The sequence below is a fragment of the Schistocerca serialis genome, chromosome 2, assembly GCF_023864345.2.
Source record: "Schistocerca serialis cubense isolate TAMUIC-IGC-003099 chromosome 2, iqSchSeri2.2, whole genome shotgun sequence".
NCBI lineage: Eukaryota > Metazoa > Arthropoda > Insecta > Orthoptera > Acrididae > Schistocerca > Schistocerca serialis.
The window spans coordinates 962,034,390-962,278,182 of NC_064639.1; the positions used below are offsets into that span (position 1 = coordinate 962,034,390).

At 41.3% G+C, this 243,793-nt stretch overlaps 1 protein-coding gene across 1 annotated transcript; it reads right to left on the bottom strand.

Annotated features, from left to right (window-relative positions):
* Positions 1–78,168: 78,168 nt before the first annotated feature.
* On the bottom strand, positions 78,169–236,736 carry LOC126456572 (sialin-like). Its single transcript, XM_050092317.1, has 10 exons — positions 236,715–236,736; positions 207,902–208,131; positions 175,922–176,152; positions 172,652–172,736; positions 163,456–163,676; positions 110,898–111,044; positions 109,259–109,391; positions 95,198–95,353; positions 88,500–88,585; positions 78,169–78,443 (listed from the first exon to the last, which is right to left on the bottom strand). The coding sequence occupies exons 1-10, from the start codon at positions 236,734–236,736 to the stop codon at positions 78,210–78,212; spliced, it is 1,545 nt and encodes a 514-aa protein (XP_049948274.1). The 3' UTR covers positions 78,169–78,209.
* Positions 236,737–243,793: the final 7,057 nt, after the last annotated feature.

Consider the following 243,793-nt stretch of genomic DNA (forward strand, 5'->3'; position numbering starts at 1 on the left):
TTGGAGCTTTGTTTATTTTAACATTGTGATATGGTGCACTGTTAGATTTTAAATTGTGAATCAGCTTTTCTGTCAAGCACTTCTCATAATTTTGTTGGTTCATTTGGTTGTGGTAATCCCCCGTTGCTTGATTTGACTTCCACATAACAAGCACATTAGGAATAAAGCCATTTTCGCCGTTTGCATGAGTTGTTATTAGGCGTCGCCCCTTTGATACCGGTTTGATGAGACCATGAGCAGTATTATCTCTCCATGATTTCCCAGTTACATGTGACGATAAAATAAAAGTTTCATCAACGTAAACATTGTCTCTGTTTTCTTCCCTATTTTTTTATTTGTTTCAAATACGATATTCTTTTTTCTTTAATATCGCTTCTATCCAACAGTATCAGCCTACCTGATTTTTTTTTCTCCCAGCGGAAACCGAAGTTCTTTAGTAGCCGCCTTACACAAGTGTTGCTACCTTGAAAGTCTACTGCTTCTTTCAACTTCTGTTTAATTCCTTCCACTGTAGGCACACATTTTCAGACAGATAATAGCTGTAAACAATTCTCCTAACAATGGCCTCATCAAAACTGTCAATATCTATAACTCTTTTGCGTTTACGTTTTTTATCTGGAGTTTCAGATTTCCTTTTCCCGCGATATTCCGATAGCTTGCCTTCCCTTTTAATTTTCTGGATAGTACTACACGAAACGCCTGTGGCCTTTTCAGCTCTCAGCTGAGCTTGCTCCACCGGAATTTTCATCCCCTGAGAGGTCTCAGCCTCCATAAACATTATAACGTTATGTATAATCTCCCGTGATTGACTACTCAGTTTTCTGCCTTTTAGTTTTGAAGTACTAATAGACGTCACACTCAGTATGAAGTCACTGCGCACTAGTAATACAAATACCGAAAAAGAACACAAAGGTGGAACTTGTACTGTACTCACAACGGACACACGTGGCACACTGGGGACAGCCGAATGTATTTGGGCAGAGCTGCACACTTCTGTACATGCGCAGTGGCTATCCGTCTGTTTCAGAGTAACGGTCACGAAGCTCTCAGATTCCTAGCGCGGACTGTACTTCTTGTTGACAATATAGAGTTATTTTCTGAGGATTTTATTTTGTATCGTACATACGAAGCTTATGTGAGGTCCGAAAAATGCGGACACCTTACACGTGAGGACAACGTACTGGTTTCTACGACTTAAGAAGTCTTCGAGCCACTCACATATCTGTGAACTGATTCCATATGGCCGGCCGGTGTGACCGAGCGGTTCTAGGCGCTTCAGTCTGGAACCGCGCGACCGCTACGGTCGCAGGTTCGAATCCTGCCTCGGGAATGGATGTGTGTGATGTCCTTAGGTTAGTTAGGTTTAAGTAGTTCTAAGTCCCATAATGCTCAGAGCCATTTGAACCATTTTTTTATTCCATATGCTCGTACCTTCGTTAACAGCCTGCAGTGGAGCACTGTGTCAAATGCTTTCCAGAAATTTAGAAATGTGGAAACAACCTGTAGCCCTTCATGCATAGTTCGCAGTGTACCATGTGAGAAAAGAGCAAGCTGAATTTCTCACCAGCGATGCTTTCTAAAGTCCTCTGATTCGTGGACAGAAGCTTCTCAGTCTCAAGAAAGTTTGTTATATTCTAGGCGAGAATATGTTCAAGGATTCTGCAGCAAACCGAAGTTAGGAATATCGGTCTGTAATTTTATGAGTTCGTTCTTTTACCCATTTACATCTAGGAATCACCTGCGCTTTTTTCCAGTTGCTTGGGACTTTGTGCTGGAATAGAGATTCACGATGAATGCAAGCCAGGTAAGGGGCCAATGCCGTAGAGTACTCTTTGTAAAACCGAACTGGGATTCCATCCGGACCTGGAGCTTAATTTACTTTCAAATTTTTCAACTGTTTCTCTACGCCAAGGATGCTTATTAGTTTTTGTATGTCCATCATTTTGACAGGAGGTCTTTGGGACGACGTCCGTTTACTATTGCGAGAAAATGAAACGCCTACAGCCGTCCTTATGATTTTATTTATTTTGTTGCAGACAGGTCTGTATGCATACAACAGTAATGACAGCATTATCAACTTATCAATCAAGCAACATAAAAACAGAACGAGAAACAAGGACAAGACCCTGCAAGTGAATTTACAGCAAACATTTGATAGAACGAACATATAAACCCATTGTCACACACCTGAACGAATTTCCACTCAATACATCGTGCAATTTTTTATTAATAACTTCTTTAAATAACTATTCCTTGACTTTTATTGCCACTCAGACATACATTACCTGCACAATCCTGAAATAACCTACTGAAAGACAAAATAACCGTAGAAGGTGACAAATGTATGAAGGAGACAATATCTCATAAACAGGTAAAGAAAAGGAACATGGCCTAAGTGTCGTGTCAAAGTATAAAATGTTGAGCTGTACACAGTTGTGGGGCATACTTATATCAGATACATAAAGTGAATGTCCTAGACGTGCCAGAAGACCGAACGTAAGACCCACCTCAGATGATAACATAAGCAGAACACACGAAATACACCCACAAGAACCTCTTCATGATGAAAAACATTTATGTGCGAACGCATCTATATATCACGTACTGCCATGAAACAATCACTCACAGGGACGCTAAATAGCCCGCGAGATTATTTATAAAGGATGACCCAACATTATATACACATGAAATATCAGCAAACTTTTCTATCACATCGCTCAAAAAGTACTCAATGTGTTACACATAAGTGATCGCAAAGAAATAAATGAGATCTAAAATAACATGTAGTTACGCATAAATACACTCCTGGAAATGGAAAAAAGAACACATTGACACCCGTGTGTCAGACCCACCATACTTGCTCCGGACACTGCGAGAGGGCTGTACAAGCAATGATCACACGCACGGCACAGCGGACACACCAGGAACTGCGGTGTTGGCCGTCGAATGGCGCTAGCTGCGCAGCATTTGTGCACCGCCGCCGTCAGTGTCAGCCAGTTTGCCGTGGCATACGGAGCTCCATTGCAGTCTTTAACACTGGTAGCATGCCGCGACAGCGTGGACGTGAACCGTATGTGCAGTTGACGGACTTTGAGCGAGGGCGTGTAGTGGGCATGCGGGAGGCCGGGTGGACGTACCGCCGAATTGCTCAACACGTGGTGCGTGAGGTCTCCACAGTACATCGATGTTGTCGCCAGTGGTCGGCGGAAGGTGCACGTGCCCGTCGACCTGGGACCGGACCGCAGCGACGCACGGATGCACGCCAAGACCGTAGGATCCTACGCAGTGCCGTAGGGGACCGCACCGCCACTTCCCAGCAAATTAGGGACACTGTTGCTCCTGGGGTATCGGCGAGGACCATTCGCAACCGTCTCCATGAAGCTGGGCTACGGTCCCGCACACCGTTAGGCCGTCTTCCGCTCACGCCCCAACATCGTGCAGCCCGCCTCCAGTGGTGTCGCGACAGGCGTGAATGGAGGGACGAATGAGACGTGTCGTCTTCAGCGATGAGAGTCGCTTCTGACTTGGTGCCAATGATGGTCGTATGCGTGTTTGGCGCCGTGCAGGTGAGCGCCACAATCAGGACTGCATACGACCGAGGCACACAGGGCCAACACCCGGCATCATGGTGTGGGGAGCGATCTCCTACACTGGCCGTACACCACTGGTGATCGTCGAGGGGACACTGAATAGTGCTCGGTACATCCAAACCGTCATCGAACCCATCGTTCTACCATTCCTAGACCGGCAAGGGAACTTGCTGTTCCAACAGGACAATGCACGTCCGCATGTATCCCGTGCCACCCAACGTGCTCTAGAAGGTGTAAGTCAACTACCCTGGCCAGCAGGATTTCCGGATCTGTCCCCCATTGAGCATGTTTGGGACTGGATGAAGCGTCGTCTCACGCGGTCTGCACGTCCAGCACGAACGCTGGTCCAACTGAGGCGCCAGGTGGAAATGGCATGGCAAGCCGTTCCACAGGCCTACATCCAGCATCTCTACGATCGTCTCCATGGGAGAATAGCAGCCTGCATTGCTGCGAAAGGTGGATATACACTGTACTAGTGCTGACATTGTGCATGCTCTGTTGCCTGTGTCTATGTGCCTGTGGTTCTGTCAGTGTGATCATGTGATGTATCTGACCCCAGGAATGTGTCAATAAAGTTTCCCCTTCCTGGGACAATGAATTCACGGTGTTCTTATTTCAATTTCCAGGAGTGTATATTGTAACACGTGCACAGCTGGGGCTTTAGATGACATTAAAACATTACATTCATGCAATTAAAATTTCAAACGAAAATACTAGTCATGCAAATCGTGTAAAAGTCAAGCCACATTATTAACTGACCATTGAGGAGGCCACACAACATACCAGTAATTAAATCATAAGTAATTTCAATACGTCAAATGCAAAACCGTGAACACGTGACAGCAACCTATAAGTAGGCAATACATACACTATTACAACAAAAACAGTGACAATGCCACGAGTCGTGTCTAGCGGAACTAAGTTAGGGTAATGTAAATCCACGTAAAATTGAAGACGGGTACTTAATAGTATGTCGCCCATTCTGGAGTCTGTCCGATAGTCAAATGACGGTATGCTTGTACGATTCTCCTGCCTGAACGATTTCTTGCGCGTGAAATTTAAAAATTCTGCTTTTGTTTTCCTGTCTTCAACTGCCACACCAGACTGGTCAACAAGGGACTGAATGGAAGCCTTAGACCCGCCCAGCGACTTTACATACGACCAGAATTTTCTCTGCCAGAACTTTCGCTAAGGTATGACGGTGGCAGTTGTTGTATACATCGCGCGTAGATCTTTTCACAGATGTTAGAAGTTCCACTAACCTTTGATTATCTTTACTTGTACGCTTGCTTTTGAACTGTTGAACAGGCATCCTCAGCATCTTGCGAATTGTTGTATTAAACCGTGTTGAGTCTTTTTCATAAGGCACATAATTCTCCAAACGACGATTTACACTTTTACCACTATCGCTTCGGTTGTGGTGGCCCGGTCTTCAAGCACCACGGCTTCCATTTATCTTGCAACTCCAGACTCTTCACATAATGGTCTGCCACTTCGTTCCTCGCTGTTTTATTTGTATGACCACATCAGAAACGTAAACCGATACCCATGGTCTAGGGATGGCGTCTTTGATTAGTAATCAAATCGTCCTTAGTCCTCGGTTCGAATCCTGCCATCATTTAAATTATGACTAATAATCAGCATTGGCTGCCGAAGACTTCTGGCGTAAAAAGTCGCCCTTATTCTGCCAATCCGTTGTCAAAGGGGAGGGAGGAGTGGACGGAGGTTCAGGGCACTGTTGCCCTTGGAGTGGATGTAACGTAATGATCAGCGGCATGAGGATGCAGAAAGCAATGGAAACCACTGCATTAAATACACACGATGTGTTTCCACAGGAAGTGTGGCAAGTAGCTGAAAAAGTGTCATGATGATCTCTCCACTGGCAATAGATTCTGGTATACTCCCCCATTCGGATCTCCGGGAGAGGAGGGCGAAGGGGAGATGACCATGAGAAAAAGATTGAATAACCAACGGTACGACGGTAAAGTTCTACGACTCGGGGGGCGGGGGGGGGGGGGGGGGAGGCTCGAATTCAGAGGCTGGGACGTGATAGGAAAGCTAGAAAATCTGAAAAGGGAAATGCAAAGGCTCAATCTAGATACAGTAGGGGTCAATGAAGTGAAATGAAAGAAGGAAAGGATATTGGTCAGATGAGTGTAGGACAATACTAACAGCAGCACAAAATGGTATAACGCGAATAGGATTCGCTATGAATATGAGAGTAGGGTAGAGAGTGAGCTACTGTAAACAATTCAGTGATGGGCTTGTTTTCATCAGAATCGACAGTAAAACAGCACCGACAACGGTGGTACATGTTTACACGATGAAGAGCTAGAAAAAGTATACGAGGATATTAAATAGGTAATGAAGGACGTAAAGGGAGATGAAAATCTAATACTCATGAGAGACTAGAATGTAGTTTGTAACAAAACCAACGCTAGACTATAGTACATATAATAATTTTTTCTTCGGATTTTCGATAAATTAGTGTAATCGATGTTCTGATTTCATTTCTTTTTCTTTTCTTGTCATTGTGTTACAGAAACTATAAACAACTTTCGATGTGAATATTAATGTTTATGCCAAATTTCAAGCAATATTATAACAGAATTGAAATGTAAGAAACGTTGAAACTATTGTAAGATGTTAAAGTTGTAATTGTGCGCCTGGTCCATACGTAGGTAATGTATTAGGATATGTAGAATGCAAAACCTCGGGTGAATACCCTGTCTATAGGGGAGCGGTAAAAGGTGGATGGCAGGCGAGCGCGGGAAAATGCACACGGACGCGGCATGGCATAACGGGCTCAGCAGTGGTAGTCGGGCATCGGTCTGAGAAACACGTTCTGGATCGAGGAGGCTCTCCTGGAAAACGCGATTTCGTTGAGCCTCGGATGTGCCGTTTCCGACGCCTATACAGCATGGCAATATTCCATAGGCACTAAACGGAAAAGTATTGCGACGCTAAGAAGAAGCAAAGTGCCGATACATTAAGAGCCATTGGTGTGATTGTATGTGTGCTCTGCGCCTCGCCATCTCGCCGCCCGCCAACCGCCACATCGATACAAACAGGTTAAAACTTTTAGTACTGTATTCGTGTGGACCAGTGTTACTTTTGCTCCATACTGTTCAATAACAACTTAAATTTTACCAGAACTGTCCTATCAGTTAATTATCCTCACAACTAACCTAGACAGGGTCCTTTCCACATGTTGTGCAATCCGAGTGTCCCGAAATGAAGATTTAAAGTTTATGTTAATAATAATTACCTGCAGACCTATCTATGTTAGAATGATGTTTAAAGAACTTTGTTGTTAATGAATATATAGGTAAATAACAAAGGTCTGACAAAGTTGGAAGATAATTTTGAAATTGAATTAGTAATGAAGTTTAATTATTTTGAGGCAGAAATAATGGTAGTTAAATGAGCAGGAAGTAAGACAAAAAGAGTAGTAACTCATATATTGGAAATCTTGAGTGCTTAATGATTTCAATAATCAAAATTTTCAATACAGTGGTCATAACTGTTTCAGGGTCCCCCCCCCCCCCCCCCTTTTCAATTCATTTGAATTCTGAAGTGTTCTGAACTGATTTGACCAGCAAAATTAAAGTCAATATAAAACCAAAATTTATCAGTGTTTTACCTTTTTCAAAATTGACATTGTATGTGTGTTTCGAAAGTGCTATTTCTAGGGTAACCTATGCCCGATTTTAATCAGATCAATAGACAGTACGAAGTTTGTAGTAAACATTATAGTGTAATGTTGTGTATTTATGGCTTGTCCATATTAGTACAGAAAGTGAAATCATTAGTTCAGTAGATTTTCTGGTTCTAAAATTTACCATATTATGCAGTGTTATTACGTGTTGTTTTGTATGAACGTACATCAACTTGTACAGGGAAGAAACTCAGTTAATGCCTAATTAGGCTGGCGACCATGTTATTAACAATTTGGTAGCATCTGCTGTATTGTTTCTTGTTTGTCCTAACGTGTGGTTGCACTCCGGAATTGCTTGACGTATCATTGTTATTACTGAGTGGGTGTAAGTCTGATTTTGCCTCCATTCAGGTACACGCGGTCAAAATCTATACAAAAATCCTTTCTCTTAATGTGAAGCCCGTCAACTTACCATAGTACAGGCTTTAAAGAGTATCGTGTTCGTTAGCGCAGTGTTACAAGTGGCTCCCGGTGGCAGGACATCCAGTCGTTGTAGGACACAAATTAATGTGAATACCGAACAGTGGATGTTCAGTGGCACGAATTGTAATAATATTCAGTAAAGTAAATAGCAGTGAACGTCAAGTACGGCGGAGAGGTGTAATTTGCATTCAGTATGGACAGGAACGTAGACACGGTAGACGTGCCGAGTGTAATGGAAAATGCGGCTGGGAATGTCAGGTGTGTACGCGGCCAGATTGAAATGTCGAGATCGTCTCGAACACAGCAAAGAATAAAACAGGAAGTAGAGGATGTCTTTGTAGACGATAGTGGGTACGTGAAAGAATCCACTGACATGCTTGATTCTCCACAGATAAAGAAAGAACCGAAAGAAACTTTTGAAGTAGGATCGGAACACACCGATTCCGTAGCACAAAACAGTGTGAAAATTTTAAGCATGAACGATTTATTTGAACAATTAACCAAACAAATTGCAGGACAGAGTGGGCAACTCAGAACACAGAATAATCAGCTTAAAACACACGTTGCCAAGCAGCTCAAAACTCAGAATGATCAGCTTCAGAAACAAGTCAGTAGTCAGGTTAGTCAGCTTAAAACACACGTTGACGAGCAGCTTAAAACACAAGTTGGTCAGGTTAAAGCACAGGTCGAGGAGCAAGGAATTAAAATTAGTAAACAAGTAGAACAGGTAGAACAAAAAGTGGGTAGTTTAAGCTCTATAGTAAACACTATGAAGTTTGAAATTGACACAATTAATAAAAATATGAATACTATGCAGGGGGAAATTGACAACATTAACAGTAGGTTTGATGTTGAAATTCTCAACATCCAAGAGAAAGTAGAGCCTCTAGTTGAAACAAAAGTAGACGAAAAAGTTTTCGGTCTTAAAACTGAGATCGTAAACGAACGTCAACACGGAATCTCACAGTTGAAAAAGACAGTTTCAGACACTGAAAGAGATGTAGGCGAAAAAGTTACCGGATGTGTACAAAAATGTGAGCAAAATACTTCGAAAATTCAAGGCAAAATTTTCGATCTTGAGAGTAAAATTAAAGATAGGCCTGGTGTTGTCTATAATGGCACACCACTTACGAAGCTGTTAGAAGGTGAGGAACGCTTCGAACCCGCCAAGAAACATAACGGATGGCATCCGTTAGATTCCATCAAAAATTGCGAGAGAATGTTTCCTGAACACTTTTCTGGTCAGGAAAAGACAAACGTAGTAATTAGCGCCTTAGCAGGTGACGCTAAGCGCTGGGGAATTAATTTAAATACCGAAAAAATGACGTTCGAAGAATTTAAACAAAAATTTACCGAAGAATTTTGGTCCGAACAAAAACAGGATGATTTGTGGCGCGAGTTTATCATGGCCAAGCTTCTTGATAACAGGGGCAGGAATTCTTTGAAAGATTTCTGCGAATATTGGTACTGGAAGTTGACGCATTTAAGAGGAAGAAGATCCGATTCAGAAATCATCTGGGAGCTATATAAAAAGCTTCCAGAAGATTCAAAGAGATACGTGGGAAGCAATCATCGCAGCTTCCAAGCTTTTCTCGAAAGGGTCGAAGACCACTGGCGCGAAAGTCGTGCCAATTATCAAAATTTTGGTAACAGAAATAATCGTAAGAATGACGAGAGAAATGACGGCGATGAGTTTCGCGTCAATATGATACAGAGAGGTAGAGGCAGAGGAAGAGGAAGAGGGAGTTATCCAGGTTGCGGTAGAGGGTACACCGCGCAAAATAATAACGATGCGGGAAACTGATTTCCGCGAACGTTGCGGGCCAAACGGAAGCGGACAGTACATACCGGCCCCGATTTAAGAAATGTTACCGGACTGACAGTAAAATTATGAGACAGGTTAGAGACAGGCGTGGAACGACGCAACGTGTCGTTGCGGAACAAGTGTCAGGTGCGCACACAGATGACTCATCTTTGCTGCGCAGAGTGCTATATGTTAACAGGCGAGTGGAGCATCAGAGGGCAACGGCCTAGCCTAGCAGAACAGCTGTTCAGAGAGAAGCCGCTAGCAATGCGGCAGCATTAGGTACGAACATTGCCGTAAGAACTGGTGAATACATTACGAGTGATAATTCCGTGGCGAAGGAAATAGTAGATGAAACAGTGGATACACAGAGAGGTGCGGTTAGCAGTGTTAGCAATAAAGTAAAAGGCGAGAATGAACTTGCAGAAGTAACTGATTGGCGTGTGCAGATCGACGATCTGTACAAAGGCCTTAAGCAATGTGAGTGGGAGGATTTTAAGAAGGAGTGTGAGGCAAGGAGGTTAATTAGTGGAAAAGGAAATAGTAGGGACGTCGATAAGGTGACGTGGCCCAAATTTGAAGAGGAGAGAGTAAATAGCGCCGCGCAAAGTACGCGTGCTGCCGATAGGACAATGGTTAAAGATAGGAAGGAATTGGAGGATGAAATCCTAAGCATTGACGAGGAAGTAACTTCTGTTAATGATCCGCCAACAGTACAAGCTGCTACCGAAAGGCGCCGTGGGGAAGGGGCAGGTAATTACCTAAAAGTAATTGAAGTCCACGAGGATTACACTAAATATGAAGTAACAGTGGATGTGAGTAAAGCTGATAATGAGGCCGTTTTGCCAAAAGAAGATACTGAGTTAAAATCAAAGCCTGATGAAAATGCAGAGGAAGAACTTAGTGCCTGTCTCAGAAAAGCTTTTATGTTATAACCTGAAAGCGATCCAGAATGGTCGCATTCGGACGATAGTTCAGATGACGAATATTTCGGTACTAGTGAAAATAATGGGGATACAGCTAATTGCGATATTGTACCTAAGGATGACGAAGTTTCAAAACAAAATCCAGATGTTGAGACTGAACAAAGAAAGAAAGAGCCACCTGACGACTCAGGGTCTATTTCACAAAGAGTTCAAGTAATTAATGACTTTGAACTCCCGGAACCAAAGAAACCGCCAGATATAGGTGATGTGAATATTAAAAGCATATCTTGGGACGATGTTATCGTCGATCCGGATTTGCTTAGGGAAGACCACAACAATAAAAAGCATTCGACGGTTAAACAAACTGTAATACCAGTTGAAATTTATAATGTGAAATTGCAAGTACTTCTTGATACTGGATCTCAGATAAGCGCAATGTCCCAGTCGTTTTTCGAACACATTTGTGATAAGCCTGGACTAGTAATTACGTCAGTGACAGGTGTAAAAATTGTTGGTGCTACGGGCAAGACTAGCAAGCCGGTAAAGAACCAGATTTTGGTTGAATTTAGTATAAAAGGACAAAAATTTGAACACGATTTTTTGGTTGTGCCAGACTTGAGTACTGAAATGATTCTGGGAATAGATTGGTTAGATAAAGAAAAGGTGATTATTGATTGTAGCCAGGAAGTGATTAAAATTAATAATGCATCTATGAATTTGGAATTAAAATTTGAGGAAAATGGGAAGGTGTTCGATTCAGAAACTGATTCTTTATTGTTGGAGATCGACCAAGGGAATGATGGTTTGACAAACATGTATGAGGTGTACCATGTCCAGAGGTTAATAGATGAGAGTGACGAGCAGGGGCATAATTTTAAAGAAATTGTGGAAAATTTGAAGGAGATATCTCCTGATCAGAAAACAGAATTGCTTGATATTTTAGAAAGTAATAGCACCGTATTTTCGGACAAACCTGGCCTAGTTAAGAACTTCGAATACCAGATTGAGACAATAGAGCATAAACCTTTCTTTGTAAGACCGTTTTCGGCACCCATATCAAAGAGGCAGGCTGTGCAAGTGGAAATAGATAAAATGATAGAACGGGGTGTAATCGAACGGAGTAGCAGTGAATATAATAGTCCCCCTATCATCGTGAATAAAAGGGATGGGGGAGTGAGAGTAGTTATTGACGCCAGGACTTTGAACAAAATTGTAAAGAAGGAAATAGACAGACCTGAAAATCTGGACTAAATGCTTCAAAAGTTTTATAACGTGAAGTATTTAACCAGTATGGACATGACCGCCGGATACTGGCAAATCCCATTGAGCAAAGAATCCCGTAAATATACCGCTTTTCTATTCGCTGGGAAATGTTATCAGTATGAAGTAGTGCCATTTGGGCTTAGCACTTCTGTGGCAGTATTTATTAGGGCACTGGACTTTGTATTAGGGAGGGAATTGAGTTCCTGGCTAACCATTTATGTAGATGATTTACTGATTGCTACAGAAGAATGGCAAGAGCATTGTGAATTATTGCAGAAAGTTTTTGTTGCGCTACGAGCAGGGGGCATGACACTTAAGTGGAAGAAATGTGAATTTGTGAAGTCGGAAATAAAGTTTCTGGGGCACATTATTACTACGACCGGTATTGGCAAGGACCCGGAAAAGTTAAGTGCAATAGCAGGGTGTCCAGTTCCTAGAAATAGAAAACAGTTGAAAGCCTTTTTAGGTTTATGTGGGTTCTATAGAAAATTCGTCAAGGGGAAAGTTTTTAATAGTCCTCATTTGAATAATCTACTTAAGAAAAATAGTGATTTTGTGTGGACTGAAGGGTGCATGAGAGATTTTGAAAATTTAAAAAGTGAACTTTTGAAAATGGCTCTGAGCACTATGGGACTCAACTGCTGAGGTCATTAGTCCCCTAGAACTTAGAACTAGTTAAACCTAACTAACCTAAGGACATCACAAACGTCCATGCCCGAGACAAGATTCGAACCTGCGACCGTAGCGGTCTTGCGGTTCCAAACTGCAGCGCCTTTAACAGCACGGCCACTTCGGCCGGCTGAACTTTTGAATGACAATATTTTGCATCACCCCATACTGTCAAAACCTTTTGCACATGAGTACTGACAGCAATGCCTATGGAATAGGAATAGAAGTTTTCCAAGAAATCTGTGATGGCAAAGAAATCGAACACAGGACTATCGCGTGTGCAAGTGGAATTCTAACAAAATACGACAGAAACTACACTATATCGGAAAAGGAAGCTTTTGCCGCTATATGGGGGTTAAAGAAATTCAGAAATTATCTGTGGGGCCATAAGCTCATCATACATACTAATCACAAAGCTTTAACTTTTCTTAAAGATTGTCGTTTACTTAACGGCAGGCTAACTCGTTGGGCTTTGTACCTTCAAAAATTTGATTACGAGATTTGCTATGTTGCTATGTTAAGGGTACTGAGAATTATGTGGCGGATGCTTTATCTCGATTGCCTAATGGTATGATTGAAGTGCCCAATGAAAATGGTGAAGAGGGTACTTTTCAGATAAGGTATATGAAAGAGGTTTCAGGAAAAAGGATAATTGAGCAAATATGTAAAAATATGAGATACCATCAGAATGAGGATCCGACGTGGAAATCTGTGAAGGTAAATTTTGACAGTGTGCAGTATCCTCAAATTAAGAAATATTATAAAATCTTTAAAGGCATTTTATATAGGAGGAAAGATTTAGTCACTGAGGAATGGAGAGTATGTTGGCCACACCAGTTTGATACTGATGTCATAGACTATTTTCATTTAGCATTGGGGCATAGTGGGCCGAAGAAATGTTTGGATAAATTGAATATTGGAGTAGTGATTGCTGGTAGTGTCAGTAAGAAGGTAAAGGAACGAATTAAGTCATGTGATGTCTGTCAAAGGGCCAAAGTACCGAACAGAACTAGTAGAGGTCCAACGCAAAGTACATTACCTGAGGACATCCTAGAATTATTATCAGTAGATTTATATGGTCCTCTCCCAAAGACTTCGGGAAATTGTGCATATATTTTAGTAATTTTGGAAGTATTCTCAAAGTTTGTGAAATTATATCCCTTGAAAAAAGCAACAGCAAAAGCTGAATTTAGTAGGATGGTCGAATACTTCAGAACCATCGGGAAACCCAAGGCAGTACTATCTGACAATGGACCCCAGTTTATATCCAAAATTTGGAAAGAAGGAATGGAGCAAAATGGTGTGGAGGTTAAATATATCTCAGCCTACCACCCAGGTTGAAGGATACATGCGAGAAATCAGGAGATTGTGTAGAAAGTATTGCAGTCATAACCATAGAGCCTGGGGTAGATTCATATCGGATTTTGAGAATGTCATGAACACCTTACATCATGAAACTACTGGGTTCCCCCTGGAAGAAATTTTGTTAGGCAGCAGAAGTAAAAGTTTAATTGAGGAAAAACTGGAGTTTCCACCTTGTACAAGCTTGGGGTTGAGTCAAAAGAAAGAATTAGTCAGAAAAAGGGCAAAGCAAAAAGCTGAATCTAGATCTAAAAGACATGATAAAAATCTGAAAGTTTCAAAATTTAAAATTGGGGATTACGTTCTTTTAAAAACCCACGAAAAGTCTAGTGAACTGAACCATGAAATTTCCAAATTTAAATATATTTGTAATGGACTGTATGCAATACAGGACATTCCACACGATAATGCTTACTACCTGATCTACCCAAAATCCAAAAGACCTTTAGGTGTAAGAAATGTTGTGGACCTGAAACTGTATGTTCCTAGAAGTGAGTGACCTAAGTGCAATCAGAAAGCAATTTGCAGTAAATATGCTGTAACTTATACTGAAACTATTTTATTCTAAATGTAACAAATCTTTGTAAATGTATGTATACAAATGTCAGTGTGCTAATGTAGTTATGTGGGTTTCAGATTACCAAATGTCCTATAAATGTAAAGATGTATGGAGAAAAGGGTTGAAAAGAAATAGCAAATGCTGCAAGCCAAATAAAAGATGGGACTGCCGAAAACCAAAGTGGGCAGTATATGAGCCATAATATAAAGGACTGCCAAAAATCAAAGAGGGCAGATAAATAGTCAAAGGAGAATTGTAAGTATGGTACAGGAGATGTGATAAAATGATGTGAAATGGACTGCCCAAATCTGAATAATAGGCAGCAAAAATATGTAGTGATTTTTCTAAATATTATTGTGTGTGTTTTTTAGTGAGTAAGGAAATGGACTGCCATTCAATGCAAGCAGCAACAAATTGTCTTATAGTGTATATAGATATTTGTATTTGCTTTTGTAGTTAAGTGTTTGTGTTCCAGATTTTGAAATTATTTCTTTGAGAAATTTAATGAAAATGAGTAATTTGCTATTTAAATCATGTTGTGATAGGAGGTTGGACTGTGCCAAAGGCACTTAAGCTAACGATAGGTAAATGTTCTTGATATATTAAAAAATTATAGACCTATATAATGTGAGTGAAAGGAAGTTTGTGGTACAAATTTTTTTGATGGGACAAAGATTCAGAACCACTGGATAAATATAAAAATTAGTGTTCCCATCAAATTTGCACTTAGTGAAATTTACTGGAAACAGGGGCATGTGTAACAACACCAACGCTATACTATAGTACATATAGTAATTTTTTCTTCGGATTTTCGATAAATTAGTGTAATCGATGTTCTGACTTCATTTCTTTTTCTTTTCTTGCCATTGTGTTAAAGAAACTATAAACAACTTTCGATGTTTATGCCAAATTTCAAGCAATATTATAACAGAATTGAAATGTAAGAAACGTTGAAACTATTGTAAGATGTTAAAGTTGTAATTGTGCGCCTGGTCTGTACGTAGGTAATGTATTAGGATATGTAGAATGCAAAACCTCGGGTGAATACCCTGTCTGTAGGGGAGCGGTAAAAGGTGGATGGCAGGCGAGCGCGGGAAAATACACACGGACGCGGCATGGCATAACGGGCTCAGCAGTGGTAGTCGGGCATCGGTCTGAGAAACACGTTCTGGATCGAGGAGGCTCTCCTGGAAAACGCGATTTCGTTGAGCCTCGGATGTGCCGTTTCCGACGCCTATACAGCATGGCAATATTCCATAGGCACTAAACGGAAAAGTATTGCGACGCTAAGAAGAAGCAAAGTGCCGATACATTAAGAGCCATTGGTGTGATTGTATGTGTGCTCTGCGCCTCGCCATCTCGCCGCCCGCCAACCGCCACATCGATACCAACAGGTTGAAACTTTTAGTACTGTATTCGTGTGGACCAGTGTTACTCTTGCTCCATACTGTTCAATAACAACTTAAATTTTACCAGAACTGTCCTATCAGTTAATTATCCTCACAACTAACCTAGACAGGGTCCTTTCCACATGTTGTGCAATCCGAGTGTCCCAAAATGAAGATTTAAAGTTTATGTTAATAATAATTACCTGCAGACCTATCTATGTTAGAATGATGTTTAAAGAACTTTGTTGTTAATGAATGTATAGGTAAATAACAAAGGTCTGACAAAGTTGGAAGATAATTTTGAAATTGAATTAGTAATGAAGTTTAATTATTTTGAGGCAGAAATAATGGTAGTTAAATGAGCAGGAAGTAAGACAAAAAGAGTAGTAACTCATATATTGGAAATCTTGAGTGCTTAATGATTTCAATAATCAAAATTTTCAATACAGTGGTCATAACTGTTTCAGGGTCCCCCCCCCCTTTTCAATTCATTTGAATTCTGAAGTGTTCTGAACTGATTTGACCAGCAAAATTAAAGTCAATATAAAACCAAAATTTATCAGTGTTTTACCTTTTTCAAAATTGACATTGTATGTGTGTTTCGAAAGTGCTATTTCTAGGGTAACCTATGCCCGATTTTAATCAGATCAATAGACAGTACGAAGTTTGTAGTAAACATTATAGTGTAATGTTGTGTATTTATGGCTTGTCCATATTAGTACAGAAAGTGAAATCATTAGTTCAGTAGATTTTCTGGTTCTAAAATTTACCATATTATGCAGTGTTATTACGTGTTGTTTTGTATGAACGTACATCAACTTGTACAGGGAAGAAACTCAGTTAATGCCTAATTAGGCTGGCGACCGTATTATTATCAATTTGGTAGCATCTGCTGTATTGTTTCTTGTTTGTCCTAACGTGTGGTTGCACTCCGGAATTGCTTGATATATCATTGTTATTACTGAGTGGGTGTAAGTCTGATTTTGCCTCCATTCAGGTACACGCGGTCAAAATCTATACAAAAATCCTTTCTCTTAAGGTGAAGCCCGTCAACTTACCATAGTACAGGCTTTAAAGAGTATCGTGTGCATTAGTGCAGTGTTACAAGTTGTAGGGAAGGGAGTAGAAGAAAGGATTACAGGCGATAATGGGCATGGTACTAGGAATGAGAGAGGAAGAAGATTAATTGAGCTCTGCAATAAATATAGTACAATAATAGTGAATATTCCGTTAAAGAATCACAAAAGGATTTGGTATACTTGGAAAACGCCGGGAGATACGGGAAGATTGCGTTTGGATTGGACCTTGTCAGGCAGACATTCCGAAATCGGACCCTGGATTGTAAGGCGTGCCCAGGAGCAGGTATAGATCCGGTTCACAACGTAGTAGTGACAAAGAGTAGGCTGAAATTTAAGAGATTAATCAGGAAGAATCAATATCCGAAGAAGTGGGATATGGAAGCACTAAGAAATGAACAGATAAGCTTTAAGTTCTGTAAGGTTATAGATACTGCGGTAAGGTATAGCTCAGTAGGCAGTTCAGTTGAAGACGGATGGTCATCTCTAAAAAGGGTAGTTACATAATTTGGAAACAAAAACGTAGGCACAAAAAGGTACATGTGAAGAAACCATAGGTAATAGTAGAAATACCTCAGTTGATCCATGAAAGAAGGAAGTACAAAAATGTTAGGGAAATTCAGGAATACAGAAGTACAAGTTGCTGAGGAATGAAATAAACAGCAAAAGCAAGGAAGCTAAGACGAAATGGATGCGTGAAAAATGTGAAGTAATAGAAAGAGAAATGATTGTCGGAACGACTGACACAGCATTTAGGAAAGTCAAAACAGTCTTCGCTGAAATTAAAAGCAAGGTTGATAACATTAAGAGTGCAACGGGTATTCCACTATTAAATGAGGAAGAGAGAGTGGATAGGTGGTAAGAGCACATAAGCCTCTATGAGGAGGAGATTTGACTTACATGACGCAAGAATAAGCAGGGGTCGATTTGGAAGAAAGAGTCGATCCAGTACTATGTAGAATAAGAATTTAAGAGATATTTGGACCAACGATAAGACAGAAGGAATAGATAACATTCCATCAGAATTTTTAAAATCATTAGATTATGTGGCAACAAAACGACTATTCACGTTGGTGTGTAGAATGTATAAGTCTGGCGATATACCGTCTAATTTCGGAAAAATACCAGCCACACAATTCCAAAGACTCCAAAAGCTGACATGTGCGAGAATTATCGCACAATCAGGTTAACTGCTCATGCATCCAAGTTGCTGACAAGAATAATTTACAGAAGAATGAAAAAGAAAATTGAGGATGTGTTAGATGACATTCAGTTTCACTTTAGGAAAGTTTAAAGCAGCAGAGAGCAATTCTGACGTTACGAATGATAATGAAAGTAAGACTGAAGACAAGTCAAGACACATTCATAGGATTTGTCGACCTGGATAAAGCGTTCGACTATGTCAAATTGTTCAAGATGTTCGAAATTCTGAGGAATTTTGGGCTAAACTAGAGGGAGAGAAGTGTAATATACAACATGAACAAGAGCCAAGAGGAAATAATAAGAGTGGAAGACCGAGGACGAAATGCTAGGATGAAAAACGGTGTAAGACAGAGATGTAGTCTTTTGCCCCTACTGTTCAATCATACATCGAAGAAGCATTGAGGAAAATAAAAAAAATGTTCAGGAATTGAATTAAAATTCAAGGTGAAAGGATATCAATGACACGATTCGCTGATGGCATTGCTATCCTCAGTGAGAGTGAAGAAGAATTAATGATCTGCTGAATGAAATGAATAATCGTATGAGTATAGAATACGGATTAAGAGTATACTGCATTAAGACAAATGTGATGAGAAGTAGCATAAATGAGTACAGCGAGAAACTTACTATCAGGATTGATGGTCTCGAAGTAAATGAACTGAAGGAATTCGTCTTCCTTGGCAGTAAAATAATCAATGACGAACGGAGCAAAGAGGACATCAAAAGCTGACTAGTACTGGCAAAATGGAATTACCTGACCAGAAGAAGTCCACTAGAATCAAACATAGGCCTTAGTTTGGGAAATAATTTCTGAGAATTTACGTTTGGAGCACAGAACTGTATGGTAGTGAATCACGGACTATGGGAAAATCGGAGCAAAAGAGAATCCAAGTATTTGAGATGTGGTACTACAGACGAATGTTGAAAATGCGGTGGTCTGATAAGGTAAGGAATGAGGTGGTTCTGTGCTGAGTCAGAAAGGAAAATTCACGTGGAAAACACTGACAAGAAGAAGGGACAGGATGATAGGACATCTATAAAGACACCAGAGAGAGCTATAGAGGATAAAAACTATAGGCGAAGAAAGAGTGAAATACATGCAGCAAATAATTGAGGACGTAAGTTGCAAGTGGTTCTTTGAGATTAAGTGGTTGGCACAAGAGGACTCGTGTCGGGCTGCATCAAACCAGTCAGAAGACGGATGACTCAAAAAAACTAAAAAAAAAATGAAAAAATCAGAAGCGTCTGCGCTGAATAACCAACTAAATTGCCCGTAACGTGAGCCCATGCTGTTACAAGTCCGTAAAATTCAAGGGGCAGTATTGTCCGTCCAGAACCGGTCTAATGTTGTAAGACGTGTATATTTCTATTGTCTATTGTCAAACCCCAATTTATGAAAGATGTTTATATTTTATTAATAGGATTAACTAGGAATAATTAATATTTGCCATGTTGGAAATAATTGTGGTAGCAGGGAATGTCTGGACCAAAGTATTGTTGACAAGAGAGACCGCACATTGATATAATTTTAAAAAGGGCGAGAGAGGCAGCGTATGGTTACATTTTAAGAAAAGAGCGGGAAAGACCACGCATTGATACATTTTGTAATGGTAGCAGGGATTGTCCGCACCAGAAAGCATGGTTGGCAGGAGAGACCGCACTTTAGCGTTCGTAGGAAGTCAGTAGTAAGCGAGATGTGAAGCGAGCCGGTAGCAGGTCTGAAGCGAGAGGTTGAGAGGAGCGGTGTGCCTGCCAGCCACTAGCTACGATTTACAAGAGATTATAAACGGATGTACAGAGACATCAGCTAACTATTATTATAAGAGGAACTAATATTATTGAATAAATTTTTTGAGAAACTCAATACTACTGATGGTGTGTTTGCGCATTGCTAGTTGTAAGATTACTGTAAAAAGTAAATCCCATTTGAACGTTTGTAAAATCATTTCTTTCAGAATATAATAAATTTTTGCCAGCAATATTGCATTACTGATTATAATCCATCTCAAAAACCATCAACGTAAAACATCGCAAAATTTTATTATTATCTAGAAAAAGTTTAACTATGAATTATGCAACTTCAGTCAAATTAATTAAAGAATAACGTCAGCTTTGCTGTTAAAGAATAACGTCAGCTTTGGCAATAAATACAGCCACTTATTATGACAGCCCACCAGTAGCTAATAGAGTATAGTAAAACAGAGTAAGTATATTCATGTCGCAGTTCGATGTAGCAGTCAGATGGCGAGTCAGATGGCGATCCAGTAACAGTAAAAAAGGTAAGGAACAGTTTTGGGTTATTCCAGGAAACGACTGAGGGCCACGACGACGACACATTCTATGTTTCGTCGAGATAATCAGAAAATCACTTTTAATAAGCAGCATTTAAATTTGTATGCGAAGATTGAGAAAGAGAATTAATTTCAAAGGACAGATTTCATTTGTTATTATTAAACAAGAAATAGAAATCCCAAGGGAAGGTTTCATAGGTTTTTGTAGAAGGGAAGGTTATCATTAACAAAGGAGATATAGAGGAGACGGGAAGGTTTCAATATATGTATCAAGTGTTCAAGGTAAACAATTTGAGCGCTTTATGTGGCATAATAAGCACACGTACCGTAGCTGAGTTACGTTTATTTACATTTGATGCGGACGTTTGCGAGACAGTGATTTGCGGGTCTGTTATCTTGCTGTTCCTTGATCAATTTGCACTCATGTTATGATATCGTTGAAGTACTCTTCGAAGCTCTGTTCCACTGCAAATGAACAAAAGATGTTGTTCCATTTAAAAAAAATCAAAGCCAGTGTCTTAATTTTGGCGCCTATGAACGTTAAGAATTGCTTCCCTGCGTGAGAGAAAATTCTATGCCTTGTCTCTATAGCCGAGTGATATGTGTACGTCGATATATTTAATCGTTCTGGAAATTATATGAGTGGGTGATGTCTGTTCTTTCGGATATGTCCGAAAGGACAGTCACCACATATTCATGTAATTGATTCGCCTCTTGGGCTATAAATGGACCACCTTCAGTGGAGAATGTACAATCAAGTTCGACCTCTTTTGAGAATCTCAAAGTAGCGAGAATGAAGCACATGTACAGGACTGCGGACAGTTGGCGCTAGGTGGAAATGTGTATCGCCGATGAGCACTCCGAAATAATTCACGCAATTGCGATAAACACTGTGTCCCTGCCCCTCCCCCCCCCCGCCCACCCCCTCCTCCAACTTTAGTCTACACAATACCTCTCATAAGTGCTTTCTCTCTCCCTGCATATTACATATGCAAAACTTAAGAAACTTTTCGCATGATGTTCCACTGCCAAGTAACACAAATCCATGGAACTTGGACCATACATAGAAAGAATGGAGCAGGGAACAGTCTTGATAGGGACGGGGAATATCATATAGGTGGTGACCTTGTAAAGATAGCTACTCAAAGTGGTGACACTAATGTTCATTTCGTGCAACGGTTTCAGCGTCATGGTCGGCCTCATCTTAATGCAGCTGTTAGGTGCGTTAACATGGTGCTGGGGAGGACGCTGATGGCAGAGGGCATGGGTCACATCTCAGTGGTGCCAGTTGGGCTGTGAGTACATCGGGGATTCATTAGGCATGGTCTGCACCTCAATAGGTATGGGAAGGGGAGACTGGCAAAGTTTATACGTGACAGTGTAGTGGGTCGCGGTGGTGGGATCACTAATGGAAAAATTCCTGTAGTAGCTGATGTTATAGCTGCACCTTTTCTACACTGAAGTCAGCTGATAGGTATACCTGCTTAAAGGTAGTCCCTCTAACTCAAGGCTCACCTTCAGAGTATGTAATGTTTCCAAGTTGAGAAGGAATTAGCATATTTCATCAAAATATGAGAAATATTAGAGACAAAGTTAGTCAGCTGCTTATAGATGTTGACTCTGCAATTATTGGTTTATCACAGCACCACTTAAATAATTTGACAATTCAGAGGCTTCCTTTACCAGGATTCAGAGTAGCTGGCTGTTTTTCAAGGAGTTCCTGGCGGGGTGGGGGAGTGGCTATGTACGTAAAAAGCAGTATTCCATTTGAGCCCATAGACGTATCACGGCACTGCACTGAATAGATATTTGAACGTTGTGCAGGGGCAGTTGATTTTAGAGAAACTAAACTTCTAATTGTTGTTGTTTATAGTTCCCCTAACTATGACTTCGGAGTATTTCTGCTCAAGCTAGAGAGGTTTCTTGATTCACTTTGTAGGAAGTACCAGAAATTAGTTATATGTGGTGACTTCATTATAAATTTTGTGTGTGATGGTGCAAGAAAAAGCAAGTAGGTAGATCTCCTAGATTCATATGATCTGATGCAGACTGTTTTTCCCAACTAGGGTGCAGGGGAACAGTAGCACAGCCATAGACAATATTTTTATTCATTCTTCATTACTAGATGGCATTCCGTTAGTAAAAGGGCGAATGGCCTCTCAGACCATGGTGCACAAATGTTAACACTAAAAGGCTTTAGTACTCAACATATGTCACATTTAATTACAAACTATGTAGGAAAGTTAATCGAACAGTAATAGGGATTTTTTTAAACCTTGTCAAGGAACTAGAGTGGCAGGATGTTTTTAGTGCCGATAACATAGATGATAAATATAATGCTTTCCTTAACACATTTCCCATGTTTTTGGGAGCTGCTTTCCATTAGAACGTTCTAAATGGGGTACTGGCAGTAGAAGGTAGACCAGGTGGCTGACTAGAGGGATAAGGATATCATGTAGAACGAAGCAGGAATTATATCAAAATGTTAGAAGTAGTCACAATCAAGCTACAATCGTCCATTGCAAACAGTATTGAAATGTGCTTAAAATGTTATTAGGAAGGCAAAGAGTATGTGATATGCAAATAGAATAGCTAATTCACAGGATAAAATTAAAACCATATAGTCAGTTGTGAAGGAAGTGTCTGGTCAGCAGCACAAGGTCGGCGATACAAAGTCAGTTCGCAGTAAAAATATTTCTGTTACTGATAAATCAGATATATGTACAGTATTTAACAATCATTTTCTGAGTATTCCTGGTGAATTAAATAAAAATTTTGTTTCTACAGGGAATCATATAAGTTTCTTGTCAAATGCATTTCGGAGATTGATGTCTGAAATACTTCAAATACGGTTCAAATGGCTCTGAGCACTATGTGACTAAACTTCTTAGGTCATCAGTCCCCTAGAACCTAGAACTACTAAAACCTAACTAACGTAAGGACATCACACAGATTCATGCCCAAGGCAGGATTCGAACCTGCGACTGTAGCGGTCGCGCGGTTCCAGACTGCAGCTCCTAGAACCGCTCGGCGACCCGGCCGGCTCTGAAATACTCCTCTGTGATACAGACAAGAGAGAGACCAACTCAATAACTGTATCACTGAAGACTATGGACTCTCGTGGTTATGATGGAGTGACTAGCAGAATATTAAAGTACTGTGTTGCACATGTTAGCCCTGTATTTAGCCATATTTGTAATTTTTCTCTAGGAATGGTCCATTTTCGGAACAATTAAAGTACTCAGTAGTAAAGCCACTTTATAATAAGGGAAAAAGTGATATTCTAGATACTTTGAGACCTATTTCTGTGCCATCAGTGTTTGCTAAAGTTATTGAAAAGGCTTTGTATGTAAGTATAATTGATCATGTTATATCACACAATTTGCTATCAAATGTACACTTCAGCTTTAGAAGTCGTTTAACAACTGAAAATGCTATATTCTCTTTTCTCTGTGAGGTACTGGATGGATTAAACAAAAGGTTTCGAATTCTAGGCAATTTTTTTTAATTTAACTAAGGTATCTGATTGTGTTGATCACAAAATATTGCTCCAGAAGTTGTACCATTACAGAATACGTGGAGTAGCTCTCAATTGGTTCACTTCTTACTTTAGTCACACACAGCAAACGGTCATTATTAACAATGTTGAGAATGGCTGTGATGTGGGATCTGAGTGGGTTACAGTCAAGTGGGGGCGTCCCAGGGATCAGTGTTGGGGCCACTCCTGTTCGTTATTTATATACATGATATGCCCTTTAGTATTACAGGTACCTCTAAAATATGTCTGTTTGCTGATGAAACTAGCTTGGTAGCAAATGATGTTGTGTGCAATATTGGCTCAGTTTGAAATAGTGAAGTTCATGACCTAAGTTCATGACTTGTAGAAAATAAACTATCGCTAAATCACAGTAAAACTCAGTTTTTAAAGTTCAATTAAACAAAACCTGGCGTTTTAATTTCACAAAATGGTCATTTGATTAGTGAAACTGAACAGTTCAAATTTCTAGGTGTTCAGATAGATAGTAAGCTGTTGTGAAAAACCCACGTTCAGGATATTGTTTAAAGACTTAATGCTGCCATTTTTACAATTCGAACGGTATCTGAAGTGAGTGATCATTCGACACGAAAATTAGTCTACTTTGCTTATTTTCATTCGTTTATGTCGTATGGTATTATATTTTGGGACAACTCTTCCCATTCTAAAAGGATATTTTTGTCTCAGAAACGGGCAGTTCGGGCAATACGTGGTGTAAGTTCAAGAAACCTTTTGTCGACCTCTGGTCATACTGCTGCATCCATTTTCAATAAGCTACCGCTCGAATTCAAAAATCTTAGCAGTAGTCCACGCTCTTTCAAATCGAAACTGAAGAGTTTCCTCATGGGTCACTCCTATTGTGTCGCGGAGTTCCTTGAAAAATTAAGCAGATTCTTGCTGCATTGTCGATTGGGTTTACTTAAACTTATGGACTGGCTTTTTTCTGGCTCATAAACATTTATTTATAGCTGTTATTACTTTTATGTTGTAATTTCATGTGCTGACACGTTCCATGACATTGGAGAATTGCTCCTCAATTTGGTCCTACGGAACTTGAGGTGTAAATAAAATAAATAAGTAGATAAAGTAACTGAAACAAAAATGGCTCTGAGCACGATGGGACTTAACATCTGAGGTCATCAGTCCCCTAGAACTTAGTACTGCTTAAACCTAACTAACCTAAGGACATCACACACATCCATGCCCGACGCAGGATTCGAACCTGCGACCGTAGCAGTCTCGAGGTTCCGGACTGAAGCGCCTAGAACCGCACGGCCACCGCGGCCGGCTAAAGTAACTCAAAGAAATATGCAATGAGATGAATAGAAACGAAACTTTTGTTCAAAGACAGTAACTACACTGAAGTCACCGCGATTTATGGTGATCCGTCGGACATCCGAAAAACGGGAGACATGGTTCTTAACAGTGTTTGTGATCACCACGGATGGCAATACACGCTCTGCAACCTGCTCCCACGGCCAGGTGTAGAAGAGTTCTTGTGATAGGACGTTCCATTCCGCCACCAGCGCTGTTTACAACTGCTGGATAATTCGTTGGTGCTACAGTGCGTCTTCCAAACACGTTCCACGCGTGCTCCATGGGATGTAAGCAGCGGGAACGTACAGGCCAGTCCGTCTGCCGAATAACCTCGTTTCGAGAGCTTCTGCACCTATGCTGTCCGACGCGATGGCACTTGTCATACACAAAAATAAAGTCAGGGCCGAGTGCATTCCTGAAAACACGCACATGGAGAAGGGCTACACTGTCAAAGTAATGCTGATCGGCCAGCGTACATACTATCTCTCCTCATCATGACGATCATGTTCGACGGTTTTCCTGGGTATATTACGTGTTCCCGTCTTTTGCCATATGAGGGTACATCCAGTATCAGTACTCAGACTGAATTTACTCTCACCCGTGAAGAGCACGCAACCCCACTTCTCGTTGGTCCAGCCACCACTCTCTTGGCACCTTCGCAAACGATGCCGCTGATGTGTGGGTGTCAGTGAAACACAAAGTGTGGTAGTCGGGCAAAGAGGTCATGCCCATGCAGTCACCCACCAGGCCACAGTGGAGCTAGAGATTCTGTGTCTCTTAGTGTCCTGTTAGACATGGTTGCAATAGCACCAGCTGTCTGAAGTGGGTCACTTCTTGCTTGTTGCACAATGTAGCGATCATCTGCTGCTGTAGTTGGCCACGGTCGAGCACACCCTTCCCTTTGGCATCGTGACTGTTTTTCGGAACGCTGCTCATGGACGTGAAACAATGCTGTGAGAAATACCAAACTCTCTGCTACACTCGTCACACTCCGATGATTCTCTACCGTGTTGAAGGCATCAAAATGCTGTCTCCAGGCCGTGCTGTAATTTATAACACCCACAGTGCACCGCAATTGCTTGCTGATTCATACACACCGTCTCTCCCCTACTTCCTCAATTGCTTCATGTTCCAGAGTCAGCCCTGTTTGGCACCATATTCACGCTGATCTCACATCGTGTGACGTTCAACTTTCTGTGCACGACTGAGACACGTCTGGCAACATGATTCCAAGCTTGCCTTCATTCCATACAGCAGTTAACAAGTTGTCTTACTTTATCTATATCGGCCGTTAGCTTTGCAGAACCAATGAAAACTGAGGTGACGAAAGTCATGGGATTACGATATGCACAAATACAGATGGTGGTAGTATCGCTTACACGCGGTATGATAGAGTACTGCATTGGGGAAGGTGTTATTTGTACTCAGGTGATTCATGTGAAATGGTTTACGGCGGGATCACGTCTGCACGACGGTAATTATAAGACTTTGAAAGCGGAATGATAAATGGAGCTAGACACATGGGACATCCCATTTCGGAAATCGTCAGGGAATTCAATATTCCGCGATCCAAAGTGTCAAGACCGCGCCGAGAATATCAAAGTTTCAGGCATTACTTCTCATCACAGACGTCGGAGTGGCCTATGGTCTTCACTTAACGACCGAGACCAAAAATGGTTCAAATGGCTCTGAGCACTATGAAACTTAACTTCTGAGGTCATCAGTCCCCTCGAACTTAGAACTACTTAAACCTAACTAACCTAAGGACATCACACACATCCATGCCCGAGGCTGGATTCGAAACTGCGACCGTAGCGGTCGCGCGGTTCCAGACTGTAGCGCCTAGAACCGCTCGGCCACTCCGGCCGGCCGACCGAGATCAATGTCGTTTGCGTAGAGTTGTAAGTGCTCACAGACAAGCAACATTGCTTGAAAGAACAACAGAAATCAACGTCGGACGTACGACGAACGTATTCGTTAGGACAGTGCGACGATATTTGGCATTAATGGGCTACGGCACCAGACGACCGATGCGAGCGCCTTTAGTAAGAGCACGACACCCCCTGCAATGCCTCTGCTGTGTGACCATATCGCTTGGACCCTCGACGACAGGGAAACCGTGGCCTGATCACATGAGTCCTGATGTCATTTGGTAAGAGCTGATGGTAGGGTTCGAGTGTGGTGCAGACCCTGAAAGCCATGGACCCAAGTTCTCAATAAGGCACTGTGCCTGTTGTTGATGGACTGGATTCTCTGGTCTAACTGAAGAGAACATTGACTATAAATGGCTACGTTCGGCTACTTGGATATCTTTTGCAGCCACTTATGGAATTAAGGTTCCCAAACAATGATGAAATTTTTATGGTTAACAGTGCGTTATGTCACCAGGCCACAATTCTTCGCGATTCGTTTGAAGAACATCTTGGATAATTCATGCGAATGTTTGGCCACCCAGATCGGCCAACATGAATCCTACCCAACATTTATGGGACATAACCGAAAGGTCAGTTGGTGCACAAAATCCTGCTCCAGCAAAACTTACTCAGTTACGGACGGCTATAGTAGCAGCATGGCTCATTATTTTTGCAGGGGAAGTCCAATGACTTGTTGGGTCCATGCCACGCCTAGTTGCTGCGCTATGTAGGTCAAAAGAAGGTCCCACACCATATTAGAAGCTATCCCATGACTTTTGTCACATCATTATATTTTGTATTGTATTAGCGGGGCTGCGCTGTGGCAAGAAATACTTCTCTCGCAGGTGTTCCACGAGAACTGATAGCACAAAAATTCAATTAAAGTAGTTTGTTTGTCTTACCAATATCAATAGCTGTCATATATGAAGACGTACTGAGTTGGGGTTTAGCTTATAAACTTTGATAGTAATTGAAGTATTGTGTCATATTCCTTTGATATTTTGAAGTGGTTTTACTGATAATAAATGCAATTATTTTAAGATTCGTTACATACTGTGGTGAAGGATACGTGGACAGTTTTCAAGACACTTTACAGAACCGAATTAACTAAATATTTGGTGGTCTACGTGAAATGGTGCTTGCAGTTACACGGCTGCCCTATTTATTTTAACATGATTCTTTTGAATGGAATCCTGTAGACTCTTGAGCAACTGAAATAGGCATACCTAATTGTTAGAGAAATTAAAACTAAGATAGAAATGACGAAAGACTCGTTTTGTAAGAAAAGAAGAGTTTTCTGCAACAATATGGGCAAAGGTAAGAGGAAAACACTGACAAAGTGTTTTGTTTGTTGTGTCATCCAGTTTCGTGATGAAGCGTGGACAGTGAGGAAGAAAGACGGAGCACGAACGGATGCCAAATGTCCGTTTCTAGACCGGACAGTCCGATTTTTACATATAGTGTCCGGTAGAAGATCCCGATCGGACGTTACAAGTCCGGTTTTCGGGCCCCCTTAAATTAGGCCAAACTCATATTTACTAATTTCATTTTTTAAAACTTTCTTACAAAAGCCCAATAATGAAAATTGAGACAGTTAAGCTTTTCAATTTGATTTTCCTTAGATTTCAATATTTTTTAAGAGGTTGTACACAAGTTGCGAGCACTGTGAATTTGTCGCAACAGTTATAATACATTTTAATATAAATACATTTGTTCCACAAGCCGTGATGAACGAGATCAAAGAGGCGTAGTCCTTTCAGAACACCGCGGTGTCCATTGAAGTCATTTGAAGGCCGCTTCAATAAGAACGAATTAGGAACTATAGGTCATAATGTCTCTTTTTCTTGTGACAGCTGCCTATCATTTCCACGTGGGCAGTAAAGCAGAGTTACAAAATCAGTTTATGTCTATTTGTTCCTCTCCACAGTTATATTGCCCTATTAACGGCAAAAAAGAACAAAGAAAACACCAGTGACAATGTTGCATTTTCATTTTATTATCGGTGGTTGCAGTAAAGACCTATAATTTTAAAAGGAGTTGCGCTGTCGAACAAATGAACGCTCCAAGTATACCCAGTATTGGTCGCGACGATTAATGTAGTGAAGTATTTTGTCGTGGCTGTATCAGGTGACTTCAGCTGTTATATATTTTTTACGAAGACGCTGACGAAACATCAACGTCTATAGCCATGCGTTTCGTTTAAAATCGAAGTGTTTGAGAACGGCATTGTAGTGAATGAGTGATATGTGTACGTATATGACATCGTGTTATAGGAGCTTCTCAAATACAGTAGGGTAAAAATTGGCGCCGTGATTGTCATTTCAATGACAAATGGCTACAAGAAGCAAACTGCTCGGGGTGGTTTTCGAAACAAGATGAATATACTGGGTATTGTAAAACATGCCGTGTAAGTTTTACAGTGAAATACGCCTCAATGAATGCGGTAAAGCATCATGCCAGTACCAAGACTCGTATTGATAAGGTGCGAAATGTGTTAAGAAAATTCACTGTTCAAAGGTATTTCGTGTCATGGGGAGCTAGTAAGGAAGAGGAAGTGTCAGCAGCGGAACTAATATTGACATATGGAGTTAAACATCACAGTTACCTTTTACAAGACTGTAGAAACGCTCCCCTGTCTCACTTTTTGTTTCAAGATTCGAAACTATCATCCAAAATTCACTGTAGACAGGCTAAAAATGGTTCAAATGGCTCTGAGCACTATGGGACTGAACTTCTGAGGTCATCAGTCCCCTAGCACTTAGAACTACTTAAACCTAACTAACCTAAGGACATCACACACAAACATGCCCGAGGCTGGATTCGAACCTGCGACCATAGCGGTCGCGCGGTTCCAGACTGAAGCGCCTAGAACCGCTCGGCCACTTCGGCCGGCAGACAGACTAAAGGTGAGACAGGCGAAATACCCTCAGACTAGAAGAAGAATATAATAATTCCAATCCCAAAGAAAGCAGGTGTTGACATATGTGAAAATTACGGAACTATCAGTTTAATAAGTCACCGTTGCAAAACACCAACGCGAATTCTTTACAGACGAATGGAAAAACTGGTAGTAGCCAACCTCGGCGAAGATCTGTTTGGATTCCGCAGAAATGTTGAAACACGTGAGGCAATAGTGACCCTACGACTTATCTTAGAAAATAGATTAAGGAAAGGCAAACCCACATTTCTAGCATTTGTAGACTTAGAGAAAGCTTTTGACAATGTTGACTGGAATACTCTCTTTCAAATTCTGAAAATGGCAGGGGTAAAATACAGGGAGCGAAAGGCTATTTACAATTTGTACAGAAACCAGATGGCAGTTATAAGAGTCGAGGGGCATGAAAGGGAAGCAGCGGTTGGGAAGGGAGTGAGACAGGGTTGTAGCCTGTCCCCGATGTTATTCAATCTGTATATTGAGCAAGTAGTAAAGGAAACAAAAGAAAAATTCGGAGTAGATATTAAAGTCCATGGAGAAGAAATAAAAAGTTGAGGTTCGCCGATGACATTGTAATTCTGTCAGAGACAGCAAAGGACTTGGAAGAGCAGTTGAACGGAATGGACAGTGTCTTGAAAGGAGGGTATACGATGAACATCAACAAAAGTAAAACGAGTATAATGGAATGTAGTCGAATTAAGTCGGGTGATGCTGAGGGAATTAGATTAGGAAATGAGACACTTAAAGTAGTAAAGGAGGTTTGCTATTTGGGGAGCAAAATAACTGATGATGGTAGAAGTAGAGAGGATATAAAATGTAGACTGGCAATGGCAAGGAAAGCGTTTCTGAAGAAGAGAAATTTGTTAACATCGAGTATAGATTTAAGTGTCAGGAAGTCGTTTCTGAAAGTAAGCCTTGTATGGAAGTGAAACGTGGACAATAAATAGTTTGGACAAGAACAGAATAGCAGCTTTCGAAATGTGGTGCTACAGAAGAATGCTGGAGATTAGATGGGTAGATCACATAACTAATGAGGAGATATTGAATAGAATTGGGGAGAAGAGGAGTTTGTGGCACAACTGGAGAAGAAGAAGGGACCGGTTGGTAGGACATGTTCTGAGGCATCAAGGGATCACAAATTTAGCATTGGAGGGCAGCGTGCAGGGTAAAAATCGTAGAGGGAGACCAAGAGATGAATACACTAAGCAGATTCAGAAGGATGTAGGTTGCAGTAAGTACTGGCAGATGAAGAAGCTTGCACAAGATAGAGTAGCATGGAGAGCTGCATCAAACCAGTCTCAGGACTGAAGACAACAACAACAGTTGCTCAAGATGCGGGCAACTGTTCCGTCAATTACGGGAAACATCAATCTGTGGATCTGAAAAAAATGTTTGAAGCACCACATTGTATTGCAGGACATTGTCACATGCTTATACTGCACAATACTGCGCAATATGAACTAAAACTACTGTCATATGATGTTGAATCGATAGTGATTAAGGTATTTAACGAATAACAAATTTGTTTGAGTGGCCGTCCTCCGCAGCACGGACACTAATACTTGTTTTGGAAAAGGAGTTTTTATTTACAAACCAAATAGTTAATGAGTTTTCTTCAATCGCAAAGAAAGTAAGTGGACTGAGTTCCTGCAGTAAGAGTATCCCCAACCATTCCGGCATGCTCCTACACGCTTTTTGACTCTTTCTTCTGCTGTAGTTAGATTGCTCCAGAAATGAACATTGTCGAAGACCTATTTTTAAACCAAGGGTGAAGACAATACCGCCAAACTTATGAGGACATTCGCAGCCCATGAAGATGACAATGAAGTGAACGATGAAGTAACGCTCCCAGACATTTACATTTACACTGAAGAGCCAAAGAAACTGGTACATCTGACTAATATCGTGTAGTGCCCCTACAAGCACGCAGAAGTACCGCAACACGATGTGGCATGGACTCGAATTATGTATGAAGTAGTGCTGGTAGGAATTGACACCATGAATCCTGCAGGGCTGTCCATAAATCGGTAAGAGTACGAAGGGGTGGAGATTTCTTCTAAACAGCCCGTTCCAAGGCATCCCAGATATGCTCAATAATTTTCATGTCTGGGGAGTTTGGTGGTGAGCGGCAGTGTTTAAAGTCAGATGAGTGTTCCTAGAGCCACTCTGTAACAATTCTGGAAGTGTGTGGTGTTGCGTTGCCCGGCTGGAGTTGCCCAACTCCTTCGGAATGCGCAATGCACATGTATGGATGCAGGTGATCAGGCAGGATGCTTATGTATGTGTTACCTGTCAGAGTCGTATGTAGAGGTATCAGGGGTCTCGTATCACTCCAGCTACACACACCCCACACCATTACACACCCTCCACCAGCTAGAACAGCTCCAGCTGACACGTAGGGTCCATGGCTTCATGAGGTTATCTCCACACACGTCCATCCGCTCGATACAATTTGAAACAACTCTCTTCCATCCTCGCAACGTGCTTCCACTCATCAACACTCCAATGTCGGTGTTGATGGGCTTAGGCGAGGTGTAAAGCTTTGTGTCGTGCAGTCATCAAGGGTTCACGAATGGGGCTTCGGCTTCAAAAGCTCATACCGATGATGTTTCGTTGAACGATTGCACGCTGACACTTGATGATGGCCCAACATTGAAATCTGCAGCAATTTGCGAATGGGTGCACTTCCATGATGTTGAACGATTCTCTTCAGTCGTCGTTGGTCCCTTTCTTACAGGATCTTTTTCCGGCTGCAGCGACGTGGGAGATTTGATGTTTTCCCATATTCCTGATATCCATTGTACATTCGTGAAATGGTCGTACGGGAAAATCCCCACTTCATCGCTACTTAGAAGTTGCTATGTCCCATCGCTCGTGCGCCGACTATAACACCACGTTCAAACTCACTTAAATCTTGATAACCTCCCATTGTAGCGGCAGTAACTTCTCTAACAACTGCGCCAGACACGTGTTGTCTTATATAGGCGTTGACGACCGCGGCGCAGTAATCTGCCTGTTTACTTGTATATGTATTTGAATACACATGTCTATGCTAGTTACTTTGGCACTTCAGTGTATCTTGTCCACAACGTTACGCATTGATTTAGCACAACCATAAAACATTGGAAAATGATTATATACAGATAATTTAAATATATTCTGTATTCCTGAAGTTGCGTACAGAAATTATTAATAGATAAAGAAATAATTTCTTCGGGTTCAAAATATTACGAGAGCTGAAAAAAGATCCGCAATATGAACCAGCAAAATTTGTCAGAGAAGCTCAGCAAGACTGTACTAGGTTTCTGGAATATCTAGGAAAATAGTTTGTCTTCAGTGAAGTTTAGTTTTTCGAGCTTAACTCTCAGTTAAATCTTGAACAGCTTCTCAAGATGGAGAACGTAATGAAACTTACAGATTATTTCAACAAAAGTAATAAACTGTGACGAACTATTTTCTGAGGTATGTGCACGAATGACGCCTTGCCATTCGTTAAGGACTTATCAGACTAAAACATTTCAAACAAATGGATGACGTTTTTTAAGAAACACAAAGCACATAATTTTCTGAAAGTTGTTAAACAAATGCTAATAGTTGCTAAATATGTGGAGTAAAGAAAAAAACAGACTGAAAGTGGAAATGATGAAACACGAACTGTTTCTGAATTTCTTAAATTTTTCAAATCCGGCAACAGGAAAGAACTTGTTAAAGCTGTGAGGTCAGAAAAGAAGAATAACTTCAAAATATAACTGGCAAAGAAATTATAGGCACGCAGAAATGGCTGGATTCGCATATTAACAGTGAGTATTGTGATAAATATATAGATTCTTCTTTGTTATAGCAGCTGTAATATACACTCCTGGAAATGGAAAAAAGAACACATTGACACCGGTGTGTCAGACCCACCATACTTGCTCCGGACACTGCGAGAGGGCTGTACAAGCAATGATCACACGCACGGCACAGCGGACACACCAGGAACCGCGGTGTTGGCCGTCGAATGGCGCTAGCTGCGCAGCATTTGTGCACCGCCGCCGTCAGTGTCAGCCAGTTTGCCGTGGCATACGGAGCTCCATCGCAGTCTTTAACACTGGTAGCATGCCGCGACAGCGTGGACGTGAACCGTATGTGCAGCTGACGAACTTTGAGCGAGGGCGTATAGTGGGCATGCGGGAGGCCGGGTGGACGTACCGCCGAATTGCTCAACACGTGGGGCGTGAGGTCTCCACAGTACATCGATGTTGTCGCCAGTGGTCGGCGGAAGGTGCACGTGCCCGTCGACCTGGGACCGGACCGCAGCGACGCACGGGTGCACGCCAAGACCGTAGGATCCTACGCAGTGCCGCAGGGGACCGCACCGCCACTTCCCAGCAAATTAGGGACACTGTTGCTCCTGGGGTATCGGCGAGGACCATTCGCAACCGTCTCCATGAAGCTGGGCTACGGTCACGCACACCGTTAGGCTGTCTTCCGCTCACGCCCCAACACCGTGCAGCCCGCCTCCAGTGGTGTCGCGACAGGCGTGAATGGAGGGACGAATGGAGACGTGTCGTCTTCAGCGATGAGAGTCGCTTCTGCCTTGGTGCCAATGATGGTCGTATGCGTGTTTGGCGCCGTGCAGGTGAGCGCCACAATCAGGACTGCATACGACCGAGGCACACAGGGCCAACACCCGGCATCATGGTGTGGGGAGCGATCTCCTACACTGGCCGTACACCACTGGTGATCGTCGAGAGGACACTGAATAGTGCACGGTACATCCAAACCGTCATCGAACCCATCGTTCTACCATTCCTAGACCGGCAAGGGAACTTGCTGTTCCAACAGGACAATGCACGTCCGCATGTATCCCGTGCCACCCAACGTGCTCTAGAAGGTGTAAGTCAACTACCCTGGCCAGCAAGATCTCCGGATCTGGCCCCCATTGAGCATGTTTGGGACTGGATGAAGCGTCGTCTCACGCGGTCTGCACGTCCAGCACGAACGCTGGTCCAACTGAGGCGCCAGGTGGAAATGGCATGGCAAGCCGTTCCACAGGACTACATCCAGCATCTCTACGATCGTCTCCATGGGAGAATAGCAGCCTGCATTGCTGCGAAAGGTGGATATACACTGTACTAGTGCCGACATTGTGCATGCTCTGTTGCCTGTGTCTATGTGCCTGTGGTTCTGTCAGTGTGATCATGTGATGTATCTGACCCCAGGAATGTGTCAATAAAGTTTCCCCTTCCTGGGACAATGAGTTCACGGCGTTCTTATTTCAATTTCCAGGAGTGTATGTTTTGTGTAATGTATTGTGAATAATAATAATAACAGTAATATAATAATAATAAATTTTTGTGTTGCCACGTTTTGGTTCTAGTTAAAGTTGGCAACTCTAATTGCACTTTTGTGATGTGGACGTGGCGGAGAACGGAAAAAGTAAATCTACATCTTCACTCCGCACCCCACCTTACGGTGTATGGCGTAGAGTGCTTTGTGTAATAATGGGACTACCCCCGCTCCCCTGTTTCACAAGGGCTCAAATCTCTCTAACGTTGTCTTAATGACCTTTTCGCTAGATAAGAAATTACACTCTTATAAATTTAACAGTAAACCACACCGTGAAGCAGAAGACCTTTCTTGTAGTCACTGGAATTGGCTGATAACGTCCGTGACCCTTCCGTCCTTACAGAATGAATACGTAACGAAACACGCAGCTCTTCTTTGGATGTCTCTATTTCTTCTAGCAATCCCATCTGATGCGGATACCAGCCTGAAGAGAAATATTGCAGTATTGGTGTTTTGTAAGCTATTTCCTTTGTTGACGTACTGTATTTGCTGAGGATTCTTCCAATTAATCTCAGGCTGGGGTCTGCCTTACCCGCGATTAATTTCATGTGGTCGTTTCACTTCAAATCGATCCGTACGCATACTCCCAGATACCTTATGGAAGTAACTGCTTCCAGTGGTTGTTCTGCAACTGTGTGGTTGTACAATAAAGGGTCTTTTTGTCTACGTATTCGGTATTCTCTAGATTTGTTTATGTTGAGGGCCAATTGCCAATCCCTGCGTTGAGGGTCGGTCCTATGCAGCTCTTCCTGCATTTCACTAGAACTTCCTGTCGTTTCGAGTTTTCTGTATGCAACAGCATCATCAACGAAAACTCTCATGGAACTTCCGGTTTTATCTCCTACGTCATTTATATATACTGTGAAAAGTAATGGTACTACAACACTCCCTTAGAGCATAACCGAAGTTACTTTCACTTATGAAGACTTCTCTTCGTAGAGAATGACATGCTACAGTATGTTGTGTTTGCTACAAACTCTTCAGTACAGTCACGTAGTTGATCTGATATTCCGTATGCTCGTATTTTCTTCATTTGGTGGCAGTGTGGAACTGTTTCGAATGGCTTACAGAAGTCAATGAACACGGCATCTATCTGGGCGCCAGAAGGAGTTGATATTCACACGATTGTTGTTTTGGGAACCGGTGTTGATTCCTACAGAGGATATTTTCGGCCTCCAGCAATATCAAAATATGTGAACATAAAACTTGTTCTAAAATCCCACTGGAGACCGACGTCTGAGATACATGACTATAGTTTTGTGCGACCCTTCTTGAAAACGGTAATGACCTGTGCTTTCTTACAATTATCAGGAACACATCTGTCCTCCGGACACCTATGGTACACTCTTGCTAGAAGAGCAGCAAGCTCTTCCGCATACTGTGCAGATTCGTATTGGTATCCCGTTAGATCCAGTGGCCTTCTCTTTGTTGAGCGATTTCAGTTGCTCTTCTGTCCCATGGTCACTTATTTCGAGATTAGGCATTTTGTCGTTAGTGCGACGATGTAAAGGAGATACTACAGTGCGCTCTTCCTGTGTGTAACAGTTTTGCAAAACGACGTTCAGCATTCTATCCGTTCCTCTGTCGTCCTCCATGTCAATGTCGTCGTTGTCACAGAGTGTCTGGACAGATTGATTCGATCCGTCTGCTAAACTGACATGAGATCAAACCTTCTTAGAATTTTCTGTCGGGTATAGTACGAATTTTGCTTTCTTATTTGCTGGACGCATCAAGGATGACTCTACTTACGCTTATTTTGACATCTTTTAATTTTTGCTTGTCCGTGAGGCTCTGGTTACGTTTAAATTTGCACTGAAGCTCTCTTTGCTCTTTACACTCAAAAATTTTACTTTATTCATTTTTTATCTTTGCGTGATACATTACAATTGCGACACTACGACATGGCCTTTTTTTTAACTTGTTGTATACGTCTACACTGTATTTAAACTTTATTGTCATCACAGTGTTATAACTTGTGTTTGTTTCATGAACCAAAAAATTATTGAATTATAAAAAACAAAAAATGATCAGCACACGAGTAACAACAACAGTCAAAGTAATTTGATAACCATTACAATTAAAGAAAAGTTTATCGAAAAGACTTAAATTTTAAAATTAAATTAGTTCGCTGTCTACGTTACGTCATAATACAGAATGTAAAGGCTACATTGTTTATTTTCTTTGCCTGCGCATTGAGTAGATTTGGTGCTTACCTTTACTTAAACATGGCTAAATTCTTTTGGTATTTAAGATCTTAAAATTTTATATGGCCTTACCTCCAACAATAATAAGAGTTTGATTTGTACAAGGTGGCTGACATCACGCCGCAATCGTGCGAAATGATGGAGTGCGTCTTTACTTTTCACCTCATTCATGTTGTATATGGAGAACGTTCATGCTCAGCAATACTGCTGTTAGCGTGCTCATATGAAACTGAACTATGTGATTTCATAAACGTGATTTCAGTCATCTTAAACATTATGGTGAAAATAGGATAAGCCTCAAAAATGGGAACTGAAACGAGCGACGAGATAGGACCCACTGCTGGTGACAGCGAATTTGCTGAAAAATGAAAATGCTGAAACCTCACCTGGCAAAGTTGAATCAGTCGCTCAAAGTGAGGAAATCAGCAACATACAAGATTCAAACACCGCACTGTAATATAGTTTACAAGAATTGATGAGGATAGGTTTTGAACAAAATATCAAATTAATTGCCATATCGATTGTCAACTGAAATACGTAATAAAATGTCAATTAAACATGATGAATTGCGTAATGAAATGTCCGCTAAATATGACGTCATCCAAACAGGATGAGATGGCCTCTAAACTAACAAGCTTAACAATCACTGCATGAAACTGTAGATTGCAACAAAATGATGTGGTAACTGACAAATTTGTGATTACAACAACGTGCATTAACCACAGACATCAAAGATTTAAAAATGCATACCAGGGTATACAAGGTGTGATAAAAAAGTTGTCTGACGATCAAGCACAAAAAACAGAATCTGTTCAAAAGCTAGACGTAAAGGTAAAGAATTTCACCGGTGGGCAAGAGGTTGAGATTAAACGTCAGTTTCACACACAAAGACGGAGCTTTTCCAAAGATTTTTCTGAATGTATTTCAAGTAAAGAAATAAATATAAATGTATGGTTAGATTAGAGGTACCGCGAACTGTTCGGCAGGCAGATACTGAAGTGTTATCACAGGAGGGCACAACAGGAAAAGTAATTAACAAGAAATTGAACCAGATTAAAATGGTGTTAAGCAAAGATTTACTGCAGTGGTGAGATAATCGCACAACACAGATCAGTAATATTTGGGCTGTCGGTGGTTAAACAAAGAGTCAATGACCCACGGACCTCTGTTGATAGGATAGGTAATGAAAATGTAAGTCGTGTGTCATGAGAGGGAAGGTACAGCAATGACGTAAATAACACAGGTATGACACTTAAACGGCCTTGCTGCCGTGGTAACACTGGTGGTCAGATCGCCGAAGATAAGCATTGTCGGGCTTGGCTGGCACTTGGATGGGTGACCATCCGGTCTGCCGAGCGCTTTTGGCAAGCGGGGTGCACTTAGCCCTTATGGGGCAAACTGAAGAGTTACTTGATTTAGAAGTAGCGGCACCGGTGTCGTAGTGACAAAATGGCGAGGAGAGCGGTTTGCTGACCACATGCACCTTCCCATCCGCATCCAGTGACGCCGTTGGCCGAGAATGACACGACGGCCGGTCTGTAGAGTTGGGTCTTTGTGACCTGTTTGGGCGGAGTTTAGTTTTTTATTTTTTACAATTTTGAAAGAACAACTTCAAATATTTATCGAAAATTGTGAAAAAATATAAAATAATATATCTAAAAACAAGAGGATGGGGAAGTGTGGAGGGGGAGGAGTAACAACCTCGTAAAAAAACCAGGGTCCGTCCGGCTCCAGATGGTAGCACCCTGTCATAGGGCCCCTGCCTAGGGTTACTAGGTGAAACCCAGCCAACGGTCTCAATGGCGGAAGAGGAACAATTTCCCAACGGCAGAGAGAGCGGAAGAGCTAACTCCAGGGCTTACTACCTTGGTTTTAATTTCGGATTCGGGGCAACCCGATCCCCCAATTTATTATCCAACAATTACTGCAAAGCATGATGGGAACGTCGTCAAAGATAGACACTACTCCAAGAGGTAGACCGAATGGCAAATCCTCCGTTGTTCGTAGAAACAATGCAAAGGGGTCAAAGGATTTTGGAGGACCCCAACCAACATGTATGCAGCCCTCAACACTGAAATTTAAGAAAGCAACTATGTTTGCAACCCTAAATGTAAGCTCTCTAATTAAAGTAGGAAAATTGAAATTATTGATTGAAAAGCTGAACCAGAAAGAAATTTTAATATGTGCATTACAAGAAACAAGGTTTTTAGATGAAACTGCTTTAGATTTTGAAAACTATCGTTTATTTAAAGGAAAACCAGGTAAAATCTTAATGAAACAAATGCCATACCTGGGAACAGCATTTCTGGTACATCACTCAATTTTAGATTCAGTTACTAACTTCTACTCGAGTTCTGAGAGACTATCCATTCTTGAGATTAAATGTAAAAACAAAGGATACTCTATAATCAACTGCCATGCATCCATAAACCAGGACAACAAAAATAACCTGGAGAAAGTTGAAGAATTTTGGGAGATACTTGAAATGGAACTGGATAGATGCTCAAAGAAGAACATAAAAATGTTAGTAGGCGATTTTAACGCACAAATAGGAAGGGAGAAAAAATACCATGGAACAGTAGGCCTCTTCCCAGGTCACAAAAGAACTTCAAAAAATGGAGAAAGGCTTATAGAGGTATGTAGGCATTTCAACTTGAAAATAATGACAACACATTTCAAAAAGCTGAGCCGAAAAACTAAAACATGGAGATCACCAAATCCACTTCTCGGAGAATTCCAAATTGACCATGTGGCTATCTCACTTCATTGTCAAGAAGAAATTCAAAACACTAAAGTGCTGAAAAGCCTTGATGTTGATTCAGACCACTATTTGACTACGATTAAATTCAGACCACTCCCATTTCGAAAAGAGAAGAAAACCTTTTACAAAATTCCAAAATATAACACAGAAACGTTAAAAAATGAAGAAATTAAACAACGGTTTCAAAGAGCATTGCACAAAGATAGCGATGGCATATCCACAATAAATAAGGAAGCGGGATGGGAGGAGATCAAAAACGAAATAGTTGAAATAGCAAAAGAAAATTGTCTCGTGAAAAGAGTAAGAAGACATCCATGGTGGGACAACGAATGTGATGAGAACCTGGAGAAGAGACAGAAATTGTGGCAGAAATGGAACTCCACAAAAGATCCTCAAGATCTTGACAATTTTAAAATCCAGAGAAGAGAAACAGCTAAGCTTTTCCGTAATAAAAAAAGAAGACAATTTCAGGATAACCTAGAACAGATTGAGGAAGACTTTAAAAGAAATAATTCTAGAGATTTCTACAAAACTTTTAGAAAACAGCTAACCAAATACCAATCCCCAAATTTATGTTTTAAAGATGAAGAGAACAAGCTAGGTTTGACAAACAAGACTAATTGTGAAATATTAGCAAAATATTTCGAGAATCTACTAAATTGTGAACCACCCAAAGATAAAATGAGTTTTGAAAACCACCGAAATACTAATACCGAGTCAAAACCTCCAGACGCTGAAGAAATAAAACACATAATACACAGTCTAAAAAACAATAAAGCCCCAGGTGAAGACTCCATAGTACCAGAAATCCTAAAAATAATGGCTACCAACCTCCCACAAGTTTTGGAACATATGTTTAAGAAGATCTGGGACGAAGAAAGAATTCCTGAAGACTGGCAGTGTGCCCTGATACACCCACTACACAAAAAGGGGGATAAGATGAATGTTAATAATTATAGAGGGATCTCGCTACTACCAGTAGGATACAAAATTTTGTCAAGGAAATTACTTCAAATCGTGGAGCCAGTTCTGGATAAAAAAATAGGTGAATATCAAGCAGGTTTTAGACAAGGTAGATCCTGTGTTGAACAAATATTTAACCTGAAAACACTAATTCGTTACAGAATCTCAAGAGGCCAGAGATTTGCAATAGTATTTGTAGATTTCAAAAAAGCATACGACTCGGTAGATAGAGAAACATTACTGAAAGTATTGGAAGAATTTGGGGTCGATACGAAAACAATTCAAATTATCAAACAGACGCTAACAAACAGTAAGGCCAAAGTTAAATTTATGGGTGAAATTTCAAGGAAGTTCGAAATTAAAACAGGTGTTAGACAAGGTGATGGTTTATCCCCAATCCTCTTCAACGGCGTACTGGAAAAGATATTGAGAATATGGAAAGAAGAACTCAAAGGCACCAAGAATGACATCAGAATTGGAACAAAAAAAGAAAAAATAGAAGTGGACTGTTTAGCTTTTGCAGACGATCTGGCAATAATTACAGAAAACGAAGAAATAGCTCAGAACTACCTGGAGAAACTACAAGAAGTTTCGGCCAGAGCTGGACTGCAGATTTCATTTGAAAAAACCGTGTATATGTCTAATCATAGAAATAACAAGAAAAATCTTATTACTAAATACGGCAATATTAAGAGAGTAGAAAAATTTAAGTATTTAGGTGAAATAATTCAAGTGAATGGTTTAGACAAGAGTGCAAACCAGGTGAGAGCAAGGAAAATGGAATTTGCTTTTCAAAAAACCAAAGACATATATAACAAAAAAAACATTTCGATTCAAGCTAAATTAAGACATTATAAAACTGTCATTAGACCAGAATGCCTGTATGCATCGGAGTGCCTAACTCTTAACAAAAAGGGGGAAATAGAAAACATGGAAAAGAAAGAAAGGAAAATTTTGAGAAAAATATTAGGACCGAGAAAGATTGGAGAAGAGTATAAGCTAAAGAGTAATAAGGAAATATACAAAACTATTGAGAAAATGAGTGAGGCAATGCGTAAACGCAGACTAACGTTTTATGGTCACCTGTCGAGGATGGATGGAAACAGACTAACAAGAAAAGTGTTTGAACATAGTAACAGGAACGAAAAAACCAACAATAAATGGATACAGATGGTGAAAAAGGATTTGGCCTATTTTAATGTCACCCGTGAGTCAATCAGGGACAGGGAAAAGTTTAGACAAATAGTGAACGAAATTAAGTGTTTCCCAGAAGAAACGAAACTAAAGAATAATAACAGGAAATGGTCGGAAGAGCGGAGGAGGAACCACTCGAAAATGATGAGGAAATATTGGGAAGAGAGAAAAAAAGATCAAAAAGCCGGGCAAGTGAATTGTTGAACGTGGTCCAAAGATGGCCGAAATCGAAAGAAGAAGAATATAAAAATATTGCCATTCGTATATCGATATGGTATAGATACCCTGGTATACATCGATGTTTTTCGGATAAAGTATCGATGTATCGATATGTCGATATCTTATCAGCAGTCCTGCTGCACAAGTAACATCCGCCTCAGACTCACTACAACCGACTACACCGGCACCTGTCGTCGCCGTCCAAGTCAGAGGCGGCACTTCGCGGGGAATCACCCTACAACCTCTGGCGCTACTCTCGAAGCGAAACCCACGGCAACGTGTACGAACCCGAACAGCCTCCCGCAAGCTGCACAAGGAACCGTCTGACAAGAAAATTACGAGCGAACAAGCGAATTTAGAAGGTGCAGCAAAACCATCGCAAAAGAATTTGATAAAAGCAAGTCGGACGGTTCAGTTGTGAATAAAGCTTGTGGGATTTTAGTGTTGGGACAATCTTTGACTGTTTAAGAGGGCTGACTGAGTACCTTGTTATTAAATATTTTGACGTTCAGCTGCCGAGTATTCTGCCGGGTTGTATGGTGGTCCATGGAACTTTTCTATCCCTGACGTTTCGTCCAAAGCTACGATGGACATCTTCGCAGGTGCTCCTGGTTGTGCTGAGTCTTGCCGGCTGACGAATCGGATGTCGAAGAACGGCCTAAATACCGTGGAAAGTGGGCGCGGTCTGGATTTCAGGCGATAGCAGAGATAAACCCTGTCAAGGATAAAATATAACTATCTGTCATAGTACGTCAAAGATCAAAACTTCTCAGCGATTCTATAGCGCCACTGTCCATATATCGCCGAGTTTCATAATTTCTTCTTTTCTATTAAAATTTTCCCCATGTTTATATATTTCGATGGCTTCTCTATATAAATACATAAAAATGGGGATAATTTTAACAGAAAAGAGGAAGCTATGAAACTCAGCGATATGTGGACCGTGGCGCTACAGAATCGATGAGAAGTTTTGATCTTTAACATACTATGATCGATAGTTATATTTTATGCTTGACAAGGTTTACCTCTGCTATCACGTGAAATCCAGACCACGCCCAGTTTCCACGGTATTTAGGCCGTTCTTCGACGTCCGACTCGTCAGCCAGCAAGACTCAGCACAACCACGAGCACCTCCGAAGACGTCGAACGTAGCTTTGGACGAAACGTTAGTGATAGAAGAGTTCCATGGATCACGACCATACAACCCGGAAGAATTCTCGGCAACTGAAACATCGGTCGTAAAAGCCTTCATTGTATGCTTTAGAAGTTCGATATCAAAAATTCATTGTGTTGGAGGTAAAAAAGTATTGCTGTTTAAAGCTCCTTCCTAATCAACTGGAAAGGTTGTCTGTTAATTACACTCCTGGAAATGGAAAAAAGAACACATTGACACCGGTGTGTCAGACCCACCATACTTGCTCCGGACACTGCGAGAGGGCTGTACAAGCAATGATCACACGCACGGCACAGCGGACACACCAGGAACCGCGGTGTTGGCCGTCGAATGGCGCGCGCAGCATTTGTGCACCGCCGCCGTCAGTGTCAGCCAGTTTGCCGTGGCATACGGAGCTCTATCGCAGTCTTTAACACTGGTAGCATGCCGCGACAGCGTGGACGTGAACCGTATGTGCAGTTGACGGACTTTGAGCGAGGGCGTATAGTGGGCATGCGGGAGGCCGGGTGGACGTACCGCCGAATTGCTCAACACGTGGGGCGTGAGGTCTCCACAGTACATCGATGTTGTCGCCAGTGGTCGGCGGAAGGTGCACGTGCCCGTCGACCTGGGACCGGACCGCAGCGACGCACGGATGCACGCCAAGACCGTAGGATCCTACGCAGTGCCGTAGGGGACCGCACCGCCACTTCCCAGCAAATTAGGGACACTGTTGCTCCTGGGGTATCGGCGAGGACCATTCGCACCCGTCTCCATGAAGCTGGGCTACGGTCCCGCACACCGTTAGGCCGTCTTCCGCTCACGCCCCAACATCGTGCAGCCCGCCTCCAGTGGTGTCGCGACAGGCGTGAATGGAGGGACGAATGGAGACGTGTCGTCTTCAGCGACGAGAGTCGCTTCTGCCTTGGTGCCAATGATGGTCGTATGCGTGTTTGGCGCCGTGCAGGTGAGCGCCACAATCAGGACTGCATACGACCGAGGCACACAGGGCCAACACCCGGCATCATGGTGTGGGGAGCGATCCCCTACACTGGCCGTACACCACTGGTGATCGTCGAGGGGACACTGCATAGTGCATGGTACATCCAAACCGTCATCGAACCCATCGTTCTACCATTCCTAGACCGGCAAGGGAACTTGCTGTTCCAACAGGACAATGCACGTCCGCATGTATCCCGTGCCACCCAACGTGCTCTAGAAGGTGTAAGTCAACTACCCTGGCCAGCAAGATCTCCGGATCTGGCCCCCATTGAGCATGTTTGGGACTGGATGAAGCGTCGTCTCACGCGGTCTGCACGTCCAGCACGAACGCTGGTCCAACTGAGGCGCCAGGTGGAAATGGCATGGCAAGCCGTTCCACAGGACTACATCCAGCATCTCTACGATCGTCTCCATGGGAGAATAGCAGCCTGCATTGCTGCGAAAGGTGGATATACACTGTACTAGTGCCGACATTGTGCATGCTCTGTTGCCTGTGTCTATGTGCCTGTGGTTCTGTCAGTGTGATCATGTGATGTATCTGACCCCAGGAATGTGTCAATAAATTTTCCCCTTCCTGGGACAATGAATTCACGGTGTTCTTATTTCAATTTCCAGGAGTGTATAATCTGATTTGAAATAAAGTCAGTGTAGTAAATGTGAATGCTGCTACCCTTGCGTGTTTCCTGGTCCAGCCTGCCAGTCCACAGCCATTTGCGCTGCTCCTGGCATCGTTTTATCCCAAAGAGATGCATCAGTCTTATTCATCCGTCAGTCAGTTACAAAATTAAAATGAGTCAATAATTAAATACTTATTAAAAGTGAAACTTTTGCAGCAATGAGGAACAGAGAAGACATATAGTGGTGACCTACACAACAAGTCATGTTCGGCGTGAAAATGTTTCATAACTGGAAGAAAGCCATTTTAAAACGATTTAGAAAACCACCTTTAAGAAACAAAGACTGATAGCGACTATGACCTAGTCTGATACTTCCAAAGCAAACTGTGGAAGTGTTTACGTCTTTCACCTGACATTTTACAGATAAAACAGGGAAAGCTAGTCACGTATGGCGGCGACATGACCAACAACATTTCATACGTGGACTAGTGTTGATATAGGGTGACTTGGGAGATAAAGAAAACTTGTCCTCCACTTGAAAGCTGAAACACAGGTTAAACTTTTCTATTTGTGATGTCACAGGCTGGAAGGCTTACGAGTAAAACAATCCAAAATCCGTACATCTGAAGTCATTGCACATAAGGAAATTCCTGACATAGCCATCTGCCTGCAAATTCCTGCATGCCACTGCAGAACTCTCGCTATTAATTATCTCTCTTCGTCTGATAAGGAGTTCCCGGAGACTACGTCGCTCACTTGCTCTACATTTTTCTGCCTTTTTTTTTACATTATTCGATAGCGTCGTATTTCAAAAGCTTCGACGATCTTCATACTCCCCTTTTCATTTGTCCACATTTAAGTCACATATAATATTGTCGTCAGGCACACGTTTTATGCGATTTCTGCATTCGGTTCTATTTCAGTATTTGACATCAATAGGATCTTTCATTGAAGAACAGTTGCATCACTCGTGCAAATTTACTTTGGATTTCTTCCTTGCAAGAGCCATTTTGTGTAATCTCATTTTCTAATTAGCAGAATTCTCTCTTTTTTTACTGTGTCGTTATCAATGTTGATATTGTTAGCCATTGCTCGTTTTTCTTTTACCAAGCAGCAACTTCGTCTTACGTTTATTTATCCCAGGTGCAAATTGTACTGTCCATTCTAATCAACAGGTTTTCTAACAGAGGAGAGCTCAGACACAGCGATTTCGATGAGTTTTGACGAACTACGTACAGGACGTCATTTCGATGTGAACAGGAAATCAAATGACATACATGTAATTCTGAAAGACATTTAAAAGTTACTTACCATTTTCACGGAAACCTATTTCTATAGAACTATTACTATTTTTCTGTAGTTTTCGCCATGATACATAAACTGTCTCGCACAGTGGTCGTATACAAGGCGGCATGTATGAAAATAACTTGCCCCTATTCCCAAGCGAAATAAATATTAGTAATCCTTCCATGTTACGACTGTACAAAATTACAATCATCAGGCAATAACTGTAGATTCCTTGACTGTTCTGCGAGATGGCTCATTGGACTACAACATATTAAACATTAGTTCACTTTATTACATAACTGATAAAAACATTTACTTTATGTCATACAGGCCTTTACCACAGGAATGTTTGATAATTTACTACTGTCACTGACTATTAAAGCATCATTTAATGCAGTAATTGACGAAATGTGCTCTTGAAGTGCAATGGTCAACATTTAGTCCTACTCGGTGATGCTGACTGCTTCGTCTGAGGTCACAAACTGGAGCAGAGAGGCTCTAAGATCGGGTCTATATTGCTCTCCGTCCGAGGGTGCTGCTGTACTGAGAGAAAGGGCATTTCTTCTTTGCCTTTCCTAGTCGTTGTTGCGGATTGCAGCAAGACATCGCTAATGTCTGTGGCATCGAAGGGCGCTGCCGAATGTCGTGTGGCACCACAATCTTTGGACGATACCACGATCGGGATTAACTTCCAACCCAGTATCAGACTGTGAAAAGACATTCACAACGCCCTACCTACAGTCTGGAACCGCGCGGCCGCTACGGTCGCAGGTTCGAATCCTGCCTCGGGCATGGATGTGTGTGATGTCCTTAGGTTAGTTCGGTTTAGTTAGTTCTAAGTTCTAGGGGACTGATGACCTCAGAAGTTAAGTCCCATAGTGCTCAGAGCCATTTGAACCATTTTGAACAACGCCCTACTTGCAGGGGCCATTGATTTGTATGGATGCTGGGGAAAAGTGGAAGAAATCAGAACACTAATAAATGAAAGCTCTAGACAATATAAAACTTAAATTTGTTTTGAAATCAGAACAGTACTATTTAACCGAAGGCAACTTACACTGACAAACAAAATCACAAGATGACGTGGAGAATGAGCAGTAAATAGACGTAACTGCGAACATATAAGAGAAAGGATGCAAAAGCATGAGAAACAAATTTAGGTAAAAAAAAGGTGCGAGGGAGATTTTGATGACTGATACTGCATGGCAGACGCTGCTGCTGTCCCGTTACATCGCGATCGCCAACCGAGAGAAATGGGTATCGGAATCGAGTGACATTACAGGCCGCTGTTGAAAATAAAGAATAGTTGAACTTTACTACAGCATGGTGGCGAACACCTACAACGAAGACTGGCTACGGACGAGGCCGCTGCTCTAAGAAGATCCCACCGAATGGCTTTTGTCAGCTGGCAGGTACTTCATACTAGCATTCATACCTCTTCAAAAAACACGGCTGGTACCAACCTGCTGGGCGGAACAGTGGCTAGCTCTCAGCTGCTTGGCCACAGAAACTGCCCGCTTCCTTTTGCCTTAGGTGTTCTTTGCCCTGGACCGTAACAACCTCATAATGGCAGGTTTTTCTGTATCCCTGCTCGTCTCACTACCAAGAATACGATCCGTTCAAAACTGAATCTTTTGAACGATTGCCGCCATCTTGAACAGATTATTAATTTCTCTCAGAACTACAGCAGCCGAAATCTGGATACATATTTCGGTTCCCCTGCATTTCTGGAATTATTATTATAAGATTTCTTTCCTCTGTGAAATTACTTCAATGCTTTTATTAGCGGTTGAACTTTTTAGGTTCTTCGGAATAAAATTGCTACGTAACTTACCAATATATCAGTGGTTCGTTCATGATCAAAAGGTATAGTGTCACCTGACTTAATATTTACACTGGTGTTCAAAATTAAAGCAACAAACCGCTATTTCCCCGTCCCGTATCTAATTCACGATACAGTAATACGAATTGTCAATAGATGTCCATGCGATCGTGTTCTGCACGGAAGATGGCATTCCAGTGAACGGAAAAACCAAGCCAACGATGACTTCAGGACACCTATCAAATAGGGTAGCGTTTGCAGGGTAGCTTCACATCTTCAATCGCTGTGTACAAAGTCAAAGACCGTACAGTACGGCACAGAGAAGACCCCTACACGGCTCTCTGCGGGGGAGGGCCACAGGAAGAACGGAAGTGGGACAGTTGCAAACTGATGTTGGCCGATGGCTTAATGTGATTCGTTCTGTTGTTTCGCGGATGTGGCGACGGTTTATGGAGACTGAAACTGTATCCCGAAAACAAGCATAGGGCCGACCACGCGTGACACTAGAGAGGATCCTTATTTGCCGGTAAGGTCACGACGGTACCGCCTTAGTACTGCACGGCAACTGGCATCTGACCTCACAGCATCCATTGGACGTGTTGTATCGAGGAAAACGGTGTCCAGAAAGCTTCGGCGGTGTGGACTTTACTGTCGGAGACCTGCTGTAGGTGTACTTTTGACGCGTCTTCACAGAAGGGAAGATCAGAGCGGAGTTATTAACGTACCACCTAGAGGGTCCAACAGTGGGTCAATGTCCCTATTTGGTCTGAAGAGTGATACTCAACGGATTCGCATCTGGAGGGAACATGGAACACTATTTCGCGACCCAAACATTATGGAAAGACACCGACATCGACGAAGATTCCTAATGGTGTGGACAGGAATTATGTTGACCACTCGAATACTTCTTCATTAAGTTGTACAGGTGAATCGGCAAGGTTTCGATGCTGTCAGGTATTGTGACAAGATCTTGGGACATCATGTGCGGTTGTTGCGAACTGCTGTGGGCCCGGATTTCGTACTGATGGACGATAATGCTGGACCTCGTAGAGCGCAGGTGGTTGATGTTTTCATGGAAACGGAGGATATTGCACGCATGTGGTCTTCTCGCTCTCAACAATTGAATATCATAGAGCATATCTGGAATGTACTAGGAAGCTGGGCTACATGACGTCAGCATGCACCAAGCACTCTCCAAGACCTGCGAGAAGCTCTGCAGAAAGAATGGGCGTTATAGCCTCAATATTCACAGAGTGCCCCGTCGTTATTAGGCCTGTACTGCTGTCAGCCCATACTGAGCACATTAACCAGTTGTAGGAAGGTACGTGGAAATCCGTTAAGTTGGAAAAAACGAAGAACGCTTTTGTCTACCGTTATGCATGTTGCAGTTATTTACGTTCTGTATTCTTTGCATTGTTTCTACTTTACTATCACCTGTTTATATTGTATTGCTGCAAAATAAACGCAACCTTGTACAAATTCCGTTTGTTGCTTTAGTTTTGGACACCAGTGTATATCACTTCTCGACTCATCCTTCCTTTTTCCGGTCACGCGCGGCTACACACGCAATCGTCACGGGACCTGTCGTTCTTAGGAGTAAGACGATGTGTTGAAAGTTCACGTACGAAGGAAAGAAATAGAACAAAGTAATGCATACGTAAAATATCTTAAATAAGCAAAAGAGTGTCATAACTTTGGAAACATCATACTTCTTGTTGAAAATACTGGAAGAGGTGCTAGGTCAACGTCGTCCAGTGTATACAGCTCACTTATACTTCCAAGTATGTGCCACGTGTTCTGAACACGAACCAGGAAGTGTCTCACACGGCCTCTTCTTCCATCATCTGTGTGCAGCTGGCTGTTCTAGCCTTAGGCAGCTAGCGAACGTTACTTTTATGAACAAAAATTTTAATTCTAATTATTAACTCATTGCTGTAGAATTTTTGATCACTTCTGAGCTCAAACGTAATGCGGAACATCGAAGCGAGTGACCTTCCACATGCTAACCAGAATGGATTTAGATAATGTGAAATCCACGTTGCACTTTTTTCTTGTGCCATCATAAAAGCTATGGACTGAAAATGGTTCAAATGGCTCTGAGCACTATGGGACATAACATCTGAGGTCATCAGTCCCCTAGAACTTTGAACTACTTATGTAGTGGCGTAGCAAGACAGCCACGCCACTCGAAAGTAGCCGAAAGGCACGCGTTAAGCTCACGCAGGCTGGCGTGAGGTCTGAAACAGGATACGTAATGAATGCTATAAAGAAAAGTACGTAGCTGCTGGAATACTTAACTTTAATCCACAATTGGTGAACATTGGTCTTGTTACTGTACATGCTTCATTAGATACATAGCAAAGGATAAATGGCGCCTTGGTAGGTCGTAGCAATTGACTTAGCTGAAGGCTATGCTAACTATCGTCTCGGCAATTGAGAGCGTAATTCTCAGTGAACCTTTCCTAGCAACGTCGGCTGTACAACTGGGGCGAGTGCCAGGACGTCTCTCTAGACCTGCCGTGTGGCGGCGCTCGGCCTGCAATCACTGATAGTGGCGACACGCGGGTCCGACGTATACTAGCGGACCGCGACCGATTTAAAAGCTGCCACCTAGCAAGTGTGGTGTCTGGCGGTGACACCACAACTTAAACCTAACTAACCTAAGGGCTTCACACACATTCATGCCCGAGGCAGGATTCGAACCTGCGATCGTAGCGGTCTCGCGGTTCCAGACTGAAGCGCCTAGAACCGCTCTGTCACACCGGCCGGCTATGGACTGAGGAAGTCAGATACGTACATTATTTCTTGTCCTCCACAAAACATTTGCCTCCCATCGAACCTACACTTATTAAATGACAGTATGTTTGTGTGGGGCATTTGACTCAATACCTCACCTACGTTTATTACCGAAACTGCGGTCATACGGGATATGAAGCGTAATACGTGACTGGTATCTGCATTTCCTGGCAGCGAGGATGCAGCATGACATCTTGGATCCAGTCATCGACGGATGTAAAAATAACTTTGGTATGTCCCAGCGTAATGTATTCCGACCCCTGCAGTTCACACTGTATGTTAATCAACTTCCATAGAATGTGAATAGCAATCTCAGACTTTTCGCAACTGATGTGTTTATCTATAATGAAATACTGAGTAAGGTAGCACAAATATTCACTCAGGTCTTGATGAGATTTCAAAGTGGTGCAAAGATTGGCAACTTGCGATAAATGTTCATAAACGTAAAATTTTCTTCAGAAACAGAAAAAAATCTTATGACCACGAAATCAATGAGACACAAGTGACTGGAAGAAAGCGCAAGTGACTCCTGTATATAAGAAGTGCAAAAGAACAGACCCGCAAAAATTCAGGCCAATATCTTTGAATATATTCTCAGAATATCGTAAATTTTCTTCAGACCGAGGAGCTTACGTCCACGAGACCCATGATGTACTTCGAACTACGGATCAAGGACAACAGGCAGATGCCATATTTCTAGATTTCCGGGAAGCATTTGACACGGTATCCCATTGCAGGCTGATAACGAAGATACGAACATATGGAATGGGTTGCCATTTATGTAACTGGCTCGAAGACTTCTTACGTTACGGAACCCATTACGTTGTCCTCAATGGCAAGAGTTTAAAGAAACAAGAGTATCGTCATGAATACGCTAGGGAGGTGTGATAGTGAAACCTCCCGCGTCTTAATCGGCCTATTGGTTTGCAATGTAAATGACCGTGATCACAAATGCCTAATGAAATTTTGCAATGAGTGAAGTTGTTATTACCGAAGGAAAATAATACCGGTTACAAGGAGGAAAGTGTACAACAGACCCTTCTGAAGGAAAAAGCTATTCTAAACCTAATCTAAACATTGATAATAATTTTGAAATGGGTGGAATTTTATGCAGTCGCTCACCAACCACACTGGGGGAAAAGGGTACCACATAATATTTAACACAAAAAACACTGATTAGCAAAAACGGGTAATTGGGCGGTCGCCAGCCCACTAGGGCAATGAATATCTAAAATTTAAAAAAAGGCAATGGCAAAGTAAATTAAGCAAATAATCACTGGCATGGTAACAGAAGATTGTCACACTTTTCAACAACACAACAGTTCACTAGAAAATAATCGAATCAGAATGCACTGAATTTGCAGTTCATTATTCTGAAATACTAAATTCTGAAAGTAAAGTTAAATGAAGTTGCCGGTTAAATAAATGACTGATGATAAATGAATCTTCGTTACATTAAAAGAATGCCTTTCAGTAACCTCAGTATAACGTAATGCAAAATTCGGAAAAAGGCAAGCAGTTTACTTTTAATTATTAAAAGACTGAATTGAGTTCACTTTAGGCAAATGAGCAACTGATATACTTCTAACATGAAAGAACAATAAACTATGTACCAGGCCAGCAGAAACCACTCGCTAAGCTAAACACAGTATAAAAGAAATTGCGCACTCTTAATTCATGCTGTATCTTCAGTTATTAGTTCTGCCAGTGAAATTTTACGTTACTTTAAGTGAGTGAAGTTAATACTAAAAACTGAAAATTGCTTAAGCCTCTGTTTTTTAATACAAGAATAAACAGTTACTGAGGCAGTGAAATGTAAATGAAAATGGTCGTTAGCAAACAAACAAAGCTAGCAGTAACTACTTAATCAATTTTCATATTTTTTTACGGCTCTGGGTGATTGCATGGAAAAGAAAGGGACCCTGCTTGATAATAATGTCTAAGGACATTGACAATACAGGTGCCCTATGAATTTTAACTATTGCAGTTTATTATTCAAGAAAGTCAGTAATTAAAATTTGTTAAATAAATGCCACTAGGAGTGCCTGTACAATATTAGTTATACTGTGTCAGTTAACAGTCTTACGATGTTGTAGCTGTGTAGACGACGAAGAATGTAGCGGACGACAATGCTGAGCTGCTGCTGCTGGTTGAGAACCACGAGTCGTCTCGAGAGCCACGACTAATATGGGACAGGCAGCTTCCTCCGCCTGTCTACTCCGGCCTTTATAATATTACTGATATTAAACAAATATATAATATTATATTTATCACTTTTTACTGGTGGCAATGCTTCCGAAATGCCAAAATGGTGCATAGAAAATTTTTATTTACTCATCATCAGCAGCCTCCATCACACATTCTGCGTGATAGTCTCGAAGATAAGTTACGAGAAATACGGAGGCATACAGAAAAATGTCTTTCCGTCGCTCTATTTACGAGTGGAACAGGAAAGGAAATAACATACAGTAGCTTGCGGAGTATGTGCGTAAAAGTAGGGATCTGTCAAGTAATAAAAATACCACGTTCTAACAATATATTGTGATTTTAAGTGGAAAGAGCACATAAGCTCTGTCGTAGATAAAGCAGGTGGGCGAGTTCGGTTCATTGGTGGAATGCTAGGGAAACTCAGTCAATCTGCAAAGGAGATGCTAACATCACTCTTGTATGGCACATCCTAAAATATTGCTCAAGCATGTGGAATCCATATCACGCAGCATTAACTGAGAAGGGCACCACGATTGGTCACAGGTTAGCTCGAGTCTTGGGAGATCGTCACAAAGTGAACTGGCAGATACATTATGTCGAACATAATCACAGACGATTAAACATGGGTTCATCACCAGAAACAAAACGGCAATCCATGGAGAGGTGCCACACCAACTCTCCTCCGAAGAAAAGCTCGTGGCGGCGGTTTTCTGGGATTCTGAAGGGGTTATTCTGTTTTAGGCCTTCCCTCACGGTACAACGATCAACTCTGTATTGTACTACCCAGAGGAAACTGAAGAACCGAATTCAGCATGTTTATAGTCACAAAAATGCAAACGAACATCTCCTTGACAACGCAAGGCCTCACCCAAGTCTGCACTCCCTCATCCACTCTACAGCCCGGATCTCGCACCTTTCGACTTCCATCTGCTTGTCCCAAAGAAGGATGCGCTGTGCGTGGATGGTGAGGAGGTTACTGATGCAGCAGGACGTTCGCTCCGACGTCGACCAGTCGGATGGTACCATGCGGACATACGGGCCCTTCCAGTTACATGAGGCAAGGCCGTCGCACTGAACGGAGATTATGTTGAAAAATAGGGTTTTTTAGCCAAGAGAGTGGAGAATAACATAGTATACTGGAATCCTGAATAAAACGAACTTGCTTTCAGAAAAAAATGTGTTGCAGTACATATTTAACGTCCCTCATAAATGTAAGACCGTTAGATAAAAAAAGGAAGCGGAATTTTGTCTGTAAATTATTCGAATTTTGTTATGGAGAAATTTTTGGACGCATTGAAAAGTGTACTGGTATCCTATACATTCGCCGGAAACTAGGAAGAGGTCGAGAGTCCGCTTAGGACATTGTTGAATCTTTATAATCTTCCAAATTAAGGAAATTTCATTTATATGTAGCTCACCTACAATCTAATAGTTTTCTAGTGTCATCGTCCTGCTGCAAAAACACTTGAGGTGTAATGCCCTTGCTAATTGTGGCGATGAGCAGATCATATAAGGCCCGCGGTCTCAGTCACTTATTGAGCGGGCAAGTTAGAATCGCATAGCTGCGACTCGTATTTCATTTCTAAAGTACAGTAATCCCATGTGGCTCCACGGTCTATTGGAAGTCCCTTTAGGCACCACTTCGCCGACTTGCGTGTCCCTAACACACCACAGTAATACTACTGGGGGAACGAGACCTACAGTTTAACATAGAATCCGAACGAAATGTTGTCGCTGGCGAATCCTTACATCAGAGAGGCGAACACTAGGTTAAGAGTGTGCTAAAAATTCCTTGATCCTACCAGGGTTCGAGCCCGTGACCTTTGTTTCCAGACACGCACTTTATCCTTCAACCAGAAGCATCGACATTTCTACGGTGAATTAATGGACCAAAGTCTCATCTACAGCAACTGGTTAGTTCCCAAAGTCTACTGGATTTTTTATAAAACAATCCAAATATTGTTAAAGTAATCGTGTTTGCCTTTGCTTATGTTCAGCAATCATCAAATGCCTATTCGCGGATGATTCTTCGTATTAAATGTACAGTGGTTTTTCGTCTCGTATGGCTGTAGTGTCAGCTCCTCCTGAGAGCTTTACTCGCACAATGTTTCTTGCTGCCGATGTTTCCTTCCGTGATTGCAGTTTTATAACGTCCTTCACGTGGACCATCTTCAAGAGAAGTACAGACACGTTTAAACTCAGCTTTCTATGCGTTAACTCGGGCATGGGCAACCTTTGCTGACTTGCAGGCCTGATTCAGATACTCCCTTTAGTTCGTGGATCGCCTCGTCACTTGACGCGACTGTAGCGCTCCTAGCACACAAATTCAAAACTATGATGTCCGTGACATTCATGTTTACGGGGTAATCCACAGATATGAATTTCACCCCTTTCCCGACACGCCACGCCAACAAATTGTGCCTAAAAGCACGCGTTTTTGCGAGTACATTCATATTATGTTCACCAGATCTTCTGATGTTAATTTTCATTTTCGCTTCGTGAACTCTGTTTCTTTAAAGACATTTTACAATACCTGTTTCAAAAAGCTTCCATTGCAAAACTCTGCAATGCCGTTCGTTAAGAAACAATGTTCGCAGTACGTAAATGAATGTAAATATCCGTAAAAAGGATGCCAGGCACCTTGACAGTCACAATGGAAAAATAGTCGATCTACAAGGAACTGGTTGCAGCTAATTCATTATAAATTACCTTTAGGTTCAACGGTAGCTGTGATGCAATACGTCCACAATCCACAATAATTATTCACTAATGATGATGCAAGGAAGAGAAGAACAACAAAATAAGGCAATGAGGTAAGCAGTCCCAGTCGACAAGCAGTTGACCATTGGTAGCTAAATCTAGTGTATTAATATCCACAAATACTATTAGCAAGGATTTTTAAGAAACGGCCGGCCGGTGTGACCGAGCGGTTCAAGGCGGTTCAGTCTGGAACTGCGCGACCGCTACGCTCGCAGGTTCGAATCCTGCCTCGGGATGGACGTGCGTGATGTCCTTAAGTTTAAGTAGTTCTAAGTTCTAGGGGACTGATGACGTCAGATGTTAAGTCCCATAGTGCTCAGAGCCATTTGAACCATTTTTTTTTTTTTAATTTATCCAAAAATATTTCTGATAACATTGCATAGGCATCGGTTGTTTCTGTACTAATATAAATTAAGCCATCATTTCTTTATTCACTTTCAAATGTTTAAAAGTCTAAATCATTTCAACACAGCATATATCGGCTTTCGAATACATAAGGCAAATTTGAAAAACTTCAACGACAGAACGGCTAATTGTCAGACGGATGATAATCAAAATGTTCAAATGCGTGTGAATCTCTAGGGGGCCATCTGCGGATGTCAATGGTCCCTAGACTTACACACTACTTAAACTAACTTATGGTAAGAACACCACACACACCCATGCCCAAGGGAGGACTCGAACCTCCGACTGGAGTGGCCGCGCAGTCAGTGACATGGCGCCTCTAACCGCGCGGCCGATGATAATCGCCCTCACATGTCCAGTGCATACTGGTGATACTAAGAATATTTAGGTTGCCATCCATGCTATTCGTCAGTATTTCTAGTGTTGGAAATATGACAACTCTTGTCCTCAGATGGTACTGATGTAGTGACAATAATATTAAACATGTGTGGTTGGGGGTGTTGCCTACCTGTGCCGTAACTGTTGAACATGAAAAACCGCAGCGATCAGGGGCAAACCTCCCGCTCAGTCATCTTCTGCCATGTGGTATTTTGGCGGGGCATGGGGTAAACACACCTCTGTCTCGGCCGTTGTCGGCTTACCAGGCCTATAGAGCCTGTATAGGGAGAGAGTGGCCAACCGGACGATACGGCGGCCATTTTTCTGCCAAACTGCGGGCGGGACTTTTGAATGGCCAGTAGTGAAGCACACACTCACCGAATCAAAAGCACAAGACAGTATGGCGAAATCATTCGTTAAATGCCTTTCTTTACAGCTGTAATGTACTCATAGTAGCCTGCTACGTACAGCACAGGAAAATTTGATACAGTGGCTGTAAAAATTATTCGTTACTTGCATTTATCTCCTTTAAAGTTCATTTACTAGACATATTGCAATGGAAGTAACGTAAATAAAAAAAATTTGTGCATAGCATTCGTTTTGTATCGGAAGTGCATAACGCTAAAGATTTAACGTAACTGTATTACGCTAGATGAATGACAGTCGTAAGCAGTTGTTTATTTGTAACATGCAAAAAGTATAAGACAATATGGCGAAATCATTCGTTAAATGCCTTTCTTTACAGCTATAATATACTCATAGTAGCCTACTACGTACAGCACAGGAAAATTTGATACAGTGGCTGTAAAAATTATTCGTTACTTGCATTTATCTCCTTTAAAGTTCATTTACTAGACATATTGCAATGGAAGTAACGTAAATAAAAAAAATTTGTGCATAGCATTCGTTTTCTATCGGAAGTGCATAACGCTAAAGATTTAACGTAACTGTATTACGCTAGATGAATGACAGTCGTAAGCAGTTGTTTATTTGTAACATGCAAAAAGTATAAGACAATATGGCGAAATCATTCGTTAAATGCCTTTCTTTACAGCTATAATATACTCATAGTAGCCTACTACGTACAGCACAGGAAAATTTGATACAGTGGCTGTAAAAATTATTCGTTACTTGCATTTATCTCCTTTAAAGTTCATTTACTAGACATATTGCAATGGAAGTAACGTAAATAAAAAAAATTTGTGCATAGCATTCGTTTTCTATCGGAAGTGCATAACGCTAAAGATTTAACGTAACTGTATTACGCTAGATGAATGACAGTCGTAAGCAGTTGTTTATTTGTAACATGCAAAAAGTATAAGACAATATGGCGAAATCATTCGTTAAATGCCTTTCTTTACAGCTATAATATACTCATAGTAGCCTACTACGTACAGCACAGGAAAATTTGATACAGTGGCTGTAAAAATTATTCGTTACTTGCATTTATCTCCTTTAAAGTTCATTTACTAGACATATTGCAATGGAAGTAACGTAAATAAAAAAAATTTGTGCATAGCATTCGTTTTGTATCGGAAGTGCATAACGCTAAAGATTTAACGTAACTGTATTACGCTAGATGAATGACAGTCGTGAACAGTTGTTTATTTGTAACATGCAAAAAGTATAAGACAATATGGCGAAATCATTCGTTAAATGCCTTTCTTTACAGCTATAATATACTCATAGTAGCCTACTACGTACAGCACAGGAAAATTTGATACAGTGGCTGTAAAAATTATTCGTTACTTGCATTTATCTCCTTTAAAGTTCATTTACTAGACATATTGCAATGGAAGTAACGTAAATAAAAAAAATTTGTGCATAGCATTCGTTTTGTATCGGAAGTGCATAACGCTAAAGATTTAACGTAACTGTATTACGCTAGATGAATGACAGTCGTAAACAGTTGTTTATTTGTAACATGCAAAAAGTATAAGACAATATGGCGAAATCATTCGTTAAATGCCTTTCTTTACAGCTATAATATACTCATAGTAGCCTACTACGTACAGCACAGGAAAATTTGATACAGTGGCTGTAAAAATTATTCGTTACTTGCATTTATCTCCTTTAAAGTTCATTTACTAGACATATTGCAATGGAAGTAACGTAAATAAAAAAAATTTGTGCATAGCAATCGTTTTCTATCGGAAGTGCATAACGCTAAAGATTTAACGTAACTGTATTACGCTAGATGAATGACAGTCGTAAGCAGTTGTTTATTTGTAACATGGAAAAACTATAAGACAATATGGCGAAATCATTCGTTAAATGCCTTTCTTTACAGCTATAATATACTCATAGTAGCCTACTACGTACAGCACAGGAAAATTTGATACAGTGGCTGTAAAAATTATTCGTTACTTGCATTTATCTCCTTTAAAGTTCATTTACTAGACATATTGCAATGGAAGTAACGTAAATAAAAAAAATTTGTGCATAGCATTCGTTTTGTATCGGAAGTGCATAACGCTAAAGATTTAACGTAACTGTATTACGCTAGATGAATGACAGTCGTAAGCAGTTGTTTATTTGTAACATGCAAAAAGTATAAGACAATATGGCGAAATCATTCGTTAAATGCCTTTCTTTACAGCTATAATATACTCATAGTAGCCTACTACGTACAGCACAGGAAAATTTGATACAGTGGCTGTAAAAATTATTCGTTACTTGCATTTATCTCCTTTAAAGTTCATTTACTAGACATATTGCAATGGAAGTAACGTAAATAAAAAAAATTTGTGCATAGCATTCGTTTTCTATCGGAAGTGCATAACGCTAAAGATTTAACGTAACTGTATTACGCTAGATGAATTGACAGTCGTAAGCAGTTGTTTATTTGTAACATGCAAAAAGTATAAGACAATATGGCGAAATCATTCGTTAAATGCCTTTCTTTACAGCTATAATATACTCATAGTAGCCTACTACGTACAGCACAGGAAAATTTGATACAGTGGCTGTAAAAATTATTCGTTACTTGCATTTATCTCCTTTAAAGTTCATTTACTAGACATATTGCAATGGAAGTAACGTAAATAAAAAAAATTTGTGCATAGCATTCGTTTTCTATCGGAAGTGCATAACGCTAAAGATTTAACGTAACTGTATTACGCTAGATGAATGACAGTCGTAAGCAGTTGTTTATTTGTAACATGCAAAAAGTATAAGACAATATGGCGAAATCATTCGTTAAATGCCTTTCTTTACAGCTATAATATACTCATAGTAGCCTACTACGTACAGCACAGGAAAATTTGATACAGTGGCTGTAAAAATTATTCGTTACTTGCATTTATCTCCTTTAAAGTTCATTTACTAGACATATTGCAATGGAAGTAACGTAAATAAAAAAAATTTGTGCATAGCATTCGTTTTCTATCGGAAGTGCATAACGCTAAAGATTTAACGTAACTGTATTACGCTAGATGAATGACAGTCGTAAGCAGTTGTTTATTTGTAACATGCAAAAAGTATAAGACAATATGGCGAAATCATTCGTTAAATGCCTTTCTTTACAGCTATAATATACTCATAGTAGCCTACTACGTACAGCACAGGAAAATTTGATACAGTGGCTGTAAAAATTATTCGTTACTTGCATTTATCTCCTTTAAAGTTCATTTACTAGACATATTGCAATGGAAGTAACGTAAATAAAAAAAATTTGTGCATAGCATTCGTTTTGTATCGGAAGTGCATAACGCTAAAGATTTAACGTAACTGTATTACGCTAGATGAATGACAGTCGTGAACAGTTGTTTATTTGTAACATGCAAAAAGTATAAGACAATATGGCGAAATCATTCGTTAAATGCCTTTCTTTACAGCTATAATATACTCATAGTAGCCTACTACGTACAGCACAGGAAAATTTGATACAGTGGCTGTAAAAATTATTCGTTACTTGCATTTATCTCCTTTAAAGTTCATTTACTAGACATATTGCAATGGAAGTAACGTAAATAAAAAAAATTTGTGCATAGCATTCGTTTTGTATCGGAAGTGCATAACGCTAAAGATTTAACGTAACTGTATTACGCTAGATGAATGACAGTCGTAAACAGTTGTTTATTTGTAACATGCAAAAAGTATAAGACAATATGGCGAAATCATTCGTTAAATGCCTTTCTTTACAGCTATAATATACTCATAGTAGCCTACTACGTACAGCACAGGAAAATTTGATACAGTGGCTGTAAAAATTATTCGTTACTTGCATTTATCTCCTTTAAAGTTCATTTACTAGACATATTGCAATGGAAGTAACGTAAATAAAAAAAATTTGTGCATAGCAATCGTTTTCTATCGGAAGTGCATAACGCTAAAGATTTAACGTAACTGTATTACGCTAGATGAATGACAGTCGTAAGCAGTTGTTTATTTGTAACATGGAAAAACTATAAGACAATATGGCGAAATCATTCGTTAAATGCCTTTCTTTACAGCTATAATATACTCATAGTAGCCTACTACGTACAGCACAGGAAAATTTGATACAGTGGCTGTAAAAATTATTCGTTACTTGCATTTATCTCCTTTAAAGTTCATTTACTAGACATATTGCAATGGAAGTAACGTAAATAAAAAAAATTTGTGCATAGCATTCGTTTTGTATCGGAAGTGCATAACGCTAAAGATTTAACGTAACTGTATTACGCTAGATGAATGACAGTCGTAAGCAGTTGTTTATTTGTAACATGCAAAAAGTATAAGACAATATGGCGAAATCATTCGTTAAATGCCTTTCTTTACAGCTATAATATACTCATAGTAGCCTACTACGTACAGCACAGGAAAATTTGATACAGTGGCTGTAAAAATTATTCGTTACTTGCATTTATCTCCTTTAAAGTTCATTTACTAGACATATTGCAATGGAAGTAACGTAAATAAAAAAAATTTGTGCATAGCATTCGTTTTCTATCGGAAGTGCATAACGCTAAAGATTTAACGTAACTGTATTACGCTAGATGAATTGACAGTCGTAAGCAGTTGTTTATTTGTAACATGCAAAAAGTATAAGACAATATGGCGAAATCATTCGTTAAATGCCTTTCTTTACAGCTATAATATACTCATAGTAGCCTACTACGTACAGCACAGGAAAATTTGATACAGTGGCTGTAAAAATTATTCGTTACTTGCATTTATCTCCTTTAAAGTTCATTTACTAGACATATTGCAATGGAAGTAACGTAAATAAAAAAAATTTGTGCATAGCATTCGTTTTCTATCGGAAGTGCATAACGCTAAAGATTTAACGTAACTGTATTACGCTAGATGAATGACAGTCGTAAGCAGTTGTTTATTTGTAACATGCAAAAAGTATAAGACAATATGGCGAAATCATTCGTTAAATGCCTTTCTTTACAGCTATAATATACTCATAGTAGCCTACTACGTACAGCACAGGAAAATTTGATACAGTGGCTGTAAAAATTATTCGTTACTTGCATTTATCTCCTTTAAAGTTCATTTACTAGACATATTGCAATGGAAGTAACGTAAATAAAAAAAATTTGTGCATAGCATTCGTTTTCTATCGGAAGTGCATAACGCTAAAGATTTAACGTAACTGTATTACGCTAGATGAATGACAGTCGTAAGCAGTTGTTTATTTGTAACATGCAAAAAGTATAAGACAATATGGCGAAATCATTCGTTAAATGCCTTTCTTTACAGCTATAATATACTCATAGTAGCCTACTACGTACAGCACAGGAAAATTTGATACAGTGGCTGTAAAAATTATTCGTTACTTGCATTTATCTCCTTTAAAGTTCATTTACTAGACATATTGCAATGGAAGTAACGTAAATAAAAAAAATTTGTGCATAGCATTCGTTTTGTATCGGAAGTGCATAACGCTAAAGATTTAACGTAACTGTATTACGCTAGATGAATGACAGTCGTGAACAGTTGTTTATTTGTAACATGCAAAAAGTATAAGACAATATGGCGAAATCATTCGTTAAATGCCTTTCTTTACAGCTATAATATACTCATAGTAGCCTACTACGTACAGCACAGGAAAATTTGATACAGTGGCTGTAAAAATTATTCGTTACTTGCATTTATCTCCTTTAAAGTTCATTTACTAGACATATTGCAATGGAAGTAACGTAAATAAAAAAAATTTGTGCATAGCATTCGTTTTGTATCGGAAGTGCATAACGCTAAAGATTTAACGTAACTGTATTACGCTAGATGAATGACAGTCGTAAACAGTTGTTTATTTGTAACATGCAAAAAGTATAAGACAATATGGCGAAATCATTCGTTAAATGCCTTTCTTTACAGCTATAATATACTCATAGTAGCCTACTACGTACAGCACAGGAAAATTTGATACAGTGGCTGTAAAAATTATTCGTTACTTGCATTTATCTCCTTTAAAGTTCATTTACTAGACATATTGCAATGGAAGTAACGTAAATAAAAAAAATTTGTGCATAGCAATCGTTTTCTATCGGAAGTGCATAACGCTAAAGATTTAACGTAACTGTATTACGCTAGATGAATGACAGTCGTAAGCAGTTGTTTATTTGTAACATGGAAAAACTATAAGACAATATGGCGAAATCATTCGTTAAATGCCTTTCTTTACAGCTATAATATACTCATAGTAGCCTACTACGTACAGCACAGGAAAATTTGATACAGTGGCTGTAAAAATTATTCGTTACTTGCATTTATCTCCTTTAAAGTTCATTTACTAGACATATTGCAATGGAAGTAACGTAAATAAAAAAAATTTGTGCATAGCATTCGTTTTGTATCGGAAGTGCATAACGCTAAAGATTTAACGTAACTGTATTACGCTAGATGAATGACAGTCGTAAGCAGTTGTTTATTTGTAACATGCAAAAAGTATAAGACAATATGGCGAAATCATTCGTTAAATGCCTTTCTTTACAGCTATAATATACTCATAGTAGCCTACTACGTACAGCACAGGAAAATTTGATACAGTGGCTGTAAAAATTATTCGTTACTTGCATTTATCTCCTTTAAAGTTCATTTACTAGACATATTGCAATGGAAGTAACGTAAATAAAAAAAATTTGTGCATAGCATTCGTTTTCTATCGGAAGTGCATAACGCTAAAGATTTAACGTAACTGTATTACGCTAGATGAATGACAGTCGTAAGCAGTTGTTTATTTGTAACATGCAAAAAGTATAAGACAATATGGCGAAATCATTCGTTAAATGCCTTTCTTTACAGCTATAATATACTCATAGTAGCCTACTACGTACAGCACAGGAAAATTTGATACAGTGGCTGTAAAAATTATTCGTTACTTGCATTTATCTCCTTTAAAGTTCATTTACTAGACATATTGCAATGGAAGTAACGTAAATAAAAAAAATTTGTGCATAGCATTCGTTTTGTATCGGAAGTGCATAACGCTAAAGATTTAACGTAACTGTATTACGCTAGATGAATGACAGTCGTAAACAGTTGTTTATTTGTAACATGCAAAAAGTATAAGACAATATGGCGAAATCATTCGTTAAATGCCTTTCTTTACAGCTATAATATACTCATAGTAGCCTACTACGTACAGCACAGGAAAATTTAATACAGTGGCTGTAAAAATTATTCGTTACTTGCATTTATCTCCTTTAAAGTTCATTTACTAGACATATTGCAATGGAAGTAACGTAAATAAAAAAATTTGTGCATAGCATTCGTTTTGTATCGGAAGTGCATAACGCTAAAGATTTAACGTAACTGTATTACGCTAGATGAATGACAGTCGTAAACAGTTGTTTATTTGTAACATGCAAAAAGTATAAGACAATATGGCGAAATCATTCGTTAAATGCCTTTCTTTACAGCTATAATATACTCATAGTAGCCTACTACGTACAGCACAGGAAAATTTGATACAGTGGCTGTAAAAATTATTCGTTACTTGCATTTATCTCCTTTAAAGTTCATTTACTAGACATATTGCAATGGAAGTAACGTAAATAAAAAAAATTTGTGCATAGCATTCGTTTTGTATCGGAAGTGCATAACGCTAAAGATTTAACGTAACTGTATTACGCTAGATGAATGACAGTCGTAAGCAGTTGTTTATTTGTAACATGCAAAAAGTATAAGACAATATGGCGAAATCATTCGTTAAATGCCTTTCTTTACAGCTATAATATACTCATAGTAGCCTACTACGTACAGCACAGGAAAATTTGATACAGTGGCTGTAAAAATTATTCGTTACTTGCATTTATCTCCTTTAAAGTTCATTTACTAGACATATTGCAATGGAAGTAACGTAAATAAAAAAAAATTGTGCATAGCATTCGTTTTGTATCGGAAGTGCATAACGCTAAAGATTTAACGTAACTGTATTACGCTAGATGAATGACAGTCGTGAACAGTTGTTTATTTGTAACATGCAAAAAGTATAAGACAATATGGCGAAATCATTCGTTAAATGCCTTTCTTTACAGCTATAATATACTCATAGTAGCCTACTACGTACAGCACAGGAAAATTTGATACAGTGGCTGTAAAAATTATTCGTTACTTGCATTTATCTCCTTTAAAGTTCATTTACTAGACATATTGCAATGGAAGTAACGTAAATAAAAAAAATTTGTGCATAGCATTCGTTTTGTATCGGAAGTGCATAACGCTAAAGATTTAACGTAACTGTATTACGCTAGATGAATGACAGTCGTAAGCAGTTGTTTATTTGTAACATGCAAAAAGTATAAGACAATATGGCGAAATCATTCGTTAAATGCCTTTCTTTACAGCTATAATATACTCATAGTAGCCTACTACGTACAGCACAGGAAAATTTGATACAGTGGCTGTAAAAATTATTCGTTACTTGCATTTATCTCCTTTAAAGTTCATTTACTAGACATATTGCAATGGAAGTAACGTAAATAAAAAAAATTTGTGCATAGCATTCGTTTTCTATCGGAAGTGCATAACGCTAAAGATTTAACGTAACTGTATTACGCTAGATGAATGACAGTCGTAAACAGTTGTTTATTTGTAACATGCAAAAAGTATAAGACAATATGGCGAAATCATTCGTTAAATGCCTTTCTTTACAGCTATAATATACTCATAGTAGCCTACTACGTACAGCACAGGAAAATTTGATACAGTGGCTGTAAAAATTATTCGTTACTTGCATTTATCTCCTTTAAAGTTCATTTACTAGACATATTGCAATGGAAGTAACGTAAATAAAAAAAATTTGTGCATAGCATTCGTTTTCTATCGGAAGTGCATAACGCTAAAGATTTAACGTAACTGTATTACGCTAGATGAATGACAGTCGTAAACAGTTGTTTATTTGTAACATGCAAAAAGTATAAGACAATATGGCGAAATCATTCGTTAAATGCCTTTCTTTACAGCTATAATATACTCATAGTAGCCTACTACGTACAGCACAGGAAAATTTGATACAGTGGCTGTAAAAATTATTCGTTACTTGCATTTATCTCCTTTAAAGTTCATTTACTAGACATATTGCAATGGAAGTAACGTAAATAAAAAAAATTTGTGCATAGCAATCGTTTTCTATCGGAAGTGCATAACGCTAAAGATTTAACGTAACTGTATTACGCTAGATGAATGACAGTCGTAAGCAGTTGTTTATTTGTAACATGGAAAAAGTATAAGACAATATGGCGAAATCATTCGTTAAATGCCTTTCTTTACAGCTATAATATACTCATAGTAGCCTACTACGTACAGCACAGGAAAATTTGATACAGTGGCTGTAAAAATTATTCGTTACTTGCATTTATCTCCTTTAAAGTTCATTTACTAGACATATTGCAATGGAAGTAACGTAAATAAAAAAAATTTGTGCATAGCATTCGTTTTGTATCGGAAGTGCATAACGCTAAAGATTTAACGTAACTGTATTACGCTAGATGAATGACAGTCGTAAGCAGTTGTTTATTTGTAACATGCAAAAAGTATAAGACAATATGGCGAAATCATTCGTTAAATGCCTTTCTTTACAGCTATAATATACTCATAGTAGCCTACTACGTACAGCACAGGAAAATTTGATACAGTGGCTGTAAAAATTATTCGTTACTTGCATTTATCTCCTTTAAAGTTCATTTACTAGACATATTGCAATGGAAGTAACGTAAATAAAAAAAATTTGTGCATAGCATTCGTTTTCTATCGGAAGTGCATAACGCTAAAGATTTAACGTAACTGTATTACGCTAGATGAATGACAGTCGTAAGCAGTTGTTTATTTGTAACATGCAAAAAGTATAAGACAATATGGCGAAATCATTCGTTAAATGCCTTTCTTTACAGCTATAATATACTCATAGTAGCCTACTACGTACAGCACAGGAAAATTTGATACAGTGGCTGTAAAAATTATTCGTTACTTGCATTTATCTCCTTTAAAGTTCATTTACTAGACATATTGCAATGGAAGTAACGTAAATAAAAAAAATTTGTGCATAGCATTCGTTTTGTATCGGAAGTGCATAACGCTAAAGATTTAACGTAACTGTATTACGCTAGATGAATGACAGTCGTAAACAGTTGTTTATTTGTAACATGCAAAAAGTATAAGACAATATGGCGAAATCATTCGTTAAATGCCTTTCTTTACAGCTATAATATACTCATAGTAGCCTACTACGTACAGCACAGGAAAATTTGATACAGTGGCTGTAAAAATTATTCGTTACTTGCATTTATCTCCTTTAAAGTTCATTTACTAGACATATTGCAATGGAAGTAACGTAAATAAAAAAAATTTGTGCATAGCATTCGTTTTGTATCGGAAGTGCATAACGCTAAAGATTTAACGTAACTGTATTACGCTAGATGAATGACAGTCGTAAGCAGTTGTTTATTTGTAACATGCAAAAAGTATAAGACAATATGGCGAAATCATTCGTTAAATGCCTTTCTTTACAGCTATAATATACTCATAGTAGCCTACTACGTACAGCACAGGAAAATTTGATACAGTGGCTGTAAAAATTATTCGTTACTTGCATTTATCTCCTTTAAAGTTCATTTACTAGACATATTGCAATGGAAGTAACGTAAATAAAAAAAATTTGTGCATAGCATTCGTTTTCTATCGGAAGTGCATAACGCTAAAGATTTAACGTAACTGTATTACGCTAGATGAATGACAGTCGTAAGCAGTTGTTTATTTGTAACATGCAAAAAGTATAAGACAATATGGCGAAATCATTCGTTAAATGCCTTTCTTTACAGCTATAATATACTCATAGTAGCCTACTACGTACAGCACAGGAAAATTTGATACAGTGGCTGTAAAAATTATTCGTTACTTGCATTTATCTCCTTTAAAGTTCATTTACTAGACATATTGCAATGGAAGTAACGTAAATAAAAAAAATTTGTGCATAGCATTCGTTTTGTATCGGAAGTGCATAACGCTAAAGATTTAACGTAACTGTATTACGCTAGATGAATGACAGTCGTGAACAGTTGTTTATTTGTAACATGCAAAAAGTATAAGACAATATGGCGTAATCATTCGTTAAATGCCTTTCTTTACAGCTATAATATACTCATAGTAGCCTACTACGTACAGCACAGGAAAATTTGATACAGTGGCTGTAAAAATTATTCGTTACTTGCATTTATCTCCTTTAAAGTTCATTTACTAGACATATTGCAATGGAAGTAACGTAAATAAAAAAAATTTGTGCATAGCATTCGTTTTGTATCGGAAGTGCATAACGCTAAAGATTTAACGTAACTGTATTACGCTAGATGAATGACAGTCGTAAGCAGTTGTTTATTTGTAACATGCAAAAAGTATAAGACAATATGGCGAAATCATTCGTTAAATGCCTTTCTTTACAGCTATAATATACTCATAGTAGCCTACTACGTACAGCACAGGAAAATTTGATACAGTGGCTGTAAAAATTATTCGTTACTTGCATTTATCTCCTTTAAAGTTCATTTACTAGACATATTGCAATGGAAGTAACGTAAATAAAAAAAAATTGTGCATAGCATTCGTTTTCTATCGGAAGTGCATAACGCTAAAGATTTAACGTAACTGTATTACGCTAGATGAATGACAGTCGTAAACAGTTGTTTATTTGTAACATGCAAAAAGTATAAGACAATATGGCGAAATCATTCGTTAAATGCCTTTCTTTACAGCTATAATATACTCATAGTAGCCTACTACGTACAGCACAGGAAAATTTGATACAGTGGCTGTAAAAATTATTCGTTACTTGCATTTATCTCCTTTAAAGTTCATTTACTAGACATATTGCAATGGAAGTAACGTAAATAAAAAAAATTTGTGCATAGCATTCGTTTTCTATCGGAAGTGCATAACGCTAAAGATTTAACGTAACTGTATTACACGAGATGAATGACAGTCGTAAACAGTTGTTTATTTGTAACATGCAAAAAGTATAAGACAATATGGCGAAATCATTCGTTAAATGCCTTTCTTTACAGCTATAATATACTCATAGTAGCCTACTACGTACAGCACAGGAAAATTTGATACAGTGGCTGTAAAAATTATTCGTTACTTGCATTTATCTCCTTTAAAGTTCATTTACTAGACATATTGCAATGGAAGTAACGTAAATAAAAAAAATTTGTGCATAGCATTCGTTTTCTATCGGAAGTGCATAACGCTAAAGATTTAACGTAACTGTATTACGCTAGATGAATGACAGTCGTAAACAGTTGTTTATTTGTAACATGCAAAAAGTATAAGACAATATGGCGAAATCATTCGTTAAATGCCTTTCTTTACAGCTATAATATACTCATAGTAGCCTACTACGTACAGCACAGGAAAATTTGATACAGTGGCTGTAAAAATTATTCGTTACTTGCATTTATCTCCTTTAAAGTTCATTTACTAGACATATTGCAATGGAAGTAACGTAAATAAAAAAAAATTGTGCATAGCATTCGTTTTCTATCGGAAGTGCATAACGCTAAAGATTTAACGTAACTGTATTACGCTAGATGAATGACAGTCGTAAACAGTTGTTTATTTGTAACATGCAAAAAGTATAAGACAATATGGCGAAATCATTCGTTAAATGCCTTTCTTTACAGCTATAATATACTCATAGTAGCCTACTACGTACAGCACAGGAAAATTTGATACAGTGGCTGTAAAAATTATTCGTTACTTGCATTTATCTCCTTTAAAGTTCATTTACTAGACATATTGCAATGGAAGTAACGTAAATAAAAAAAATTTGTGCATAGCATTCGTTTTCTATCGGAAGTGCATAACGCTAAAGATTTAACGTAACTGTATTACGCTAGATGAATGACAGTCGTAAACAGTTGTTTATTTGTAACATGCAAAAAGTGTGAGACGTGTAAGTACTTCTTGCCGCGTCGTCAAACTTTTTGCATGTCACAAGTAAACAACTGTTTACGACTTTCTAATGTTAAATGTAGGCTACTGTAATAACGATCAAATATAACAAGAAAACTACCGTATCGCTTCAACCCCACAGTAAGTAGGCCTATTAATAACAGTCTTCCGGAGTACCTACAATTATTTACTACGAATAATGTTTCAGCAACCACGACAACTGCGGAAAACGTGCCTACAACTTGCCTGCGTCAACAGTCAGCCAATAATACTGAAACCAGAATAATGCCTAGTGTTCTGATTCGGAACGAAATGAAGTTTGACGCTATAAAGTCGAATGAGCATGGTACAACAATTACAGGAACTTTCCGTTTCCAGCAAGGACTGTCAGATATTGGCTTCAGAAAAGCTTGTGATGCTACCAGTATGCACGAAAACGCTAATTACGTACTAAAAACGATATACAACTAAATAGAACATGCATGAATAACGCGTAACAAGTCTCTCAATAATTCAAATACCTTTTAATCGTTTCCAAAAGTCCTCTGAACTTCAATTCAACTTAAAAGCACGGCGAACATAGGAAGCGCGAGAGACGTTCGGCAGAAAAATGGCGCCAAAGCTAATCAACCAATCACGGGCAACTTCACCTATGGCCACTCTCTCTGTATACAGGCTCTCTAACCAGGCCTAGGAGCCGTTACTGCTCGCCAAGTAGCTCCTCAGTTGGTGCTACCTGACTGAGTGGACCCTGTTCCAGTCCTCCCATCAAGGAAATGTTCCTAGCAAATCCAAGAATTGAACCCAGTCTGCCATGACAAAACCCTGCAATCTGATGTGCAAGACGTATGAGACAGGCGAAATACCCTCAGATTTCAAGAAGAGTACAATAATTCCAATTCCAAAGAAAGCAGGTCCTGACATGTGTGAAAATTACCGAACTAACAATTTAACAGGTCATGGCTGCAAAGTACTAACACGAATTCTCCACAGTAGAATGGAAGCTGACCTCGGGAGAGATTACTCTAGATATCAGAGAAATGTAGGAACACAAGAGGCAATACTGACCCAATGACTTATCTTAGAACATAAACGTTTGCTTTTGGCAAAGTTGACTGGAATACTGTGTTTGAAATTCTGAAGGTAGCAGGAGTAAAATACAGGGAGCGAGAGGCTATTTACAACTTATACAGAAACCAGGCGGCAGTTATAATCGTGACAAAAAATAAAAACACCTACATCCGTCCTTATGATTTTATTTTATTTTGCCGCTATCCGTTTCGACGCTTCATTGCGTCATCTTCGGCTGTTTTGATGCGGTACAGGTCGATATGATCTCCATGCATAAGCCATCAGTTGCCAGCATTACTGGGTTCGCAGATAATGTGTCAAGTCAAGCTCCCCCCCCCCCCCCCTACATGTTTAATATTATTGTCATTACCTCAATACAGTGACCATCTGAGGACAAGAGCTGCCATATTTCCAATACTAGAAATACTAACGAATAGCATGGATGGCAACCTAAATATTGGCAGTTGATGGTTTGAATGCTGACACATTATCTGCGAATCCAGTAATGTTGGCAACTGATGGGTTACGCATGGCGATCATATCAACCTGTACCCAATCAAAACAGCCTGAAGGTGACGCAATGAAGCGTCGAAACTGATAGCGACAAAATAAAATAAAATCATAAGGACGGATGTAGGTGTTTTTATTTTTTGTCACGATAGTAAACGGCCGTCGTCCCAGAGACCTCCTGCTCAAAGGATGCAAAGGCAGTTATAATAGTCCAGGGGCACGAAAGGGAATCAATGGTTGAGAAGGGAGTCAGACAGGGTGGTCGCCTATACGCGACATTATTCAATCTGTACACTGAACCAGCAGTAAAGGAAACTAAAGAAAGATTCGGAGTAGGAGTTAAATTCACGGAGAAGGTTTGATGATGACGCTGTAATTCCGTCAGAGGCAGAAAAGGTCTTGGAAGAGCAGTTGAACGGACCGGGCAATGTCTTGAAAGATAGATCTAAAAAGACGAAACCAACAAACGCAAAACAGGGGAAATGGAATGTAGTCGAATTAAATCAGATGATGTTGAGGGAATTAGATAAGGAAATGGTACACTTAAAAGTCGCAGATAAGTTTTGTTACTCGTCCAGCGAAATAACTGATGATGGCCTAACAAGGGAAACTCCCCATTGCACCCCTTCAGATTTTGTGGTAGGTGGGCCCGATGGACAGCCGTCAAAAGCGGAACACAGATCAAGCATGAAAACAGCAAGAACGTTTACTGGACCCTGAAAGAAAGCAAAATAGAAACAGTGAACTGTCCAAGAACACGAAGTGTCATATAGAACAGCCTGGAAGTGAAATGGCGTCGTGATTAAGTGGTTATGGTGATGGACCGCTTCACTATACTACACACGAGCCGTGTTGGAGCTTCCCTCGTGCCTTTTTTCCAAACGTCTGATCATAAGGCGACAAGTCAGCCGAATCCTCCACCGGAAAACAAGTCCGGTGTGTCATACACGGCATTAGTGACAGAACGCGTGTCGTATTATAGGAGTATCTTATCGACGCTCCTAATTTGTACGACAGGTAAGTGAGATATGCGTCCTTCCCCGATATAGGGTTCGTATGAAATGTAATTTCAAATTTTGTGGTGAAGATAGTGGAGGCAAGTTATCGTTTGCTAAGTGCTAGAGCACACTGTAAATATCGCACTAAAATTAGCTTCTTGCTAGCTGTCCATGTGACTTGCTTCTTGACGAAAATTATCGTACGCAGTTATTACTGTGAGAAATTTTTTACGTCCTATTGTGGTCTAAAAAGAGCAAATTACTTTTGTTCAGATTGTGGCATAACTTTCCTGCCATTTATGCCAACTAAGCTTCATAATGGTATTTGACTGAAACTAGTAATGAACTGTGCTAAATAAATGACAGCTGAAGGTTTCACCACGAATTTTAACAATAAAATTATGCCGTTTCGCTTCGGATGCGTGCTAGTACGCAAATAAAATGGATGAAAACATGTTTTGTAGCGCTCTCTCCGAGACAGCCCGAGACTAGTGAAGAGTTCTGAAATGAGTACCAACCGCAGTACAGTCAACTCAGAGAAGGGACGCAACTTTTTGTTTTCTACTGCACATGCTGTATTGTGAGGTCTTCCCTTCTGGCCCCATGAGTGTGTGTAGTGTATTGTACAAGCTTAGAGTTTGAGACATTTTTTTAAGGAATGTGGTCGTGCTGGCAGTGTGGGCGAGTGGTGTAAAGCACATACTGGTAATAGATAGACCCACGTTCGACTGATAGGTAGCATTTCTCCTTTGTAGTATGTCATCTCCACTGGTAACTTTTGCTATACCGTGGGGGTTCCAGAAGTAAATCATACCTTTCCTAGAGGTAGAGGGGTTGAGTTCTCCAGCATGGTGCCTCTATTACTTATTTTTATTCAGTTAGCCATCCACTATTCATGCAGAAGTTTAGATAGGTCAGAGTGCTTGTTACCGTAAATGGTATTTCATATGTTTGGTGATTTTGCAGTACATAATAAAACAACTTGCTAACATTAAATTTTGTCACAAATTATTATAGGCAACAGAGTTTTCCCTCTGTGATCTTTTACTGTTTGCTGGAATGAAAATAGCCTGATTGGAAAGCATGTTTTGGATATAGAACATAAGAAACTAAAATCTGTGAACACGTGATACAGTTGTTACAAAGCGGTCACTCTTAACTGATGTTTCCTCACGGACAACGCTTTATCACCTGATTCAAAGCAGTGTGTAGTGGCAGCACCTATAGGCATTCACTTCTACACTGAGAAGTTTTCACCGTGCGATGTTAGCTATTGAATAGACAAGCGCCTACAAAATCATGATTTTAATTTTCATTTCATTTGTTCTCGCTTTTATACTACAGGGTGAACATTGATAAAACTCCAAGGATGGAATCCTGACCGGAAATGAAGGAAGGAAGGTCGTATGAACATATGTCTAGAAATGCATCGTTGTCACGGTAGATGATGCTATGAATGTAAGTACCTCTGACCATGTATCGTGTTTTCCTTGTGCGTTGCAGGCTGTGTGATTGACAAAACATACTGTAAGCTGCAGAATGGTCTAGTATTCTTGTTGGGAACAAGCTGAGATAGTGTTTGTGTACGGTCATGCAGATGGAAACGGTTTGGAGGCAGAACTCGGTCCTCCAGATCTGGTGTACGCACAGTCCACCACCTCCTTGACGTCCTTCTGTCTGAAAGATCTGTGATCACGCAAATGCCCAAAAAGGGCTTGAAATGTGCGATGTGGAAATGCGTGATGTGGTTGGTGTCTGTGAGGATACTTGTTTTGGTACAGCCGTGCTGCCTCTCAACCATTTCCGTCTGCTTGACTGTACACAAACACCATCTCGGCTTGTTCCTGACATGAGTACTTGACCATTCTGCTGCTTACAGCATGCTGTGTCAATCACGCAGCCTGCAACACACAAGAAACACATAGCACGTGATCAGAGGAACTATCATTTGTCAGCGCCATCTAACGCGTCAGCGATGCATTTGTGAACAGACATTCACAGGACCTTTTTCCTCCATTTCTAGTCGGGAATCCGCCAATGCAGTTTGTTGATTCTATTAATGCTCACCCTGTATATTATGTAGAGCTGATTATGAATTATGTGGAACAGTAGCAGAGAGAAACAGTTTTGGACTAACTGTGTACACTATCCGATAAAAAGTACCCAGACACTCTACTCTGCTTGGAACACTTTCGGTGGGATTTCTGAATGTCAGTGGAGGAATGGCAGCCCATTCTTCCTCAGGAGCCAAAACCAGATAAGAAGGCGATGTTGGACATTGGGGTCTTTTCATTTTATTTTATTCCTCACGGTGTTAAACTCATAATAATAAAATTTAAAAATATATTCAAACAGTGCACAGAAGTGGTATATTCAGTTTAGTTACAATTACTACGATTTGAGTCAAAAGTCTATAGACAACCACACTGTAGCACACTGATTTAATTTTACAGGAGCTGCTACTGGCTGAAGAACTTATTTTTCGCAAAAGGCAAGCGAATATGTTTTTAATATTTGCGACAGTGCTTGTCGAGATACAAGTAATAATTGTGATTCGCAAGAAAATAATTGTAAAGCGAAATATTTCCAAAATAACTAAAACCGAAACTAGAACTCCTGGTTTTCACAAGTGCTTATTTTTACCTTGCAGTTGTATTGAGGGCGTGGACGTTGTGATATGCCAGGTTGGTCATCCTATGATGGGTGAATACTACCATTTCCTCGGTCATCGTGGAATCAAAAATGCTCTATTAGCAAACACATTCTCTATTTCACAACACGTTCGTACAGTAACTGAAGGTGGCGACTCGGTGGCCTTCCATTGACCACCTTGTGGCACTGACGGCGTTAGCAAAGCACACGGTTACGTGATTGTCTCGTGACAGGTAAGAGCGCACGGTGCTAGAATGCTCGCACAGCAAAGCAGTGGCGGCTGGTGCGTCCTAACGCCCTCTGTGAAGACATCAGGGGTATGGCAACAGCAGCAGGAGGAAGAGGAGCCACTTGCGTAGAACAGCTACAATCTCGCAGCAGTCGCGTGGATGCGAGCTGAATCAGCACACTGGATCCGAAAACAGGACCCCTGGACCCCCAGAAGCCAGTTGAGGTCACCACGGATGGTGGCCCCCTCTTGTTGGCTGCAGCTCATTCCCAGGTACCATTGGCTCTAGCAGGGGCTAGTAGACTAGCTGCTAGCGAATGATGGAACTAGACATAGACGAAGCCTTTTGGCCAGCATGAGACAGTTAGCTAAGGTGAAGTAGGTCTTAGCCTAGGAAGCAGTCAGAGACAAGGCCCGAGTGACGAGTACTTACTCAGTACCACAATAGTACTGGTATCAGGAGCAGCACCTCAATTTATTTATAGTTTCTTAAATATTTGTCACAATTGCATACAATATTTTTGTTGGTAACTAGCTTCCAATATATTCGTCCATTTTGCAGCCATTCTCTACAATATTAATAAAAACATGAAATACAAAAATAATTTTCAAACATTTTGTATTCCGAGATGAAGGTAATTCAGTACATGTTACGACATACCAGCATACCCTGTGGTGCCGGAGAAGGGGGGGGGGAGCCCTTTTATAACAGCTAAGAAAGCCTAAGAATTAATTTGTTTGAGCATGTTCGGCAGAATTTTTTTGGTGGACAACTGATAAGAGTTAAGCATACACCTCTCAAACGTCGCCCTCCCTCATGTCAAATTCGTATCGGCGTCTGGGCAAACGTGGCATTATCGCCAAGACCTAAAATAATGGCTAACATAATTTTGGCAGTATAAAGTCTGATTTCGTGGAAACCCAATTTCATCCAAACCGGAGTCCATTTTTTTATACCTCCAGATGTGGATTCTCGTGCTCTTGAAACCAGACAAAATCATTTTCAGTTATCTTTAATTTCTAACGAGATATTTAGAATAATGACAGAGTCGAATATTACCACAGAGATGATGAGCACAAACTTCACTTTTGGTGTTTATTTTACATTTCCCACGTTCTGTATTCGGCCATATTCCCGTCAACGGTGATTGGTGGATTATGGGTTTTGGGTACAGTGAGGAAGGTCACTTGCTCAAATTTATTGATCATTATTGCGTCAAGTTGATTTCACTGAATTGTTTTATAGGTTATGTTGTAGTTCCAGTAAATTCCGAATTTTCTGGAACAGTGAGAGGATCATGTCTGTTGTCTGGGGAAAGTATTGTTAGTTGGAGCTGCTGTCCCAATTTAAGGTGGACTATTCTGGTGACACATTGCCCTCAAAAAAACTCTGTAGGTGCAGAGTCTTACATCCAGAAATTATATGTGATATTGTCTCCTTCTGATCCCCACTTCTTGCAGTATTGCCTAATCCACACTCCTTCAGAACATATTTCCAGTACGGCCTATTACGTCATTGAAATTACCCAAACTTTTATTACTGTCAGAAATGTCCCAGATTCTGCATGCAGACTTGCATGTATCAAGCAACTGTCTATTGTTTGCAAATCAACAATTCTAGCATTGAGTACTTTATAATTTTACATCTTATGTTTTTCTGAATTGTGTTGATGTTCATAGTGTATAATACATTCGTATTGTAATGCAATAATAGTTCTTTTAGATATGTAAGTAGTTCATCATAATTGATTACTGAGACATTATGCATTACCATGGCATTTCATACTACGTTAAAGTCTGTGTGATGAGAAATAAACTGGATTAGAAGTTGATATACTGATATTATGAAATGAAATGGATCTGTTTATGTGACCTGCAACCGTTGTATGATTTGAAATAATTTATATGCATGACAGATACGAAGAGGGTACCGGCAGCAATGGAGAAAGCTGGTCTGCTGTAAACAACTATTGCCATCAAAGAACACATCCACAAGCTACTATCAGTTGCTAGCACATTTAACAGGAATAGTGTGCAGTGGCTTCTCTTACCTGTTAAACTTGACTTGTTCCACATCCCTGGGCGGTCTGCTTCACCGATGGGATATACATAACATGATGTGTGAATAAATGAATAAAATAAAAATGGACAAAACTTAATTTAGTGGTATATTTCTTGCCAATAAGTGGCTCAGTACAAATGGAATTTATTAAAATTTTCAAGTACTTGTACATAAAAGTCAACAGTCTTTGTCAGTGATCTCAAATTTCTTAACTTGCTTATGTAGACTTTTACACTGTCTATGGTTTTGTTTCTTTTCTGTTGTGCTGATCTTCAATTTCATGTTCTGATGTGAGTCGTTGTCGAGCTTCCATATCCTTCTCAGAGACACCATCTTTCATTTCTTTTGCCATAGACTTAGGGAAATTCCACTCTTGAATTTTGGCTGATGATTTGAAAAGGTGTAGCAAGCCTGGAGCTAAAAGGATGCCTGCTGATATAAGGAAAACTTTCTTCCACTGTTCAGATGATTGCTGCAACAAATTATTGTTCATGTTAGAAAGTAATTAATTCCTGATAAATGTTGAAATGCTGCTCCTTGCTGGAGACTTAACACAAGAACTATTTGAGAGCTACTTAAGAAAATCTATTGGAGGAACATTTACATTAGCAGAATATAACATTTTTATATGCACTACCTTGAAGCAGGAAATCCATATTATTAAGGTCACAGCTATGCAGTTACATTGCCTATGGTATGTTAAATGCTGACTGCAAACCAAATTAAGTTTTGTATGTTCAACACAGGTTGTACAACTTATGATCAACTCTGACCTCCTCCACTAAGAAGATGCTTGACTGAACCCCCATGGTTTTTGTTTTATGAGTGTTAGGTCATGGTCCAAAGCAAAATTATGTGCTTAAAATTTCGTCTCCGAGTGCTTCAGACATCATGAAACGCTTTAAAGATTCAAGTAGCAGTTTCAAACTTGAAGAAGCTCGAAAAGGCGAAGCGTTTATTTGTATCCAAGCAATGGTCAGTTCATGACGTCATCAGACCAGCGACCTTTGATATTGAGTTTGTAGTAGTGAAGAGTTTGCGCTGTTTGCTTTATTAGCGCAAAAACCCACAACCTGTCTAATTTCAGTCCTTCTTCTGTTGTGTTATGCTCAGAAATAAGCCATCGTCCAAGGTGTGATGTCTCTAAAACAAAAATCTCCAGGGTCCCAAATACTGGCTGTGAAAGCCTGCATTGTGTACTGTGTGATTACAGTTTTTTCCTCAAATTATTTCGCTAGCATAGCTTGGAGTTTCTGTTTGTTTCCATTTTACACTGAATTTCAAATATTTCAGAGAATTAAGTAAATATGTTAATTCTAATTCACAATAACTAAACACGTAAATGTTGAAGAAAGTGCACCATTAGGATTACATTTCATACTAGAGGACATTCAATCAAATATTATGCTACAATTATTGCTTTCTCTAATGCGCACATTGTGTATATTGCCTTTAACTTCAGAACTGCTCAGTAAGATCTTTCAGTGAGTAGTACATTTGGCAAAGCTAGTTGATTAACTTTCTAACAAACATAAGTAACTGGGAATTAACTGAATTATTTAGTGTCCCATTTACTCTTTATTTGTAATTCACTACCTGTGTAGAGACCAGGCTGTACAGAGTGAGATGAGAAAAGTAAAAAAAAAAAAAATACTTGAAGGACAGAAGTGATTGGAGGAGATGGGGAATAAGTACATGGGAATGGGAAGAGTCAGACTAATGGTGTCTGAGGTTAGCAGACGTAAGGGCTAGCGTTGTTGGATGGATTGTTTCTATATAAGCAATTAATAGAAATTGCCATTAAGATGTGAAGATCCTGACGATATAGGCTGTGAAACAGCTAGTGACATCATTGAGTGTACATAGTTGAGCTCCTGTCTGACCACAGTTTGGTAGTGGGCATTCATAAGAGTGTCTATTGGTTATTGGCCATGGCCATGTAGAACACAGTCAGTGATTGTAGTAGATATGGTGAATGACACAATTCATTCAGAGGTGGTCTTGTTCAAGGACATAGACTGTGATGATGAAAATGATGGAACTGAAAGTAGTGTGAGATACATGGGACAAGCATATTGGTTTTTTGGCAAAGGCCTTGAAGACACAATGGCAAACAAAGAGAATCCCACTCTGGGAGGAATGGGAATGGATTTCAGCACCAAATTTCGACCCCAGGATATAATCGAAGGTAGGCGAAATCATAGAAGCGACTGTGGTTAAGTTGTCCAACGTGGTTACATGGTAGGTAAAGAAGGGAGAATTGGTTAACAGCAAGCGTGCCCTTGACTAATTGCAGGGCAATAATCGCTCTTCGTCACATACAAGTTTTTTTGATAAATAAGCTACGTTTCTTGCCATTTTCATATGCCTATTGTTTAACTCTTTCTGAATATGATTATCATTCTACTTTGCATCTCCTTGCAGCATTTTATACTCTCACAAATATTTTAAATTTTAGAGCTGATCTTCAAAACTAAAGTCAATTTAAATATTTTAGATAATTTTACCTTTTTAAAACATAATCAGGAGAAGACTGTGGACTGGAACTATTTGTAACTTAAAGAATCTGTGTTTACTTTTAGCACGAAGAAGTCATCCAAAATATGGCTTTTGCAATTGATTTCATTCCTATTTGTGATCTGTTCAGTATATCTGAAAACTTTACAAAACTTTTCTTCACTCGTTCCCCCATTCACACGACGATTTCAAAACTGTTTATGTGCTAATTCAGCTCTCGACACTAACTGTACGGTGAGTGGTTAATGAAACTCCTTCCATTATTTTTATGTCATCCACATTTTTTCAAAAATTATGTCTTGGTACAATTTGTGTTGCTTGCGTTTATCATTAATCAAATATAATGTTATTTACTTAATCTTGGAGGTTTAAAAATGCAGCAGTGCAAAAACCACGAGTCACACAGGACAAAATGCCACTAGATGCCAGTGGACAAATAATCCATCGAAGATTTCAGCAGACTCTGCAGGCGTTCATTGTGACTGTCCTCTTTGGTGTAACAAAGTAATGACGTATTCTTACATCTACCATCAAATGTCTTGTGAATATTAGTTGTGTACTTCATTATTTCTCCTCTCAGCTGTTCAAAATCATGTGTCATTAGAGGAATCTACACGCCATCTTTCATTGCACCCCTTAAGAAAAGTCACAATGAGTCATCCCAGCTGATTATAAAGAACTCTAAAGGGAGAGGACATCTAATCCTTACTGCAGAAATCTGCCATTAAGCTGGTCATGTAGAATGATACTCATAACTATAGCATTTCTTGTTCATCTTATGTCTTGTGTCTTTCAGTAATTTGTTAAAACCTTCCTTCACTACACATGGAACCTTCAAAAAATTTGTTTGTTGTGCCCAATTCGTTCCTGTGACTTTTTTCTGGATCTGTCTGTTCTCACTAAAAGAGGTGATGGCAGGATTGAAGGTGCAAAAAACCCCAGCGGAGAAGAAATTGTATAATAGGAATATGAAGCCTAATTTTATGATAATGTCTGTGGCATATTTAAACTCTGAACAATGAAAAACAGCTTGTTTAGACTGTGAAAATCAAATACTGATATTATCTGAAGTTTATACTGTGTACTTAAATAAACAGACTACAGTTTGCTTTAGCAGCATCTTCAACTTAAATAGCAAATCGTGGTAGGCACTTCTGAGTACTGATTTCCACAGTGACAGATGTTTACTATGTGGCGTGACAAAGCAGATGGATTCTTCCCATCTGTTATGTTTTCCTACTTCCCCTCCACCCTTCCACCCAAAAAAACTGCTAAATTTCATCTTATTTTCAATACATTTATCTGTTGTCATGTGGCACTTACTTGAAAATCTCATGTTCTTGTTTCCACCAACTTTTACTTAAATTTATTATTCAGGGTCTTATTTCAGTTGTTGTGGTTCAATTTATGTAAAACTGTTTTCATTAGGGTACAGTTAATTCTAAGTCACTGTTAACTGAAGTTAGAATAATAGTTCATAACATGCAAAAACCTATGAGCTAAGCAACATCAGTCAATAAAGTGACCTACACATTCGAACATTAAGCACTCTGACTTTCCTATAAAGTATCTGGAATTGCAGAAAACTAATTAACTTCTACAATAATTAAATTTAAAATTCTTGACTAGTGTCAATTGCCACGAAAGATTTAGTCAAAACCACTGTTAGATTCTGTACTTTGACTACATACATTAATACTTGTTCCATAGGTCATTAATACGACATTTCGTAATGATGTGGAATATGTCATTTTAACATAAGTTTTCTTTACACAAAGTAATCAATTCTGTTTTTTTACATTTACTACTTCTATATAAAAATTCATCTATTGAGTAGAAGGAGCTGTCATTCAGAAATTCTTTTAATTTGTTTTTAAATGTTGGTTGGCTATCTGTCAGACTTCAAACGCTATTTGCCAAATGACCGAAGATTTTTGTGGCAATATAATTCACCTCTTTTTGGGCCAAAGTCAGATTTAACCCAGAATAGTGAAGATCATCCTATCTTCTAGTATTGTAGCTATGCATTTCGTTGTTATTTTTGAACTGCGATAGGTTATTAATAACAAATTTTGTAAGTGAATATACGTATGCGAGGGTAATGTGAATATCCCTAATTTCTTAACTAAATGTCTGCAAGGTGATGTTGGGTGGGTTGCAGCTATTATTTTGATAACACACTTTTGTGCAGTGAATACTTTTTCTCTTAGTGATGAGTGACCCCAAAATATGGTGTCACATGAAAATAGGCGTAGTAGGTTAATTTACTGACATATTTATCACCAAAATTTGCAATAACCCTAACACCGTAAGTACCTGAACCTAACCATTTCAGCAGATCATGGATTGATTGAATTTCTCATCAGTGCACACACCCAGCAATTTTTAATATTCCTCCTTAGCAGCAGACTTCTGTTCATAGTCTATATTTATCAATGGTGTTCTGCCATTTATGGTACAGAATTGTACATACTGAGTTTTCTCAAAATTTAGTGACAGTCTATTTGCATAGAACCACTTAATTATTTTCTGAAAGACATTATTTACAATTTCCTGGGCTGATTCTTGTTTGTTGGGTGTGATTAATATACTTTTCTCATCAGCAAATAGAACTAGCTTTGCATCTTCATGTATATAGAGTGGTAAGTGATTAATATCTAGTAAGAACAATAAGGGACCCAAGACTGAACCCTATGGGACACCATTTCTGATACCTCCACGGTTATAGGATTCTACTGATTTTTGCAGGCTATCTGTACTGTTAATTTCAACCTTCTGCATTCTTCCAGTTAAATATGAATTAAACCATTTGTTAACTGTCCCACTCATACCACCATACTTAAGCTTCTCTAGAAGAATTTAATGTTTTGCACAATCAAAAGCCTTTGAGAGATTACAAAATATCCCAGTGGGTGCTGTTCGGCTATTCACTGCATTTAATATTTGATCAGAGAAAGCATATAGAGCATTTTCTGTTGAGAAGCCTTTCTGAAAATCAAATTGACATTCTGTTAGCACTTCATTTTTGCAAATATGTGATGCTACTCTTGAATACATTACTTTTTCGCGAATTTTGGATAAAGCTGTCAGAAGTGATATTGGTAAATAGTTGTTAACATCACACCTATTCCTTTTTCTACCAATGGTTTAACAATAGTGAATTTGAGTCTATCTGGAAAAATGCCCTGTTTCAATTAACTACTACATATGTGGCTGAGAATCCTTCTTATCTGTTGGAACAAGCTTTTAGTACTCTGTTGGAAATGCCATCAATTCCATATGAGCTTTTACTTTTGAGTGAATTTATTATTTTCCTAATTCCAGTAAGATGGGTGGGTTGAATTTCAGTTTTACCAAATTGCATAGGTATTGCTTCTTCCATATACTGCCTTGCTTTTTCTAATGAATAGCTGGATCCTATTTTCTCTACAAGACTTAAAAAATGACTTCTCGTTATCAAACTTTTCACAGAGTTTGATAGAAATACTGTGTTACTGTGCTCTCAGTTGCCCTGTTTCCCTTTTAAAAATATTCCATATTGTTTTAATTTTATCAGATGTGCTAATCTCACACATAATGCACATACTTTTGCACTTGTTAATAACTTTTCTTAATACTGTGCGGTAGTTTTTGTAATGTTTCACTGTTTCTGGATCATTACTCCTCCTAGCTGTGAGATACATTTCCCTTTTCTGTTTCTTTTTAGTAAGCCATGACTTTTTAATACTGTGCAGTACTTTTTGTAATGTTTAACTGTTTCTGAATCATTACCCCTCTTAGTTGTGAGATACATTTCCCTTTTCTGTTTCTTTTTAGTAAGCCATGACTTTTTAAATGGTTTCTTGCAATTATATTTCACTATTTTCTTAGGATAATTGTTTTAAAATATACTCACAAAGGTATCATGAAATAGGTTAAATTTTTAGTTATTATCAAATTTCCTGTACACTTCATCCCAGTCTAACTGTTACAAGTTTTACCTAAACTTTCAATTGTCAAATCGTTGATTTAGCACACTATTTTGGAGGACTATTTTGCATTACTATATGGAACTCTGTGTTTATTTGATTAAATTTATATTGGTCTATAAAAAAGTTATATATCAGTGTGCTGCTTTCCTGTACCACATGAGTAGGAAAATCAATAACTGATGTCAAACAGAAAGAACCAAGTAATACTTCGAAGTCAATCTTTCTATCAGACTCTTTCAGAAAACCACATTGAAATCCCCACAAACAATAATTCGTTTCCCTCTGTCTGACAGATAGCACAACAAACAACCCAAGCTTTCCAAAAATAATTGAATATTTCCCAATGGGGACCTATACACAGCTACAGTTACAAAAGCACCAGTATTTGGTTTAAGCTCACATGCACATGCTTCTATATGTTGCTCTACACAAAACATTTCGTTTCGAAACTTTTCCAACTATCACAGATTTTAACATATATTGCAACTCCTCCTCTCTCCAAAGTGTCTCTGCTTACATGTGCTGATAGCTTATATCCACTTACATTTACCATTTCCATACTTGTGACTATATGATGTTCAGATAGCCGTAGTACATCTATTCCACCCTCAGTTTCCAAGTCATCTAAATAAACAAGAAGCTCATCTGCTTTGTTTTTAATCCCCTAATGTTCTGATGCAATATACAAACGTTATTTTTCACTGTGCTTTTATGAGAATCGCCGGCCACTGTGGCCGAGCGGCTCTAGGCGCTTCAGTCTGGAACCGCGTGACCGTTACGGTCTCGGGTTCGAATCCTGCCTCAGGCATGGATGTTTGTGATGTCCTTAGGTTAGTTAGGTTTAAGTAGTTCTAAGTTCTAGGGGACTGATGACCTCAGATGTTAAGTCCCACAGTGCTCAGAGCCATTTGAACCATTTATGAGAATCTTGTGGCATACTAACATTATTTTTCACTGTAGTGTTATGAGAATTTTGTGATATTTTAACATCTCTAGTACGTGAAACTTTCTGGAAGATTAAAACTGTGTGCCAGACCGAGACTTAGGACCTTTGCCTTTCGCAGGCAAGTGCTCTAGTACGTACTTGTCTCAGCTTCTCATTAAGCTTGATTTCAATCAATGTTGGATGATTGGACACTGATCTTACCCTAAAACAGTGGTACTCCCATGAGTTTCAGAGCCACCTCTTAAAGATTTTGCTATCGTCCCGGCCAATTTACTCTTCCGTTTCCTGCTGAATGCAGGCCATGTCATGTGAAGTCCCACCTACCAGTACTATCACAAAACCAAACCTATGCCTGACAAAGTAGCTGCCCAAAGCAGCTGATTTAGCTCCATATTGACTCTCCTGACAGAGCTGTTTAATTGGGGCCGTTTTATACTGCGTGAAAGCAGGAACCAGGCCAACATTTGTATCATTCATCACAGACGCTTTTTTTACTAGGTCACACTCAATATTGTACCCCTGATACCTATCAATACTGCTTCCTGCTCCAAACACTACCACAACACATTTCTGCTCTGTAAAATCCTTGCACGATGATCCTACATTTTCTATCACTTTGCTAAGACATGCACTGGGCTTGAAAATACTTATGTTCTGGTACCTGTCAGCAATTTTTTTTTAGCAAGATCTGTCCCACATCTCTTCCATGGCTGCTACTTAACAACATAGCGTTCCTCCTACTTTCTACCTCTTTTGAAACTGTTGGTTTCCTAGTGAAAGTCTGTTGAGTGGTGACTACACTTACATTTACTTGAAACTCTTCCTTAGTGACTGAGGTAGCAAGGCAAATCTCTTGTTTGTGCCAATGATGAAACTGTCAGATACCGTTCTCTTTCTGTAGCCCCTGTTACTTGCTACCACTTCCGACCTGTCTTCACCCTTCTCCCCCCTTAACCTCATCAGTTGCTCAGTAGCACTATCCAATTCAGCCTTAAGGGCTCTAATCCTCCCTTCCTGTTCAGCTATCTTCCAATCCCTTGAAGATACTTTGCAATACTAGGAAGAGACGCATTTACTTCCCGAATTCCCATGCCACTACATACCCCCCAGTGTAACCATCTGTCACAACTGCTGTACAAAACCCAGAACTGACTTTCCTATGGCAACTCAGACACTTCTCACTCATCGTTGTTTACAATTTTTTGTCAAAACTTATCTAGGTAATAATAGTAATAATCAACAGATCACAAGAGTCACTAAAGTTATGTGGAACACTAATATACGGGTATACTATTAATATAATAACGTAATGCGCTTAAATTAACAGTTAAAAATCAAAACTTGCGTACCTGAATAACTAGACACAAGATCATGTATGTGTGGTGTGTACTTTACATGTTTTGAAAGGAAATAAAGATAGAACTTCAATCCTTTAATTCGTCGAGTAGATACGGCACTACCAAATATATGTGTAATGAAAAAACCTAAATTCTTCACTTAATACTTAAGCAAATGCCTTAAATTTGTATGTAAACCTACATCTAAAGTACATGGAAACTGGTCCTTAAGTTATATTTTCTTTTTTTTTTTTTTTTTTTTTTGAGAAATACTTTGAAACGAGTGAAACCTTCAATACTTCAATAGATAATACGTAAATACGAAACAGGCTCTAATTAACTTCCTTACAGTGCAATATTAACTTAATTGACGGTTATTATAGAATTAACTATTTATCTTCACGAGCTCAATATTCCAGCGTGTTTGGTCTGCGCCAGGGCTGCCAAAATACTTGTGCTGTCTTAATTTTTCTGTACATATAGAATTGATTGATTAACTCACCACATAATAAAATCATGTTATTTACTTTGATTTGAAACATGGCATTTGTTGAAACTTCCTGGCAGATTAAAAGGGTGTGCCAGACAGAAACTAGAACTCAGGACCTGTAGCGAGTGCTCTCCATATGAGCTACCCAAGCTCGACTCACGACTGTCCTCACAATTATAATTCCGCTAATGCTTTAGTAGAGCACTTGCTCCCAAAAGGCAAAGGTCCCAACTTCGAGTCTCCCTCTGCAACACAGTTTTAATCTATGAGGAACTTTCATATCAGTGCACTCTCCACTGCAGGGTGAAAACTTCATTATGGCATCTGTTCATGTAAATGACGAGAATCACATTCCAGAAGAAAAATAGTGTCCATGTATTTTCATAAATTTGTTGTCAGCAACATTTTCTGTAATCCAAAGTTCCACTGATTCTTGTTGTTCATCAAAAATAGGAAATTCTAACATAGCCAAATTTTAAAGCATTATGTATTTTTCCAGAAAACAATTTGCTCGTCTATAAGTAGTTGGACGTCACCCAAATAGTCAGTAAGCAGGTTAATATCTAACGGGTAACATGCAGTATGTCGAACAGGCGCTCGTTGTTGACTCATACTACAGTTATGCCCATTATATAAGAGAAAATATGAGCACCACCAACCGCGAAACTTAAGAACTAAAATGTGTAAAAACTTTCGTATGATCACAGCGCCCCTAATGAATTAGCATGGTGACTGAATTGTGTCGTGGTTAATAAGTATCGTGAAAGGTAATTGTCATCGAAACTAGTGATTGTTGGACATAGAGTATCTGGTTAGGGACTGTCTTAAATGAAACATCGATCTATAGTCGTCTTTAACGGACTGTGATAAATTTGAATAGTGACGTTTTAGATAAATATGAATTGTTAATCTTGTACCACAACAAAACAAGTTACTTCCCACTGTGTTTGTGCATGCTGGCCTGTAGACATGCACTAATGAATTTTTGTACTTTATAAACTGATCACTATAATTAACAGCTGAACTTCGCTAGGAATAAGTGTGTCTTAGTGTCATCTAAAATATGGTGTCAATTACATCAATGAACAATTACCATCCCACACTCGATTAGATTATCACCTTTGTGGTGATCAAGATTGGTGCTGCCGAGCTGACACTTCAAAATACATATCAGTTCTGTTGCAATGACAAAATTTAAATGCCAAAAGCATTATTGGGTTACAGAAAATCATAGTTATCGGATATTACCAAGAACAGCATAACTTACATTTTTGTATGTCAAAGCACCAACAACTGCAGCAGACATAAACCCTGGAGTCACACAGATCATATTACCGATGCCCACGAGTACACCTGGTCATAAAAAAAAAATCACAGTAAAATATCAACAGCAGACATTTCAAGAATTATTCATAAAAATGTGATTGTAAGAATTAATGATTCAACAAACATTTCTCCTCTGCACTTTTTGACTATATATGTTGACAGCAGACTAGCAGGACTCTGGAAACATAGATGGAATATCTGCAGTTGTGAAACTATCTGATACACTGAAACAATTTTAGGTCACTGTCCTGTATGAGTATGTTTACTTTCTCCTAGATTCCATCTAGTTTAATTCTAAATGTAATAAATAACTTCAAATAATCAGTGAATATATATATATATATATATATATATATATATATATATATATATATATATATATATATATATATATATATATATATATACAGATGGTCACATTCCATCTGAACTGCTAAGGTGAATGAGGAAATGGTCTGTCCAGCTAATTCTGCATTCACGCCATCCCACTGGCCTTTGCTAAGTTTCTGCCCACTGCCTCACATTACCTTTTCCCTTCTGTCTTCTGCACATAAGACTCCTTCTCCATTCATAAGGTGTACAACCTCCTCCGACCATTCTTCCTTCCACAGTCCTACACCCCTCATGCATTCTCTCTCTCTCTCTCTCTCTCTCTCTCTCTCTCTAAGCACACACACACACACACACACACACACACACACAGAGAGAGAGAGAGAGAGAGAGAGAGAGAGAGAGAGAGATGGAGAGGGAGGGAGAGAGAGAAGGAGAGAGAGAGAGATGTATACATTCTTTAGGTTAGTTGTTGCATTTCCATTATTATAAATTTATTATAAATACGATTAAATTCTTATATTTTACTACAACCCTCACTTATATACAAAATGGATGTCAAAAACAGTTTCAACTTAAGACTGAAAATGTAGCTTAAATGGTAGGCTATGAGAGCGAATCTGCAGATAGTTTATGTAGACTTTTTGTCTGTTCAGTGAGGAAATGCTGTATTATCCACAAAATGCTGTGAATTCCTTGCACTGACTGGTTCTATAACGAAAAATTTATCTGGTAAAATAGAGTAGAGAATATTTTCACTTACAAAAGTTTGCATGTCTTCTCCACGTATTGATTGTGACAAGGGGGTAAGAATGGTTTACTTCAGCATATCATTGCTTGATATGTATGAACATATGTACAGGAAGTTAAACATCTATTCAACTTCTGAGAATGTTTGAAGATAGAAATTCATGTTCCAGCTGAACAGAATGTAAGGGAAGGAGAGACTACGTACGAACAATTATTATTAATGGGGAAACAGTATTTTTCTAAAAGCCGGCTGGAGTGGCCGAGCGGTTAAAGGCGCTACAGTCTGGAACCGCACGACCGCTACGGTCGCAGGTTCGAATCCTGCCTCGGGCATGGATGTGTGTGATGTCCTTAGGTTAGTTAGGTTTAAGTAGTTCTAAGTTCTAGGGGACTTATGACCACAGCAGTTGAGTCCCATAGTGCTCAGAGCCATTTGAACCATTTTTCTAAAAAGTAACTGTTTTCTTTCTGTTTTTTGTTCCTCTACAGTTCTCATAGGAACAAAGAAGAACATGCCAATTTAAATATTTTGATTTTTTTACAGCTTTCATGTTACTTAATAACTGAACCTTGTGTTGTAATATTCAGTGGGTGTCAGTATGTATATGTGTAGTCTCTGTGAAGATATTGTGTGTAATGTGCTGTATTTAATAAATGAAGTATTTTTAAAGTGTATAAATGTTCGTAAATATTTGATGGTGTGTCTGGAGGCAAAGTTTAAAACCTTTTCTTGCAGTTCTTTACTTACAAAAATGGTTCTGAAGACGATACTGAAAAACATATTTCGAAATTGAAACAGTGAATGGCTATAGATATTGTAAATAATCCAGAAATGCTTAATTTATGATTTTAAAATATTAGGTTGTTACTATTTTTGTTTAAATCTTGTTGGATAATAATGTCTAGAGATGGCAGAACAATTGTTCATCTTACAAATCAGTTGTGGGCCTGTGACAAAACTTTGAAGACAAAGGATAATGATTTTAATAAACAAGAGGCCCTCACTACAGATTTATCCAGATAATCGTCTCAGCATAAATCCAATGAAGAGAAAGAATAAAAGAAATTAAAATGTATGTAACGTAAGGAATGCAAACATACAATTAAAGTATACAGAAAGTGGGTAGCTGATGGGAATCCTGCAAAACCAGTTAATATAGATAACAGTATGATACTTCTTACTGTTACTCTGTGGTGAACTTTGAACGCAGAAATGATGACTGCTACATAGACAAAGGTGCAGCAAGTCACATTACAAATGATAGAAAGTTTTTCAACAGGACATTCAGTATCTACAGCTAATGGTGACATAATTGAAGCAATCAGGAAAGGTGCAATACAATGAAGCAGCAGTCGGAGGAAAATGGTTCAGAGTTACTCTGGCAAGTGTATGGTATGTACCTCAGATTCACAATAATCTATTCTCTGTTCCTGCAGCACAGGACTCAGAAAGTAAAGTCATATCATCTGCAGTTTCATATCATTTGTAGTTTCAAGATTGGTCAACCCACTACATTAGTAGAAGTCCGTGATCACTTTGGAAAACTTTTTAAACAGGCTGTGAGAAATGTCAAAGCTACTTCCTTCAGTGAAGTCAGTGACAGTAGCAGAGACAAACACGAAAGGTTTGGATACCAGAATGAGTTTCGTGTGAAGTTCGTACTTAGAAGAGAGCTAAATATCAAGGTGTATGTCGACAGTGGAACCGCTGAAGGCTGTATTTAGGGCAAGGCTCACTATTTATCATGTAGAACCAACAAGAGGACAGTAGCACCAGGTGAGCTTTTTCAAATCGACCCGTTTTAAGATTTAGTGTCAGGATGTCGGTATTTTTTATTTTTAAAACATGGTTGTACAAAGCTTAGGAAAACATATTTAATCAAAGAAAAACGTGGAGTTGTAGAAAAGTTAACCCAGTTCGTAGATGAAGCACAAGCTGCGTCAGTGAACTCGAGAGTGACAATACAAAAAATTTGACAACAGACAAGGAAAGGAAATTCTTTGGAACGAAAGTAGAATTCAGCACTTCACAATGCTCTACACTTTGGAACACAATAAATGTTGGGAGGAAGAGAACTGTACAGTTGTTGAACCTTCCAGAACCATAATGCATGAACATGGAAATATTCCACAAAAGCTTTGGATGGAGATGGTGAACACTGCTGTCTACACATTGAGCCGAACAGGGCCCTTCAGTATTCCAGGAACTTGTATGAACTGTGGTGTTGCAAGAACACAAGACTGAAACATTCGTGAGTGACAGGCTCCATTTCCCATGTCTATATTCCGAAGCAACAGGAAGGAGTGAAAGGAATCCTTATTGAATATGATCACAATCAAGATTACAGAATTTATTGTGAAGAGGAGTGCAAAACCCTTAGATCACAAGATTTTATCTTTCGGGAGAGACCACTGGAGAGCGAGAAAGATCCACTTTTTCTAGTCTTAATCAGCAGGATCCAGCACCTCAGACTTAGGACCAGTCTCTTATTGACAGTGGGAGTGTTGAGGAAGACAGTTTCTTGAACGTAGATGAAGACCCTCAGGAGTAACATCAGGAAGACACAAGTGAAGTACCCTTACCATATCTACATGACTGTTTAACTCTTAGAACTCGACAAAAATTTAGAAACTATGTGATGCATATCTCAACATTTTTCCAGAAACAAGAAACGTGCAGCGAACCCATGAAGTCTGTTCGTACGGGTATCTGGAAAGAAGCCATGGATTGTGAAATAAAAGCTCCTCTAAAAATAAAACGTGGGACCTGGTTGAACTGACACCTGGAAGCACGCCCATTCCAACAGATAGGTGTACAAAGTGAAAACAAATGCTGATGGCTCAGTCAATAAATACAAGACTGGTGATTAGGGGTGATTAGGGCATGAAACGTGTACAAATTAACGTTCTCATTGCATTTCTTTGTGGTGGTTTGAAAATGAAATGTATATACAGACTGAAGCAGGCTCCTCGTTGCTGGATTGAGAAGCTCAGTAATCATTTTACGAAATTAGGCTTACGCAGATGTGAAGATGATCCTTTTCTTTTGATGAAACAGAAGGAGTGTAAGAAAATATTATTTGTGCTTTGTGTTTATTACAGTTTGATTGCGGCTAACAGAAAATTGGAACTTCAAGAATTTATCAGAGATTTAAGAGAAAAATTCAAAATTATTTCAACATCTGTATTATTTTTCTTAGGTCTGGAAACTGACTAACAAGAAGATGGACTAACACATAAGACGAATTCATTGCACAGAGAAGATAGAGCGCTTCAGCATGAGAAACTACGAGTCTGTAGCTACACCTGTTACTAAAATGTTTCTGATGTGTGGGACACAACCTGACACTGCATATGCTGCCAGTATTGTATCAAGAAATCTTGAAAACACAACAGGTCAGAGCTAAAAGAATTCTACGGTACTTGAGAGGCAAAACAAATTATGCATTAATTATAAAAATGGGATTTTGGAATTTCACACTGATAATGATCATGGTGGCGATATTGGATCAGCGAGCTCGACATCAGGTGTTCTTCGTCCGTATTCAGGTCCACTTATCTCCTGGATTAGTCAAAGGCAGTCTTCTTTTACCACATCCACAACTGAAGCTAAGGCTGTGGCTGTCACTGAAGCGGCTCGAGAAATCGTCAGCTTTAAGCAGCTTTCGATAGAACTGCATGAGTTAAAAGCAATACCAAAATAACAGATTGACAATGAAGCTGCTTTCCAGCTTGCCCAGAATGTTGAGTTTCATCACAGAACGAAAGATGTTCATATAAGGCATATCTTTGTTTAATAATTATTTAGTCCTGGTGACATTGCAATTTCAAAAGTAGACTCTCCAGAATAAGGTACTCATATACTACCAAAACGATTGTTTTCCATTAGAGTTCAGTATCTGGATATCAACACTGGAATTTGCGTTTTATTAAGTAAGGGTCAGTGATGATTTACGAGTATTTTAATTATTTGATACTGTTTGATAGCAAAAGCTTGTATTTTTGCATTCAGCAGTTGATAGTACGTATTTGTGTAGTTTCAGAGAATGCAGTGTGCACTCTATCGTATTTAATAAATGGAGCGTTTTCCCAGTGCGTAAATACATTGAAGCGCCAAAAGGTTGGTACGGGCATGCATATTCAAATTTGGAGAGATGTAAACAGGCAGAATCTGGCGCTGCGGTCGGCAACGCCTATATAAGTCAGCAAGTGTCTGGCGCAGTTGTTAGATCGGTTACTGCTGCTACAATGCCAGGTTATGAAAATTTAAGTGTGTTTGAACCCGATGTCATAGTCGTCGCACGAGTGATGGGAAACAGAATCTCCTAAGTAGCGACGAAGTGGGGATTTTCCAGTCTGACCATTTCACAAGTGTACCTTGAATATCAGGAATCTGGTAAAACATCAAATCTCCGACACCACCGAGCGGAAAAATATGCTGCAAGAACTGGACCAACGACAACTGAAGAGAATCGTTCGACGTGACAGAAGTGCAACCCTTCCGCAAATTGTTGCTGATTTCAATGCTGGGCCATCAGCAAGTGTAAGCCTTCGAATCATTCAACGAAACACAATCGATATGGGCTTTCGGAGCCGAAGGCCCTCTCGTGTATCGTTGATGACTGCACGACACAAAACTTTACGCCTCGCCTGGGCCCATCAGCACCGACATTGGACTGTTGATGACTGGAAACATGTTGCCTGGTCGGATGACTCTCGCTTCAAATTATATCGAGCGGATGGACGTCTATGGGTATAGAGACACATCATGAATCCATGGACCCTGCATGTCAGCAGGGGACGCAGAGGACTGTTAAGGCTGATGGAGGCTCTGTAATGGTGTGGGGCGTCTGCAGTTAAAGTGATATGGGACACCTGATACGTCAAGATACAATTCTGACAGGTGACACGTACATAAGCATCGTGTCTGGTCACCTGCATATCCATTCATGAGCATTATGAATTCCTACGGACTTGGACAATTCCAGCAGGACAATGCGACAGCCTACACGTCCAGAATTGCTACAGAGTGGCTCCAGGAACACTCTTCTGAGTTTGTACACTTCCACTGGCCACCAAACTCCCCAGACATGAACATTATTGAGAATATCTGGAGTGCGTTGTAACATGCTGTTCAGAAGAGATCTCCACCCACTCGTACGCTTACTGATCTATAGACAGCCCTGCAGGATTCATGGTGTCATTCCCTCTAGCACTAATTTAGGCATTGGTTTAGCGGCGCTTCTGCGTGCTCGCGGGGGGGGGGGGGGGGGGGGAGAGATAGCTACTCGATATTAGGCAGGTGTCCCAGTTTCTTTGGCGCTTCAGCGTATTTTTCACTAAATCTCAAAAGGTTATGGTTAAATCTTTGCAAAATATAATTAAAATATAATTAAAACGTATTAGACAGTTGTTCTTGACAGCTGCTTGACTCTGTTAAAATATGTTATGACAATGAAGGTTCTACTTCATGACAGGACCATTGGAGTGCAATGCAACACTGATTAACAGTTGCTGTAGCAACTAAATGTACTGTCATTTCCCAAATGCTATGCTTACTGGAGAAATTGGGACTGAGGTCAATGTATGTAGATAAAGCTCCAGCTGATTCAGCTCCACTCATAGCAAGAGCTGCAGTGAGACAAATAGTGGCCATCACTGAACTGCAGCCGGAGAAGGCCAATCCCAGCATGAATAGTCCTTGCAGAATGTTCACTGTCAACAGAATAACACAAGCAAGATAAGTACAATGAAACAGATCACCACTTAAAATAAAACTTAATAAGCTATGGTATATATTGCTCATTATATAACAAGTGTCAATGTGTCATTGATGCAATCTGAAGTTAGCTAGATACCAAAAAATATTTATTCATTCTAAAATAAATAGTGCACGAGGTTTCACTTATTTCTAGCAGTGCTGTCAGTTTTGTGCTTCTGATTCCTCAGTATGAAATTGCTAATATGAAAAATTTCATTATTTTTATTTTGTACAAATAAATATTTGATTTTTCTATGGTTTTCCCAAATTATTCTAGGTGATTTCACGAATGGTTCTATCCAATAATACTATTCATTACTAAATTTGTTAAATGAAGTAAATTTTCATCCGTATATTTTACAATAACGTTTTCATTCTGGAGTTTCATTCTTCAGTGCGTCGGCACTGAAGAGACAGTACACTTCAGTTCAAGATAGCGAAGTTTTATTAGGCAGCACAACAAGAAGATAAATGACTGATATCACATGTACCGTTATGAAATGGTAATTAAATCAAGACCCTAAGCTGTCGACAGGCGTTGATATACATCAACGGGGACAGTTGAAAATGTGTGCCCCGACAGGGACTCAAGCCCGGGACCAAATGCTTACATGGCAGTCGCTCTATCCATCAGAGCGACAGAGAGCACAGAGGATAGTGCGACTCCTGGGACTCATCCCTTGCAAGCTCCCTGTGAGACCCACATTCCCAACTTAATGTCCACACACCATATTCGTAGTGCCCCTGCCCATTACACTCATTACTCGTGGCAGACAATCTTACCGAGTTCCGTAAGAGTTCGGGCAATGCATCCAGCACAGAAGAATAAGGTCAATGGCCGGTTAGCCTTAACTATATGAAGATGGTATCTGTTCTTTCGGACTGCATACACACCAATGCTCGCACTGCTGCAGGTAGAGGCGTACTGTCTGCTGGAGATCGTGGTCTTCCAACCGTTGATCGTTCACAATGATGCCAATGAATAGGTGTGGAGTGACCTGCGAGCTGGGTTCGCTACAAGACATCCCCACGAAAAAAATGAAAATAAAAAAATAAAAATAAATGTTTTTACTGACTTGAACTACGAGTGCCTGGCAGGTCGAAACGGAAGCTTACTTTCCTTCTGCAACGCATTTATATTGTTGCTGGATGATGGTGGGTTGGCTGGTATTATGAAGTGACTGCCACATCTGGGTGGTCGGTGTCTGGTCGGTTCCCACGTGGGAGAACCTACTATGGATGACGTAGCAGATCTCACAGCTTCAGTGTGACCTACATCCTGCGTCCATGGGTGACCTGCCCTTGTTGGTATCTTTAGCACTTAGGTAGGTGTACTGGGAATGGGCGATGGACACGACGGACACTACTGTGCCTACCCCTTCGATGGAAAGAGTGAGTGTCCTATCATTTCGTCCCGTAACTGTTTATGGGCCTTGTGAGGGCACTTCCATTGCTCTGCGCAGCGGGCTATACTGGAGTAAAACAGACTCCATCGTTGCCAGGTATTTGGAAATGAAAGTAGCCTTTTTTCCATGTTCTGTAGTTCCATTCAGTGGTATAGCCTGTATTTGCTTCTGAAGTTCTACGAGGAAATGTTGAATATAACGAAAGTGGCCAGGGCGTTATTTGAAAAACTCTCCTGGTAAAAGCGGAGGTTCTTTATATGCCAACTGCGCTGGGGAGGCATACAGGTCTTCTTTTAATGCACTGTGCAGTCCCACAAGCATTTCTAGGAAGATGTCAATCCACGAATACGTCGTGTGGCGCATTATAACTACCTTCTAGGAACAGTGACTCTGCAGTGCCGTTTGATATGGTGAAGTCCTTGTCAGGTGTATCCATTACAAACGGGCTGTTACACGAAAGATATCTACCGCCAACTGACTAGCCTGGTTGGAAGTCGCTTGCTGAGCACAGCCAACACGTGAAATACAACCACATGTATAGGTGTACGCCACGTTCTCTACAACTTGCGCTTCCAGTTGGAATACCTTCGGCCACCATGTCACCTGCTGGACATATAGATTGATTGCCGTGAAACATTACCAGTAGTTTCACGCAACTTGGAGTGGACCTACCAAGTTCAGGTGGATGTGAGAGAACCGTGCCTCTGGAATGTCAAAACTACCCAGTGGAGCTCACACATACCATACTATCTTCTACTTTTGGCAAGCAAAGTATTTCTGAATCCATATACGGCACTACTTCTGCATACTGGGCAACACAAAATCCTGCGTTATTAGCGTCGTAGCACGAATTCACCGATGTCTGACCCTATGTAGAGAATTGAAAACCTGTCGTCGCAAACATCCCCAAATAGTGACTTATGTCAAGCACTCATTTTGGGAACTGGTAAGTTGCAAGTGTGGTGGTGCACTCATCTGGCAGTCGGTTGCGGAAAACAGAAATCCAAGAAATGTAATTTCATTAGCACTGATGACACGTGCACCAAGATTTATAAGGTTTCCACAGTCATCAAACCTTTAGGAGGATGATGAGGCCACCAATACATCGTTGGTCTATGCAAAATAAAAGTCCAGTCACCACAAAATTTCATCGATAAAACTCTGTAAAGTCTGTGGTGGATTCCATACTTGTTACGATATGTATGGGAATTCAGACAGTCCAAAAGGCGCCGTTATGGCGGTTTTATGGATGTACACTGTTGCCATAGGCGTTCTGATGCAGCCTTTTAGTAGTTACAGGGCCGAGAAAAACAATGTACCCCACCAGTTGGCAAGCAAAATCTCTGATGCATCATATCAGTTAGCAATTGTCTGGGCACTGAGTCCTCTATAGTCGCCAGAGGGGTGTCAGTCATCCAATTTCTTTGGTACAGGTGAAAGAGAGGGGCCCAGGTGCTTTCTGATAGTCGTGCCATGCCTGCTTGGATCACTGCATCGAGTTCTGCTTAAGGACTGGGCGTGGTCCTGATGTAATGCACTGTTGAGTGGCTAGGCGATGACGGAACTCCAGTGGGTCGTATGACTGATGGAAACTTATTGAGCGGGCACTCCAGTGCCGCTGGATCAAGTCTGCAACTACAAAACGCCACTCAAATGTTCAAATGTGATCAGTCAGTATGCAGCTATAAACGAATCACTTGCAGCTGCTAAATCATAATATGTGCGTGGCTGCGATTGGCACACCGTTGCTTTGGAAACACACACACATCCGAGCCAGTATCGACAAGATTCTGCATGTTAGTGGTCCTCCCCATTATCTGGTGACTAACTTGGAGGCCAGGAATGAGAGACTGGTATTCACATTTCCTGAAAACAGCCGGCTGGTGTGGCCGAGCGGTTTTAGGCGCTTCAGTCTGGAACCACGCGACCGCTACGGTCGCAGGTTCGAATCCTGCCTCGGGCATGGATGTGTGTGATGTCCTTTGGATAGTTAGGTTTAAGTAGTTCTAAGTTCTATGGGAGTGATGACTTCAGATGTTAAGTCCAATAGTGCTCAGAGCTATTTTAACCATCCTGAAAACAATTTGTATCTATGTGCTCTGTCACCAGAGCGACGGTGGTAAAAATACTGGCTCTAGTCTGGCGAGAGCGAGGTATGTGCATTGCTTTCTCTGTGTGATGTGTGGTCCCTTCATTTGCATATACCGAGGGCTGTGCACCCATCAAGGTGACGTCGTCCAGTCTGTCCCTGGCTGGCATTGCAGTAAACATTTGTAGCGTGGTAGTCTCAGTTACCGTGTCCATAATCTCCACCAGCTTGCTCAAGTTCGCCTCTTGTGTTACCACTAGTAGGGTCCGATGCATCTCTGGCAAGTTTGAAATTCATATCGATTATAAAAATGGGTGCAGAATGTCTGGTCTGGCCAAGGTGTGGAGGTGATGCAGGAACTGTGACGGCTCCCTACCGCCAATTTCCTCTAAACTAACTAAAGCATTCCATGTTAGTGATGGAAAACCGCCAGAGGAGCCCGCCTTTCAGTAATTCATACTTTCTGGGTGCAGGCGGATCTGTGATTATGTCACTAACCTTGCTGGTGGAGTGGCTGTCAAGTAGAGCTACCATATCTGTACATTTGATGGAGTCTTGTGTTATCCCGGAAGTGACGAAATAGCTTTTGATGTGTGTGAACCGAAGTGACAGACAATCCATCCAGAGGATTGGTGCTTTAAATGCCACACAGTTCACTTGTGCTGCTGAGATCATCTAAGAGGGTGGCGGCAGGTAACAGGACTCGTCGACCTTGTCGCTGCAGCCAAGTACAGGCTAGGTCATGCCCAGGGCGCAGGTCTAGAACTGGTGCTGGCAGTTGGTGTGTGTGTGGGGGGGGGGAGGGGAGAGGTGGTGGGGAGGGCTGGTAGGTGATGCTAGGCTGCCTAGATACGCACTTTCCTGGCTGTGCGGCTACGGCAACTCTTGTAGTTGCGCTGTAGGTGGTCTCTCTGATTGCGGACATGTTCAAATCTGCTGCTCGTGTCATTATTGCAGTACACGTGCTTCCACTGCTGACCGTACAGTAGCTGCTGCTGCTGATCGAACCGTAGCTGCTGCTCCTGTTCTATCAGTTGTTGCTGGTGCTGTAATTGTTGTGGCAATTGTTGCAAATCTACTTTTTTATGTTGTAACTGCTGATGTAGCTGTCCCATGATACTTTCGTTGGGATCACCACTTTGTAGGTACTTAACACGTCATACCCTTCAGTTCTTGATAATGACGTTTCAATAAAAAACTGATATCACTTGCACTAGTGTAGTCCTGTTTATTATTTGGTGTAATGTGTATCGGGCAACCGCATTCACATCAGTGCTCGCACCACGGCAGGGGGAGGCATAGGGACTGCTGGAGAGCACAGTGTTCCCAGAGTTGGTCGTTGCTTCTTTGATAATGGATAGGTGTGGTGCGGGATCTGAGAACTAAAGTCGCTACAAATGTTTTTATTTTATTGTGATTACTGCAATAGGTTTTTTTGAAATTCTGCATTCTTGTATTAATTGAATAAAACTATTCCACACCTCTGAAGGGCCTCCTTCGTAATAAAAACGGCTCTGAGCACTATGGGACTTAACATCTGAGGTCATCAGTCCCCTAGAACTTAGAACTACTTAAACCTAACTAACCTAAGGAGATCACACACATCCATGCCCGAGGCAGGATTCGAACCTGCGACCGTAGCGGTTGCGCAGTTCCAGACTGAAGCGCCTAGAACCGCTCGGCCACACTGGCCGGCCCTTCATGATAAATCTATCTTCACTCACTCCTTTCAAATTTTGTCACAAAACTGCATTCAAGTAAGTGCATGCTTTTAAATACCTACTACAACTCTATGTGGTATATATATACAGGGTGAGTCACCTAACATTACCGCTGGATATATTTCGTAAACCACATCAAATACTGACGAATCGATTCCACAGACCGAACGTGAGGAGAGGGGCTAGTGTAACTGGTTAATACAAACCATACAAAAATGCACGGAAGTATGTTTTTTAACACAAACCAACGTTTTTGTAAATGCAACCCCGTTAGTTTTGTTAGAACATCTGAACATATAAACAAATACGTAATCAGTGCCGTTTGTTGCATTGTAAAATGTTAATTACATCCGGAGATATTGTAACCTAAAGTTGACGCTTGAGCACTACTCCTCCGCTGTTCGATCGTGTGTATCAGAGAGCACCGAGTTACGTAGGGATCCAAAGGGAACGGTGATGGACATTAGGTACAGAAGAGACTGGAACAGCACATTACGTCCACATGCTAACACCTTTTTATTGGTCTTTTTCACTGAAGCACATGTACATTACCATGAGGGGTGAGGTACACGTACACACGTGGTTTCCGTTTTCAAATACGGAGTGGAATAGAGTGTGTCCCGACATGTCAGGCCAATAGATGTTCAATGTGGTGGCCATCATTTGCTGCACACAACTGCAATCTCTGGCGTAATGAATGTCGTACACCCCGCAGTACATCTGGTGTAATGTCGCCGCAGGCTGCCACAATACGTTGTTTCATATCCTCTGGGGTTGTAGGCACATCACGGTACACATTCTCCTTTAACGTACCCCACAGGAAGAAGTCCAGAGGTGTAAGATCAGGAGAACGGGCTGGCCAATTTATACGTCCTCCACGTCCTATGAAACGCCCGTCGAACATCCTGTCAAGGGTCAGCCTAGTGTTCATTGTGGAATGTGCAGGTGCACCATCATGCTGATACCACATGCGTCGACGCGTTTCCAGTGGGACATTTTCGAGCAACGTTGGCAGATCATTCTGTAGAAACGCGATGTATGTTGCAGTTGTTTGGACCCCTGCAATGAAGTGAGGACCAATGAGGTGGTCGCCAATGATTCCGCACCATACATTTACAGTCCACGGTCGCTGTCGCTCTACCTGTCTGAGCCAGCGAGGATTGTCCACGGACCAGTAATGCATGTTCCGTAGATTCACTGCCCCGTGGTTTGTGAAACCCGCTTCATCGGTAAACAGATAGAACTGCAACGCATTCTCTGTTAATGCCCATTGACATAATTGCACTCGATGATTAAAGTCATCGTCATGTAATTGCTGATGTAGCGACACATGAAACGGGTGAAAGCGGTGACGATGCAGTATGCGCATGACACTACTTTGACAGTCAACCGGCTCTCGCAATGTCCCGTGTACTCATGTGTGGGTTCACGGCAACAGCAGCTAACACACTAACTGCACCCGCTTCTCCTGTGACGGGCCTGTTACGGACCCGTTTGCGTGCTACGACCATACGTGTTGCATACAGTTGGCGGTAGATGTTTTGCAATGTGCGGCGCGTTGGATGCTCTCTGTCCGGGTACCGTTCTGCGTACACCCTGCAGGCTACAGCTGCATTTCGTCGACACTGCGAATAATACACCATGGTCGCAGTTCCTACAACACTACACTATCACAGACGTCTGGTAACACGGTGTACTACAGTTGGTCTGCGTGCGGAGACGAATGCAGAATAACAATAGCAGCAAGCGCTACATGCGGACACTGCGACAGCTAGACCAAACCACAACAGTGCACTACTGCCACACTCGTAAACACGGTCGTCATCGTAAACATGTCCCTGTAGATGCTACTCGCCGACCGTGGCCCGTGTTTGTTACAACACGCGGCTGAACGTCGGAGGTTTCAAGCGTCAACTTTAGGTTACAATATCTCCGGATGTAATTAACATTTTACAATGCAACAAACGGCACTGGTTACGTATTTGTTTATATGTTCAGATGTACTAACAAAACTAACGTGTGTCTATTTAAAAAACGTAGGTTTGTGTTAAAAAACATACTTCCGTGCATTTTTGTATGGTTTGTATTAAACAGTTACACTAGCCCGTCTCCTCACGTTCGGTCTGTGGAATCGGTTCGTCAGTATTTGATGTGGTTTACGAAATATATCCAGCGGTAACGTTAGGTGACTCAGCCTGTATATATATATATATATATATATATATATATATATATATATATATATAATGTGATCAAAGTATCCAGATGAACACAATGAACACAGAAACATACGTTTTTCATATTAGATGGATTGTGCTGCCACCTACTGCCAGGTACTCCATATCAGCGACCTCAGTAGTCATTAGATATCATGGGAGAGCAGAATGGGGTGTTGTGCCTAACTCACGGGCTTCGAACGTTGTCAGGTGATTGGGTATCACTTGTGTCATACGTCTGTAAGCGAGATTTCCACACTCCTAAACTTACTTAGGTCCACTGTTCCGATGTGATAGTGAAGTGAAAACGTGAAGGAACACGTACAGCACAAAAGCGTACAGACCGACCTCTTCTGTTGACTAACAGAGACCACTGACGGTTGAAGTGGATTGTAATGTGTAATAGGCACACTTCTATCCGCACCGTCACACAGGAATTCCAGACTGCATTAGCATCCATTGCAAGTATTATGAATATTAGGCGAGAGATGAGAAAACTTTGATTTCATGATCGAGCGGCTGCTCATAAGCCACACATCACGCCAGTAAATGCCAAACGACGCTTCGCTTGGTGTAAGGAGCGTGAACACTGGACGATTGAACAATGGTGACGAATCACGGTACACAATGTGGCGATACAATGGCAGGGTGTGGGTATGGCGAATGCCCGGTGAACATCTGCCAGCTTGTGTAGTGCCAACAAAAAATTCGGAGGCTGTGATGTTACGGTGTGGTAGTGTTTTCAGTGGAGGCGGCATGCACCCCTTGTTGTTTTGCGTGGCACTATCACAGCGCACGCCTACATTGATGTTTTAAGCACAATCTTACTTCCCACTGTTGAAGAGCAATTAGGTAATGGCGATTGCATCTTTCAACACGATCGAGCACGTGTTCATCATGCACGGCCTGTGGCGGAGTGGTTACACGACAATAGCATCCCTGTAATGGACTGGCCTGCACAGAGTGCTGACCTGAATCCTATAGAACACCTTTGGGATGTTTTGGAACCCGACTTCGTGCCAGGCCTCGCCGACCGACATCGATACCTCTATTCCGTGCAGCACTCCAAGATGAATTGCCTACCAGTCGCCAAGAAACCTTCCAGCACCTGATTAAACGTATGCCTGCGAGAGTGGAAGCTGTCATCGAGGCTAAGAGTGGACCAACACCATATTGAATTCCAGCATTACCAGTGGAGGGCGCCACGAACTTGTAAGTCATTTTCAGCCAGGTGTCCGAATACTTTTGATCACATAGTGTATAATAGTGAATTGTTATCAGCAGCCAGGAAAGTTGTATTTGTGGCTTATAGGGTTATGGTTTGAATTCTACAACAGAATATGAATTTGCAATGATAATAAACAATGCTCGAGCAAGATGGAGGCAGGATGATGGGAGAGGAGAGAGGGGTGCAGCGAAATGGACATAGAAACCAGAAAGAAGGAGACAGGCAAAGAGAGGGAGCAGGAAGAGATGAAGGTACAGAGCGAGGAAAAGATGGACATAGAAAGATGATGAACATGGAGAGGGAGAGAGAAGGGGAATGAGAAATGGATAGAGAGAGGGAGGAAGAGGTAATGCACAGAAAGAGTGTGTGTCGCTATGGATCGGAGGAAATCCTCTCTGGCTTCCGGCGGCTATCTGATTTGGTGAAGACTGCCAGTCTCGCTAGCGGGATGAAAGCAGAGCTCACCATCTGCAGCATCGTCGATAGGACTGACTGCGGACCTTTGGTACAGAGCCGAGTGGAGGGTCTGAATCAGAGGCTGAGACGGTTCTGCGACCGTGTGGGCTGCAGATTCCTCGACTTGCGCCATAGGGTGGTGGGGTTTCGGGTTCCGCTGGATAGGTCAGGAGTCCACTACACGCAACAAGCGGCTACACGGGTAGCAGGGGTTGTGTGGCGTGGGCTGGGCGGTTTTTTAGGTTAGATGGCCTTGGGCAAGTACAGAAAGGGCAACAGCCTCAACGGGTGCGGGGCAAAGTCAGGACATGCGGGGACCAAGCAGCAATCGGTATTGTAATTGTCAACTGTCGAAGCTGCGTTGGCAAAGTACCGGAACTTCAAGCGCTGATAGAAAGCACCGAAGCTGAAATCGTTATAGGTACAGAAAGCTGGCTTAAGCCAGAGATAAATTCTGCCGAAATTTTTACAAAGGTACAGACGGTGTTTAGAAAGGATAGATTGCATGCAACCGGTGGTGGAGTGTTCGTCGCTGTTAGTAGTAGTTTATCCTGTAGTCAAGTAGAAGTGGATAGTTCCTGTGAATTATTATGGGTGGAGGTTACACTAAACAACCGAACTAGGTTAATAATTGGCTCCTTTTACCGACCTCCCGACTCAGCAGCATTAGTGGCAGAACAACTGAGAGAAAATTTGGAATACATTTCACATAAATTTTCTCAGCATGTTATAGTCTTAGGTGGAGATTTCAATTTACCAGATATAGACTGGGACACTCAGATGTTTAGGACGGGTGGTAGGGACAGAGCATCGAGTGACATTATACTGAGTGCACTATCCGAAAATTACCTCGAGCAATTAAACAGAGAACCGACTCGTGGAGATAACATCTTGGACCTACTGATAACAAACAGACCCGAACTTTTCGACTCTGTATGTACAGAACAGGGAATCAGTGATCATAAGGCCGTTGCAGCATCCCTGAATATGGAAGTTAATAGGAATATAAAAAAAGGGAGGAAGGTTTATCTGTTTAGCAAGAGTAATAGAAGGCAGATTTCAGACTACCTAACAGATCAAAACGAAAATTTCTGTTCCGACACTGACAATGTTGAGTGTTTATGGAAAAAGTTCAAGGCAATCGTAAAATGCGTTTTAGACAGGTACGTGCCGAGTAAAACTGTGAGGGACGGGAAAAATCCACCGTGGTACAACAACAAAGTTAGGAAACTACTGCGAAAGCAAAGAGAGCTCCACTCCAAGTTTAAACGCAGCCAAAACCTCTCAGACAAACAGAAGCTAAACGATGTCAAAGTTAGCGTAAGGAGGGCTATGCGTGAAGCGTTCATTGAATTCGAAAGTAAAATTCTATGTACCGACTTGACAGAAAATCCTAGGAAGTTCTGGTCTTACGTTAAATCAGTAAGTGGCTCGAAACAGCATATCCAGACACTACGGGATGATGATGGCATTGAAACAGAGGATGACACGCGTAAAGCTGAAATACTAAACACCTTTTTCCAAAGCTGTTTCACAGAGGAAGGCCGCACTGCAGTTCCTTCTCTAAATCCTCGCACAAACGAAAAAATGGCTGACATCGAAATAAGTGTCCAAGGAATAGAAAAGCAACTGGAATCACTCAATAGAGGAAAGTCCACTGGACCTGACGGGATACCAATTCGATTCTACACAGAGTACGCAAAAGAACTTGCCCCCCTTCTAACAGCCGTGTACCGCAAGTCTCTAGAGGAACGGAGGGTTCCAAATGATTGGAAAAGAGCACAGATAGTCCCAGTCTTCAAGAAGGGTCGTCGAGCAGATGCGCAAAACTATAGACCTATATCTCTTACGTCGATATCTTGTAGAATTTTAGAACATGTTTTTTGCTCGCGTATCATGTCATTTCTGGAAACCCAGAATCTACTATGTAGGAATCAACATGGATTCCGGAAACAGCGATCGTGTGAGACCCAACTCGCCTTATTTGTTCATGAGACCCAGAAAATATTAGATACAGGCTCCCAGGTAGATGCTATTTTTCTTGACTTCCGGAAGGCGTTCGATACAGTTCCGCACTGTCGCCTGATAAACAAAGTAAGAGCCTACGGAATATCAGACCAGCTGTGTGGCTGGATTGAAGAGTTTTTAGCAAACAGAACACAGCATGTTGTTATCAATGGAGAGACGTCTACAGACGTTAAAGTAACCTCTGGCGTGCCACAGGGGAGTGTTATGGGACCATTGCTTTTCACAATATATATAAATGACCTAGTAGATAGTGTCGGAAGTTCCATGCGGCTTTTCGCGGATGATGCTGTAGTATACAGAGTAGTTGCTGCATTAGAAAATTGTAGCGAAATACAGGAAGATCTGCAGCGGATAGGCACTTGGTGCAGGGAGTGGCAACTGACCCTTAACATAGACAAATGTAATGTATTCCGAATACATAGAAAGAAGGATCCTTTATTGTATGATTATATGATAGCGGGACAAACACTGGTAGCAGTTACTTCTGTAAAATATCTGGGAGTGTGCGTACGGAACGATTTGAAGTGGAATGATCATATAAAATTAATTGTTGGTAAGGCGGGTACCAGGTTGAGATTCATTGGGAGAGTGCTTAGAAAATGTAGTCCATCAACAAAGGAGGTGGCTTACAGAACACTCGTTCGACCTATACTTGAGTATTGCTCATCAGTGTGGGATCCGTACCAGGTCGGGCTGACGGAGGAGATAGAGAAGATCCAAAGAAGAGCGGCGCGTTTCGTCACCGGGTTATTTGGTAACCGTGATAGCGTTACGGAGATGTTTAATAAACTCAAGTGGCAGACTCTGCAAGAGAGGCGCTCTGCATCGCGGTGTAGCTTGCTCGCCAGGTTTCAAGAGGGTGCGTTTCTGGATGAGGTATCGAATATATTGCTTCCCCCTACTTATACCTCCCGAGGAGATCACGAATGTAAAATTAGAGAGATTAGAGCGCGCACGGAGGCTTTCAGACAGTCGTTCTTCCCGCGAACCATACGCGACTGGAACAGGAAAGGGAGGTAATGACAGTGGCACGTAAAGTGCCCTCCGCCACACACCGTTGGGTGGCTTGCGGAGTATCAATGTAGATGTAGATGTAGATGTAGGAGAAGGATATGGACAAAGAGAGGGGCAAGAGAAGAGGGACAGAGACAGGGGGAAGGAGGAGATCAGGATGTAAATCGAATTCCAATATATATTAGAAATGTGTGCTTTCTTTCCTTAACCATTTAAACAGAGTGACCCACAGAAACATGTCCAGGAGCAGCTAATAACTTAATTGAAATAAAAAATTTGGATAAAGAATAATCACATGTTTTGTAAAGTAGTTTGTCTAAAGGAAATAAAATAGATTAAAGGAACATCTGAACTGCCCTATAATGATACTCAGATTGATGTATAGGAAGTGAGGGGCTATGACCTTTTCGATTCTGAACATAACCTAAAACGTTTCGTTCTAATAAAGTTGAGAAGTTCACACTTAATGAAAGACTAAAATTTAAAATAAATAAATGTTTTTTCCAATCTGTTATTTTTCTTGAATTGAAGTAAATGTTTGTAGCTCAGTCATAAGTTGCATTGAGAAGTATATTTTTTATTTCCTGATGGTGGGCTAGTTACAGATACCTGTGTCCTTTTTCAAACCATCCATGCTGTAAGTGAGACAAATACAGGTGATAGCCCATGTACAGAATCTGCCTCTGCAGTAATCAAAGCGGTATATGGGTGTCTTAACAACAGCAAAATGTACCTCATGGGACGAACATTAAGATGTCGCCTGTATTTGTCACACTTACAGGAAACTTGGTTTGAAAATGGACTAAGGTGTCTGAAACCAGACACCATCAAGAAAAAATATTAAAAAACTAGAAACCCGCCTCGATTGCGTAAAAAGCACCTAGTGTTAACCTAGGTTTCGGCGTAGGTAACTACACCTTCTTCAGAACAATAAAACCCACAAGTGCCTAAGAAGACCTTTGTCAATGATTAAAGAGACACCATAGCTATACATTTATAAACGAAAAATGGGAAAACACAAACAGTACATATGTACAAAGTCTAAACCACTAGTTAACTTAATGGTGTAACCTCCACCTCACACTGGCCTATGTTTAATGGGCCATGACCCACCATAAACTCCAGCTACAAAAGTGAGCGACCATTTGTAGCTACAATTAATGGCGGGTCATGGCCCATCGAACATATGCTGGTGTGAGGTGGAGGTTACTCCATTAAGTTAAGTAGTGGTTATTTTTTCCAACAAGAGATAAAGAATTGCACAATTACTACACCAAAGAAACTTTTTATTGCAAAGTAGCTACATCCTGAAGAAAGGAACTTTTTGGTATTTCGTTTACATAGCTAGTAGCTTCTATTCATGAGATATTTGAGATTTTTCATAACCACTAATTTTGTCTTAATTGTGTTAATTACTTTCAAGCAATTAAATCTTTTCTGGCAGAATTAGACTTTGTGTTGATCAGTTTGTCCATTTGTCCATTTCCCACTCTTCATTTGAGTATGAAAATTTGGACAAAATTCCATCGTATGCTTTGTATAGAGTTTTTTTTTTCTCTCCACACAAACATTTGTCCAATCAATAGCTTCAGAGTCTCCCACATTTCGACATGTGCTATTATTTTTCTATATATATTCTATATTTAATAAATATAGCATTTGCTACATGTGGGTAAAAATATAAAAAGAGAATTTACTTACTTATGAAGCCAGCCAACTTTCGAACATTGGTAACTGATAGTTTGCCACTTGACAGCAAGTAATCACAAAGGTAACCAACTGAGATGGCTAAAATCATTCGACAAACATGAGGGAGACCAGAGAAAAAACCAACCTAAAGAAACAAAAAATATGCACTTAGGTAACATCATAATGTATATTAAGTTTGTGTCAAATATTACGATGTAAAACAGTAGCCATGTCCTAGAAGTCTGTGAAATCATTTGGTTAAATCACAAAACAAAGAATCACATACAAACAGGGAAAATGAATGAACTACTAATGTCTTTTGTGTTGTATGCTCCAACTAAAATATTTAACACAATGATTGTAATTTCTGAAATATCCTCAATGCTGAAAAGTGATGCTGTTGTAACTAAATGAACAATTAACATTAAGGAAATTTAGAAAAGAGAACAATCAAATAATTATTATAGTTTGAATTAAACTTTCTAAATTCTAGGTGTTGATGTTACAGTATGATGTTAAGCTTGTTGCAAGACAGCACAAGAATTTTTTTTAAGTCCTCTTAACATTCTTTTAAAGATTACAGCAGTGTTCATAAAGTTATAAAACACGTTCCTCTTTCAGTCAGTTCAGCTCTATTGAGTCACATTTTGCTTAAGTACTTCTCCATTACCAAAATTCAAAATAAACTTTCCTGTCTTTTTTATGACAAAAGCAAAAAGTGTAAACGCATTTTTGTACTCATTTTCTCATAAGGAGATACTGAGTGCAACAAAACATGGAATAAATGAACATCCTGGGTCCAAAATAAGCTGAACATATTACACAACTTTCATCAGTATGAAAGTGCAAGATCTTACTTTCAGCTCAGTGTAGAATGTGTAGTAATTTTGTGAAATGTTAATACAGTGCGCCAGAAAAATATCTTAATTCAGGCACATAAGTTCCACTTAAATTATCCAACTGGAATAGCTGAGTGCGCACAGAAGAACTAAAATTAAAAGCCAGCTGCCTGGGTTCAAATTCTGCAGACAGTTTTAAATTATCTATTTTATGATGTGTATAACTGATTAAACAAGTAACAGACTTCATTTACTAAAAACCTGGCAGTGAAGTAAATTAATCATCTCCCAAGTCACTTGGGAGGGAGGAACCAAGAAGTAGCAATGGTAAGTTTAAGTTTCATATCACTCTGACAGAGAACTCCGAGAAATTTATTGCAACAGCAGTGACTGCCAAAGTCAAGTGACCATTTTGGATCCTGATCTATAACAGTCAGCGTGTCAGAAATTTTCACTACTCATCTGGCTTGTATGTTTGATAATAATTCATTAACCTCATAAAGAGTTTGTTACTTTACAGTGAAATATAAAAAATTACTTTTTTTTAGATATAGCATAAAATGAAAACTTGGACAAAATTCCGTTTTGTACTTTGTATGGAGTCTTTTTCTGCTCCTCACAAACATTTCTCCAATAAATAGGTTCAGAGTTTCCCTTATTTCGACGTGTGCTGTTATTTGTCTATATATATTAGCTTAAAAGATCACATTTAATAAACATAGCATTTGCTACATGTGGTAACAATATCAAAAAGAGAATTTACTTACTTACGAAGCCAGAGAATGAAGAAGGGATAAAGCTTATATAATTACCTTCTGCACACTCCATCCATGAACATTGCGAAAATATGTTGGTGCTTGTGTTAAAATAGTGAACATTCCCCATATACATCCCCACTGAGGCAATATAGTCACAAACAGTGGCCAGTTTGTAAGAATTTTAAACCATGGAATAGGAAGCTGCAACAGATATTAGTATAATTGCATTTGAAATGCGAGGAAGAATTATTAAATTACATATTAATTATGGCTTATAACAATATAGCAAGCATGATTATTGGTTGAAACTTGTTGGTCTTTAATTAAATGTTTCCCTGGCCTATCAAATACATAAATAACTACGCTAACAGTCCACACAAATCATGGTTTTATAAGGAAAATTTTGGATAAATTCTGAAAATTTACAAACCGACTTTTTGTCATTTTGATTCCGAATTCAAACTTCTCCACCTCGGATTTTCCTCAGAAATGTATAAAAAAGATTACAAAAGAAATATGATATCTAAATAGCTGCTCACAATTTGAAAAGATGTAATTTTAGAGCAAAATCGTTTTATATTAAATCAAACAAGGCTCAATTGTCTATGATTTTGATCCTTACGATTTTTTTACATTTTTTCATTGCAGCATTCTGCTACAAGCATTCATGGGAATTTCAGTAATTGTTGACTCATCGCTTGATATTTTTGAATGACTAGTTTTATTGTTTCCTCTCACATTTGTACAGTATAATATACTTCTTGCCTACCTACTGAGCTACCACTTTCAATGGTTTATTGGCTTCTCCATGCACTATTAAAAAGTTACTGAAATATATTACTGTCTTGAAATATATTAGTAGATGCTATCTGCCAAGTTTTATGACAACATTTAAAAATTTGAGATTTCAGTGTTGACTTTCTATGATACCTTGGGCCTTCAGATAGAATGGCTCATCAAATTGCACCCCAGTAATTTTTTGAGAAATCTTTTGTTTTCCACTATATACAACAAAGGTCTGAAAATGATATACAGATACTACAAGGGCTGTTTAAGAACAGCTTTCAAACGAAAAACATTTCATAAGGAATACTGTTCCCAAATTCGGCCACAAATTGGTCCACCCATGGAGCATCCGCCTGACTTTTGATTACATTATAATATCATAAATTAAGCGTTAAAGGAATAAGAGCTTCTGAAGATGGATGAAAATTATGAATCTCTACTGTATTAGTTGCAACTAATGCTACATTGTTATTTGCTCGAAAGGTATTAGTTGAACAGAACTGTAAGTTCTTGTATCCTTAATGTGTTGCATATTTTAATCGGGAACAGTTACACTTCCTGTAAGGATACAAACGTTATCACCCATTGTGTGTAGTGCTTTGCACATCAGACAACATAACATATGTGGAGTAACTTCCAAGAAAAGTAATGTTTGTAAATATATAATAATAAACCTTACTGCATTCGCTCATAATACTTATGGCAATAGGAGTCGACTTCTTCTTCATCTTATTCCTCATATTTTCTCTTCACCTAAACATTGTCAGTGGAAATGTGGAGAGCATCATGAAAAATCTCCCTGTAGAAAACGATCTTTTGGTGGGCATTAGCGATGGCCTCTGACAAGATTGACAGCGGCTCTATGAAAAGTTCAGATGCGCCGGTACCAAGAAACTCGTACAATGTTCTAGCTTGGTCTTTTGAAGAGTTCAACGTGTTTTGTGTTTGGATATCTCCTTATCCTTATGTCACTTCCAAACGTTCTAGGAAACTGGGCTTTTGCAGTTTTTGTTTCCGAAAGAAAGTTATCTTCAGTCTTATCCAGCAGGGTAGCCCTCACCCATATTTTCGAAATAACAAAAAAAAATTATCTACATGGCAGCCTTAGTTTCATTCTTGAAAGAACTAGTTCTTTCCTCTCTTCACTATGCCTGAGTAGAAAGTTATTTAATGTATAAAAAGACATATTGCTCATCTGCTGCTGTTAAGTCTGGAACAAGCGTAATGTATTGTGGTATGTCTCACCCATAGTCATCATCAAGTTTTTAGCTAGTTTCTATATATTCCCCACACTTTTATTTTCCATGCATTGTACACAAAATTGCATTTAGCCCTGAGAAGTCGGGTTAGATCAATCAGGAACACCAATGTGATCATCTATCCACACGGATAATAGCTAGGCGGGTACAGATGAACATAACTGTTTGGCCTGAACGCCTTGTGGAACTCTTTTTACGAGAGCAGCAACCAACATTTCACTGACAAGTTCAGTGGACAAAATATTTGTTCCCCTCCATAAAAGAACACATTGGTCGATTTCAAGCAGTGTTGATGATATAGCACTGGTACCAGGTAGTCATGTGATACCCACCACCTACTTACATCTTGACTGTGAAGTGATGTGTATGTGTGAGTCAGTTGTAGTCTATGGAATCAGCTCAGTAAGATGGGCCAACAAGGATACATGACAGAATGGCAGAAAGAAGATATCAAATTTACCCAAGCCCACATCTTGAATGAAACTGTATACTTTGTTGACGTATCAATGCCTACTGTATTAATTCATCAAACCAACACACTATAAACCCTTATTTTTAATATAGACATAGGTCTTAGGAATGACAACATTTGTAATTACTGTTAACTCTCTGACATTCATAATTTCATTGCTTTAGCACATTGCAAATGCAATTAGTCTTAAAGATCATACTGCTTGGTACCGTAATATAATTATTTTATATAAAATTACAGTTTGTTGACTATTTTGTAACCAGTTTATATATATGGTGACTACTTTCAAGGACAGAAAACAGGTGGAAACATGTAACTCTTTTGTATAGGTTGTGAGTAAATATTTGCCACTATTTAAGTTCCAACCCATATATATATATATATATATATATATATATATATATATATATATATATATATATATATATTTAAAACTTTTCGATATGTATATTAAAAAGTTTTGCATCGCCTCGGTTCCTAGAGTTCCGGAACCTGTACAGAAAATTGTAATAGAGATCAACATAAACATCTTTTCCGTCCTTTTTATTGCTCATGAAAATCACATATTTCATGTTGCACCACCATACAGTGAGACCTTCGTAGGTGGTGGTCAAGACTGCTGTAACCCCAGTACCATTAATACCCAGTAGCACGTCCTCTTGCATTGATGCATGCTTGTATTCGTCGTAGCATGCTATCTACAAATTCGTTGGTCCAGACTGTCCCACTCCTCAACAGCGATTCGGCGTCGATTCCTCAGAGTGGTTGGTGGGTCACGTCGTCCACGACGTCCTGTGGCTGCACGAAAACCATAATTCAATATGATAGCGTTGCTGTCAGGGTTCCTCCGAGCCCTAATCTGTAGGTAGCGGTCATCTACTGCAGTAGTAGCCCTTGGGCGGCCTGAGCGAGGCATGTTATCGACAGTTCCATGTCTCTCTGTATCTCCTCCAAGTCTGAACAACATCGGTTTGGTTCACTCTGGGATGCCTGGACACTTCTCTTGTTGAAAGCCCTTCCTGGCACAGAGTAACAATGAGGACGCGATCGAACAGCGGCATTGACCGTCTAGGCATGGTTGAACTACAGACAACACGAGCCGTGTACCTTTTCCTGGTGGAATGACTGGAACTGATCGGCTGTCGGACCCCCTCCGTCTAACAGGCGCTGCTCATGCATGGTTGTTTACATCTTTGGGTGGGTTTAGTGACATCTCTGAACAGTCAAAGGGAGTGTGTCTGTGATACAATGCCCGCATTCAACGTCTGCCTTCAGGAGTGGGAACTGGATTGTTACAAAACTTTTTTATGCCCATAATAAATTGTTCACCTTCTGCACGAGATAAAATTCTCTCGAGCTTCCAGCCGCATCAAGTGGTTTACAATCGACGACTTTTCGTCCAAGTCTCCTCGGCCTTGGAAAAGTGGTGACTGTCTTTTGGTTACTGCTACCATCCTCAGAAGGCCACGCTGCTTTCCGTGACGTCGCTATCTAAAGTAATGCTTTCGTTGCGAGCCTTTCACGCCCGCTTCAGCCTTCCGATGTCCAGGTCCCAAGCCGCGCTTAGCTGTAGGCCGCCGTCTTCATTGAGCGTGTTGTTACAAACGTTTACGTCGATCGCTTCTTTTATTACGCTATCCCAGAAACTATTAGTCCGTGTACTAAAAAATATCTCTTTGAATGTAATACGAACCGTTTTCTAGAGCGTGCTCTGCTACCGCTGATTCCTTAGAGTACTGAAGACGTAAGCATCTCTGGTATTCTACACAGCGCTGTTCAATAGCGTGCACACTCTGTCCGACATAAAACTGTCCACACTCACACTATATTTTATTACCCCTGGCGTTACGTCGCCTTTCAAAGGGCTCATGAGTTGTCGAATTTTTGTTTGAGCCCTGAAGACCGAATCGATTTTATTCCTCTTTAGGAGCCAGCTGATCTCTCGTGTTACTTATCCACAGATCGGCAAAAACGCAAGCTTCTTCGAGTCTGCATTGCCGTCCTTCTGCTTACGAGTTTACGGAAAAATGGCTCGCGAAATCTGGCGGTAGTTGTTGTCGTTTTCCTTGAATATTGTCCACCTACTTAGCTGATTGGTAAAGTGTTTTCTTACCATGCAGCGGGCCCAGGTTCGATTTCCTGGGGGGTCGGAGATTTCCTCAGCTCGTGAACTGTCCTCTTCATCACCGACGTGCAAGTCACCCAGTGTGGCGTCACCTGCAATAATACTTGCAACCCGGCGGCCGAACTTCCCCGGATGGGCCTCCCAGCCATCAATGCCACACGATCATTTCCTTTCTTTCTTTGAATACTTTCCCTAAATGACTCAGTTCCTTCGGAAGGTTTTCAGCGTGTGAGACTGTTTCCCACGATGCAACAAGGACGCCGGATACAGACAGCTGTTCGCGTGCAGGTACTGGTCCATGTGGGGGGTTTCCGGTAGACACGTTGGCAAGACACCCATTTGCTTTACTGCGGACGAGGACGTCAAGGGGCGGTAATGTACCATCTGTCTCTTGATGTCAAAAAAATGGTTCAAATGGCTCTGAGCACTATGCGACTTAACTTCTGAGGTCATCAGTCGCCTAGAACTTAGAACTAATTAAACCTAACTAACCTAAGGACATCACACAGATCCATGCCCGAGGCAGGATTCGAACCTGCGACCGTAGCGGTCGCTCGGTTCCAGACTGTAGCGCCCAGAACCGCACGGCCACTCCGGCCGGCCTTGATGTCACGGATATTCTTTCTGTGGTCCAAGAAGTCTTCCACCTTTCACGTCCATGAGACCAGAGAATGAACGTGTCGCCGAGCTAACTATAAAAACAAGTAGGCCTCAACACGAGGAGTACATACACTGAAGCGCCAAAGAAACTGGTATAGGAATGGCATTCAAAAAGATATGTAAACTGACAGAATATGGAGCTGCGGTCGGCAACGCCTATACAAGTGCCTGGCACAGATGTTATCTCGGTTAATGCTCCTACAAGATTTAAGTGAGTTTAACGTGGTGTTATAGTCGGTGCACGCACGATGTGACACAACATCTCCGAGGTAGCGATGAAGTGAGGGTTTTCCCCCACTACCATATCACGAATGTACCGTGAATATCAGGAATCCGGTAAAACATCAGATCTCCGACATCGTTGCGCCCGGAAAAATATCCTGCAAGAAAGGAGCCAACGATGACTGAAGAGAATCGTTCAGTGCGACAGAAGTGCAACCCTTCCGCAAATTGCTGCTGATTTCAATGCTGTGCCATCAAAAAGTGTCAGTTTGTGAACCATTCAACGAAACATCATCGATATGGTCTTTCCGAGCCGAAGGCCCACTCGTATACCTATGATGAATGCGCGACACAAAGCTTTACACCTCACCTGGGCCCGTCAACACCGAAATTGTACTGTTCATGACTGGAGACATGTCACCTGGTCGGACAAGTCTCGTTTCAAATTATATCGAGCGGATGGACCTGTACGGGTATGGAGACAACCTCACGAATCCATGGACCCTGCATGTCAACAGAGGATTGTTCAAGCTCGTGGAGGCTCTGTAATAGTGTGGGGTGTCTGCAGTTAGAGTGATACGGGACACCTGATACGTCTAGATACGACTCTGACAGGTGAAACGTACGTAAGCATTGTGTCTGATCACCTGCATCCACTCGTGTCCATTGTGCATTCCGACGCACTTGGGCAATTCCAGCATGGCAATACGACACCCCACAAGTCCAGAATTGCTACAGAGTGGCTCCAGGAACATTCTTCTGAGTTTAAACGCTTCCGCTGGCCACCAGACTCCGCAGACATGAACATTATGTCTCCATAATGTCTGGGATGCCTTGCAGCGTGCTGTTCAGAAGAGATCTCCACCCTCTCGTAGTCTTACGGATTTATGGACAGCCCTGCAGGATTCATGGTGTCAATTCCCTCCAATACTACTTCAGACATTAGTCGAGTCCATGCCAAGTCGTATTGCGGTACTTCCGTGTTCTCGCGGGGGCCCTACACGATATTAGTTTTTTGGCTCTTCACTGTAAAATGCCTTGTGGGTGTGGACAGTTGGACAGGTTTATGACGGTCAGACTGTGTGTACTATTGAACAATGCTGTACAGAACATGAGATGCTTTCGCTTTCGCTACCCTAAGAAATCAGCTGTAGCAGAGCGAGCTATAGAAACCCGACATCATACTGCATTCGAGGAGACGTCTATTCTTACATGGACTAAAAATTTCTGGAATAGCGTAATAAATGAAGCGATCAGGAGAAAAATTTGTGGCAACACCCTCAATAAAGACGGCGGCCTACAGCTAAACACGACTTGGGAACCAGCCAACGAAAGATTGAAGCTGGTTGAAGCTGGGGCGGCGAGTGAGCAACGAGAACATTACCTTACATAGGGATGTCACTGAAGGCAGCGTGGCTGTATAAAGACAATAGCAGCAACCGATAATCGCCGACGAGTACTAGGCCGAAATCTCATGGATAGTAAACCACTTGACGCGGCTGGACCTCGAGAGAAAAACATCAGTACATACCGTAGTCAAACAATGCATTCTTATATTCAGTAAACGTGTTAGTACCAAAAATTTGTGAGTAATTGGAATGTGATTTAGAATTAATTTGATATAATTGGTTGCAAAAGATATTTTATAAAATTTCGGTGTGAGAATATATTTTAACCAAATTTATAATTATATCAAACCTGTTACCGCAATTTGTTGTACCAAATCCTTTTTGCCAGCTGTGGCACCGCCAAGAGTAGTAGCGTTTGTGAAGTCTGATTTTAGTCTACGTTGACAGTGTTATTTGTCGCCAAATATAAAATGTGTAAAATTTGTATATCTTTGTCTAATGCAAATGGACACAATAAATGAGCCGGCGCTGTGGCCGAGCTGCTCAGTCCGGAACCGCGCTACTGCTATGGTTGTAGGTTCGAATCCTGCCTCGGGCATGGATGTGTGTGATGTCCTAAGGTTAGTTATGTTTAAGTGGTTCCATGTCTAGAGGACTGATGACCTCACATAGTAAGTCCCATAGTGCTTAGAGCCATCTGAACCATTTTTGAACAATAAATGAAGAGTAATTTGAAACAGCTCTTCAGTTATTAACACTTTTGCAAAATATTTAGGCAAATGAATAACTGTGTTTCCAACAGTACATTTCTAAAACTTTTCTTAGTTCCACATTTTCTATTCGAAGTTTCACCTCTGGACGATGTGCATTGGCAATTATTCCAGTAACATCACCTGTAGTTTTTAAAAGTTTATTTTATATTGTAATGATTACCTTATTCGACATTTCTCGAATTTTCGAATGGTGTATGTCACACATGGTATAGCCGAGTTGCAATGAGTACTTGTAAGGCTGAGTTTCCAAATGAAACAAAAGTGACACCACTTGGCTGCCACTTGAGAGGTTTCAACGACGTTGCAAGTGTAAACAACCAAATTTCTGTGTGCTTCTTGACTGATACCACTTTTAACCATGCCATGAAAGATAAAGTCACTTTAACTATATGCCTCCACTTTCTTTCTCCCATCACATGTTGGTAGTTTCCACCGGCCATACAATGGCTGAATTACAAAGCCCCCTCATAGTGTTTGTGTGTCAATAATTTTGCCATGGTGTATTTCACAGCATCTAAAATATCTAAAATGTGGCTTTTAGCAATAGTTCTACTGTTTATTGAACTGTACAGGGAGCGACTTCCTTTACTGAAACACAAAACTGAATGCTAGAAATGTAGAACTTTGAGCATCGCTTGAGACTGTGTTATGATATATGGGAACACGTCCCCAGTTGTGATTTATTTATAGCAAAAGTTAAAATAAGTCTTCGCAATGCCTTGAGCATTGAACATGAGAAAGAGTTAAAATCTTATGAGAGAGATGTGTCTGCAGTTCCATCTGGCACTTATTTCTGAAAATTGTGTAACAAACAAATAAATAATATTGAAATACTTGTCAATTTCTTTTAAGTGTGGTTGGAAAATATTTTCTGCACTTAATTTAAAATACAGTTTTTGATTTGTTTATAAATAACTTTTCTTTAATCATTCACAACTTTCTTTTATTTATGTTTTGCACAATGCATTTCGGGAAATGATTCCCACTTTCGACTGCGTTTTTCTCTGTGTACTATGCCATTTATTCGTGATGTTTTGGTGTGCAAGGCTCTTCGTTGTTTGGTTGTCTTTAATGCAATATGTAGTAGGTGATTATCAACGTTTAAAATATAATTAGTGGCAAAATTTTGAACTACTTCTACATAAAGTTCGATAATCAACTAAAAATTGCGCTTTATATGCATTGCAGTAAAGACAACAGAACAATGCAGAGCGTCACATCAAAAAAGTCACTATTAAGTGGCATAGTACACAGAGAAAAACGCACTAGATATGGGAATCACCAAAATGTATCGCACAAAAGTACAAATAAAAGAAAATTATTTGGATCAGGTCAGAGCAAGAATAAGAGTCTAATTAAATTTGACAAAGTAACAGTAAAAGACACAGAAAAATCTATATTAAACCTAAAAAATAAAAATTCTGTCAGATGGGATGAAATACCTGCGAAATTCATCAAAGCAGCTTCAAATATAACAGCACACTCACTGTCTGAAATGAGTAATAAATCACTAGAAGAAGGCTACTTTCCAGCCATTCTAAAATATGCAGAAACGAAGTCATTGTTTGAAAAATATTCCAAGGAAGATATGGAAAATTACCATCCAGTTTCCCTTCTTCCTGTGTTTACTAAAATACTTGAAATGATCGTTCCACTCAAGATTCCAATTTTTTGTCTCAAATTTAATGTAATCTCAAAAATAAATTTGGCTTCCAAAAAGCAAAAGTACAATTTATGCAATTAATGCATTCATAAATATAGTTAGTTCTACCTTAGGTAAATCACAAAAAGCTGCTGGAATCTTCTTTGATTTATACAAAGTGTTTGACTGTGTAAACCACTCACTACTATAACATAAAATGCAAAAATACCAAATTATGGGCAGTGCCTTACAGTGGTGTAAGTCATATTTGACAAAGAGACAGCAAAGGGTAGTCATAACGTTAGACAAAGGAAAATACTCCTCGAAACAGAGAACTATCTCACAGGGGATACCACAATGATCAATTGTAGGCTCAATATTTTTTCTTTCCCACATAAATGACTTACTCGTAAATATAAATCATCATTCAGTTCCATATGACTTAATCATAAATCATAATTCAGTTTCATTCACTGATTACACATCAGTACTGATAGAAAAAAAATGCAGAAGAAAATCGCAAAAATGTCACGAAAACTATAGAAAATCTAGATGTGTGGTTCCATCTAAATGACCTAAAACCTAATATTTCAAAAACACAGCTTATGCAGTTGAAGACAAAACAGTCAAAAGTAAATGACATATTGTGCATGGAAATCTGGAACTAAAAGAAGTAGAATGTGTTAAATTCTTAGGAATGTAGTTGGACAGAAATCTGTCATGATCCTCACATACAGACTATTTAAAAAGTAACTAAGCAGTCTGGCAGTTTCTATGCTGATTGTAACCATTGTCACTGCCATAGACACGATAAAGATAGTGTCTCATACCTACTTTGAGGCAAGAGCGAGATATGGTATTGTCTTATTGGGAAATGCTAGCAATTTGACAAAAATATTAACTTTACTTAAATAAATTATGAGAAACATGTGTAGTGCAAAGCCAAGAGAATCTTATCAGACACTATTAAGGGACCTAAATATAATAACTGTGCCCTCAATTTATATGAAATAATTGTTTTCACAAATAATAATCCAGAATAATTTGCTCCAAATAACTTCTGGTGCAGATGTGAAACTAGAAACAAAGATTCATACTTCCTACACAAAGGCTCAATCTTTTCACGCAGACTTCACGATATTTGGGGATGAAAATAGACAGTAAGTTGTAAAAGACAAATTTTCAAAATACTAACTGATTCAGTAAAAAGAAAATTATGTAGCACTCTGGTACAAAAAAAGCTATTACTCTAATGATGAAATTTTTAATGATGATCTTACCATTTGAGCAGTATAAAAATTAATAGTATATATATTCAGATATTTTGTAGTTCTAGTAAATGTTATATTCCATATACAACCTATTATAGTTATAAGCTTTACGAGTCTTCTGTACAATAAATCGATGATTTGACATGTATGTATGAGACGATAAAATTCTAATTCTGATTCTGATTCGTGATTAGTAGCAGAAAAGTTATTTTTAAACAAATCCATTTGTCGCAGGCTTTCACAAACCTTTTCTAATGATTTAGATCAAAATACAATTTTATTATTATATTTTGTTGATACAAAGAAATGCGCATTTTATGCTAAGTGCACTGCTGTAATGACAACAGAATGATGTGGCCTAAGATTTCACTCTACATGGCGAGTACCAATCAATGTTGTGCATGTTTTTATTCTAAAAGACATACACCCCTCTCCATGATGGTGTTGTGTGTATTTTAACGGAAATATAATATCACCTTTGTACATTCAGCATTGCTGGTAGCTAAAGATTCTGCACTGCAGTTATCAGCACAAAATGGTTCATTTACATGGTGAAAGTATGTAATACTTCTGTTACGGGATGCATGGATAACATCTACGTGTGAGTAACCAAGTATTGTTGAGGAATTAGTCAAAGGTAATTTTTAGTTTCACAGTGTCTCATTTGCTTCTACAAATGATGTTAATGCAATACTGGCAGTACACTTAGATCCTACGAATGACAACAAAAATATACCTTAGCACCTGTTAAGTGAATTTCAGGAAGAAAGTAGCAGTCTTTCTCGAGGCAGTTGAAATTCAGCTTGACAGCACATTTTAATAATGGAACAGAAATATCTATTCATCAACTCTGTCACAATGTCTTTTAGTATATCGGCAGAAAGCATAATTTCAAAATTCGGTACAGAATAGCTTTAATATTTCGCCTTATTTAAATCATGTTTGGTGCAGGAGAGAAAACATTAGCTTTCAAATGAGCCTTCACAACTCAACATCCATCACATCACACAAGAACGTTTAAACTGTACTTTTGGGAATGTGGTATATGTTGGAGAGATGACAGGGGACTGCCAAATGTCAAATATCAAAGTGTCACTTGTAATTTCATTCAAGCAACTACTGCATCTATAATGTGTGTATCGGATTTTTTAATAGAGCTTGATACTCATTTCAACAGGTACTCGAAATTTACTCTTATTATTCGAAAGTAGATTTCAAACTAATTTTAGTTTATGAGTGATACTACATTTATACATGTTTGATCCCCTGTGTTATTTCTACCAAAATCCACTTCCATATCCCACATTTGTGATTTATCTTCTACTTACTGGATACTTGGCTGCATTATAATTCTATAACCCAAATGACAACATAAGTATTGGTCCGAATAATTCATTTCACACCATATTGGAAATGGTGTCACAAGAATTGTGACAGAAGCACATGGGAACAGCAGTACACATCACCAATACCTCATAAGCCATTATGTCACTTGCTGTGACATTGTTTTAGTTGCATGTGGAAACCCCCTTAGTTGTTCATAACCTGTATAATGTAACCGGGGTTTGATATCTAAATTTTTCATAGTATGAGAGGCGAGGTGTGAGAAATTTATCATAATTTCCATATGCTCGCATCTGAGGAAGCCTTGACACTTGAATGTAAGGTGTACTGTAGATCAAAGTGTCGACCTGCTAAACCCGAATTTTGTTAATTACGTTGACTTGCTCAACAACTGTTTTGTTAAAAATATAATAGACTTTCGCTTTATTGGTTTTAATGTATTAAAATTTCTGAAATAAGCAATAGGGTGAGTAGCCTTCTGCATGGGTACTGCCATGTGCAAAGAGCACGAACAAAGGCGTAGGTGTGGAAGACATGGAAGAGTCGTTATGACATAAGCACGTATGTGAACGAGAGTAAGATCTGTCTGGCGAAAATGTTATGTTTCTTTTCTAACGTGCTGGCGTCAAGACAGAAGATAGGTGGGTTGGATGATAGGAAAAATCGTCTCCGGAACGCAAATAGTCGAAGTGCAACAATTCCCGACCACCTTGATGGCAATGTGAGGGCACCTAACCAGGGCAATAATGGCGTCCAAATATATAAAGACGCACATGTAACAATGGTCACTAGTACTAAGATCTGAAGACATTATCCAGCCGCCAATCCATCACAACTCCATCTCATGTGCATCTCAGCTCATAAACACAAAGGGCAAGGCGGAAAACTGTTTAAGAACTTTCAGAAAGGTTCAGAAAACCGCCTGTCAGTAATTTCAGTTTGTGATCACGTTAGCAACAAAACTAGCCGTTGAAATTCTTGTAAAGTTATTTTACCTTACGCAGCATAATTCTCTTCTAAAGTATATTCAGTCTGAGTATCACCATAAATACCCAAATGAAATAAAAGCACAGTATAAAGACAAAATCTTGTCATTTAAACACCGTTATATTACGATGTCATATCTGTTTCAGAGTAACTTGTTAGTGAAAAGACAACATGGTCGTTTTTATAGTTTATTACTTTAAGAAATTACATTCCAATTACCGAAAAATTAATTGAAAAGAATTCTTGAAAGTTAATATTAATTCACTTCATTCATGGACACTGTACATAGCAATAACGTTGCATCGGTAGAACGTACGCTAAGAATAATAAAAGTTCCGTTCACTTTTCCATCTCTTATCTGAGTACAGGAAGAAATAAAATTTCATTCACGCAAGTAAATTTTCCGTAGGACATGTGAGTAAAGTCGTCCAAAGTTTCCTAAAATTAATTTCAACTTAAAATTTCAATACGTTCATGTTTCGTTCAAAAATCTAGAACAAAATTTGCCCTTTCAGAGTTGGCGACCGCTGTTAGTAGAATTAGCTAATTTTTTTACAGGAGATAATACATGGTAAGTAATCAGTGGTCTCGTAGGTGCTGACTGATACTGTCTGCCGTTACGACCTCTAACGGGAATCCAAAACGGACAGAAGAGTCTGTAAGATACATAGTGTAACTGTTTACGAAATGTAGGATCGTGTTCTATCTAGGATTGAACCCCCGATCAACATTGTGCCTCGATGGTCAAGTTCGTTTAACCATATATTTTGTGCCTGATTCAAATTAAATATATTCATTTGGAATACGTGTCAAACAAGTTTACTATTTATTATCTAGTACCTGTATTAGATGAAGTGGGAATAGTGTTGCTCAGTTGCTCAGATGGGGGAAGTAACAGCAAAATACGATTTAGAACGCAAAGAAAAAGGCTCGCAGCCTGCGCTTTTATGAACAAGAGCAAGGGATATCGGCCAAAGCAGCAAAAAATCGCCGAACCATCAGATGAAGAGGTAATGTGTGCCTGCCGATTCTAGCCAAATAAAAAAATTCAATCGTTCGTGGATACTAACAACAAACACAGGCCACAGATGAGCTTAAGCATAAGGAGAGCCATCTGTTTTCGACATTACAGCGGCTGAAATATTTAATTACATTGTAGACGAAAGAGATGTGAAAGTACCAACACACAAGCAATGCAATTTAGGCTTGTTGTTAAGGGTGCAACTCTTTACACTCCATTCCAATCGCATAACAAATAATAATATCAATAAAAGTAAATTATTGTCCCATTGCAACACAGAACAAGAACAATACAAGTAGTGCCATTGCACCTGACACTAAAATATAAATTACAATTTTGCAGACACCTTTTTGCACAGTGCAAAAATTATATTTTGGAAAAATTTCGAGAATCAGCGAAGTCTAACGTAGACACATAATTAAAGAAGTGATCTGAAGTGGAAAGAGGTATTCTGGATTCCGTTTTCAAAAATTAAAACGAATATTTCGTATGGAGAAAGTACAACAGCTAATGGAATGGGCAATGACTGCTGAAATAGACGAGCACAAGATTTTTTACTTTATGTATTTTCTGTGGACCCTTACGGTGCAAAAACAGTGTGTGTGTGTGTGTGTGTGTGTGTGTGTGTGTGTGTGTGTGTGTGCGTGTGCGTGTGTGTGTATGTGTGTGACGAAACATTTTTGTGGTATTTCAAACTATTAGTAATCTAAAAAAATGATGGAATCAGACTAGTTTGGGTCAGGAGACCGGGGAAGGGAACAATCGGGAATTACCAGAAAAAGATGTCGAGGTAATTTTGAAACATTTCAGTAAAAAAATGAATGAAAAAATAAACTGCATAAAAAAGTAAAATGTGCAGTGAAATAAGTAGTAAATTGGAAGGAAGCCAAAACGATTTCTGAACTGAACTGGGTGGATAAACTAAAGAACATTCAAAGACGTGGAAAATAATATACCTGGTAGCTCTGACAAAATGCGAAATTATCTGCGAACTGTTATTCCAAACACCAACATTCAGACTGGACAGATGAAATTCAAAATACGCCAAGTAACAAATATTGTTGAGTCGAGAAGGAAGCAAACAAGCGAGCAAACAGATTAAGTTTTGAGAAACTAACAAAGTAATGTGGTTGACATGGAAAACATCTATGTTGCTGATGCGTTTGATGACGTTGACAAGGTAATTAACTCATATTGTGAGTGAATGCAACCCAATGTTTTAAGTGATGTAGACCTCAGTGATGACAAGATAAAACACTTTATGGTCATAAGAGATCAGTATTGAACTAAACAAAATGAAGAGATTTTACTTCAGATCTCAAAAGTTAATAAACTTACATTAAATTATGTTCAACTTACACAAGTTAACCCTAGTATTTGCAAACTACCAACTATTGTCTACTCAGGGCTGGAACAGTCACCTCATGATGTACATTCAGTCTGCGAAAATTAACAAAATTTTTAGAATAGTGCAGAAAGTATTGAGGCACAAGATATACTTAACACATTTATTCCATGGAGTGACTATATAGGAACAGAATGTTGCAACTGAACTGTCGAAAGTAGACGATTTTTCAACAGAATGTAATGAAACATGTAAGATCTGTTGCATGTTGTGGGGAGAGGAATTTGTTTGGAGAAAGGTATGGATCTCGAAGAACTATTTCTATGTTGGAGTGTCCATCAAATTTTTGTGAAGTTAGGACTTGTCTGTCGCAGGAGGTGCAGGTATAAAAATGGATTGTACTACAAATTTAAAAGCAGTGAAAACACCGCAAATGCTTTTAAGGTGTGTGAAACGTCAAATGCAAATGAAAAACCTCAGAAGTTAGAACTGCTAGCAATATTAAGAAAAGGAGTTACAGTAGTATAAGAAAGTACTCTGATGTGCCCACTGTTGTTGTTTTGTTACGATGTATTGTAGAAGACGATCTAATTTTATTTTTAAAATAAACATGTTATTCCATTTGCAGTGCGCTGTGTGTTTGTATGTGTTCTCTCCCAGTTATGCGTCCAGGATTGCTGATCTCCAGTGACAGAAAGTGAGAGCACCAGCCAAAAAACAAGACAGGCGGGAACATCGTTCGTAACACTGAGGAACTATGAGTACTGAACATTTTTCCGTGTTCGGGATTGCGAAGAGGATTTGTAAGTGATATTACGAAATCAGTGTAAAAGTGGCAGGTGAGACTGAATTCGACAAAAACAAGCGGGAAAGTTTTCTTGCTGCACGATACAGGTACTGTACACAAGTAAACGATCAAACATGTCGGGCTAGCGAAAACTCTAACTGTTGAACAGAGATGATTACTGCCACTGGTCGCAAAGCATTAAGGGAATTCTCATAAGATGGCATGCGGTCGACCTGGCATGGGAAATACACATACAGTGGACGAACGAAAGGCAAATGAAAAGGTGACGGGAATTCTACTGACAAATGTAAATGATAAATCATCTGATGATATACAAGACTGGAAAAGAAATATGGCACACGTTGAAAAATTTCCATGCGCAGTTAAATGGGACGGAAAACTTGCGTTAGAGGAATATGGGAACATCGAAAAGAAAACGAACAGATCGGTGGTAGACTACCTTGCGAGGCGCAACGCATCGTTGTTAAAAGTGGGTTCCGGCATAGAAATACACTAGCTAACAAAATTTTACTTTTTCTCTGTAACTGGCATGAAAACAGCTATTTTTTTTTCAGGTGTGCTGATAACGAAAATGTAAACAAAGATGCAAGATTAGCTCTCGTTTGGGGGTACAACTTTACGTTATTGCCTATACAAGCTTTTGCATGTATTTACCTTGGTATTATCAGTCGGAGAAAGGTCACTGAAGGCACATCCGCTTTGCCTAGGGTTTGTAGTTTTCTGCTGGTGATTCCCAGATTAGTGTCCAGCAGTTAACGGCTAACATTGATGCACTCCTCTTTCCCTGGTATCTCATTTTCTTGTCCGAAATTTGCTGGTGGTAGTGTTTTACTTGTTCGTCACTTACAGCAGCACAGTTATTTGGAATCAAGTCGAAGTGGGAATCTAGGACACGTTGCTTGAAGGGCATGGTGCACGCCAGTCTTTTGCAGCAGTACGGAATATTTGCCACATGATTCTTATAATTTTCTGCCCTGTTATTTCCTAGAAAGATTGTTGACAGTCGAACAAAGGAATAACAAGCTAATTTTTCGTTACCTGTCAGAATAGTGTTGAAATGCTGATCTTTATACTTCAGTTTGCATGTCTGAGGACCTATGAAAATCCCCTCTTTTATTTTCACCTCACTAAGACGTGCAAATCTCGCGTGCAAATAGAGAAATGCTTTCCCAGTTTTGTCCATGACCTTTAAGAAGTTTTTCATTAGTCCCAGTTTGATATGAAGAGCAGGGAGCATTATGTTCTTGTATTTGACAAGTGATTCGTGCGTAACGTTATGAGATCCTGGTTCAAGTGATTGACGCTTAGGCCAATCTCTCTTTTTCTAACGAAGTGCTTTGGTACAAAAAGCAACAGAATTTGCTGTAGCCTTGTTGTAGCCCAAGTAATATGCCCATGACTTTCAGATCCCCGGAAATCTGCCATTTAAACTTGTCATAGTTAAATCACAATAGCAACTGTTTTGTGTTATCACATGTTGCTTTCACAAAAGGTCCATAACCAATCGGAGTGGATGGTAACACGTTGCCGTTGTGCAGTAGCACGTACTTGAGCCTTACTTTGGAGGAGTCGATGAACAACTTCCTGTGATCACTTTTACAGTCAATACCCATAGCATGTCCCCGTACATCACAACAGAATATCAAGTTCTTTGCACTTTAGGAAAATGGAAAGAGTGTCATATGGCGGTTACGAATTGCAGTCGCATTTACCGTCTTATTAACAGAATTGCACTGTTGTAGTCTTGACGGTCATCAACTTCACTCTGTGTTATTTCGTGAATCTCTGTACAGTCATCGTTACGCACAAAATCAGATTTTTCGAAGAACTGGGTTCTGAAGGTGATGGTGCAGTATTAGTTTCACTACCGCCTTGTCACTATCACAACCAGGTGAGCCAGGAATGAGCACGCTGTCTTCGTGAGGCACTGGTCGTATGGCCGAAAGTATGTTAGAATATGTCAAGGAAGACTTTTCCTGTTGGAAATACCGTGTGTTAATGGAGTTGTCATACAAAAATGGCTCCAAGCGCTAAGGGACTTAACATCTGAGGTCATCAGTCCTCTACACTTAGAACTACACAAACCTATCTAACCTAAGGGCATCACACACATTCATGCCCGAGGCAGGATTCGAACCTGCGACCGTAGCAGCAGCGCGGTTCCGGACTGAAGTGCCTAGAACCGCTCGGCCACAGCGGCCGGCAATTGTCATACAAAAGGAACAATCATTCATATGGTTTGATGGCTCTCGCCAGATCATGGCTATAGCAAAATCCGTGGAAGATCTTTTACGATTCAACCATGAATGAAGAAAATGGTTCAAATGGCTCTGAGCACTACGGGTCTTAACATCTGAGGTCATCAGTCCCCTAGAGCTTAGAACTACTTAAACCTAACTAACCTAAGGACATCACACACATCCATGCCCAAGGCAGGATTCGAACCTGCGATCGTAGCGGTCGCGCGGTTCCTGACTGAAGCGCTTAGAACCGCCCAAGACTGAACACCAGGGACACAAGATACGCAACATACATGAGGAGACTAGGGCTTGTCCTGGACCCCGATTTCATAGCAAAAGTACAGTCTGTAAGTATTCCTAATGAAGACCTCATTGGCTTCCTTTGCGATTTCATTCTAACCGTCCGCAAATGTACCAAAAATTGTCAGCACCGTTTACGCATTTGCAAGGCATATTAGAAAAACGATGACCACACGCGTTTATCTACACTTCTGTAACATGTTCTTCCAGCACACGAACAGAGCACAGCTTGCAACAGACTGAAACTACGCTGAAATTGAATCATGTTCCACTCGTCCCTTCCCCTTCCCTTTGTTGCTACGAGCCTGGACTGAAAATGGCGTCAAAATACATGTACACGCACCTTTTGTCGCCTGGAACTTCATCACTCTGTCTGTTACCAGCGGGATTTCGAAGAATACAAAGGAAGGGATTGACCATGAATGCTAATAAAATACACTTACAATTAAATGAATGCCTCTTCAAATTGGAAAAGAGAGCTAATTCGAGTTTTTGGAAATTTGTGGTAAGTTCCTACGGTACCAAACTGCTGAGGTCATCGGTCCTTAGGCTTACACACTACTTAATCTTACTTAAATTAACTTACGCTAAGAACAACACACACGCCGATGCCCGAAGGAGGACTCGAACCTCCGGCAAGGAGGAGCCGCGTGAACCGTTTCAAGGCCCCCAAGACCGCGCGGCTACTTCGTGTGGCTCGAGTTTTTCATTGTCTTTTTCGTTATCAGCGAGGTCGATACAGTTAACAAACATTTATTTCATTCCAGTTGCATTTTCATTGTTGGCTAGTGTTATCGGAGAAGCGAGCAGCTCTGCTTACCCTGATGTGCGGAATCTTTTGCAAGAAGCAGTGGCGGATACAAATACCGGGTGGGGGGGGCCCTCCCGACCACTTGAGGGGCCGCCCGCATTGCCACCATTCAGCCCGCACGCTATTCGTTCGTTTCTATCGTCAGTCGACTCGACTGAGTCGACTTATCGAGTAGTTGAACATTACGATGTACCACGCGCGTCCGTGTCATCCTATTTTATACGTTTATGTCTGGCACATAGATAGCTAACATTTACGTACGAGAAAAGTCGCTGCTATTCAAGTCATCTCGATACGTTATTCTGTCTGCCATTTGTTCGAGCAAAGTCACGAATATTCTGTTTTCTTGTACAGAGAACCTTCGATACGTAGCGTTATAAATACGGACTATTGGCCGAATAGGAAGCTAGTTTACATTCAGAAGCAGAGACTCGTAACAATATTTTTACTAATAACGTAACAATAGTTTTCCATACCTAACTCGTAATACGAGTTAGATATGGGAAACTATTGATGCGTGTATCTCCGATAATAGTTACTTTCGAGTAGATTCCTAATTCCTAAAAACGCATTGTTACTATATAGGCCCTCTGTCGAATGTGCTACAAAGGAACAGAATCGACAATAACAGTTCCACACACATACATTGCCTGATGACGTCATCATGACGCATTGGAAAAGAACTGTTTTTATTCCAGCACTGGACCGTATTCCGACTGACATAAGAGAGCGTTTTGCTGAAGAAAATATTTATCATTTAAAATTCAACATACTTTTGCCTTCACAACCACTGAAACATGACGGTAACGATATGGCACATAAACAGAATCAGTGCTTAACTGAACTACCGTTCTTTGAAGAAGAATCACTCTTTTGTGATTAAAAAGAGTCTAATGGGAGGGATTCTTCAATACAAGCAAACGAGAATAAACGCCCTTAATGATCGTGATTCTATTATTCAAGCGTTGTCTATTTGTCCTAGACCTGACTATCCTACTTCGCACACGCTGTACATAATATTTGCTTGTCTACCTGAGCCGGCCGGAGTGGCCGAGCGGTTCTAGGCGCTACAGTCTGGAACTGCGCTACCGCTGCGGTCACAGGTTCGAATCCTGCCTAGGGTATTGATGTGTGTGATGTCCTTAGGTTAGTTAGGTTTAAGTAGTTCTAAGTTCTAGGGGACTGACGACCTCAGCAGTTAAGTTCCATAGTGCTCAGAGCCATTTGAACCATTTTTTTTTGTCGACCTGCATCCATACTACAGCAGAAAGAAGTTTTTCAACACTGCGGCGTAAAAAGACATGACTTGAGGTCCACAATGAAGGAGAATCGACTTAGCTTTGTTGAACACTCACCCTGACATTGATCGACCTATTGACGATGTAATTAACGAATTTGACAGGAAGAATGGGCGCATAGAATTCATCTTTTACGGAAGAGAACCACAATCGTAACTTTTTTTTATATCATAAGATTGCATTGTCTTGTATATGTGTATAATCAGTTAAAATAAAACTATCTTAAACTTTGCATGTGACTTGATTATGTGTTATTACTGTAGAAGTAAAAAGTAGCTCCAAGATATCTTTATTGCCCCCTCCTTGAGGTTTTTCTGTATTTGCAGGAAAAATTAGGTGACAGGTACCGAGTCACAAACTTTTTCAAGCTAAGTGCAAGTCTTAGCTAGGCGGTAGAGGATATAGGTTCCTTGTGCAAGGGATTCACAAAGCAGGATCATGTGATGAAAGTGGGTGGAGTGAGAAACAGTATTGATAGGGATCAGGGCTACAGCATTGAGTGTGACCTGGTGAAAATAGTATTTCAGTGAGTGTTTCTTGATTATCAGAGTAGCTCATCAGAAGATTATCTTGGGAATTTGTCACCGTATAGAGTAGGGTAAACATAGTCATGTGTAGGGACTGTGGTTGTTGTGAGCGGACGCAAGGAGAATTGGCCACTCTTCGGGGGCAGGTGGAGGCTTTGTCTGTTAGGCTCATCGAGCTCGAGGCGCAGGCGTCGGCTCGTAGTGGCGTTGGGGCAACTGTGGTGAGACCTATGCCTACTTCGGTGGCCTTGGAATCACATGGAACCCCTGATGTCGCTGCGTCTTCCGGCAGTGAGCATCTTACCGGTCAGCCATCACTCCAGGGTGAATGGCGGACAGTGGTGGGCTCGCGCGTGCCTGGCCGAAAGGCGAAGGTGGGATCTGGCCGCGTGGCAGCTGCCTTACCCCTTTCCAACAGGTACGGGGTGCTTCCTAGTGGTGATGACATCGTTTCCGAGCCACCACAGGATGCCTCGCCTGCTGGGCCAGTGGCCGATTCTCCGGCAAGGTCCCGACAGTCACAGAGGGCGGGCCTATTAGCTATAGGGAGCTCCAACGTTCGGCGGGTTATGGAGCCCCTTAGGAAAATAGCGGGTAGGTCGGGGAAGAATGCCAGTGTGCACTCGGTGTGCTTGCCGGGGGGTCTCGTCCGTAATGTGGAGGAGGCCCTTCCGGCAGCTATTGAACGCACTGGGTGTGACCGGCTGCAGATAGTAGCACATGTCGGAACGAATGACGCCTGCCGCTTGGGTTCTGAGGCCATCCTTGGTTCCTTCCGGCGGCTGGCTGATTTGGTGAAGACAACCAGCATCGCACGCGGAGTGCAAGCTGAGCTTAATATCTGCAGCATAGTGCCCAGAGTCGATCGCGGTCCTCTGGTTTGGAGCCGTGTGGAGGGTCTAAACCAGAGGCTCAGACGACTCTGCGACTATAATGGTTGCAAATTCATCGACCTCCGTTATTGGGTGGAGAACTGTAGGGCCCCCCTAGACAGGTCAGGCGTGCACTACACACCGGAAGCAGCTACTAGGGTAGCAGAGTACGTGTGGCGTGCACACGGGGGTTTTTTAGGTTAGAGGGACCCCCCCTTGGGCGAAACGATAAAATACCTGACGGCTTACCAGAGAGGACATTATCATCGTTGATAAAGAACGTCCGTCCTCAGAGACCAAAAACAGGAAGAGTTAACGTAATATTGGTAAACTGCAGGAGTATCCAGGGCAAGGTTCCTGAATTAGTATCTCTTATTGAAGGAAATAGTGCGCATATAGTATTAGGAACGGAAAGTTGGTTAAAACCGGAAGTGAACAGTAACGAAATCCTAGACACAGAATGGAATATATACCGCAAGGATAGGATAAACGCCAATGGTGGAGGAGTATTTATAGCAGTAAAGAATTCAATAATATCCAGTGAAGTTATTAGCGAATGCGAATGTGAAATAATCTGGGTTAAGCTAAGTATCAAAGGTGGGTCAGATATGATAGTCGGATGCTTCTATAGACCACCTGCATCAGCAACCGTAGTAGTTGAGCGCCTCAGAGAGAACCTGCAGAACGTCGTGAAGAAGTTTCGTGATCATACTATTGTAATAGGGGGAGACTTCAATCTACCAGGTATAGAATGGGATAGTCATACAATCAGAACTGGAGCCAGGGACAGAGACTCTTGTGACATTATCCCGACTGCCTTGTCCGAGAATTACTTCGAGCAGATAGTTAGAGAACCAACTCGTGAAGCTAACGTTTTAGACCTCATAGCAACAAATAGACCGGAACTTCTCGACTCCGTGAATGTAGAAGAGGGTATCAGTGATCATAAGTCAGTGGTTGCATCAATGACTACAAGTGTAATAAGAAATGCCAAGAAAGGAAGGAAAATATATTTGCTTAACAAGAGTGATAGGGCACAAATCGCAGAATATCTGAGTGACCACCATCAAACGTTCATTTCTGAGGAAGAGGATGTGGAACAAAAATGGAAAAAATTCAGAAACATCGTCCAGTACGCCTTAGATAAGTTCGTACCGACTAAGGTCCAAAGCGAGGGGAAAGATCCACCGTGGTATAACAATCATGTACGAAAGGTACTACGGAAACAAAGAAAGCTTCATCATAGGTTTAAGAGTAGTCGAATCATAGCTGATAAGGAAAAGCTGAACGAAGCGAAAAAGAGCGTAAAGAGAGCAATGAGAGAAGCATTCAACGAATTCGAACATAAAACATTGGCAAACAATCTAAACAAGAACCCTAAAAAGTTTTGGTCATATGTAAAATCGGTAAGCGGATCTAAATCCCCTATTCAGTCACTCGTTGATCACGATGGCACCGAAACAGAGGACGACCGAAGAAAGGCAGAAATACTGAATTCAGTGTTCCGAAACTGTTTCACTGCGGAAAATCGTAACACGGTCCCTGACTTCAGCCGTCGCACGGACGCCAAAATGGAAAATATTGAAATAAACGATATCGGAATTGAAAAACAACTGCTATCACTTAGTAGCGGAAAAGCATCCGGACCAGACGAGACACCCTTAAGATTCTACAGTGATTATGCTAAAGAACTTGCCCCCTTTCTATCAGCAATTTATCGTAGATCGCTGGAAGAACGTAAAGTACCTAACGACTGGAAGAAAGCGCAGGTCGTTCCCATTTTCAAGAAGGGTCATAAATCAGATGCGAATAATTATAGGCCTATTTCGCTTACGTCAATCTGTTGTAGAATAATGGAACATGTTTTGTGTTCTCGTATTATGACGTTCTTAGATAATACAAATCTCCTTCATCATAACCAACATGGATTCCGCAAACAGAGATCATGTGAAACTCAGTTCGCCCTATTTGCCCAAGAAATTCACAGTGCCGTAGACACTGGCGAGCAGATTGATGCCGTATTCCTGGACTTCAGGAAGGCATTTGATACGGTTCCGCACTTACGTTTAGTGAAAAAAATACGAGCTTACGGAATATCGGACCAGGTTTGTGATTGGATTCAGGATTTCCTAGAAGAAAGAACACAACATGTCATTCTTAACGGTTCAAAATCTGTAGATGCATAGGTAATTTCGGGAGTACCGCAGGGAAGCGTGATAGGACCTTTATTGTTTACAATATACATAAATGACTTAGTTGACAACATCGGTAGCTCCGTGAGGCTATTTGCAGATGACACGGTTGTCTACAAGAAAGTAGCAACATCAGAAGACTCGTACGTACTCCTGGAGGACCTGCAGAGGATTAATGCATGGTGCGACAGCTGGCAGCTTTCCCTAAACGTAGATAAATGTAATATAATGCGCATACATAGGGGCAGAAGTCCATTCCAGTACGATTATGCCATAGGTGGTAAATCATTGGAAGCGGTAACGACCGTAAAATACTTAGGAGTTACTATCTGGAGCGATCTGAAGTGGAATGATCACATAAAACAAATAGTGGGAAAAGCAGGCGCCAGGTTGAGATTCATAGGAAGAATTCTAAGAAAATGTGACTCATCGACGAAAGAAGTAGCTTACAAAACGCTTGTTCGTCCGATTCTTGAGTATTGCTCATCAGTATGGGACCCTTACCAGGTTGGATTAATAGAAGAGATAGACATGATCCAGCGAAAAGCAGCGCGATTCGTCATGGGGACATTTAGTCAGCGCGAGAGCGTTACGGAGATGCTGAACAAGCTCCAGTGGCGGACACTTCAAGAAAGGCGTTACGCAATACGGAGAGGTTTATTATCGAAATTACGAGAGAGCACATTCCGGGAAGAGATGGGCAACATATTACTACCGCCCACATATATCTCGCGTAATGATCACAACGAAAAGATCCGAGAAATTAGAGCAAATACGGAGACTTACAAGCAGTCGTTCTTCCCACGCACAATTCGTGAATGGAACAGGAAAGGGGGGATCAGATAGTGGTACAATAAGTACCCTCCGCCACACACCGTAGGGTGGCTCGCGGAGTATAGATGTAGATGTAGATACCAATGTTGGGCTCGTGCCTGCATTCGTGCGGCATGATCAGCTCCAGTCAGGGGGGTAAATATGGAGTTGGATCAGTTGCGTAGGGCGGCCACTCTGTCAGACATTGGATTGGTTCCTGTCGAGGCTATTGATAGGGGGAATTTCACAAGGCATGGCCTACATCTCAATAGGAAAGGGAAGGGTAAACTGGCAGGGTTGTTACCGAAATTCATAAGGGGGGACACTAGTACTAATGGATGTACCTCTTTTTTAGACTAATATCAGTGTCCAATGAGAAGTTCAGGCAGGCAGGTGCTAAAGAGGTCCAAAACTCACAAAATTCTCACAACAGGAAAGTAAATAATAATGTTACCATATTTAACCAAAATATTGGTGCATTAAAGAAAAAAGTAGATTCTCACAAAAGTAAAGTAAAAAATAATGTTACCATTTTTCACCAAAATATTCCAGAATTGAAGAATAAAGTAGATGAACTCCTGGTTTGTTTAGATGACATTGAATCTGATAATGTAATAGATATACTATGCCTGTCTGAGCATCACATTGTGTCTGATATGGAAAAGGTAAATATCAGTGGTTATAAACTAGCTACACATACGAGTAGAGAGAATAAGGTGGGAGGAGGAGTTGCAATATATGTCAAAAGTTATTACTGTCTAGAAAGTTTAGGTACAAAAAAGTTCTGTCTAGAGCAACATATAGAAGCATGTGCCTGTGAACTTAAACTGAAGGAGGGCTCTTTTATAATTGTAAAAGTATATAGGTCCCCTTCAGGAAGCTTTCAGTTATTCCTGGAAAACTTGGATGCTTTGTTGTGCTATCTGTCAGATAGGGGAAAGCAAATTATTATTTGTGGGGACTTCAATGATGATTCACTGAAAGAGTGTAATAGGAAGAATGACCTGGAAGTCTTGCTCAGTTCTTTCAATTTGACATCTGTCATTAATTTTCCTACTCGGGTAGTAATGGACAGCTGCACATTGATAGATAACACTTTTATAGACCAAGCTAGGTTTAAAAACATAAATTCTTGTTCTGTTGTGAATGGGCTTTCTGATCATGATAGTCAGCTAGTTACAGTATATGACATAGCTCCATTCAGTAATTCAAAACTACCCTACAAAGTTGTGCATTCAGTTAATGACTCAATAATTAGAAATTTCAGAAAAAATCTTCAGCAGTTAGAATGGGATGAGGTGTACAAGGAACCCAATGCTAATTTAAAGTATAACTTATTTCATGATACACTTGTAAGAGAATTTGAAAACTGTTTCCCCAAGAAAGTAGTTAATTCTAATTGCAAGAAACCATGCAAAAAACCTTGGAATAAAAATATCTTGTAACCACAAAAGGAAACTGTATCTAACAACAAGAAAGAGTAATGACCCAGAAACAGCCAAATATTATAAAAACATTAAGAAAGGTTATTAAAAAGTTCAGAAGCATGTGCATCATGTCTGAGATTAATACCTCTGATAACAAAATCAAAACAATTTGGAATATTATTACAAGGGGGACAGGACAACCAAGAGTACAGGATTAAAGTGTCACCACAAAGCGAATGGAAACTTGATAAACAACAAGCCGGAAGTCGAAAACATTTTGAATAATCATTTTTTAAGTGTTGTAGAGAAAATAGGATCTACGAGTGTGTGTTCATTAGAAGAAGCAAGGCAGTTAATGGAAGAGGCCTTACCCACACCATTTGATACAATTGAAATTCCACCCACCTCTCCTTCTGAAATTAGGAAGATAATAAAGTCTCTCACGAATAAAAGCTCACATGGAATTGGTGGCATTTCCAGCGGGATAATAAAAGCTTGTTCCCAAGAAATAAGTGGGATTCTCAGCCACATATGTAATAGCTGTCTAAAGCAGGGTATTTTCCCAGATAGACTGAAGTATGCCATTGTTAAACCACTGCATAAAAAAGGGAATACGACTGATGTCAACAACTACCGCCTAATCTCTCTTCTGACTGCCTTATCCAAAATCCTTGAAAAAGTAATGTATTTTAGAGTAGCTTCACACCTTTGTAAAAATAAAGTTTTAACAAAATGTCAGTTTGGTTTCCAGAAGGGTTTCTCAACGGAAAATGCTATATATACTTTCACTAATGAAATATTAAATGCTCTGAGTAACCAGAAGTCACGCGTTGGGATTTTTGGTGATCTATCAAAGGCTTTTGATTGTGTAAATCATGGAATACTACTAGATAAGCTCAAGTACTGTGGTATGAATGGGACAGTGCTCAAATGGTTTAAATCATACCTAACTGGAAGAGAGCAGAAAGTTGAAATAAACAGTTCACATAATATGCAAAAAACTGGTGATTTCTCAAACTGGGGAACAATCAAGAATGGGGTGCCACAAGGTTCGGTCTTGGGTCCTCTGCTGTTCGTAATATATATTAATGACTTGCCATTCTATATTCACGAAGATGCAAAGCTGGTACTTTTTGCTGATGATACAAGTCTAGCTATCACACCCGACATGCAAGAGTTAACTGGTGAAATTGTAAATGATGTTTTTCAGAAAATCATTAAGTGGTTCTCTGCAAGTGAGCTCTCATTAAACTTTGACAAAACACGGTATATACAGTTCCACACAGTAAATGGAATGACCCCATTAATAAATATAGACTTCGATCAGAAATCGGTAGCTAAGGTAGAATATCCAAAGTTCTAGGTGTATGCATTGATGAAGGGTTGAACTGGAAAAACACACTGAGGATCTGCTGAAACGTTTGAGTTCAGCTACTTATGCTATTAGGGTCATTGCAAATTTTGGCGATATACCTCTGAGTAAATTAGCTTACCATGCCTATTTTCATTCTCTGCTTTCGTATGGCATCGTATTTTGGAGTAACTCATCATTGAGTAAAAGAGTGTTCATTGCACAAAAGCGTGTAATCATAATAATTGCTGGAGCTCATCCAAGATCATCCTGCAGACACTTATTTAAAGAGCTAGAAATCTTCACTGTAGCCTCACAATATATATATTCACTTATGAAATTTGTTGTTAACAATCCGAACGGATTCAAAAGTAATAGTAGTGTGTCCCCGTAGCCGTTGGTTGACTTCCGCTCCCCCCCCCCCCCCCACCTCCCCCACCACTCAACCCCAAAAAACGAATGACACTGAACTCTGTGACAAGTGTTTTTATCCAGAAGTGGTTATGAATACGGAGTACCGAAATTACGCGTTCGCTTCTACCGCTCCGGCCACTGGATGGTAATGAGGGTAACGTGTGCTAATTTTTACAACAGCCTCAATATACACTCCTGGAAATTGAAATAAGAACACTGTGAATTCATTGTCCCAGGAAGGGGAAACTTTATTGACACATTCCTGGGGTCAGATACATCACATGATCACACTGACAGAACCACAGGCACATAGACACAGGCAACAGAGATTGCACAATGTCGGCACTAGTACAGTGTATATCCACCTTTCGCAGCAATGCAGGCTGCTATTCTCCCATGGAGACGATCGTAGAGATGCTGGATGTAGTCCTGTGAAACGGCTTGCCATGGCATTTCCACCTGGCGCCTCAGTTCGACCAGCGTTCGTGCTGGACGTGCAGACCGCGTGAGACGATGCTTCATCCAGTCCCAAACATGCTCAATGGGGGACAGATCCGGAGATCTTGCTGGCCAGGGTAGTTGACTTACACCTTCTAGAGCACGTTGGGTGGCACGGGATACATGCGGACGTGCATTGTCCTGTTGGAATAGCAAGTTCCCTTGCCGGTCTAGGAATGGTGGAACGATGGGTTCGATGACGGTTTGGATGTACCGTGCACTATTCAGTGTCCCCTCGACGATCACCAGTGGTGTACGGCCAGTGTAGGAGATCGCTCCCCACACCATGATGCCGGGTGTTGGCCCTGTGTGCCTCGGTCGTATGCAGTCCTGATTGTGGCGCTCACCTGCACGGCGCCAAACACGATTACGACCATCATTGGCACCAAGGCAGAAGCGACTCTCATCGCTGAAGACGACACGTCTCCATTCGTCCCTCCATTCACGCCTGTTGCGACACCACTGGAGGCGGGCTGCACGATGTTGGGGCGTGAGCGGAAGACGGCCTAACGGTGTGCGGGACCGTAGCCCAGCTTCATGGAGACGGTTGCGAATGGTCCTCGCCGATACCCCAGGAGCAACAGTGTCCCTAATTTGCTGGGAAGTGGCGGTGCGGTCCCCTACGGCACTGCGTAGGATCCTACGGTCTTGGCGTGCATCCGTGCGTCGCTGCGGTCCGGTCCCAGGTCGACGGGCACGTGCACCTTCCGCCGACCACTGGCGACAACATCGATGTACTGTGGAGACCTCACGCCCCACGTGTTGAGCAATTCGGCGGTACGTCCACCCGGCCTCCCGCATGCCCACTATACGCCCTCGCTCAAAGTCCGTCAACTGCACATACGGTTCACGTCCACGCTGTCGCGGCATGCTACCAGTGTTAAAGACTGCGATGGAGCTCCGTATGCCACGGCAAACTGGCTGACACTGACGGCGGCGGTTCACAAATGCTGCGCAGCTAGCGCCATTCGACGGCCAACACCGCGGTTCCTGGTGTGTCCGCTGTGCCGTGCGTGTGATCATTGCTTGTACAGCCCTCTCGCAGTGTCCGGAGCAAGTATGGTGGGTCTGACACACCGGTGTCAATGTGTTCTTTTTTCCATTTCCAGGAGTGTATTTGACCCGTCTCGAACTTGGCCATGAATAGAAATGTGCGACAATGATAGTACCGGTCTCCTATTTTGTTTAACGAGAATATATAACTTTACTTTGTAGAAACTTTCGCGATCTTGATTAATACAAAACCTCTATTCTTTGATTATTGCATTACTAAGCAGCCACATTGTGAGTGAAACAACTCCCTCAGTTAGTTATCAAACCTATTAACATTTGTTCATTAAATCACGGTCATTTTTTAAATAAAAAGGTTACTTTGCTTCGTTGTTCTACTGCTAACAATACCATAAATTTAATCTGTGGTGTTTAAAGGAGCAGCACCCTACGTCGAGGAAAGAGAGGATTAGGAAACATGCATGGCTTCCGATCGCAACATAGAAAGAGACTGGAGGTGGGAATGAGACGGCTAAGAACGAGTACTCCACAACAGATGTTAACAATTGTGAACTACAAGAACCTACAGTAAACGAAAATGGCAGAACAAGTCAAGCCACTGAAATGGCTGACGGACTACAAGATAAATTTACAGTTGAAGGTGTGTGCAGCTGAAAAGGAGAACACGCAAAGAGAAAAAGATGCACGAAGCATACAGGAAGTCATGCCAGCTGACGATAAAAAAAATGGCAAGAAACAATGTCAGAAAAAGTAGAGAAACTGATGTGAAACCGCATCTGGGCATTTCTATCACGTACCAACAACACAAAGACGATATGAACAAAATGGGTTTTCGAGCAGAAATGTGACGAAAATGGAAGTACTCCCAGACACAGAGCACGAGTACTAGCTTTCAGCGAAGACCAAGAATTGATTTTGACAAATCTTACAGTCCAGCTGTAAGAATGAAAATCATGCGACTACTTACAGGAGTACCAGCTGAGGGAGATTGGAAATTCATAATTTGATGTTGCTACGGCATATTTGATGGCTGACGTAAAAGATTAAGTCTATTTGAAACTTCCCATTGAGTTCACAGACACTACTGACAAATTATATCACAGACAAATTACGAAGAAAATTCAATGGCATACCAGATCAAGAGGAATTGAACAATGGCGATTGGATCTGCAGACTTGAAAAGTGCATCTACGAGTTGCATCAGTCCGGCAAAATAAGAGTTGAAACACTCAATGAAATGACAAACTGCCTATTGGCTTCTGTCTCGGGTTCTTCGGCCAACGTTCATCTAATGATTTTAGTGACGTTTCGCCAGCACGAGTGGCTGGCATTGCCAAAGCTTCACCCTCCATTGCCGGTGGTGAACTGGAACCGAGCTCTGCTGCTCTCATCTATTACTTTCCCCTCTTTGGGGAAGTGTGAGGGGGAGTTTGTAGCCTTTCGGCTTTTACTCCCCTGTGAACGTGTGTGTGTGATTTTTTTATAGCTTTTGGTGTCTGTGATTTGTGAGGATTGTTGTGTGTGTGTCTGGTACTTGCCTGAGGTAGGCGAGAAGATTGGTGTTATATGGGAAGGAACAGGAGTATGGATTGGGTGTTTGGATTTTCTCTTCGACTTAGTCGTCGAAGATCGTCATAGGGCGCTTGTGCTTATCGCGGGACATGTCATACCGACCTAGGGAGTGGATGAGTGCGTTTCCGGATCTGGAAGTTCCCTCATAGAAGGCCCTTGCCAGATCTTGGAAACGCTCTCTCAGGAGTGGGATTTCGGCTGCGGCGTGCAAGTCGTCTATGGGGAATCCAAGAGGTAGGCGCAGTGCCCTTCTGAGGGCGCGGTTCTGCAGCCTCTGGAGTTTGTCCAGGTGCTGCTTTGCCGCGTATCCCCAGACAGGGCACGCATACTCCATTACTGGCCGGATCAGGGCCTGGTACACATTTACTGCTACTGGGCGGGGAAGGGAGCTGGTTGTGTTCAGGATAGGGTATAGGATGGACATTCTGGCGCAGGCCTTCCTGTGGACCTCGTCTATGTGGGGTTTCCACGTAAGACGAGAGTCCAAGGTTACGCCAAGGTACTTGGCGGTTCTGCGCCAGAAGAGTTGGGTTCCATTTAGGTGAAGGAGGAGGGGGGGACGTTGAGGACGTTCGCGCCTTCCGAGCCTGCGGGTAATCAGCATTGCCTGCGTCTTCTCAGAGTTGATGGTGATGCGCCAGCGACGGGCCCAAGTTTCTGTGTCATCTAAAACCTTTTGTAGCCTACGGATGACCAGGTCCTTGTTCGCGTTTCTCGTGTAGAAGGCTGTATCGTCAGCGTACTGTGCAGTGTGCACCAGGGGGGCCGCTGGAGTGTCCGCAGTGTACAAACTGTACAATACGGGCCCCAGGACCGATCCCTGTGGCACCCCAGCACGAATACGCCTTCTGGTGGAGGTGGCAGTTTGTACTTTGACGGAGAAAGTCCTATTCGTGAGATAGCTGGAGCCGAGCTCGCGGCCGCTGACTATATGTACCTGGCACGCCTACGTTCGAGGGTTTCTCCGCGCTCATTTCCGGTGCGGTTCTCCTCTTGCTACCTGCGACGGTCGTTAGGTGCAGTACGGGAAGCCAGGATCCGTTTACCTTAAGCCTTTCCTCTTTCTTGTTGAAGCTGTTCGCGTGTTTTTGTATTTATACAGCGTCTCTGAACAAGCGCGTGTGATAGTGCTTCTCTACAGCCAGAATTTCCGTGTCGGCGAATTTTATTACGTGGTCGGTCTCACTCAGTGCATGCTCTGCCACGGCCAATTTCTCCACCTGCCCCAGCCTGCAATGTCGCTCACGTTCTTTGATCCTGGTGTTGATTGATCGTCCAGTCATTCCGACATAAACATTTCCTCATGTGCACGGTATAGGTATATTCCCGACATTGCAAGTGTGTCCCTTTTCTCCTTTGCCGATCTAAGACACTCTTCGATCTTCCTTGTCATTTTGAAAATTGTCTTTACGCCATGTTTGCGCAATATACGGCCGATTCTGTCTGTCACTCTGGGAATGTATGGCAGAAAGGCCGTACCCGACATTACTTTTTCTGATTCCTTACTTTGCTGAGTGCTTGGCTCTGTTGTTGTTGTTGTTGTTGTGGTCTTCAGTCCTGAGACTGGTTTGATGCAGCTCTCCATGCTACTCTATCCTGTGCAAGCTTTTTCATCTCCCAGTACTTACTGCAACCCACATCCTTCTGAATCTGCTTAGTGTATTCATCTCTTGGTCTCCCCCTACGATTTTTACCCTCCACGCTGCCCTCCAATACTAAATTGGTGATCCCTTGATGCCTCAGAACATGTCCTACCAACCGATCCCTTCTTCTGGTCAAGTTGTGCCACAAACTTCTCTTCTCCCCAATCCTATTCAATACTTCCTCATTAGTTATGTGATCTACCCATCTAATCTTCAGCATTCTTCTGTAGCACCACATTTCGAAAGCTTCTATTCTCTTCTTGTCCAAACTATTTATCGTCCATGTTTCACTTCCATACATGGCAACACTCCATACGAATACTTTCAGAAATGACTTCCTGACACCTAAATCAATACTGGATGTTAACAAATTTCTCTTCTTCAGAAACGCTTTCCTTGCCATTGCCAGCCTACATTTTATATCCTCTCTACTTCGACCATCATCAGTTATTTTGCTCCCCAAATAGCAAAACTCCTTTACTACTTTAAGTGCCTCATTTCCTAATCTAATTCCCTCAGCATCACCCGACTTAATTAGACTACATTCCATTATCCTTGTTTTTCTTTTGTTGATATTCATCTTATATCCTCCTTTCAAGACACTGTCCATTCCATTCAACTGCTCTTCCAAGTCCTTTGCTGTCTCTGACAGAATTACAATGTCATCGGCGAACCTCAAAGTTTTTATTTCTTCTCCATGAATTTTAATACCTACTCCGAATTTTTCTTTTGTTTCCTTTACTGCTTGCTCAATATACAGATTGAACAACATCGGGGACAGGCTACAACCCTGTCTTACTCCCTTCCCAACCACTGCTTCCCTTTCATGTCCCTCGACTCTTGTAACTGCCATCTGGTTTCTGTACAAATTGTAAATAGCCTTTCGCTCCCTATATTTTACCCCTGCCACCTTTAGAATTTGAAAGAGAGTATTCCAGTCAACATTGTCAAAAGCTTTCTCTAAGTCTACAAATGCTAGAAACGTAGGTTTGCCTTTCCTTAATCTTTCTTCTAAGATAAGTCGTAAGGTCAGTATTGCCTCACGTGTTCCAGTGTTTCTACGGAATCCAAACTGATCTTCCCCGCGGTTGGCGTCTACTAGTTTTTCCATTCGTCTGTAAAGAATTCGCGTTAGTATTTTGCAGCTGTGACTTATTAAGCTGATAGTTCGGTAATTTTCACATCTGTCAACACCTGCTTTCTTTGGGATTGGAATTATTATATTCTTCTTGAAGTCTGAGGGTATTTCGCCTGTTTCATACATCTTGCTCACCAAATGGTAGAGTTTCGTCAGGACTGGCTCTCCCACGGCCGTCAGTAGTTCCAATGGAATATTGTCTACTCCGGGGGCCTTGTTTCGACTCAGGTCTTTCAGTGCTCTGTCAAACTCTTCACGCAGTATCGTATCTCCCATTTCATCTTCATCTACATCCTCTTCCATTTCCATAATATTGTCCTCAAGTACATCGCCCTTGTATAGACCCTCTATATACTCCTTCCACCTTTCTGCTTTCCCTTCTTTGCTTAGAACTGGGTTTCCATCTGAGCTCTTGATATTCATACAAGTGGTTCTCTTATCTCCAAAGGTCTCTTTAATTTTCCTGTAGGCGGTATCTATCTTACCCCTAGTGAGATAGGCCTCTACATCCTTACATTTGTCCTCTAGCCATCCCTGCTTAGCCATTTTGCACTTCCTGTCGATCTCATTTTTGAGACGTTTGTATTCCTTTTTGCCTGCTTCATTTACTGCATTTTTATATTTTCTCCTTTCATCAATTAAACTCAATATTTCTTCTGTTACCCAAGGATTTCTACTAGCCCTCGTCTTTTTACCTACTTGATCCTCTGCTGCCTTCACTACTTCATCCCTCAAAGCTACCCATTCTTCTTCTACTGTATTTATTTCCCCCATTCCTGTCAATTGCTCCCTTATGCTCTCCCTGAATCTCTGTACAACCTCTGGTTCTTTTAGTTTATCCAGGTCCCATCTCCTTAAATTCCCGCCTTTTTGCAGTTTCTTCAGTTTTAATCTACAGGTCATAACCAATAGATTGTGGTCAGAGTCCACATCTGCCCCTGGAAATGTCTTACAATTTAAAACCTGGTTCCTAAATCTCTGTCTTACCATTATATAATCTATCTGATACCTTTTAGTATCTCCAGGGTTCTTCCATGTATACAACCTTCTATCATGATTCTTAAACCAAGTGTTAGTTATGATTATGTTGTGCTCTGTGCAAAATTCTACCAGGCGGCTTCCTCTTTCATTTCTGTCTCCCAATCCATATTCACCTACTATGTTTCCTTCTCTCCCTTTTCCTACACTCGAATTCCAGTCACCCATGACTATTAAATTTTCGTCTCCCTTCACAATTTGAATAATTTCTTTTATTTCATCATACATTTCTTCAATTTCTTCGTCATCTGCAGAGCTAGTTGGCATATAAACTTGTACTACTGTAGTAGGTGTGGGCTTCGTATCTATCTTGGCCACAATAATGCGTTCACTATGCTGTTTGTAGTAGCTTACCCGCATTCCTATTTTCCTATTCATTATTAAACCTACTCCTGCATTACCCCTATTTGATTTTGTGTTTATAACCCTGTAGTCACCTGACCAGAAGTCTTGTTCCTCCTGCCACCGAACTTCACTAATTCCCACTAAATCTAACTTCAACCTATCCATTTCCCTTTTTAAATTTTCTAACCTACCTGCCCGATTAAGGGATCTGACATTCCACGCTCCGATCCGTAGAACGCCAGTTTTCTTTCTCCTGATAACGACATCCTCTTGAGTAGTCCCCGCCCGGAGATCCGAATGGGGGACTATTTTACCTCCGGAATATTTTACCCAAGAGGACGCCATCATCATGTAATCATACAGTAAAGCTGCATGCCCTCGGGAAAAATTACGGCTGTAGTTTCCCCTTGCTTTCAGCCGTTCGCAGTACCAGCACAGCAAGGCCGTTTTGGTTATTGTTACAAGGCCAGATCAGTCAATCATCCAGACTGTTGCCCTTGCAACTACTGAAAAGGCTGCTGCCCCTCTTCAGGAACCACACGTTTGTCTGGCCTCTCAACAGATACCCCTCCGTTGTGGTTGCACCTACGGTACGGCTATCTGTATCGCTGAGGCACGCAAGCCTCCCCACCAACGGCAAGGTCCATGGTTCATGGGTTCTGGAGCACATCGGTTCCGTTTTCCCGCAAGACATCACAAAGCTCTTCCATGCATGTCTCACCATGAGCTATTTCAAGTGGAATGGCGATTTCTACGAACAACTGAAAGGAGTCGCCATGGGTAGTCCTCTTAATCCAGTGGTGGCCAACTTCTTCATGGAACAATTCGAAGCACAGGCACTGGACTTTGTGACTTGCAAACCTAAGGTGTGGTATAGATACGTCCATGATACTTTCGTTGTGTGGAGCCATGGTGAAGAACAGCTCGCTGACTTCCTAAGACACTTAAACAGCCTCCACAAAAACGTAAAACGTAAAATTTACCGATGTGCTCCAGAGCGTCACTGGGTGGCACTTTCGTAAACAAACAAACAACATCAAAGGTGATCAGAATGTCGTTTGGTGCAAGTTTGAGTTTCTTCAGCTTCTCAATGAAACCTCCTGAGTCCTTTATGTATGTGTCGGTCTTCCCCACGTGTGGCTTGGAGCAGAGGGGCCAAGTGTTTTGCCACTTTATACGTCGATGAGCCAGGAGCGCTCTGTTACACTTCTAATATAATTTGTGGAGTACCCATTGCTCCTCAGAACACTTTCCAGGTGTTGCATTTTGCGTCTAAGGTGCTGCGGCTCACATATTCGTCCTGCTCTCGTTACGAGCGTACTAATCACGCCTCTTTTCTGGCTTAAGTGGTGGTTTGATAGTTTGTGCAGGTATCGGTCCGTGTGTGTCGGTTTTCTATACACGCTGTGTCCCAGGTTTTCGCCATCGCTTGTAACCAGCACATCTACGAATGGCAGTTCTTTGTACTTTTCTACCTCCACGGTAAATTTTACGTTTTTGTGGAGGCTGTTTAAGTGTCTTAGGAAGTCAGCGAGCTGTTCTTCACCATGGCTCCACACAACGAAAGTATCATGGACGTATCTATACCACACCTTAGGTTTGCAAGTCACAAAGTCCAGTGCCTGTGCTTCGAATTGTTCCATGAAGAAGTTGGCCACCACTGGATTAAGAGGACTACCCATGGCGACTCCTTTCAGTTGTTCGTAGAAATCGCCATTCCACTTGAAATAGCTCATGGTGAGACATGCATGGAAGAGCTTTGTGATGTCTTGCGGGAAAACGGAACCGATGTGCTCCAGAGCGTCACTGGGTGGCACTTTCGTAAACAAACAAACAACATCAAAGGTGATCAGAATGTCGTTTGGTGCAAGTTTGAGTTTCTTCAGCTTCTCAATGAAACCTCCTGAGTCCTTTATGTATGTGTCGGTCTTCCCCACGTGTGGCTTGGAGCAGAGGGGCCAAGTGTTTTGCCACTTTATACGTCGATGAGCCAGGAGCGCTAACAATCGGTCTTAGTGAAACGTTGTTCTTATGGATCTTGGGTAATCCATACGGCCGAGGCGGTAGGGCTTCTGTGTTGCGCAGTTTCTCTGTATGTCCGCCGGCAGAGAAGACACCTTGATTAATCGATTCGTATTCTGTGTGGTACGCTGCGTCGGATCTGCGTTTAGTTGTCGGTCACAAAATTGTTTTAGATAAGTTGGAAGCAATGAGGATAAAAGGGATGGAAAACAAGTGGCAGTAGGTAGGCAGTGGGAGTTCTGGTATAAAGAAGGTCACCAACGACATCACTGATGAGTCATTGGATTTCCCACCCTTCCTCCCCTTTCCCCTCTGACAAAGGCCAATTGCGCTATGTACAAAATGGGGAGGGGGGGGGGGAATTGAAAAATAGCAGATTTTTCCCCACTCTACTATGATGTAGAAGTCTTGTCCTAAATATAAAATGGCACGAATTAAGAAATCCAAGATGTTACATTGTTATGCTGGGAGAATTAGGTCACTTGTGCCAAGTACAGAATTCAAAATGGCCAGTGGGTTTTTCGCTGACATCACTGTGGAAGAAGATCACTTGTGCTAAGTACAGAATTATCTGTAAGACTGACACACCTCTACGACATCAGAAGCTGAGATGTTAGGACAAAGGGAAGTAACTTGCCTGTAGAGGCCTCTAGGGCTGTTTATACAGTCAGATCATTGTGGAATTCCATCCTGTCTGTCCTAAGCTAAGCAGTTCCACCCTGCTTAAACAACTGCTTATGTTTGGCCAGCACATAGGTCATACAGCATCGTAAGTTAAGGCCCAAACTGTATACTGTGTAGTAGGAACAACGGCATCTTTATTTAAAGAAACTCTGAGGGGATGGGGGTGGGAAGGGCCCTCCACGCTGCCTGGCCCTGCACCACCCTCTCCCCTATCTGCGAGCATCTGCACTGCTCTGCAGCAACATGTGCCATGATTCACTGCCTCTGTAGAGTCAGCCATGACCACTACTTGCTCAGATGGCAGCCATACACATAGGTCGCCAGCTGCAACAGGCTAGCCAGTCATCACTTTGGCTGCCAGCGTAGACACTGTGCCAGTACCGTAGCGTTACCATTGCGTAACCACTACTATCAGTGTCAGGCTCTAACACAACTCCATGTGGGACTGTTATGTCACCCACAGAGCTGTGTACCGCACCACTCTCGCCACCATCCTGCATATAAGGAATATTGGGGGCACCATGTGACATTACAGTAACTGCCACTCAGCACATGTACCTACCTTGGTCACATCCTGACAACACAGCCATTGTATTATCAATTGGGGGCACTGATACCATGCTGTGCTGGTCAGGGTGTATGATTAAGCCGATAGGTATTTGTGCTCATGCATGACTGGAATCGCAAATGTGTCGTAGCCTGCCTTCCATTTGTGATGTTGGGTTTTACCTCATTTACAGGTAACCTAGCTCAAAATGCACTTACAAACGTATTGAGACAAAGGATGTTAGTCTAAACCTGCCAGATATTTCTACATACTTTCATCCTGCAGTCTGCTACTCTACAGCATGGAAAACCACTCATATTACCCACTATCATGTGATATAATCACATAATAGACTAATAACTACATATATATATATATATATATATATATATATATATATATATATATGTAAAACTCATCCAGAAGCTTGAAGATGGTGATCATACATTAATAGCGTTTCTGTTAGACCATCGTCCACCAAAAAGTGATTTAAGTCTTCCGATAGGTGTAGCATAGATTTCACATGGAGTTATGGTAACAGGTCCATTTCATAGATTCAACACACAATCTTGAATCCTAGCAAAGATTCTAACATTAGGTTCCTCCCCTCACACACAGCTGCAAGACATCGATCACAAACTTTCTTTCAGGAAGTTACCAACAGTGCATTGCCAAATAAATATATGTACTCGACAATTAATGATTCAGTTAGCTGTATATGATCGGCGAGATAATATTACCATCACGAAACATCAGGCTCCACGTAAGCCATCATATATATATATATATATATATATATATATATATATATATATATATATATGAGTAGCGTACTTCAGGTGTGTGGTTTAACCTGTTTCCTTTTTCCAGATGATATTGTAGAGTACCTCCTAAAGAAAGCCTCTCAGCAGCAGTGATTTCTGAAAACCCATGTTATTGTGGTACAAAAGTAATATTAGCCCTTACAGAGTGCTGTAGGCTTTGTGACATCTCAGTAGCGACTGCAGGCTTGTTTACTCGGGTGATACTAGGTGATCACAAGATCAGTGCTGGTGACTTCCGACGAACAACAAAATTTTTAACGAAACGGTATCACCTCACATGTAGGAACAGACCCTCAAGAATTTAGTGTGAAGTTGTTTTGACATACGACACACACTCAACCAGAGATTTTAGTTGACAGCCTTATGTTTGTAGCTTCTATGAAACATTGTGGATCAGTTTACAGGAATCCCACAGAGGAACATGTAGCTCAATGTTTAGATGTGTGTCGCATGTCAATATGTGGAATTATGTAAGAGTTGGCAATATTTGATGTAGGCATGAATTGCGATTTTATTTGACTGTGGTATATATATCTCCTGTTACCTTTTAAAGAAATTAAGCAAGTCTGTGAAACATGGGACTTAGGGCAAACAGGAAAGGTGTGGACAAGGCCTAATCAGTTACCACTGGTTGCACAAAAAACACATATACTTTATTTCTTAAAAACAAACTCTCAACAATCATTTCTAAAAGATTTTACTACACTGAGACTGCAAACCTTATTAGGAGAATTTCAAGTTATTGTCAGCTGAAGGCCACAAGCAATGTTACGCACAATCAACGGCTGAAGGCCTGATTAACAAGATTCAAATTATTCATAGGCTGAAGGCCAGCAGCAGTTTCAGAATACACAAGGGATGAAGGTCTGAATTACCAATAAGGTGGACAAATACACCTTAAATATACTAAAACCTTTTTTAAAAAATGCTAATAATTTGTAACAAGCTATAGTGATGGCTCAAGGCCTCACTAAAACAGGATTGAAAATTATTTGTCGGCTGAAGGTCACAAGGAATGTTACAAACAATTAATGGCTGAAACCCTGATTAAGAAAGGATTCAAAAATATTGGGGGCTAAAAGCCACAAGCAATTTTCAGAATACTCAACAGCTGAAGGACTGAATTACAAGTAAGAGAGGCAGTTGCATGTTAAAATACTAAAACCTTTTTTGAAAAATCTTAATGAACTGTAACAGGCTATAGTGACAGCTGCAGGCCTTATTAAGAGAAAATTGAAAATAAACAGCTGAAGTCCAAAAGCAGTGTTACAAACTATTAACGCCTGAAGGCTGGAATTACATGTGTGGAAGGCAATAACATGTTAAAACATTAGGGTAAATTTTAAACAATTATGACAACTTGCCAAATAAGATGGAGCGATCCACAGACAGTGCTCCCTGGATCGACCTGAGGAAGGTGACTACAGCTGTGTAAGCGGTGATACAGGCAGCCAAGATTTGTACTCATGTAACAGTATGGCAACTCACACTAGGGGTAGCTTAAGCGACGACCAACCGACTAACCAATCCGCCTAACGTCCGATCACCGGTACAATGATGAAATATTTTTAGGCAAGGGCGAAGAGATAGACAGCACCACGTCTTCAGAAACACACCCAAGGCGGAAGGAAACACCAGAACCAAGGTAGACCTCCCAAAAACATATGCACAGTACAATTCAAGAGGTTGTCGAACTATACACCGTGTTGGACAGCATCAACATGACGAGCAAAGGTACACTGCCAGAAAAGTACTCTAACCTCCAGGGCAGGTAACTGGGGCGTTAGCGTCCACAAGGCAGAAAATATCTCTGGTTGCACTTCACTAAGAAGAAGAATAATAATGCAAACTATCATCAAGGGACAGAAGGCGGCAAATAGCTTCGGCCAACCTGACAGACTCCACTTGTTGCAGATGATCTCACCGACCCTGGGAGCAGCAACATGCAAACAACAGCAAGATCTCAAACAGTGGAGGTTTCAGTACTGGACATGGTTCACTCAACTTCAAATGTCCTGGGTTCGGGAGTCGACTACAGCCCCTCAATCCGACAGTGCCTGCTGGCTCACCAGTTGTCCCGGTCTGCCCTCACACTGCGGACCTCCTCGCTGCTCCGTCCGAAGCCAAACTACATGACACACATGACGACTCGGAATACTAACCGTGGCACCAAAGATAGAACCACAGTACTGGCTATCGATAACTGCTGCTGCTGCCACTCATGGTCAAACAATACTAGCCACTCAGTGGCACCATTAACACAAGAAGGAATCGAGACACCACTACCTCTATTACACGATGTCAAGGTATGAACGGCAAGAGCGCGAGCCACACATCGCTCAGACTACAGGCTTGTTTATATACAACACTTAAAGTGATACTAGTTGATCACAAGATCAATATTTGATGTACGCATGAATTGCGATTTTATTTGACTGTGGTGTATATCTCCAGCTACCTTTAAAAGAAATGAAGCACATGTGTGATATCTGTGTTCTTCTTTTATCCTGAAAAAAACCCTGTATGATAGTGTACTCATATAGTTTCCACATGAATGGATGAACAAAGCATCCTCTTCAGGTGGACTTTACTGCAACTGATTGGTCTGAGAATACTTTTGAAAAGTGAAAAACAAGAATGGGGCATGACTGCCCAATAGTGTCAGATCGATTAGTGTTGGTCCATTGGCTTCTGGGAAAGCGAATGTCGTCATTTCCATGCTAATGCATCCAGATGGTGTTCAGGAAAACATTGTTTGAACCCAAGTATCTCAGCTTGAGGAAATACCTTCAGGCATTCATTGTATTACACACATGACTTACATCCAAGGACAAAGTTATGACATCCCACCACCTGAAATAGTATATACAGTGTTCATATTTGACGATGTCGTAGTGGAAAATCTGGATAAAATACGCAAATAGTCTTGTTTTGGCTGGCATAAAAGTGTTGATATATTTTACCTCTGCCAGACATATTCAAGGATACCAAAGCAACTGATAAGGCAGAAAGCAAACCTTATTGTTGCCTTCAAACAAGGTAATATAAATTTAAAACTCTTTTATCAGGTACATTACAAAAAAAATGGTTCAAATGGCTCTAAGCACTATGGGACTTAACTTCTGAGGTCATCAGTCCCCTAGAACTTAGAACTACTTAAACCTAACTAACCTAAGGACATCACACACATCCATGCCCGAGGCAGGATTCGAACCTGTGACCGTAGCGGTCGCGCGGTTCCAGACTGTAGCGCCTAGAACCGCTCGGCCACATCGGCCGGCGGTACATTACAAACTGACATGACATTCAATGAAATTACAACTTTCTGTAGAGATTGCTGGGATCATTCACAGCATAGCTTTGTAGTTATCGATAAAATGAATCAGTTGTATGAAGCCCGGAACTTGCAGATGTTTTTGAAAGATGATGGCGTGTGTGTATATAGTGAAACAACAGGGTAGTTACGTCATTATACTTTATGGTATGGACCATTTCGCCAAATCAGTGAAAATTCAGACGTTCAACGACAGTGTTAAACATCATAGTACTAGATTTGAAGCACTCAACAAAAGTATCAAGGACTTAAAGACTTATTCTAATACCACTCTGAGGTTAATCAACGAGTTAACTGCAAGAGTTGATGTAACGAGAAAGAGCACAAGCGAGTTAATTGCACAGGTAGATATAATTCAAAAAAGGCAAATGGGAGTGTACATAAGTTGTATACTATTCCAAAATTTTCTTAGTATGGAACAACATGTCGTCAAAACATTAACTCGTTGAAGCACATAAGTCAATCTGAGAGAAGCTGCAATTGCTGGAGTTACAATATTTGGAAAGAGACCAATCACTCAAAGACACGTTTATGCCTGTCACAGAATCTCTCAAATTACTCTCGAAGGTTAAAGAAGAGAAGAAAGAAGATGCTCTTGGTGATTTCATTGAACGTTACAGGGAGTGGTCGGATAGATAGTACTTACAGAATAAGCAAGTAAAAAACCATATATTCTGGGTAATCAGCCTGTAAGTTTGACAAAGAATGCAATAGGGATTGGTTTCAAAGAATTCGAAAAAACACCTGGTTTACAGAAACCAATATTCTTAAAAACTGCAAAACTAGACAGCTAACTACTGAATGATATTGAAGACTATGGTGATATATTACATACGATGGTGGCTTGTCAGAAAACCAATCAAAAGGAGCAAGCTGAACGAACAACTCAAAATCCAGGGTTCGGGGAAAAGACCTCCCATGTTTGGAACGCCACCGTGTGGGCTTTTGTGGCGATACTGATTTGGAGTGGGTATCGATCAATAGCGGTATATCTGCTTTTTTCGGTAGGCTCAATGGCTTGGTTGCATGCCTAGGTGAGCATCGTGCTTTTGCTGTGGAGTATATCCGTATTGGTGGTTCCGTGATTAATAGCGAGTATTTGGCATTCGGTTCGAACGTGACTGACATGATTATGTTCCCGATAGAAAAACTATTCATGTTTGGTTATGAATGTAGAGCATCAGGATCTGCACTGAAAACATAGTTTACTGGACGACCTGTAACGGAGAGTGAAAATGTGGTGAGAATGAGAGTGTCTGCCCAGCAATCTCCAAAGCGTTCACCACTTAAACATGCAGCTGCCATGGGATTGTCTGATGCGAGTGTAAGAAGAATCCTGCACTGAGATCTTCACATGCAAATCTAGAAATTAATCAATTAATAATTGGCTTCTTTTACTGACCTCCCGACTCAGCAGCGTTAGTGGCAGGACAACTGAGAGAAAATCTGGAATACATTTCACGTAAATTTTCTCAGCATGTTATAGTCTTAGGTGGAGATTTCAATTTACCAGATATAAACTGGGACAATCAGATGTTTAGGACGGGTGGTAGGGACAGAGCATCGAGTGACATTATACTGAGTGCACAATCCGAAAATTACCTCGAGCAATTAAACAGAGAACCGACTCGTCGAGATAACATCTTGGACCTACTGATAACAAACAGATCCGAACTTTTCAACTCTGTAAGCGCAGAGCAGGGAATCAGTGATCATAAGGCCGTTGCAGCATCCCTGAATATGGAAGTAAATAGGAATATAAAAAAGGGAGGGAGGTTTATCTGTTTAGCAAGAGTAATAGAACGCAGATTTCAGACTACCTAACAGATCAAAACGAAAATTTCTGTTCCGGCTCTGACAATGTTGAGTGTTTATGGAAAAAGTTCAAGGCAATCGTTAAATGCGTTTTAGACAGGTATGTGCCGAGTAAAACTGTGAGGGACGGGAAAAACCCACCGTGGTTCAACAACAAAGTTAGGAAACTACTGCAAAAGCAAAGAGAGCTTCACTGCAAGTTTAAACGCAGCCAAAACCTCTCAGACAAACGGAAGCTAAACGATGTCAAAGTTAGCGTAAGGAGGGCTATGCGTGAAGCGTTCAGTGAATTCGAAAGTAAAATTCTATGTACCTACTTGACAGAAAATCCTAGGAAGTTCTGGTCTTACGTTAATCAATAAGTGGATCGAAACAGCATATCCAGACACTCTGGGATGATGATGGCATTGAAACACAGGATGACACGCATAAAGCTGAAATACTAAACACCTTTTTCCAAAGCTGTTTCACAGAGGAAGACCGCACTGCCGTGCCTTCTCTAAATCCTTGCAAGAACTAAAAAATGGTTGACATCGAAATAAGTGTCCAAGGAACAGAAAAGCAACTGGAATCACTCTACAGAGGAAAGTCCACTGGACCTGACGTGATACCAATTCGATTCTACACAGAGTACGCGAAAGAACTTGCCCCCCTTCTAACAGCCGTGTACCGCAAGTCTCTAGAGGAACGGAAGGTTCCAAATGATTGGAAAAGAGCACAGGTAGTCCCAGTCTTCAAGAAGGGTCGTCGAGCAGATATGCAAAACTATAGACCTATATCTCTGACGTCGATCTGTTGTAGAATTTTAGAACATGTTTTTTGTTCACGTATCATGTCGTTTCTGGAAACCCAGAATCTGATCTGTAGGAATCAACATGGATTCCGGAAACAGCGATCGTGTGAGACCCAACTCGCTTTATTTGTTCATGAGACCCAGAAAATGTTAGATACAAGCTCCCAGGTAGATGCTATTTTCCTTGACTTCCGGATAGTTCCGCACTGTCGCCTGATAAACAATGTAAGAGCCTACGGAATATCAGACCAGCTGTGTGGCTGGATTGAAGAGCTTTTAGCAAACAGAACACAGCATGTTGTTCTCAATGGACAGACGTCTACAGACGGTAAAGTAACCTCTGACGTGCCACAGGGGAGTGTTATGGGACCATTTCTTTTCACAATATATATAAATACCTAGTAGATAGTGTGGGAAGTTCCATGCGGCTTTTCGCGGATGATGCTGTAGTATACAGAGAAGTTGCAGCATTAGAAAATTGTAGTGATATGCAGCAAGATCTGCAGCGGATAGGCACTTGGTGCAGGGAGTGGCAACTGACCCTTAACATAGACAAATGAAACGTATTGCGAATACATAGAAAGAAGGATCCTTTATTGTATGATTATATGATAGCGGAACAAACACTGGTAGCAGTTACTTCTGTAAAATATCTGGGAGTATGCCTGCGGAACGATTTCAGGTGGAATGATCATATAAAATTAATTGTTGGTAAGGCGGGTACCAGGTTGAGATTCATTGGGAGAGTCCCTAGAAAATGTAGTTCATCAACAAAGGGGGTGGCTTACAAAACACTCGTTCGACCTATACTTGAGTATTGCTCATCAGTGTGGGATCCGTATCAGGTCGGCTTGACGGAGGAGATAGAGAAGATCCAAAGAAGAGCGGCGCGTTTCGTCACAGGGTTATTTGGTAAGCGTGATAGCGTTACGGAGATGTTTAGCAAACTTAAGTGGCAGACTCTGCAAGAGAGGCGCTCTGCATCGCGGTGTAGCTTGCTGTCCAGGTTTCGAGAGGTGGGTCTCTGGATGAGGTATCGAATATATTGCTTCCCCCTACTTATACCTCCCGAGGAGATCACGAATGTAAAATTAGAGAGATTCGAGCGCGCACGGAGGCTTTCCGGCAGTCGTTCTTCCCGCGAACCATACGCGACTGGAACAGGAAAGTGAGGTAATGACAGTGGCACGTAAAGTGCCCTCCGCCACACACCGTTGGGTGGCTTGCGGAGTATAAATGTAGATGTAGATGTAGATGGAGAAATTCTGTAAGAGTTGTTTTCTAGATGGCTCTTCTCGAGGAGACATTGCCTGGCACCCAAAGTTTCCCGATTTATCATCTTGTAATTTTTTTCTTTGGGGCACTACAGGGTTCAAGTGTACAAACATTGCCCCACAACTATGCAAGCGCTTGAGCAGGCAATCACCCAGGAAGTGGCTGCCATTCCACTGGCAATTCCACGATGAACTATAGACAACTTCCGGGAAAGGCTTCTTCAGTGTGTCAACAGTGGAGGACGCTGCTTACCGGATATAATTTAAAAAGCCAGCTAATGTAAAATTGCATACATTTGTTTTTCAGAAATAAAAGCATTTTCCCTGTATCTTCGTTTGTTTATTCGTAATTACTTTTTGAAATACGGGAGATGTTCTTTCTGGACCCTATACAAAAATATTATAGAACCTGTGTTAGAAGACATACGTGACAGTGTCGTTATCAACATTTAGGGCAAAAATATTGACAACAGCCCCTCCCTCAATTCATCTATTACAATGATCTCAACAAAATTGTTGAACAATTACGGCTGCTCACAGCGCTGTCTGCAACTGAGAATACACTGCATTTGAATGAAATCATTTCTATAGTTTCAGAGCTTAGAGAAATACGTTGTACTGAATAACAATCGAGACAGAGTTTCAAGAACTCCGTAAACCAGAGTACAAGACATCGCACATAGGCAGGTTATATTTCGAGATTTGGATGACTTATGGCAGGCAGATCTCGTAAATATGAGACAATATTCACAGGAAAATAAATGTTTCAAATATTGACGCACTCTCGCAATTTTCTTAGATTCTGCCTGTGAGAACAAAGATGGGAAAGGCTCTTGCACCTGTGTTTCAACAACTATTACAGATGAGAAACAACTGCCTCCCACACACAATCTACAAATTCATCATGGTGGCGAGTTCTATAACAGATATTTCGATGTGGTAATGGAACGGTATGCAATACATCACTTATCGACATTCTCTCAGGTGAAAGCATGTTTTGTGGAGCATTTGATTGGAACAGCAAAATGGTATGTATAGTTCTGTCTTAATCTTTGTAGTTCTTTCAAACGGACATCTGTCCGCCCGCAAATTATTAACATGGGCAACTGTTCAATCCACAGTACAATAAAAACCAAACCAAATGATGTGCATGATAACAAGCTTCCAAATACCGTTTACAATCGCATCAAAACGATAGATCCACACAAAAAGGAATTTATGTTGGTAGTTGTGCACAAGACAGCGTTTGGGAAATCGTATCTCTAAAACTGCTCAGGAGAGATTCCAAGATGCAACGCAAAAGTGACAGAACTTACATCTTAAATGATAGCAGCAGGAGTGAAATTGCTGGTAGCTTTTACACAGAAGTGAGAGCCAGTGAACGACATGTCTTACTCATAGAACACGTCTTAAGGCGATGGCGGAAAAAAGCTCTTGTTAAGAGGTTAAGATTCTCTTCACTGCATAACAGTTCGGTGCACTACACTGCTTTGCAATATCGCAAGGTGCGGAAACTTCAAATACCGCAGCTGCATAACAGGCACGATAAAAAAAATGGCTCTGAGCACTATGGGACTTAACATCTGAGGTCATCAGTCCCCTAGAACTTAGAACTACTGAAACCTAACTAACCTAAGGACTCACTCACATCCATGCCCGAGGCAGGATTCGAACCTGCGACCGTAGCAGTCGCGCGGTTCCGGACTGAAGCGCCTAGAACGGCTCGGCCACCACGGCCGGCACAGGCATGATAGGAAGCACGTCAGCCGAAGTAGTGGTATTTTCGATAACCTGCCAATGGAACTTCATATCCCCACATACAACTACTGTGGACCTGAAATTAAGTTTGAGAAACGTCTTGCAATTGACGGCAAGGGTATCAGTCTTTTATACGAGACCTGCAGATGTCACTGAATCAGATGTGCAGGAAATGAGTATCTCCCAGAACGTCATGCTGCAGATAGAATATCTGAGCCAAGGAAATACATTCAAGAAGGAATATCGGTATCGCTTAGCAAATCTCCTCGCTTTTTATAGATAAAGCTATGTGCGCAAAACTTAAATTGGGTGTGGGGTTAAATTTCAGTCGAGTTATGAATGCCGCTCATCACCTGCTGAAGAATAAGGCTCAGAAGAAAGAGGGCAAGTTAGGGTGTTTAAAAAAAGTATTCAGTTATCACTGGCTGCAGCTAAAAGAACCTCAAAAGGAAAACTGATTAAAACTGCCGAGTACATCAGATGGAATCCTCCAGTTCTTAATTCCAGCCTTGACTGGCTTTCAGTGGTTGCCTCCCTAGCCGGCAGCGTGGCAGCTTTCACCAGGACAGTGAAAAATGCGGTAAACACACCACAGCAGCTATATAAACGGAAAATAATTCGTGGTATCTGCGGATACTGGGAAAGGACTATATTTAAAACTGAACAGGAAAGGTTTTGGATTGTTCATTAAAAAACTAATAGCTATACTGACCAACAGACCACTTACAAATGTCGATCGGCTCAGATTCGTCAAAATGTTCACCATCGCAAAGCTTCATTGAGTGTTCGTGTCGACATTGAGGGAGGACCTGAAACTCTCTGGGCGTCGTATGTTAGAAGAACAATCCAAAATAGAGTTTATTACTGCGATTCGTTTGGTAATTTGCAGCTTCCAGAAGAATTAGACCGCTACTTTTCTAGTAACCATATAATGGTTTGGTGCGTAAGTTCATATGGTTTTTCCATAAGTTTAATAAACACATCATTTACATGTAACACAGACTTTAGCCATGAGTAATATATTATCCGTCACTATTTACAACAGTCTGCCAACGCTGAGGTAACTTTTTGATTAAGCGACTGTAGAACTCACGTGGTTTTGACGCGAAAAACTCCTCGGGCCAGGTTCGGAGCACATTTTCATCCAAAACGGGAAATTTTCTGATGGTTGTTCGTAAGAGAGAGGAAAATATATAAACCTGAGGGCGCAAGATCGGGGGAAAAAGTTGGGCGCGGAATGACTTCCCAACCCAGCTCCCGTGTAGCATTTTTTGCTAGTTTAGCAGAATGCGGGCGGACGTTGTGGAGTAGCATCACTCCGCGCAGCCTTCCTGGTCGTTGTTCTTGGACTGCGTCTGAAAGACGTCTCAGTTGCTACTAATAAATGTCAGCAACGATGGTTACAACTCGGGGAAGCAATCTGTAGTACACCACACCGTCGCTGTTTCACCAGATGTGTAACATTACCTTTCGTCGATGTGTGTAAGTCATAGTATTGGGAGTTGCTGCTTTGTCTGGGCTCAACCATTCACTTCTTTTCCTTATGTTAGCATAAAGACACCATTTCTCGTCACCAGTAACGATACAGGATTGGAAAGGTCGGTGTTGGTCAAGTACCAAGTGATGACGAGCAAGCAGAGATGCACGAAGGGACATACATCCAATTCCTTATCCTTCCCCACTGCATGCAAATCTTTCACGATGATGGAATGATCACTGTCCATCATACACTACTGGCCATTAAAATTGGTACACCAAGAAGAAATGCAGATGATAAACGGGTATTCATTGGACAAATATATTATACTAGAACTGACATGTGATAACATTTCACGCAATTTGGGTGCATAGATCCTGAGACATCAGTACCCAGAACAACCACCTCTGGCCGCAATAATGGCTCCGATACGCCTGGGCATTGAGTCAAACAGAGCTTGGATGGCGTGTACAGGTACAGCTGCCCATGCAGCTTCAACACGATACCACAGTCCATCAAGAGTAGTGACTGGCGTATTGTGACGAGCCAGTTGCTCGGCCACCATTGACCAGACGTTTTCAATTGGTGAGAGATCTGGTGAAAATGCTGGCCAGGACAGCAGTCGAACATTTTCTGTATCCAGAAAGGCCCGTGCAGGTCCTGCAACGTGCGGTCGTGCATTATCCTGCTGAAATGTAGGGTTTCGCAGGGATCGAATGAAGGGTAGAGCCACGGGTCGTAACACATCTGAAATGTAACGTCCACTGTTCAAAGTGCCGTCAATGCGAACAAGAGGTGAACGAGACGTGTAACCAATGGCAACCCATACCATCACGCCGGGTGATACCCCAGTATGGCGATGACGAATAAACGCTTCCAATGTGCGTTCACCGCGATGTCGCCAAACACGGATGCGACCATCATGATGGTGTAAACAGAACCTGGAGTCATCCGAAAAAATGACATTTTGCCATTCGTGCACTCAGGTTCGTCGTTGAGTACACCATCGCAGGCACTCCTGTCTGCGATGCAGCGTCAAGGGTAACCGCAGCCATGGTCTCCGAGCTGATAGTCCGTGCTGCTGCAAACGTCGTCGAACTGTTCGTGCAGATGGTTGTAGTCTTGCAAACGTCCCCATCTGTTGACTCAGGGATCGATACGTGGCTGCACGATCCGTTACAGCCATGCGGATAAGATGCCTGTCATCTCGACTGCTAGTGATTTGAGGCCGTTGGTTCCCAGCACGGCGTTCCGTATTACCCTCCTGAACCCACCGACACCATATTCTGCTAACAGTCATTGGATCTAGACCAACGCGAGCAGCAATGTCGCGATACGATAAACCGCAATCGCGATAGGCTACAATCCGACCTTTATCAAAGTCGGAAACGTCATGGTACGCATTTCTGCTCCTTACACGAGGCATCGCAACAACGTTTCACCAGGCAACGCCGGTCAACTGCCGTTTGTGTATGAGAAATCGGTTGGAAACGTTCCTCATGTCAGCGCGTTGTAGGTGTCGCCATTGTAGGTGTCGCCACTGGCGCCAGGCTTGTGTGAATGCTCTCAAAAGCTAATCATTTGCATAACACAGCATCTTCATCCTGTGGGTTAAATTTCGCGTCTGTAGCACGTCACCTTTGGGGTGTAGCAATTTTAATGGCCAGTAGTGTATCTACCAGTTCTCAAGTACACCTACATGATCATTGTGTATAAATTTATTTAAGCGATCTTCATCAAAACCCAAAGGTATTTCTGAACATGGAATGTCAAAACGGTCATCCTTAAAACGACAAAACTATTTTCTTGGTGTGCTCCGTCCAATGGCATTATCCCCATACAAGGCGCATATATCTCTAGTTGCCTCCCCTGCCGTCAACCCTACACTGAACTCAAACAGAAATGTTCTGATTTGTCCACTTGGCACTCCATTTTCTAGCGTTCACAGCTCCATTCCCTATCTCCAAATGACAAAATGTCAATATGTAAACTCAAATAGCAACAGTGAACTACAAATAAAAAATGCAAGTTGACAAATAAATCCATATCAACCGGAACATGTAATACAAAAACGCAACGAATTTATCCACCAAACTAATATTCAATAATTTTCAGCACTACCAAAAGTTCAAGACGACCTCTTTGGACACCTATGTCTCATGTTTAACCTGACATCAGCAAGGAAGGTATAAAAATGGCAATCACTACTTCTTCAGCTGATCGTTGGTATTAACAGTAAGCGCGATTTACTTCCCTCCAATCGAACTAGGCAAAGTGGAGTAGTGCTCTGGTAGTTTAGAAGCGTACAACAAAATTTCAAATATCACTGCATCAAACTTCAACTACATTGGTTGTCAGCGTACTTTACAGAAGTAGCCTAAATTACCTACTTCTGCCAATTAATAAATAATTTCGCTGATTACACATCTCTGAAGGCTCTGTTTCACTATTGGATTTATGGAATGACGTATGAGAGAAGCCTGTACTATGTTATTTCCTGATAGTAATTTTTGTGCTCAGTAATACTCACCTTCTTTTTGGAAATGCTGTCTCCAATGGCATTTTGGATGTGTTCGAGTTCTGATTCACTAATTCTAGGATGATCCGCCGGATTATCATACACAAGCCACCACCAACTGATAAACCATAATATTCCAATCGTACCAGTGACATAAAACACAGCCTGCCAGTTGAGAAAGTGTATGATCAAGCCACAGAGAGGGAACGTCAGTGCAGCACCCACAGAGCTACCTGCAAAATTCAGGAAACAGGTAGTAAGACAGTTCATCAGCGAATGACACGAACACTGGCAAGCAACACTGTAATATTCTTGCCAAATGAAAATCTATCTTACAATCTCAGCGTTGTTTTCCTTCCCACTGAGAATGAAACCGAAAGTGTTAAATTTTGAAAAATGAGCATAAGGCAACCATTTACATCCTCTAATAGCCATTATTGTAGACTAATGTTAAGCTCATGCAATTATTCACAGTTTATATAAGAGCAGACACTAAAATACTCTAGATGTTTGTTTCTTTTTTTAGGAAATGCATAATTACAGATGTAGCAAATGTCTGTTGCCTCAAGAAAAGGAAACTAGTTAGCTTTGTCTCGTGATGAAATCAACTGGACATTTATTTGAATTTCTATAGAAAAACTGTGGAAAACGCATCTGCATAGTTGCGCTTTTACATGTAAACAACTATCTCCAACTATGACTGCCATCTCTTAACAGCTTTTGCCTCATCAGTTGGTCCATGTGCATCAGTCACATCATACAGTGATTGGGTAAGGGCAAGCTTCAACAGTTGTTATATGACAGTATTGCAAGGTTATTGAATCATTGTGGTCTGTAGACCATTTAAGAAGAATCCTCTGGGATTATATGAGTCACCAACCGTGTTTTTAATGACCAGGATTGTGAGAAACGTACAAAAACGGGTAACAAAATTTATTTTATTGTATAGAAGCTGAATTGAAGCTATAGATTTGTTGTAAGTGTTCTGGACAAGAGCAGTGCATTATATGTAAACGAAACCACATACGTTTAGGGATCAAGAGTATAAGAGGAATAAGAATAGATTTCCTTCAACTATTGGCGCTATTTAGATTAATATGCAATCTGAAGTAAAAACTTCAAAGAGCTAAAATCGCTGTAGCACAGCATTTATTTTGATTACCAGTTTCAGTAAACTATGTTGCCATCTTCGGTTATGTAAAGCATAACATGGAAATTCTAATCACATTGGGATCAGATATAATGAGGTGTGATACATTTTTATATAATGTGTATATAGACCACATACCTCATGGAATAAACTTCAGTGACTCTCAACCATGTGCACATTATACCACGCCATATCATTAAAAAAAAGACTTTGAAGAACATGAAACAGAGTAAAATGAATATGCTTTACAACTAAAGTTTTAAGACCAGAAGATGACAGCATTGTCTGTTGAAACCAGTTGTCTTAAAAAAAGAAATATTTTATGCGATCCTGGCTGTTGAATGGTTTCTTAATCTTTGTAAAATACTGGCACCTAACCAATTCCGCCAAAAATTCCAAAGGCGGCGGAATTGGATACAGATCGACATTTGGTTAAGCGTTAGTGGTAGACTTACAGTCACCACAAATTCCAAGGGATCTATTTGGCTTTCTAACTATGGGCATGGGCGTTGCCAACTGGCTACAGAATATTATCCCCACACTTTGAAAACTACCTTGTTCCGCTTTAACCTGACTGCACGTGACGAAAGGCACTGGACGTCCGTTACAAAATTTGGCGTCGCTGACTGCTTCAAGAATAGGTAGGCTTGTACACTCTACTGTAGTGTCAAACAGTTGCTTATATTCCGCGTGTAATGTATCGCATTCGAAACGAGATTCACTTGATATTCAATTCGGAAAGCGAAAAGTGTCTAAGCGGAAATATTAGTTGTCCTCGGAGAGTTGACTACTAGCAGAGTTATTGACGAGTTACTCTTTTATTCTTAACTTGGACTTTGGACTTTGATCTGACCCTGCAGCGGGATCGACTGGCAATAGCACGAGGGCGTTGTGAAAAGTAATGCCTCCGAATTTCTTATGTGAAAACTCTTAAAGCTTTTTAAATAAAGTAAGCATTATAAACATTCTACATCCTTATTCCTCATGTATGCATATTTATGTCTCAACATAGTCACACTGGCGGTGAACACAGTTGTCGCAACGAGCGCCGTATACCATTACTGTACAATGTTTGTTGATAGAACCATAATCACGCCGGATTCCACCTCCAGTGCCTGTTTACTCTTACAGCATTTGGCGGCGTGCAGTGTAGTGTGCTGCATCCTGCAGGCATAATTTTACTGACGATTATCAATTTTACTTCATTTCCAAAGTCTATGATTTCAATATGACTTTAAATATTATCTTCTTACGAAGTATTTTATTTGGTGAGAGGTTTCTGCTCGTAAATCTATTGGTCAGTTAGTATTTGTATTTGTTCGAATTACCTGATGAAGACACCAATAGCCGGTGTCGAAACCACGTTAAAGTACACTACTAGCCATTAAAATTGCTACACCAAGAGGAAATGCAGATGATAAACGGGTATTCATTGGACAAATATACTATACTAGAACTGACATGTGATTACATTTTCACGCAATTTGGGTGCATAGATCCTGAGAAATCAGTACCCAGAACAACCACCTCTGGCCGTAATAACAGCCTTGATACGCCTGGGCATTGAGTCAAACAGACCTCGGATGGCGTGTACAGGTACAGCTGCCCGTGCAGCTTCAACACGATACCACAGTTCATCAAGAGTAGTGACTGGCGTATTGTGACGAGCCAGTTGCTCGGCCACCATTGACCAGACATTTTCACTTGGTGAGAGATCTGGAGAATGTGCTGGCTAGGGCAGCAGTCGAACATTTTCTGTATCCAGAAAGCCCGTACAGAACCTGCAACATGCGGTCGTGCATTATCATGCTGAAATGTAGGGTTTCGTAGGAATCGAATGAAGAGTAGAGCCACGGGGCGTAACACATCTGAAATGTAACGTCCACTGTTAAAAGTGCCGTCAGTGCGAACAAGAGGTGAGCGAGACGCGTAACCAGTGGCACCCAATACCACCACGCCGGGCGATACGCCAGTATGGCGATGACGAATATACGCTTCTAATGTGCTTTCACCGCAATGTCGCCAAATACGGATGCGACCATCATGATGCTGTAAACGGAACCTGCATTCATCCGAAAAAATGACGTTTTGCCATTCGTGCATCCAGGTTCGTCGTTGAGTACACCGTCGCAGCCGCTCCTGTCTGTGATGCAGCGTCAAGGGTAACCGCAGCCATAGTCTCCGAGCTGATAGTCCGTGCTGCTGCGAACGTCGTCGAACTGTTCGTGCAGATGGTTGTAGTCTTGCAAACGTCTCCATCTGTTGACTCAGGGATCGAGACTTGGCTGCACTATCCGTTACAGCCATGCAGGTAAGATGCCTGTCATCTCGACTGCTAGTGATACGAGGCCGTTGGTTCCCAGCACGGCGTTCCGTATTACCCTCCTGAACCCACCGATTCCATATTCTGGTAACAGTCATTGGATCTCGACCAACGCGAGCAGCAATGTCGCATACGGTACACCGCAATCGCGATAGGCTACAATCCGACCTTTATCAAAGTCGGAACGTGATGGTACGCATTTCTCCTCCTTACACGAGGCATCACAACAACGTTTCGCCAGGAAACGCCGGTCAACTGCCGTTTGTGTATGAGAAATCGGCTGGAAACGTTCCTCATGTCAGTATGTCGCAGGTGTCACCACCGGCGGCAACCTTGTGTGAATGTTCTGAAAAGCTAATCATTTGCATATCGCAGCATCTTCTTCCTGTCGGTTAAATTTCGCGTCTTTAGCACGTCATCTTCGTGGTGTAGCAATTTTAATGGCCAGTAGTGTAAAATCTCGTTGCAACTAGCTGGCTGTACAAATCATATTCTTATATGGTCGCTGTCTCATAGCCATGTTTAAAATTGTAAGAACCATACCTCTGCCTGCCTGCATCAAAGTGAAGTCATCGAGGGTGTTTTTGAAATGGGGGTGATCGATTGCAGTGAACCGAAGGTGTGAGATTGCTGCAGATGTCGCAGTGCTCGTGCGTGGCATTGTCATGCTGAAGGAGAAGGTGCTCAATGTGTGGACGAATACTTCGAATTCGAAACTCGGTTATTATATGCTGTTTCTGTTGCTGTTTCTGCTGTGGGCTACAGATAGGTGCTGCAACTGTCGTCGTAGGAAAGCTGGACAGTAGCAGAAATGATTAGCGACCATGTTAACACAGTAAACAGGAGATTTACTTAACTTGTATTTCTGTACTGTACGAAAACTCGTTAGAAATGATGCAACAAGAAATAGTCCAGCTCACACAGTAGCAACAACGATATGTTGGAGCTGCAGGTAGACGGTGTCTGCATGGTGCCCCGTAACGAAGTGACTCGAAGCACTAGCGGGCTGAGCGATTGCCACTGGCCATCCTATATCATGGTGGCAGAGGGCGCTCGTGGTCCAAAGCCTTTGTAGGTGTAGCTCAGTGGGCGTGCCGCATTGAGTCTACCAGATCCCGTATAACCACCATAGGTATTGGAAGAAAACTTGCAATTCCGTTGGAAACTGTCATACGCTGATAGTGTGGTATCGCAGTGAAGAACAAAATGACATAAACGGACCTCGCAAAGCTCGTCTGCCTCATCAAGACAAGCGAATTGCGGAGGAGGAGACGAGAAAGCTGCAGCTGCCGTCTGTTGTCGGTTTTATAGCAGTCGTAACAGCAATTTCAACTGTTGATGGCAGAATTCCTTCTGGTTTTCTTTCTGTTTCTGTTGCTGCAGTTGTTGCTGCTGTTCCAGCTCAAATTGCTGCTGCCAGAAATCTTGGAATTCAGGTCCATCCTTCATTGGTATAACTGCACGGTAAGAAAGTTCTCATCACCACGTTTCTGTCCTGCTCTGCGTAGAGAGAACACGGTTTATGGTCACTTGCACTAGCGGCAACAATCAGGTGCTTCCTGAGGTCTATGATAGTAGTAGGGCCACATCATTCTTGGCGCATTTTATGACTTTTTAGTTGGTTTAATTGCCCTTCACCCCATCCCCCTCCACCTCACCTCCTCCTTTTCAATCAGCTGTGTGACTGGGAAAACCTGGTGTGTCTATGACATCACTAAAGACGGTGGCAGGAAAATGGTGGACCACGACGTTACTACAGCTGATAGTTGGTGGAGCTGCAGTCACTTATCCCTTCCTGGTCCTACTAGCTATCCGACATTCGTGGAGTGGACGCCTTTGGAAGTACCTGTAGCTACGTTTCTCTGCTTCTTCTTTATTCTCTTTATTGTGTGGTGGGAAAAACCTGTGGCTGCCGCAGCCCTCTCTAGCACACTTTTTGATGGAATTTTTACTCCCTCTTCTGCCACTTCCAACATTAATTTTATGGCACTAGACACAATCTCCCATGCTTGATGTGAAGCACTTTTCCTGCGCATCAGGTGTATGGATACAGCGATGCCATGTTGTGTACAACAGAGATGATAGCAATTAGAATGCTCGAAGTACACAGGTCCGTCGGTGACAGACCATAGACAATTGAAGCGGCCACCGGTAACGGCTCAGGAGGCGACACGCAGCTGAGATGACAGCGCCTTCAGAATGAAGGAATGGACTCACCCAGCGACAGGGACCAGAACTTGTTTCTGCGTAGAGATAATGTTAACTTGCGCGACCTCTAAGGACCAATTTCATTGGCTTCATTTTCTGTTAGTTCCAGTGACGGCAAGGTTTCCAGTGCAAGTTCGCCAGCTCTTTAGCATTGTGATGGTAACCAAGACAGTAGAGAGTTCATGACTGGATGAGTCATGGAATAAAGCTGTGAGGAACGAGCAGAAAAACTTTTTAAGTCTTGCGTAATACATCAGCTCCACATCGTTGATGGGCAATATTCGTTGATCCATAATGGATCGTGGGACGACGGCTGGCATGAACTTCTTGATTCAATAATTTACCAACATACGGCTGCTGGTAAATTATTGCATCAAGTCGTTGATGAGTGGCTCACGCTCTATACATATGCTGTAAAAATATAAACTTATTTGACTAACACAACCACCATAAAAATCAACTACAATCTCTGATTACCTGTGAGATTCTACGCACTTTGCGCTAAAGAGCTTACTCAGTTTATAGCAACAGTTTTTTGTATGTAGCTGGGGCAACGAAGGACATCAAGCAGTTTGAGAAAACAAAGCGTAGTCCATTCCCGTTTTTTTTAAAAAATGGTTCAAATGGCTCTGAGCACAATGGGACTTAACTTCTGAGGTCATCAGTCCCCTAGAACGTAGAACTAATTAAACCTAACTAACCTAAGGACATCACACACATCCATGCCCGAGGCAGGATTCGAACCTGCAACCGTAGCGGTCACGCGGTTCCAGATTGTAGCGCCTAGAACCGCTCTGCCACCCCGGCCGGCCCCGTTTTTAGGAAAGGTCGCCGGACAGACGCACTTGATTATAGGCCTATACAGCGATTTTTATACTCAGGAATTATTCACTTTTGGAGAACGAAAACTTCCTATACAAAAGTCAACATTAAGCTCACTTTGTTCGTCCAAGAGACCCAGAGAGTTGTAAACAACGGCGACAAGGTTGGTGATATGTTCCTTGATTTCTCTGAACATTCTATTCAGTACCAGTTTCGCGCTATTTGGTAAACAAAATATGAGCTTATCGAGTATAGGAACTATATTATTATTATTATTGTTGTTTACTAATTTCATAACCTTCTTTCAGACAGAAATCAGTACGTTGTTCAAATTGCGATGGAATCTACAGATGTCGAGGCTACTTCTGGAGTATTCCGAGGGAGTATTATATGGTCGTTTCGGTTTACTGTATACACAGATCATCTCGTGGATAACATCGGTTGCTTCGATTGCGGACGATGTCAATAGGAAGGTTGCATGACACTAAAGCAGAGTTACTAAACACAGTTTTCCGAAATTCCATAGCCAAAGAAGAGGAAGTAAGTACCCCTGAATTCGAATCAAGAACAACTGCGAACATGAGTAGCTCAGAAGTAGATATCCTTGGCGTAGCGAAGCAGCTTAAATCACCTAATAAAGAAAAGATTGTGTACCAGTCAGGTTCCTTTCAGTGTATGCTGATGCAATAGCTCCATACTTAGCAATCATATAAAACCGCTCCATCGTCGAAGGTCCATACCTAAAGACTGGAAGTTGTCCAAGTCGCACTAATATCCAAGAAAGGAAATAGGGGTACTCCGCTGAATTACAGACCCATATCGCTAACCTCGATTTGCAGTCGGACTTTTGGAATATATGTGAGTTCAAACATTGTGGGTCACCTCGAAAACGATTTATTAACAAAGAACCAACACGGATTCACAAAATAACGTTCTTGTGAAACATTAACTATTCTTTATATTCTTTATTCTCACGAAATAATGAGAGCTATCGACAGGGTATGTCAAATTGATTCCATATTATTAGATTTCCAGAGGGCTTTTGTCACCGTTCCTCAAAAGCGACTCCTAACCAAATTGAGTGGCTCTTGAGTACATCGTAGTAACTGACGGAAAGATATCGAGTAAAACAGTATCTGGCATTCCTCAATTAAGTATAACAGGCCCCCTGCTGTTCCAGATCTACATAAACGATTTAGGAGTCAATCTGAGTACCCCTCCCATATTGTTTGCAGATGGTGCTGTCATTTACTGTCTTATAAAGCCATCAAATTATCAAAATAAACTGCAAAATGATTTAGACAAGATATCTGCGTGGTGTAAGAAGTGGCAATTGACTCTCTATAATAACACGTGTGAAGTCATCCCCCATGAGTACTAAAAGTAATCCGCTAAATGTCGGTTACAGGAAAGAACACAAAAATCTAAAGCCTGTGAATTGAACCAAATACTTAGGGCTTACAGTTACGAATAAACTATGTTGTCACGATCACATAGATAATGCAGTGGGGAAAGCAAACCAAAGACTGCGATTTACTGGCAGAACACTTAAAAAATACAATAGGTCTACCAAAGAGAGTGCTTACACAACGCTTGTCGTCCTCTTCTGTTCGAAGTTCGAAGAAGGGCAGCTCGTTTTGTATCATCGCGAAATATGGGAGAGAGAGCCACGTGTATGATACGCGAGTTGGGGTGACAATCATTAAAGCAAAGACCTTTTTTTCGTTGCCGCTACCGCCAACTTCGTCCTCAGAATGGGAAAATATTTTGTTGACGCCCACCTGCATAGGTAGGAATGGTCATCACGACAAAATAATGAAATCAGAGCTCACACGGAAATATTTGAGTGTTCGTTTTTTCCGCGCGCTGTTCGAGAGTAAAACAATAGAGAAATAGCTCGAAGGTGGTTCGATGAATCCTCTATCAGCACTAACTTGCGTATTACTGTGTAATCATGTGGATGTAGATGCAGATTTAGATTCAGTCTACATAATAAACTGGCGAATTATTATATACACGGTATAAAAAACAATACCCCATCTAGTATGTATGTTTCCCTATTATTTGTCGAAAGGAATCTGCTCACAGCGGGTTAGCACAATAATAAAAACGAAACACCGTCTCTAAAATGAAGGAAGGAAGATTAGGGTTTAATGTCACTGTGAGGACAGTAGAGACGGAGCATAAGCTCGGATTAGTGCAAGAACGCGGAAGGAAATCGGCCGTTCCCTTTCAAAGGAAACATTCCTTCAGTCGCCTGAAGTGATTTAGGAAAACCACGGAAAAGCTAAATCAGAACGGTCGGACTCAGATTTGAACCGCCATGAGTAAAGGAGGGTAAATAGTAATATATACAGGTGTTGTTGTAGTAGGACGAAAATGGTGTGTGGTTGACTGAGGCGATCCGAAAAGCGTTGTGCAACCTTACGATCACATAGCCCACCGAGAAGCGAGAAACTTTAAAGTGATTCCGATCCCCAAACGTATTTTATACGCAAACGGTACATTTCTGGACATGGGTTTCTTGTCAAAACTTGACCTGTGATGCCCCCTCTGCGACCCCAAGAAGCCCATAATAGGAATTGTAAAACATCGTTTATTTACAAATTATGACCTAACAAACAATGTAATGTAAGTGATGAGAAGCATAATTTCAGTCAAACTTAGATTAATAACGCTGCTATAACAGTTGAATTTATCCTTACCCATGACTGCGCTCATAAATTTCCCTCTTTCGCTGGTTGGTATCCACCTCGAGATCATGTAGTTGAGGGATGGCCAGCAGACGCCCTAACGACACAGAAATACATATGCTATTTCTCATCATGAATTTCCTTAAGTAAAATCCTTTACCGGACCAGTAACCAACTACATGGGTCATTCTAAAAACGAAGAACGCTTTTACGTGAGCCTCGCTATTCTTCCACCGCCATCGCCAACGTCTCATAGATTTTCCTAATCGTTGGCGTCAGTATGACTAACAGCAAGCAGGAACGGTAGTTTACTACTTATTTGTGTGATTTTAAAAGGTGTCACAAAATTAAATATCCCTCTAAGTGCGAGGCAACGGCCTTGCCGCAGTGATACACCAGTTCCCGTCAGATCACCGAAGTTAAGCGCTGTCGGGCGTGGCCGGGACTTGGATGGGCCGCCATGCGCTGTTGCCATTTTTCGGGGTGCACTCAGCCTCGTGATGCCAACTGAGGAGCTACTCGACCGAATAGTAGCGGCTCCGGCCAAAGAAAACCATCATAACGACCGGGAGTGCGGTGTGCTGACCACACGCCCCTCCTATCCGCGTCCTCAGTGAGGATGACACGGCGGTCGGATGGTCCCGATGGGCCACTTGTGGCCTGAAGACAGAGTGCTCTACGTGCGAGGTTCGTACTATAATATGGTATCTTAATTCCAAAAAATTCCGCTTTATCGAAATTTACAGCCCAGTAACTGAAGTTATGAAAATGTGATGAATTAAGCTACGGTTAGAAAATCTTGCACCTTGTTTAATGGCAGACCGAAGAATTTTCGTGATGAACGATCAGGCCGACCTTCTGTCTGACGAAGGAAACTTCAACATGATAGACGCTTCACTGTTGATTGGCTGAGCATGTGCTTTGGCTCAAATGGCTCTGAGCACTATGCGACTTAACTTCTGAGGTCATCAGTCGCCTAGAACTTAGAACTAATTAAACCTAACTAACCCAAGGACATCACACACATCCATGCCCGAGGCAGGATTCGAACCTGCGACCGTAGCGTTCACGCGGTTCCAGACTGAAGCGCCTAGAACCGCACGGCCACACCGGCCGGCGAGCATGTGCTTTCTTGAGACTTCATGTCCAGTTGTTTACAAAATTAATTCTGGTGATTCGAGCTATAGAAAAGTGTTTGACAGGTGCGTTCTTCGGCTTCTGATAGCTTAGTACAAAACACAACGAATGAGAGTTCCAATGAGTTTCGTACTTGGTACGACGAAGATGACGAGGACTTTTTGAACAACATTGTCACTGGTGATGAGAATTGGTTTCGCCTTAAAGTTTAGAAGCAAGGCGTCAGTCAGTGGAATGGCATCATTCACGATCTCAAACAAAACACTGAAAAGCCAAACAGATGCTGACTGCCTAAAAGTCTACGGCTACTGTGTTTTGCGATCGGAAGTACGTTCTGCTCATCGACATTATGCTCAGAAGAGAGGCCATAAATGGAATGGCCTACTGTCGGGCTCTTCGCCGACCGCGCCGCGCCGCGCGAAACAAACGGCGTGGTCATTGTCCAGACGCACTGTGCTGCTTCTTGATAACGTTCTCTCGCGCTCTGCTGCGATGACGATTAGTTTGTTTCGCAGATTAAGCGGGCAGTTTGCCTACGTCTAGCTCATAGCCCATGCTTGCCCTCAGTGATTATAATTTTTTTCTCAAATTTGAGTATTTTTTGAGTAGAAAGCCCTATGGAAATGGCAACGAACAGAAAGAGGACGTTATTGAGTCATTAGACAACTTGGCGGCGACTGACAGTGCAGAGTACGTAGAGAAGATTATGAATCACTATGACAAATGTTTGAATTTGATCACCGACTGTAGAAAAATAGCTAAGATATTGTAAGGGTACAGACACGTTACTTAGTTTCAAATAACTTCTGGGAACTCAGCCAGGTAACACTTTCAGCGACCGTCGATATTTCGGCGGAAGAACACCCCGCCATTTTCAAGGCAAACTGCAATGAACAGGCGACTTACATGCACATTTAAAACCTCGGTTCTCGGACTGATGCAGGAAAGATAACACACACACTGAAAACTAGTGCCACCAAAGATGACCAAAGTCAGAGATATCGATAGTGAGGCTACGAACTCGCAGGTGAGATAGCATTGATTATGTCCCTCTGTTTGGAATCCGACTCTCTCCTTTGTTACTATCGATACTCTCACTATCGATATCTCTGACTTTGGTCATCTTTGGTGGCACTAGTGTTCAGTGTGTGTGTTATCTTTCCTGCATCACTCCGAGAACCGAGGCTTTATATTTGCATGTAAGTCGCCTGTCCGTTGCAGTTTGCCTTGAAAATGGCGGGGTGTTATTCCGCCGAAATACCGACGGTCGCTGACAAAATGTTACCTGGCTCAATTCCCGGAAGTTATTTGAAAGTTGTATACGCCAGGAGCCAGGAGAAACTCAAGTCTCACGTTAGTTAATATTTCACGGGTTTTGTGAAACTGCTGTCTTTATTATAACTGAGTAATCCTTGATAAATGGCTTTTAGATAAGTTTAAGCAGCGTTATTATCATTAGGTAAGTTACTGACATGACTCTCGGTGTGTTCAGGTTGGATTTTAATGTCTGCGGTGCTCATTGGCGTCGTGCGGCAGCAAAGACGCTCTTTACACGAGTTTCAGTCATCGCAAGTGGTCGCTCAGATTCTGCAGAGCAGTGCTTCGCGCCATAGAGCTCCCCCTTGGAGAAGCCCCATGGTTTTGTTGCCACAGATCCAAGAATGTAGAACGAAGAAAAGAGAAGAATTTGACGACAGAAATCTATCAGAGGAGATGTGCTTGTGAAACGACTAAGTTGTAAACTGTGTTCTAAACTGGCCAATAAACCAGATTGCGTCCAGAGTGCATGGCATGTTCTCCTTCGTAGCAAAAAAAGTTTTACGGGATGAACAGGTGGAAGAATTGTCGGTTCCCTCTGGTATAAGATAAAAGCGTACTTCATAACGGCGGAAACCCTCACAGTATCAAAATATACTGTAAAATAAGTTTTCTTTTATTATGTTAAAAGAAAACGTCTGGAGAAACAAACGTTCTTCTTTTTAGACTGACCCTCGTAAATTATATTTTTATGAAGTTTCTTTTCAAAATTTATATTTATTCTAGGTATGAATGTTGTTCATTTGGCATTTATACACAACCAGATGTTGACATGTATTTAGCTTTCTGAAATAAGATTACTTTATTTCATGTAGAGGACGTACTCACCCCACACATTCCTTGGAATATCCTGAGGGCTACCAAAGCTCTGTAGTCAAGTGATGCAAAAAGTGGTATTAGCAGTGCTGTTAGAGAAATCATAAGGTTGCCCAAGCCAAACACTATCTTTGTGCCGTAGTGCTGGCTAAGCATTCCTCCAGGTACCTGGGCTGCCCAGTACAGCCAGAAAAACGCTCCCATGACAACGTTTTGCTCCTGTTCATCCCAGTTATATCTGTTCTGAAGAAAAAAAATGATTGAAATTCGTACAAGTAAAGTTTTCAAAATAACAACTGCTCAAAAGACGTTCTTCAGCACCCTCGTGACTGCAAAGGATAAGAAAGAGTGTTGTACCTGAACGATAGTGTACCTAGGAACACAGTATTTTTTTTGGGAGGGGGGGGGGGATTTCAGTCTGGTGACAAGAAACTTGAAGGAATAGACACTAGAGATCGCCAAAAGCAGTTTCTGCCGTTTTCTACAGTTTTTGTTGTTGCTAGATATGACGTCGTGCTTTTTACAGCATCGTGTTCTGCACATTTAAGTGCCGTAAAGTACTCTGTTCAAAAGAATTAGAGGAACAAGCGTATCAACGTCGGGATCTATTTTGACACAAGCGATACCTGTGGTCTTACTGAATGGCTTGACATTTTCGCTTTCAATGTAGGCAACATTAAAATCATTCGCCATCTACTGGCTGCGTTATGGATTACAGTGTCAGGTGACCACTCAGAAGGAAGTGAGTACTGCTGTCTCAGTGTTCTCTAGTGAGATACACAGATGGCAGTTGTCATGTGTGGACGTTGTATTCAACCAAGCACTTGCAGTTCGAAATCTTAATGCATTGCAAGTTTCAAGAGCGGTGTGATGGACTTTCGGTCGTGTTGCTGCACATGCCAATGCCTCTACATTTGTGACCCACAGGCTGTGGAGACGCTACAGGGAGACGGGTAAATAGACAAGGCGGGTTGTACAACGTCTCCGATGCATTACAACACCGAGCGAAGACCGACATCTGACCATCTCTGTGCAGCGGCATCGTACGGATACCGCCAGAGCACTGCGATCTCAGAAGGACCATTGGAGCAGCTGTGTCCAATCAACTGTAATGAACAGTTTTCGAGAAAGTACCTTACGACCCAGACGTCCTGTTCGAGTACCCCGCTCGACAAGACATCTATCAGCTCGCCTTCAGTTCTGCCGTTCCTACGCCAGCTGACTTCTTTGTCACTGGCGAAAAGTGTTACTCAGAGACGAGTCCAGGTATCCTCTGGCGCAAGGCGATGACTGTTCGTATGCGGAGACTCGTGGTGAGCTGTGGCTGCCAAATGTTGTTCAGGAAATCGACTGGTTTACGAGCTTCTGCTGTGGATATACTTCAGGGTCGACAGTCACACGGATCTTATTGCTGTCCATGGTCGCCTTAGCGCCTTAAAACGAACATATCCTGTTGGACTATGTGGTAGCTCCTGCATACGGTGGTGGCCCTGACTCCCTTCTAATGCCTTGGCCTGTGTGGCGGACGTCAGTAGGGATGTCTTACGAAACCTAGACGTTGAAGTAATGGAATTGCCGGCGCTGCGTCCCGACCTAAACCCCATCATACAAAAATGGCTCTGAGCACTATGGGACTTAACTTCTGTGGTCACCAGTCCCCTAGAACTTAGAACTACTTAAACCTAACTAACCTAAGGACATCACACACATCCATGCCCGAGGCAGGATTCGAACCTGCGACCGTAGCAGTCCCGCGGTTCCGGACTGCGCGCCTAGAACCCCATCATACATATGTGGGACATGCTTGACAGATATGTTCCCGGTAGTCCTGTTCCACCTCAGACTCTCCAAGAACTCTCATTGGGCTTCATTGAAGAACGAGAGCGGATACGACAGCGTGACTTCTGTAGACTCGTACGGAGAATATCACATAGGCGTCGGGCAGTGAAAAAAACGCTCACGGAAGACATACACGTTATTGAAGCTCTCAAATTCCAATGAAAAGCACCCAGGATGACCGACTGAATCATAGTTTCCACTTTGTTTTCTACATCTGTCGGACGTTTCAGCTCTTTTTATGTAAATAATCGAGGATGTAATGATGTTTTGTTATGTACTTAATTTGTGAAAGATAGAGGTACACTCCTAAGCCAAAACGATTATGGCGCCCGCTGGCGTTGCGGGCATATGACTCGGTAATAAAAGTATGTATTCGGAGCAGACAAGGACGGGGGATCACCCTAGCGAAGATATGGGCTGCAAATTGGGAAATCCATTGAAATAAGTGATTCTGACAAAGGGAAGATTATTATTACGCAGAACTTGTGAACAAAGATATCGAAAACGGCGAAACTGGTCGTTTGTTCAATTGCTACTGCAGTGAGCATCAATGGGAAGTGGAACTAACAGTGAAACTACCACTATGCGCGAAGTGGTTGGACGTCCGCGACTCCTCACAGTTCGTTGGGTTCGGAGGCTTTTCTGCTCTGTAAAGTAGGATAGATGGTGATCTGTGGCATCTCTGTGGAAAGAACATAAATACGGGCTGTTCAAAAAGTCTCTCCGCAGTGCCGTATGGTTGTTAGCCGCACGTGCCGTAGCCGAAGTGAATATACCGAAATGAAACTCAGTGAAATACAAATTATTAATTTATTTAATATTCATTTTTACTTACAAATTTTCACATTAAATGTTGAAAGTGTCCCCCCTGTTATTGAATACACAATTCAATCCGTCTAATCATGATTCGAAACACAAGCTGTAACATTTCTTCTGTATCAGAAGCAGTGAAAGTGGATATTGCAGTTTTCAATTCATCGATGGATATTGGACGGTTTTTATAGACAGTTGCTTTCACTGCACCCCACAAGAAAAGTCAGATGGTGTTAGGTCAGGCGATCGTGGAGGCCAAAGTCCCTGTGAAGTTATGCGATCACCTAAAACATCAGCAAGCATTGACATTGAAACGTGAGCTGTATACGCGGTTGCACCATCTTGTTGAAAATAACCGTCACTTAACACAAGTTCTCCTATGAATGGGTACAGAATATGCAGTATCGTTGTGCGTTTATTGTTTCGCTGAAAAATATGGGACCCACAATCCGACGTCTAGAAATTGCAATCCAAACTCCTATTTTCACATAAATAAGTGGTTCCTCATGAATACATAACGGATTCGCAGTACTCCACATACGAGAATTCTGCGAGCTCATGTGCCCGTATAAATGAAACCACATATCATCAGTGAAAAACGTTTCATTAAGAATATCCCCTCCATTTAGTTGAAGAAAATTTTTGAACCATTGACAATAATGCGGTCTCTTGCCATGATCAGTATTTTTCAGTTCTTGCACGACTATCACTTTGTATGGGAAATGTTCTAATTTTTTCCTTACAGCTGTGTGGGGCGTTCCGACACTAACATCGATTTCCTGGGTGAGTTTTCTTACCGACTTGTTCGGACTAATGGACATTTTATCGAAAATATAGAGCAGTTTATCCTCAGATAAAACGCTAGGACGACCACTTCTAGGTGCATCTGTCACTGAATCCGTACTTCGAAATTTCTTAATCATATCTCGCACAGTATCGCGATGTGGGAGTGTTGTCTCCGGGAAAACTGAATTAAATGTTTGACGAACTGAAACTGCGTATTTACCTCCAGCTTTGAACACTTGTTCGACTAAAAACACACGTTCTTCAATGGTTAGCATTTTAACAGCGACAAAAATGAAACAAATGAAGAAAGGAACTAAACTTAAACGTTCACGTCAACACGTAACGACACACACCAACGATACTACTGACGCTGGCTGAGACAAACGAAACAGTGAAATGTTGGGAGAGTCCACTTGAAGGGAAGTAACCCAGGCAGGCGAACAGTCATACGGCATGCGCGGTTAAGAATCATACGGCACTGCGGAGAGACTTTTTGAACACCCCGTATTTCGGAGCACACCGTTCATCGTACATTGTTGAACATGGAGCTCCGCAGCAGACCAGCCCTACATCTTCACATGTTGACCGAACGACATCGTCAGTGCCGGCCAGAGTGGCCGAGCGGTTCTAGGCGCTACAGTCTGGAACCGCGCGACCGCTACGGTCGCAGGTTCGAATCCTGCTTCGGGCGTGGATGTGTGTGATGTCCTTAGGTTAGTTAGGTTTAGGTAGTTCTAAGTTCTAGGGGACTAATGACGTCAGAAGTTAAGTCACATAGCCGGCCGCGGTGGTCTAGCGGTTCTAGGCGCTCAGTCCGGAACCGCGCGACTGCTACGGTCGCAGGTTCGAATCCTGCCTCGGGCATGGATGTGTGTGATGTCCTTAGGTTAGTTAGGTTTAAGTAGTTCTAAGTTCTAGGGGACTGATGACCACAGATGTTAAGTCCCATAGTGCTCAGAGCCATTTTAAGTCCCATAGTACTCAGAGCCATTTGAGCCGACATCGTCAGTTACGATTGCAATGGGCACGAGACCACAGGGATTCGACGGTCGATCGATGGAAACATCTCGGATCTTAGGTGAATCACATTTTTGCCACACTAGGTCGATGGTCGTCTCCACAAACGCCGCCATCGAGGTGAATGGCGGTTCTAAACGTGCAGCGCTCCACGGATGCAGGCTGATGGGAACAGTATTACACTTTGGGACACATTCTTCTGCGCTTACATGGGACCTGTGTTGGTAATTGAATTATCTGCATCCCTTCATGCTTGATGTCTTCCTTGACGGCGATGTCACCTTTCAGCAATATAATTGTCCGTGTGTTGGAGCCAGAACCGTGCTTCAGTGATGTCTCCGCGACCAAATTCGCCTGATGTAAATCCTATGGAACTCATCTGGGTCTGTATAGGGCGCCACCACCACGTACACAGATTAGAGACACATTATTTACGTGAATTTCATGACCAGGACGCAGACATCTAATGCTAGACACCTCCTCAAACTAACGAAAAACCTGTCTGATCCCTTATACGCAGAATCTGCGATGTATTTCGTTCCAAATACGAACAAACAAGCTACTAAGCACGTGATCATAATGTTTTGGCTCATGAGTGTATAGTTTGGTAACATACCTAGTCCTCAGTTATTGCTCAATGGAGTATGACAGACGTCCAAAGTTACGTTACCCTATTTCTTCTGAGAATATTTGTTAATTTTTCAGTTAGGCAATTTTATGGAAAGTAAAATTATATACACTATATGATAAAAAGTATCCGAACACCTGGCTGAAAATGATTTACAAGTTCGTGGCGCCCTCCATCGGTAATGCTGGAATTCAATATGATGTTGGCCCACCCATAGCCTTGATGACAGCTTCCACTCTCGCAGGCATACGTTCAATCGGTTGCTGGAAGGTTTCTTGGGGAATGGCAGCCCATTCTTCACGTAGTGCTGCACTGAGTAGAGGTATCGGTGTTCGTCAGTGAGACCTGACACGAAGTCAGCCAAAACATCCCAAAGGTGTTCTAGAGGATTTAGGTCAGGACTCTGTGCAGGCTAGTCAGTTACACGGATGTTATTGTCGTGTAACCACTCAGCCACAGGCCGTGCATTATGAACAGGTGCTCGATCGTGTTGAAAGATGCAATCGCCATCCCCGAATCGCTCTTCAACAGTGGGAAGCAAGAAGGTGCTTAAGGCATCAGTGTAGGCCAATGCTGTGATAGTGCCACACAAAACAACAAGGGATGCAAGCCCCTCCATGAAAAACACGACCACACCGTAACACCACCACCTCCGAATTTTGCTATTGGCACTACACACGCTGGCAGATGACATTCACCGGGCATTCGCCATGCCCACACCCTCCCATCGGATCGCCACATTGCGTACCGTGATTCGTCACTCCACACAACGTTTTTCCACTGTTAAATCGTCCAATGTTTACGCTCCTTGAAGCAAGCGAGGCGTCGTTTCGCATTTACCGGCGTGATGTGTGGTTTATGAGCAGCCGCTCGACCATGAAATCCAAGTTTTCTCACCTCCCTCCTAACTGTCATAGTATTTGCAGTGGATCCTGATGCAGTTTGAAATTCCGGTGTGATGGTCTGGATAGATATCTACGTATTACACATTACGATCCTCTTTAACTGTCGGCGCCTTCTGTCAGTCAACAGACGAGGTCGGCCTGTACACTTTTGTGCTGTATGTGTCCCTTCACATTTCCACTTCACTATCACATCGGGAACAGTGGACCTAGGGATATTTATGAGTGTGGAAATCTCTCGTACAGACGTATAACTCAAGTTATCTGACCACGTTCGAAGTCCATGAGTTTCGCGGTGCGCCCCATTCTGCTCTCTCACGATGTCTAATGACTACTGAGGTCACTGATATGGAGTACCTGGCAGTAGATGGCAGCACACGGCACTTAATATGAACAACGTAGGTTTTTTTGGGTGTCTGCATACTTTTGATCATATAGTATACAAATAAAGAAAAGATTTTATGTGGACATGTGTCGGGAAACGCTTAATTTTTAATTTCCATGTTAGAGTTCATTTTAGTTTCGTCAGTATGTACTGTACTTCCTCGATTCACCGCCAGTTGGCCCAATTGAAGGAAGGTAATGTTGACTTCGGTGCTTGTGTTTACATGCGACTCATTGCTCTACAGTACTAGCATCAAGCACATCAGTACGTAGCATCAACAGGTTAGTGTTCATCACGAACGTGGTTTTGCAGTCAGTGCAATGTTTACAAATGAAGAGTTGGCAGATGCCCATTTGATGTATGGATTAGCACGGGGCAATAGCCGTGGCGCGGTACGTTTGTAACGAGACAGATTTCCAGAACGAGGGTGTCCCGACAGGAAGACGTTCGAAGCAATTGATCGGCGTCTTTGGGAGCACGGAACATTCCAGCCTATGACTCGCGACTGGGGAAGACCTAGAGCGACGAGGACACCTGCAATGGACGAGGCAATTGTTCTTGCAGTTGATGATAAACCTAATGTCAGCGTCAGAGAAGTTGCTGCTGTACAAGGTAAGGTTGACCACGTCACTGTATGGAGAGTGCTACGGGAGAACCAGTTGTTTCCGTACCATGTACAGCGTGTGCAGGCACTATCAGCAGCTGATTGGCCTACACGGATACACTTCTGCGAATGGTTCATCCAACAATGTGTCAATCCTCATTTCAGTGCAAATGTGCTCTTTACGGATGAGGCTTCATTCCAAAGTGATCAAATTGTAAATTTTCACAATCAACATCTGTGGGCTGACGAGAATCCGCACGCCATTGTGCAATCACGTCATCAACACAGATTTTCTGTGAACGTTTGGGCAGGCATTGTTGGTGATGTCTTGATTGGGCCCCATGTTCTTCCACCTACGCTCAATGGAGCACGTTATCATGATTTCATACGGGATACTCTACCTGTGCTGCTAGAACATGTGCCTTTACAAGTACGACACAACATGTGGTTCATGCACGATGGAGCTCCTGCACATTTCAGTCGAAGTGTTCGTACGCTTCTCAACAACAGATTCGGTGACCGATGGATTGGTAGAGGCGGACCAATTCCATGGCCTCCGCGCTCTCCTAACCTCAACCCTCTTGACTTCCATTTATGGGGGCATTTGAAAGCTCTTGTCTACGCAACCCCGGTACCAAATGTAGAGACTCTTCGCGCTCGTGGCTGTGATACAATACGCCATTCTCCAGGGCTGCATCAGCGCATCAGGGATTCCATGCGACGGAGGGTGGATGCATGTATCCTCGCTAACGGAGAACATTTTGAACATTTCCTGTAACAAAGTGTTTGAAGTCACGCTGGTACGTTCTGTTGCTGTGTGTTTCCATTCCATGATTAATGTGATTTGAAGAGAAGTAATAAAATGAGCTCTAACACGGAAAGTAAGCGTTTCCGGACACGTGTCCACATAACATATCTTCTTTCTTTGTGTGTGAGGAATGTTTCCTGAAAGTTTGGTCGAACCTTTTTGTAACACCCTCTCTCTCTCTCTATATACACTCCTGGAAATTGAAATAAGAACACCGTGAATTCATTGTCCCAGGAAGGGGAAACTTTATTGACACATTCCTGCGGTCAGATACATCACATGATCACACTGACAGAACCACAGGCACATAGACACAGGCAACAGAGCATGCACAATGTCGGCAGTAGTATAGTGTATATCCACCTTTCGCAGCAATGCAGGCTGCTATTCTCCCATGGAGACGATCGTAGAGATGCTGGATGTAGTCCTGTGGAACGGCTTGCCATGCCATTTCCACCTGGCGCCTCAGTTGGACCAGCGTTCGTGCTGGACGTGCAGACCGCGTGAGACGACGCTTCATCCAGTCCCAAACATGCTCAATGGGGGACAGATCCGGAGATCTTGCTGGGCAGGGTAGTTGACTTACACCTTCTAGAGCACGTTGGGTGGCACGGGATACATGCGGACGTGCATTGTCCTGTTGGAACAGCAAGTTCCCTTGCCGGTCTAGGAATGGTAGAACGATGGGTTCGATGACGGTTTGGATGTACCGTGCACTATTCAGTGTCCCCTCGACGATCACCAGTGGTGTACGGCCAGTGTAGGAGATCGCTCCCCACGCCATGATGCCGGGTGTTGGCCCTGTGTGCCTCGGTCGTATGCAGTCCTGATTGTGGCGCTCACCATCACGGCGCCAAACACGCATACGACCATCATTGGCACCAAGGCAGAAGCGACTCTCATCGCTGAAGACGACACGTCTCCATTCGTCCCTCCATTCACGCCTGTCGCGACACCACTGGAGGCGGGCTGCACGATGTTGGGGCGTGAGCGGAAGACGGCCTAACGGTGTGCGGGACCGTAGCCCAGCTTCATGGAGACGGTTGCGAATGGTCCTCGCCGATACCCCAGGAGCAACAGTGTCCCTAATTTGCTGGGAAGTGGCGGTGCGGTCCCCTACGGCACTGCGTAGGATCCTACGGTCTTGACGTGCATCCGTGCGTCGCTGCGGTCCGGTCCCAGGTCGACGGGCACGTGCACCTTCCGCCGACCACTGGCGACAACATCGATGTACTGTGGAGACCTCACGCCCCACGTGTTGAGCAATTCGGCGGTACGTCCACCCGGCCTCCCGCATGCCCACTATACGCCCTCGCTCAAAGTCCGTCAACTGCACATACGGTTCACGTCCACGCTGTCGCGGCATGCTACCAGTGTTAAAGACTGCGATGGAGCTCCGTATGCCACGGCAAACTGGCTGACACTGACGGCGGCGGTGCACAAATGCTGCGCAGCTAGCGCCATTCGACGGCCAACACCGCGGTTCCTGGTGTGTCCGCTGTGCCGTGCGTGTGATCATTGCTTGTACAGCCCTCTCGCAGTGTCCGGAGCAAGTATGGTATGTCTGACACACCGGTGTCAATGTGTTCTTTTTTCCATTTCCAGGAGTGTATATATACAGGGTTATTACAAATGATTGAAGCGATTTCACAGCTCTACAATAACTTTATTATTTGAGACATTTTCACAATGCTTTGCACACACATACAAAAACTCAAAAAGTTGTTTTAGGCATTCACAAATGTTCGATATGTGCCTCTTTAGTGATTCGGCAGACATCAAGCCGATAATCAAGTTCCTCCCACACTCGGCGCTCACTGCAGGCCGACCCGTTGATTTCCCCTTACAGAGGCATCCAGAAGTTTTAAACTGCGCATACCATCGTCGAATGGAGTTAGCAGTTGGTGGATCTTTGTTGAACTTCGTCCTGAAGTGTCGTTGTACTGTTATGACTGACTGATGTGAGTGCATTTCAAGCACGACATACGCTTTCTCGGCTCCTGTCGCCATTTTGTCTCACTGTGTGTTGTGACCATATGTCAATGAATGGAGCTACAGTGAATTTATGAAATCGCTTCAATCATTTGTAATAGCTCTGTATATATATATATATATATATATATATATATATATATATATATTATAACCATGTGGACTGTACCGACATACTTCGTCACTTATGCACAACTTGTACGTTGAGACAGAAAAAAGTCTTTTGCAGTGGAACATGACATATTTGCATATTACCTGAGTGTCGTTAACGTCTTAATTTTACCTGTCTTGAAAATCAAAATTTGTGTCAATTTCCAGTAGCTTCAGTTTCAAAATGTATTTGATCTATAATTTATTTCTAGAATTCTTGCTTAATTTGATTTCACTTACTGAGTATTGGTGTGTAATAGTTAAATAATGTAACAGATAGACTTTTTCGATTTCAGTCGAATGTTTGTTCCTAGGTATATGACCATGTTGTACCTTGGAACATGCTTTTACATTTGGAAAAACCTTAATTTTCGCAGCTTCAGGAGAAGACTGGAGCACATAAAAAGTGAATGCCACAAGAGTGTTTAAGTAATAAATTTCTATTGCAGGTGTGGCTAGAGAGAAAGTTTGACACATGTACCCTGTGAGTGTGTGAGTGTGTGTGTGTGTGTGTGTGTGTGTGTGTGTGTGTGTGTGTGTGCCACATAGGGCTGACTGCACCAAAGTCAGTTAAAATTTAATGGCAGGTAAGAAAGTATTTAATCCCGGTCAACTCAAAGTTCGGCTGCCCCAGCCTCATTTAAAGTTCAACAAGCGAGTTAATCGCGTTAAAGGTAACTGAGGTTGGAGGCTCGTTTGTTTTGAATTTATGGCGGTTAAAATGAAGCAAACACATACTGTATTAAGACGGCAGCGCGTTTTAATGTTCTAGATACTATAGAATATGAATAAATGTTGTATCTTGACCATAACATATTGCTGTACTTGTGAAAAGCTGAAATCCTTTAGAAGATTACAGGGACTGGAACTGTATTTCAAACAGAACAGTGTGGCGGTCAAATCAACAAGAGGTGGAATTTCCTACTTATCAGAATAACCCTGTCTCGCTCATGACCAGACTTTTAAGATTAGGGGCAAATGCAACTGGCGCATTTGATACGGATACTGGTGAAACTGCTAATGTACATAGAACAACGGCGCAAAGAATTACCAGTGATGTATCGGGGATCATAGCAGCAATGTCTCCACAATACATAAAGTTTCCTTCTCGAGCAGAATCAAACATTTTGATGGATGGTTTCAACATACTGGATGGATTTCTTCGAGTCCTTGGTACAGAGTGGACTGTATTCACATAAGAGTAGTATCTCCTGGGGGATATGATGCAGAACGTTTCTGCAATAGAAAACCATATTTTTCATTTAACTGCCAAACCATCAGTGAAAACAATTTAATAATACAGGACACTGTTGTTCAGTGGCTTGGATTGAAATTAAACTGTGTTGCTATATTTGACCACACTTCCAGTTTCTGGCTAACACTACACCGTTCCGTTTTTCTGCATTATAAAATTTTCACATTACAGCCAACCACCTCTAAAAGGATATCAGTTTCAAATTCTGAGAAATTCGGCGTCCTTTCCTTGCCCTTCATAATTCAGTAACAATACCCCGTTATCATAACAAACTGAAAAGTGAGCGTAAGTACCAAGGACGCTAGAGGTAAGTACGACTGACAGCGATTATCATTGTCTTTGCATACGTATTGGGCACTTTCCTTTGTAACACACGGAGTTAACAGTGGTCCAATTCTCTCTTAGCTGAACGTGTTTTGCTAACCGGCTTTAACGCTGGTGCGGTGCAGAGACAACTTAATTACGATTAAGCTTTAACCGTGATCATCGGACCCTCAGTTATCTTGTTTTTTAATCGACGGTAGAGCAGTCGGCCCATAGATTGCTCCGTGACACCAGTGGTCAACGGGACAGTGCAGCTTGTACAAACTATTAAGTCTGTTAGCATATGTCGTTGGCTCTTTCCAAGCTTACTGTGCGCGTACTTTGAAGGCAATTGGTAGCTGCCGAACTCGTACAATCCAAATGGTATAGTTCGGATATCCAGCTGCCGTCGCAAAACACAAAATATCGAAAATCATCCTTGTAGCAATCAGCCATGACCAACGACACCAGCTGTAGGCACTCGATACAGTGTGATACAATTGTGTGCTTCCTTTTTGGAGCCAACTGGGAGCTCTATGGTGATGCAGAAAACTAGAAAGTGTATTCAAGCGAACAGTTTAGCCTCTGGACCAGTGGTCGTCAAACAGCAGCCCGAGGCCTCATGCATCCCAAACCAGGTATTCGTGTGGCCCACTGCTCTCGGTGTTTTTTATAACATGCTTCTAGTAACTAACAGCCAAATCGAAAGACGTCAGCTAACGTGTAGAACTTCTTAAGAGTGTAGTTTCGCTGCTCCATAACAAACAAAAATACTTACAGAGACAGTAGTATTTTAAGAAGTGATTATTTTTGATGGACGTTGAATAATTTGGCCGTGAGCCAAGTAGTTGGCTGCTTACCTCAGGGGCAGAGGGGGAAGTAGCGCGGCCACTGCCGTGGAGATGATTTATTGTGTGACGGGGGCGGGGAATGTTTTATTGTCTGACATCCAGTGCTGACAACTCGAATGGCGTACACAACTCATGCCGATCAGCGGCTGTGTTATAAATTTTGACACGGAAGTAATATGGATGTACATTACAGGCTCGGCACTCTTCAAATGCTGTACATATTTTTACCAAGGAATTCGTAATTAAATTAACGCTGTTGTAAGACAACGCAATGAGTAGAAGAAAAACGACTTTCAAACTTGTGAACGTGTCTCATACTGCATGATACATTTAAATACAAGTATAATCAGTTAACCATACGCTCACATAGGCAACACAACAACACTGCGTCATGCAACTGCTGAAGGTGGCAGCAATCAGAAACAAAGAGCTATTAACATGAAGTTATCCGAATGAAGCTGACTTTCAATGAGCAGTACTTTGGGGCAGGTGGTAAACTTATCAGGTGGTAAACTTATCGCACCTTTAATATAGCTACTCTGCACCAGACTAGCGGGCTCATGTCATAGTACACAACTGAGCCATTGCGGCTCTCTGGTTATCGATAATTCGTGCATGGTTTGTCCACTAGGGCCTGGCAGATGGGTCCTGGTGCGCTCTGGCGGCGAATTTGGGGGGAGGGGGGGGGGGGGGGAGCGGATCGCTTCGTGGTTGAGAGAGGAGAGAAAGGTAGGAGGCTGCTTGTCTGCCGTGGGTTCATCAGGGTAGCCTGTGCAGTTGGCACCTTACGTCACCGAAGGACTGCTGCTGACTTCAGTAAGGTAGCCAAATGTGGAACTGAAGTCACGCGTTTAGATGATGGTGACTGATGCTGCTTCTAATGGCATAAGTTTTCGCCTCCGAACCTACAGCCACAGCGAACTTTAACATAATCACAACAATTTGAATAGAACATTAGCTGTTTATTGCGATTTTGTCCGTTAGCCTGTTCCCGAGAAATGACGTCAAGTGATCTCTCATGCTATTAAAGTTCTACTTGTCATTTATATGTTATAGTTTATGAATTTGTTTGTTAAACTGTTTTTTCTAAATTATTGATTTAGCCTGTTGCAGCTACTTTGTGTACCGGGAAGCAGGCGATATATATGTTAATCTGTTTCTCCTGGTCAGAAGCTTGAACTATTTGGCTATGTCGCTCACCTTGTGAACAATTGTCGCATGTAACATTTAATATAAAAGATTGAGAGCTGTATGCTTTCAATTACTCCACAATCATACGTCTTGGCATTTGTATGGCTCTACAGTAAGCAAGGATAATAATCAAATCTTGTCACTGAAGTGTTTTTAAAGTGTGGTTTTGAATTTATATTGGTATTTTACGTGATATAAATTCAAAACCACACTGTAACCACATTTTTATATTGCTATTTTACGTGACCCACCCATGAACCACGGACCTTGCGTTGGTGGGGAGGCTTGCGTGCCTCAACGATACAGATAGCTGTACCGTAGGTGCAACCACAACGGGGGGGGGGGGGGGGTATCTGTTAAAAGGCCAGACAAACGTGTGGTTCCTGAAGAGGGGCAGCAGCCTTTTCAGTAGTTGCAGGGGCAACAGTCTGGATGATTGACTGATCTGGCCTTGTAACACTAACCAAAATGGCATTGTTGTTCTGGTACTGCGAACGGCTGAAAGCAAGGGGAAACTACAGCCGTAACTTTTCCTGAGGTCATACAGCTTTACTGTATGACTAAATGATGATGGCGGCATCTTGGGTAAAATATTCCGGAGGTAAAATAGTCCCCCATTCGGATCTCCGGGCGGGGACTACTCAAGAGGACGTCGTTATCAGGAGAAATAAAACTGGCGTTCTACAGATCGGAGCGTGAAATGTCAGATCCCTTAATCGGGCAGGTGGGTTAGAAAATTTAAAAAGGGAAATGGATAGGTCAAAGTTAGATATAGTGGGAATTAGTGAAGTTCTGTTGCAGGAGGAAGCAGACTTTTGGTCAGGTGAATACAGGGTTATAAATACAAAATCAAATAGGGGTATTGCAGGAGTAGGTTTAATAATGAATAAAAAAATAGGAGTGAGGGTAAGTTACTACCAACAGCATAGTGAACGCATTATTGCGGCCAAGATAGACACGAAGGCCACGTCTACTACAGTAGTACAAGTTTATATGCCAACTAGCTCTGCAGATGACGAAGAAATTAATGAAATGTATGTGGAGATAAAAGAAATTATTCAGGTAGTGAAGGGAGACAAAAATTTAATAGTCATGAATGACTGGAATTCGAGAGTAGGAAAAGGGAGAGAAGGTAACATAGTAGGTGAATATGGAATGGGGCTAAGAAATGAAAGAGGAAGCCGCCTGGTAGAATTTTGCGCAGAGCATAACTTAATCATAGCTAACACTTCGTTCAAGAATCACGAAAGAAGGTTGTATACATGGAAGAACTCTGGAGATACTAAAAGGTTTCAGATAGATTATATAACGGTAAGCCAGAGATTTAGGAACAAGGTTTTAAATTGTAAGACATTTCCAGGGGCAGATGTGGACTCTGATCACAATCTATTGGTTATGAACTGTAGATTAAAACTGAAGAAACTGCAAAAAGGTGGGAATTTAAGGAGATGGGACCTGGATACACTGAAAGAACCAGAGGTTGTACAGAGTTTCAGGGAGAGCATAAGAGAAAAGTTGACAGGAATGGAGGAAAGAAATACAGTAGAAGAAGAATGGGTAGCTTTGAGGGATGAAGTAGTGAAGGCAGCACAGGATCAAATAGGTAAAAAGACGAGGGCTAGTAGAAACCCTTGGGTAACAGAAGAAATATTGAATTTAATTGATGAAAGGAGAAAATATAAAAATGCAGTAAATGCAGCAGCAAAAAGAAATACGAACGTCTCAGAAATGATATCGACAGAAAGTGCAAAATGGCTAAGCAGGGATGGCTAGAGGACAAATGTAAGGATGTAGAGGCCTATTTCACTAGGGGTAAGATAGATACCGCCTACAGGAAAATTAAAGAGACCTTTGGAGAAAGGAGAACCACTTGCATGAATATCAAGAGCTTTCATGGAAACCCAGTTCTAAGCAAAGAAAGGAAAGCAGAAAGATGGAAGGAGTATATAGAGGGTCTATACAAGGGCGATGTACTTGAGGACAATATTATGGAAATGGAAGAGGACGTAGATGAAGATAAAATTGGAGATATGATACTGCGTGAAGAGTTTGACAGAGCACTGAAAGACCTGAGTCGAAACAAGGTCCCCGGAGTAGACAACATTCCATTAGAACTACTGACGGCCTTGGGAGAGCCAGTCCTGACAAAACTCTACCATCTGGTGCGCAAGATGTATGAGACAGGCGAAGTACCCTCAGACTTCAAGAAGAATATAATAATTCCAATCCCAAAGAAAGAAGGTGTTGACAGATGTGAAAATTACCGAACTATCAGTTTAATAAGTCACAGCTGCAAAATACTAACGTGAATTCTTTACAGATGATTGGATTCCGTAGAAATGTTGGAACACGTGAGGCAATACACCAGCTTTCTTTGGGACTGCAATTAGACTGTATAACAATCACAAAATTTCTGGGACTGAATTTTCTTCTGATGTGAACACAGACAGACACTTGCAAATAGACTTTCATCACCACATTATGCCCTTAAAGTCTTCTCATCAATGTGTAACACCCTGTGCTTTTAGTTACATGCTACTCAGACTATTACGCACCAAGATGGTAAGGGAATGGGAGAGAGAGTATTCTTCTGTCTCTACAGCCAGGCATTGCTCAAACATGCGGAAATATCAACACGAGCCAGCCGCTAGGTGTAAACATTTCGACATAATTAGTGGGTCACCAAGAGGGTGACGTCAGCACTTCTGGGTGTGAGTGTGAGCTAGCTCAGAGGACAAGTGTAAGAAAAGTACAGACCAACCTACCTACTGTAGTAAACATCATGTAAGGAACCTTAGGTAGGACGCAACAACATCTATCACAAGTTCGATGGAGCAGACACGTAGTTGTTGCTGTTGTGGTCTTCAGTCCTGAGACTGGTTCGAAGCAGCTCTCCATGCTACTCTATCCTGTGCAAGCTTCATCTCCCAGTACCTACTGCAGCCTACATCCTTCTCAATCTGCTTAGTGTATTCATCTCTTGGTCTCCCTCTACGATTTTTACCCTACACGCTGCCCTCCAATACTAAACTGGTGATCCCTCGATGGTTCAGAACATGTCCTACCAACCGATCCCTTCTTCTAGTCAAGTTGTGCCACAAGTTCCTCTTCTCCTCAATTCTATTCAATACCTCCTCATTAGTTATGTGATCTACCCATCTAATCTTTAGCATTCTTCTGTAGCACCACATTACGAAAGCTTCTATCCTGTTCTTGTCTAAACTATTTATCGTTCATGTTTCACTTCCATACATGACTACACTCCATACAAGGCTACACTCCATACAAATACTTTCAGAAACGACTTCCTGACATTTAAATCTATACTAGATGTTAACAAATTTTACTTCTTCAGAAACGCTTTCCTTGCCATTGCCAGTCTACATTTCATATCCTCTCTACTTCGACCATCATCAGTTATTTTGCTCCCCAAATAGCAAACCTCCTTTACTACTTTAAGCGTCTCATTTCCTAATCTAATTTCCTCAGCATCACCCGACTTAATTCGACTACACTCCATTATCCTTATTGTGCTTTTGTTGATGTTCATCTTATACCCTCCTTTCAAGACACTGTCCATTCCCTTCAACTGCTCTCCCAAGTCCTTTGCTGTCTCTGACAGAATTACAATGTCATCGGCCTACCTCATAGTTTTTATTTCTTCTCCATGGATTTTAATACCTACACCGAATTTTTCTTTTGTTTCCTTTATTGCTTGCTCAATATACAGATTGAATAACATCGGGAATAGGCTACAACCCTGTCTCACTCCCTTCCCAACCACTGTTTCCCTTTCATACCCCTCGACTCTTATAACTGACATCTGCTTTCTGTAGAAATTGTAAATAGCCTTTCGCTCCCTGTATTTTACTCTTCCACATTCAGAGTTTGAAAGAGAGTATTCCAATCAACATTGTCAAAAGCTTTCTCTAAGTCTACAAATGCTAGAAACGTAGGTTTGCCTATCCTTAATCTTTCTTCTAAGATAAGTCGTAGGGTCAGTATTGCCTCACGTGTTCCAATATTTCTGCGGAATCCAAACTGATCTTCCCCGAGGTCGACTTCTATCAGTTTTTCCATTCCTCTATAAAGAATTCACGTTAGTATTTTGTAGCTGTGACTTATTAAACTGATAGTTCGGTAATTTTCACATCTGTCAACCCCTGCTTTCTTTGGTATTGGAATTATTATATTCTTCTTGAAGTCTGAAGGAATTTCGCCTGTCTCATACACCTTGCTCACCAGATGGTAGAGTTTTGTTAGGCCTGGCTCTCCCAAGGCTGTCAGTAGTTCTAATGGAATGTTGCCTACTCCCAGGGCCTTGTTTCGACTTAGGTCTTTCAGTGCTCTGTCAAACTCTTCAAGCAGTATCATATCTCCCATTTCATCGTCATCTACATCCTCTTCCATTTCCATAATATTGTCCTCAAGTACATCGCCCTTGTATAGACTCTCTATATACTCCTTCCACCTTTCTACTTTCCCTTCTTTGCTTAGAACTGGGTTTCCATGAAAGCTCTTGATATTCATGCAAGTGGTTCTCCTTTTTCCAAAGGTCTCTTTAATTTTCCTGTAGGCAGTATCTATCTTACCCCTAGTGAAATAGGCCTCTTTATCCTTACATTTGTCCTCTAGCCATTCCTGCTTAGCTATTTTGCACTTCCTGTCTATATCGTTTTTGAGACGTTTGTATTCCTTTTTGCCTGCTTCACTTACTGCATTTTTATATTTTCTCCTTTCATCAATTAAATTCAATATGTCTTCTGTTACCTAAGGGTTTCTACTAGCCCTGACGCTGAACAAATTGATTAAGCCGATACAGCAAAACTGAAGACCGCTGGTCAGTCGTAATGAGTGAGACTGTTTCGGTCTTTAGAAATGACGTTGTACGGCACAGCCACTCCTCGACGCCATAAATGCTCCACCACTAGCCTGGAGATAGTCGATTAGTAGGCTCAGTGACAATTATTTCGTTCGCACTCGAGTCTCTGACTAATACATCGTAACAACTTTTGTGAAGTTGTCCCACTATTCATCGTGCTCTTGCTGCTTGATTTGATGTCTACCAATCTGTAGCCACTGATGAGTATGAACCAGCATCCAGAACTAAAGTCACCACTGATGGGTAGTTCCGGTTCAAGGCAACAACAGCTCTGAAACTTCAGTATAATTCGGGTCACATGGCCTACCGAACTGGTCGGGCAGGATCGGCATTCAGCACATCACGGCATCTGACACAATGGTCCATCTGATGGGACAACGTTGGCAGTGCACATGAGGCAACTACACACGCGCCGCAGTCACAGCCTCATCTGTAGCGCACCAGCGATAGCAGCAGACCAGCCGAAAGGAAGCGCCTTCCAAACCAACGGATGGGCAACCCACCACATTCCGTGTCACTGGCCAGGGGACGGTTCTGACGTAGCGATCTTCAGCAGCCCCAAGTCTGGATCTGGGTTCAGCTGATTTCACTCTGGCCTATGAAGCTGCCGCAGAAGAAACAGCGACGAGATGTTTTCTGAGAAATGAAAGAAGTAATGTTGTAAGTAGGCAGCTTAGGTTTTTATGTTGGTAACGCCACGACAGGCACTGTTATAAACTTACGACTACTACGACTGTAGCGGTAGTTGTAATTCGGTTTCGAGTGCTTTTTTTCAATACGATAACAACACCCGTCTTATGTGGTGGTGGCTGGCACTGCATAAACTTTCTATTTATTGTAGGCTTTAAACTGAATAATCTGAAACTTTAAAATTGACCTGTGTAGCGGGTTAATCGAGCAAGAAAATACAATAAACTGAATGTTGACTCTGAAATTCTATCCTCTGATATAAGATTACCAAAACTTGTGCTTTATATTTTAAGTTAAGCACTGGTCGGATTGTAATTGCTGTCCTTCAGTAATTCAGTGACGAGGATATTTAAATGGTTCACACTTATAGTTAATATCACAATACCTATACCTTTTATTCAATGGAAACTTACATTATCTTAGAATGCATTCTACATAACTACGTTCACAATCATAAATAACTCGGTTTCGAGTGATATTGTTCAGTACGATAACAACACCCGTCTTATCTTTTGGTGGTTGGCACTGGATAAACTTTCTATTTATTTTAGGCTTTAAACTGAATAATTTGAAACTTTAACACCGACTCGTGTAGCAGGTTAATCGACGAGAAAATAAACTGAATACTGACTCTGAAATTCCAGCCTGTGATATAAGGCTACCAAAACTTGTACTTTATCTTTTAAGTTAATCACTGTTCGGATTATAATTGGTTTCCTTAAGTAATTCAGTGATGAGGACATGTAAATGGTTCACACATGTAGTTCGTATCACAATGCCTATTCCTTTTATTCGATGAAAACTTACAGCATCTTAAAATGTATTCCACATAACTAAATTCACAAAGATAAGTTGAATGTTTGCTATAAAATATTTTTCATAATATATTTTAATTTATCGACTTGGTAACTCTAATGCTAAGTAATACCTACAGCATTGCTATTGTACTATTTAATTATATTCCTTTTCGTGAGTGTCGTGTTTCTTTTATTTCTTTGTTATGTATGATCAGTTTCAGTATTGTGTAAACAGTGTAAAAGAAATATGACACACGAATTTGTAACAAATGGAATATTATCTGAAATGATTAATAGCAATTTTGTAACATTTGTGCACTAGACACACAGTCAGTGTCAGGGGCTTACTGTCATACTGAAGTTACATCGAATCACTGAAAATGTCAGAGTGGCTAAAAAAAAAAAAAAATCTATGGAGCGAGAGCAGTCTCTGGGGCAAGAGCAGCGGGCCGTAGACAAATGTCACGTAGCTACGAGTGCAAAGGAACGCGGAATGTATGGCTCTGGTGCCGGGAATTATGTGTGTAACAATTTATTATGGTTGGGAGAGGCAATGGAAGTTCCAAGGCTCACAGCGAATTGTTGATTTACAATGACGCTTCAAGAGGAATAAAAGAAAGGGTACTTTTTGCATCTGGAGACAAGACATTTGAATTGTTGCCGCGGAGCTGTTACATCACGCCTGCAGTGTCGAAAATTATTACATGTATTATATGTTCCGAATATCACATTAGGAATGAAAAATTTGATTAATGTTCAGGACAATAACTTTGCGAGAAAGTAAAACTAACTTTTTAAGTTGAAAGTTGGTATTTTGCTAAGTAATTGACGTCATTAAATAACTTCGGAACTACAGCTATTAAAACTAATTTCAGGAATGAATTTTTCACTCTGCGAGATTAAAACTGTATGTCAGACCGAGTTTAGAACTCTGGCCCTTTGCCTCCCGGAGAGAAGTGCCCTACCGAGTTAGTTACCCACGCTTCGTCCTCATAGCTTTACTTCCGTCGTTATCTCGTCTCCTACGTTCCAAACATCACAGGAATCCTCCTAGAAACTTCCAGGAATAGCAATCCTAGAAGAATGGACACTGCAAAGACATGCCTTCGCCACAACCTGGGAGATATTTTCAGAATGGATTTTTTACTCTGCAGAGCGGTGTGCTCTGATATGAGACTTCTTGGCAGATTCAGGGTCGCTGTAGTGGGAGTCACAAACGATGACGGTCGGGCTTACGCTCGTTCTGCGCGATAACGTCACGCATTCTCCGACAGCCAATGAGCGTCCAGAGTGGTCTGAGCGCTCTACTGTGAATGTCGTAAGCAATGAGAACATTAAGCGTGATCGTTGCGAGCTATTTAATCAACTTTTATTCCATTTGTTGTGAGGTGTCAAGGGTGATGATGGTGGTAAGACACAGATTCTACACAAGGACGTAAGAGACAGAATTTGCAGGATGGACGCTTACATCAAGCGCAAAACAAGTGTATGCGCATACCGCAACTGTCGCTTGCAACCGGCAAGAATGCAAACCCCGTTCGTTTCCCAACCTTCGCGAACCGTCATCGTTCGTTCTTCGGACTATAGTCGTGGTTGGGTAGACCTATAGGTAGTGACCTTACCCTGGAAAAACAAAGTTCCCGAGTTGAGTATAGGTCGGCATACAGTTTCAATCTGACAGGAAGTTTCAGTTGTAACTAACTTTTGAAGTTAATATTTAAAATAACTAATGAAATCATCAAATCTGGTAACTTATAGTATATTTTACTTCTTACTTAACTATGCTAATTAGTTTATATGCTTTGCTAATTTTAAGTATCGATGCCTTGTCATAGGCGTCCGCAGGAGGAAGGGGGGGGGGATGCAGCAAGAGCTGGCATTTTCCCCCTCCTGGAATTTGTGCAAGTCTTTTCATCTGATTCAAAATTCTCAGGTATTTTTGGAAAGATTTGTCTCTCATTCCACTCAACTGGAACTGGATGCAAGGAGTAACACAGTGGCTTCAGTAAGTATTACGTTGTTTGGTTGCCATGTTGCTCACAGGAAATTATACCGCTTTCTTGTCATCGTAGCGGTTTCAAGGTTGTTTTGTAATGTTTGTGGATATCGCTTCCTGGTACAGCTCCTAATGAGTTAAGGACAGTCGCAACAGCGCCTTCGCTTACTCACATCTCAATAGTAGGGCTTGCTGAGACTTCATTCAGTTTTACAGGGTAGAGAGATTACAGCAGAATATGAAGAACACGGTCTTACTGTACTGTATGTGTGCTCACCTATACTTCATCTGCGGACCAAAATATAAAAAAATACAAATTTCTGCTTTCGACGACGGAGAAAATGGTGAAATATCAATGTCGCAAAGGTGTCAGAACCTTCTCAAAACATATATGCTTTTAAAACCAAAAATGGAATACAAACCTGCGCGACATTCAGCCATATACTCGTATTTACGAATTCTGTTGTCCAGTTGCCACGTCTACACAGTAATGTGCCAAACCGGGGGATCAAGACCATTTTGATTGAGTCGTAGGCTGTTAAGAGTTTGTTTTAAGGGCCAATTTCATGATTGTTTTTGAAGGCTTCCTACACCCATAGTAATATTAATAATATAAAAAAATTGAATCCTCTTTCAGAAAATATTGACTGGTTAACCATCAAACATTTAAGAAACAATAGAGTTTGTGTACTTCTTGCTGAATTTATTTCTTGGGGCACGACACGTTCTCGAAGCCAACTAATTAGTTGTATCAAAAATAGAAATTTTGCAACGTTGCTCCCTCATGAATAAATTTCAGCGGACGGCCGTGTCTATCTTGAAAATACTAAATGCATATCAATCGTGTGAGACACAATAAGTTTTGCGTACACCTTACCAAATTTAGTCTTTAGGGCAAGGTAAATTTTCAGACTGACAGAGTAAGTTATGTGAAAACTGGCAATTTTAGAATCTTGCCCCCTTTTCGTAAACTTTCTGCAGACGTCTATGGTCTTTGTTGTCGTATTCCAGCGTTGCTATGGTCTTTTGATGTTGCTTTGAAACCATTAACATTTATACAGGGTGATTCACGAAGATATGCAAATATTTTAATATGTTATTCTACAAGTAAAATTAAGATAAAAGTTTATATAAACATAGGTCCGCAAATGTTTACTTACGGCTAATGAAAGATTTTGCCTGAAATTTACCAACTTCGCTAACATGAAGGCTTCGCAAAACTGTACGAGGTTAAAGTAAAGAACGATTTCCATATATTTTGTTGTTATTGATCTGGTGAATCTAATAAAACATGTCTCAGACGTGTATCAGCAATACCAGGTGTACCGGTATGAAATGAGCGTTAAGATACAAATGTGTCGATAGGGAACATTTGTTGTGAACGAGCCTTAATTTTTTCTTGTTTGGTTCGTATGACATCTGTCAAAGATATTTAGTATACATCAAGTCATGGAACAAACAACATCATATGTTTTCATCGTGTTAACAATGTCGAATTTCGTACCAGAAAGTGGTGATTTGCGAGAAGCATTAATTTTTTGTTTTCATTTGAAAAAAAGTGCTGCAGAGTCGCATCGAATGCTTGTCGAGGCATATGGTGATCATGCTCTATCAGAAGCAACATGCAAAAGATGGATTCTACGGTTCAGAAATAATGATTTTGGTGTAAGAAATGAAGAACGTGGAAGACCCCCAAAAAAGTTCGAAGACGCCGAATTGCAAGCAATATTGGATGAAGATGATACTTTGAGTCAGAAGCAAATGGCAGCAATGCTAAATGTTGCACAACAAACAATTTCTGACCGTTTGAAAGCTATGAGAAAGATCCAAAAGTGTGGAAAATGGGTCCCACATGAATTGAATGAAAGACAGATGGAAAACCGAAAAAACATTTGTCAAATTTTGCTTCAAAGACATGAAAGAAAGTCAATTTTGCATCCGTTTGAAAGCTATGAGAAAGATCCAAAAGTGTGGAAAATGGGTGCCACATGAATTGAATGAAAGACAGATGGAAAACCGAAAAACAACTTGTCAAATTTTGCTTCAAAGACATGAAAGAAAATCAATTTTGCATCGAATTGTTACTGGCGATGAAAAATGGATTTATTTTAAGAATCCTAAACGGGAAAAATCATGGGTTAATCCGGGACAACCGTCAACGTCGACTGCAAAACCAGATCGATTCGGCAAGAAGACAATGCTCTGTGTTTGGTGGGATCAGAAAGGGGTGGTGTATCATGAGCTTCTAAAGCCCGGCGAAACTGTGAATACCAATCGCTACAGACAACAAATTATCAATTTGAACTATGCATTGATCGAAAAAGATCAGAATGGGCAAAGTATTTTTTTACACGACAATGCACCTGCACACAAAGCAAAACTGGTTCAGGATACAATCAAAACACTTGGTTGGGAGCTGCTACCCCACCCGCCGTATTCAACAGACTTGGCCCCTTCCGACTACCATTTGTTTTCATCAGTGGGACACGCGTTGGCTGAGGAACACTTCGATTCCTACGAAAAAGTCGAAAATTTGGTGTCTGATTGGTTTGCTTCAAAAGACGAACATTTATACTGGCGTGGTTTTTACAGATTGCCTGAAAGGTGATCAAAATGTATAGAAAGCAATGGTCAGTACTTAGAATAAAATATTTTTACTTTTCAGTTCAAAATTAGTGTTTCATTTTCACAAAAAAACGCTCATTTCATACCGGTACACCTGGTAGTTTTCCAGAACATCCAGTGTAGCAAAGACGTAATTTCGTAAAATTTTTAATTTATTAACTAATTGGCCAAATTTGTTTTTTAAATTCCAGACAATTCCACAAAGTTTTCAACACAAATTGTAGAGAATTTAATTTTGGAAAAATGATGGTAATAACGTTAACTGAAACTGTATGAATGTGTCATATAATGTGCTTTTATTAATACCATAGCACCCGTGAATTCATGTTTCCGTAAAAAACAAAGCTCAATATTAAGGAAGTTCTACAATTTCACAATACATTTGCAATAAATGTTCGAAAACGTCTCCCCCGAATTCAATGGATTTAGCTGCGCGAGTATGAACAGATTTTGTTACTCGTTTCAGTTTCACAGGGTTGTTCTTAATATCGTCTATTGGATTCATAATATGAGCAAGTTATGCCTCACGTGTATTGACACTGTGCTCATAAATTATCTTTCATCCACCCCCATAAATCGGGCGATCTGGGTGACCACAGACGTGTAGCACCACGACCAATCCATTTCGGGGGGAAATGTTCATTTAAATGTGTAGTAGCGGCGATGGTGAAATGTGGAGGCGCCATCATGTTGAAAATACGTTTGAAATCGCGTAGCAAGTGGAGCATCTTCGAACAAGCAGGGAATTTCTTCTTGAAGGAAACGTAAGTACGTCTCACCATTTAGACGTCCTGGGAAAATGAATGGCCCAATAAAGTGTGTGTTGATTATAACACACCATACATTTAAGCTAAATCGCTGCTGGAAATTGCGTTGCACTGTTGCATGTCGGTTTGCTTCAGACCATACGCGATCGTTACGTAAATTGTTTATGCCATCTCGAGTAAACTGTGCGTCATCAGTAAATAAAATGCATTTGTGGAACTGCCGATTAGTATTTAACCAGTTGCACAACTACAAGCGAAGGGCAGGATCTCCCGGATGTAAATGATGCACTTTTTGTTTATGGTAAGGCTGCAGATCATTGTACTTCAGTGTTCGCCATACCTTAGATTGTGAAATGCTTAATCGTCGAGAGATACTGGTATCTGGGCTACGTTGAACAGCATCCATAATATCCTCATCATCGTCTTCACGTATCGTTCGCTCGTACTCATTATGAACGCTAGGTAGAGAACATGTCTCCCGCAACATTCGAAATACTCCTCTAATGGTTCGTGAATTCGGAATCCTCCGAGTTGAATAACGTACGCGATATTTGTTAACTGCCACCGTAACGGTACCATCAGATATGCTATAAATAAACACCATATCGCCGTATTCCTCTTTCGGAAATTTGAAAGGCATCCCTATTTCATAAGTAATCTACAATATACACAGTTACTATGTGGTTTCACTTAAATACACTGTTGTTATTATGTTCTTTCACTGAACAGTACAGAAAACTAACTCGATTCAAGGTTAGGAAGCGACTGAAACAACTCACTAACCGTGGCCAACAATGACATAAAGGTTTCTATATTCTTAATGGAAAGTAAACAAATTTACTTGTATAATAATCTTTGCTTATCTGGATGTTCTGGGAAACTACTGCAGATCCACGTCTGGGACACGTTTTATTATATTCACCAGACCAATAAAAACAAGGTAAATGGAAATAGTACTTTACTTTAACGTCGTACAATTTTGCGGTGGCTTCATATTAGCGAAGTTGCTGAATTTCAGGGAAAATCTTATGAGCCATAACTCCGTAACGAAATATTTGCGTATCGTTGTTTATATGATCTTTTTTCTTTAGTTTTACTTGTAAAATAACATACACACCAAAAAAAGTTTTGCATCACCTGTCCATGAAAACCTCTGATACCCAGTAGCACGTCCTCTTGCATTGATGCATGTCTGTATCCGTCGTGGTATACTATCCACAAGTTCATCAAGGCACTGTTGGTCCAGATTGTCCCTCTCCTCAACGGCTATTCGGCGTAGACCCTCAGAGTGGTTGGAGGGTCACGTCGTCCCTAAACAGCGCTTTTCAATCTATCCCAGACATGTTCGATAGTGTTCATGTCTGGAGAACATGCTGGCCACTCTAGCCGAACGATGACGTTATCCTGAAGGACGACATTCACAAGATGTGCACTATGGGGGCGCGAATTGTCACTCATGAAGACGAATGCCTCGCCAATATGCTGCCGATATGGTTGCACTATCAGTCGGAGGATGGCATTCTTGTATCGTGCAGCCGTTACGGCGCCTTCCATGACCACCGGCGGCGTACGTCGGCCCCACATAATGCCACCCCACAATATCAGGTAACTCCACCTTGCCGGCCTTTGTGACCGCGAGGTTCTAGGCGCTACAGTCTGGAGCCGAGCGACCGCTACGGTCGCAGGTTCGAATCCTGCCTCGGGCATGGATGTGTGTGATGTCCTTAGGTTAGTTAGGTTTAATTAGTTCTAAGTTCTAGGCGACTGAAGACATCAGCAGTTAAGTCGCATAGTGCTCAGAGCCATTTGAACCGTAACTCGACCTTGCTGCACTCGCTGGACAATGTATCTAAGGCGTTCAGCCTGACCGGGTTGCCTCCAAACACGTCTCCGACCACTGTCTGGTTAAAGTCATATGCGACACTCATCGGTGAAGAGAATGTGTTGCCAATGCTGGGCGGTCCATTCGGCATGTTGTTGCCCCTTCTGTACCACGCTGCATAGTGTCGTGGTTGCAAAGATGGGCCTCGCAATGGACGTCGGAAGTGAAGTTGCGCATCGTGCAGCCTATTGCGCACAGTTTGGGGCGTGACACGACGTCCTGTGGGGGCACGAAAAGCATTATTCAACATGGTGGCTTTGCTGTCAGGGTTCCTCCGAGCCGTAATCCGTAGGTAGCGGTGATCCACTGCAGTAGTAGCCATTGGGCGGCCTGAGCAAGGCATGTCAACGACAGTTCCTGTCTCTCCGTATCTCCTCCATGTCCGAACAACATCGCTTGGGTTCACTCCGAGACGCCTGGACACTTCCCTTGTTGAGAGCCCTTCCTGGCACAGAGTAACAATGCGGTTGCGATCGAACCGCGGTATTGACTACCTTGGCATGGTTGAACTACAGACAACACGAGCCGTGTACCTCCTTCCTGGTGGAATGACTGGGACTGATCGGCTGTCGGACCCCCTCCGTCTAATGGGCGCTGATCATGCATGGTTGTTTACATCTTTGGGCGGGTTTAGTGACATCTCTGAACAGTGAAAAGGCCTGTGTCTGTGATACAACATCCCCAGTCAACGTCTGTTTTCAGGAGTTCTGGGAACTGGGGAGATGCAAAAGTTTTTTTGATGTGTGTATTAAAATTATTTGCATATCCTCGTTTGTGTTTGTGAATTCCTAAGGGACGAAACTGCTGAGGTCATCGGTCCCTAGACTTACACACTACTTAAACTAACTTATACTAAGAACAAGACACACACACACCCATGCCTGAGGGAGGACTCGAACCTCCGTCGGGAGGCATATCTTCGTGAATCACCCTTTATGTAGTAGTACTGTGAGTGCATGTCCAGTATTTTGAAAAGTTTACTAAAATCTGTAACAGTAAATATTATAGTGAGTTTACGCTTCGTCATTATTATCGCGTCGTATACTTCCGCGATGCTTAAATTTTCATTCTGTTTCTCATTATTTTAAATAATTCTATAGTTCTGAGTACCAACTTTGGCTTAACAAAATATTTTGGTGCCCCTCGAAAATGAAAATTTGTTTCCTCGTAAGTAATGGCCTCCATCATCAATACGCGCGATATTGAGTGTTGGATCCGATGAAGTCCGATTATAACCAATTTCTTTCAGATGTAAATTGCCTGCTTCTCGGTGTTGAACGGATTATTTCATTCAACGATTAGAATTTCACTAAAATGTTCGTTTTAATTAATGATAAATTCGAGTGATTAATCTTTGTAATTAAACCTCTTTGGACTCAGTCCTTATATTAAGATAGTACATTTTGTTGCCGTATTGATGATTAGTTCTACATCAACATCTACACTCTGCAAGCCACTTTGCGATGTGTGGTGGCGGATAGTTTGTGTACCACTGTCATTTCCCCCTTTTCCTGTTCAAATCACGGAAGAATGATTCTCGGTAAGCCTCCCTGTAGGATCGATCTCTCTGATTTTACCTTCATGTTCTTTTCGACAGGGATACGTAGGAGAAGGCAAAATATTTGTTAACTCTTCTTGGAACGTACGCTCTCGGAATTTCAACACTGAACCACAGCGTGATGCAGAACATCTCTGTTGCGGCGTCTGCCAGTGGAGTTGGTTGATCATCTCCGTGACGCTTTCGTGCTTACTAAATGAAACTGAAACTAAACGCGCTACTCTTTTTTGGATCTTTTCTATTTACTTTGCCAGTCATGTCTGGTATGGATCCCAGACTGACGATCAACATTTAAGTAATGGTCGAACGAAAGTTTTGTAAGGTACCTATTTTTATGACGTATTGAGTTTCCTGACGATTCTTCTAGTGAATTCCAGTGTGACATCTACTTTCGCGACAAGTAGCTTTATATGGCCGTTCCACTTTAAATCGCTCCATTCGCATACTCCTAGATATATTATGGAAGTAACTGCTTCCAGTGATTGTTCTGCGTTCGTGTGATCATACGAAAATGGGTCTTTCTGTTTATGTACACGCAGTGCGTTACATTTGTTTATAGTGCCACTCCCTGCGCCAAGTGTCGATCTACTGCGTATCTTCCTACATTGCACTACAATTTTCTAGTTTTGTGATTTCTTTGTGTACAACAGCATCATGCACGAAAAGCCTTACGGAACTTCAGATGTTGTCTACTACATTATATAAATTGTGATAAGTAATGGACTCCCTTGTGTTACGCCCCCATTCACTTTTACGTCTGAAGACTTCTCTCCATTGAGAACGAGATGCTGTGTTGTGTTTACCCGAAACTCTTCAGTCCAGTCACACAGTTGGTGTGACATTCCGTAAGTACATTGTTCATTAGGTGGCAGTGTAGAACGATATCGAAAGCCTTATGGAAGTAGAGGGACGTGGACTCTGCCAGGATGCCGGTATTTACCATCTTCTGGGTCTCGTGGACGAACAGAGCGAGTTGGGTTTCTCGCGATCGTTGTTTCCAGAACCCATGATGATTCCTACAGAGAAGATTTTGTACACTTTTCCACATCGTTTCGGCCAGTCTTACTCGGAACTGATGCCTCCCCAACAAGCTAGGTACACTTAATCACGGTGGTTAATATTGTACACCGGAAGAATTGAGAAGATAACGTCTCAGACTATTGGTCTGATGGGTTCGCCACGGAGGCAGGTAAGTCACGTTTTGGACCAGTATCCTGTACAGATTCAAACGCAGGCTGGCCATCCACATATAGGTTTCTGTGTCTCCTTAAATTATGTTACGTGAATGCAAGTATTGTTTAATCGAGAAGTCCACAGACATCCTTCTCCATTTATTTTGACCTAGCTGTAGTCGGTGAGATGTCACATTCTAATCGACCTGCTATGCAGGTTATTTTTTAGAAGTTTCACATGCACTTCTAGCCAGAGCACTTAATCGTGATTTTTTAGTGCAGTGAAAAGCTGAAAGCTTTTTTACGGGCTTTTAGTGCATTCAAACGTTGCAAAATTCATTATGATTCTCCAACACGAATGCTGTTTTTGAATTTTCGCTCCACATGTCAAACAGTGAGTACAAAATGAAGTGGCTAATAGTTGTGCAAAGTGTCCGTCGACATGCATTTTACAGTTATTTCGGTCCAACAGATATAATGTACATATTGCAGGGTCGATGGCGCTCTCAGAGTAAAAGTGGATGAGAAAATACAAAGAATTCAGTGGGGAAAAATCTTATAGTCACTTGACAAGTCCACAATCATAAAATAAAAATAATTGATAAAATAATTGGAGCAGGAGAGACATCACAGGACATTTTAATTTCCACTGTCTATACTTTTACGAATAAATTCATAAAACTTTGTCTGCTTGACCAGTAATGATTCAGGATTCACAATCATAGCAGTGGAAATTCAAAAAAATAACAAAATATTTTTTTTTTCATGTGAAAGTTCATCATCTTTTCATTTCTATTGGCTGCGTTTGTGGCTATAGGTACACGTTTCTTCATAAGAGAGATTCTTCGATGAATTTTGCACACCATACAAACCATACATACAGGTGTATGAAACTCTAGAAATTATTTAATTTATGAAAAAATGAATGTGCTGTTAAATGTTTAGAAAAAACTCAAATTTTATAGTTAATTATCTCAATTTTTACCACAGTTTTTAATAGATTTGGAAAATTCTAGAGTTTCGTACACCTGTAAGTATGGTTTGTATGCTGTGCGAAATTCATCGAAGAATCTCCCTTACTTATGAAGAAAAGTGTACCTATAGCAACAAATGCAGCCAATGGTAAGTGAAAAAAAGGTGAAATACAAATGTGAAAAAATAAATTATTTTCTTATATTTTTGAACTTCCACCACTATAAGTGTAAATCCTGAATCATTTCTGGTCATCCTAACAAAGTTTTATGAATTTATTTTTAAAAGTATAGACAGTGGAAATTAAAAATTCCTGTGGTGTCTCTCCCGCTCCAAGTCGTCCCGTTTGACATCCTACCCCCCTTAACCTAATACACTTCAACATGTATGTTTTTCAAACTAAACTATACAGTATATACAGTACTATAGGAAACAACCTACAGTAAATACTTACTTTACAACATATACGTTTTGAGATTTATTAGGTTAACATGTATTTTAAATTTTAATATATTTAAAAAATAAGTTTTAATTTTATTAACTATTTTCATTTTACTAGGAAAATCTCATTTAAGATGTATCAATGTACTAACCAATGACTGCACATGTCACATGAATATACAACTTTTTTCTCACTACACCCTTTTACGTTAGTTTTACGTCACTCGTACTACTGTTGACAAACTGCAGCTTGCGGCGCCAGGTATGTGCGTGTTACGTGATCTTTTGACGTTTATTGTGCCACGTTTGATAGTATTGTTTACAATGTTACACTTTCGTAATTTTTCTGCCTCCTTTACCTGTTCCAGATTAGACGTGAAGACGACCTGCTTGGAAAATCGAAGCCGTTAGCTGTCGATAAAAGAAATGGTGATCCAAATGCCGTTTGTTTCGTTTATTAATACAACTGACGTGAGATCAAGGATCCTATGACGTGGTGTCAATCTTGCAATGTGACCAGTCAGCTGACTTGGTGGCTGTAAAGATTTTTGGGAGTGAAATGGTGTTTTATTACAGTATGGATTTACGTACTGTGAGGAGGTACGCGACACATAGAAGCCAATTTTAGAGTAATTGCCGTTTAAATTTTTCGTTGTTTTTCTGTTCATATCTCATTAAAAAATTACCTCGTCGTCATCGTCGATGAGTTCGGCGTGAGAAAGGCTCTCGTTGACCGTGTAGTCGCTGGTTACGTTGAAACTTGGACGGTAGCAATCACTAAGCACTACACTCCCGTCTGACGATTGTTTCTTCACCATGGAGACTATCGCTATGTTTATGTTGCTCCTGATCATGTAGTTGACTCCACAGCCCAGGAAAGTAAGGCACCACAGCACAGTCCTGCATGACAGGCACCCTGTAACAGAGCAATAGAAAAGCGTTTTTTTAATGATTTTTGTTGTTTGGAAATTGCTGGCGTCCGTGTAATTTTTCTTTTGGTTTTCCCTTTCCCGTTCGCTCACCTTTGATTTCATTTCAGTAAAGGATAACGCGGCATAGTATTATTTCACTTCAGCAAGTAGATTAAAAGTTTTCCTATGTGTTTCTAGTATGAAGAACTTTGTATATGCCCGGCTGGACACCCGAGAATCCTTGAAACAGCATATACGCCGGGAAAGCCTCAGATCACATATTACCAACCTCTACGGGGAGGGTATGTACCATCTGGAGAAGAAACTGGATGAGCTTCGAAACCAGAAGGAAGGTCTTCTCAGATCACAAAGTTGTATATATTTTTCCATAGGAATTATCATTCGTACGTTGTGTTTCTAGAACTTGACTATGCAGGATGAGAGTTTTTCATAAGAAATCGGTGTCTATCATTTTAAAAATGAACTATTTTTAATGTCCCTTCTTTCATTTTAAAATAAAACCAAGATATGCATTATTTTATTTTCTTCTTGGTTAGAAACAAATAAATTAGGCTGTTTGTTTAATAATCTTTATTAAATTATTTCCACATTTGCCTAAATAAAAATATAGTAATTGGCTTGTAACTTTGCGTTCTTTCTCTTTTTCGTAACCAACTGCTAATCAGTGCTTACAGCTATATAAACTGATTTATGAAGTACTCCTCTCGTATTATGACCACTTCGCTGGACGAGACTCTCCTATGCAGGACCAGACAGCCAGATCCCATGAAGGGCAACACATTCGTCGTTCGGAGACGACTGGGACTGCTATATCTGCTAAAACATTTTATTTCTAGACACAGAAACTTATTTTTCTACAGTGTCGGTTTCGATCATTTCGATAAGTAACCTTCAGGAGAAACATGTTGCAAACATCCCAAGCAAATGTAATTAAACCTCGAAGGAGGTATCTTACGTGCAGCTCGTTTCTCCAATTTAGTATTGCTCATCATTCTGCAGGGTAACGGCCTTGCCGCAGTGGATACACCTGTTCCAGTGAGATCACCGAAGTTAAGCGCTGTCGGGTGTGGTCGGCACTTGGATGGGTGACCATCCAGGCCGCCATGAGCTGTTGCCATTTTTCGGGGTGCACTCAGCCTCGTGATGCCAATTGTGGAGCTACTCGACCGAATAGTAGCAGCTTCGGTCAAGAATACCATATTACGACCGGGAGAGCGGTGTGCTGACCCCACGCCCCTTCTATCCGCATCCTCCACCGAGGATGACACGGCGGTCGGATGGTCCCGGTAGGCCACTCGTGGCCTGACGATGGAGTGCTTTTTTTTTTCATCATTCTGGGAAGGTTGACGGAGGAGAAAGATAAAGAAGAGCAGCGCGTTTCGTCACTAATGACATCGATTTCCACGGTATGTTAAGCTCTTCCTTTTTCTAAAGCATTCCACAGAGAAAAACGGGTTTGTATTACTCTGCACTCGCAGACGCATAAATCAGCGTTGCTTTTAGGAAACAGACGTACAACACAGATCTTGACGTACGTACTGGAAATTTTCAAAGTACTGCATTCTACAGATGGAGCATCAGTTAGAGGACAATACACCCAGGTTATATTCATATTGTTCAACACCTACACATAAAAATCGTTTCATGAAAAGCAAGTGACGATAATTTATGCTCCTAAAAATTCCACTTGAAGAAACAAGTAAAATGATTACTGGGAAGATTTCGCCTACATCTAATTATATTTCGACGTACTGTAAGGTAGTGAGTCTAAAGGACTTGAAAGAGAAGCGCTAACTGAGAAAGAAATGAGGCAGGCTCGTACGATTATACTGTTGGCGCCAACTCACTGGAAACAATAACTACCATAAAATGTCCAGGACTACCTATACGAAGCGACCTAACTTTTCGTTTCTGTAAAATATGCAGAGCTAGTCGCATCGCAACAGAGTCGCTGTAAGTTAGGGACAGGAGCAGACGCTACCAGTCGACAGCTGTACCCTCATTTTCTTATCTAAAGCCTCTGAATCAGTTATTACGTGCTGAGGCTGTAGGAATCCTTGGGCTAACACAAAAAGGAGTGACGCAGTTGGCAGCGTGGAAAAGATAGACATAATAAACGTCAGGTTCTGAGGGTGCCTCAAGAGGTGACTCAAATATAAAGCAGACGAATCTGGTCGTACGCCAGGAAAGTCGAGTTCGCTTTCTAAAACGAGAACTGAGAATTCTGACGTCACTGCGTCATCCTCGAATGGGTCCCAGCATCACTGCCACGTGTAAAGCGAGATCATATTGCACATCCACTATACAGTACACACAGTGTGACAAATATTGAACAATACGAAAAAAACGTAAATTAGTTACAGACTACAGTATGAACACACTTTATTCAGCATGTAAACGCCACTACAGATACTCGGATTTAGGTTATGACATGTTCGATATGCCTGCCATCATTGGCGATGATGTAGCGCAGACGAATAGCGAAATTCAGCATGACCCGCTGAAGTGTCGGAACATCGATGCTGTCGATGATATCCTGAATGGCTGTTTTCACATCAGCAACGGTTTTGGGGTTATTACTGTACCCCTTGTCTTTGTATAGCCCCACAAAAAGAAGTCGCATGTGTTCAGATCCGGAGAATATGACGGCCAATCGAGGCCCATGCCAGTGACCTCTGGGTGCCCTAGAGCCAGAATGTTGTCCCAAAAGTGCTACTCCAGGGCATCAAACACTCTCCTGCTTCAATGTCTTCTCTGTCTTGCGTGCATCACATCTTGTCGAAATCAGAGTCACTTTGGATAATGGGGATAAAATCATCTTGCAAAACCTTCACGTACCGTTCGGTAGTCACCATACCATCAAGAAATATCGCACCGATTATTCCGTAACTGGATATTGCACACCACGCAGTCAACCGTTGAGGGTGAAGAGACTTGTCAATCGCGAAATGGGGATTCTCAGTCCTCCAAATGCGCCAATTTTGCTTACTTACGAACCAATCAAAATGAAAGTTGGCTTCATTGCTAAACCAAACCATGAGGATGCGCGTGGTAATTACAATCATGCCACGCGGCCAACCAAGCAGTGAGAACGCCCTGACGAAAGCCGTTCAGAATTTATGACGATTTTATTTCATACAACTCAATAATTATCACCCTGTACGCCACACATTCTTAGCTGACTTGAGGAGACTGATGACGACTATAAATCAATTGCGTTCCTTCCATATGCCGGAAACGTGTTTACTAAAATACGCAGATTGCTTAGGAAGAATAATAGTAATGTCATCTTCCGTCTATCAACAAAGAGCAGGGCCTTAGTCGGATCCGTTAAAGACCATTTACAATAGAGGAAGGCGGGTGTTTATAAAATTCCCTGTAAGTGTGGCTCTGCGTATATAGGTCAGACGACACGAACGGACCAGGAACATTGTGTAGAACACAAAAGACACGCCCGTCTGCGGCAACATTTAAAATCAGCAGTGCCAGAACATTGTATACCCATGGGACATTCAATGGAATACAATAACACCAAGATTTTAGCACTGGTTTCCAGCTTCTTGCTGATAATTTAATGAATCGTGATAACGACTTTCAGCTGGATGAAAATTGGAATCCAATTATTAAAATTATGCGGTCACAACGGATTCGACATGCTCAGTCGATACTCAGCGATTAGTTTGTTCTTACTGCACCACTGAGTCACCACCTAACGCATGCACCGTAAACCGTCAGTACGATTCGCATGCGCGGAATTCTCTGTAAATACCATGGCCGCATCGGGTCTCTTCAGTACTTGGTCTACTCACCTGAGGATGGCCGGACGTCTCTGGGCCGAAATATTGTGGCAGAATGTTGATGGGATCCGGCTGCAAACCCGAAAATTACCGGAAGAAGTAATACGACTGTTTCCCTTCGCAAGGTCTCCCACTGTGACAACGTTTTCGTTCGTCACTACGTCTTTTTTTATACTTTCTGCACCAAATGTTCAGATGTGTGTGAAATCTTATGGGTTCAAAATGGCTCTGAGCACTATGGGACTTAACTACTGTGGTCATCAGTCCCCTAGAGCGTAGAACTAATTAAACCTAACTAACCTAAGGACATCACACACATCCATGCCCGAGGCAGGATTCGAACCTGCGACCGTAGCAGTCGCGCGGTTCCGGACTGCGCGCCTAGAACCGCTAGACCACCGCGGCCGGCGAAATCTTATGGGACTTAACTGCTATGGTCAACAGTCCCTAAGCTTACACACTACTTAACCTAAATTATCCTAAGGACAAACACACACACCCATGCACGAGGGGGGACTCGAACCTCCGCCGGGATCAACCGCACAGTCCACGACTGCAGCGCCTGAGACCGCTCGGCTAATCCTGCGCGGCCTTTCTGCACCACTCGTACATTTGCTGCGGGGACACATGAATGACTGTACTGTGCTTTCACTCTAAGACGATTTTCTGCAGGTTTGACAGCTTCCTACTCAAAAATCTTATCACATATTGCTGCTCAAAAGCGGTGCAAGTCGGGAATGGGGCGGCCATCTTTGCGCTCTCATAGCAACTCGGTGGTTCTTTTCCTCACAGCATTTCTTTCCAAAGAATAAGTAAAATGGGTAAGTTTGGTTGAATTCCATCCATTGGTTTAGGGGTAAGTATTTACCCACGGCTTTATCAGTGTACGCACATTTCGAATATATTTAAAAATTTTCACATACATTCGTACAATTATTTCATCTTTACCTGTAGCGAATTTCGCCCTGCGGCTTCGTTACCACGTAGATCAACTTTTATGACGTAATATCTCTTGAACAATGTATCGTACAATGATATAATTTTCCAGGTACATCCAGTCGTACATCTATTGTCTGCGAAATTTGTTGCGAATCGAGTTAGTAATAAAGCCGTAATAACTTAAAACGCCTTGCATGATGCGGCAGTTTTTCACACATTTCAGCATGTATGATATCATACCTCCTGAACTATGTATCGTACGAAGATATTCTGCAGGTACATTCAATGATATATGTGAATACTGTCTGAAATATGTGAATACTGTCTGAAATATGCGTCGCCAATACAGTCAATAGTAACGCAGTAATAAATTAAAACATCGTACCTAATGCACCTGTTTTACTGCAAGAACAGTGAAAATGTAGTAAGCGTTAAACTTTTTTCCTTTCATCATTTTGTGGGGGTTGTCAGCGAGAAAAAGTTTCGTAAAGATTTGAAATCATGTGTAAAGTTTGTTGCAAGACAGGACACTAAGTGCTCTCGTCCTCAGATATGGGGTGAACAAAATCTGGGTATTTGGGCTTCATGGCTATGTTGAAATCGGTACAGTGGTGTAGGAGGAGGTGTGGAACATACATACATACACAGAAACATACATACACAGAGACATTTGTGCGAGTATGTACACACACCACCGAAAAAATTCTCCTATTCCAGAATCAAAAAGACGAATATACTCCTGTTTAAAACACTGACTGAAAAGTGAGGTACCAGCTCCCTCACTCTACCTTCCTCAGCATCTTTAAAAAATTTCCCAAAAATTTTGGCACACGAACATATTCGCGCTGTTTTCAGCATACAACTCACCTCTCACTCCCACAATCTCCCCTAGTTGTAACTCGCTCATAGCCAGTAGTCCATCGCTGTAAGCCACTCATACCCATCCAATTCCATTTGCCCATTCTCACTCACTCTCTCATTCAGTCCAGCTCATTGTCATTATCTCTTCTCTGTCACTTTCTCCTGTCTCATAGCCATAGTCTCCTTCGATCTATCCAGCTTTTACTGTCTCTTCTCACTGCCGCTGTCTCCCTCTTGGTCTCTCTTACTGCTACTATCTCATTCCTTCCTTGCTACTGATACTGTCTCTACTCACTTTCAATATCTCTCTCTTCCTCATTGTCACTGTCATAGACTCTGTCTCTCGTTATCACTAGCTCTCATCCACAACCACTTTCTCGTTCTCTTTATTTCTCTCCCAGTGGTACTGTCGTCTCCTTTACTCTCTTCCTGGCACTGTTCTGCCACTGAGTCTCTCTCCTTCTCTCACGCTGCCATTGTCTCCTTCGCTTTTTCTATACCACAATAGCTGTCTACGATATTCCAGTTTTATTACTTTTCCGTCTCTTTCCCACCCACACTGTCTCCTTCTCTCTCAGCATAAAAAAGCGTGAGTATATTCGCAGGCCAAAATTTTTAGAAAAAATTTTAAAAGTGCTGACGAAGGTAGAACGAAGCAGCTGGTACCCCACTTTCCAATCACAGTCTATCAAACAAGAACATATTCGCCTTTTCTTGTGCTCCGTTAGGAGCATTTTTCCGTTGGTTCCCTTGCTTTCCTGCTACAGCAGGAAAAGTCATTCATATGAAAAGAACTTTAATGAGTCAGTAAAATTTTGATATTTACTATATTTGAAACTGAAATAACGCAGAACTAATTTTACGCTTCAGACCGGATTTTAGGTACATAAAATTTTTGTATACGCTTCAGTACTAAAACAGTCCACCCCCGGTAGCTGAGTGGTCAGCGCGACAGAATGTCAATCCTAAGGGCCCGGGTTCGATTTCCGGGTGGGTCGAAGATTTTCTCCGCTCAGGGACTGGGTGTTGTGTTGTGCTAATCATCATCGTTTCATCCCCATCGAAGCGCAAGTCACCGAAGTGGCGTCAAATACAAAGACTTGCACCAGGCGAACTGTCTAGCCGACGGGAGGCCCTAGTCACACGACATTTACATTTAGTACTAAAACATAGAGTCCCCAGTAACCTTTCGGTGATAACGTAGACACGTCACAGAACATTTATCTGTGCTGATCCACTTTATAACTACGGTCCCGCCTCACAGAGGATTTTAAGTGCGTGTCTTACTTGTACAGGTAGGGCAACTAACCTCCGTATCTCGGAAACGGATAAAGCTATCAAGAAAATTTTCAAGTTGCTCGAGGTAGGGATCTTAAGAATATATTGTAAAAATTTCATCCATTTGCTGAACATGGCTGTCTTGGGATCTGCGACTCTGTTTTTGTACCCAAAAACTATGTTTTTAGGGTGTTTCCCAATATCGAATAAGGATGTTTGAAAGGGAAAAATGGTACATCTAGATAAATGCCTAGAGAAACTAACGTTAAAATTTGAGCAATTTGCTGCGGTTATTTGTTATTTAGATTTCGCCTCACGCTGGATTTTACATGCGTATTTTATATGTGGAAGCAGGGAAACTTTGAGCCTCTGTACCTCAGAAATGGATAAAGATATCAGGAAAATGTTTAATTTTGTCCGATATTGGTACCTTAGGAAATTATCGTACAAGTTGCAGGGATCTGCTGCGCATAGCCGTCTTGTAATCCGCTGCTCGGTTTTGGTTCGAGAAAATGGTAAAAGAAACTTTTTTTGAGGTTTTCTAAGAAACCGCGCAGGAACTAATGGTGCCTCCATAAGCCCCTTGAGGCCCAGCTTAGACCACATCAAATGCAGAAGAGAACCAACAGATTTCCTCCGTTCGCCTAAGCAAGAGGAAGTGTGTAATATTCATAACTTCACCCTGTACTATAGGACAGTGGCACTAAGAAGATCCTTCTGTTTGGTATACAAATGGACGCTGGCATAAGGGCTATTCCAAACACTTCCTCCTTCTTTTCTATCACCAATAGATCCGGGAGTGATCCCAGGTCGAACTTCGTTTTTAAACGCGGCCTTTCGGAACCTATTAGGTAGCACACACTGTCGCGTACGTACCTATTTTTATAACACAATGTGTGTAGATTTGGTTGATTTCGTGCTGTAACTTGCAAGTAAAGACAGCAGGCCGTTTCAAGGCAAAGGGGTATTTCAGATATATCGCATACACATAACTCTAGGCACAGGAAATTATAGTTAAATGTCACTTAATGACATCATCATCAACAACGTCATCATCTCAGCCTTTTCCCACGTCATGTGGGGTCGGCGGTGCTTTGCTGGTTCCTTCTCTTCCATAAATACCTATCCAGTGCTTCTTCTCTGAGCCACCCTTTCTCCCATAAGTCCCCTGCTACCTTGTCTTTCCATCTCAGTTTCGGTCTTCTTCTTCTCCTTGATCCTTCGATTTCTATGTCTTCAATTCTTCTCCCCAAATAGTACTCCCCTCTTCTCTCCACATGTCCATACCATCTTAGCCTACTTTCTTGGATCTTCTTCCCTATGGGCCCCACTTTCATTGTTCCCCTGATGTACTCATTCCTTAGTCTATTCTTTCGTATCACCCCACTCATGCACATTAACATTCTCATTTCTGCCACTTCCATCTTTTTCTCTTGGACTTTTGTAATTGGCCACGTTTCTGCGCTATACAGCTTCACAGGCCTCACCGCAGACTTGTAAAGCTTTCCTTTCATTCTGCAGATAACCTTCCTATCACATTTAATGACATAATGCTTTTAAAATCCTTCAGGAGATTCTACCATAGATTGTCAGCCGAATTGTTTTTAGAAGTGGACCAGATAAATGGTTCAAATGGCTCTGAGCACTATGGGACTTAATTTCTGAGGTCATCAGTCCCCTAGAACTTAGGACTACTTAAACCTAACTAACCTAAGGACATCACACACATCCATGCCCGAGGCAGGATTCGAATCTGCGGCCGTAGCGGTCGCGCGGTTCCAGACTGTAGCGCCTAGAACCGCTCGGCCACTCCGGCCGGCTGACCAGATAAACTTCTGGAAATTAATCGCCTGTGTTTTTGATTGTTTCCTAGGGGAGAAACAATAACCAGAGGAATGGAAAACATCATATACATCAAACACACATAAAAAGGATTTCAGGAAAAATGCTCAAACTACGGAAGTGTGAGTGTAACAAATTCAGTCTCTAGATTACGTGGAAAAATTGTAAAGGCGAGAATCGAATCACAGATTATGGACGAAGAAAAATGGCTTGCGTACCGGACAACCTGCACAGACAACTTGTTTTACCCAAAGCAGCTCGTGGAAAACAGACTGGCCAGAAATTTAGAATTCTATATAGTTTTCATTGATCTTCAGAAACCATTTGATAGCCTTCCACTCTGTAAATTGTGGACTGCGACGTTAGAGAATGTAGTGAGTCGTTTGTAGGCTCAAGCTGTCAGAACTTTCTACAGGGTGAACATTAATAAAACTGACAACCTGCAGGAACGGATTCCTGACTGGAAATGGAGGCAAGAAGGTCCTATGAATACGTGTCCGGAAATGCATCGTTGTCGCGGTAGATGGAGCTGACGCATGGAAGTTCCCTTGTCAACGTGTCGTGTCTGTTGCCCACAGATAACCTTTATGCAGACTGATGATGCCAGTTCTGGTAAAGATTGATTCGTCGGTAATGAGAACTGATGACAAAAATTCCATAATTGTGACGATCTGGTGCCAAAACCATCAACAAAATCCTTCCCGTGAGGGAATTCCGATGTTGGTACTCCTTGCAGCATTATGGGACTCAAGGCTCACATTAGTAAAACTGGTAGAGATCAACTAGGTGCAACGTGTAGCGAGAGGCGTATCAGAAGAAGACTACCTGCTAGCTACTCACAACGATCACCAGATTTGGCAACAGGAGACTGATTTCACTGTGACCATGTGAAGAACATAGTGTGTCACAAACCTGTGGGGACCAAACAAGAACTAGTACTTTTAGAAAATAACACCAAGTTTTGGTGAAACGTATTTGTCCTTTCTCAACAGACGTACTTCCTGTTCAATAACATACCGTTGTAAAAATTTATTAGTAATAGAATCTACTGAAAACGTAACAGCTAGCCTTGGTACAGCTCTTTCTTCTACTCCTTTATCGTTTAGGTTTCTACAGGAAAACTGACAGTTTCCAATTCCTATTTCTTATATAAAATTTTACTATCCTAACGATTCGCAAAAGTTGTTTGCCGTCACCCTGTATTATTTTAAACAGTGTGATGAATATCAGTCTTCATCTTTTGATGATGATTCCATATTAAGTAGCTAGTATAGCGTTAATTGTGCGTGCAAACATCTATTTACTCGAAGATCACTGTTCTATCCAGAATAGAGCCGCGAAGTGTCTCAAGTCACACACACGACACTATGTTTACACTTCTTTTTCCAAAGCAGATGAGCGCTGCACTAAAGTCACGCATCTGGCGAAACAAAGAAATTGCCGGGTACTGTAAACTGTTTCTCCTGAATCACTCTTGATTTATTGCAAACAACTCAGACGAGGCAGACCACGATAAACTGCAGGCAAGATTGCATCAACTGAGATATTGCATCATCCGCACGCATCCTGCCAACACGGCAGAAATCGGCCGTTGTAGATCTCGGTTTGGAGACTACTTCACAGTAATGAAAATTATAATGGTAGAGCGAGTCGTAATGGTGATAATAGTAATGTCAATAGTAGTAGTAGCTAGTATAGCGTTAATTGTGCGTGCAAACATCTATTTACTCGAAGATCACTGTTCTATCCAGAATAGAGCCGCGAAGTGTCTCAAGTCGCACACACGACACTGTGTTTACACTTCTTATTCCAAAGCAGACGAGCGCTGCACTAAAGTCACGCATCTGGCGAAACAAAGAAATTGCCGGGTACTGTAAACTGTTTCTCCTGAATCACTCTTGATTTATTGCAAACAACTCAGACGAGGCAGACCACGATAAACTACAGGCAAGATTGCATCAACTGAGACATTGCATTATCCGCACGCATCCTGTCAACACGGCAGAAATCGGCCATTGTAGATCTCGGTTTGGAGATTACTTCACAGTAAATTCAGAAAATTGTAGTGGTAGAGCGCGTCGTAATGTTGACAATAGTAATGTCAATAGTAGTATTATTAGTTAATTTAGAATTTTTATGGCCTTGTTCTGATTACAAATTGGATTAAATACTTCCAGTGTACGAATTTAATGACTGCCGGTTTTCTCAACTGGGCTAGGACGAAAGAAGCAATCCAGCATTGCATGTCTTTAAGAAATATCACTCCCATATTTCCATGATGTAGGCTAGTTGTAGTTCCAAAACGGTCTATTGAACACTTCAAGGTGGTAGGCTGTCTTCTTCCCCTGTCTTCCCTTGTTTGAACTATTCTGGATTCGCCATACAATTCTCGGTCTGCCCACTGATCTTCTCCACAGAGGACAGCATTATATTGTGATTAATAGAAAGAAAAACAGCAAATTGCTTAACATTAAAATTGGGAACGTCACAGTAGTGGAAACGAGGGTTGCATATGATGGCCAAAGCATGGAAGATAATGAACTAGATTAGCAAAGGAGAAGAAAGCTTTCTTCGAGAAGATACCTGCACAAGTATCAGATGTTTGTACGGTAATGAGGTAGAAGTGCCTGACAAAATGCATCTGCAGCACAGAATTACATGAAAGTGAAAAATACTCGGTCAGAAATATGGAAAAGAAAACATTTGGAAGCCATTAAATAGTACTAATTTCGGGAAAATAAATTCTTTTTCAGTCATTCATCTTCTGATTCGTTCGAAGCGGCCCTTTTCATCTCAGAAGAGCATTTGCAACCTACGTCGTCAATTATTTGTTGAATATATTCCAATCTATGTCTGCCCCTACAGTTTTTAGCCTCAACAGCTCCCACTAGTATTCCCTGACGTCTTAATACATGTCCTATTATCCTGTCTCTTCTTATGTCACTATTTTTCCACATATTTCTTTTCTCAGCAATTTTATGGCGAATCTCCTCACTTCTTATGAGTGCGCCTAATTTGCAGCATCCTTCTAGAGCAACACATCAAGGCTTTGATTCTTTTCAGATGGCCCCAAATTCCAGATTCGCTACCGTACACCTCTATGATGTGCTCCAAACGTACGAGGGGAGTTCAGTAAGTAATGCAACACGACTTTTTTTCTGAAAGCAAGTTGATTTCATTCAGGATTCCAATATACCATATGATTCCCCACTCTTTTGGGCACAAAATCCTATTTTTCAACATAAACTCCGTTCAATGCGACCCCCTTACACCACCGTACCGAGAGGACCCGTATGCCCGCATGGTACCACTTCCCTGGTCGACGTCGGAGCCAACGTACTGCTACAACGGTAACCTCCCTATCATCCACGTGCGATCAGGACTGGAGAGTGGATGAGGAAGAACATTCCAATGAAGTTTTGTGAACTTCTCTTGGGTCCGAAGACTTGTGTGAGGCCTTGATTTTTTACGGGGAAGGAGAAGTCCATTTGCATTTTTGTGGCGATGAAGTCGCTGAAATCGTTTCTTCAATTTCCTGAGAGTAGCACAATACACTTCAAAGTTGATCGTTCCACCATAAGGGAGGATATCAGAATATTCCTTCACAGTCGCAGATGACTGTACTGGCTGAGGTTGCGGCTTTGCACTTTTACTTCGGAGTAGAGGTGGTATCCGATAGCTGAGTGGTCAGCGTGGAGGTCTGTCACGCCACAGGGCCCGGCTTCGATTCCCGGCTGGGTCGGAGATATTCTCCGCTAAGGGAATGGGTGTTGTGTTGTCCTCATGATCATTTCATCATCATCAGTGGAAGATAACGGGAAACCACCACTGGCATCACTTCCCCAGACGCTCATGCGGTTGGACCTCTGACGAGGCTTCCCCCATGACAAGACCTGCCGTAAGTCAGAACACAAAAAAAGATGTGGTGTGGCGCCGCTCCATGGACTGCCGTTTTGTTTCCGGTTCGAGATGATGAACCCAGGTTACAACGCCTGTGACGATGTTCGACAAAACAATGACACTGTCAGCCTCGTAAGGCGCAAGCAATTCTGTACAGAAAAAGAATTCTTTGCCCTTTATGGTCTTCTGTTAGATGGCGAGGAACCCAGTGGGCACATACCTTTGAGTAACCCAATTAGCGGACGAGTGTGCCAGCACAACCAACAGAGGCGTCCAGTTGAGCAGCGAGGTGTGCTTAGGACTGGTTTTCCATCTGAGCTCTTGATATTCATACAGGTGGTTCTCTTTTCTCCAAAGGTCTCTTTCATTTTCCTGTAGGCAATATCTATCTTACCCCTAGTGATATATGCCTCTACCTCCATACATTTGTCCTCTAGCCATCCTTGCTTAGCCATTTTGCACTTCCTGTCGATCTCATTGTTGAGACGTTTGTATTCCTTTTTGCCTGCTTCATTTACTGCATTTTTATATTTTCTCCTGTCATCAATTAAATTCAATATCTCTTCTGTTACCCAAGGATTTCTAATAGCCCTCGTCTTTTTCCCTACTTGATCCTCTGCTGCCTTCACTATTTCATCTCTCAGAGCTACCCATTCTTCTCCTAATACATTTCTTTCCCCTGTATTTGTCAATCGTTCCCTAATGCTCTCTCTAAAACTCTCGAAAACCTTCGGTTCTTTCAGTTTATCCGGGTCCCATGCCCTGGAAATGTCTTACAATTTAAAACTTGGTTGCTAAATCTCTGTCTTACCATTAAATAATCTATCTGAAATCTTCCAGTGTCTCCAGGCCTCTTCCACGTATGTAGATCGCTACCAATAGTCTTTATTCTCGATGACAGGTTTCGGTAATCAATGTTACCATCTTTAGATTTCGACGGACGAGCTATTGTTTTTTCTTAAAATAGCAATAAAAGTGCTCTTTCTCGTGAATTGGCAGGTATGTAACAGATTAGAAGACTTATGCATCGGCAAGTCAAAATTAAAACAGCTATGTAGACAGTTAATCACCACATACGTCTGTCTTCTGTCGCGCACAACGGAATATCTCATTGCAGCCAGCGCGCCGCTAGAATAATTGCTACATGGGGTTTCTCAACTATATTACTTGATTCTACACATTTCTCTCAAATGGCATGATGGGTTACTATGTATTTGCTTGAGGTAAGATGATATACGTGTTTTTCAGAGAATTGTTTTCGCGCCGCGCGAGGTAGGAGTCTTGTCACGGTCCACGCTGTCCCTCCATCGGAAGTTCGAGTCTTCCCTCGGGCATGGGTGTGTTGCCCGTAGCGTACGTTTAAGTTAGATGAAGTAGTGCGAAAGCTCAGGGACCGATGACCTCAGCAGTTTGGTCCCATAAGACCTTACCACAGATTTCCAAATGTCCGAATTGTTTTCGCACTCTCATGTGTCCAATAAGGTGTATCCAGAAATGAGTCTCGTTTAAACTCGCAATCTTTTTACGTTTTTGTTAGCTACTGTCACTACTTACACATTTTAGAGAAATACAAAGCAAACATAAAGACACATGTTTCTGTAGTAATAATATAATTTTTTTAAACGGTGAAAATTGTATTTCTATGGATTACTTTTCTGTAAAAAAATGACATTTGTTTGGCTTTTGTGTGTGTCTATACATAGCATTCAGACCCTGATGACCTACGATAGAAGATATTCATTAAGTCTGCCTCGCCAGCAGTAAATGGATTGTTTATTTTTCAAAATTTTGTGAAATTTGTACTTATTTCATATGTTATGGTCAATTTACTGTACAAAATATATTACTATGCCTGTCTGTATGGCCTCAAGTAGTCGTCGGCCACTGATTGTCTGATATACAACATATCAACAAATCTGACACAACAGCGACATGTGTAATGCGCCACTGACATTTTCTGCCGATACTCTTACAGTCTTTGGATGAATGTGTATCTTTGACAACAAAATTACTACAGCCTGACAACTAACAGCAGCTGATATTTTGTTGTCAAAGATACGCATACATCCAAACACTGTAAGGCTATCGGCAGCAAATGTCAGTGGCACATTACACATATCGCTGCCGTGCAATATGATGTTTAAAGTTGACACGTTTATGTGGATCTATTCAGGATGTAAGGATGGAATATAACGTCTACCTTTTCCATATAGTGAAAAATAATTTGACAATTAAGACACAAAATTCATAATATTACACATGTAAGGAACCTTGCATGGTAAAGTGGTACGTTAATGTGAGGCGTCTGATGTGTTACTTATACATCGCGATGTATGGAGATGTATGCATACAGTGTGATACTCTCCCACACTGGTATTATAGGTGCTTGAAAATGACTATTCGTCGAAACAAGCCAATCGCAAGATTTAAATGAAAATCGTCTACTTTACAGCCTACTATGGACCAAATTTTCTTTTAGTTGTATTCCTGTCGGGTCTTCAGCTGGAACACATCGTCATCTGGACACTTTTTTTTATGTTTCAGCGGTCCGCCTGGCCGCCATCTTCAGGTGAGTAGGCCGTCGCACTATCTCGCCGGAACTGAAATCAAACACGCCGCAGCGGTTCCTTTAGACTCCGACCGGGCGACCACCGCTCGTGCGGGAAGAAAATTACCCTCTAGTGGTTCAAATGGTTCAAATGGCTCTGAGCACTATGCGACTTAACTTCTGAGGTCATCAGTCGCCTAGAACTTAGAACTAATTAAACCTAACTAACCTAAGGACATCACAAACATCCATGCCCGAGGCAGGATTCGAACCTGCGACCGTCGCGGTCGCTCGGTTCCAGACTGTAGCGCCCAGAACCGCACGGCCATTCCGGCCGGCCAACCCTCTAGTGAAAGTCACAACAGCGCATTGGTGGTGAAAGTCTGCGGAAACGGTAAATCAATATCAAACACTATTGACAGTTTTTGAAGGCCGAAGCAAGGACTTTTGTTTCTTAATGTCAAATACAACAGGGCTCTTACTTCAAGGATACCCCTTATGTCTGTTTATCATATTTCCAGAAAGCTGGATCCAATGGCTTCTTTCACTACAAAGTCCCAATACCGCGACGCAGAGCAACCACTTGTGTCTCATCGTACAACATTTTATGTCCTTCGGTAATACAACGTTCCGCCACTGCAGATTTTTCTGGCTGAAATAAACACGAATGGCGGTGATGCACCACGCAGCGATCCTGGACCATACGAATCATTTGTCCAATATAGGCTTTCCCGCAGTAGCAGGGAATCGTGTAGACCCCGGGCTTTCTCAAACCCAAATCATCCTTCACTGAGCCCAGCAGAGCTGTTGTCTTAGCTGGCGGACGGAATACACTTTTAATATCAAATTTCTTCAATATTCTTACTATTTTTGAAGATATGCTCCCCGCAAAAGGTGTATCTTCTGTTGGTTCTCGGGAAGGTCCAATCTGTAGAGCACGATTGATCTGATTGTCAGTATAACCATTCTGCTTGAACACAGCTTTTAGATGATCCAGTTCTTGTATCAAACTATCTGCATCTGAGACGGTGTAAGCTCTTTTTAACAATGTGCGTAGGACTCCGCTGCGTTGGTACGATGAATGACAGCTTGATGCATGAAGATATCGGTCTGTATGCGTGGGCTTACGATAAACACTATGTCCTAATGTCCCATCATCACTTCTGTAGACCAAGACATCTAAAAACGGATGTTTTCCATCCTTTTCAACTTCCATCGTGAACTTAATATTGGGATGCAGACAGTTAAAATGATCTAGGAAACGATCCAGAGCATCTCTACCTTGTGAACATACGATAAACGTATCGTTTACGTATCTCCAGAAACAAGTTGGTTTTAAGAACGCCATCTTCGGTGCCATGTTCTCAAAATCTTCCGTAAACGAATTAGCGACTATGGGGGATAACGGACTCTCCACAGCCACTCCGTCAATTTTCTCAAAGTATTTGTCATTAAATAAAAAATACGTCAACACATGGCGACAGTCTTCAAGAGGAACTCCGGTAAACAGAGATACAACATCAAAACTAACGAGCAAATCCGTGGGACTGAGACATAAACACTTCAAACGCTGAATAAAAACCAGAGAATTGGACACATGGTGTTCGCATTTTCCGATATGGGGACTGAGAATATTTGGCTAAAGTTGTAAGTAGGAGCGCCAAAATTGCTAACAATAGTTATTTTATTATTATACAACTGACTGGGACGTATTCCATAGATATATATCTTAGCTTGGCAAAACACTAATCAGTCCTGGAATAGATAACATGATGCTGGAAGGAGCAGTACAAGAGACAACTAGTAGCAGCACGCAGATACTGTTGTTGTTGTTGCTGCTGTGGTTTCAGTCTGAAGACAGATTTGATGCATCTCTCGACGCTAGTCTGTCCTGTGCAAGTCTCTTCATTTCTGAACAACTACTTCAGTCTACATCCATTGTAGCCTACTTACTGTATTCATCTGTTGGTCTCCCCCTACAGCTTTAACTACACTTCCCTCCAATACCAAATTGTCAATTTCTTGATGTCTCTGATTGTGTCCTAATAACATATCCCCTCTGTTACTCAAGTTGAGACACAAATTTCGTTTTTAGCCAATTCGATTCAGTATTTCCGCTTCATTTAATCGATCTGCGACTATCCATCTGATCTTTAGCATTCTTCTGTTACCACCACATTTCAAAAGTTTCTATTCTTTTTTTTCTGAACTGCCACACTCCAGACAAGTAACTTCAGAAAAGACTTCGTATCATCTAAATTTGAGTGTTAACAAATACGTCTTTTTCAGAAATGATTTTCTTCCTGCAGATAGTCTGCATTTTATAAGCTGTCTGCTTCGACCATCATCCGTTATTATACTGCCTAAACAACAAAGCTCATCTACTACTAAAAGGAATCTGCTAAATTTCGGTTACACGATAAATCATACAAATCTAAAGGCTTTGAATTCAATGAAATATTTATGTACTACAATTATGAATAACTTAAATGCGAACGATAACACAGATAATATTGCGGGGAAAGCGAACCAAAAATTGCAATTTACTGGCATAACACTCAGAAAATGCAACAGATCTACTGAAGAGACTGCCGACACTACGTTTGTCCCCCTTGTCTGGAGTATTGCTGCGCAGTGTGAGCTCTGCATCAGATAGGGCTGACGGAGGATGTCGGGAAAGTTCACAGAAGGGCAGTTCATTTAGTATTATCGAGAAATAGGAGAGAAATGGCCACGGACATGATACGCGAATTGGGCTGACAGTCATTAAAACAAAGGCGCTTTTCCTTGCGGCAGGATCTTCTTGCAAAATTTCAATCATCAGCTTTCTCCTTTGAAAGCAAAAATATTTTATTGGCACCCACCTACACGGGGAGAAGTAATCGACACAATGAACTAAAGGGCAATCAGTGATCGCACGGAAATATTTAGGTGTTCGTTTTTTCCATGTGCTGTTCGGGAGTGGAACGGTAGAGAAATAGCCTACAGGTGTTTCGATGAGCCCTCTGCCATGCACTTAATTGTGAATTGCAGAGTAATCATGTAGATGCATATGTTCTAATTTTACCGTCTCACTTCTTAATCTGATTCCCTCAGCATCGTCTGATTTGATTCTACATGCAATTACCCGTGCTTCCAATGGCTGTGAGCACTATTGAACTTAACTTCTAAGGTCATCAGTCCCCTAGAACTTAGAACTACTTAAACCTAACTAACCTAATGACATCACACACATCCATGCCCGAGCAGGATTCGAACCTGCGACCATAACAGTCGTGCGGTTCCAGACTATAGCGCCTAGAACCGCTCGGCCACTCCGGCCGGCAATTACCCGTACTTCACATGGCACAGTTTGTAGCATCGAAAGTACTGATAATCTCTGTCCCTCTCGGAGGGTGTCAGCGGGACAGTAACCTCGAACCGTAAGAGCCTCTGGAAATGGAAAATGTCTGGATTCTTCGCGTGCCAGGTTGTGTCCACAAACTGGTGGACTGGTGCTCTTATCTTGCTTGTTTATAGGCGGAAGTCGGCAAGATCCTAAAAGCCGAAATGCCTCAGCGCCAGGACGACTTCTCGTGACGTCACAAGCCATTGGAGGACACGCGGGGCCTCAGCAACAGTGTAGTTATCCAGAACGTCGTGAGGTGCTCTTGTAGCAAAGTACGGCAACAGCAGGCCGCCGGTACCCTTTGTTTTCGAGCATTAGCGTCCTTGCGTGGGCGGTATGATGGCGGCTTGTGAGTCTGCCCACGATTTCTCCCCTGTGTATTTGAGTAGCAGAAAAATAAGGTGTTCTGTGTTGGTATTGGCTAACGCTGTGACGTCACTAAGGAACAGTGGCTGTCTCCGGAACAGAGCTATAAGAGGGAGTGGCGCAATGTATTTGTGGTACGTCTTAGTTTTTACTGGAATAATGAGACGTAAATTGGTATTCTGATATTGCTAGAATGTTGCTGCTACATTCTGTAACTTGTCCAGCTTTTAAACAGATACTACTGATTTTTAAAAAATCAGGCATCTACTGAATCGAAAAACGAATAAAAAGTGTGAAGTATAGTCTGTTTTTTCAGTTTCCTGTCAAAGTAAGTGTTCGAAATGAGTATGCAATTTTTTAAGTTGTCTCTGACAAAAGTACTAAAGAGTAAGCAACATGGATAAAACGCTCATTTTCAATTTGTACTCTTCACACCGATCATGTATACGGATGGTGGTAACCCCTTTAGCATCAGCTAAAGCCTGGAGATGGTGCACTGAAGTACGGAAACTGGTAGCCATACAATAAACGACATCATAAGGACGGCTGTAGGTGCTTAATTTTCTTACGTCTTGTGCACGAGGTCAAAGTAAAATGAACTTATTTTACTACAAAAAATGTTTAAGACATTATGATAACAGCTAATACTAATGAAACCAGTTGTCTTGAATAAAAAATTGAATGGTTTTTAACCCTTTTTTCGCTAATCGCAAGTGGACGCCTTGCAATTTTCAATTAATTTTTTATTTCTTTTATTTTTATTTTTCGTCTTAACCTTTTTTTATTAAAAGAACTCATTCTGTTCATATGTTCACATGCCATTTCAAAGGAAGAACATCTATGACATGTTTTTTTTTAAATAAGAGACAAACCTTTTACTCATCTTCAAGAAATTTCATTTTCCTTCTACAGAAAATTACATCAGTACTTAAACAGGAACAGCCGGCCGTGGTTGGCCGAGTGGTTCTAGGCACTACAGTCTGGAACCGCGCGACCGCTACGGTCGCAGATTCGAATCCAGCCTCGGGCATGGTTGTGTGTGATGTCCTTTGGTTAGTTACGTTTAAGTAGTTCTAAGTTCTAGGGGATTGATGACCTCAGAAGTTAAGTCCCATAGTGCTCAGAGCCATTTGAACCATTTTTCAACAGGAACAAAAAAGTCCTTATGTCACAGTTTACAGAATGAGACTAACAATTAATTTCTTTGAAAGCTTAAGAGCATAACGAATAACCAGAGTGACGTGAAACTAACATTGTATTGAAGTTCTATGTTTTGTAAAGGTAAATAAGCATCAGCAATTGAAAAACACGATGAAAGTTTCAAAAACTAACACCGCTCCAACTTTGCTTTAAATTTTAATGAAGACCTTTCAAATAACACACGAAAACATTGAATCCTGTTACAAATATAACAGCTAAGTTAATTTTAATTTCAGTAACAAACACTTCATTGCCATACCACAAATAATATTACTTGAAAGATACATAACCTTAACACTGTTCTCGTATAACAAAAGAAACAAACATGCAGCATAATGAAGAATTTGATTTCGAATGCCCCCGCTGCTCTTTCTTCAGGGTATGCTTTGCCGTATGTACGAGTATAAGGTATTCAGCGATGCTTATGTCCCGTTCATTCTTCCATCCCAATGTTAATTTAACTTCTCCTAGCCTGGACGTTCCAGCTACGTGTGTGTGTGTGTGTGTGTGTGTGTGTGTGTGTGTGTAGGGGAAGGGGTGGACCACGGGGGGGGGGGGGGGGGGGGGGTATTGTAACACACTCCGTAGGAATACTGTCGGTATTTCAGATTGCACAAGTTTTCCAAACGTCGTTCCTGTAAGGAGGCCCAAAAGTCCTCCACGTTCTTCGGCCCATCTGGCCTCAAAGCCACGTTACTGCATTCCTTTTAGTACGTGAATAGTACGTCTCATCAGGGAAGAATACAGTCCCTGGCCCAATGTCGTATTGTCTTCTTTCAGCCCCTGTAACAAACTTCACATTTGATTGAGTGAAAATATTTTGCCCAGTATTCGACTAATTTTACGAGGCTCAAGTGCATATATTACTTTCTCCATCGTTTCAGATGTCCTTTAGTTGAGGAGAACTGACTTAGAAGAACTTCATGCACATGTTTTGTGACGAGCTCCTCTGTAATACCGATTAGGAAGCATGTAAACTGGCTATACCTGAATTATTACAAACAACTTCATCTGCAAACGTACGTTTCTCATCAGTCTTCTTCTGCGGTGAAAGTTTTTCTAAAGTGTCTGTGCTTCTTCTATGGATCTCACGTTTATTGAAACGTTCCTTCCGCTCTTCTGCTTGCACGTGGTGTGCTATCACTGGCGCTACTACTAAAAGGCAAATTACATGATGGAAACTTCAGCAGTTCATAACGCAAGCCTCTCCAACGTAATTACTTTCTTTGAAATGACGAGAGAACATTCTAGCATTTGGAATGTTCACAGAATCTTTTCTACAGCATTTCGACAGCCAAACCTTTTGCAGGTCTGCATCGCGAGGGAAAGCATGTAGCACTACTTCAGTCCCTTTTGTGATACGATTGTGAGAATTTCAGCTAACAACAGCACAACCTGGCATTGCTCGCACACAGTCAAAACAGTTTCGCCTGAAAATCTCCCACTACACAAAAGTTAATCAGAAAAAATGACAACACTCATGAAATTACGCAGCCATCAACGTACAAATATTTACATCAAAATCTACATCTACATGGATACTCTGCAAATCATGTTTAAGTGCCTGGAAGGGGGTTCATCGAACCACCTTGACAATTCTCTCAAAAATGTTCAAATGTGTGTGAATTCCTAATGGACCAAACTGCTGAGGTCATCGGCCTCTAGACTTACACACTACTTAAACTGACTTATGCTAAGAACAACACACACACATATTCATGCCCGAAGGAGGACTCGAACCTCTGGCGGCAGGGGCCGCGCAATCCACAATTCTCTATTATTCCAATCTCGCATAGCTCGTGGAAGAGCGAGCTCTGATTTCCCTTATTTTATTATGGTGATCCTTTCTCCCTACGTAGGTAGGCGTCAACAATATATTTTCGTATTCGGAGGAGAAGATTCCACCGCAACGAAAAAACGCCTTTGTTTTAATGATGTCACCCCAAATCCTGTGTCATTTCAGTCACACTCTCACCTCTATTTCGCGATAATACAAAACGTGCTGCCCTTCTTTGAACTTTATCGATGTAATCAGTCAGTCATATCTGGTAAAGATCCCACACCGCGCAGCAGTATTCTAAAAGAGGACGGACAAGCGTAGTGTAGGCAGTCTCCTTAGATCACACTTACATTTTCTAAGTGTCCTGCCAATAAAACGCTGTCTTTGGTTAGCCTTCCCCACAACATTTTCTATATGTTCCTTCAGATTTAAGTTGTTCCTAACTGTAATTCCTAGGAATTTAGTTGAATTCACGGTCTTTGGATTTGACTGATTTATCGTGTAACCGAAGTATAACCGATACCTTTCAGCATTCAAGTCGATGACCTCACACTTTTCGTTATTTAGGGTCGACTGTCAATTTTTGCACCATACAGATATCTTTTCTAAATCGTTTTGCAATTCGTTTCGATCTTCTGATGACTTTACTAGTCAGTAAACGACAGCACCGTCTCCAAACAACCTAAGTCAGCTGCTAAGATTGTCTCCCAAATCTTGTGTAGAGAAGGAACCGCAGAGGGCCTATAACACTACCTTCGCGAACGCCAGAAGTCACTTCCGTTTCACTCAGTGATTTTCCGTTAATTACCCTGTGACCTCTCAGACAGGAAATCACGAATCCAATCATATAACTGAGACGATTTCCATAAGCACGCAATGTGGCGACAATCCGCTTGTGTCGTACAGTGTCAAAAGCCCTCTTTAATTCTAGAAATACGGAATCAGTTTGAAATCCCTTGTCAGTAGCACTCAGCATTTCGTGTGTTTCACATGAATGATGTTTTCTAAATTCGTATTGTCTGTGTGTCTACAGACTGTTCACTTCGAGGTAATGCATAATTATCGAACACACTATATGTTCCAAAATCCTGCTGCATATCGACGTTAATGATATGGGCCTGTAATTTAGTGGATTACTCCTACTACCTTTCTTGAATATTGGTGTGACCTGTTCAACATTCCAGTCTTTGGGTATGGATCGTCCGTCGAACGAGCGGTGGTATATGATTGTTAAGTATGGAGCTATTGCATCAGCATACTCTGAAAATAACCTAATTCGTATACAGTCTGAACCGGAATACGTGCTTTTATTAAATGATTTAAGTTGCTTCACTGCTCCGAGGATATCTACCTTTAAGCTACGCACATTGACAGCTGTTCTTCATTCGAATTCTGGAATATTTACTTCGTCTTCTTTTGTGAAGGATTTTCGGAAGGCTGTGTTTAGTAACTCTGCTTTGGCAGTACTGTCGTCGATAATGTTTCCGTTGTCATCGCGCAGAGAAGGCTGTGATTGTACTTTACCGCTAGCGTGCTTTACGTGCGACCAGAATCCCTTTGGATTTTCTGCCAGGTTTCGAGATAAAGTTTCGTTGTAGAAACTGTTACAAGCGTCTCGTAATGAAGTCCGCGCTAAATTTCGAGCTTCTGTAGAAGATTATCTGTTCGTTTAAATTTGGCATGCTTTTTTCATTGTTTCTACAACAGTGTTCTGAACCGTTTTGCGTACCATGGGGGATTAGCTCCGTCGTTTGTTAATTTATTTCGTATAAATCTCTCAATTGCTGTCGATACTATTTCTTTGAATTCAAGCCACATCTGATCTACAAATACATTGTTAATTTGGAAGGAGAGGAGATTGCCTCCTGGGAAGGCGTCAACTGAATTTTTATCTGCTTTTTTGAATAGGCATATTTTTCGTTTGTTTTCGGAGGATTTGGAGGTTACATTATTCAGTCTCGCTACGACAAACCTGTGTTCACTAATTCACTGTGTATCCGAAGCCATCACAGCCCGCAACTGAGGGAGATGTGTCACCTACTCGGCTCGCCTCCGCACACGGCAATCACAGTCCATATCCATACTAAAGACCGTGGAAAACTACACTAAACAGACAAACAAAGACAACCGGCACGCGCTATGGAACTCTACTGCAGACACAGAACTGCGTCTAATAACTTAGATTAACACGCAGAAAAAACCGAACTACCAAAGTACTCAGGTGTGACTAAATAATTCGCTCCTGATTAGGAACTTGTAATATGTCACTAAATCGGTTCACTTTCCAAGGCAAACGATAACGCGAAACCGTGTCTACTAAATATCAAATTAACAGGCAGAAGGTCAAGAAACTAAACTACCAAATCAAACAGATGAAACTATACACTTCGCTCCTGGTTAGTAACTCGTAAAATGGCTTAAGATCGGTTACCTTCCAATTGCTGCTTGTGTCTCGGCCGGCTGCTACTGCCTGATATCGGCAGCAGACACAGGAAGAAAAACATTTCAGTTTCCTCCTGATGTAACTGAAAGGCTCCAGATGAACGTATTTTGAGCCAAATAGGGGACTGAAATTACAATGAAATCTAGACCTTTAGCTGCTTACAGGCGTTGATAAATATCAAGGGGGACAGTTGAAAATGTGTACCCCTACCGGGACTTGAACGCGGGATGTCCTGGTTACATGGCAGACGCTCTATCCATCTTAGCCACCGCGAACACAGAGAATAGTGCGACTGCAGGGACTTATCTCTGGCACGCTCCCCATGAGACCCACATTCCCAACTTACTGTCCACACATTACATTTATAGTGCCCTTGCTCATTATACTCATTACTCGTGGTAGTCAATCTACCGATTCCCATAAGAGTTTGGGCAATGTGAGAGCATCCGCACTGAACAAGATCACTGGCCGATAAGCCTTATCTATATGAAGATGGTATCTGTTCTTTGGACATTTATATTCATATAAATAGGGGACTGGTCGACTTCCTTTCCGGACAATGGCAATATCCTACAATCTGAAGAGAATTGATAAAAGGGTGATGACCAACTGTGACTGTGGAGAAATCAGCACACCAGATCATGTCGTATGGTAATGTCCCCCAATTGAAGATATAGCAAAGATTTCTAGGCAGGCTTTAATTGGTAAAACGTCTTATGGCATAAATAGAGTAAAAGAGGATTTTGATACCTTTTATCTCGTAGCTGATGCTGTCTCAGAAAAAAAAGCTCTACGATCACATGGCCCTGTAACGGAATGAATGAATGTTGTTACAAGCGTACTCAGGAAGACCGAAAAGATTCAGTAAAACATTAGTGATGCGCTCTGATCCGTCACCACGCTTTCTAGAGACAGAAATATATTGCTGGAAGCGTAGCCGATCTGATATGGAGCGTGGGGAGGAGCCAGATACATTCCGATAGTAGTAAAATCTGTGTGTTTGTATATGTCTCCATCTCTGAGTACTACAAAAAGGAACACCGATCATACACTGCCCCTGGAAAGGCGACGTCGATTTTGATGGGATGACGCCATATGCCACCAGGAAGATTGTAGATATACTGATGCCGTTCCAAAATTCCTCTGTCAACAGATAGTCTAGTGGCATAGCTAACAGAGCTCCATCTGTGTCTACCCTTCAATTGGAAATGCTCACAGCTAGAAGGTTCAGTGTGGTGCAAATGTGTGAAGCAAGCAGGCAAACATGCCACGGAGATTCAATAGTGCTTCCTACAACCAAATGAACGATTTTGAAAAGGGCCAAACACCTTCGGAGAGGCGAGATGGTCCTTTCGGAGAACTGGCACACAAGTTGGTCATCCTGCGTCAGTTGCGCAACGAGACTGGAGTCAGTGGTCGCGTGAACATTGTCACACCCGTAGACGATGTTCTGGACGTCCACGCAGTACAGACGCCCGCCAGGATCCTCGTAAGGGCAGCAGTAGCAGATCCTACAGCTACCACAGCACTGATAAGAGGGCTTGTGAGCACTGACATGTCAACACGAACTGTTGCGAACCAGTTATTCGCGGTGGGACTACAGCACGCACACCTCTAGTCCGTCTTCCACTCACGCCACAGCATCGACGTGCCCGGCTCGATTGGTGCCGCCAGACGATCGCTTGTAAGATGGAATGATGCGCCGTGGTCTTCAGCAATGAAGGCAGATTCCGCCTGCACGCAAGTGATGGTCGTTTGCGCGTACGACGTAGACCTGGTGAGCACTGTCTCGTAGAGTGCATTCGCCCAAGGCATATTGGCCGCGCCCTGGGCCTTATGGGTCTGAGGTGCGATAAGTTTACAACTCTCCTTCACATTTGGTGTTGCTGGAGGTGACGCTAACCAGCGCAGAATGTTGTTAAACTCGTTCTTTTGCCTTTCTTAGGAAAGGAAGTTTCCAACAGGATACTGAACGCCCATACACTGCGCGTGAGTCCGCCCCCGGTAGCTGAATGGTCAGCGTGACGGATTGTCAATCCTCTGGGCCCGGGTTCGATTCCCGGCTGACTCGGGGAATTTTCTCCGCCCAGGGACTGGGTGTTGTGCTGTTCTCATCATCATCCTATCATCCTCATCGACTGCAGGTCGTCGAAGTGGCGTCAAATTGAAAGACCGGCACCCGGCGAATGGCCTGCCCGACGGGGGGCCCTAGCCATACGAGTAAATAAATACTGCGCGTGAAACTCAATGAGCTCTGAAAGGCCTGCAGCAACGTCCCTGGCCAGCACGATCTCTGGCTTGTTTCCAATCGAGCACATGTGGGATATGGTAGGACGACAAGTGACTCGTGTGACTAATCAACCAACCACTCTTACAGAACTACGTGAACAGGACGAGCAGGCGTGGAATAACGTATCCCAGGACGGTATTCACCATCTGTACGATCGACTGGATAGTCAGCGCCTGTATTACTGCATGTGGAGGGTACACCACGTACTAATATAGGTGTCTCAGCATGGGTCGATGCCTGATACCTCAGAACCCCTTGTGCTACTGATCTGCAAATGTAATCATTTCATGTACTCCATAGGCACTGATGCAACAATAAATCTTAAGTGAATTGCAAATCTTTAAAAGGGTGTATTAATTTTTTTCTGGCAGGGTACGTAATCATAGCAGAAATATTCATATTGGTGTTAGTAATTATAAAATGATTTTTAGTAGCAGTAGCATTTGCTGAAGAAAGAAAAAAATCTAGGAGGTAGTAGGAGTGTTAGCGGCATTTCTGGGTAAGCAATTATGGTGTTTGTTATTGTAGCAGTAGCATATATTGTTGTAACAGTGCCGGCGTTATAAATGATAACTGTTAAGATGACATGAAATAACAAAAACCTGCCGGCTGGAGTGGCCGTGAGGTTCTAGGCGCTACAGTCTGGAGCCGAGCGACCGCTACGGTCGCAGGTTCGAATCCTGCCTCGGGCATAGATGTGTGTAATGTCCTTAGGTTAGTTAGGTTTAATTAGTTCTAAGTTCTAGGCGTCTGATGACCACAGCAGTTAAGTCGCATAGTGCTCAGAGCCATTTGAACAAAAACCTACACCTCTCCTTCTGTCACAGTAAAGAAAGATCCGACTGAGGGTGGACAGAGATGCCATACGAAAAATATAGTTAGCCATCTAAATGTTAGAGGTGATAGGAGTAGAAAGAAATAAACACAAGGCAAACATAGTATTACAGACAATGTAAATTCAATTCATTGTTCAGAATAGAAAACAACAAATTAAGAAGTTAAAAAAGGGAGAAGAGAATAAGTAGATTATAATGAAAATTCACATACTTGTAATTCTCTATTTAACGGTCGATTGTTGCAATCAAGAAAGTGGACTACGATCAATAAAGAAATATGCACTTGCACGGGATGCGGTAGACTCATCGGTTTCATAGTTATGAATGTGCTTAACAGATCCCAACAAGGCTTCCTTCCTTCATGGGTATCAGGCGAAATACAGACTTTCCGGAGTACTTTGTCAAGTTTCGCGGATGAGTTACCGACGTAAGGCGTATACTCCGTCGCAACAGGTTTCTCTTTTTCCTCAGCAATCTATGACCTAGGCTTCTTGTTTTTATTAAATGTGCGACAGCTGTTCATCCCAAATCTGACGGCGACACATCAAATTAATCACTTCAAAAGCATGCTTGTTCCCCCATAATAACATTTTACCTACAGTTAAGAACAGGAAAACTAAATTTGCAGTAACGCTGTTCAGGAGTGCACTTACTCACATTGGAACAGCTTCATTACCACTTCCAGTCCACAAACTCAAACAACAGGAACCAACCGAATACTATGGAACAGACATATTGGCGCACTTTTCCTCTGTCGTTACTACTGACGAAAATAAACAATGTACTTATTACAGTTAGTACCAAGAGAATTTTTTCTGTCAACAAGCCATAAATCGAACGAATCAATTCCACTCTGAATCGCTTGTGTACGGAGCCTGGTGTGTAATAAATCGCCGTATTATATTTTTCCAGTTGTTATGGGAAGCATCTACAGGTCACTACGTGAAATGTCAATAGCCGAATCGCTGAGACACTGAGCGTTATTTAGTGGATTATCGAATACCTTGTATCAACGAAATTTTAATTCGCAAAAGGTAATGTATACATTTTTTGCACGTTTTGAAAACGGATTGAGATGTCGGAGCTGTTGCAATCTTACCTTCCTCTTTTGGCGGCGCCATGCTGGCCGGCTATGGAGTGAGCAACGTGTGCATGGCGGCTGCTTTAAGAGGAAGAGGGCACCATAAATCATTTCTTGTTTGCTAGCGTTTCTTATCGAACATTCTCCATTGTATGAGAGTACTCTGCGAGGTGACGCGGAGACAAAATCCAGCCGTCTGCTCGCTACTCTCTTTTCCGGTGTCGTGCGTATTTCAAGGGCGTTACAGCAGTGTTTTATTGCGCGGGTGCTTCGCAAGTCCTTGTCTTGTGGCGTAGCCCACGGACCACATGTGTTGATACGACGCTGAATTTTTGAGCAAACCAGGCAACAGTAGCAACTAAGGCAGGGGTTTTCAAACTGCGCGTCGTGCTCTTTGGGGCGTCTGACCTTACAGTCGGGGCATCGCAGTGGTTTCTAAAGAACAATGATTTCGTTCATTTGCTTTCTGAGTACAGGAAAACGTGTGCGCTAGCAGTGATATCTAGCGGGCCGGAAAGGAAGTGTTGTTACTATGACAGCATGGCAGATGGCAGTCGAATCGCACTTTGAGACTCATGTGCTTTTATTAAGCAACAGTCAGTGTGAATGTTAGTTTTGCCGAATACGGGCCGATTTTATTTGTTGTTTGTCTTATGTGATTTGTTTCTCTCTGTCAGCATGGAGAAATTTTGAAATGTAAATACGGAACGTGGTATTTTGAATGTATCTATGTATCGTGAAGATCTAAAGGCAGGACGAAAATTCCTGAAGTAGGCTATGATGACGGTTACTTGAATTTAGTTTTTACATGTACTGCTGTTGGAAATGAGGTACGACCGCAGAGTGTCTTTAGTTTCAATGTCGAAAGTGGTGGAAGCATACTTCCTTATAAATGAAACGACATTTGGGGTGAAATCACGGTAGTTTGGTAAACAAACCACGAGAATACTTTTGCCACAAGTTAAAAGAAATGACAGACAAAAGAAACTTTCACTAAACAAGCTGTGATTCTACAAAGGCTCTTTTTTAATCTTACAAGGTTGCCTACCCCCTAGCAAAGATCAAGAAAACCCACACCACAGCGTAAGGCCTTGTTTTTACTAGCTGCTCTAGTACATATGAACAACAAGAACCATTTATTGATATTTCTTGAGACATTGAAATCGAAGTTTCTTTCCTCATCACGCTTTATTTCTGGAGCTTGGTGCAGTCGGGAGCATCAACGAGTACGTATCAATGAGAGATGAGTCAGCTCAGTGAGAGATGAATCAGCTTCCAAGGAAATGGCATACGTGTCTTTGTCAGACAATACTGTCAGTCATCGAATATTCAATATGGGTTGACGACGTTCGTGATCAGTTGATTGAAAAACTCGAAGGTAACGGTGATGTCGCTATTACGTTGGATGAAGCTATAGAAAATGACAATGATGCTCATCTATAATGTGTTACGTACGATTTATAGATGACAGCAAATATCATGAAGATCTTCTTTTCTGCAGGGAAATAACTCTTGCAACAAAGGCAAAAGACCTCTTTGAGACACTAGACTCTTTTATAGTAGAAAACATATTTGACTGGGAAAATTGTGTAGGCTTGTGCACAGATGGCTGTCGTGTTTGGCTGACCGTAAAGAGTCTCCTCATGCTATTTGGACAAGCTGTTTTATGCACGTAGGTGCACAGGCATCGAAAAGCCTGAGCCCTATCCTTGATGAGGTTCTTATGTAACTTATTGAATTGGTAAAGTTCATTAAAAGTCGTTCACTTAAGTCACGATACTTTCAACAAATGTGCGTTGATATGATGACTGAGTACATTTCCCTGGTTCATTATGGTATCTCTCGCTGGCTTTTACGTGGGAATGTCTTGAAAAGGGTGTATGAACGCAGTAGAGATCTCTGCTCTTACCTCCCTCCAGAGAAACATTTGACTTCAGAGGCGTTCCTAGACAATGGCTTTGTTTTGAAGCCGATGTGTCTGTGAGATATATTTGAAATACTGAGTTTATTGAATGTATACCTTCAAGGTAATGAGACCAACATTCTGCAACTGTCAGACAAAATTTCAGTCTTCAGAAAGTCCGGCCCCGGTAGCTGAGTGGTCAGCGTGACGGAATGTCAATCCTAAGGTCCCGGGTTCGATTCCCGGCTGGGTCGGAGATTTTCTCCGCTCAGGGACTGGGTGTTGTGTTGTCCTAATCATCATCATTTCATCTCCATTGACGCGCAGGTCGCCGAAGGGCGTCAAATCGAAAGACCTGCACCAGGCGAACGGTCTACCAGACGGGGGGCCTTAGCCACACGACATTTATTTCATTTCAACCTTCAGAAAGAAACTACTGTTGTGGCGGAGAAAAAGTTGGATGATAAAGATATACGTTACGTATTCCCTGCCCTCCACACAGTTTTAGAAGACAGTGACTTTCAGTCGGACGAAGAACAGAAGTATGTGTTTGTGAATCATTTAACTGAACTCAGTGATTACTTTCTGAAGTAGATCCTCCTTGCCAAAATAAGGTGAGCAACAGAACAGGATTAAAAGTCCTTTCAGTACAGAACTTCCACCTACATTTAGCTCAGAAGAACAAGAGCAATTTATTGATATTTCTTCCGAATCCACATTGAAATCGAAGTTTGTTTCCTCATCACTGCTTGAGTTTTGAAGCTTGGTGAAGCCAGGAGTATATGCAAGTACATATCAAAGCCATACGAGCTCTGATACCTTTTGCAACATCCTATTCATGTGCGGTAGGTTTTTTAGCATCGGCAGTCTTCAACATGAAATATAGATCACGAATGAATGGAGAGAAAGGGATCCGGGTCACAATTTCCAATCTTGTGGCGAGATTTTAAGAACTGACGATGAAACAGCAAGCTCAACCCCCCACTCACTTCGTTACAAGAATAAGATGTCATAACATTAAAAATTGATTAAGATGTGTTATGTCAACAGATAATAAATAAATTAGTACTCATGTTGAGGTTTTTCGAAACTTCTACATCTACATGACTACTCTGCAATTCACATTTAAGTGCTTGGCAAAGGGTTCGTCGAACCACAATCATACTATCTCTCTACCATTCCACTCCCGAACTGCGCGCGGGAAAAACGAACACCTAAACCTTTCTGTTCGAGCTCTGATTTCTCTTATTTTATTTTGATGATCATTCCTACCTATGTATGTTGGGCTCAACAAAATATTTTCGCATTCGGAAGATAAAGTTGGTGACTGAAATTTCGTAAGTAGATCTCGCCGCGACGAAAAACGTCTTTGCTTTAATGACTTCCATCCCAATTCGCGTATCATATCTGCCACACTCTCTCCCCTACTACGTGATAATACAAATCGAGCTGCCCTTTTTTGCACCCTTTCGATGTCCTCCGTTAATCCCACCTGGTAAGGATGCCACACCGCGCAGCAATATTCTAACAGAGGACGAAAGAGTGTAGTGTAAGCTGTCTCTTTAGTGGACTTGTTGCATCTTCTAAGTGTCCTGTCAATGAAACGCAACCTTTGGCTCGCCTTCCCCACAATATTATCTATGTGGTCTTTCCAACTGAAGTTGTTCGTAATTTTAACACCCAGGTACTTAGTTGAATTGACAGCCTTGAGAATTGTACTATTTATCGAGTAATCGAATTCCAACGGATTTCTTTTGGAACTCATGTGGATCACCTCACCCTTTTCGTTATTTAGCGTCAACTGCCACCTGCCACACCATACAGCAATCTTTTCTAAATCGCTTTGCAACTGATACTGGTCTTCGAATGACCTTACTAGACGGTAAATTACAGCATCATCTGCGAACAACCCAAGAGAACTGCTCAGATTGTCACCCAGGTCATTTATATAGATCAGGAACAGCAGAGGTCCCAGGACGCTTCCCTGGGGAACACCTGATATCACTTCAGTTTTACTCGATGATTTGCCGTCTATTACTACGAACTGCGACCTTCCTGACAGGAAATCACAAATCCAGTCGCACAACTGAGACGGTACCCCATAGGCCCGCAGCTTGATTAGAAGTCGCTTGTGAGGAACGGTGCCAAAAGCTTTCCGGAAATCTAGAAATACGGAATCAGCTTGAGATCCCCTGTCGATAACGGCCATTACTTCGTGCGAATAAAGAGCTAGCTGCGTTGCACAAGAAAGATGTTTTCTGAAACCATGCTGATTACGTATCAATAGATCGTTCTCTTCGAGGTGATTCATAATGTTTGAATACAGTATATGCTCCAAAACCCTACTGCAAACCGACGTCAATGATATAGGTCTGTAGATGGATTACTCCTACTACCCTTCTTAAACACTAGTGCGACCTGCGCAATTTTCCAATCTGTAGGTACAGATCTATCGGTGAGCGAGCGGTTGTATATTAGTGCTAAGTAGGGAGCTATTGTATCAGCGTAATCTGAAAGGAACCTAATCGGTATACAATCGGACCTGAAGACTTGCCCGTATCAAGCGATTTGAGTTGCTTCGCAACCCCTAAGGTATCTACTTCTAAGAAACTCATGCTAGCAGCTGTTCGTGTTTCAAATTCTGGAATATTCCATTTATCTTCCCTGGTGAAGGAATTTCGGAAAACTGCGTTCAATAACTCCGCTTTAGCGGCACAGTCGTCGGTAACAGTACCATCGGCACTGCGCAGCCCCATATTATGAGTCAGATGTCACGAGCGAAAGAAGCTGCAGATGTTTATCTTCAGGTCAAGGCTTCTGCGCGCCCAAAAAAATTGAAATACTATTGACTAAGGCACTATTTTCTTAAAATATTTGCATTCATTCATTTATAGACTCATATCTTCATTCATATTTCATGTTCCACAAGTATCTTCAGCGACGTGGAGTGACTTAAGGAACATTTTAGTACGGACTGGCTACTGCTTCCGCTCTACACACTACCTATAAAAATACCGTTAGCGAAGTTATATCGAGAGGTTGTAACATTGGAAAATTGTACTGAAATGCAGGAGGATCTGCAGCGAATTGACGCATGGTGCAGGGAATGGCAATTGAATCTCAATGTAGACAAGTGTAATGTGCTGCGAATACATAGAAAGATAGATCCCTTATCATTTAGCTACAATATAGCAGGTCAGCAACTGGCAGCAGTTAATTCCATAAATTATCTGGGAGTACGCATTAGGAGTGATTTAAAATGGAATGCTCATGTAAAGTTGATCGTTGGTAAAGCAGATGCCAGACTGAGATTCATTGGAAGAATCCTAAGGAAATGCAATCCGAAAACAAAGGAAGTAGGTTACAGTACGCTTGTTCGCCCACTGCTTGAATACTGCTCAGCAGTGTGGGATCCGTACCAGATAGGGATGATAGAAGACTTAGAGAAGATCCAACGGAGAGCAGCGCGCTTCGTTACAGGATCATTTAGCAATCGCGAAAGCGTTACGGAGATGATAGATAAACTCCAGTGGAAGACTCTGCAGGAGAGACGCTCAGTAGCTCGGTACAGGCTTTTGTTGAAGTTTCGAGAACATACCTTCACCGAAGGGTCAAGCAGTATATTGCTCCCTCCTACGTATACCTCGCGAAGAGACCATGAGGATAAAATCAGAGAGATTAGAGCCCACACAGAAGTATGGCGACAATCCTTCTTTCCACGAACAATACGAGACTGGAATAGAAGGGAGAACCGATAGAGGTACTCAAGGTACCCTCCGCCACACACCGTCAATTGGCTTGCGGAGTATGGATATAGATGTAGATGTAGATTCACCTCATCAAATACATTGAATGGCATTTGAGTATTTCCAAAACTGCAAGTAAATCCATACATAAAAAGTCTCAATTCTAAAACTCTTATATCTTTCCATTACCTTATCCACATGCTGTTTCCACCTATTTCTCTATTCAGCCGTTTTCTCGTTGGCAGCTCGTGCATTCTACTCATTATGAACTTTTCATTTTTAATTAAATCTCTTTATGTGTAGCCCTTCGCTCTCCTCAAGTATCTCATCTCTTTTCCTTGCATTTTTGTTAAATTATTTCATTGTTATTAGTGTCTTTGACCGCATTGGCTGTGTCCCGAGAAAGAACATAACTTTCGTCTTATGTAATACAATTTTTAAATTTATTCTCTGCGTGTTTGGCTTAACCCATGTATTGCTAGCTGAAGGTTATCTTAATTCGCTCATGTTATTACATTAGCAACCTCAAGTAGTAGTGTACTTAGATTAGCGTGTTTATCTAATTTAATTCCTGGATAATATCCTGATTTCCAATATATAGGGAAATCGCCAATCAAACAAAAATACATGTTGAAAGAAAACACCTTTGTCTCATACTTTCTTCGATAATGATTTCATTTATTCGTTTATCTCCTGTGTTTATAACTATTTTGTTTCACGACACGTTCTTTTGATTGCCCTCTTAAAGTACGCTGCATAGCCACTGTCACTCGTTTGAGCCCGTTATTTATTTCAATCAACTCAGTAAAATTCTTTCTCAAAGTTTTCTTAATAAGTTTCACAGGAAACAGTTTGTTAATTATGTGAACAACCAACATATTTCAATTCTTGAGACGAAGGCGTGGACTATCGCTTGCAAAATTCGTTAGCAAGTGCAATGTGCTTTAGAAAGGTATGTGCCCAGCAATGTTGATAAAGATGGGATGGATCCGTTGTGGTTTAATAGCGGTGTTAGAATGCTGCTATGAAAGCAATGAGAAGTTCAACGCAAGTAATTGAATTCAAAGCCTTGTTGGGGAACAAAAGCTCAACGAAACCAAAATAAGCATAAGAAGAGCGATGGAAAGATTTTTCGGTGGAATTGAAAGTAAAATTTTGCAAACTTTCGACGAAAACTCCTAATACGTTTTGGTCTTAATCTATGAACAGGTCAAAATCATCTCTACAGTCGGTGTGACCATTTTGACACCAGAAAGGGGAACATCGGAGGGAAGAGCGATATACTGAATTCGATCACTCCAGTCGATAATACAGTACAAATCAAGCATTCAGCCTAAATTAACATGTATTACATACTAACTGACCAACGAACAATGTCTTCATTATGGCGTATTCCTCGCCTGAAGCCCCTACAGTGATGTCTCAGTTCCAAATATGAGTAGCGACAC

Coding starts and splice junctions, on each gene's coding strand:
- LOC126456572 (XM_050092317.1), bottom strand. CDS start 236,736: ATGGCGCCGCCAAAAGAGGAAG. Junction 176,153..207,901: donor TCATCGACGATGACGACGAG/GTAATTTTTTAA, acceptor TTTTTTCTTCAG/AACAGATATAACTGGGATGA. Junction 95,354..109,258: donor AAAGTTGGCTGGCTTCATAA/GTAAGTAAATTC, acceptor TTCTGTTGACAG/TGAACATTCTGCAAGGACTA.